The sequence below is a fragment of the Piliocolobus tephrosceles genome, chromosome 1 (genome assembly GCF_002776525.5).
Source record: "Piliocolobus tephrosceles isolate RC106 chromosome 1, ASM277652v3, whole genome shotgun sequence".
NCBI classification, from domain to species: Eukaryota; Metazoa; Chordata; class Mammalia; order Primates; family Cercopithecidae; genus Piliocolobus; species Piliocolobus tephrosceles.
Genome location: NC_045434.1, coordinates 104,983,747 through 105,246,793, shown reverse-complemented (window position 1 = coordinate 105,246,793; position 263,047 = coordinate 104,983,747). Strand labels below are relative to the sequence as shown.

Here is a 263,047-nt window from a genome sequence, read left to right as displayed (position 1 = left end):
CCAAAACAGTCTTTAAAAATATGATAAAACTGGCGGGGGAGGGGGGGCGGTGGCTCATGCCTCTAATCACAGCACTTCAGGAGGCCGAGGTGGGTGGATCACTTGCCATCAGGAGTTCGAGACCAGCCTGGCCAAAATGGTGAAACCCCGTTTCTACTAAAAACACACAAAAATTAGCTGAGTGTGGTGGTGCACCTGTAATCCCAGCTACTCAGGAGGCTGAGGCAGGAGAATCGCTTGAACCCAGGAGGCAGAGGTTGCAGTAAGCCAAGATTGTGCCATTGCACTCCAGCCTGGGCAACAGAGCAAGACTCTCTCAAAAAAAAAAAAAAAAAAAAAAAGATGAAACTTACAGTGAGACTTAAAATTGGGTCATGTAAATCCTCCAACTATTTTATTTTTAGCAAAAAATCAATTTCTACCAAAAAAAAAAAAAAACTGCTGGGAATTTGATTGCAATTGCATTTAATCTATGGATCGATTTTCTGAGAATCAGCATCTGTACAATACCGATTCTAACCATCCCATAAGCATGGCATCTCTCTATTAGGTCTTAATCACTCTCAACAATGTTTTATGGTTTCAAGTGTAGAAGTCTTGTACATCTGTTTTTTAAAAAAGTTGAAAGTATTTGTGATACTGTCATAAATAACGATTTTTAATTTTTTTCCAATTGTATGTTGATAGTATATAAAAATAAAATAAAAATTTTCTGTATTAACTTTGTACCTTAAACCTTGCTGAATTTACTTATTAGATTTAGTAGGATTTGGGAGTAGATTCCTTTGAAGTTTCTACCTGCAAAATCATGTCATTGTAGAGAAAGATAATTTTGCTTCTTTCTCAGTCTTTATGACTTCTATCTTTTTATGCCTAATTGCAAGACCTCAAGTACAATGTTGAATAGCAGCATGAGAGTGGACATCCTTACCTTGTTTTTGACCTTAGAGAGAACGTGTTCCATATTTTATCACTAAATAGGATGTTAGGTATAAGTTTTTATAGATGCATTTTATCAAACTGAGGAAATTCTGTTCTATTACTTGTTTGTCTAGAGGTTTTATCATGGAATAGTGTTGAAATTTTCAAAATCTTTTCCTGGATCTACTGAAAATGTTTGTATTTTTCTTTTTTATTCTGTTAATGGGATGAATTACACTGATTATTTTTCTCATATTTTAATTGATCCTGCATTTTTTGTGATAAAACCTACTTAGCCATGATGTGTTATCTTTTTAATATATAGATGGCTCTAATTTGGTAACATTTTGTTAAAAATTTTTGCATCTCTATTCATGAGAAATATTGGTCTGTAATTTTCATTTCTTGTAGTGTATTTGTCAGGTTTTGGTATTACGAATATGTCAGCTTCCTAAAAAGCGTTGAGAGGTGGTCCTTCCTCCTCTGTTTCTATAAGAGATTGTTTAAGATTGGTATTATTCCTTTCCTAAGTGTTTGATAGACTTCACCATTAAAGTTATCTGGGCCAGATATGTTCTTTGTGAAAAAAAGTGTAATTGTGAATTTAACTTCTTTAACACATATTCAGGTTACTTATTTCTTCTTTTGTCCAGTTATGAAAAGTCCTGTTTTTCCAAGGATTTATCCATTTACATGGTCAAACATGTTGGCATAAATTTGTTTCCAATACCCTCTCATCAGCCTTTTAATGTCTGTAGGATTTGTGGGAATATCCTTTCTTTTCTCTTTATATTGGTAATTCACATTTTCTCTCTTTTTTTGGTTTTACCTTCTTCAGTTTAGGAGCTTATCAATTTTATTGATCTTTTCCAAAATCGGCTTTTGGCTGTGTTGATTTTCTCTATTGTTGTCTGTTTTCTATTGAATTGATTTCCACTCTTGTCTTTATTTCCTTCCTTCTACTTTGGGCTTACTACACTGTTCTAGCTTTTTTTGTTGTTGTCTTTGTTTGTTTGTTTTTTTGAGACAGAGTCTCACTCTGTCACCCAGGCTGGAGTGCAGTGGCGTGATCTCGGCTCACTGCAACCTCCGCCTCCTGGGTTCAAGTAATTCTCCTGCCTCAGCCTCCTGAGTCGCTGGGATCACAGGTATGCACCACCACGCCTGGTTAATTTTGTATTTTTATTACAGACAGAGTTTCTCCATGTTGGTCAGGCTGGTCTCAAACTCCCGACCTCAGACCTCAGGTGATCCGCCAGCCTTGGCCTCCCAAAGTGCTGGGATTATAGGCATGAGCTACCACGCCTGACCTTTTTCTAGCTTCTTAAGGTGGAAGCTTAGCTCATTGATTTCAGCACTTTCTTATTTTCTAATAGAAGCACTGAAACTCTAAATTATATTCTTAGCATCACATAAGCTGCATCTCACAAATTTTCATATGCTCTACTTATCATTCAGTAAAAGGTATCTAATTTTCCTAGAGTTTTTTCTTCAGAAGTATATTGCTTAAATTCCAAATGTTTAAATATTTTCTAGATATCTTTTTGTTATTGTTTTATAATTCAATTCTAATGTGGCCAGAAAATATAATCTGTATGGTTTTTATGTTACCCAAAGTTTTCTTGGTGTTACCATGGGGATGAAGGTCTACTAGAATCTTTTACTTGCTAACCAGAAACAGCTTTTCTACTCCCTTTACTCCAACTAACTTCGCTTCTCCAAGGCAGGAATGATATCTTACTAGTTTCTCTATGGCAGTGCTTGCCACATAACAAAAATTCAATAAATGTAAGAATGTATTTATTTATGCTGAAAATTGAACAAAAGGAGGCTTATGACTAAAACATGGACTTGCCCACGAAGGCAATGTGTAAACACACGTTTCTTTACCATTTTTAAAGAAACTGTAGAAAGGCAGAAGAAGGGTATGAAATCTAAAAATGGAATTTGAACAGTATGATTGAAATGTATCTCAATTTGTAGTGATATAGTAACTATCACTTTCATCGTGCTTTACAGTTTATAATTTACAAGACTTAAGGAAGGGAAGGCATAATATAGAATGATCCATATGATTTTTAGGAACCCCACTATTGAGTTCACAAATTGAATTAACTTAAACAAAAGAAGGAAAGATGGGTGCATAACAAAGAGCAAATATTAAAGAATCTATTAAGAAAATGAATGCTATCGGGAAAGGTGAAGTAGGGAAGGATGATGATAATGATGCTGATAATAATACCTACCATTTATTGAGTATTTAAGGTTTTGTAGGCATGGTGTTAAGCAGCTTATGCTCCCAACAACCCTACATTGTTATGCTTACCTCATGGAGGAGGAAACTGAGACTTAGAGAGGTTAGTTGACTTGCCCAAGATTATGAAGTTAAAAAGTAAAGAAGTCAGGATTGGATTTGTGAAAAAATTGAGGAGTGTTCCTTATTCACTGGGACTTGTCATAGATGGGGGTCTGCACCACGCAGGTAAGAAATGGGCTTTACACTCATATTTTGTCTGTTTTTCCAGAAGTAGAGTCAGTAAGGGATTTTTCCATGTACACAATATACTGTCAAATACCAGTATGTGTATGTTTTGGGGTGGGTCAGAGAGCAGTCAGTTTTCAAAGGGCAAACTGAAAATTGAAGTTTGAGATAGAGCTAACATGAACTGAAAGGGGATGGACAAGGGACTAGTGAGAAGAGCAGAACCAAACAGGGATACAACCAAGGCAGAAACCAGAAGGTGATAACAAACCACCAGTATTCTGCCCTAAGCATGTGCCAGGCACTGTGCATGGCACTTGTAGAGCTATTATATCATGTGATACTCACAACCACTCATGAAATAATTACTGTTGTCCCCCTCTGAGAGATCAGCCCAAGGTCACATATATAGGATGTAGTGGCATTAGGTAAACTTAGAATTCCAAGATCTTAAACACTGTTTCTCTCCAATGGTGGTTGGATGTTAGAGACCAGGACCCAAAAATGGGACATGGGGGTAGGGGACAGTTAGGAAAGGAACCTAGTGACTGGGACCGATTCCCCTTGTTCAGCCATTGCCATTGTAGGCTGGCTGATATTGATCCATCTATCTCTTTGTTGATACTGCTCCCAGGACTTCTAAAAGGCACCTGTACTTTTAAGGCAAAACATAAAGGGACTTTAAATTATCTTTGGCACAGGATGAAAAATATGTCCATTGCTTGAGATCAATATTGTAATTGGCACAATATTAACAGATGGCAGAAAACAGATTTTTTTCAGTATTTATATCCCTTCCATAGTTCCTATCAAGGAAAGCAACTTGATGTTGGAAAAGGTTCCCACAGATACTGTCAACAGATAATGGAAGCCCAAGAGAGAAGGTGCTAAATGAATGCTTGGGGCCCAGGGGCCTGGCCAGACAAGTTGTATTCCAGGAGACTTGCTCTCTGCCTTGAAGCACTGAGACTTTGAGGAAAGGTGCTGGAAGCCCAGCCATGGAAAAAGGTGGAAGTCTTTGACCTTTTAAATAAAGGTCAGGCAGTGTGGATGATCTTTTTCTGGTGAGCTGGATGCTGTTCCCAGGTGAGAGGCAAGGAGTGAATTGTCACAGACTTGCCATGTTTCTTTCTTAAGAGACTTGCTAGACTGGTTTTCCAGGTATTGTGTGAATGAAGTGTATTTGGATTGCAGCATGCATTTGACAGATAAAGTCTCTATCTTTGAAAATGAGATATACCCATGGACAAGGGCTGATGGCAACCAAGTCAGGTAGATGAGTAACTGATTGGACTCAGAGTACTAATGAATGAGTTGATGTGGATCTAGAGAAAGGATCTTTCACACCACAGTTTTCTGGCCTCCGTCTTGCCTTGTTAGGCATTTTTATTAATGTCTTGGATGAAGACATTGATGGCCCAGTGATAAAATTTGTGGGTGACACAAAGCTGGAAGGGCTAGCTAATACATTGGACAGTAGAATTGCAATGCAAAAAAGATTTGACAGGCTGAAACAATGGACCAGATCTAACAAGATTATGTTTAATGGGGATAAATGTAAAGTCTTAACATTTGGTTAAAATAAACAAGCAAATAAGATGGAATAAGCAGCAGATGGGAAAGATGTGGTTTGATAGGAGCCTGTGTGAAAATAATAGAGATGTTTCAGCTGATTATAAGCCCAAAATGAATCACTAGTGCACTATAAGCTCAGGCTGTAATAGAAATGTGGAGTACACTATAAGGAAGGCAGCGATCCTTTCATAGTCCAAAATAACGGCTCATATTTACAGAGTGAGTTCTGTATGGCAAATACCTTCATATGGATTCTCTCAGTTATTCTCACTTCTGGCCTTTGAGTAGGAAACTGGAGCTCAGAGAGATTAAGTTACCTGTCCAAAGTCACATGACTAGAGCAAGGATACGGACACAGGTGTTCTGACTGCATGTGGATGCTCTGTCCTGGAGGGCAGAGCCATTGCCAATGAGGTGAAGAGACAAGGAGGTATACCTGGGTTCCAACAAGACTGAACTTTCTAATAATGAGAGCACTCTGACAATGGACTGGGGTCTCACAGGGAATGAGGCCCTGTCAAGAGATGGCCTTAAATACAGGCAGATTGATCATGTGTCAGCAACAAACACTGGACCAGGTAACTGTTGAGTTCTCTTCCTACTAAGGGCTGTTGAGCTTCTAGACAGATCCTAACATCTGGAGTGCAGAGTCTGGGCATTTTTAGGTATGAGGGAAATTCCCAGGAGGTTTTCCATTTATTGCATTTCAACAATGAGCTTTAATAACCTGCTTTCTTCATAGAGTTGTTTATTTGGTTTTTAATTTTTATTCCTTAGGGATTTTTGAGTTATTTGCTATCCTTTACCCATATAACAAAAGCCCCTAGAAAGCTGCCTCAGACCCACTGTGCCAGGATTAAAGGAACAAAGAAGAAAAAGAAACAAGCACATATGTTTTATACTTCATTGTAGTATCTGTTTCCTCTCACTGTCAACAGATATCACATTTTGATACTATCAGGACTTTATATGTATGTAACAGTCTTTCACTCCATCCTCCTTATCCCAAAGCTGGCCTTTCTAAATTATTTTTTCTATTCTGCAGTGGTCTAGTGAAAGAGAGACCTATAACATTAATAGTTGGAATTATAAGGAGAAGACAGTAGAGTAAATAGGTTAAAAGCAAGGATCTGAGAACATATTCAATCAGGAATTACTTTACATAATCCATAATACATGGACTTTGGTTCATCCACTTTGATTGCTGAGAGACCTCCGTCTTCTCTCTTTCAAAATTCTAGAATATTTTAATCTTTGTTTAGGATAATTAGGATTTGTGGACTTGTGGCCCCATATATAAGATGTTTATAAATTATAGTTTCCCACGTTAAGGGAAGAAACAATGACCCGGCAGTAAGGCTGACATTCTGTTATGCACCTAGCCAGCTAATCCATCTGAACAGCTCCTATCACTCACCCAGTGGTGGAGAAAGCCAGCACTGCCCAGTATAATGAGACAATGTCAAGCATTGTAAGTAAATATGCTTGGGCCTGCACTCAACAGTCTCATGCTGCAGTCGCATTTTCAAGGAAGCCCACACCATCTTAATCATGCCTGCCAGGGAGGAAATTCTCTTTTCTCTGTGTTTTCTTTTCCCCTAGACATATTTCCCCTGTATCATTTAAACATATTAAATCACTCTTAGTACGCAGAGTGGGCATCATGTTAGCATAAGATCTAATCAGATGGAGTCTGCTGGTCTCCAAAGGCTTTATTCTTTTTGTCTCTTTCCTCTGTTTTCTTGTTAGACTGAAGAGCCTTTTCTGACATCCTCATTTGTTCTGCTGTGTAATAGCATGGAATCTTTCAGAGCTGTCGACATCTGCTCCACTCTAGAGAGCTGCAGAACCAAGCCAGCAGAGCAATAATAATTATGCCCGAATGGACTGAAAAGGATGCAAGAGATGAGAAGGAAGACAAGGAAAAATACACCCAGTGCGATGATGTTCTAACCTGTAAGTGGGTGTGTGTGTGAGTGTGCATGTGCTGAAGCCATACGCTTATGTGTGCACTGAGGACACAAATCATTTTCCTGAGAGCAGTGGACTAGAATTCAATCAGGCTCAGACTTCTCCAAAGTCCCCAGTCCTTGCTCCTTCCCCTAGACGGCCATGCTCAGTGTGGATGCAGCTTTCTGCATGTACAATGGTAGTTTGCAGGACACTGGGGAAAGGAACTTTCTCCCCTTTCCCTTACTCTTATATCTAGTGGGGTAACAAAGGCAGCAGATGTGTCTTCCTCCCTAGATACTACTCTCTGGGAATAAATCAGGCTCCTTGGGAAGATGCTGTAAGTCTTCCTGATTGTCAAGGTACTAGTTTTAAATAACTGGTATGTTGGTTTTACGCTAATATTAAATATTACAACTGGCATCTATCGGGTGCTCAGTATTTGCCAGGCATTGGGCATTGTGTAGGCCCTTCATATGCACTATCATTCATCCTTAAAGAACTGTATGAACGGGCATGGCAGCTTGCCCCTGTAATCCCAACTTTGGAAGGTTGAGGTGGGAGGATGGAACCCAGGAGTTTGAGACCAGCCTGGGCAAACTAGGGAGACCCTATCTCTACAAAAAATTAAAAATTAGTCGGATGGGCTGGGCATGGAGGCTCACTACTGCAATCCCAGGACTTTGGGAGGCCGAGATGGGTGGATCACCTGAGGTTAGGTGTTCAAGAACAGCCTGGCCAACATGGTGAAATCCCATCTCTACTAAAAATACAAAAAATTAGCTGGGCATGGTGGTGGGTGCTTGTAATCCCAGCTCCTTGGGAGGCTGAAGCAGGAGAATTGCTTGAACCTGGAAGGCAGAGGTTTCAGTGAGCCAAGATCGTGCCATTGCACTCCAACCTGGGCTACAAGAGTGAAACGCTGTCTCAAAAAAAAAAAAAAAAAAAAATTAGTCAGATGTGGTGGCGCATGCCTATGGTCCCAGTTACTCAGGAGGCTGAGGTGGGAGGAGTGATTGAGCATGGGAGATTGAAGCTGCATTTAGCCATGTTCATACCACTGTGCTCCAGCCGGGATGACAGAGTAAGACCCTGTCTCAACAACAAAAAAAGAACTTTACAAGGTAGCAGTTACTATGATCTTCATTTGCAGATGAAAAAATTAGGACTAGGCCATATTCCCAGAGGCCCCGCTGACACATTAAGAGAACCTGGTTTTTCAAGGCTATGGTTACACGCGAACAAAAGAACTGGTCATGTCATTCATTTGTGATTCTTCAGCAAAACAGCCAGGCTGCTCAGTGACTATACTTAGCCGGTTCCAAGAAACAATTGTCAGTTCAATAAAGAACTAAAATTTAAAAAATAAAATAAATCCCCAAAGCAAAGAGCCCAGTATTTTTTCATTGAGTTAACTAATTACTTTGCAGAATCCAAGAATCCTACGGAGGTCTTGAGGTCATCAGGACCCAGGGTGAGTCCTGCCCCTCCTGTGAGTCTCAGGGCCCTGCTTCGTCTTGGAAGCCAATGTATCAATGGTGGACTCTTGGCAAAGGTGGGAAGCAGATAAGACTTATCAACAGAGAACACATCCTTCCCTCCTGTGCCATCCACTTCCCCCAACCTCATCCCCACTCTTGCCCCACTCCAGAACTTATTCAAAATGTGCTCTCCTGACATGCTTTACCTCTTCAGAGCTTTCTTCTTGTGGGGCCCAGATGACTCACTTACACTAAAGTGACCCATCTTTACAAAATTTATTTTAACCAGATAAACGTCTTATTTAGGCCAAAGGAATGCATCTCAAGTGGTGGCATTTTAAGACTTTCTCAAGGTAACAAGATGGCTTGGGGTTGGACAGAAAGTCTCCATGGCATTTTTATAATCATACCCCATGGAAAGAGAAAGGAGCCTTTTTCCATCAACGATATAGCTGGATCATGCTTGGAATGGAGTAGGAAGAGAAGGATACAGAACTTTATCCGGCGGTCAGACCGCTCCAGACTTGGGAGTCGTAAGGTTTTCTGTGGGAAAGCACTTTTTCTCCCTTTCCTCCCTAAAATTTCACTAAGTGTTACTCTACACATTACAATGTTAACTTTGCAAAGAGAGAAGGAGACTTACCTGAACAATTGAAAGCTTGGGCAGAAGAAAAAGCAAGCAGGGATGACTCTTGGGAGGGAGAATAAAACCTAGAGCTAAAGAGAGAAAAAAAAAAGCATGTGACACAATGTTTGTTAGCAGCTGTGCTGCTGAAAGTCACCCAACAGGAAGAGCAGGCAGCCAGCGAGATGGAAACTGCCAGTGCAATAAAGCATCAGTGAGAGTCAGGGCTGACTGGGGCTGTGGATAAAACTGGAGCACACCTGGGACCAAGGACTAGCATAGTCCCTCCCAGTGTGACTTGAGCATCAGCATACATACTGTCAGGCCCAACTTGGGCCAAAATTAGCATCAGTCACCCAATAACAGTAATGGTTACTCTACCCTTACAGATGGTAGCTCATATGACCATAAGATGTTGACCAGTGAAGTGCACTCAGCCAGCCAAGACTTGGGCTGCAGCATGCCACATAATCTTTGTGGCTCTTGGTTTTTCATTCCAATAAAACTTTTTTGACCTCTGTAGAAAGCTGTAACCCATACAAAAGTTCTTATGACCATTTAGGAATTCATAAGATCTTTGGAAAATTCTACATTGCCTTCCTAAGTCCCTCATGTTCCTCAAGTGCCATCTGCAGTTGATCTTCCCAGGTGAATTGGAACAATGTATCCAGAGCACCCCTCCCTTGGCCCCACCCTGAAGGATGGAGGTCTCTGAAATCTGTAATGGGTGAGTGGACCTGTAGTCCTTACCGGGAGGTGTACAGATGAGCACAGAGAGTTGGCCTCTGAGAGCATCCCTTGCAGCTAAAGGCCACTGCCTGGCTCAAGTCCATCCACATCAGCAAATCTGCATGTTGTAGTTCTACAGAGACTGCTGCTCTTGATCTAATTAATAGTTTGTTTGTTTGCATAATTTTCCACAGGAAGGACTATTAGCACATCAAAAGGATGTTAAAAGTATCCTCAGTAATGACAGAGTAAATACAAACCTAGTTTATCAAGCTGTCAGTTTTAACAAACACCACTTTGATGTGCTAACCTTTTCCCAGGAGATGCTCCTCTTAAGTCAATAGCCAGCAACAGGCCCAGTCTGTGAACTAGTTGATGGTGAAAAACCAAAACAATTTCTATAACAATATAAATTTTTTAAATTCCAAAATATCTGAAAAATGCTGGAGGCATGTGTTTTATTTTTCCTTCCTTCCTCCTCCAATTTAAAAGCTTTTGTAGAAAACCTGTGGGACTGATAGCACTTTTCTTCACATCTCAAGGGAGCAGTCTGAAAAATGTTTTTAGAACTCTTATTTTCATAACACTCCAGGGAAAGAAAGAAAGGTGGGTCATTTACATAAAGTTAAGGATTTTTGTATACCCTATTTTTGTCCTCCCTCTCAAAGAAAAGAGAGGGGGAACACCAAATCTCCTTGAAACTTTAAGAGCCCTCTGAGGTTTAACTCAAGAAAGAAAATGCCTCTGAAGGCAGAGAGCAGAGAATGAGAGTATGACCAAGCACCTCAGCTGTCCAAAACACCTCAAGATGCATGTTAAACCCAATAACTGTGACCCTATCATGTACACCTTGAGACGGGATTGGCAAAGGCTCCTTCTGTATGGAAAGTATACTCAGTAAAATCACTCAGGCCTTTCAGTGGGAAGTTTGGCAGCTAAGTCCTGTGGAATGTTTGCAGTAACTAAAATTTAACTCCCTAAGCTTAAACAAATTATTTATTTAGTCACCTACATACTACATTCAGTCTCATTTTCTTAGGCAGAAGATACTGAACATAATTTTAACTTATTTTTTACGGTTATTGATTGGCATGAGACTTGTCTTATCACCTGGAGGCTGGAGAAATAAGTTCAGAAATTAACAAAATATCACTGAGTCAACTAGAATGACTACTAAAGTAAAAGGATGCCTAGGATCTGTTTCCATTACTCCTTCTTATGAGGAGTCTGATTGTGTCTGTCATTTTCCTCCCCCAGGAAGCCCATGTGCCTCAGGAGAATCTGTCTCGAGCCCTTCTTCCCACCTAGATCATATTCCAGGGAGGGCCTGATTTGGTCATCTCAATGCTTTGTCAGTGGTTGGTTCAGAAATAATCATGTAAAAAAAAAAGAAAAAGAACAGAAATGATCATTTGATATGTGATACTTTGGGCCAATGAGGCAAAAGGAAAGGTTTTCTAGGAGCCTCTGGGGAAAATGTCCTTGTTCATCAGGGACTGCCATGGGAACAGTCTGAACATTGCTATCCATGGATGTGAGGCCATTTACTACAGCTGCCTGGCTGAGGATGAAGCTGTGAGTTGGGAAAGGAATGAGCTAAGAGAACTGCCGGGAAATGGAGCCACAGCACATGACTCCATCAACCTTAAAGCCTGAAATACCTATGGACTTCAGCTTTGTGAGCCATCTATTATCTTATTTTAGAAGCCAGTTTAAATTTTCTGTTGCATACACATCAAGAAATCGTAACTAATACAAGTTGTCAATAATGAAGAACTTCCACACAGTGCTAATAATGAAAATTTTAAAAATTGCCTTTACAAAGAAAGAATGTAATATTGACAAATGGGTGAAAAGATGAGCAACTGCATAGTAATAGAAGTAAGAGGACTTCCTCTAAAGTGTGAATGACTGTATTATGAAATGTTTAGCACTAAGCCTAAGACACTGTCATTCATGTGGGGTAGTTTGAATAAGACCAAGAAAAATGATCTATATTATTAGAAACAGAGATCTACCATGGTCATATTTAACCTTAGCATGGGACCTTTTAAAGAAAATAAGTAGATACAACATAGTGTACAGTTTAAAACAGTCCTCAAGATGCCCTGGTCAAGAGACCAGAGACTGTTCTAGAGGTTCTAACAATAATAACACAGTTCCAAATGCAGCAGCGTGGGCTGGAGGATGGCCAGCCTAATTTGTGTACACCAAGGCCAGTTTTGTACATAATAAAAATGGAAAGCTCCAAGGAATTGGGAAAGTGTTCCTTCCCCATCTGAAATACTCCCCCAAATGCCTGCTGACTGAAATATGTTAACTCTGAAATAAAGACACTCCTTTAACAAGAGGTAAATGATTTCAAATGCAAATTTCCATGGGAACACTAATATGGTACTAAAAACTTGGCCATGCTAACATGAACATTGGTTTACTTTCTGTCGCTGTATCTCCAGACTATAACCTTTGTGAGGCAGAGATGTTTTTGTCTTTTTCACTGCTTTATCCCCAGTAAATGACTAAGTGCCTAAAATGGTGCCTAATCTTTTGTATAGGCAAAATAAACATTTGTGAATGAATGAATGGCAAATATCTGAGCCTTTACCAAGAGCAAACTTTTATAGGAAGGAAGGAAAATCTCCAGAGGGCACTATACGACTGAAAGAGATAAAAGGAAAAGTGAACCCTTAAGAAGTGAAAGGGGCAAGAAAATGAACAAAAGATGGGAAAGATTTTTTTTTCTTACTTCATTTAGTCTAAGACAGGCCCTGATTGAGTTCCCACACTAGATCCCATGTCAAGGAGTTGGAAGACTCTGACGTTCTAAGGGTAGAGAGTCACAGTATTTGAGCCACACAGCAGAACCAGATTGCATCTTCACTCTCCGCTGGCCCACCTGTCTCTTGTTCTCCAAGTAGTAATTCCCTCCCCAGACTCTAGAGGTGGATTTATCATGAAGCTCAAGCTTCACCGCCCCTCAGTTTGCTAGGAGGAACCCTAGCAATGTATTTACTTGCCATATGTTTTGGCAAAACTTGTACAAGTGGGATACTGTAGTCACAGTAGGTGAGACTGTTGTCTCTTTGTACTCCAACTTCTCCTTATACCAAGTGGCATCTGAGGGGCTGCAGGCATTTTGGGGAGGGGGGCAGCTAAGGCAAGTAGAATTGGAGATACATTCTTTCGGGTTGAATGCTGTTATAGGAATGGCTTTCCGGAAGATACCAACAGCCCACTGTGGAAACTCACCTGGTGTCATAACATAAAGGGGCAGATCTACAGGTTAAATCACAATATGAATACATCCGAGACCCTAGCAGAGGAAATGCAAGGTTTGAAATGGATTGGAACCAGAAGCTGGTCTGTGGAAAATTCTTTCCAATCAATTGTAGCAGAGGATTTAGTTTCTACTGACGCCTAATTGAAAGGAAGTTCTCTCCTACTGGGAATGCACATGCAGATGCAGTGTACATGGCTGTGTTTTTGTACTGTACAATAAAACTATTTTTCATAGATTTACATATAAAGTCAATAGAAATAATTTTGATATCTAGGGCTGGGCGCGGTGCCTCATGCCTGTAATCCCAGCACTTTGGGAGGCGAAGGTGGGCGGATCACCTGAGGTCAGAAGTTTGAGACAAGCCTCAACATGGAGAAACCCCATCTCTACTAAAAATACAAAATAAGCCAGGCGTGGTGGTGCATGCCTGTTATCCCAGCTACTCAGGAGGCTGAGGCAGGAGAATCACTTGAACTGGGGAGGCAGAGGTTGCGGTGAGCCGAGATCATGCCATTGCACTCCAGCCTGGGTGACAGAGTGAGACTCCGTCTCCAAAAAAAAAAAGAAAAAAGGATCATTCAAAATTAGTAAATCATTAAAAGGAAGAGATAAATTGCTAATAGAAATAATAGACTTTTATATTATTTAATGATCTAATCAATAAAAAGAATGTGTTATATGAATATATTTTTAAAATATTTAAATTTATAATTAGACAGGAATGTTTATATTGACAAAGATAATATAAAAACCATAATACACCATTAGAAAGAGGACATTGACCACAAATTAGTTAATAGTGAGTGCCATCAATTCAAAGCATATTTAAGATTAGTCATTGAGAGACTGAAATGCCACCTCATCACAGGAGGCGCCTGGCAGGGATGGTGCTGGTGTGAGTCTGGAAGTAGATGTCCTGGTTCTACTACCAATACCTGCTGGTCACAATGCTCTGCATGCTGGAGCCTGGGGAGCAGACGGTGTTCAATTCCACGCTGGTTTCCATTGGTACTCAGGATACATCTTCATGCCCCAGCACATCATGGCGATATTGCACTACTTTGAAATTGTACAATAACCAAGATCAGAGGTTCCCTGGGGAAGACCCACCCTATGAAGTTAGAAATGAGACCATCAGATCTGATAAGAAACCCTTCTAGATGTCAACCTAAGCAACCTTATAAAGACTAAAATTCATGAGTAGAACAAGAAAACCACCCTGACTCATGTGTTGTGTTCTTTATTTTTCATTTTAAAAGAAGCTCTTGCATAGTAGTTTTTGTCTATTTTAACATTGCAGCCATTTGTACTTTGATATCACTATTTTCTTTCTTCTTTTTGAGACGGAGTTTCGTTCTTGTTACCCAGGGTGGAGTGCAATGATGTGATCTCGGCTCACCACAACCTCCGCCTCCCAGGTTCAAGCGATTCTCCTGCCTCAGCCTCCCTAGTAGCTGGGATTACAGTCATGTGCCACCACACCTGGCTAATTTTGTATTTTTAGTAAAGGTGGGGTTTCTCCACGTTGGTCAGGCTGGTATCGAACTCCCAACCTCAGGTGATCCTCCCACCTCGGTCTCCCAAAGTGCTGGGATTACAGGCGTGAGCCACCGCGCCTGGGCAATATCACTATTTTCTTAACCTTTGTGACTGTTTCAATATTACCCCTGTGAAAGCTTTTCTTAATGTACCTTTGAGTACATTTTAATTGTCTTCTATTTTTAAAACCCAAAGTCATTAGTTGGGTTTTACTGTTCTTGCTATTGTATGACATATACATCTGCCTGGATATAATTTTACTCTTGACGAAAGTTTTGTAAGAACAATATAAGATTTAGGATAGGGGCATGGGGAGGGAGGATATTAAGAACTACTTAAAAGAACTACTTGCCGGGCACGGTGCCTCACACCTGTAATCCCAGCACTTTGGAAGGCCAAGGCGGGTGGATCACGAGGTCAGGAGCTCCAGACCATCCTGGCTAACATGGTGAAACCCCGTCTCTACTAAAAATACAAAAAAAATTAACCGGGCGTGGTGATGGGCGCCTGTAGTCCCAGCTACTCGGGAGGCTGAGGCAGGAGAATGGGTGTGAACCTGGAGGTGGAGCCGAGATCACATCACTGCACTCCAGCCTGGGTGACAGAGTGAGACTGTCTCAAAAAAAAAAAAAAAAAGGGCCAGGCGCAGTGGCTCACACCTGTAATCCCGCACTTCGGGAGGCCGAGGCGGGAGGATCACGAGGTCAGGAGATCGAGATCATCCTGGCTAACACGGTGAAACCCGTCTCTACTAAAAAATACAAAGAATTAGCCGGGCATGGTGGCAGGTGCCTGTAGTCCAGCTACTGGCTGAGGCAGTAGAATGGCGTGAACCCGGGAGGCGGAGCTTGCAGTGAGCCGAGATAGTGCCACTGCACTCCAGCCTGGGCAACAGAGCCAGACTCCCTCTCAAAAAAAAAAAAAAAAAAAAAAAAAAAAAAAAAAAAAAAAACTACCTATATCAAAAGATATTTTATTAAGAGGTACTTTTCTGTAAACTTGAACTCACAGGTATAGTTTTAGTTATCTAGACTCTGACAGCTTTTGCTTTAAAACCATTAAAGCATTTGTGGTTTTTTTGTTTTGTTCTTTTTTGAGACCGGAGTCTTGCTCTGTTGCCCAGGCTGGATCTTGGCTCACTGTAACCTCCACCTCCCAGGTTCAAGTGATTCTCCTGCCTCAGCCTCCCGAGTAGCTGGGATTACAGGCATCCACAAACACATCTGGCTAACTTTTGTATTTTTAGTAGAGATGGGGTTTCACCATGTTGGTCAGGCTGGTCTTGAACTGCTGACCTCGTGATCCGCCCACCTCAGCTTCCCAAAGTGCTGGGATTACAGGCGTGAGCCACTGCACCTGGCCGGGTAATGATTCTTGAGGCAAGAGGTGGTTGAGTATCATTATTATGTAATGTTTATATACCATAGAGTTTTTAAAAGAAGATAAATCTGTTTCTTCTGAGGGCCACTATTAACAACATACTTCCTTAAATTTAGTTAAATGATTGTAATGCGTGCTGCACTTGCACATTGCATTAAGTTATGATGAGATGAATTATTGTTAAAAATTATAGCAAAAAAGTGTAAACTTGGCTAAAATCCTTTCATTCATTGTATTTTTTAAAGATTTTTATACCTTAAATGCAAAATGACTACCTAATTTTTTGATGTAAATTCATTAAATTCAAAGAGAAAAAAAGATTAGTCATTGAACAGTAACAACAAAGAAAATAAATTAGAAATACTCTGAAATCTTAGAGTTCACATATGACAAAAATTTGATGGAAATCCCCTAAAACTGACTATAATCCCAAGCATTTATGTGATAGTACAAATAGAGTTATGAAGCTTACAGAAATTTTTCCAAATTCTTAACGAAAAATAAATGTGATCAACCATGCTACTGGAAAGATTAATCTATCTTTATATGTACCCTCTTGATAGAAAATACTACAAAAATCTTTATTATATGAAGTCGTGACCCAAGAATATAGAGCCAAAAAAAATTAAGGCATAATTATATAGGGGTGTCAGGGCAATTAAGTAGCAAAAATATAAATATATTTTATTTTGTGATTCTTGTGGCAGTTAAATATTTTTAAAATGTGTAACTGATAGCAATGTATTTTCTCACTTTAAATCAACACTCACTCAAACCTAATTTTGTATAAATATTCTTGTCTTCTTTTTCTTTTAAAAGGATTCTAAAATTACATAAGCTTCAGATGCCAAAAGGAGTAACTTACTAAGAGGAAAAGATCCTAGATTTGCTTCTGCTTCTACTTATTCCAATTCTGGATTTATTAAACCATTACTCAGATTTTAAAACACACCACACACAAAGAAAAGTTTCTAAAATAAATGAGCTAACATGGATTTTGTCATATTCTCAATCTTCTTGATAGCCCAGAGATCCTGATACTCTTTGGATTTTGGTAGTGGAATGGTAGATGTGTGTTGAGAATGGAAGGGAAGGGAGTTAAGGATAGGGTTCTAGAATTCAGACGCCCTCTTAGGGTTTGAAATGTGGGTGGAGGGGGGGGAAGAGAATCACTGCTTATTTTAATCTGTTCAGGCAGCTGTAACAAAATACCATAACTGGGTGACTTACAAGTAATAGCAATGTTATTTCTCACATTTCTGGAGTCTGGGAAGTCCAAGATCAAAGTGCTAGCCGATTTGGTGTCTGGTAAAGGCTAACTTCCTTGTTCATAAATGGTGCCTTCTTGCTGTGTCCTCACATAGCGGAAGAGGTGAAGGAGCTTTTGGGGGCAGCTCTCATAAGGACGCTGATCATTCACGAGGGCCTGCCTTCACAACCCAATCACCTCCCAAGGGCCCCCAGTTCCTAACAGCATCACATATGGGGGTGAGGATTTCAACATATAAATTTTAGGAGGATACAAACATTCAGATGATAGGCCAGAGCACTGACCTAGGCAATGGCATCTAGAGAAAAGAGAAAAATAATTTATTTTTGACTTGGGGTGTCTTGTGTTTAAATCCCAGTCCCACCACTTAAATCATTTGTGACCCTGAGCCCCACGGAGCCTTGATTTCTGTCTGCACTTGTAAAAATAGGCAGAATATTAAATAACTTCAGAATTTTCATGAAAATTAAATGCTGCCTCTGAAGTGAAACAAAGATATAAGAATTAAATAAATAGGGCTGTTTTAAAGAGTAAATGTGCTCAGTAATTGGGGTTCTGTAAATGTTAGCTTCGTTCTGAAATATATAGAGCAGGATGTCAACTTATGGAAAGAATGTAAATATTTTTTGGTTATAAATACCAATGAATTTTTCTTATAATGCCAATGGATCTGTGCATACTATATGGATTATATTTCAGCTTTTTGCCTTATCCTAAAGCTAATAGCAAACAGGGTAATGATGTATATGGGCAATTTACAAAAGAAGAAACAAGAATATCTGGTAACATAGCAAGAATTTTTTAACATCTTCTTCGTCATCAAACACAATATAAACAATCAGATACCATTTCGTTTCTCACACTGGCAAAGATTAAGAAGAACGAAAATGCCCACTAGCTGGTGGTAAGGAAGGAAGGGGAAGAGTACACTCTTGACATTGGATAGTTGGAGTTCAAATTGGTACAGATGTTTTGGAGAGCAATTTGAAAGTAGGCCCCCTTTCTAAAAACAAAATAAGACTTTAAAAATGTTTACCCTGCATTTAAAGCTAAAAGTATGCCTGACTCTATGATTTAGTTATGCTTCTTCTAGTTTATATTTTTTGAAGTATAAAAATGTCCTCCAAAAGACATGTGTAAGAATATACATAACAACTTTATTCAGAATAGCCTAAATGTCTATCAGGAAAAAAAATCAATAAATTGTAGTATTTTTTTTAAAAGGATACTATGCAGCAATAAAAAGATGAATTGCTGCTATACTCTACAGCATGGATGAATCTCGCAGACATTATGTTGAGTGAAGGAAGCCAGAAACCAAAGAATACACACCCTATGATTCCGTTTATATGAAGTTCAAGAACAGGGGATAGCTACTGACTGGGAAGAGGCATGAAGAGCATTCTGGACCACTGCAAATGGTTAATCCATTGATCTGGGTGGTGGTTATAACCGTTGTCTATACACATGTAGAATTCAACTCGCAGTACACTTAAGATTTATTCACTTTGTTTTATATATGCTATACCTCAATTTAGAAGTTTTGAGAAAACATACACTTTGACTTAGCCAATATGTTTTCATTCTAAAGAAAAAAGTCAGAGTAGCACAAAAAAAGGTTTATATGCAAGAATGATCACCATAGCATTATTTATAGTAGAAAAAATCTGGAAATAAAATCCAATAATAAAGAAGTAGTTAAATAAAATTATGATATATCAGATAGTAGAATGCTGTAATCATTAAATCAGATAAAATAGAAGAGTCAAAACTATGGAAAGTTTTTCATAATATAATGTTCCAAAAAATATGTTAACCAAACAGTATTTAAGATTTAATACTATATTTGCTTAAAATATACATGCCTGTCTTCCTCTCTCTCTCTCTCTATATATATGTATATTACATAATCCACATGCTTATCACATGTATCTCTGACTAATGGGAATGTAGATAATTTTCCCTTTCTTTCTCTTGTTTTAAGCAGTTTTCTATATTGGACATGTCCTATTTTGTAATCTGCAAAAATCTGAAATAAAATGGAAAAGGGAAAAATGCTAGGTGTGGTAGTGCATGCCTATAGTCCCAGCTACTAGGGAGGCTGAGGCAGGAGGCTCACTTGAGCCCAGGAGTTTGAGACCAGTCTGACTGATATAGCAAGACCCCATCTCAAAAAATAAAAAATGAAAATAAATAAATAAAAAGGAGGAGAAGGCCAGCGCAGTGGCTCACACCTGTAATCTCAGCACTTTGGGAGGCCAAGGTGGGTGGATCACCTGAGGTTGGGAGCTGGAGACCAGCCTGGGCAACATAGTGAAACCCTGTCTCTACTAAAAATACAAAAACTAGCCAGATGTGGTGGTGCACACCTGTAATCTCAGCTACTCCAGACGCTAAAGCAGGAGAATCACCTGAACCCAGGAGGCGAAGGTTGCAGTGAGCTGAATTTGCACCACTGCACTCCATCCTAGGTGACAGAGTGAAACTCTGTCTCAAAAAAAAAGGTAGGGGAGGGGATTGAAAAAGAAAGCACAAGAGTGAGCAAGTCAACTCTCTGTATAAGTAAGCTGTTCCGTACATTTACATATTGCATTCTAGGCATGCCCTTGATGAAGGTGGTTAACCTCTCTAAGTCTCAGGTCCTCTCTGTAAAATGGGAATCATTATTGCACCTATCCTATGGTATTGCTATCTGGATTAAATTAAATATTCTGTATGTAGTGCTTAGCAGTGTCTGACATATCATAAACACTTCATAAATATTAGCCATTACATTACTCTGGGACACTGGCTAAAACTCCTAGGTTACCAGAATTGACTTAACTGCTCTTGTCTTCTTTTCACCTTAGGTATCTACTGACCTGGTTATCGCTTATTCCTTTAAGGAATATTAGAACACTGCTGGGGAGGGGCTGACAAACATACCAGTATTGACGCATCCAGTCCCCTGAAAGGTCTCATCTGATTAGGGACATTCATTCTGAGAACCAGGTCTCAGAATTCTCTTTTGGATGTATCAAAGTCCACCTGATTCTGACAGCCAACTTTGTGTGTATCCCTCAGAGAAGCCTTGGGGCCCAGGTTCCATACCATTCTGTATAAAGTGGAAAGTTAGGAGATAGCTGATTCGCTTTCTCCATAGAATTATCTTCCTCACAGAATTATCAACTCACTATGGGGGTCTATCGCACAGTGGGTTTTAGTTTCTTTTTTTCCATTGCTTTCCTTGTTTTCTATTTTCATTCTTTTCTAAAATTTTCATTTCCAGAGATGCTTCTGGGCTCTCTTCTCCCTGCGCCAACCCACCCCCACCTCCTCCCCTTTCTCCCTCCTTCCTTCCCTTTCTCGCTCTTCCTCTTCGTCTCTCTTGAGACAGGTCTAGTGGCCTGGTTGCCATCTGCTGCCTTTTTTTTTATGAGGTTGAGATCAGATGGCATCTAATCGATCGTCATGGTCTCCATGGTTACCAGGGTGACAGAGTACTTGGGAGAGACACATTCTCGAGCCTGGGGCTGTCAGACCATTCCTGAGAGGGGAAAGGAAACAAAACCTCTTCCATCATATTTACACCTTTACATCTTTCTCAAATGCAGCAAAACACAGACCCTGTTTATGTTTTACATAGTGACCTAGTGGCTTGAGGCCAGGGAATGCAGAGTGGCTTTTTTCTATTTAAAAAAATGCAAAATGCACAAGGACAGAAGTAAAGGGTTTTTGTTTTTTTTGTTTTTTTAGCCTCAGAACCATCCCTTCCCCTCCTTGCCCCATACAGACCATCCATTTGATCACTTTTTTTCTTTCCCCTTTAAATGTTTGGGAATTAATTCAGTAATTCTACTGAGCTGTTATTCTTCCAATAAATCACAGTAGTTTTAAAACTGACAATTGACAGCTATTTGCTTTAGGGAAAGAAACAACCCTCATAAAATTACCAACACTTTAACTTTTGATTAGAATCAGTGTTAATGTTAATGTTAGTTGTTCTTTGGCCAAGCATTATTTGTAATATAGGAAGCCATTTTTCCCACAAAGAGCAGCTTCATATTATAAAATATAAACAAAATGACCCTTATTGTTAATGCAAAAAGTGCTCAGGCATGACTGTGGTCTGCAATGCTTTAATGCCTAGGGGCTGGCCAATCTGGCAGAAATACATCCAGGCCTTATTCTAATAGAATATGATGGCGTTGACAGCCCAGATCTGGTTGAAAGAGACATGAGAAAGATCTTGGTAATAAGGATATATAGCTAATGGGAAAAGGGCTAGATTTCTGGAGTAACTCAGAAACAAGAAAATAACCAATTATCATACCATTAAATCATGTTAAAACTGCATAAGGAATACCACCCTTTGCTTATTAAAACACCTTTAACATTAGGCACAGATGACTTGGGCTATAAGCTGCTTTACTTCCTTTTCTGGAAATATGGTATGCTTCTTAACACTTATTAGAAATTCTCCTCTTTTTTTGTCTTTGTCAGAGAAAACTAAACTTAAAATTATAGCACAGGTACAAGGCCTATCTATAGGTGATTTTTTTTTTTTTTTCACTTAAAGAAAAAATGTAATGCCAAACCATGAGCAGTGCTTGCTTCCTTCCTTCCTGCTTTTGTCTCTGACTTCCCTTCGGACCTCCTGCATCTTCTTCTGTACAGTTTCTAGTAAGATTCAGATATATTCATTTGCAGTGCCTTTGGCTGTTAAGCAAATAGCACGCTGATATTTGAAATAGAAATGATCCCATCAATTGGAGGAGAGACTTTAATATAAAGGGAAAATAATGTATCAAGAACAAAAACCGTCTTATTCATTTTGCACCTTTGCATCTTAGCTAATGCCTGCCTCTCCTTCCCTCTCTGCAGTTTCTCCTATTCTCTCCCTCTTTCCTGGTGAGTTCAATCATTGAATGGCCAGGGGAACTGCTTTTATTTAAGTCTCACCTCCCCAGAAAAGCTTTCCCCAGATTCCCCATCACAGACTTCTGAACTCCTAGTGTTCTTTTGGTCTGTGCCTCTCATTCAGGACTTAGCTGTGCTGCCTTTCACCCCGGCTTATGTATTTGTCATGTTTATCTCTTGCCTCTTATTTACATTGTAAGCTCCAGAAGGGAGAGACCATTTCCTCTGCTTCGGGGCTTCTCCCTTACTTTGTACCTAGTTAGCTCTTACTAAATGTTTGATAAAGATAACAGCAGCCTGTTGTGCCTACAGGGCCAGCGATAGCTGTTTTTTCTTTGAAGACCAGGAACCAAATTTGATTCTTAGCATTTCTTCAACTGCAGGGATTTTACTTTGTGTCAGCCAAGGGGCTTTCCTTACCTCCTTGTCTTCAATACTCTTGTGCATAAGCTTGCTTCTCAGAGAAGGTGGGTTCTACCTTGGAAGGAAATGAGTCGTTTCCTCCCATCAGGACAACTGCCACAGCATGGTGTCAACTCACTCTTGCCTTTCGTAAATTGAGTTTGTCAGTGCTCAGCGACACAGCTGAGTGAAATGTTGTGTGATGCGGGCTGTCTCCTGGGAGAGAGAAACTGGCATAAACCACATCCTAATGGGATCCAGAAACAAAGAAGCGTGAATGAAGTGTTAATTGCATTCATAAAGACATTAACAAAGGAATTAAAATGGCAGAAGCTTCCGTCCCCCACTCAAGATTCACAGAAAAATATGTTATCCAAAGAATGTTCCAACAATAATCGTGAAAGTTTATTGCTTGCCCATTGGGGAAATAACTCTTGATGCATATGAACTTTTCAAAGAACATTTTGTGTCCGTTATTTTGAGTATATTAACTAACAGACAGTTTAATCCACCCCACCTTCAGTTCTTTGCTTGCTTTTGTATGATTTAAGTTTCCAAAAAATCCAGAGGCATTTTCAATGCTGCTTCATTAACCATAAGGATGTCTGTTAACAGTTTGAACCTAATCAATCCTACAATTCTTATTAGAGCAAAATGCTCATTATCTGGGAGATTTTTTGCTTTTTGAAATAAAATTACAAGACTGGGGGTTTATTTTACAGTCCCTCTTGAATATTTCTGAGATGATCTGCAATGTGGGCAACCCGGGGCTCCCTCCCCAGCCCTGTGGCAGGGCCCCCAACTGCTGACAGCAGGGCTAAGCTGGCAAAAGGTCAGGAGGCTGCATTTCACTGAAGATGGATCGCACAGATGAATATTGCGCCTGCTTAATGAAGTCAAGGCCATGGATTTGGGGCCTTTTATGGTTTTTCTTGTTTCACTCAATTTCACCTTCACAGACCACGCCACTAATTCCAGCCAATCATTTCGTAGATATGTGCAACTGGTGACTAAGGGACGAGATGAAAGTAAATGAATCTAAAAAAGAGTGACCAGAAATCAGAAATCTCTGTGCATATGACAAACTCAGAATTAAAAAAAAAAAAAAAAAAAAAAGCATGCAGAGTGTCTCATGTGATCCCTGCAGAAACTCTGTGAGATACATAGAGCTGACATTCCTACCCTCATCCTGCAGATAAGAAAGCTAAAACTAAGACATTAATTAAAGTCTCAGGATTAAAATTCAGATTTTTTTTATCATCTGACTGCTCTTTCTACTGTAGTCATCTAACCCTCCCAGGATCTCATTTAATTCTCACAAGAATCCTATGAAGTAAGACAGGCTGCATAAACAAGTGGGTCGATTTTTCCGGAGTCATTTTTTTTTTTTTTTTTGAGATGGAGTCTCACTCTGTTGTCTAGGCTGGAGTGCAGTGGCGCAATCTCGGCTCACTGCAACCTCTGCCTCCCAGGTTCAAGCGATTCTCCTGCCTCAGCCTTCTGAGTAGCTGGGACTACAGGCGCAAACCACTATGCCCAGCTATTTTGTATTTTTAGTAGAGACGGAGTTTCACCATGTTGGCCAGGATAGTCTTGGTCTCTTGACCTTGTGATCTGCCCCCTTTGGCCTCCCAAAGTGCTAGGATTACAGGTGTGAGCCACCATGCCTGGCCTCCAGGAGCCATATTAATGCAACTAGAGGAGCAGGTGCTATAAAGCCCCTCCTTAGAATTCGGCTGAACCCCCTGGTTATCTAAAACGCTATATTTTTCAGCCTTGTCTAAATCAGTCATATTCATGGATGTGGCATCAACTCAGTGGTGCATGTTTAAAAGTGATGAAATTCTAGTCAGTTGTATGTATCTGGGCTCATCAACACAGACTGGTGAGTGGAAGGGGGCTCAAAAGTGTACATTCAGCATCTTAGGAAAGCTCCTGCATAGTTATTAGAATCAGACCAATTGAGTCTCTGGTTGCTTCTAATTCTGGTGCAAACATTGGGAACATTTCCTCCCAGAAATGAGCTATACATAAAATTCAGGGTATATGCTGTTTTGTATTAGTTATGCTTAGTCTCATACACGTTACCATACTCTCAAGAGGTGATTATTTCTTATTAGAACACATCACTTATAGTACTTGATTTCAGAATTTTCAAATAATAGCAAATTTAGCTCCAGTGTAGCCATGCCACCAAGTTGTTCAGAAGTCTCATTCAAACAGCGTTTTGAATTATCTACAGAATTTATTAATATTATTTGCATTTATTTTATTTTTTATAATTTTGTGTCCTAATTAGAAGGTCCTATTATGTGTTCCTGAGATGGAAGACTAATTTAATCTTACCTATCTATGGCCAGGTGTGGGATGCAAGATGTATAATAAATGGAAAAAAAATCAAAGTGAGCAGTTGGCCAGTTATATATTCAATCTAGACAACTGAAGTTAAAGCCTTACTTTTTCATCAATAGCAGAAGGGTTGAAATTTCATTCATTATATTTATGTCAAAATTAAGAGAATTAACTCATGTGCCTAAGTCAGAACTGTGTCATTATCATAGGGTGGTTATTTTCCGTTTCCATTTATAAAATCAAAATGGATGAAGTTACTTTCTAGGACTGCACTGTCCATTATGGTAAGCTACTAGACATATGTGGCTATTTAAATTAAAATTATGTAATCAAAATTAAATAAAATTAAAAATCCAGTTCCATATTTTAAATCCTCAATAGCCATGTGGTTAGTGGCTATTGTATTGGACCATGGAGATTTATAGAATATTTTTGTCACTGTAGAATGTTCTATTGAACAGTGCTGTTTTAGAGCAAACAATTGGAATTCACACATACCACAGAAATACATTCTATATCCAATCATATAGTTGTTTGTAAAACACCATATACAAGTTAGTGACAGTGACTTGGAGCACCATCCTGCTGGGGCTTGGGCATCAAGGAAGGACGGTCTGCAGACTTCTCTCTGAGTGTGGACTGGCCCTGTGTGTCATGGGAGAGGATGATGAGACAAATCTCTGGAGAAAGGGCAGGTGCAGATGAACCATTTCCATTTTCCACTCCTGCAGCTCCTACAACCTCGAGCCCAGACCTGCCGCCAAGACGTGCTTGTACAGAAGCCCAAACCAAAGCACATTTTGGATTAATTCTCTGGCCGTAATTTCTTTGCAAAATCTATCTTGTGCCTTTGATTAAGGACCTTCTTTCATTTTTGCCATTAATTTTAATGAATCTGAACTTAACAGTATTTTCCACCAACCAGAACATTTAGCACAGGTATTGACCAAAAGAAATAAGGCTACAGACAAGCAAGAATCATAACAGAACTGAAAAATATAGTCCAGAGCTCCCCGCTGAACACTTCAAGTGAATGTCATTGGCTCATTCTCATTGACAATCAGCAAGTAAACATCCACAGACTAAAGTAAGGTCTCTTCCTACTCTGGGAAAGGTGGGACCGTTCTTCGGTATTTCTCATATTAGCCACTTTAAACTTGTAAAAACTGGAAAGTAATAAATCACCAATCATCTTCTGTTCTCCGATGTACTAGGACTCTGCTATATTAAGAAAGAGATTGAGGCAGAATGTTTTCACAAGATTGCTCAAAGTCATTTGCAGCAAGCACATGAGATATACAACTCTCATTGCTTTGATCACATAATTCTTCAAAGCGGCCTTATTGGGCACGTTTTATTTTCTTGGTAGACTGTAAATCCCTTGAAACTTCTAATTATACATATTTGCATCCCAAATTATCTTATACAGCAGGAGGTGCTCCGTACCTTGGTTCAACCTTAGCAATATTCATTGAACAAATGAATGAATGAATGCATAAAGGAGATCCTGGTAACAAATTTGTCTAGCCTAATTATGGTAAGTTTTGGCTGATAGGTATAGAAGAGTGGGAGGTAGGGGGAGAGGTGCAAAATTTGAGAAGAAACATAGATTGTGAGCTCATTGAAAAGGTATCATTTCAAAGTTTCCTTTGAATCTCCATAGGGATATGATGAAAGAGAAAATATTTTTAAGGGCAACTGTGAATTTCAATTACTGGAGCAAAGGATCAGAGAAGAGTTGCATCCAATCTATTGTCTTTCAAAAGAATTTCTTTGCTGACATTCTGCCTGGAAGTAGGAAACATAAAAATATTGTATTAATTTGTAGTGTATAATTTTGTATTAATAGCCAAGTGGCACGATAATGGAATCAATTGACATTGAAAATAGGATGAAAATAGGATAAACATAATTGAACTGAAGCCCATATACTTTTTCACAAACTTGAATGAAAATGAATCCCAAAATGAAAGTGACCACTTTGTAATCTATCCTCATACTCAGATCACCCCGATAAGTCAGCATTCAACCCAATCTTCAATATTTCCAAGTAAAGAGAACCGCAGGGGTATGTTAAAGGCCGTAAAAGGGAGTTTAAGCAAATATTTCTAACCTCTTTTGTGTTTTAACAATGCCAGTCACCAACTTAAGCAAGTTTTTTGATGCAACTTTCTAGGTCATGTATCTTTAAATCACCATGGCTCATATTTGTCTCTGTTCCAACTGTTTTCTGGTGTCTCTCTTGCTGAAATGGTTTCAATTAGAGCCTGGAAAGGGTTGATACAGAACTCTTGCACAGTGCTTGCCAACATGGGAATTGGTTTTAAACACTGCTGTTTTTCATCCAGAAAAAAATTCTCCCTTCCCGCCCTTGAGTTAGAAGAGATTATTCTCAGACAGGCGTTTAGCTGATTTTTAATGTCAAAGAAACTTAATTTGCAAACTCGTTAGAAACTCTTTAGTAAAAGCCGCCTAGTAAAACAGATGATTAATATTGGTAAGCTCCTCATTTGCATATTAATTAGTCTCCATACTCAACTAATTAAAACTGCACTGCCTATTTGTGGACTTTCTTCTAGACTGCAGCCTTGTTTCTGTGAATAAGCTTGTATTTTAACTAAAATAAGGGTTAGTGATTATGACTGTACTTTTCTTAACATACCGATTTTTCCATCTGTGACACTTAGGACTCCTCAAGGTCCTAGAACCATCTTGAAACTACCTTTGCACAAATTATAACAGTGAGAAAACTGTGACATAGGAAAATTATGACAGCAAAAGAAATCTGTCTCAACCTACTCCATCTTGTTTTTAACATCCATGCTGTCCTTGTTCATTCCAGGGCGTAGGCCAGGCTAACCATAAAAGGAATTTCGTTTATAGTTTAACTTTGAAACAAAGATGGTAATAGTCCCTTCCCAAAACAAACCCCCTTTTTGCCTGGGAACCAGACCACCTTTGTAAAACTAACAAATTAGCCACGAGATTAGAAATTATGGCTCAGGAGCATGCAGCCAGAGGCCACAAGATTCTAAACTTCCTGATATGCTTTGTATCTGTGTTTCCACCCAAATCTCCTGTCAAATTGTAATCCCCAGTGTTGGAGGTGAAGCTTGGTGGAAGGTGATTGGATCATGGGGGTGGATTTCTCATGAATGATTTAGCACGATCTCCCTTGGTGCTGTTCTTATGACGGTGAATCTCGTGAGATGTGGTTGTTTAAAAGTGTGTGTTACCTCCCCCTACCCATACCCGCACCCTCTTGCTCCTGCTTCTGCCATATTAGATGCCTGGTCCCCTTTGGCCCTTCAGCCATGATTGTGAGCTTTCTGAGGCCTCCCCAAAAGCAGAAACCATAATGCTTCCTGTACAGCCTGTAGAACCATGAGCCAATTAAATCTCTTTTCTTTATAAATTACCCAGTCTCAGGTATTTCTTTAAAGCAATGCATCCTCCACAACTAACATCCTCCACAACTGCTCCAACAAATAACATCACTATTGTAAAACCTAAGACTGGTGTTTGAGATATTTTTCAGACCCTGCATTTTGATGAACAAACTGGCACCACCCAGACTGGTAAACTGGCCCAACTAGTTCTGCGATCCCATCCAGAAACTGAAGACAGCAAGAAGAACCTGCTTCGACCCCTCTATGAAGAACCTGCTTCAGCCCCCACCCAACCAAAGCATTCGTCTGCTCCCTAGCCCCCTGCCCACCACATTACCCTTAAAAAATCCTAGTCTTCAAATTTTTTGGGAGGCCGATTTAAGTAATAAAACTCTGGTTTTCTGTTTAGCCAGTTTTGCATTTATTAAACTATTTCTCTGTTGTAATAATGCTGTCTTAGTAAATTGGCTCTGTCTGTGCAACAGGCAGGAACAACTGTGAGGCCAGTTACAATCGCTAAGCAGCCATTTTATTGGGCCAAATCACTTTTGTCCCAGTATAGCCATATGTTGCTTAATGACGTGAATATGTTTTGTGAAATGCATCATTAGGTGACTTTGTCATTGTGTGACATCATACAGTGTGCTTATACAAACCTAGATGGCACAGCCTACTATACACCTAGGGCTATATAGTTTAGCTCATTCCTCCTGGGTTACAAACCTGTACAGTATGTTACAGCACTGACTACTGTAGGCGATTGTAACACAATGGTAAGTATTTGTGTATCTAAAAGTATCTAAATATAGAAAAAGTGCAGTAAAAATACAGCATTATAATCTTATGGGACCACCATGAGAGCTGTGGTCTGTTGGTGACTGAAACCATATTGTGCAGCACATGACCGTATTTGTGAGCTTCTTCAGATTTTGATGGGAAGAAAACAGTTCGATGACACAGTGACTGGCAATAATTAAAGTAAAAAGGTACCAAATTGTATCTTAATATTTGATGTTTTTAAGTCTTGTTCTAGGCCGGGTGCAGTGGTTCACACCTGTAATCCCAGCACTTTTGGAGGCCGAGGTGGGCGGATTACCTGAGGTCGGGAGCTCGAGACCAGCCTGACCAAAATGGAGAAACCCCGTCTCTACTAATAATAAAAAAATTAGCCAGGCATGGTGGCGCATGCCTGTAATCCCAGCTACTTGGGAGGCTGAGGCGTGAAAATCGCTTGAACCCAGGAGGCGGAGGTTGCGGTGAGCCAAGATCACACCATTGCACTCCAGCCTGGGCAACAAGAGCGAAACTCCTTCTCAAAAAATAAATAAATAAATAAATAAATAAATAAATAAATAAATAAATAAGGTAAATCTTGCTATATAAATGAATATACCTTTCCAGTATAATTTTTTATATTTAAACTTAGCTACTTTAAAATTATTTAATCATTATTTTACTATTTAATTTTTAGTAAAGAATTATTGGGTGGGAAAGCAGGCTAATTTATTGTTAAAAATTATGCTTGCAGAAAACCTAGTGGTTTGGATCACAAGACCCTAGCTTTTATTGATGAGAATTAATTTCCACTGTAGACAAAATAAAACCAACTAAATAAACAAAAATAAAAATACCTATGAAAGGCCAGGCACGGTGGTTCACACCTGTAATCCCAGTACTTTGGGAGGCCGAGGCAGGCAGATCACGAGGTCAGGAGTTCGAGACCAGCCTGGCCAACATGACAAAATCCCATCTCTACTAAAAATACAAAAATTAGCCGGGCGTGGTGGTGGGCATCTGTAGTCCCAGCTACTTGGGAGGCTGAGGCAGGAGAATCGCTTGAACCCGGGAGGCGAAGGTTGCAGTGAGCCAAGATCCCACCACTGCACTCTAGCCTGTGTGACACAGCGAGACTCTGTCACAAAAAAACAAAACGAAACAAAACAAAACAAAACAAAACACCAGCTATGGAAAGAAACAACCTTTATGTATAGAGTTGTCAAATGAGATTCAGGAGAAATTATATCAGTCCAATAATTGAGTGACATTGACCAAATTGCTGAATTTCTCTTTCCTGTGTTACAACAGAAAATAAATATGCACAGAATATCGACATCAGGCATTTTCCTGTGACACCCTCTCCCCAAATTGAGTAAGGTGTCACTGTTAGATTCTTCCATAGCCCCCCGTGTTTACTCTTCTCATAGCCTGTACCTCATGGTACTATAGTCACATCTTTATTTGTTCCTCTTTATTGGATGCTTCTTCACAGCACAGTCTCTGTCTTGTCTATCATTATATCTCCCAGTGCTTAGCATTATCACAGGCATTATATATCCCAGTGCCTGTGATATTTAAATAATTGCCAAATAAATAAATGAATAAACAAATGTATTAGTACATGGATAAAATAAATAAGGCACGCGTTTTAATTATTTATGACTGTATGACAAAAAGCTCCAAAACTTAGAGACTAATAACAATAATTTACTACTTCTCATGATTCTGTGAGTTGCCTGGAAAGCTCTTCTGCTGTTTCACCTGAGCTCACTTATGGTACTGTATTCAGTTGGGGGATTTCCCAGGGGTTGAGCTCAGTTGAGACAGCTGAGGATCTGGACCTTTCTCTCCGTATGTCTTTCATCTTCAGGTTGGCTCCTTGGACTTCTTAACGTGGTGAGAGCAATGTTCCAATGTGCAGACACTGAACTTACATCATGTTTGCTGACGTCCCTTAGGCCAAAGCAAATCATTCAGCCAAGCCTAGAATAAATGTGGGAAGAAATTACACATGGGCATGAATACTCTATTTGGGAGACCCTGAGTGTAATAATGAACCACAAATGTCTCTACCTTAAGGGATTTCTTAATCCAGGGGTGTTCAGTCGTTTGGCTTCCTTGGGCCACATTAGAATTGTCTTGGGTCACACATAAAATACACTAATACAATAGCTGATGAACTTTAAAAAAATCACAAAAAAGGCCAGGCGCTGTGGCTCATGCCTGTAATCCCAGCTCTTCGAGAGATGGAGGTGGGCAGATCACGAGGTCAAGAGATTGAGACCATCCTGGCCAACATGGCGGAAACCCACCTCAACTAAACATAAAAAAATTAGCTGGACGTGGTGGCGCGTCTGTGGTCCTAGCTACTCAGGAGGCTGAGGCTGGAGAATCACTTGAACCCAGGAGGCAGAGGTTGCAGTGAGCCGAGATTGCACCACTGCACTCCAGCCTGGGTGATAGAGTGAGACTCCATCTCAAAAAAAAAAAAAAAAAAAAAAAAAAAAAAAAAAAAAAATCACAAAAAAACCTCATAATGTTTGAAGAAAGTTTACTGATTTGTGTTGGGCCACATTCAAAGCCATCCTAGGCCACATGTGGCTCACAGACTGCGGGTTGAATAAGCTTGTCCTAATCAAAGCAGATGAGTAAGTATACAGCTAACGTTCTGTAATAAATGTTATGCCAGAGATAACAACAAACTGCTTAGTATACAGGTATAGACAGCATTAGAGGCAGGAGGTCTTATTTTGAACCTCTCTCCTTTTATTAATTGCTGTGTGACCTTAGCTAAGTTACTTAATCTGTCAAAATAGTGGCTTTATAATTCTAAAAATAGGTATAAGGCCTACTTGGTATTTGTCGCAACTTCCTTCCAATATGACATACTGTTCTACAGAGGCTTGAAAAGCTAAAACCTGTATTTATCAGACTCCTTTGCAGCTAAAGCTCTTGACGTGACTTAGATCAAGTGATTAAATATGTACTATGAGAACTGACTTTGAAACTGAATCAAATGGGAAAATATGAAGCGGCTTGAAGGGCAGTGAAGGGCATCAACTTTTGCTGGAAGGATCTAGCAGCTGTAGCATAACTCAGGGGCCAACAGTGCTGGTGATGGAGTCATGTTCCAGTTACATGGCTTTGACATTACAATCTATGAGTTTGCAGTAGGCATGGCACCTTCTGGACGCCTAGTGTTCCACCTATAGTAGAGAGAGCAGTCCCCTGGGCAGGCTAATTCTTTTTTTTTTTTTTTTTTTGAGATGGAGTTTTGCTCTTGTGGCCCAGGCTGGAATGCAATGGCACCATCTCGGTTCACCACAGCCTCCGCCTCCCAGGTTCAAGTGATTCTTCTGCCTCAGCCTCCCGAGTAGCTGGGATTACAGGTGCCCGACACCACGCACAGCTAATTTTGTATTTTTAGTAGAGACTGGGTTTTGCCATGTCAGTCAGGCTGGTCTCAAACCTCAGGTGATCCGCCTGCCTCCGCCTACCAAAGTGCTGGGATTACAGGCGTGAGCCACCACGCCTGGTCCCTGGGCAGGCTAGTTCTATGGTAGTGAACTGGGAGCCATTCCTGGAGGTCTTGTCTAAAGCCACTTCATTTAGACCTTTCAGCGCTTTTGTAGGCATCAAATTCCTTTTCTGCTTAAGGTGCCGAGAGTAGTTTCTGCTTTCTGGACTCAGCCCTTATGGACAGGTTGCTTTCCAATATTGTTGTGAAGTTTACTAGAGACACTTTATGTAAAATTGATTCATGCTTGGGAAGTGCTTATTTAGTAAATACTAATGTTCCTTCTCTTATAATTTTTATATACAAAATAACAGATGAAACCTCCAGATGTTTTTAAAGATTCTGACTATCTCTTAGTGTTTAGTTGGCATGCAAACACAATCTTTAAACAAAAACTTCCAGTCACACTAATATACAAACATGGAAATAGATTCAGAGATGCAAAATACATCCTATTCTTAATCACCTTTTAACAAAGACTATGATCATGTTTTAAGATCAAGTGCCTGATCTTAACCTTGGGCAAAGCATTTTACTGCCTCAATTTCTTCATTAAGGGCCTCAGTGTCCTCATTTATCAAGTAAAGGAGTTGGATTTACATAATTTCTAAGACTTCTTCCTTCCTTGCTTGCTTCAAAACTGTGTGTTCTTTAAAGCACTAAGCAATTACCTCCCACTGCTGGCCTACATATATGCAGTCAAAGTTTATCACTGGTTTCTAGGCTTTGCTAGAGGTCTGAAATTGCATAAAAAGAGTTGACCCAGTGTCTTTATGAACTTGTTAGTTCTCAAGTAAGCTAGGATAACCACTCCCTCTCATAAATCATGTTTTAGCTCTTTTATCGATAATAATATATTTTCCTGACCAAACGAATATGGATCCAACACTCCTAAACATAATTCCTCTCCCTCTTCTAACACTTAAGCAAGCACTGTCATCATTATCATTGATAACCTTGATTACACAATTGCTATCTGTTAAGCCCTTATATTTTCTTGTTTGCATGACTTATTGCCAATTTAACTTCCACAACACCCCATACACTTTTTTGATATGATGAGACTAAGGCTGAAAGCAGTTAAGCAAGTTATCCAAGGTCACAGAATTACCAAGTGGCAGAGTTAGATCTTGACTAGGTTTATTTGAACTGAAAGTTTCTTAACAACTACATTAGATGACTTCTTAATAACAATACTAAGTAGTAGTAGTATTGAAAATAGTATTATTTTAGCTAATCTTTATTGAGTGCTTACTATATGCCAAGTACTCTGCTGATTTATTCATATCTGAATTCTCATAATCTATAGCTTAAACCCTATTATAACCTCCATTTTATAAATGAAAAAAATTGAAGCTTGTTAATTTTAGGTGTGTCTTTTTTTTTTTCTTTTTTTTTGAGACAGGGTCTCACCCTGTTATCCAGGCTGGAGTACAGTGGCATGGTCCCGGCTCACTGCAATCTCTGCCCTCTGCCTCCCAGACTCAAGCATTCTCCCACCTCGGCCTCCCAACTAGCTAGGACTACAGGGGTGCACCACCATGCCTGGCTAACTTTTGTATATTTTTTGGTATAAGCAAGGTTTCACCATGTTGCCCAGGCTTCAAACTAACAGGCTCAAGTCATACACCCGCCTCAGTCTCCCAAAGTGCTGGGATTACAAGCATGAGCCACTGAGCCTGGCCTAAGTGTGTCTTGACCAAAATTATTCAGCTCCACTAGTGGAGCTGGACTGTGAACCTCAGCAGTATGTAAACCACAGTGTTTTCACCTGCCATGCATTGTTGCCTCCTGTCTCCTTATAGTGATGATATTGAAGGAAAAATCTGGACTCTGCTTTAATTTATGGACAAAGTAATTTGTTTGCATATTTAAAAGCTGTATAAGTAACAAAGTACTCATGGCACTCCCCCACAATTGATTCTGCCCATGAGTGTGCCACCACACCACGCCTGAGACTAATGAGTACAAAGAGAGGGAAAGAATGTGTAGGTAAGAAAAGCCATGCCATGAAGCCGGTTGCAGTGGCTCACGCCTGTAATCCCACCACTTTGGAAGGCTGAGGTGGGTGGATCACTTGAGGCCAGGAGTTTGAGACCAGGCTGGCCAACATGGTAAAACCCCTTCTCTACTAAAAATAAAACCAGATGTGGTGGTGTGCCCTTATAGTCCCAGCTATTCTGAAGGTCGAGGTATAAGAATCACTTGAGCCCAGGAGGTGGAGGTTGTAGTGAGCCAAGATCGTGCCACTGCACGCCAGCCTGGGTGACAGAGTGGAACTGTCTCAAAAAGAAAAAGAAAAAAAGAAAATCTTTGGTATGAACACACACTCCCCTTCTTCTTTCTTTCTTTCTTTTTTTTTTTTTTTTGTGTGTGTGTGAAGACCATCACAACCTTTTTAATTAATTTATTTATTTTTAAGCTACTTCTGAATAACATAACAACCTTTATTATTTTCCTGCTAGAGCTACAGAATTTCTGATCCTATTTCTATTAGGGTGGCAGTGATTATGGGAAACCACTTTATATATCCCTACCTTACTATCTTTTTTTTTTTTTTTTTTTTTTTTTTGCGATGGACTCTTGCTCTCTGGCCCAGGCTGGCGGGCAGTGGCACAATTTCGGCTCACTGCAACCTTCGCCTCCCAGGTTCAAGCAAGTCTCTGCCTCAGCCTCCCAAGTAGCTGGGATTACAGGCGTCTGCCAGTAGGCCTGGCTAATTTTTGTATTTTTAGTAGAGATGGGGTTTCACCATTTTGGCCAGGCTGGTCCTGAACTCCTGACCTTGTGATCCACCCGCCTCGGCCTCCCAAAATACTGGGATTACAGGACTGAGCTACCACATCTGGCCCTTAAACATAACTTTCCATGTTGTATAGACATTAGTTTATAATTTATGGGTTTTTCTGGAAAAAAAATATAGCCCTTTTAAAATCTGAATCAGTCTTATAAATGAATAAGATGCCTATTAGATTTAACAAGAAAAGAAGTATAAATCTAAGCAATTAATTATTAAGCACCTAACAGCCAAATACAGCACCTGTGGGCAGAGAGGCCCTCTCCTTTGAGGAGGTGAAAACTAATTGCAATAGCAGACATGCTGAGAAGTCACACTGGGAGGCATGGAGTGCACATAGCAGTTGTCATTTTCCATTTGCTGAGCCACATTAAAAGGAAAGGTAGAGATCTAAGGAAAAGGTATTTAAAACACCTTGGGAAATTTATTTAATAACCAAGCATGATAAAAAGATGGGTGATAATGAAAGCCAGTAAGAAAAGTGGTAAGGGGATATTTAATCTGGGTTTCAGGAACTCTGAGCCTTGAGGCTTTTAATCTCTGAAAAGTCACAGGTGTAGCACACAGTAGGTGCTCAAACATCATTAAAATAACCAGCTAATGGATGAATGGATGGATGGCTTTTTCCCCTAAGTTTAAGAAAAGAGGAAGTTTGACATTTGTAAATATTATTGAAGATAGTACTTATTATAGACTAAATGTTTATATTACTCCCAAACTCAGATGTTGAATCCCTAGCCCTCAGTGTGATGGTCTTTGAAGACGGGGCCTGTGGAAGATATTTAGGATTAGATGAGGTTATCAGGGTGGGGCCCTGCTCCAATGGAAGTAGGGCCATTATAAGAAGAGACATAAGAGAGTTTGTTCTGTCTCTTACTGTATGCATACAACCTGAGGAAGAGCCATGTGAGGACACAGCAAGTCAGATGGAGAGCCCATGCCAGGAACTGAATGGGCCAGCACCTTGATCTTGTACTTCCCAGTCTCCAGAACTGTTAGAAATTAATTTCTCAGCCTGGCCAACATGGTGAAACCCCATCTCCACTAAAAGTACAAAAATTAGCCGGGCACAGTGGTGGGCGCCTGTAATCCCAGCTACTCAGGAGGCTGAGGCAGGAGAATTGCTTGAACCTGGGAGGCGGAGATTGCAGTGAGCTGAGATAGCACCACTGCACTCCAGCCTGGGCAACAAGAGTGAGACTTTGTCTCAAAAAAAAAAAAAAAAAAAAATATATATATATATATATATTTTCTGTTGTTTAAACCACTCAGTCTGTAGTATTTTGTTATGGCAGCCCACACAGGCTAAGATCATACCTATACCTAAGTCTTCACATATCTTTAAAGCTTGTGCTACTTGGGTACACATATAATTATAGAATAGTACATAGATTATACATTGTAAATATACGTACATATAAATATTGGTCATTTTAATTTCTAAAAAATAGTTACTTTTGAATGTAAAATAACTTACCAATTGAATGAAAATTATACTATTTCCTATGATTTAGAGGACTACATCCAAGAAGCAGCTGGAATTCAAATCATGGGGCCATACCTAGGGCCCCTCAGTTAATGTGGTGCTATAATATCCAACCTGTAAGCAGCATATCAAGGGAGGAATCCAGGTCTCTTGAGTATAGGCGAGGCACAAACCCATACTTCATAGTGCACTTTCATTTGTCTCTCTCTTTATTTCTTCCTTGGGACACATAATGATAGAAAACTAATCAGAGGCTAGTGGCCACGACCTGGGGTGTGCTAGATGCAATATCGGGGAGCCGTAAGGGCTTTCAGTGGAGATTCAAAGTCCTTGGGGACTGTTTCTGGGGACAGGGCCTTGCTGGCAACTTCAGAACTGGATTTCTCTCTCATAGTAAATACAAATCAACTCTAAGCATCGGATAGACAGAGTGCTAATTAAGTCCCTAGTTATGAGAGCTCTTGCTTTATGCGTGGGAATAGGAGCAGTTCCTTCCTTGGGTTTACGTAGCCAAGAGCTGATAGCTTTTTAAAAATTTGTCATAAAGGTGAATATCTCCCTGAGAGCATGGTATGATAAGAGTACCAAAATCCTAGAGACAAGGTTAGAGCTCATCTCTGTTTCTTATTAACTATGATCCTTAGAATGTTGTTATAGTTAATACTGAGACTTTTTGCTTCTCTGCAAAATGGGGCTAATAATGGAGCTAATAATTTCTGCTCTACCTGCCTCAGCAGGTTAATCTCAGAAACAAGTGAGGAACATTTGGGCATGAGAAAACCTTTTAGGAATATAATTATAATTCTTTACACCAGCAGTTGGCAAACTCTGGCCCACAGGTCAAATCTGTCTCACTGCATGTTTTTGTATGGTCTACAAGCTAAGAATAGTTTTCACATTTTTAAATGGTTGAGAAGAAGGATATATTATGATGTGAAAATTATATAAAACTCAAATTTCAGTGTCCAAATGAATGAGTATAAATGTTCACTTGTTTACATATTATCTATAGCTTATCTTATATCTTAACACTACCATGTTAAAGTTGAGTATGGCCCATAAAATATTTTCAGTCTGGCCCTGTACAGAAAATATTTGTCAAGCCCTGCTTTACATAAGTGTGTAAATCAAGGTTTTTCAGAGAAATAGAACCAGCAGGAGATATACATTAGGCTGTTCTTGCATTGCTATAAAAAATACGTGAGGCTGGATAATTTATAAAGAAAAGAGGTTTAATTGGGTCACAGTTCTGCAGGTTTTACAGGAAGCATGGTGCTGATGTCTGCTCAGCTTCTCATGAAGCCTCAGGGAGCTTTCAGTCATGGAAGAAGGCGAAGGGGGAACAGGCACACCGCATGGCAAAGGCAGGAGCAAGTGAGAGGGTGTGAGGAGGTGCCACACACTTTTAAATGACCAGGTCTTGTAAGAACTTGCTATCTCGAAGGCAGCACCAAACCATGAGGGATCCATCCCCATGACCTAAACACCTCCCACCAGGCCCCACCTCCAGCACTGGGGAATCACAATTCAACATGAGATTTGAGTGGGATGAATACCCAAACTGTATCAAGGTATATCTCTATATATCCCAGTATGGGATACACACACACACACACACACACACACACAAGGAGAGAGAGAGATTATGGGAATCTGTTCATGCTATTATGGAGGCCAAGAAGTCCCATGATCTACCATTTCTAGGATGGTGGTATAATTTAGTTCAGGACTGAAGGCCCAAGAACCAAGAGCGCAGATGTCCAAGGGCTGAAGATAGATGTACCAATTCAGAAAGAGAGAGAATCAATCCTTCCTCCACCTTTTTGTGCTATTTGGGCCCTCAGTGAATTGGGTGATGCCTACTCATATTGGTGAGGACAGATCTTCTTTACTCAGTCATCTGAGTAAATGTTTCTGTCTCCCAAGGCTAGTTCAATAGGTTCATGAATAACCATCACGGGCCCCAGTGATAAAGCAAGTATATTCATAGGCTTACCATCATGGACTTTGCTTCTGTCCTCGGGGAAGAGGTGCTATTGTCACTGGCTATCGGCACTTCTGAGCGACCAACTTGTTCTCAGTGTTAACTAATCCTGGGGTTTGAATATGTAACCATATTCCCTAGGCACCCAGCCAGTCCTCAGTAACACTGGACTCCTACTGCAAGTGGGAAGGCAGCAGTCCATCCTCTCTGGAACAAATCTATGCCCTGGGCTCAGAGTTGCCGTCCCTGTTCACCATGCTTCATGATTCTGCCCTCATGATCTGTAGAAGCAATGGATGCCGAGGACACCAACAGGCGTCCCACCAGCCTGCTTCTGGCCAAAGAGCTGACTGCTCTCTGAAAGAAGTAAGGCAATAAATGGAATTTACAGGACTTGTTCCTCATCATTCGAAGCTGCTGGCCTTACAGAACAGTAATGACAACGCACATTTACACGCTGGGCACTCCTCTGAGAACTTCCCATGTGACAATTTATTTAACCCTTAAAACAGCCTTTTGAGATAATTACCATACTTATATTAATTTCTAAGAAGAGGACACTAAAGCAAGTATGGTTAATAGACTGACTCTTGTCACTCAGTAAGTGGGGTCTGAAACTTGAACCCAGACAGTTCAGCTCCAGAGCCTGTGCTCATAACTGCTACTACTCATAACCACACTGCCTACAACAGAGGAATGGAACTGCCCTTCAAAGGAACCGTTATGGTGCCTTATTAGAAAGAAAGGCAGGTGAGGTTACAGTGCGGTTCTAGGGGGTGAAGTTTAGTTTTTGAACAAGTTGTCAATTCTTGGTGCCATTTCTGTCATAGCAAGAATATACTCATCTGTGGATCAAGAGGGTGGAAGCTAGAGTTATGCCCCACTTCCACGTGGGAGGTTTTGCTTATTTTCTCCATAACTCAGGGCTCCACTGATAGAGAGCATTTAGAATCAAAGGAGGAATCATCATGGGGAATAAAGTAATGGCTCCACTGAATTAGCAGCTGAATTATTGGCCCATTTTAGGCTTCTCATGACAGTGGTGAAAACGGGGAGCTCTGGAATAGATCAGGCTGCTTTAGCTCAACTATTTCAAGGGAATATATTAGTTAGGGTGCAACTGGCTTTAAGTAACAATGACAGCAATACATTTAAAAATGACCCAATCATAACAACCTAAATCATTGCGGTCTGGAGGAAGGCAGTCCACAGGTGGATTCAGTGGCTCAAAGATATCATCCAGGCCAGGCGCGGTGGCTCACGCCTGTAATCCCAGCATGTTCCGAGGCCGAGGCAGGTGGATCACAAGGTCAGGAGTTCAAGACCAGCCTGACCAATATGGTGAAACCCCACCTCCACTAAAAAATACAAAAATTAGCCAGGCATGGTGGCGTGTACCTGTAGTCCCAGTTACTCAGGAGGCTGAGGCAGGACAATCACTTGAACCCAGGAGGCGGAGGTTGTGGTGAGCTGAGATTGTGCTACTGCACTCCAGCCTGGGTGACAGAGTGAGACTCCATTTAAAAAAAAAAAAAAAAATCATCCAAGAACCAGGTTCTTCCCAGCACCCTCCTCCCTTGGCTGCTTGGTGATGCCTCTGCTAACAGTGCCAAGATGGCTGCCACAGAACCTGAAATGAGTGAATGCGTGAGTGAAGCAAAGGACTGGGGACAGTGCGGAATCTATTTCAGTGACTGGCTCCTGTAGTTTCCAGGCCAACAGTTCCCTGTGGCAGCATCAACCATCCAGCGCTGGAGGTGGTGCCGCCAGGATGTCCACGACTCAGCTGTGCAGCAGTCTTCTCACCAGGTAGTCCCACTGGTGTGATTTTGGTTGTGGCTCTCACTTCCTCATCTCCATTTGTTCCTAGTCACTTTCTGACCCTGATTCTCTAAGCCCTCCCAGTGAGTCAGTGAGCTACCTGATATCTCTTTGGGTTCTCTTTTCCCTGCTTATATAAGCAAGAATCAATTTCTGATGCTGTAGCTAAGAAATCTGACTGATAACATGGCTGTTTAATTGATGTGTTGAAAGTAAGGTCTGCTTTCTTTTCGGTGTTTAAAAATTTTTTTTAAATTATTTATTGATGTATTTTTTTTTTTATAGATAGGGGTCTTGCTATGTTGGCCAGGTTGGTCTTGAACTCCTGGCCTCAAGTGATCCTCCCACTTTGGCCTCCCAAAGTTCTGGGATTACAGGCATGAACACTATACCCTGCCTCTTTTTGGTGTTTTCAGTGGGTTTCAAAAGATTGCCAGAGGGCAAATACACCTTTACTAGAATGTAGGCTTTACCAAGTCTCTAGTTCATTTTAATGGTTTCCTGCCAGTGAAATTCAGGCCACACAAGTCCTGAAAAATATTCTGGGAAAGAGGCACAGCTGCTCACAAATACCATTTATTTAGGACTTACTATGAGCCGGGTACTATGAAAAGTAATTTAATATGGATTTAATTCTCATTGTGTTATCTACATTTTACAGATAAGGAAGCTGGTATGTGGATCAGTAACATAGGGTACAACAGCAAATGATCCTGTGCTACTCGACTGCAAAGGCCTGAGATCTTTCCAGTGTACTAGATCATTATTTTCATTTACTTACGTTGTCAGAAATTAAAGCAATAGATTGTGCCCTTCCAAAGTCTCCATAATACTGCTCAGCCAACTGAAGTTGAAGTTGATATCAAAGACATCTATCTTGGAATCTATCCACAGGATTTTATCTATCCAAAGGACCATAAAGACATTGATCACTTTTTAATGTATGGTAAGGTCAGTGGCACAAACCCTGAGGTTACCTTTAAAGTGTGGCTCGGAGTTACCTAAGCTGGACCTGCCTTGCACTGGACTTGTTTATCATGCTGGATCACCCATATATCCTCTAAGAGAAACTTCACACCTCCATCCAATCCCTATAGCTGAAGCAGGTATGTTTTATACTAATTTGCATAATTAATGAGCAAGGAACTACTTGCCTGGAGGTCATCAATTTATCGACTGGCCTGTGGCTTATGCAGCCTGTCTTAGAAAGATGGGTCATTCAGATAGGTCTTATCTAAGTTAGGAATTGGGAAACTGAGAAAGAGAGGGTGTTAGCAGTAGAGGTGAATGTAAAAGGATGCTTTGATGTAAAATTGATTCAAAAGTCACATGAAAGATAATGCGAGGAGGAGGTAAAGTTTATGCTCTCTGAAACAGAGGATGAGGAAGCTGTTTGGTGGAGAGAAGAGGATGCAAAAAATGGGCAGAGAGACATAGTGATATTCTGAGAGAGGGAGGAAAAACAGGAAGGGGAGGGAGAGAACGACCTGGGGCTTCCTGGATTTTCTGAATTTTCCAGGAAACTTTAGTGGATCCCTGTTCCTTAAACCCACTACACTTTTTGAAATTCTCTTTCTCATCAACCTTTAAAAAGGAAACTTGTGAACTAATTTATGTTTCATCTTTTTAGTTTTCCCTCATTCTTCCTCCTGTGACCTAACTAATCTAACAACTAGAACCAAGAGAAAAGTGAAATAGAAAGCAAGCCTGGATAATCCACAAACATAAAAACCAGATACTGAAGGGTAAAACTTGATTATTTTGTGCTAAACCCAAGGTTTTTATAACCCCTCTGCTCCCCTCTGTGGATAAAGGCAGAATTGAGAGGATTTTTCATTCTATAAAATCCAAAAGCAGAAGCAAAATGAAATTCTTTTCTATGACATTTTTTTCATGACTATGAAATGAAAACATCAGTGTACTTCCTGATAAAAAATGTGTTTTTTTTTTTTCCTGATTCAACAGCCTCCCCCTCTTAAGTCTAAGGTGTTCTAAACACACACCTGGATCTCACCTCTAAAATGCCAGGCAGATGGCTTGAGTGGGAAAAGCCAGAGGGGGCAGTTGTTTTTGCATAGGTTAGCTAAAAGACTAACACCCCTCCTCCACATGAATCTACTTCACACCAAAGTGAAGAAAGGGAGGGCCTCTCTCCCTTGTGACCCAATGATAATAATCCCCTATAGCAGCTGAAGAGTTGATGGAGGCTCTGAGAGTAGTTTCATCTCAGGCTGTTTGGCTTTCAAAGCTCCGTCCACCAACCTGCAGAGAAGGGTCTCCAGGATTCCTCTGTTTTTATCTCCTATTTACTATTTTCCCTTGCTCAGCATTGCACAGAATATAGGTTAGTAATGAAGAAACTGTGGTGCAAAGCTTAAGCCTCTGGACTCTAGAGACAAACCTCTAGGGTTCAAACCTTGCCCGCGCCACTTACAAATAATAGATTGATCTCTCTGAGCTTCAGTTTCCTCATCTGTAAAAACGCGGATATTATTACTTTCTACCTGTAGGACTAAGCGGGGTACTATTTGTAAGAGGTCCAGGATAATGTCTAGTACATAGTGTACCATAGTAAGTGCTTGCAAAATCAACAAACCTGCTCCAAGGAAAGGAGACTCCTCTACAAAAGAAGACCCAGGCTGGTGGAAATAGAGCTTTCTTTGAAAAGAAATGAATTGTGCTTCTTGCTGTAGTGATTTGTTTTCTTTGCAGTAAATTTCCATTTCATAATTAATCTCTCTACACCACTGAATATTCTAAAGTAAGAGGGTATTTCAAACAATAGGTAATGTGGTTTTGGAAAAAAGAAAAATTAAAACCAGAAATGTACTGTTTAAATATAGTTTAATTAACTGGCAATTTTGGGCATGGAAATCAGCAAAAATAAAAGAGAATGAAAGAGTTCAAGGTAGTTGTGCCAAAAGACCTGGGCTGAATTCCAGCTCTGCAGCCTTTTAACTATTTTACCTCTGGCAAGGCCCTTACTGCCCCCGCTGAGCTTCAGTATCTGCAAAACGGGGACACTTGTACCTATCTCCCAAGGAGGTCCTGAGGATGAAGTAAGATAACCTGGTACAGTAGGGGCTACAGGCTATGCATTCAATGACTCAACAAGTGTTAGAATTTACATTTGAAAACAGTTTCCACCAAGCTCCTACACAGAGTCCTTCAGAGTTTGGCTGAGGACCCAGCAGCCTCTTTCGGCACACTTCTACCAAGCTGAGTCATCTGGTTTCCAACAACTGGCTGAGATGATGGGCAGTTCAAGAACACTTCAAGGAAAAACACACCGACTAGCAAGTGATAAAGGGGACAGGACTAAAAGAGACAATAATTACGTAAAGAAAGAGAAGGTAGAACATTTTGTAAAAATAAGACAAAACAAATCCAAAGTTTAATAGTTTGGGTCTTTCAATGTAGACCATGCTCTCCTCTGAAGGACTACTACATCACAGCCCAGTGCAATGATTGGCATTCACATGATCCCAAGCCTGTTGGGCACTAAGATATCATTCAGACTCAAGTCTGAAAGATCCTGGTAGGGTGGAATGTGCTTGCACCCCAGGAGAAAGGGACTTGGAGGAAAGCACCAGACTATCTCAGGTTATTTGGAAATGAACTTCAAGAAGACTAGGAGCGAAAGAGAGGCTGCTTGAGGTCCCAGCTTCTTACAAGATCTTCAGAGATTTGAAGGGCCTGGAAGGATAGGGTTGTACTGACTATACAGAGGAAGAAACATTTGCAACCTAGCTGAGGTGTGCTCCTAGCTACTGGAGGACAAGTTGAAACTGTTTCCCTTTGAAGAAGAAAAGAAGGTAAGTAATAGAAGGGGCTAGGTCGAAACATTTTTATTAACAATGTTTAGATTTATTTGTTGAACAGATGCACTGTGGTGCACTGAAGGTACTAAACTCAGCTCAACTCCTGAACAGATCAGACCACCTTCTTGCAGGGACATGCAGTACAGAAGGTAGGCAGCCCCTCAGCATGGGGGATTCAGAGCTTGGCTGTGGAAGCCAGGTGCCTGGGTTCAAACTCAACTCTGACTCTTACTGTTTGCATGACCCCCAGCTTAATCTAACTTAATCTCTTCTATCTAAAAGAAACACCCTATAGCATTGTTGTGAGGATAATTGTGTTAATACACATGAGGCACTTAGAAGACTGCCTAGCACACCGCAGTATTTTCACCAGTGTTAGCTATTGTCAAATACATTCCTCACATCTGTTTTATCTTCTTGCGCTTCTAGGATTAGACGATTGGGTTGCCTCAAGTCCACTCACTACAAACAATGCTGTGATGAATACTTTCATGCATTCGTTTAATATGCATTTTATACAGGCTGCGCGCAGTAGCTCACACCTGTAATCTCAGCACTTTGGGAGGCTGAGGAGGGTGGATTACTTGAGTTTGAGACCAGCCTGGCCAACATGGTGAAACCCTGCCTCGACTAAAAAGACAAAAATTAGCTGGGCATGGTGGTGGGTGTCTGTAATCCCAGCTACTTGGGAGGGTGAGGCAGGAGAATTGCTTGAACCTGGGAGGCAGAGGTTGCAGTGAGCTGAGATGGTGCCATTGCACTCCAGCCTGAGCAACAGAGTGAGACTCTATATCAAAAATAAATAAATAAAAAAGGACATTTTATTCAGTGCTTAATATTTGCTGGACAATGTTTCTTTTAGTCCTGTGCAAGAGTTTACCCAAGGCTTATGCCCAGGAATGGGTTGTTTACTCACCATAGACTGGCTATCTGCTCACAAATTTACACGTGTGCTAGCAGCTCTTGTTTCCCCAAATGTTTATCAACACTCAGTGTTATTAGACTTTAAAATTTTTGCCAATCTAGGCTGGGCATGGTAGCTCATGCCTATAATCCTAGCACTTTGGGAGGCTGAGGAAGACTTGATTTTAGGAGTTTGAGACCAGTCTAGCCAACATGGAGAAACACCATCTCTACTAAAAATATAAAAATTAGCTGGGCATGGTGGTGCACACATATAATTATGGCTACTCAGGAGGCTGAGGCACAAGAATCGCTTGAGCCTGGGAGGTGGAGATTGCAGGGAGCCAAGATTGCATCACCGTACTCCAGCCTCGGTGACACACCAAGACTCTGTCTCCAAAAAAAAAAAAAAAAAAAAAATTGGGAATCTGATTGGTGAAAAGTGGTATCTCAATTCTCAAGTCTGTTGAAAGATTGAGCATGTCTTCATATCATTAGTTATTCCAATATCCTCATCTAAGAAGTGCCAATATGTCTATTTTATTGCTTATATGTTATTTTTCTATGGAATTTCCTGACTTCTTGTTGTTTTTGATTTAAAGTTGTTTTGTATATATCTTAGATATATAGCACTTGCTAGTGTTAGATATTGGGGTATTGGGAATATCTTCTCCCAATTTACCACCTTTTTACTTTAATAATTTATTTTCTGTTTATGACTTTGGAGATGCCCCAAGAGGCTTTTTGTTTTGTTTTGCTTTTTGGTAGACATAGAGTCTTGCCATATTGCCCAGGCTCATCTCAAACACCTGACCTCAAGCAGTCCTCCCATCTTGGCCTCCCAAAGCACTGAGATTACAGGCATGAGACACCATGTCCAGCCCACTTTATCACTTTTTATTACCAACGTTTAGATTTTTTTTATTTAACAGAAATCCTGTGATGCACTGAAGGTACCAAACTCAGTTAAACACCTGACCAGATTGATTTGACTCTCCTTATTGATAAAAAGAAGCATACCTATTTTTGGACATAAATGTTATTTATCTCGGTCTCCACTGCTCTTCTACATACAATGTCTAGCATTCTTTCAAAAATTATAAGACAGAAAAACCAAGGGGAAGACATAAAACAATCAAAGATCTGATTCAGATATGACTCAGATGTTTAAACTATCAGGCAGGAACTTTAAATAACTATGAGTAGCATGCTAAAAGTTCTGCTTGGCTGAAGAGCAAGAAGTGTTGAGAGATTTCAGCAGAGAGATGGAAACCATAATTAAGAGTTAGAAATTGGCCGGGCACAGTGTCTCATGCCTGTAATCTCAGCATTGATGTGGGTGGATCACCTGAGGTCAGGAGTTCGAGACCAGCCTGGCCAACATGGTGAAACCCTGTCTCTACTAAAAATACAAAAAATTAGCCAGGTGTGGTGGCACATGCCTGTAATCCCAGCTACTCAGGAGGCTGAGGCAGGAGAGTCGCTTGAACCTGGGAGGTAGAGGTTGTAGTGAGCTGAGATCGCGTTGTTGCATTCCAGCCTGGGCAATAAGAGTGAGGCTCCATCTCAAATAAATAAATAAAGTTACACACTCTATTTTCATTCTTCTGGTTATTTTCCTAAATCCTTAAGACCTTTGCTTATGTTTGTTTTTTTCTGTCTTGATTTTTGTTGTTGTCCGTTTGCTTTGATAGTTTGGGCAATTCATCACTCTCTTTCCCTTTTTGGCATCTCCGGGGCTGAGATTGAGGGTAAGAAATAAAGTTTACCAACTCATCAGATATAGGAAAACTTGCCTCCCATGTCTCACCAGTAATCTTCAGGTAGGGAATGCTTCGAAGAAAGCAGTCTTCAGTGAAAACCTCAGGAAAATACCACAAGGCTTAATTAAATGGAGAATCTACATGGTTTTTTAGTAAAAGGATTATTTGGGTTTTTGTTTAAGTAGAATACTTCATTCTCTGGTAGTGCTACAAAGTGAAATATTGCCCAAATTTATAATATTATCAGGGCCGGGCGTGGTGGCTCATACCTGTAATCCCAGTACTTTGAGAGGCTGAGGCAGGTGGATCACAAGGTTGGGAGACCGAGACCATCCTGGCTAACACAGTGAGACCCCGTCTCTACTAAAAATACAAAAAATTAGCCGGGCGTGGTGGTGGGCGCCTGTGGTCCCAGCTACTCGGGAGGCTGAGGCAGGAGAATGGTGTGAAGCTGGGAGGTGGATCTTGGCTTGCAGTGAGCCGAGATCACACCACTGCACTCCAGCCTGGACGGCAGAGCAAGACTCCGTCTCAAAAAAAAATAATAAATAAATAAATATATATACACACACACACATATATATATATATAATCAGGCAGCAGATTAGGAAAAAAAAAGAAAAGTTTATCTCCTAATGATTGCTATTTGTCCAATAATTAGACATATTTTTTCTTAGTAGTATCAAAGTCACATATTATTTATTATGTCAACAGCCACATATCCTAAAATATCCAGGTTCAGATCAGATATTTTTACATTTACTGAACTTTGGTTCTACTGCAATTTTTATACAACACATATATCCCTTTGCTCATTCATTCATGGTTTTGATATCCTAGATTAGTTATCTTTATATTCTAGCTGTAACAGGAATTAAAGAAGAGTTGCAAAAAGTAGCCGGGAACAGTGGCTCATACTTGTAATCCCAGCACTTTGGGAGGCTGAGGCAGGAGGATTGCTTAAGCCAGGAGTTGGAGACCAGTCTGGGCAACATAGGGATACCTCGTCTCTATAAAAAATTTAAAAATTAGCTGGGGATGGTGGCAAGTGTCAGTATTTCCAGCTTCTAGGGAGGCTGAGGCAGGAGGATTGCTTCAGCCCAGGAGTTGAGGCTGCAATGAACCATGATGGAGCCACTGCACTGTATTCTGGGTGACAGAGTGAGACCTTGTCTCAAATAAAAAAAAGTGGCAAAAAGGAAAGTAAGGATTTTGCACATTAGCCCATGGGTTTTTTAAGGACTTTTACAAATACTTGAGACCTGAAAAAAAAAAAAAAAAGTCTCTAAAACAACAAAGCAAATTAGGTATTTGATATGCTGTAGGGTAGGATAGTGGGGCTCCAAAGAAAATGTGCTTAGAACCTATGCAAGTCTCCTGGGGAAATGCTCTCCTATCTACTTTGTGCTTAGTCTACAGCTTGAGCTAATTGGGAGTATTGGCTGATACAGCACAATGCAGAATGGCAGAGAATTAGAATGCTTAATGCTGAAAGCTATAGTGGAGACTCTGTATCCACGTTTTCAAACTGTGCCTCAGATGCAAAAGGAAGACAGAGGCAGTAGATTGCTTGTCCAATCCTTATAACTTCCTGTCATTACTGGTATCAGAGAAGCTCTACTTGGATCTATTTGAAGTACTGGGATTCTCTGTAGTTTTGTTTGAAAAACGAGTTCACAGCTTAATGTTAGAAAACCACTGACCTATTCTAACTTCATCATTTTAGTAAAGAGTGCTCTGAGGTTCAAATAATTTAAATAAAAAAATTACCCAAGGTCTCCCAACTAGCTAGTAAAGCCAGATTTCCAGAATCCCATCCCAGTTCAAGAGTATTTCTTCATGCAGAGACTGAGCTGTCCCGATCTCATGTTGACAGGTGTTGCTGCTATCTTGGGAGGCATTTGGGTTTTGCTAGAGCAGTTGAAGTATAGTTTCATCACCTGTTCCCATGTGCTGTTTTTCGGGCCAAGGCCACATTCTGGAACTTTGAGGATATCTTTTTGAAGGGCTCAGAGGGCATCTGTGACATTAACTAGGGGAATAAAAATCATTTTATCTCATTTTTAGTACATGGGTTACCCTCCAACTTCCACCCCTTAACAGAAAGGGGTGTTCTCTTCTCTTAAAGGGTGGAACTTCCTGTTTCAACTTCCTGTTTCCCAATGAGGAAAATAAAAACAGCTAAAAAGAAACCTAATAGCAAAAAATACAACAAAACCAGAAAGTATATAAAGGAGTAAAAGAGTTTATTTATGATGGCAGAAGAATAACTAATGATCAAATATAATTTTATTAATCGACCATAAAGGCTGTAACTGTACTGTCTGATATGATAGCCACTACCCACTTGGGGCTAGTGCACACATGAAAGATGGCTGGTCCAAATCAATATGTCATAGAAGCATAAAATACACACCAGAATTATGACTTAATATGAAAAAATAAAATAATATAAACTCTCTCAATAATTATTCTTTTTTGTTTGTTTGAGATGGAATCTTGCTCTTGTTGCCCAGGCTTGAGTACAATGGCACCATCTCAGCTCTCTGCAACCTCTGCCTCCTAGGTTCAAGCGAGTCTTCTGCCTCAGTCTCCTGAGTAGCTGGGATTACAGGAACCTGCCACCACACCTGGCTAATTTTTTGTATTTTTAGTAGAGATGGAGTTTCACCATGTTGGCTAGGCTGGTCTTGAACTCCTGACCTCAGGTGATCCACCCACCTCAGCCTCCCAAATTGCTGGGATTATAGGTGTGAGCCACTGTGCCCACCCTCAATAATTATTCATTTTATTGATTCATGTTGAAATGACAGTATTTTGAACATACAGAATTAAACAAGCCATATTACTAAAATTAATTTCACTTGCTTTTTTGCTTTTACTAGAAAAATTTCAATTACATGCCTAAATATAATGCTTACATTATATTTCTATTGGACAGCACTGGTCTGAGAGTAACTAATATATGTCCATAACAACTGAGCTGAGAAGGCCGGGGCTCATTACAGAAATAGCTTCCTACCTGCCTGGCCACAGACTAAGGTCTCCTTCAAAGAGCAGCTCCAGGCTCTGCACTCAGGCTTTCAATGAAGGCCAGACACTTGTGTACCTTCAGGGAGTGGTCATTACAGTTATTTCCTTAAGCGTAACTTGACTTTTACCTGGGGTTATGCAGTTTGGCTGGTTTTCAGGGTTATTAAATAACAGCTTAATGAGCAAACACCATTCAAATTGATTTTCAAGTTCCAGTTCTGTGGAGTGGAAGTAGAAAAACACAACACTCCCTGCAGTGAATTTCTACTGCCTCTAGACAAACAGAACTAGATCTTATAAGACCCAAAACAAATTAAAGGGTGTTGCTCAGAACTTTGCCAAATAGAAATCTCTAGAAGTTTTATTTTCTGACATCTCTAAAACAGATTTTTAATCAGGTAAAGACTTAATTTATGTTTAGATTCACTGGAGACCCTTTTCGAAAGAGATGCTGATATGGTTTGTTCTGTGTCCCCACCCAAATCTCAAGTTGAATTGTGATCTCTACATGTTGAAGGTAGGGCATGGGAGGTGACTGGATCATGGGGGTGGTTTTTAACATTTCAGTACCATCCCCCTAGTGCTGTCTCATGACAGAATTCTCATGAGATCTGGTGGCATTTAACAGTGTGTGGCCCCTCCCCATTTGCTCCTTCTCTCTCTCCTACTCCACCATGGCAAAATGTGCCTCATTCCCCTCTGCCTTCCTGATTGTCTGTTTCCTGAGGCCTCCCAGTTATATTTCCTGTTAAGCCTGCAGAACTGTGAGTCAATTAAACCTGTTTTCTTTATAAATTACCCAGTCTCAGGTAGTTCTTTACAGGTGCCTGAGAGGAAACAAAGTTGAAGTTGGCTTACAGTATACTTTCTCTCCCTTCTAAAAATCAAGTTTTGGATCTAGGAGAAATATGAGGCATTATACCGACAGTTGAAGTTTGATTAGCATTGAAAATTGCTAGAGCTCTGAAGGCAAAAAAATAAATAAATAAATAAAGAAGTTATTAGAATTCTAAAAAACAAACAAAGCCAATACCCCAAACAAACAAACACATGTTGGTTTGAGGAGGCAGTGAGATAGAAATTCACATCTGAAATAGACCTGCAGTAGGCTCAGTAATGGGCCTTGAAGCTATTCATATCTTAATTCCTGGAACCTGTGAGTACACAGCCACAAAAGGGGCCTTGCAGATGTGTTAAATTAAGGATCCTGATAGCAGGAGATGAGCATGGCTTATTCAGGTGGGCCCTAAATGTAACTGTGTAATCAAAAGGAAGCAGAAAGAGATTTGACCACACAGGGAGAAAGCGCACACAGAGAAGGTAATGGGACCGCAGAAGCAGAGAGTGGATGAAGTAACATAAGCCAAGAAATGCTGGCAGCCCCAGAAGCTGAAAGAGGCAGAGAAGAATTCTCCCCTGGAGCTTCCAGGAGGAACCATTCCTGCAGACTCCTTGATTTTTGCCCTGTAAGACTCATTTCGAACTTCTGACTTCTAGAACTGTAAGAAGAGTAAACGTCTGTTGTTTTTAGCCACAACATTTGTGGTGACTTGTTACATATAGCAGCAATAGGAAATGAATACAGGAGCCCAATGACTTACTTGGCAAAATTAATCTACAGGCTGAATATTTTTTTCCTTCACGTTAATTTGTATAGGCTTAAAGCATAGAAAAAAGAAATTTCTAAGACAAAGTTCTTGGGAGAACACATCAGAGTAAATGTTCCAATCTGCATTTGCTCCCTTACTTGTACTTATTTTTTATCCCATTCTCTAGACTTCCCATTCCTTTCTTTTCTCTTTCCTTCCCTTTCCCTCCACCTTCAGCTAAGTAATCTTTCAGATGCAACTTTAGATTTACTTTTATGTCTGGCTTGCCAAACCTCCATAATATTAACAAAAACATTCCAGTTTCCCTTATGGCGTGATAGTCAATAAATTTATCAGCTCTGCTTTATTGTAAATATTCATTTATTCAATAAATAGGATTTACCAACTATGTCCTAGGCCCTGTGCTAGATTCTTGGCAAACAACAGTGAACAAAGTAGATGTTGTCCCTGCCTTTATTTACAAATTAGTAAAGGAGATAGACTAAAGTAAGTAAATAAATAAATGCATGAAATTACCAACTGTGGTTAAATACTCTGACAGGCACAAAGAGAGTGCAACAACAGGGAATAACAGAGCTGGCCTCTCTTGGGCGGTGGCATTTGTGTTGTAAAGGTGCTCTCCTTGTAAAGAGCAAGATGGGGGTGGAGAGAGCATCCCACATGGAGGTACCAGTGACCGGTAGGGAAAGAACTTACCAGTCAAGGAACTGAAACAAATCCCATCTGGGCAGAGCACAGGAGAGGGGAGGAGCTGTGGGACAAGATGAGGTGAGAGAGGCAGGCAGGGGACAGATGACACAGGGATTTAAAGGACATCTCTGTTCCCTTCTCTCTTAGTGAACAGACTGAAATGTCAGGAACTAGGAAGCCTCTAGCAAGAAATATGCTAATAATTGAATCTTTGCCGGTAGAGATGCACTCCTTAAAGTTTACAAAGTTTACCTGGATATCCTCTACCCTTTAAGAAGTACTCTAAACCACTATCAATTAACACTTTGGTGAGAATTAGTTTTCTGGACTCCTTTTATTTATTCAACATTTATTGCATGCCTTCTTTGTGCCAGACAACCGTATGGGGTGCTGTATGTCTTCTGGGTGTTGAGGATTGGCACGCCCCATCTCTCCTCTCATGGAGCCCAGGTATGGTAAAGTGCTATGAGGTAAAATGACAGGGAGCCAATAAAAGTGTGTCACAGGTTCTGGCCTGACCTGAGCAAAGGAAGAAGGCTTCAAGGCAGAAGTAGCACTTAAGCAGGGAAGTGAATGATGCCAGGCTGGTTAACAGGTTGGTGTGGGTATAGAGGGAGAAGGAAGAGGGGTATTCCAGGAAGAAAGGGTCCTATAGGTTCAGCATACTAGAGAAGCTTCAAGAAGTCCAATGCACTACCCCTGGAGTGGGGAGAGTGAAGGAGAGAATGGAGGAAAGGGAACCTGAGGGGTAACTGCAGTGGAGTGCAGGGTTTTGGAGGTGCTGGTAAATGCATTTGGACTCTAGGAACAGTGAAAGTGTTAACAGGTTATAAGCAGATGAGTGATAGGATCAAGTCTGCATTAAAAAAAACACACACACACACACACAAGCCGGGCGCGGTGGCTCACACCTGTAATCCCAGCACTTTGGGAGGCCGAGGTGGGTGGATCATGCGGTCAGGTGACCAAGACCATCCTGGCTAACACGGTGAAACGCGATCCCTACTAAAAATACAAAAAATTAGCCAGACGTGCTGGCACGTGCCTGTAGTCCCAGCAACTTGGGAGGCTGAAACAGGAGAATTGTTTGAATCTGGGAGGTGGAGGTTATAGTGAGCTGAGACCATGCCACTGCACTCCAGAGTGGGTGACAGAGTGAGTCTCCGTCTCAAAAAAAACATCATTACATATTGGTGTGGAGAAGGGGACTGGAGGTAAAGAAGAATGAACTCGAGAGAACATTCAGGAGATGATTACTGACATCTAGGCAAGAGACGATGGTGGCTTAGAAGAGAATGATGGCAGTGGAGATTCCTAATTGCAGAACCTACTTGATCTTTGCATCTATGCTTATTCACAATTCAGGTTAAATATAAAGTATTTAGCAATGGTATTTGGTATTATTCACATATTGGGTATGATTTTTATTCCTTTTCAAGAAGCAGAATTTTATTTTTTATATAAGTGAAGCTAATTTCAACTTCAAGCCCCCATTCTTCTGGAAGCTGAACATTTGCTTTTAGTCAATTTGAGGTCTCTCCATTCCTTCCTCAGTATTACAGCTTAATTAGAAGAGGGAGGTCTGTTTGGATCTTGTACAAGGTGGGTGTGGGTGGATACTCTGGTCTCCTTGCTCATGCATCTACTCTGGAATCCACTGACACACCCTTGGTCCCATGGAGCCTATGGTTTACTCAGACTTCTGCTGTACCCTTTTTGTCCCATCTTGATACTTTCTCAGGTCCACTGATCCCTACACCATGTCTCAACTATTCTCTAAATGCTTAGAAAATGTCCTACTTCTTATAAAACAATCTGGCTGTGGGTAACATCGGAGGCTGTCTCAGCCCTGCTACATCAACATGCCAAGTATACCTCTTCTTCTCTAGAACCCGGCTGGTGTGCAGGACCAATAGTTTCTTACTGGATCTTGGGAACAGATTCAAGAGATATTTAGAAGGAAAAAAAGGATTATCTTTGATGATTCATATATATCAGAGGTGAAGTTTCAGGAATGAGTCCCCCCCCGCCTTTTTTTTGTATGGGGAACAGGATGCTATCTTTTAATAAAACAGGAACCTTGGAAGAGGAGCAGATGTAGTGCATGGGCTGGAGTCATGAGGTCACTTTTGAACACAATATGTGTGAGATATCCAAAAAGAGAGACTGAGGAAGTAGTTGGCATTGAGGGCAGGGATCTGAAGCTTGGACGAGAGGTCTGGGGTTGAGAATACATAGGTTTTTTGTTTGTTTGTTTGTTTGTTTGTTTTTAGTGTAAAATAGGGGGTAATGGGAGCCATGGGACAGACATCATGGGATTCCCTGGAGAAAGAGAATATAGAACAAAATGAGAAAAGGGATTGAGGAAATATCTCTGAGTAATATTTAAGGATTGGCTAGGAGATGGAAAACCTGCAAAATAATCATGGAGGTAAGAGGAAAACAAGGAGAATGTCACGAAACAAAAGCTACAGAAGTGAGTGCTTCCAGAACGTAGGAGTGATTAACAATGTTAAATGCCACCGCCAAGAAGTCAAATAAGATGAAAACTGAAAAGTATCCTTTGGATTTAGAAGTTACTGGTTATCTCAGAAAAAGCAGTTCCAAGGTATGAAAGAGGCAAAAGCCAAACTGAAGAGTCTACTTTGAACATGTGGGGCATTCATGGAAACTTCAGAAATCATGCCTTTCTAGGAGAAGTAAACTGGCCCTGTAGTAAAGGTTACTCTAAATTCACTCCAACAAAGCTTAAGAACAAGTTTCAAAAGACTCAAGCTAATGCACAAGTAAATTAGTTGCCTGCTAGAAAAAAGTCTACCACCCCTTAAGACAACAAATTCCAATGCTCAATAAAAAAATTTCAGTATCCGGGCCGGGCGCGGTGGCTCAAGCCTGTAATCCCAGCACTTTGGGAGGCCGAGACGGGCGGATCACGAGGTCAGGAGATCGAGACCATCCTGGCTAACATGGCGAAACCCTGTCTCTACTAAAATACAAAAAATTAGCCGGGCGTGTTGGCGGGCGCCTGTAGTCCCAGCTACTCGGGAGGCTGAGGCAGGAGAATGGTGTGAACCCGGGAGGCAGAGCTTGCAGTGAGCTGAGATCAGGCCACTGCACTCCAGCCTGGGCGACAGAGCGAGACTCCGTCTCAAAAAAAAAAAAAAAAAAAAAAATTTCAGTATCCAATAAGAAACTTACAGTATCCAATAAGAAATTACTATATATCAGAAGAAGTAGGAAATTGAGACCTATAACCAGGAGAAAAATTAGTCAATAGAAACAAACCCAGAAATGAAGAGATGATAGAACAGCAGCAGATGAGGGGACAAGGACTTAAAGTTGGTTATTGTAAATATGTTCATGTATTTAAAGGAAAATGAATATAATGAGCAGTGGAAGCTATTAAAAAAATACTACAAGCAATCATACCAAAGTTCTTTTGTCATAAGACTCCCCCCTAACCAATGCTATAACCAGCCCTCTAGCCTCTTTTCTGTAAAGTATTTTGTTTCATGTAACTTTGTATTTTGGTTCTCTGTATGCAAGTATTTTAAAATTTTCTTGGGGAACATATCATATATATTCCTAAAGAAAGAATATATATTCTCTTGAAAGGTGCCAGAGAAGTAAGGAGGTGGGTATGATTGTGATTGAACTCCAGATGCCCCTCTGCCCTAAACAGCCACTGTTTGTAGGAAGTTTGAGACTTCCTGGTCTCCCACAGAGCAGCTGGCTGGGGCTCAAGGGTTACACCTTGGTGTTTCAGGTCCATCTGTCTGATTGGCCCATCTGACCCTGAGGTGTAATAATCCTGAGCCTCACTGAAGCAGGTTGTCATAACTCCTTTTTTCCTCTTTTAAACCCTTCCTTGGGAGCTTTAAGGGCACCTTTTAAGGTACCCTTAAAATTAAAAGAGCAATATTAATGAAAAGGAAAACATTAAACTTCAAGAACTCATATGAAATATTTGTGAAAATCTTTATCACAGATAAGTTGGGCTTAAGTCAAATCAAACAATTTAGGATTAAAGGAGAAGGGCTGAGTCTTCTCTCCTTGCTGTGTATCCGCATCAAGGAGGTATAAGTTTTTCCTAAAGATATTCATCCCATTAACATTGATCTCAAAGATGAATTTGCAAATTTGAAATCTCTCATATTGTCAGCTTTTCTAAATATGTTAATATGGTGGAGAACTCATGAGGCTTACATTACTTTAGTCCGTGGATCACTTTATAAACACTACTAAGCTTAAACTTTAAAATCGTAAATTATTGGACACATTTTTACTTAGAATTGTTAACTGGAAATTCATTTATTTCTGCCCTGTTCCATGCCAGTAAGGGAATTAGAGATCATGTTTTTAGCTACTCCTGGATGAAGGAAAATAGAAACGTGGGTCTCAGTTGAGTGCACCAAGCTGTCATGCTCATATTTGGTGCCAGCTGGTCACCTGTTGGCAGTGCCAGTAGAGAGCCCTGGGACTAAATTCATCCTGACTTCTACATCCAACATCAATAGACCATCTCTGTCAGAACATCTATTCCCCGTGCAAACCACTTCATTAAATAGAAAACCTCTCTTTTTAAGTGATGTCTAGTTATCAGCTTGCATTTTAATATCTAACAAATTAAAAACTACATTAACTTTGAGGCAATATTTTTCCATTCTATGCTGTTTTAAGAGACACCCATCTTCTTGCAACAGAGCACAATTTTGTCTCACAAACACACAGCTGAAAAGGGCAGTGACAAAAATAAGAATACAAAAATGAAACAAGTCACTTCAAATATCTTTATTAGTTATTACTTCTATTAGTGCATTTTATGTCATAGATATTTTGTTCCTAAAATCTCATCTTCTTTATTTTTCCTTCACCTACCTTAGTTCTTATTTTATCCTCAATGGGCATATCTCCACCATGGAAGGAAGATGAAGAAATAGAAAATTGGTCACCAGGACACTGTAAAAAGCAAATGACACATCATTAGAAACACAGTCATTTAACAGATCAGGCTGAGAATATATCATTAACAACCCAGACAGAAGATCATCATCTTCCATCATCATTTGAAATTAAAAAGTACCTCTAAAGGAATTGTTTACTACTTCGCCTGCAAAAAGTGCTACAAACAGTAAACCAAAGAGACAAAACAGCCTTTAGTGGATTGTTAGAGCACTTAAGGAGGTGTAAATTGTAATTAGCCATATGCTAGACTTTCACAGTCCAATAAGAAATATGCCTGATGGTACAGCATCTCCCTGGCCCAGTTTTTCAGGTCAAAAGCAGAATGGCTGTTGAGTAAGGAATAAGCCACAAAGGAGAGCTACAAAACTATTCCATTCTCTGGCTTCCAACACAACAGGTCAGAACTCTTTCTGCACATGTTTGTGATGGCAGTCATGTTGCTGAGTTGCTCTGGACGCCCACCCAGAGTTTCTGCGTTGGAAGATGGGAGGGAAAGCTCAAGTGGCAACCCTAAAATCATTGTGGGTCACAGGATACATTAACCCTGTTTACAAAGGAATCAGAGTGCAAATGTGTTACAAAGATAATGCTGTTCTATGTTAATATTGGCAAAGTGGTTCAGAACTGGGAACGTATATATCTGAGAGCAGTCTCAGGTACTGGCAGAACAAAACACAAACTTTTGAGAACTTGGTTTCATGTACTTCTCTGTTGACTGTGTGACTTTCAGTATGTCTCTTAACCATCTTTAGCATATTTTTTTAACTTCCCATGGCCTTAATTTATCATTTTTATCATATGGGGGTTGGACTTCGTGATTTTTTTAAAAAGCGGCATTCAAAATATGTTTGTGTATGAGTGCACATTTTCCTGTACCCTCATATTTCTGAGAAATCCTATAACTTTCATTGGCTTTGCAAAAGGTTCAGGGACTAAGAAAAGGTGAAGGAATAATCTTGGCTCTGGCAGATTAACTGTAGGAGTAGAAAATGAAACAGAATATTCAAAGTCTTGTGCTGGAACAAATAATTTTCAGGATTTGATTTGCATTGTTTGGCTGAGAATAAGATGCTTCTTATGCAAATGAAGACTGATAAAGGATGAGTTTACATTGTTTAAAATGCAATATGATCTTTTGGCTCAAAGAGCTGTATGACAGTAAATTAGGGATTAATTTGGTTCTGAAAATCATGCAAATTCTCTTTGTGAATTTGTGCATTAATGTAACTTTCTACTAAGTGATTTTCACCAGAGGGAGGTAAGATTTGGCTACATTCTTAAGGCAAATAAACACAGGGACAAAAGCCATGAGAATGAAGAAGACTTAATGGATATCATCCTTATAAAAATCTATTTGGTTCCCATTACTATGGGTTTTTTTGGTTTATTATTTTATTATTATTTTTGAGACAGAGTCTTGCTTTTGTGACTCAGGCTGGAGTGCAGTGGTGTGGTCAGGGCTCACTGCAATGTTGACCTCCCTGGCTCAAGAGATCCTCCCACCTCAGCTTTCCAAGTAGCTGGGATTACAGGTGTATGCCACCATGCCTGGCTAATTTTTAAAAATATTTTGTACAGATGAGGTCTCATTATGTTGCCCAGGCTAGTCTTGAACGCCTGGACTCAAATGATCCTTCCACCTCAGCCTCCCAAAGTGTTGAGATTACAGACGTGAGTCATAAGGCCTGGACATCACATTGCTTATGTTTTTATTTCATGATCATAGAGCAAGTGTGCAATTTCCACAATCTACAACTTAATTCTCTTTCTCCTTGCCATCACCCCACCCATCCCACCTGGAACTGCTGCCAAGAAGGATAAGTCTTCACTGGAATGCAAGCTCCACAAGCAAGAATTTTTGTCAGGTTTAACACTGTAGTATCTCTAGAACAGTGCTTAGTACAGAGTAGGTCCTCAGCAACCATGTGCTGAATGCATTCTAATACTGATGATTTTCAGAATGGTTTAGGATTTGTGACCTCTCCTTTCTGAGCCTGAGTAGATTAAGTGTATCAAACTTGATTCTCTGTAATCTACTTAGGTTTCCTATTTTCTAAAAGCAATGGAGAGGGAGACAGATCATTATGGCAGACAGGAGGCAGAACTAGACGATTCAGATGGACAGAGCAGCTTGCGGAGGCTTGCATTGTGAATTTCAGCTCCAGACCGACTGCAAGAACAAGCCAGCAATCCCGAGAGGACCCACAGACCCTCTGAAGGAAGCTGACTGCTCCTGCGGGACCCAGGAGATATCCCAAATACTCAGCCACAGCAAGATCCCCACAAGAAGAGTCTGAACTCAGACAGGCCTAGCCCTGACCCCACCTGATGGTCCTTCCCTACCCACCCTGGTAGCTGAAGACAAAGGTCATATAATCTTGGGAGTTCTAGGGTCCCACCCACCATGGATTCCTCTCCATACTACCATAGCTGATGCTCTCTGGAAAGCACCACCTTCTGACAGGAGGCCAACCAGCACAAAAACAGAGCATTAAACCACCAAAGCTAAGAACCCTCACGGAGTTCATTGCACCCCCACCGGAACAGACTCTGGTATCCACGGCTAAGAGACCCAGAGACAGTTTACATCACAGGACTCTGTGCAGACAACCCCCAGTACCAGCCCGGAGCCAGGTCTCCCTGGGTGGCTAGACACAGAAGAGAGACAACTATCACTGCAGTTTGGCTCACAGGAAGTTACATCCATAGGAAAAGGGGGATAGTACTACATCAAGGGAACACATCGTAAGACAAAAGAATCTGAACAACAGCCTTCAGCTCTAGACCTTCCCTCTGACAGAGCCTACCCAAATGAGAAGGAACCAGAAAACCAACTCTGGTTACAAGGTTCTTTAACACCCCCCAGAAATCACACTAGTTCACCAGCAATGAATCCAAACCAAGAAGAAATCCTTGATTTACCTGAAAAAGAATTCAAGAGGTTAGTTATTAAGCTAATTAGGAAGGCAACAGGGAAAGACAAAGCCCAATGCAAGGAGATCCAAAAAATGATACAAGAATTGAAGGGAAAAATATTCAAGGAAAATAGCTTAAAGAAAAAACAATAAAAAATTCAGGAAACATTGGAGACACTTATAGAAATGCAAAATGCTCTGGAAAGTCTCAGCAACAGAATTGAACAAGTAGAAGAAGGAAATTCAGAGCTCGAAGACAAGGTCTTCGAATTAACCCAATCCAACAAAGACAAAAAAGAATAAGAAAATATGAACAAAGCCTCCAAGAAGTCTGGGATTATGTTAAGTAACCAAACCTAAGAATAATTGGTGTTCTAAGGAAGAAGAGAATTCTAGAAGCTTGGAAAACATTTTGGGGGAATAATCGAGGAAAGCTTCCCCTACCTTGCCAGAGACCTAGACAACCAAACACAAGAAGCACAAAGAACACCAGGGAAATTCGTCAGAAAAAGCTCATTGCCTAGGCACATTGTCATCAGGTTATTTAAAGTTAAGACGAAGAAAATAATCTTAAGAGCAGTGAGAGAAGCACCAGGTAACTTATAAAGGAAAATCTATCAGATTAACAGCAGATTTCTCAGCAGAAACCCTATAAGCTAGAAGGGATTGGGGCCCTATCTTCAGCCTCCTCAAACAAAACAATTATCAGCCAAGAATTTTGTATCCAGTGAAACTAAGCATCATATATGAAGGAAAGATATGGTCTTTTTCAGACAAACAATCAGTGAGAGAATTTGATACTACCAAGCCACCACTACAAGAACTGCTAAAAGAAGCTCAAACTCTTTAAACAAATCCTGGAAACATATCAAAACAGAAACTCTTTAAAGCATAAATCACACAGGACCTATAAAACAAAAAAACAAGTTAAAAGGCAAAAACATAAAACAAAAAATCCAAGGTACACAGGCAAAAAATAGCACAATGAATGCAATAGTAACTCACATCTCAATACTAACATTGAATGTGTACGGCCTAAATGCTCCACGTAAAAGATACAGAACCTTAGAATGGATAAGAACTCACCAGCCAACTACCTGCTGCCTTCAGGAGACTAAACTAACACATAAGGACTCATATTAACTTAAAGAGCAGGGGGAAAGGCATTTCATGCAAATAGACACCAAATGTGAGTGGGGTAGCTATTCTTATATCTAACAAAACAAACTTTAAAGCAACAGCAGTTAAAAGAAACAAAGAGGGACATTATATAACAGTAAAAGGCCTTGTCCAAGAGGAAAATATCACAATCCTAAACATATATGTACCTAACACTGGAGCTACCAAATTTATAAAACAATCACTAATAGACTTAAGAAATGAGATAGACAGCAACACAATAATAGTGTGGGACTTCAGTACTCCACTGACAGCACTTGACGGGTCATCAAGAAAGACAATCAACAAAGAAACAATGGATTTAAATGATACCTTGGAACAAATGGACTTAATAGATATATACAGAACATTTCATCCAACAACCACAGAATACATATTCTATTCAACAACTCATGGAACTTTCTCCATGATAGACCATACGATAGGCCATAAGAGTCTCAAAACATTTAAGAAAATCGATATTATATCAAGCACTCTCTCAGACCACAGTGGAATAAAAAGGGAAAAGGGAAATCAACTCCAAAAGGAACCTTCAAAACCATGCAAATACATAGAAATTAAATAATCTGCTTCTGAATGAGCATTGGGTCAAAAACAAAATCAACATGAAAATTAAAAAATTCTTCAAACTGAATGACAGTAATGACACAACCTATCAAAACCTCTGGGATACAGCAAAGGCGGTGCTAAGAGGAAAGTTCATAATACCAAATGCCTATATCAAAAAGACTGAAAGAGCACTAACTGACATTCTAAGCTCATGGAACTAAAGAAACAAGAACAAACCAAACCCAAACCCAGCAGCAGGAAAAAAAAACAAAAAACAAAAAAAACAACCATGATCAGACCAGAACTAAATGAAACTGAAACACACACACAAAAATACAAAAGGTAAATGAAACAAAAAGCTGGTTCTTTGAGGAGATAAGTAAAATTGATAGACCATTAGCAAGATTAACCAAGAAAAGAAGAAAATCCAAATAACCTCATTAAGAAATGATACAGAAGATATTATAACGGACACCACTGAAATACAAAAGATCATTCAAGGATACTATGAACACTTTCACACATATAAACTACAAAACCTAGAAGAGATGGATAAATTCCTGGAAAAATATAACCCTCCTAGCTTAAATCAGGAAAAATTAGATACGCTCAACAGACCAATAACAAGCAGTGAGATTGATATGGTAATTAAAAAATTACTGTTTGTGACCAGCCTGACCAACATGGTGAAACCTCATCTCTACTAAAAATGCAAATTCAGCTGGGTGTGGTGGTGTATGCCTGTAATCCCAGCTACTTGGGAGGCTGAGGCAGGAGAATCGCTTGAACCCGGGAGATGGAAGTTGCAGTGAGCTGAGTTCGCACCATTGCACTCCAGCCTGGGCAACAAGAGCGAAACTGTCTCAAAAAAAAAAAAAAAAAAGTTACCAACAAAAAGTGTCTGGGACCAGATGGATTCACAGCAGAATTCTAGCAGATATTCAAGGAAGAATCGGTACCAATCCTTTTGACACTATTCCACAAGACAGAGAAAGAACGAACTCTCCCTAATTCATTCTATGAAGCTTGCATTACCCTAATACCAAAACCAGAAAGGACAAAACCAAAAAAGAAAACTACAGACCAATATCCTTGATGAACATAGATGCTAAAATCCTTAACAAAATATCCATCCTGGCTAACACAGTGAAACCCTGTCTCTACTAAAAATACAAAAAATTAGCTGGGCGTGGTGGCAGGTGCCTGTAGTCCCAGCTGCTCTGGAGCCTGAGGCTGGGGAATGGCATGAACCCAGGAGGCGGAGCTTGCAATGAGGTGAGAGGGTGCCACTGAACTCCTGGCCTGGGCGACAGAGCGAGACTCCAAAAAAAAAAAAAAAAAAAAATACTAGCTAACCAAGTCCAACAACATATCACAAAGATAATCCCCCACAATCAAGTGGGTCTCATACCAGGGATGCAGCAATGGTTTAACATATGCAAGTCAATAAATGTGATACACAACATAAACAGAATTAAAAACAAAAATCACACTATCATCTCAATAGATGCAGAAAAAGCATTTAACAAAATCCAGCATCCCTTTATGATTAAAGCTCTCGGCAAAATTGGCAAATGAGGGACATAATCTCAATGTAATAAAAGCCATCTACAACAAACCCACAGCCAACATAATACCGAATGGGGAAAAGTTGAAAGCATTCCCTCTGAGAACCGGAACAGGGTAAGAATGCCCACTTTCACCACTCCTCTTCAACATAGTACTGGAAGTCCTAGCCAGAGCAGTCAGACAAGAGAAGGAAATAAAGGACATCCAAATCAGTAAAGAGGAAGTCAAACTGTTAGTGTTTGTTGACCATGTGATCATTTACCTCGAAAACCCTAAAGACTCCTCCAGAAAGCTCCTAGAAATGATAAAAGAATTCAGCAAAGTTTCTGGATACAAGATTAATGTACACAAATCAGTAGCTTTTCTATACAACAACAGCGACCAAGCAGAGAATCAAATCAAGAACTCAGCCCCTTTTCCAATAGCTGCCAAAATAATAAAATATTTAGGAATATACCTAACGAAGGAGTCAAAAAAATCTCTACAAGGAAAACTACAAAACACTGCTGAAAGAGATCATAGACGATACAACAAATGGAAACACATCCCATGCTCATGGGTAAGTAGAATCAATATTGTGAAAATGACTATACTGCCAAAAGCAATCTACAAATTCAGTGCAATCCCCATCAAAATACCACCATCATTCTTCACAAAATTAGAAAAAACAATTCTAAAATTCATATGGAACCAAAAAAGAGCCTGCATACCCAAAGCAAGTCTAAGCAAAAAGAATAAATCTGGAGGCATCACACCACCTAATTACAAACTATATTATAGGGCCATAGTCAACAAGACAGCATGGTACTGGTATAAAAATAGGTACATAGACCAATGGAACAGAATAGAGAACCCAGAAATAAACCCAAATACTTACAGCAACTGGTCTCCAAGAAAGCAAACAAAAACATAAAGTGGGGAAAGGACACCCTTTTCAACAAATGGTGCTGGGATAATTGGCTAGCCACATGTATGGGAATGAAACTGGATCCTCATCTCTCACCTTATACAAAAATCAACTCAAGATGGATTAAGGACTTAACTCTAATACCTGAAACTATAAAAATTCTAGAAGGCAATACTGGAAAAACCCTTCTAGACAGTAGCTTAGGCAAGGATTTCATGACCAAGAATTCAAAAGAAAATGCAATAAAAACAAAGATAAATAGTTGAGACTTAATTAAACTAAGGAGCTTTTGCACAGCAAAAGGAACAGTCAGCAGAGTAAACAGACAATCCACAGAATGGGAGAAAATCTTCACAATCTGTACATCTGACAAAGGACTAATATCCAGAATCTACAATGAACTCAAATGAATCAGTAGGAAAAAGCAAACAATCCCATCAAAAAGTGGGTTAAGGACATGAATAGACAATTCTCAAAAGAAGATATACAAATGGCCAACAAACATGAAAAAATGCTCCCCAGCACTTTGGGAGGCTGAGGCAGGCGGATCATGAGGTCAGGAGATCAAGACTATCCTGGCTAACATGGTGAAACCCTGTCTCTACTAAAAACACAAAAAAATTAGCTGGGTGTGTTGGTGGGCACCTGTAGTCCCAGCTACTAGGGAGGCTGAAGCAGGAGAATGGGGTGAATCCGGGAGGCAGAGCTTGCAGTGAGCTGAGATCACGCCACCGCACTCCAGCCTCGGCAACAGAGCAACAGAGCAACAGAGCAACAGAGCAAGACTCTGTCTCAAAAAAAAAAAAAAAAAGAAAGAAAGAAAAAAAGAAAAAAAAAAAAGCTCAACATCACTAATGATCAGTGAAATGCAAATCAAGACCGCAATGTGATACCACCTTACTCCTGCAAGAATGGCCATAATCAAAAAATCAAAAAACAGTAGACATTGGCGTGGGTGCAGCGATCAGGGAACACTTCTACATTGCTGGTGGGGCTACATCCCCACCTACATATGGAAAACAGTGTGGAGACTCCTTAAAGAACTAAAAGTAGAACTACCATTTGATCCAGCAATACCACTACTGGGTATCTACCCAGTGGAAAAGGAGTCAATACATGAAAAAGATATTTGCACCCTCAGGTTTATAGCAGCACAATTGCAAAATCATGGAACCAACACAAATGACCATCAATCAATGAGTGAATAAAGAAACTGTGGTGTATATATCTATGATGTAATACTACTGAGCCATAAAAAGAAATGAATTAACTGCATTTGCAGCAACCTGGATGAGATTGGCGACTATTATTCTAAGTGAAGTAACTCAGGAATGGAAAGCCAAACATCGTATGTTCTCACTGATAGGTGGGAGCTAAGCTATGAGGACGCAAAGGCATAAAAATGATACAATGGACTTGGGGACTTGAGGTAAAAGAGTGGGAGGGGGTCGAGGGATAGAAGACTACAAATGGAGTGCAATGTGTACTGCTTGGGTGATGGGTGCACCAAAATCTCACAAATTACGACTAAAGAACTTACTCATGTAACCAAATATCACCTGTACCCCAATAACTTATGAAAAAAAAAACAGAAATAAAAATAAATAAAAATGGAAAAAAATAAAAGCAATGCAAATTGCTGGTTTTAATTTAAAAAGCCCAGTTGGCTTTGAGATTTTTGATATAGGTCATTGTCATCCTTGTGCAATACTCAACCAATAGAAGTGGTTCTGGAAGTTCCAATAAGCATCTATATTTTAATCCTGGGAAACTGTGAGGCATTTGTGCCTGCATAGGCCAAGTTTTTCATCCATTCTACTGAATCACTCTATTTATTGACTCCATGAATATAGCAAATTTATCATGTCACTCAGTATTCCCTAGTTATATAACTCTCCCGTGTAAGAAATAGCATCAGTAACAGCAACAAAAACAGTAACAACACTGACGTTTTCATTACATATGGGCACTCAGAAATGAATCTCCTGAATTAAATGAATGCACTATTATCTAAGCTTAGTGCCTCTTGGAAAACATGTAAAATTGGACTCTCAGCAAGCAGTATCTAAATTCAAATATAATTAATGGTTAATTTTCTTTATATTTCATATCTCTCTACCTTAACCTCCTGAATTTTATACCTAACTCTATTTATACTCTTTTGTTTTATTGCTAAGGTTTGAGACATGGAAATGGCCAATTTCTCCATATTAAATGTAGATCTATTTTAATATGTTTTTCACCCACTTAACAATCTTTTTGAATGACCATCGTTGGTTTGGAAGACCAGATGACGTTCACCTCACTGTTAACTCCATTTTCGTTTTGCTTCTCTTCCCTTTGTCTTTTGCTCTTTCTTCCCAGGCATCTACCCACAAAATCTCCTGACTCCCTAGTGATTTGTTTCTTCTCATCATATTTGCTATGTTTATATCAACTTAATGTTGACAGAGGTATATGTACTTTAGCTATCTTTATTAAGGTATGGTGCTGTGACATTCTAACTCTAAAGTGTTATCTCAGCATGAATGAAGGCTTATGAAGAGGGAGAAATGTTCTTCAGGTTTTTCTTTAAAAAAAGGCAGTGCATTTAGGCTGGGATAGAACACTGATTTCCAAGGATTTCTAACAATATGTGACATCCAGAAAGTCTATTATCTTACACACGAAATTTCAGTAGCCATCTGGGACACCAAATTACCAATGAAACAACAGACATGACACAGTAGTAAGGTGCACAGGTTTTGTAATTAAAAAAAAAAGAACATGATCATGATTGATTATATTTGCTCCCAAGATTTATGTAACTGATCAAATTAAGTTAATCTTTTTTTCTCTCACGGATCAAACAGTATCTTTGATAGATGCTATATTGCAAACATTATTTTAATTTATTATTATTTTAAAAACCCCCAGATGTTAATTATTCTTCAGTGATTAAAAAAAAAGATATAGATACTATAAAGTTATGGAAGAAAAAGATTTTTTAAAAAATGAGAAAAAATGGTTAGCTGGAGAAAATATGCTCTCAAAAATGGAACTCTTGCTAAGAGGCACAGATGCAATACCTTGAACCTCAGGAGAGCTTTAATTAGTCCAGCTCTTCCTTGAGCGCATGCTCAGAAGCTTTGTTGCTGTCTGTAAATTAGGGCAAGGAAATCCAGCAGGGGCCTGGGTGGGTTAAGGGGGAAGGGCAGAATCTTAAAGGGGCAATGACCATTTAAAGGAGCAATGCCTATCAGTCCCACCGTTCTTATTGTAGGCTCCTCAACCTGTCACCACAAACTAATCCACCTTCTGTGTTCCCTGTCTCATTAATAGCACCTCCACTCCCCAAGTATGGCTACAATGACTAAACATGGGAGTTGTTCATGATTTCTCCCTTTTTTTGCACCTGCAAAATGTCAATTTTGCTGATTTTTACCTTAAATTTGACTTCACTTTTCCATTCCTGTTATCATTGTTCTGTTTTAAGCCCTCATTGGGTCCTATTTGGGCCATTACAATAATGTCTTAACTGGTGTTATATGCATTTTCCACTGCTGCCAAATCATGTTTTAAAACTCACATCACTCCAACTTAAAACACTTCAGTGGTTCCCATCACTTGTAGGAAAAAGTTCCAGCCCCTTCCTGGTCTCTGTCAATTCATCAGACGTCATTTCAGACACTCCCCAGATTGCACTTTCTGTTCTCACAATAAACAATTACTTCTGGCATGTAGATCCCAATACAAGGTAAATAAACACTGAATATATAGAAGTTTTTGACGCACTTAAAATATATACTTTTAGGGAATAAGACGAACTAATCTAACATCTAATTAACACTTAATTATTAATTGTATGTCATATAAAATATTAATTTATATATATTTTTCACTCAAACACATCATGGTGTCAAAAAAAAAAATCCTCAAAAGTTAAAAACATGACTCTCTTACCAGTATAGAATGAATCTATGTCAAAGCTTTTATGCCATTCAATAATTGATGAGGGAACCAGCAGGATAAGCTGGTTCTAAGAGCATTTGAAGAAATTATTATTCACACACAAAAAAGAATGCTAGAATAGGACTGCTAGATTAGATACAAAACCCGTTAATGTCCTACAGGGTAATGAAATCATAGATTATCCTTCTTACTGAACATAATCACTTACATCTCTACCACATACTAAAAAAATCTATAAGTTGACAACTCACTGCACAGTGCCTGAGCTCTTATTAATATAGTAAATAGTAAAGTCAAATGCAGGAACATTCTCCTATAGAATTAAATAATCCTGGGGGCCGACTGGTTAAACAATGCTCCATTACTACATTAAAAAACATACCCACGGCTGGGCACAGTGGCTCATGCCTGTAATCCCAGCACTTTGGGAGGCCGAGGCAGGTAGATCACCTGAGGTCAGGAGTTCGAGACCAGCCTGGTCAACATAGTCTCTACTAAAAATAAAAAATTAGCCAGGCATGGTGGTGGGTGCCTGTAATACCAGCTACTTGGGAGGTTGAGGCATGAGAATCGCTTGAACCTGGGAGGCGGAGGTTGCAGTGAGCTGAGATCACACCACTGCACTCCAGCCTGGGTGACAGAGTGAGGCTCCATCTCAAGAAAACAAACAAACAAAAAACCCACACCCACTTCTTCTTGCTTTCTTATTATTTCCAAGTTTAGGATAACTTTTCTTAACAATGAAAGTAAAACTTCACATGAATCTTCTATGTCAGTGTTTTTGGCTTCATGATCATCTCTTCTTGGGTCAACTAACAAAGTTTTCCAGAACACAACATCTTTAGGTCCTTCTAAGTTTTCTCAGATACAGTAGTACCCTTGGAATCTTGTGTAGGTTTTGATCCAGTTTGGAAAGGAGAGAGATATATTAGATAATTACAAACACTGGAAAAGTGCATAGTTCTGTGGATGTTAAAAATGTAGGAATAACTATCAAAATAATAATAATCTGTAGCTCTTCAAAAGAGCAAAAGAGAGAGAGGCAGTATAAAAATAGCTTTAACAATCTAACAGATGGCCAGAAAGGAAAAAGAAGATGATAAACAGAAAACAAAATAAGTTGGTAGAAATAATTTCTGATATAACACTCCCAATAAATATAAATGGATTTAACTCATCTATTAAAAGACAGAGATGGCCGGGTGCAGTGGCTCATGCTTGTAATCCCAGTGCTTTGGGAGGCCAAGGCAGGTGGATCAAGAGGTCAGGAGATCAAGACCATCCTGGCCAACATGGTGAAACCCCGTCTTTATTAAAAATATAAAAATTAGCTGAGCGTGGTGGCATGTGCCTGTAATCCCAGCTACTCAGGAGGCTGAGGCAGGAGAATTGCTTGAACCAGGGAGTCGGAGGTTGCAGTAAGCCGAGATTGTGCCACTGCACTTTAGCCTGGTGACAGAGTGAGACTCCGTCTCAAAACAATAAATAAATAAAAAGTAAAAATAAAAATAAAAATAAAATAAAATAAAAGACAGACACTATCAAATTGGATGGAAAAAAGAAGTCCTCCTTTCATAAAAATGCTGCTATGGTCTGAATGTTAGTGTCTGTCTTAGTCTGTTTGTGCTACTCTGACCGAGTATCACTGACTTGGTAGTTTATAAAGAAAATAAATTTATTTATCACAGTTCTAGAGGCTGGGAAGCCTAAGACTAAGGTGCTAGCAGGTTTTTTGTCTGGTGGGGGCTGCACTGTCCAAAGAGGAGGAATATTATATCCTCACATGGCAGAAGGTGGAAGGGCAAACGGGACAAATTCCCTTGTCATGCCATTTTATACAGGCACCTAATCCCATTTATGAGGGCAGAACCCTCATGAGTAATTTACTTCCCAAAGGCCACACTTCCCAATACTGTTGCATTGGAAACATCTGAATTCTGGAGAGTAACATATTCAAACCATAGCATTCTGCCCCTGCCCCCTCACCCAAATGTATGTCACATAAAAATATTTCATGTCAATAGCCCCGAAAATCTGAACTCATTCCAGCACCAACTTTATAAAGTATAAAGTTAAGAGATATGGGAACCAATGCATGGTTCATCCTGAGACAAATTCCTCCCCAGCTGTAAACCTGTGAAATCAAACAAGTTATGTGCTTCCAAAACACAATTGTGTACAGGCATAGGATAGACACTGCTATTCCAAAAGGGAGAAATAGGAAAGAAGAAAGGGGTAACAGTTCCTAAGTAAGTCTAAAACCCAATAGGACAACCCTGCCTGGTTGCTTTGATAGGAGCAGTTCCCACTTCAATTCTCACTGGCGAGGGTCACTACACACCTCCCAATACTCTTGCATTGAGAGCATCTGAATTTTGGCGGGGAAACATTCAAATGACAGCAGTGTCCCCCTAAATTACTGTTGGAATCTAATACCAAATGTGATAGTATTAAGAGAAAGGGCCCTTGAGAAGTGATTAAATCATGAGGGCTCCATCCTCATGAATGGGATTAGTGCCCTCATAAAAGACTCTGGAGAGCTCTCTTGTCCTCCTGCTGTAAGGATGTGACAAGAACGTGACATCTTTGAAGCAGAGAGCAGTCCTTCATTACATACCAAATCTACTGGTGCCTTGATTTTTAGACTGCCCAGCCTCCAGAAATGTGAGAAATAAATTTCTATTGTTTATGAATTACCCAATCTAAGGTATTTTGTTATAGGAGCCAAAATAGGCTAAGACACATGCCTTAAGCAGAGAGAAATTTAAAGGATGAACGTAAAAAGATGATATAAGAATAAAAAGATTACAAGGAAAATACAAACAACAGAAAAAGTGATGCAACAATATTGACATGAGACAAAAAAGGCCAAAAGCACTAAAAAGAGCTATTTCATCATGATAAAAAATAATTCAATTAGTACCTTTATGAGCACACAGAGACAGAGAACTTGATACACTCAAAAATGATATTAATTTTGGAAAATTTTGATATATTTATTAAAAACGGATATATTTAGCAGAGAAAAATTAAGTAATAATATAACTACTTGAATAAAATTAGATCAACAAGTTTGATTAATAGAGAACCTTGCACATAACAAGTGGAGAATATATGTTATTTTCAATACGTGTGGAACATTTAAAAAAAAAAAAAGGCCAGGGCTGGGCATGGTGACTTACACCTGTAATCCCAGCACCCTGAGAGGCTGAGGCGGGTGGATCACTTGAGGTCAGGAGTTTGAGATCAACTTGGGCAATATGGCAAAAACCCATCCCTACAAAAAGTAAAAATTAGCCTTGGTGGTGTGTGCCTATAGTTCTATCTACCTGGGAGGCTGAGGTGGAAGGATCACCTGAGCAGGGGAGGTTAAGGCTGCAGTGAGATGTGATCAAGTCACTGCACTCCAGCCTGGGTGACAGAGAAAGACACTGTCAAAAAAAAAAAAAAAAGAAAGAAAGAAAAGAAAGAAAGAAAAAAGAAAAATCACATACTAGGTCACACGAAAATTATAACAATTTCCAAGATTTAATATAATCTCTGTCTACAAAGCATATAAATTACAAACAACACTAAAAAGATGGTAAAAAAAAAAAAATAGCAACCTTTAATTGGAAACAAAAAATGCACTAAAAATAGCTCATTGGTTAAAGAGGAAATTACAATGTCATGAAATATTTAAAAGTAAAGACAACAAAAGTACCACATGACAAAACTTGTCGGATGGAGCAAAATCCTATAGAAAGGTAAGTACAGCCTTAAATGTAATTACTTTATTTATTTATTTAGTTTTGAGATAGAGTCTTGCTCTGTTGCCCAGGCTGGAGTGCAATGGCACAATCTCGGCTCACTGCAACCTCTGCCTCCCAGGTTCAAGCGATTCTCCTGCCTCAGTCTCCTGAGTAGCTGGGACTATAGGCCTGTGCCACCATGTCCCGCTAATTTTTGTATTTTTAATAGAGACAGAGTTTCACCATGTTTGCCAGGCTGGACTTGAACTCCTAACCTCAGGTGATCCGCCTGCCTTGCCCTCTCAAAGTGGTAGGATTACAGGCGTGAGCCACTGCGCCCAGCCCCATATAATTGTTCTTAAAAAAAGAAACATTAGAAGCAAAGAAGCTAAACTTTCAAGTCATGTGGCTAGTGAAAGAATTACAGAGTAACAAAAGTAAAAAAAAAAGGAAAGAATTCATATAATCTATGAAACAAAAAAGAAAAAAATTCACAAAACTAATTCTTTAAAAAAATAATAAAGTAGACAAACCTCTGGCAAGACTGATAAGACTGGAACAATAAAGATGAACACTATTCAGAATGAAAAATGGGACCTAAACACAGTTAGACCCTTATTTTTAAAAACCCCAAGAGAACAATGTGAACAAGTTTATTCCAAAAACAATTTCTAAACTAGATAAAAAAGAATAATTTCTAGAAACAAAGCGGTTCAAGAAGCAATGCAAAGCCAAATACATCTAGTTATACACATCTATCTTGACCCGTATCTATACATCTGTAATAAACAGGCTCCCCCTGCAAAACAAGCTAAGTCTAGATGGTTGCCAGAGAGTTTTACCAAACACTCACACTCATGAAAGCGCTATAAAATCTTACTGCCAAATCCAGACATGAGCATCAGGAAGAAAAGAAAATTATAGGCCTAGTTCGCTAGTCACAGATGTAAAGTCCCTAGACAAAACACTAGCAAATTAAATTTGGCAATAAATAGCGATATCATGAGCAAGTATTAACAGGATTTATTCCAGTAAAGTTCAATATCAAAAGAACTATTACCATAATGTACCCGATTATCAGATTCAAGAAGAAAAACAATAGGATCATGTCAATAAATGCAAAAAGCACTTGTCAAACTTCGGCATTTATTAACAATGAGGATTCGTAGAAAACAGCCAAAGAAGGAAACTTTTTAACTATTAGTAGTACCTACACAGAAAACGTTTCCTTAAGAGAGAAAAAAATCTTAGAGTTTATAGTTTACAGTTTCCGACCACTGATAAATTCAGTTACAGTGAGCATTCATTTAATTGCTAAAATAAGAAAGCAGTTGACCAGTAAAGCCTAGCTACCAATACGCTGCAACAGACATCACAATTAACGGAAAATTTTGGAAGCATAAGAAGGATGCTGGCAGGTCAAGGACACTAGTTGGTCGCCATTTCTATTCAATGTTAAAGTAGGAGTCATGGTCGAAACAATGGAATACTACGCAGCTGTTAAAAAAGACAACACATAATAAACAAAAAAGAAAATGAGGTTAGGGAGTGTGGGCATGAGGGGACTCCAGTGTCCCTTGGCCCTGCCACGTTTTTTTTTTTTTTTTTTTTAATTTTCACCTGACAAACTGCCGTTTATCCTTTAAATACCTTGGCAGGCATCACCTCCTGCCCCACAGATTAATCCTTCATCTTTTGCACTTCCTTTGTACCTCGTGCCTACTTCTATAAGCAAATGTATCCGGCGGTTTTACAAGAATTTGCTTACCTAGCAGTGTACTTAACCCATGGCTAGCAGAGTAGGACTGGAAAGAAATGCTGCACAGACAGCACTTTTCTCTGAAGGCTCTAGGGCCCCCCGAGCCCCTGCATTAAACTGGTTTGGGCAAAAGGACAGGCATCGCTGAGAGCCGCAAGGCCGCCCGCCAGCTGCGGGGTGCCCGGTAGGCAGAGCCCTGGGTCACACGCGGACGCGGTCCGGGAGTTTCTTCTCAGGCCCTCAGCCCGGCCCACTTCCTCTTTTCTCACTTTAGAGGGAATACAGCGATCCCTCTCAAAACAAAACACACACCAAAACACCATCTTTTTTTTTTTTTAACAGGAAGTCCAGAGGCCCGGGTCCAGGGCATCCAGCCCCGGATCTCGAACGCCCTCCTCGCCCCGCGTCGCCCGGCTCCGCTCCCCGCCCGGCGGCCACCGCTAGAGCCTGACAGCCCCGCCACCCGCGCAAGCGCCCCGCCCCGGCCCGCCCCGGCCCCGCCGCCCGCGCTCCCATCCCCGCCCCGGCGGATCAGAGCCGGTGCCCGGCGCCCAGGGGTTGCCGCGCCGGGCTGGAGGGCCGCGCCTGAGTGGGCGGCGGGGTGGTGGGGTTCCTGCGCGCGGCCCGCCATGGAGGTGGAGGAGGCGTTCCAGGCGGTGGGGGAGATGGGCATCTACCAGATGTACTTGTGCTTCCTGCTGGCCGTGCTGTTGCAGGTAAGTCCCCGCGGCCCCGCAGCCGCACTTCCCTCTTCAGGGCCGCCCGGCCCACGGCTAGGCGTCCGCTCCCAGACCGCCAGGGCCGAAGCCGAGGCTCTGCAAACACCGAGGTGTGGCGAGCGTCGGGGTGGGGCAGGGACGAGGCGCCGCGCGGTGGCCTGGGCCCGGCCCGCAGCGTCAAGGTCGCCGGCCGGCCTTAGAGTCTCTTGGGTTCAGCCGGGCCCTCCACCCCGCCGCCTTGAGTGCTGGAAGGAGCGTGTTGGGGGAGGTTCCTCAGCCGCTATGCTGGTTAAAGAGGGATGCAAAATTGTGTTACCTGCCCTACGCTGTTGCCTGTAACATGCTGCAAATATGAAGGGAATTGTTACCCTACCTGTGGCACTGTCACCTTGGAATCTAGGACACAGTCTTGATAACCTGCAGACAAAAGGTTGTGTCTAGGATCGCCTCCCTCTGCGCTGGGTATCCTCTTCATCTTTTCCTGGGCCTGAGGGGACTTACTCTTCCAGGGGCTTTCAAAGCCTAGAATTTATTTCCCTCTGATTTAAGTTCTGCTGGCTCGTTAGGCCCTGCGCCAGCCTTGGGCTGAGACTCCTGTAAGCCGAATAGTGCCATCTACCATGTGTGGTTATCAAATGGAATCACTTCTTCATTATAAAGAATTCTGAGAACCTGCTTGTACACCCCAGCCTCAAAATATCGATTCCATATGCGAAAGGTCACTACAGATTGACTGCGCCAGGCAAGGGTTAGTCCTTCACCAACTTAAATGGCTCATTTGACATTAGTCCGCTTCTCTCAATATGCCAAAGGCATTTCATTTACAAATCCTTTCTTAGTATTTGCTGTGAGCCAGCCACTTTACTCTTTGCTTCAGTCAACACGTTTAATACGGGCTAGGATGTGCTGAACATAGGGATGCCATGGTGGACAAATCATTTACTGCCCTCGGGAGCTTACATTCCAGTGGCTGTGGGTGGGGCAGACAGACAGTTAAGTAATTTAGTTAACATGTGATGATAGTTATTCTGCAGGAAGTGCAGAGTGCTCATGGAGATAGCCACCAGTCCACAAGTTGCTTAAAGCTTGCATAAGGCAGTGGCTCAACAGGAAGATGGAGGAAGGAAGGGGTTGACTTATTGATTAAAATGTTTGGAAGTTCAGTTGATTTCATCATCAGCCAGAAACGGTTCAAATGATGGAGTCGATTCTTTGTCTAGCAGAACAGTTCCCAGCTCACGAATATGTGGTATTCTGAAGTTCTTTTAAGCTCGTTGTTCTAGCTTTAAACAAGCTTTCCCCAGGGAGAAAAAACGTTCAAGCTAGATAAGAGTATTTAATACAGAGAAAGTAGAATTGCAACCATGATGCCTGATCTTTATTTATAACTTTCTTTGAGAAAACTCATTTTCTGTTCCAGCCATGAATTCCAGGAAACTACTTCCTTTCTTGAACAATCCCAGTTCCCCAATTCTCTATCCCTACCCTTCACTTCCTGTTATCATTTTCTTATTTGCCTAGCCAAGTATCCACTAACTTGGAGTAAGTTTGTCTTCAGTGGAGTGAGGTTTTAAAAAGGCCAGTGTTCTGGGTTTAGGACCTGTTAAGTTTCTCTCACTTATTTATGGTTGACCCAGTTAGAGTTTGCTATCAAAAAGTTCCAAACCCATGCCCATGACCGTTCACTAGACCTTGGCTAATTTATGGTCAGTATTTGCTGTACAAGGACCAGGTCTCAGAGTGTTGGGGATGAGTGACTGGTTGTTTATCTCGTAGCTGTGGGTGGGGAGATGCCCTGCAGCTGTGCCTATACCAGTGGAGGAGATGCCAGCCTAGGCAAAAGTGAATCCTTCACATGCTACATGTTTTTAAGGACTCAGTTACCCCATTGAGATACACAATCCAGGTGGTTGTAGAGCCACCCAGAGCTATCCTGGGTATGAGAGTGGATATCCCCAAAGACCTGTCTACCAAGTCTGTTGTTGGAGATGTTTTGGGTTAGGGCAGCTGGTCTGTGGGGTGGGAGTACCGTGGAGTCCCATTGCTCAGTTGTATCACAGGTGATTTCTTGGGGGTGAGGTTTTGCTTCCCCCAGCAGAGTAAGAAGCCCTTTTTACACAGTTACCTTAAATGAAAGGGGGTTTGTCTGCTTTTAAAATCAAAGGAGTTTTTGTACCATTGCCCAAGCAAGGGGCAGACCAACAACACAGCAAGAAGACCAGAGAGAGGGAGCCTCTGCTCCAGTGGGAGCCTTCTCCCTATCTGCTATTTGGTAGTGATTAACCCCAGTTGAGAGGCACAAAACCAGAAGGACAGAGGTGGAAACTTTACAGGCCTTTTAACATTTTCCTTCTTGTGAGACCATTATTATTATTTTTAAAAATGATTTTCCCTTTACTCCAAACACATCCATGTTCAAACTAAGAGGACAAAATCACATAGCAATGCCAATTCTAAAGGGTTTTTGGTTAACTGTTTTCTTGAATTATTGGTACCATGATGTAAATCATTAAAAGTTACCTCACTATCCAGTTTCCTTTGGCTAGGAGACTTGCCTTCATACTCCTCGCAAACACAATTTTTGGAATCTCAATAGCATTCAACTAGGAGATAACTAAAGAACACATGCAGATTTTGCAGATTTTTCCTCAGCATAAGATGCAAATGCCCTGAAAATGGTGACATGTGGTATTAATGTACGTAAACAAAAAGTGAAGGGAAAAGATTGCCTATGTAAAAATGGTTGATTTATGAATAAGCAATAAGCTTTACAGTTAGAAACATTCTTACCATCAAAATGTACTTACTGTTCCTAGGATCAGAGCTAGCCGTGATATTTAAATAGGAATAATTCTATTTAGTGTATTACTGTTTCTCTTCTGATGGTCATTCCGAGTTGCTGCCATCATCACTATTTTGTGTTTGTGTATGTGTTTGCTTGTTGTCTAGGCTCTCTGGAGGAGGAAGGTTGAAATACAATTCATTGTTTCTTGATTTCTTTAGACATGAAATGAAAATGGACCTTATTTCTTTGTTCTAAGCCAGAGGCTCCTGCTTTGTCATTTTCCTCAAAATCATGAATCATACATTGTAGTATAATTTGTACAGAATTTAAAACTCCCATTTACTATCAGGAACATGTAATCTATAACAAGCATTCACCAGCAAAATTGTGATGCTGTGCTATGAATCTCATCTTAGATTCTGGTGTTCAAGAATGCATCATTTTTATATAAACTCTTAATAACCTTATTTTTTAGATCCTGGAATGACCAGTACATTAACATTATCCATGCAATAAATAGCTTTTCACAGCATTTTAAAAAGTGGAATGATTGCAGAAGAGGAAACTATAATGGTTAATACACGAAAAGATGTTTTAAGTTCAATGGTCATCTGGGACAGGCATATTAAAATGGCTATGAAATACCATTTCACACTTACCATATTAGCAAACATTAAGCAATCTAACTGTACGAGTGTGATGAAATGAGCAATAGAAACTATACCCCATTTAGAGAACAATTTGTCACCATCTAGTAGAATTAAAACCTAGCATTGAACTCGTAGGTACATATCCTACATTGTCCCTTGAGCATGTGCATAGGGAGATATGTGTAAGATGTTTACTGCAACACTGTCTATTATAACAAAAGTTAGAACCACTTGACTTTCAAAACAGGACTGGATAAGATGTGGTATAAATTTAATAGAATACAACATCTGAAATAAATGAACTAGATCTATATACGACTGTATGGAGGAATTTCTAAAACACAGTGTTAAGTGAGAAAAAGCAAAACAGTATATACTATTGACACATATTCCTAATACAAATTTTAAAAACACACAAACCAATGCTATGTTTGCTTCATAAATATATATAAACAGTGTAGAAATATAAGAACACGGAGTAGAAAGATCCACACCCAATTCATGAGATTGGTTGCCTCTTGGGAAGGAAGGGAAGGGGTGGGCTTAGGGGAGGGTACAAAGGAGATTGCATCTGTTATCATTTGTTGATTGTGATAGTAGTTTCATGAATCTTATTTTTTGCTTTTCCATATTAAATATTTTTAAGTGAAAAGATGGTAAAGGGAAGAAGATATGCATATCTAGGAGAGAATACTATAGTTTGCTGTATGAGAATAATGGTTCATTCTTTTTTTAAAATCAATATTCCTTTGATCAATTATGGCTGTGAATTGTGGTCCTTTAAGCGCAGGAGGGTGGGGTACAGTGAATTTTATTCAGCCTGTTTTGTTAAACTTCATGTGGAATGCCATCACAACTTACCTCCCCTATCTGCTTATACATGGCACCATGTCCCTCCCTCCACAAGAAATTCTTAGGTTTGGTGAGATATGACTGAGATCATAGCTGGTTCTTCTAACCTCCCTGGCATAAGCAAGTGATGAAGTTCACACCGTAAGCATTAGTGAAGCCCTTGTTCAGTTATAAAGACCAGCTGTCATCCCCAGGGTGTTACCACCACTGAGGTTTCAGCCGTGGTGAGAATCTATGGTCTTAGTAAGACCCTCTCATGACTCCAAAACATGTGGCCATTTACCAGGGCTGTCTGCCAGTTTGAGCAAGTTTTATGCTGCTCCTACTGTCAAATTTTATTTCTATCAGCCCTCACACAGTGGCCTGGAGGTTGGGTCTGCTGAGGATTTATGGTGATCTGGGAACTTTTGCCTTTCACCAGTTTAGGGTGGGGCAGAGAGACAAACACAGTAGTTTGGTCAAAGAAAACAAAGCCACACTGGCCCCCACACCCTCAGGAAAACTGTTGTTGTCCATAGGCAGACACTGCCGCCTAGTGTAGAGCAGATAAAGTTGCTGATCTGTCAGACAGATTTTCATCCAGGGAGGTTGTAGAGATATAGGAGGCCTCCAGAAGAGTTAAGGAGCTCCTTTGGGCCTGGATATCTCAAGAATTAGGACATTCCATGGGAAGCAACTAGCCTGATGCCTCTGCAGCACCCAGTCCCTGCGCCAAATGCCTTCCAAGGCCATCCATGGCTGTTTGACTTGTGCCTTGACAGTGAAGGTATTATCTCCCAAGATAGCACAAAAAAAGTCATTAAAGTCATGAAGACAGGCAATGTGAATATGGCAGAAAGAACATTAGGCTTGAATGCTGTGCTACTCTGCTGCAAGATGGCATTATTAGGCAATTGTTATTAGGCAAATGATCCCTCAGTCTCTACTGTGCGCTTGGAAATGACTGGATCACGAAAGTTTAATTTGTTTTGCAAGTTTAGGATTTCTCAGAGTTTCCCAATGCCTGGCAATTAATTGGCCCTGTGGCAGTGTTGACCCTAGGTTTCAGAATACTAGCTTGGTTCATCACCACAGTTAGAAGTTGCCTTAGAAGAAAAAGACTCTCAAATCCAAAGATGCTCACAGCTCAGGACTCTCCTCTCTGACTTCTTTGACCAAACACTCATATGAACTGATATCTGCCTTCATCGGACACAATACCGTACTCAACAAATGGCATGTGGTGATTGTGGAAAAAAGAGAAAATATAGAAATTAATACAAATCACTAGTGATTCTACCACCCTAAAGTAAAGCATGCTCACATTTTGGTGTATAGCCTTCCAGACTCTTTATTATATAAATACTGTATATCCATCTTTTTTGCAGAAATGTGTATTGTAAGTGGATTTTTGTCTCTCAGCAATGTTGTGAATGCCTTGTTATGCACGTAAAGGAATAGCTACGTATTTTTTAGTGGCTGTAACATGGTATTTCAATATATGGCCATATTGTAATTTGCTATTCTGTTCTCTTGTGTTGCATATGTTATGCTTCCTCTTTTTCAAGTTCACAAACCCACACAGCCCATGGTATTGGTTCTTTCTTCTGTTCTGACCTTTACTTCTTGCCAGGTGATTGTTTATCACTCTTCTCAAGACCAGACTTCTCCTGACTCCATTCGTCTAGTTCTACCTAGATGCTTTTTGTCCCAACTTCATGGATAAAATAGAGGTTAGTTGGTGTAAATTTTCTAAACATCGTTTCCTTTTACTTCAAAAAATTTTTTCATCCTCACCTATCTTAAATACCTTCTGTGTTAGGGAACATGTCCAAGAGGAAGACATGTTTCTGCCCTCTTTCTAGGGATATCTTTTCACTTTTATTTTTGATTCTGTGTAATCCATCAGTTATTTCTAATCCTCTCTTTCTGCATTCTCTGCAGAATACCCTGCATGGTAGATATATGGAAACTGTATTAAATACCATTAACTATTAATAAAGTGAGAGAGTTATGCCCTTCTCAAGCCTCCTTTAGTCCTGTTTATCTAAGGAGAAAGTCTCATTTGCTGTTAGCACTTCTAAAAACATTTCCATATATTTCTGTTTTAACAAAGGGAATGAGCGAGAATGAAAGAATTAGAAGAGCTTCAAACATTATCTAGTTGGAACTTAAACGTTATTCTGTTTTATTGTATTTATTCATTTTCTTTTAAAACTTCTTTTAAAATTATGAGACATTTCTGATGGAAAAATACAGAGAGTAATATCACAAGCACACATGTACTTACTTCCAGATTTCATAAATGCAGATATTTTGCCATATTTGTTTAATGTTGTGTCAGTCATAGTTCTACTGGAGAAGCAGGATCCCTAGGATGGAGATGTGTGTGTGTGTGCATGTGTGTGTATGTGTGTTTATGTAGGGTTATATATGTATAATCGATGCATCATTCATTATGGAGATTTGACTGTATACTGTTGTGGGAGCTGGTATAGCAGTCCCTGTAAGGCTGTTGTCTTTGTGTGTGATGTTGGAGCTTGAAGTCTGCAGGGCAGGCAGTCAAGAAGGGAAGATATGATCTGGAGCCCATCGGAAGTGACTGGAATCTGTGTCATTCTCCCTGCCTCCAACCTTGATGAAGTGGCTGCCTTTCATCATAGAATTAAACATGTACCTGGGCAAGGAGTCAGAGCAGCTGAAGGAGGATCCATGGGAAGGTGGAGCGGTTGCAGCCTCGTGACTGTGCCACGCCAATGAGGTGGACCAGCATATAAGTGGTAAGCTGTGTGAGGCATGAAGGCACGTGCCCCAACCTGGGCGTAAAATGCAAAAACAGCTGCTCCTTCACTTTCAACCCTCTCCTAAATCTAGCCTGAAAATATCTCCTGTGGCCTACCTTAAATAAAAACATACTAGCTAACACTTGGTGTTCTAACATTGTGCATATTTTTGTAGTTCCACCTGCCAAGTGATGTCTGTATTGATATAAAATTCTATTTTATGTTAATTTACTGAAATTAAAACATTTGAATTGATTTTAAAGAAGACTATTGAGTAAATAGTAGCAGACAGAAAATGGGCATGTGAAAACTTGCAAGGGGTACTCAGATGACTGAAGTTAGGGAAAAGCTGAGCTAGCCATATAATTCTTCCCAGTTATGTAAAGATATATTCTTTACTTTCCTGATTCTGATCAGGCTATTACTTTTACCAAATAATTTCTTTTCCTGAGTTCTGTTTTCATTAACTCCTTAGCAGCCTTACTACCTGCTCAAGTATCACATTAACAACCTTTTCCTGATTCTCCTAGGTGGAATTCACATCTCCATTCTTTGTGCTGTCATGAACTTCATTTTCACTATGGCTAATACAGCATTCCTCACAGTCCACCTTGCATTCATAGCTTTGGATATACAGTCATGCACCACATAATGATGTTTCTGTCAATGACAGCATATGCAACACTGGGCCCATAAGATCATAGTGGAGCTGAAAAATTCCTATTGCCTAGTATTTCCTGTGCTGTGTTTTTAATTGTTATTTTTGAGTATACTCCTCCTACTTATAAAAAAAAAGTTAACTGTAAACCAGCCTCAGGCAGATTCTTCGGAAGACAGTCCAGAAGAAGGCATGGTGTGATAGGAGATGAGGGTTCCATGTCTTCAGATGTTGTTTTCCTGAAGACCTTCCATTGGGACAAGATGTGGAGGTAGAGACAGTGGTATTGATCCTGACTCTGCATAGGTCTAGGCTAATGTGTGTGTGTCTTAGGTTTTAACAAATAAGTTCAAAATATTTTTAAAAATAGAAATAAGCTTATAGAATAAGGATATAAAGAAAGAAAATTTTTTTACAGCTATATAATGTGTTTGTGTTTTTAGCTGTGTTACTACAAGTGTCAAAAGTTAAAAAAATTTTAAGTTTAAAATGTAGAAAAGCTACAGTAAGTTTAATTATTATTGAAGAAATAATTTAAAAAATAAATTTAGCCTAATTGTACATTGTTTATAAAGTCTACAGTAGTGTCCTAGGCCTTCACATCCATTCACTCCTCATTCACTGATCACACAGGGCAACTTCCAGTCCTACAGGCTCCATTCATGGTAAGTGTCCTATACAGGTATACCATTTAAAAAATCTTTAATTGTGTATTGTCTATGTTAGATATGTTTAGAAATACAAATATTCACCACTGTGTTGTAGTTGCCAACAATATTCAGTACAGTAACATGCCTTACAGATTTGTAGCCTAGGAGGAATAGGCTATGCCATATAGCCTAGGTGTGTGGGAGGTTATAGATAGGTTTGGGTAACTGCATTCTGACGTTTGCACAATGATGGACTTGCTCAACGGCACATTTCTCAGAACGTATCCCAGTTGTTGAGTGATGTATGACACATGACTGTTTGTTGTCCTCACTTGAATCTATGTGCCTTGAAGGAAAGGACTACTTTTTATCCATTTTACCATCTGAGGTGCATAACATAATGTGTTGCAAAGTTTTAGTGCTTGTTACAAGTTTGTTTTTAAGAAATTAAACCATTGGGGAAGAAGAGATGGTCAGCTGGTGGTGTTACCATTTTACTTGAAAAAGAGAGAGAAGGCTGGGCGCGGTGGCTCACGCCTGTAATCCTAGCACTTTGGGAGGCCGAGGCAGGTGGATCACGAGGTCAGGAGTTCAAGACCAGTCTGGCCAAGATGGTGAAACCCTATCTCTACTAAAAATACAAAAATTAGCTGGGTGTGGTGATGGGCATCTGTAATCCCAACTGCTTGGGAGGCTGAGGCAGAGAATTGCTTGAACTTGGGAGGCAGAGGTTGTAGTGAGCCAAGATTCTAAAATAAAAAAAAAAAAGAAAAAAAAGAGAGAGAGAGAGAGAGAGAGAAACAGCTGCAGATTAAATAATTTGTCCAGAATTTTTTTAAAATTTATTTTTAAATCGAGGTGGAGTCTCACTATGTTGTCCAGGCTGGTCTTGAACTCCTGGACTCAAGTGATTCTCCTGCCTTGGCTTTCTAAAGTGCTGGGATTATAAGCATGAGCCCCTGCACCTGGCCTAGTCTTAATTAGTGATTGGAACAAAAATTAGGTAACAGAGTTACTAGTTGTTTTTCATCTTTTTTTTTTGGTTATACCATTATGCAAGGAGTTAGTTAAAAAATGTATTTGATGGACTATATGTATTTGTTATACGTATGAGATAGACTTTTATGTATATAGCAGTGTGTTGGATTCTTTAGAGGGAAATAGCAATATAAGTTAGAGTTTCTTTCCTTCAGGAGATGACACATCATTGAAAGTTAGAGTTAAACTATATCTACACATTATATAATGATACAAAGCAGTGTTTCGCCAGTAAATAGTATAGCCAACTAATGCTTTAGAAATTAAGAGAGGAGATGATGTGGTCTAGAGTGATTTGTTGAAGCCGTCAGAGAGATACCTGAACTTGAGCTGAACTTTGAAGCTTGGATTTGGGGAGAAATGGGAAGGTCATTTCAGGTAGAAAAACATAAAATTGGAATAAGTGTGGAAGAGGGAATAACTTATGCCCTTGCTACACAGAGTGTGGTTGTTGGTTGTTGCAGCTTGTTGGAAATGCAGACTCTTAGCCCAACCCAGACTTAGGGAGTCACATTAAATCTGGGAAGCAGTATTGTATACTATTTGTACAGTGCTGTGCCATTCACTGTTGACTATGAAAGAATCCCACTTGACACTGAAGATAGGTTAATTCGATATTAATGACTTGGATAAAGATGTACCATTAGTGTCTGGTCTTAACTGGAAGAAAATGAAACTTAGAGAGGTTTGGATTTGCTCAAGGTTTAATTAGAGCTGAGGTTCAGACTCAGATAACAGATTCTACTGCCTTCGCACCACACAATGAATAAGTCATATTAGGGCAATTGAATAGGCTGGTAGAGGAAGCTTGAATGCAGATTAGTTAGCACCTGGACCATGTGGTGGAGGATCTGGAATGCTAGAAAACTTATTATTTATCCATTAATATGTTTTGACTGGAAGAGTTTCAGGAGGAGTTTCAGGGAGATTGATCTGGTGTCATAATGTAGATAGATTAAAATGGGGAAGAAACAGTATTTAGAGGCACCAGTTACTCCGGGTGTGTTAGTGTGTCTCAAATTTTACACACAAAAATTAGCTAGTATTAGTAAGTCAGTCAACAAATATTTATTGGATACCCACTCTGTGCTGGACAATGGGCATATAATCCTGTCTTCATGATTACGGTCTTGCTTATGTAATGCTTTGGATTGAGTTGATTAGGTAACTGAGTACTAAATGCATTAAAAAAAAAAACTAAAGGTAATGGCAGCAATAAAATAATCTTTGATTTCCCTCCTCCCTCTATTTTCTCAGAAAAAAGCTCTGGCCCCAAAGTTAAGTGGTTCTCGTTCTCATCCTGCTTTTGCAATTAGTGTTATATATAAATTGAACAGTTTACTTAATCGTTCTGTGTCTCATTTTTCCTACTTAAAAAATAAACATCACACTGAACCATAACTTCACAGCACAAGGTATTGTGATGAGACAATTTATGGGAGACGTTTTTGGTTTCCTGAGAAGTATTATAAGAGCTCATAATGGTGTTAATATAAAATTACTTTAAAAACCTTCACTTCTTGAAACTTTAAAAATTTCAATCCCCTAGTGCATTTTAGTCATTTTTCTAATTATAATTACATTGAAAGGGGGAAAAAAATCCAGCCATCTGTGGCACTTGTTCTCCTTCCCTAGAGGTAGAGCTAGAGAAGATAATGATTTATTTGAGATGTTGTTATTCCCACTCTGGTAGACAATGGATGGTGGTTGCTCTTTGTGGCTTTAAGGCCCATCTGCTGATGGGTGCAGTTTTATTAGGCAAAAATATGTGGGTGAATGTGTCCATGGTAGTTGTAGATAAGAGTGGAGAGAAGAATGAGAGAATATTTTTGTTTTTGGGGGGGAAAGGAATAGGATGTCAGCTGTGTGAATTTGTCACAGCCAAAGATAGCAAACCAAAGAGAACCACCCCCATATTCTGTGTGTAGGTGATGCATCCCCATGGCTAGTTAATGCTAAGCCATCTTTGACTTTCTATGACCATATGACCCTGTAAGTGACTGTGGAATAGAGGACCTAGTTGTTGTTGTTTTTTTTTGTGGGGTGGCTTGCTCTGTCACCCAGGCTGGAGTGCATTGGCACAATCTCAGCTCACTGCAACCTCCGCCTCCCGGGTTCAAGCAGTTCTTCTGCCTCAGCCTCCCAAGTAGCTGGGACTACAGGCATGTGCCACCATGCCCAGCTACTTTTTTTTTTTTTTTTTTGTATTTTTGGTAGAGACAGGGTTTCATCATGTTGGTTAGGCTGGTCTCAAACTCCTGACCTCAAATGATCCACCCACCTTGACCTCCCACAGTCCTGGGATTACAGGTGTGAGCCACTGCACCTGGCTGAGGACCAGTATTAATCTGAATGCAGTGTTTAAGCATTGCCTCTCTGACATAATTTCTCACAGTACCCCTTTCATAGCATTTATGAAACAGTATCATTACTGCCTGCTTCTTCTGTCTCCCTTATGGTTAACAAAAGTAAGCATGACCATGGGTACTGGAGGAGATAAAAAGGCTAACACCGTTTTATTGAGGCTGGCACTGCATAGAAGAGTTGCAAGTTTCTGACTCTTCTGGTGGCATAAAGCTGTGGACCTGTGTGTTCTGTGAGGGCCTTGGGTGTGTGTGTGTGAGTGTGGGTGTGGGTGTGTGTGCATGCATAGGAGGTGGGTGAGGAAGACATTGTGAAGAGTGGGAGGAGAACAGAAGAGAAGATGAGAGAAGTGGAAAGTGCTTATTCTGCCTGCAGGTTGCTAGAAAGAAAACTGGTTAATACTGATGAATACAGATAATACTGATTAGGTAGATTTCACCGTTCCCTATATTATCAATAAGGGTATACAGCAACATCACTTTGTTTTTGAGTTGTTTTCTCCAAACTGGCTTTATTGAGAATGGTATCCTTCATAATGGATGATGCCTCAGATTAGAGGACCCTTTGGAGCATTTCTTCTCTTACCTAGAAGGTTGCTTATCCTAGAACAATCCAGATAAAAATATATGTTGGCCAGGCACGGTGGCTCACGCCTGTAATCCCAGCACTTTGGTAGGCTGAGGCGGGTGGATCACTGGAGGTCAGGAGTTCAAGAACAACCTGGCCAACATGGTGAAACCCCATCTCTATTAAAAATACAAAAATTAGCTGGGCGTGTTGGCAGGTACCTGTAATCCCAGCTACTCGGGAGGCTGAGGCATGAGAATCACTTGAATCTGGGAGGCAGAGATTGCAGTGAGCCAAGATCGCACCATTGCACTCTAGCCTGGGTGACAAGAGCGAAACTCAGTCTCAAAAAAAAAAAAAAAAAGATATGTTAACATATATTCAAAAGAAACTTTGAATAGTGCCTGGCACATAATTAGCATTATAAAGGCATGTGCTATCCTGGTCATTTATTCATTCACCTGTTGAGTGTGTAGGCCCTGGGTTATTTGCTTTGGAAGCCCAAAGGTGAATCAGACATAGATCCTGCCTTTAAGGAGAGTATATTTCAATAGGACAAAATAAGATAAGGAAATACATTAATATAATACAGTGAAGGAAATGGTTCATGCTCTCAAAAGTCTAGATGGAGCTTTAGGAGTGAGCAGCAAGAAACAGGAGAGGACTTCTGGAGGGGTTGGAGATACAAGCAAGACAGTAAGGAAGGCTTCATGGAGGAGGTGATATCTGTGTTGCATCTTGGAGGATGGGGAAAGTTCAAATATTTGCAGCAGGAGAAAGTGCCTTCCAGGTGAAGCGAATGGTGTGAACAAAGGTAGGAAAGAGTACATTTAGAAAACATAACTAGTTTGCTTTCCTAATTGAAGGCTGTGCATTCACTAGAACGTGTGTTTCGAGTCCTCTCCTCCCGAGTTCCCTTGCCCCATGTTTTTCATTGCTTTACACCCATCAATTAAATTTCAGCAGATTATAATAATCAGGGGCAGTTCCTAAATGGGTGTAAGTGGCTTTGTAATTATAGCTTTTGCTAAATGTGTAATCTGTCTGTTCTTATAATTATTAAGGTTTTTATTTTTATAAGCTGATTACCTCCTATTCGAAAACTTCTGTAATAGTATGCAAATAGGAGCTGGGAAACATGTAAGTCTAGGAACTTAACTTACTCTTGCAGTGTATAATAAATCACCCAGCATCCTGACCCATGACAGCTTTGTACCTCTCCAGAGAGTCCCATCATCGATGGACTCAAAGTAGATTGAGAATGCCTTAGATCCTCTCAGCCTTACCCAGAATGGAAACATCACATCTGTTTTTTTGTTTTTTGTTTTTTGTCTCACTCTGTCACCCAGACTGGAGTGCAGTGGTGTGATCTCAACTCACTGCAACTTCCACCTCCTGGGTTCAAGCGATTCTCCTGCCTCAGCCTCCTGAGAGGCTGGAATTACAGGTGCCCGCCACCACACCTGGAAAATTTATGTATTTTTAGTGGAGATGGGATTTCACCATGTTGGCCAGGCTGGTCTCTAGCTCCTGACCTCAAGTGATCCACCTACCTCGGCCTCCCAAAATGCTGGGACTGCAGCAGTGATGATTAAAGGTATTTTAAGACATCAAGTTCTAAGTTAATAGGGATAGTTTCTTTAGATTGTCTTACTCTGGAGCAGACTAATTATGTGTTTTCTTAATAAATGTTAAACTTGAAATAATCGTCCAGCAATAGGAGTTAATACTGAAAATCCATAGCACAAAAAGTTTGCAATAGGGCTTGACATAAACCCAATTGCAAGTAGCTGTAAAGCCCAGAACAATTAGTGACAATGGCATATGTGTTTAATAAATATTTCTTGAATGAATGTGTGAAGCATATTTCTTGAATGAATGCGTGAAATGTATTTTCTTTGCAGGGGGACAACTATGGTTAGATCAAACCAAGACTAAATACAACTCAACATTACAAAATGAATATCTGTAGCTGGGACTTTGAATTTCTTAAAATCTTATTATGAGCTGTATATCATATTTTAAAATAGTGCCTACTCTAGTACATACTATGCTTACCTGCTTTAGTAAAACAATATAATATATATTGTTTTCTGAGACAATTATACTACAGAAAGTCTCTTGTTTAGATCATGAATCCAAGGCCAAGATACTCCTAGCCCCCTAGTGAATGCTTATCTGATCTGAAGATATAGTGTTGAAGAGATAATAGCTGGAATGTTACTCTTTTAAATCAGAGCAAATAATGTTTTCCCTGCCCTTCTGCTTTTGAACCATATAAGCATATAAGCAGTGTCTTTAGCATCAGAAATATCTCAAAGAAAGAAAACCCTCTGAAAAAGTATAAAGCGTTTTACAAGTGGGATTGCCAATGATTCTGTTTGTGGTAGATCACAAAGGTTCTTTTTCATGTTTTTCTCCTTTGTTTCCGATGTGGCTTATATCTGTAGCTCATAAAAATACAAAAGCAAGAAACTGATCTTTCAAGGTTTGCAAGCCTGCTAAGTGTCTTCAACATTGATGGCAAATGTCTGCAGTGTTTGGTTCTGTGTGTTTGCTCTTTCAGCTCTATGTGGCCACGGAGGCCATCCTCATTGCACTGGTTGGGGCCACGCCATCATACCACTGGGACCTGGCAGAGCTCCTGCCAAATCAGAGCCACGGTAACCAGTCAGCTGGTGAAGACCAGGCCTTTGGGGACTGGCTCCTGACAGCCAACGGCAGTGAGATCCATAAGCATGTGCATTTCAGCAGCAGCTTCACCTCCATTGCCTCAGAGGTAACAACAGCCTGTTCCGATCACTAACTAAATGTCTCTTTTTGTCCAGATGGAGCTACTCTTTTTGTCTTGCTGATTTAAATATCAGCCATATTTTCAAATAACTTTCCAGTAAATTTAAAAGTTAAAGGTTTTAATGTATCAAAGGAGAATATTCTATGAGAACACATTCCTTTCCTCTTACTACACATGGGAGAAATGTGAATCTTTCCAAACTAGTTAGATGAAAAGATACAAGCTTCAAAAGAACCATATATTGATTATGATGTCCTTGTAAAAAGTGAATTAAATCTTTAATCTCTCTTTATTGAATGTGCAAAAATTAATACAGAGAAATGTAACCATTCATATATAGCATCCATAGTTCATTTTTTTTTTTTTTTTTTTTTTGAGACAGAGTCTTGTTTTGTGGCCCAGGCTGGAGTGCAGTGGCACAATCTCGGTTTACTGCAACCTTTGCCTTCCGGGTTCAAGCAATTCTTCTGCCTCAGCTCCCAAGTAGCTGGGATTACAGGCGCCCACCACCATGCCTGGCTAATTATTTTTTTTGAGTTTTAGTAGAGACGGGGTTTCACTGTGTTGACCAGGCTGCTCTTGAACTCTTGACCTCAGGTGATCCACCCACCTTGGCCTCCCACAGTGCTGGGATTACAGGCATGAACCACCGTGCCTAGCCCATAGCTCATTTTTAAGTCTAGTCCTATGTGTAGACTATATGGGGCACCTTGACTGTACAATGTAAAACACAGATAGTACCACCTAGTGTGGTCAGGAAGCCTTAGTTTCAAGGGGGCTTTGCTGGCCAGAGAGAAGTTTCTGGTCCTTCTGAGCCAGCCAGAGTTAAAGAATCTGAGGGTAGATAGTCTGGTGAAGAGAAACCCTGGGTGGGGGCAGATCTCATGGTCAGCTGGAAGGCACTGGTGTTGGTTGTTAAAATGTAGAAATACTCCCCTCTCCTTTGCCTGCTCCCCTTAAGCTACCCATGTGTCTGTTGGCATCCTGGCCCCATCTTTGGACTCTATGATCCAGTTAATGGGGTAAATGCCTGGTACAACAGGGTGCCTCTGGGACTCTTGCCAGCTCTCAGTTCTGGTTGCTATGCTAGTTAGCTCTCCCAAAATCCCTTGACCACTCCTTCCTGGAAGCCACTCTCCTGTGTGTGTGAGTGTGTGAGAGTATGTGTGTGTGTGTCCATCTGTCTATATGTCTGCACCATGGCCTAGCCAGCCTTACCTGTTGTTGACTATTTTGATAATCCTGCTTTGGATGAGGCATACTAAAAAAAGGGGAGACATGCCAAGGATGATGCTTTCCTGGCCTTTTTTTAGGAGTCCCCAGTGGAGTGCCCCACTCCTAAAAATTACTAGACTAACTTTTTGAGTGACCACCAAAGCAGCATTTCTGACTGCAATTCCTGACGTTACCCTTCACTTAGAAACCTCCAGTGATGCTCCCACAGCACACAGAACACATTCGAGACCCTATGAGTTACATTCAGGACCCCTCACACTTTGTAGCTTGGTCTAGGTGTACTTTTCCAGCCCCACTCTGCACTTTCCCCTGCTCTCACCCCTGTGGAAATATTTACTATTTCCCACACGTGCCCCGAGCTCTCAGCATAACCTGTTACTGTCAGAAAAGCCCTCACCACTTGCCCTGACTTCCACCTGGTGAAATCCTTACCTACCCTCTAAGGCTCACTTTCAGTGTCACCTTCTCTGTGAGTCTTCCCAGCCAACTCCCCAGGAGTAAATACGCTTTTGTTTCTGTTCCAGTACCAATTTATTTTCACTTATGTTACAGACTGTTGTTTGTGGTTCAGCTCTGAGAGTTCTTTGAGGTCAGAAACCATGTTTTGGTCATCTTTGTATCTCCATGGCCTATAGCAATCACCAGCACCACCACCACCACCACCACTACCACCATTGCCACCATTGCCACCACTCCTAACCTATTAAAATAACAAGCAGCTTTGTTTAATGATTATAATATGCCAGAGATTGTGATATATGTAAAATTTAATTATCAAAGTAATTCTATGAAATAGGAATCATTTCCCCCATTTTACAGATTAAAAAAATGGAGATCCCTTGAGGTCAGTGTTAGCTAATAATGGCAGAGCTGAGATTTGAAGCTAAATTTGTCTTCACTCAGAAGCCTATGCTCTTAATTATTGTGCTTTTTAGGAGTGTATCCAATCCAAATTGGCATGTACATTTCTTAGGTTCTTTTTGTTGAGTAATTATAGCCAAGTAATCTTTAAAACATTTTTTATTTGGAAATAATTTCAAATGAAAGAAATTGTGAGAATAGTGCAAAGAATCCCCTTATCTCTTTTAGTTTCATCTATTGTTACTAGTTTGCCTCATTAGCATTATTATTGTCTGTTTTTTCCTAAGCCATTTGAAAGTTGCATATATTAGTGTTCTTTTATGCCCAGATACTTCAGCGTGTATTTCCTAAAAATAAGGTGTTCTCTTCATAACCACACTACAGTTATCAATGTCAAGAAATTTGACATTGATACTATAGTTTTATTTAAACTATACCTAGTTGTATGCCATCCATACCTAATTTGTCAGTTAACCCAATGACATTCTTGATAGCATTGTATTTTCCTCTCATGTGTTGAATCCAATTCAGAATCACATATGACATTTAGTTTTACAGTTCTTTAGTATCTTTTGACCTTCAGCCTTTTTTTTTCTTTTATAACACTCATATTATTAAAGCATCTATACCTCTTTTCTTTTTCAAAATAAGAATATTCTTCATTTTGGATCTGTCTGATGATTCCTCATTTGGGTTGGTTTTGCATCCCAAGTCAGAATAGTACATAAATAATGTATCCCTCTCAGGGTATCACATCAAAAGACAATATATCCTTCTGCCCTTAGTGGTGATGTTAATTTTGATTAGCCATTCCAGGTATTGTCTGATATTCTCCCCGTCCCTGCCAGTTACTATCTTTTCTTCATTTCCAGGAATAGAGAACTATGGGGAATCACTTTCAGGTTATATAAATTTGCTGTTTCTTATTGCTGCAACCTTTGTCTCCTATGTTCAAGCAATTCTCCTGCCTCACCCTCCCAAGTAGCTGGGATTACAGGCACCTGCCACCGTGCCCTGCTAATTTTTGTCTTTTGATAGAGACAAGGTTTCCCATGTTGGCCAGGCTGGTCTCGAACTCCTGACCTCAGGTGATCTCCTCTCCGTAGCCTCCCAAAGTGCTGGGATTATAGGTGTGAGCTACTGTACCTGGCCCAAAATGGTTATTTCTTAACTCCAGCACTTTCATCACATTTACTAGCTTGCGTACTTTCTACTGTAAGCAAGAGCCCTTTCTTCTCCCTTGTCTGTCTGTCTCTGTGCCTATTTGCCTATATATTTATCAACCATATGTATATACTCTTGGATTCCTATTCTTTTCAATGATTTGTAATTTATTACAGCTCTCAATTATTTTGGAACTAAAATTTTTCCTAATTTACCAGTGGGAACCTCTTCAAGCTGCTTCTTGTGTCCTTTTATTTTTAATTAAAATTTTCATTTTGAAATAATTGTTGGTTTACATGCAGTTGCAAGAAATAATACAGAGAAATGTTGTGTACCCTTTACCTAGTTTCCCCCAATGGGGAAAACCATAGTATAATATCATAACTGAAATATTGACACTGACACTGCTAAGACACAAAACATTTCCATCACCACAAGGATCCTTCATGGCCTTTTAGAGTCACACCCACTTTCCTCCCATCCCTTACCCTTTTCTTAATCACTAGTAACCACTAATCTGCCCTCTTATACTATGAGTTTTTCGTTTTAAGGATGTTGTAAAAATGGAATCATGTTGTAGAAGCCTTTTGAAATTGGCTTTTTTTATTCAGCATAATTATCTGCAGATTCATCTAGGCTTAGTTTTATTACTGTGGTTATATAAGGAGATTTGGAAAGGGATAGATTGCCGCTTTATCTTGTTCAAAAAGTATTGTCGTTATTTCAGTTCCTTTGCCTTTCCATATAAATTTTAGAATAATTTTGTCTATATCGACCAACAAATATTTTTGACATTTTGATAGAAGTTGTGTTAAACCTGCATATAAATTTGGGGAGAATCAATGTTTTTACTATGCTGAGTCTTCTAATACATCAACACTATGTGTTATTTTGAGTGTCTTTGATTTCTTTCATCAATGTTTCATATCTTTAGTATGCAAACCCTGAGCATGTTTTATTAGATTCACATCTACATATTTCTTTTTCTTTTTTTTGAGGGATTGTAAATGGTATTGTATTTTAAATTTCTGTTTCTACATGTTTATTGCTACTATAGATAAATATTATACAATTAATTTTTGTATGTTAATCTTGTATCCTTTGATCTTAATCTTGTGTTATTTCTTTTTGGGAAATTTTTAAATTATGAATTTAATTTCTTTAATAGTTATAGGGTGATTCAAATGATATATTTTGTATTGTATGAGTTGTGTACTTTGTGCTTTTCAAGGAGTTAGTCCATTTCATCTAAGTTGTTGCTTATTAATTCTAGGTACTTTTTGAAGATTCTTTGGGATTTTCTTGACAGTCATATAAAAAGTAAGGACAGTTTTATTTTTTTTCCATTTCCACTCTGTATGCCTTTTGTTTCTTTATTGCTCTGGCTAGAATGTCTAGCATTGTGTTGAATAAAATGGTAGGAGTGGACATCCTTGCCTTGATTCTGGTCTTAGGAGGGATGCACTCAATCTTTCACCATTAAGTACAGTGTTAGCTATAGGGTTTTATAGATGCTTTTTATCAAATCAAGGAAGCTTCCCATAATTGCAATATTTTTTATGCCAATACCATGCTGTTTTGGTTACTATAGCTCTGTAGCATAATTTGAATTCAAATAATGTGATTGCTCCAGGTTTTTTTTGTTGTTGTTGTTGCTGCTCAGGACGGCTTTTGGCTATTCTGGGTCTTTGGTGATTCCATATAAATTTTAGAATGAATTTTTTCTGTTTCTGTGGAGATGTCATTGGTATTTTGATAGAAATAGCATTGAATCTGTAGATTGTTTTGGGTAGTATGGACATTTTAACAATATTGATTCTTCCAGCCCATTAACATGAAATATCTTTCCATTTTTTTGTGTCCTCTTCAATTTCTTGCATCAATATTTTGTCGTTTTCACTGTAGAGATCTTTCACTTCTTTGGAGAGGTTTATTTTTAAGTATTTTATTTTATTTGTAGCTTTTGTAAATGGGATTACTTTCTTGAATTCTTTTTCAGATTGTTCACTGTTAGCATATAGAAATGCCCCTGATTTTATATGTTCATTTTGTATCCTGCAAGTTTACTGAATTTGTTTCTATTCTAATAATTCTTTGGTGGAGTCTTTTAGTTTTTTTTCAGATCATATCATCTGCAAACAAGGGTAATTTGAGTTCTTCCTTTCCAATTTGGATGCCCTTTATTTCTTTCTCTTGTCTGATTGCTCTAGCTAGGACTAACAGTACTAAGTTGAATAATAGGGGTGAAAATGCACGTCCTTGTCTTGTTCTAGATCTTAGAGGGAAGACTTTCAGTTTTTCTCTGTCCAGTATGATACTAGCTGTGGGTCTGTCATATATGGCTTTTATTATTTTGAGGCATGTTCCTTCTATACCCAGTTTTTTGCAGATTTTTATGAAGGATGTTGAATTTTATCAAATGCTTTTTCCGCATCAGTTGAAATGATTGTATGGTTTTCTTCATTCTGTTGATATGATGTATCACATTGATTTGCATATGTTGAACCATCCTTGCATTCCTGGGATGAATCCCACTTGGTCATGACGGATGTTTTAATGTGTTGTTGAATTTGGTTTTCTAGTATTTTGTTGAGAATTTTTGCATCAAAATTCATCAGAGATATTGGCCTGTAGGTTTTCTTTTTTTTGATGTGTCTTTGTCTGGTTTTGGTATCAGGGTAATACTAGCCTTGAAAAATCATTTTGGAAGTAGAATCAGCTCTCCTCCTCTATTTTTTGGAGTAGTTTGAGTAGGATTGGTATTAGTTGTTCTTTAAATATTTGGGAGAATTCAACAGTAAAGCCAATGGGTCTCTGGCGTATCTTTTCTGGGAGACTTTTTATTATGACTTTGATCTTGTTACTTATTATTGATCTATTTAGGTTTTGGAGTTCTTCCTGGCTCAATCTTGAAAGGTTGTATGTGTCTAGGAATTTATCCATTTCTTCTAGATTTTCCAACTTATTGGCATATAGTTGGTCATAGTAGCCTGTAATGATCCTTTGAATTTCTGTCATATCAGTTGTAATGTCCCCTTTTTCATCTCTGATTTTATTTATTTGGATCTTCTCTCTTTTTTCTTAGTTTAGCTAAAGGTTTATTGATTTTATCTTTTCAAAGAAACAACTTTTCGTTTTGTTGATCTTCTGTACTTTTTAAAAAATTTCAAGTTCATTTATTTCTTCTCTGATCTTTATTATTTCTTCTACTAATTTTGGGTTTGGTTTGCTCTTGCTTTCTAATTCTTTAATCTGCATCATTAGGTTATTTATTTGAAGTTTTTCTACTGTTTTGATATAGATGCTTATTGCAATAAACTTTCCTCTTAGTACTGCTATATTCCATGAGTTTTGATATATTGTATGTCCATTTTCATTTGTTTCAAGGAATTTTTAAATTTTCTTCTTAATTTCTTCTTTGACCCACTGGTCAATTCAGAAGCATATTGTTTCATTTCCTTATGTTTGTATCATTTTCAAATTCCCACCTGTTATTTATTTCTAGTTTTGTTCCATTGTGGTTGGAGAAGATATTTGAAAAGATTTTAATATTTTTGAAAATTTTTTTTCCTTTTTGTTTTTGAGACGGAGTCTCACTCCATCGCCCAGGCTGGAGTGCAGTGGTGCGATCTCGGCTCACTGCAACCCCTGCCTCCCAGGTCCAAGTGATTCTCCTGTCTCAGCCTCCTGAGTAGCTGGGACTACAGGTGCATGCCACCATGCCTGGCTAATTTTTTCTATTTTTTAGTAGAGACGGGGTTTCACTGTGTTAGCCAGGATGGTCTTGATCTCCTGACCTCGTGATCTACCCGCCTCGGCCTCCCAAAGTGTTGGGATTACAGGCGTGAGCCACCGTACCTGGCTATTTTTGAAATTTTTAAGACTTGTTTTGTGGCCAACATATGGCCTATCTTTGAACATGATCCATTTGCTGAGGAGAAGAATGGAAGAATGTGTATTCTGCAGCTATTGGATGAAATATTTTGTGAATATTTATTTGGTCTATAATGCAGGTCCATTTGATCTATAGTGCAGATTAAGTCTAATGTTTGTTGATTTTTCTCTCTGGATGACCTGTCCAGTGCTGAAAGTGATGTGCTGAAGCCTCCAGCAACTATTGTATTGGGGTTTATCTCTCTTTTTAGCCCTAATAATATTTGCTTCATATATTTGGGTGGTCCAGTGTTGGATGCATTATATTTTTAGTTCTTTTTTTTTTTTTTTCTCCTGGAGACAGAGTCGTGCTCTGTCACCCAGGCTGGAGTACAGTGGCATGATCTCGTCTTACTGCATCCTCCACCTCCTTGTTTCAATTCATTCTCACGCCTCAGCCTTCCGAGTAGCTGGGACTACAGGTGTGTGCTACCATGCCCAGCTCATTTTTTGTATTTTAGTAGAAATGGTGTTTCAATGGTGGTTTCTCAGGCTAGTCTTGAACTCTAGAGCTCAGGCAGTCTGCCCGCCTCCACTCCCCAAAGTGCTAAGATTACAGGCATGTACCATCGCATCTGGCCTATATTATTAATTCATATATCCACTTGCTGAATTGACCCCTTTGTTATTATATAATTATCTTCGTTTCTTTTTATAATTTTTATCTTGAAACCTATTTTGTCTGACATACATATAGCTACTCCTGCCCTTTTTTGGTTTTCATTGGCACGGAGTATCTTTTTCCATCCCTTTATTTTCAGTCTATGTGTATCTTTATAGGTGAAGTGTTTTTCTTATAGGCAACAGATCATTGGGTCTTGGTTTTTTAATCCATTCAGCCATTCTGTATCTTTTGATTGGAGTTTAGTCCATTTACATTCAATGTTATTGTTGATAATTAAGGACTTACTACTGCCCTTTTGTTATTTGTTTTCTGGTTGTATTGTGGTTTTCTCTTCCTTCCCTTTTTCTTTTTTGTGAAAGTGATTTTTCTCTGGTGGTATATTTTAATTTCTTGCTGAAATTTTTCGTGTATCTGTTGTAGGCTTTTTTATTTTAGGTTACCATGAAGCTTACAAATGTCATCTTATAACCCATTATTCTAAATGGATGACAACTTAACTCTGCAAAAACAAGCAAACAAAGAGAAAACTAATAAAAAGTCAACACTTCAGCTTCATCCCCTAGCTTTTTAACTTTTTGTTGATTCTATTTATAACTTCTTATACTGTCTATCTCTTACAAAGTTGTTGTAGTTATTGTTTTTGATTGGTTCATCTCTTAGTCTCCCTACTCAAGGTATGCAAGTTTATATACCACAATTACAATGTTATAATATTCTGTATCTGTCTGTGTATTACCAGTGAGTTTTGTACCTTCATGTAATTTCTTATTGCTCATTAATGTCCTTCTTTTTCAGATTGAAGAACTCCCTTTAGCATTTCTTGTAGGACAGGTCTGGTGTTGACAAAATCCCTCAGCTTTTTTCTGGGAATGTCATTATTTCTCTTTTATGTTTCAAGGATACTTTTACTGGATATACTAGTCTAGGATAAAAGTCTTTTTCCCTCAGCAGTTTAAATATATCATATCTTTCTCTCCTGGTCTGTTAGGTTTCTACTGAGAAATTTGCTGCCAGACATATTGGAGCTCCTTTGTATGTAATTTTTTTTCTTTTCTCTTGCTGCTTTTAGAATCATTTCTTTATCCTTGACCTTTGAGAGTTTGATTATTAAACGTCTTGAAGTAGTCTTATTTGAGTTAAATGTACTTGGTGTTCTGTAACCTTCTTGTACTTGACTATAGATATCTTTCTCTCTAGATTCGGAAAGTTCTGTTTTTATCTCTTTGAATAAACTTTCTATCCTGAGGTCTTTCTCTTCTTCTTCTTTAAAGGCAATAACTCTTTATATTTGCCCTTTTGAAGCTATTTTCTAGATCCTGTAGGCATGCTTTATTATTTTTTAATTCTTTTTTATTTTGACTCCTGTGACTGTGTATTTTCAATGGCCTGTCTTTAAGCTCATTAATTCTTTCTTTCTTTTTTCTTTTTTTTTTTTTTTGAGACGGAGTCTCGCTCTGTCGCCCAGGCTGGAGTGCAGTGGCACAATCTCAGCTCACTGCAAGCTCTGCCACCTCCCGGGTTCACGCCATTCTCCTGCCTCAGCCTCCCTAGAAGCTGGGACTACAGGCGCCCGCCACCACGCCCGGCTAATTTTTTTGTATTTTTAGTAGAGACGGGGTTTCACCGTGTTCACCAGGATGGTCTTGATCTCCTGACCTTGTGATCCGCCCGCCTCGGCCTCCCAAAGTGCTGGGATTACAGGCGTGAGCCACCGCGCCCGGCATTAATTCTTTCTTCTGCTTGATCAGTTCTGCTCTTGAGAGATTCTGGTGCATTCTTCATTTTGTCAGTAAAAATTTTCAGTTCCAGAATGTTTGCTTGATTCCTTTTATTTCAATCTCTTTGTTAGATTAATCTGATAGGATTCTGAATTCTTTTTCTGAGTTATCTTGGATTTCATTGAGCTTTCTCAAAACAGCTATTTTTGAATTCTTTCTGAAAGGTCACGTATCTCTGTCACTCCAGAATTGGTCACTGGTGCCTTATTTAGTTTGTATGATGAGGTCATGTCGTCCTGGATGGTCTTGATGCCTGTGGATGTTTGTTGATGCCTGAACATTGAAGAGTTAGGTACTTATTCTAATCTTCACAGTCTGGGCTTGTTTGTACTCGTCTTTCTTGAGAAGGCTTTGAAAATATTCAAAAGTAATTGAGTGCTGTGATCTAAGTTTTTGGTCACTGCAGCCATAAGTGCATTAGACAGCACCTCAAGCCTAGTAGCACTGTTACTCTTACAAACTCGTAGAAATACCACCTTGGTGGTCTTGGTTAAGATCTGGGAGAATTTCCTGCATTACCAGGCAGAGCTTCTTGTTCTCTTCCCTTACTGTTTTCCAAACAGACAGCCTCTCTCCATGCTGAGCTCCCTGGAGTTAGGGGAGGGGTGACATAAGCACTCTTTTGGCCACTACCACTGGGACTGTACTGGGTCACACATGAAGTCAGCATAGTACTGGGTCCTGTCCAAGGCCTGTGACAACTATTTCCTGGCTACTGCTGATGTTTATTCAAGGCCCAAGGGCTCTTTAGTCGGTGGGTGATTATTCCTGGTAGGACTTGATCTTTTCCCTTAAGTGCAGCAGGTTCCCTTCTGGACCAGGTTGGGTCTGGAAATGCCATCCAGGCGATAGGGACTGAGATCAGGGCCTTTAAAAATCTGCTTCACGCTTTGTTTTACTGGGGCTGAGCTGGTGCCCAAGTTGCAAGACAAAGTCCCCTTTACTTTTTCCTCTCCTTTCCTCAAGCAGAAGGAGCCTTTGCCCATGGCCAACACTGCCCCAGGCCTGTGGCAACTATTGCCTGGCTACCACTGATGTTTATTCAAGGCCCAGCGGCTCTTTACTTAGCAAGTGGTGAGCTGACAGGCCTGGGTCTTTTCTTTCAGGGGAGTGGGTTCCCTTCTGTCCCAGGATGGGTCTAGAAATGCCATGTAGGGGCCAAGGCCTGTAGTCAGGGACTTTGAGAGTTGGCTCGGTTCTTTATTTTACTGTGGCTGAGCTTTTGAACATTTTATATCTTATAATGCCAAGTTATAAGATAAAGTCCTTTGCCTCTCCTTTCTTCTAGCAAAAGAGTCTCTCCCCATGGCAACCACAGCTGGGAATGTGCTGGATCACACCTGAAGCCAACATAAAACTGGGTTTTGTCCAAGGCTCGTGGTGACTGCTGCCTGCCTACCACTGATATTTATTCTATTCAAGGCCTAAGGGCTGTTTAATCAGCAGGTAGTAAATTCTGCCAGGATTGGGTCCTTCCTTTCAGGGCAGCAGGTTCCCTTCTGGCCCAGGGTTGGTCTAGAAATGTCATCCACGAGTTATGGCCTGGAATGGGGACATCAGGACTCTGCTTGATGCTTTATTTTACTGTGGCTGAGCTGGTATGCAAATTGCAAGACAAAGCCCTCTTTACTCACTCTTCCCTCTCTTCCTGGAGCTGTGAGCTGTGCTGCCTGGGATTGAAGAAGGGACAGTACAGGCACTCCCTTGGCTACCCAACCTGGTGTCTCACTGGATCATGTGCATCCCAAGTCCGCTGACTCTGAGCCCATCCTAGCACCAGGACTTGCCCAGGAAGTGCAGTCTAGGCCACAAGGACTAGTTTATTGAAGACCCCAGAGCTCTTTAGCTTGCAGTGGTGGGGCTAGCCAGAACTCAGGTTCTGGCCGCTGGGATGGGCAACTCCTCTCTGGCTAGGGCTCATCTAAATGCTTCTTCTGTGGGCACCAGCTGAATTCTGCCCTGTGTTGCTTTGTGGTGTGAAGGGCCTCACTGAATTCTAATGCAAAGTTCCATTATCACTGTGCTGTCTGCTTTCCAAGCACACAGATTCTCTCTTCCTGTGCCATGTGGTATTTCTGTGGGATGGGGGAAGGGTAGTGTCAACAATTCAAGATTGTCTTTCCTACCTTCTTCGGTGCCTCTTTCCTTGATGCAATGTTAAAACCAGGTACTGTGATCAGTCCTAACTTTTGTTTCGTAAGAAGGTCCTTTTGAAACTCGCCCAATTATCCCAAAGAGCTGATGTTTATGATTTCTTTTGAATAAACATAGAAATTGATCCTTCTATTCTTAAAACTTGAGAAAGTTATGTTTGTCTTATCGGAGTTCCTTCATCGGGTAACTGAACTTTAGGCCTCCCAGATGTTATCAAGGAACTGAGACTCAGCAGGTCACTGCATCTGGACAGTGAAAGGCCAGACCCCTCATTTATCAGGACTGCTTCCTTACCTCTCCCTAATTTCTGTTTTTCTGCATGTAGCTACATTACTTCCTTGTTACGTAAGTCCCCAGTTTCAGTTGGTCAGGGAGACAGATTCGAGACTGATCTACCATCTCTTTGGCTGCAGCACCCAAAAAAAGCCTTCTTCCCTGGCAATACTTGTTGTCTCAGTGATTGGCTTTCTGTATGGCAAGCAGCAGGACCTAGAGAAAGACCCTGGTGTTTTGGTAACACTTTCTTGTGTGGATAATTGTTCAATTTGGTGTTCCTGTGTGGAGGATGATTGCTGGAGGGTTCTAGTTGGCCATCTTGCTCTTCTTCCTCCCCATTCCAATATTTTTGAGAATTTTTATTATGAATGTGTATTGAATTTTGTCAAATACTTTTTCTATATCAATTGCAATGACTGTGTAATTTTTCTTCTTTTTCTTGTAATATGATGGATTGCAGAGATTGTTTTTCAAATATTGAACCAGCCTTGCATCTCTAGGTAGTATATGCTTCTTTTTATATATTGCTGATTTCTATTTGCTAATGTTTTGATAAGGATTATTGCTTCTGTATTTGTGAGGAGTATTGCTCTGTAGTTTTCTTTTTTGGCACTATCTTTGGTTTTGGTATCAAAGTAATACTAGCTTTATAAAATGAATTGAAAAGTATTCCCTTCTTTTATATTTTATGGAAGAGATTGTGTAGCGTTAGTATTAATTCCTTAAGCCTTTGGTAGAATTCTCCAGTGAAATTATCTGGGTCTGTAGATTTCCTTTTGGGGAGTTTTAAAATTATGAATTCAATTTTCTTAATAGTTATAGGGCTATTTTGTCAAATGGTCTATTTTGTATTGGATAAGTTGTGGTAGTTTGTACTTTTCCAGGAATTGGTCCATTTTATCTAAGTTGTCAAATCTATGTGTGTAGAATTGTTCATAGTATTTCCTTATCATTGTTTTGATATTTTCAGGGTCTGAAATGATATATCTTCTTTTATTACCTGATATTGGACATTTGTGTCTTTTTTTCTTGTTTAATTACTTCTCAGTCATTATAGAGATTTGTCAATATTATTGATCTTTTAAAAGAACCAGTATTTTGTTTCATTGATTTTTCTCTATTGTTTTTCAGTTTTAAATTTTATTGGTTTCTGTTCTTATCTTTAGTGGGAAGAATAAGGAAAAACATGCCTCCTTAGTCTTCTTGGAAGTGGGAGTCCTCTTGTATGCTTTTGATATGCCTATCATTTTTGATATGCCTATCAGAAATTTTTGGCATAACAAGATATTCCAAGTTCATCTTGTACCTCGCACCCCCGAAACATGAAATTAGTCATTTCTGCGAAAAGCCCTAGTTTTACTTAGGATCTCCATAGGATTTTGAAATGGGTGAGAACTATAGGTCTGCTCTCCGATAAATCTATTACTACATTATAATGAAAGCAAATCCCAGACTAAATTCTGCCACATATACAATATATACATTTATTAACTAAATTCTTATAAACAAAGTATCACATAAAAAACTGTCTTGCAGGCTTGAGAAGTCCTAGCTTTTTAGTCTCCTAGATATTTTGAACACTGCTTCCATGATAGGTCACTATAGGTAACCTATAGTTACCTATAGTGTAATTTTCCATAGGCATGGTACTGATACCACCATTCCTACTTCCAACCTCCACTCCTCAGCCAGCATTGAGTAAGAAGCTTCCAGAGTTCATATTGGCTCAGGACCAAGGAGGGGTTTTAACTGAGAGCATAACCCTGTAGGCAGAGTACCTACACATTGGATTATCTCACAAATTCCTGCAAGGGTGGGGAGTACCCTTAATATATTGACATAATCCAGGTATCTTGAATGCCTTTAATTTCACCAGTGTTAGCCCACTTTTGGTATTTGTTATTTCTAGTCAATAGGCCACTATTTTAATCAAGAATAAGCAAAGCACCCATTTTTGACAACCCCTTTTTGTAGCTTCTTCTGGAGAATGGGCTTTCTGAAGAGGACAGCTGACCACCACTGGACAATGCAATCTTGATGAGAATGCTTGTAGTACCAGGGTGAGAGCTTGACCTAAGCAACATTTATGCAGAATATCCCACTGTATGTATGCTAATCTATAATTAGGAACTCTTTTAGATATTTCCAGAGGGGATACCATTATTAACAAGTGTTCACTGAGCAACTACTACCTGCCTTATGTTAGAGAAGGCTTGCTATAAGGAGAGAGAGCTCTTAGACACTGCACTCCAGGACAACAGGGATAGGGTAAGCTGGGTCCCCACTGTATCTCCTGTGCTGACTTCTAGAACCTCACAATAAACAGTGCCTGACTGAAGGCGGAAGACAGAAGGAAGGTTAAATTAGTCAAAGGGAACCCGGGGAGCTACTACTCCCAAGATAAAGAGTGTTAGAAACAGGAGAAATTGAATGAAACGGCTTCCTTGGTAAGTGCTGAAGATCTTTAAAGCAGCTCTCAGAGGAAAAGAATTAAGGGCTGAGACAGCCTTCACCTTATCACCTGTGATAGTAGCTACATCTTTTTCTTCCTGTTACCTGTATCTTAGCCCACTGGGGTGCATCTATGAATCGCTGTCTCTCTTGCTATCTGTCTTTGTCAGTCTGTATCTCCGTGTCTCCTCCCTCCCTCCTTTCCTTCTCTTCTCCCCACGTTCTGTCCTTATTGCTCTCTCTTGTCTCTGTCATTTTGTCCATATGTCTGCTTCTGCCTGTTCCCATGTCTCTTCCTCTCAGTCTGTCTGTATTTACCTCTCTGTTTCTGTTTCTCTTTCTGTGTCCATTGCATTCACTCTCTGTCTTGCCTTTCCCTGTGTCTGTCTTTATCATTTCTGCCCCGTTTGCCTTTCTGCTTCTGTTTCTCACCCTCCGTTCCTCACCCTGTCTCCCTCCCTCTTCCTGTGTTACTCATCTGTCCTCTTTCTCATTCCCGTCATGTATAGCCACTGAGATGCTTAGACTTGGATGTATATGTTATTATCCACCTTGATTATGGTTATTCATAATTATACATTTCTAAATACTTGGTACTTTCTTCCCGTGATATAGAGGCACACATTATATTCCTCATCCCACCAGGGTGTCAAACAATTATCTACCCTCAGAGGTTTATTCCAAGGTACAAATTACCTGTGCAAATAGTGACCCTCAGTCTCCAGCAGGTGCTCCATTATGTATCCAGAACAACATGGGGAGCAGGGCATGGGCTGTCCCTGTTGCACAGTTAGATGAGATCCCCATCATGTCACCCATGGCACCTCCACCCTCCCTCAGGGCTCTTTGGGAACTCTGGGGTCATGATTTGGGATGAATTATCTTTTAAGCATTCCAGATGCTGAACTGGCTGCTTCAGACTGAGTGGGTTTGTGGTGTTTTGCAAGGGTGGCCGTGGCCTGCCTACTCTTTGATGGAGGAGTACAGGTGACATCGCTGACCCACACAGCAGGACAGAACTCCACAACCTCCATGCATGGGATCCTCAGCTATGACAAGATCATTCCATACTTTGTACTGAGTTTGTGGGTGAGAAGATAAGTTTATACAAGGTCTGGTAGGTATAGGAGAGAGGGAAGAGGCAGCTATCCACTTTTTAAAAATGCAGTCTGGGATGGGAGTCTCTCTGCCAGAGGCCTTCCATGGATGCTGTGTATTTAGTCCTACCAACAACCCCACTCTATTAGTGAAATAACAGATGAAGAGAATTTAAAGAATGTTCCCTAAATCATACACCTAATAAGCTGCTACTCTGGAATTTGATGAGCTCATATTCTTTCCACTTCAGTGATTTTCACGCTTTTTTAATAAACAAAAAAGAATAGAAGCCTTTAGTTTTAAATGGTATCTTAGTTGGCATTTCAGTATTTAGAAGACCAAGATACTTTGCTGTTGTCATTCCTGAGGAGTAGGGTCCAGGGCCTCAGCACCTCTGCCACCACCAGCCATTTGTGGCAGCCCCAGAAACATGTCCATGAGAACAGGGTGAAGATTGACTCTGCCTGGGCGGTGTGGCTCACTGGCAGTGAAGGGACAGGAAGAGCCAATAGGAGTATGCCTGGGCAGATTCGAGAACAGTTAGCACAGCGACCGTGGGGAGATAGTGTATGGGGCACGAGATATCGACCGAAAGGAAGAAACTGAGGCACAAAATATAATTTTTAAAGAGTTTCTTTGAGCCAGGGTGAGGACAGCTGCCCAGGAAACACTTCCCACTTACAGTCAGAAGTGCCCTTTACGATCTTTGTTTCAAGTAATCTTTTTTTTTTTTTTTTTTTTTGGGACGGAGTCTCACTCTGTCGCCCAGGCTGGAGTGCCGTGGCCAGATCTCAGCTCACTGCAGGCTCCGCCTCCCGGGTTCACACCATTCTCCTGCCTCAGCCTCCCGAGTAGCTGGGACTACAGGCGCCCGCCACCTTGCCCGGCTCGTTTTTTGTATTTTTTGGTAGAGACGGGGTTTCACTGTGTTAGCCAGGATGGTCTCAATCTCCTGACCTCGTGATCCGCCCGTCTCAGCCTCCCAAAGTGCTGGGATTACAGGTTTGAGCCACCGAGCCTGGCAAGTAATCTTTTAAAGGCAAAAAGAGGAAAACGGAGTGGGTGGATACAAGGTTGTTTGTTAGGAGTTTTCATTAGTTTGCATAAATAACATTGATCAGCAATTGGCTGTATATTGTTGAACTATAGAGTAGGGGTTATGGTGTCCAGTGTGCAGCATTGTGAGGTTAATGTATAGCTACCAGTGCTGTCAATCTAGAGTCCACATAGCAAGCAGCTTCAAGAGATGATACTTGGCTCAAGGGGAGATGGGGACATGACTGCTGCTTCATTCCAGTGCCTCTCTGGGCCCAATAATTTAGGGAGGGCTCACATTCCTCATATAAAAAGTTTCATTTCTTTCCCAACACATTGGACTGAAAGCTAAAGATGCTCGCAGTCACGTGCTCGAGAGTGCTTTGGACAAGAGTGAATTCTAGGGGAGAAGGGAAAGCAATAATATTAGCCTGCTAATTAAAAAGGGAAGAAGACATGGGCTCAGAGTAGCTGGGTGACCTCCTCAGTACCCCACAGTTAGTAAACAAGCCTGGCCACTGTGGCATGGGCCAGCAGCAGGAAGGAGGCCAGGCAGGCAGCCCATCTGTGAGTGGTGTCAGCATCTGCTTTCTACAAGGCGATGTGACCTGGGGCGTGTGTGTCAGACTCATGAGGGGCCTGGCCAGTGTTCCACCCCGACAAAACCCGCTCAAGTACGGTAGAAGTAATAATGATTACATTAAGCTTTCTTGCTGGTCAAGCTCAAATAAATGTACGTGTTTCCTAATAGAACAAAAAATAACAAAGGAGAATTAAATAGAATGGACAATAGTTAAGTCATATGCTATCAGCAGTTCACTGTATTCTCAGAGCCCCGCAACCACCTGCCCCAGTGACATTCACCATGTCTCTCCTCTCTGAATAGATTCAGGGAGACCTAACAAAGGCCTCTTCTGTTTCACATGTTTAACACAGAATCTCTTGTTTTTCCTGAAGTCCTTTATATTGAGGTACCAGTGAAGTGTCTGTGCTGTGTGCCCCCATCCCACCGTTCCGAGTGTGAATTATATGTGAGTTCACGCACCGTACTTCTGCTTTGTGCTTTAGAGCCTGGTCTGGGTGCTGTTCTGAATGCTGGTGTGGTATAGGTGGCTTGAAAGTTTCCTGCTGCTGCTTTCAAACAAAATGATAAGAATCAATGGAGAGACAGCAGCAGAATGGAGAATAACGTGATGGTGATCGAGGGGCAGCCAAGGCCAGCAGCACCAGGCAGCATGTTGGCATCAGTCACTCTTTAGCTGGTGTCCTTGAGGAGCCACTAGTCTCTGCACTGCATTGAGTTCATCCTTATTACAGTGAAGTGCAGTGCCAAACTAAACCTTCCACTTAATTTCTTAGCATTAAATCAATTTCAATGACTTCGCTAGACTCTCACTTGCCCCTGCAAATCTCTAAAGGAGTACTGAAACTGGCACCTAAACATGTCACTAAGTTGGTGAATATCCTTAATATATAATCTGTCGTGTATAGGTAATATTTGGTTCATATTGAAATAATCTTGTCTGAAATCAAAGTTAAAGAACAAAAATGAAGTCCTGTTGACTCATCACATAAAATTTTGGAAGATAATTATTAAGAGAGATTCTACAAAACTCTATAGTTTAAAGATACTGTGTTAAAAACACACATTTTTTAATGTCCACCCTGCACCTTATTACACTTGCGTCAGGCCTTGCAGAAGTTTCTTTAGAAGCGTTTTTGGGAAGGGCAAATAAAAGGTTAGATAGATGTGATTAACTTGGTATTATGCAAAACTCTAATCTAGGAGTCTTGACTATTCTAAAATGAGCTAATAGCTATTGGAGAAAATTTATGTAGCAAATTGCTGTCTGCTGTATTCAGATTATTCCCTGAGCTCTGACTCATTCAGAAAGCACCAAATATCACGGAGACACACAATTATCATGCTTAATTAATGTTTGCAACCAAAAAGTGTAAAGTTGGAATTCTTAATATCACTGTGGATACTGAAGAGCTGAAATTGACTGGCTGTTATCTTGAGATTAATATATTTTCCCCAAGCCATACCCTGGGGTCAAAAGACAGAGTATTAAAACTATTTGAAAAATTCACTGCAATTAATTGCTTTAGGGGCTAATTTTTTTTTAATGTCTTGCTTCCTTACGCCTGTACTACTGATTGTTATAGCCTGCACACTTCACCCATTAAGTGGTAATTCAGAGTGACAACTACATTGAAATGAAGCAAGTTAGTTAATCACCATGAAACTGTTCCTGAAATACCCTGTCCAAGTACTCCCTAGTCACAGGAGGTCTCTGATTACCTGATTTTCTCCTGAAGTTAGATTTTCATGTACAGAGTTGTAATTATTTTTATGTTAAATACGGGCCAGGGAAGGGCTGAAGTTTGGTTGGAATTGTTATCAGAGCCATTCAGAATTTTTTCACAGGAGACCATAGCATTCTCTGATTGTATAGAGCCTTCATGGATTTGCTACAGGGGTCCTAGGAAGCTTCTGTTGGCTTTGTCCCTGCAACCTTGAAATACTGACAAGCTGGGAGTCTGGGTAGGGCCGTGGCAGTTATAATATGACTTGGTTTTCATCAACGCACGACCTCCAGCAACAAGAGACTCAATCAAGAGGCACGTGCCCAGTCTTGTTTGCCCATTTTGGTTGACCTGCCTGGACAGCCAGGGTGACCTGCCCTTTGTCTTCCTTTTCTTTGTGATTAGGTGGGCTATGCCCCGAACAGTCATGTGGTGTGTCCTCCTTTCAGAGAAGGCTTCTTTGGGACTAGTGAACTATGTGGGGCCCTGAACAAGTCTGCCTTTTAAAAGGGATACAGCAGCCAGCTGAGGGGCTAAGTACCACTCTCTAACCTGCCACAGCCCCTGCCTGTCTTGCAGGTTCCTTGATAGGCTGTGAATCATCCATGGCACATTTCTTATCCTTGCATGATTGTATATGCTTCTCTCAGTGGGGATATTTGTGGACCAAATAAAGTGCTTTCAGGGACTAAAGATAAAACCAAAGTATTCTAGCTCCTCTTAGATTGGCTATAGAAGAAGGGAAACCCCTCAAATTCTAAATCTGTCTACACTCCTTTTCAAGAGAATGGCATTTGGTGACTCCAAGGAAATGATTACCAATTAGGTAGTTCCCTGTATGCCCATAAACTCACAGCCTGATGCTTGAAGTCATGACCTGGAGATATTGTGTGTGAAGATGCCCATAAGACGATGGCACTTACTCTTCTTACATAAATAATTCAGCAAATATTTAATTAGTGCTGACAGACACTGTAAGGTTACCACGGGGCATACAAATATACCCTTAAGAAGCTCACAGCATCATAGGGGAGAGACAAATGGGCACACTTCACCATGCATTATCGTAAAGCAAAAATAGGGTGATGTGGCAGAAAGGAGAGAGTGGTAAGCTCCGCTAGGGTAAGTCAGATGAGACTTAAGGTGTGTCATGGAGAATGAATAGTTCACGGGGGAGGAGGTAGAGGTGCAAGTGGGGAGTGGGGAGAGGAGGGCACAGTACGTACTGAGAGTGGTCTGTTTGGCAGGTGTCATGCTTCATGGCAAAAGTGGAATGAAAAATCTGTTTGCTTTTCTTTGGGTAACCATACCCTTACCTAGACTTCTGCAGGACAGTGGTACTACATTATTCATCTGTGGGTGATGCAGAGTCAGTCAACCGGCCTGAGCCAAAACAAGGAGGGCAAGAAAGGGCAAAGCCCACTTGGGAGAAGGAAGTGACCCACTGCTTGTAAAAGCTTGGTGTAAATGATTTTTTATTTACCATTCACTTCTCCCTTCATTAGAGTGATTTGTGGTTATAGCATGTTTTTCAACTATTATTCCATGAAATGTCACTATAAATTAGAAGAAGAAATAAAAAACCTACAATGGGCTATTTAGGTCACAGGAGAAAACTGAAGCAGACAAATTTATCACATTTGTAGAGCCTGGGAGAAGTTGCTCAGAGTAGAAGCTGCATATGTGTCCCAGTTCTTGGAGTCAGTATGATAGAGGTCCGTCTTGCTCTTTGGTCTTCCTAATATTCATGATCAACTTAAGAAACATCTCCTAGTTCATGGATTAGTCTGGGCAACAAAACAAGACCCTGTCTCTTAAAAAGAAAAAAAAGAAACATCTCCTGATCTCTGTGCTCTAATATAGTAGGGAAGGATAATAATAACAGCACAGGGCTATTCGGTGGAGGAAGGAAAAGAAAGAAACCTGGAGATGGCTTGTTTGTGTCATATGGGTACACCAGGATGTCAGGCAGTAAGTGTAAATGATACAAGTCAATTGAAAAATGGAAACTTATTAGGTATTTATATTTAAAATGCACACTGTGGAGTAAGATACACCCTGAAACAACAAATCAGCCAAATGCGAAAATAAACACTTTGGAAGTTGATTTTAAAACACATTATAGGTTGTCCTCAACTTAGGATGGCTCGACCTGTGATTTTTTGACTTTATGATGGTGCAAAAGTGATAAGTATTCAGTGGAAACTGTACTTCTGGTTTTGAATTTTGATCATTTCCTGGGCTAGTAACAAGTGTGGGAGGATCCTCTTTCATGATGCTGGGCAGCACCCCATCAGCAGCAGCTCCCAGTCAGCCACGTGACCTTGAGAGCAAACAAGATATTATTCTCTGCAGTGCTCTTCTGTATTCAATAAATTACGTGAGGTAGTCAGCACTTTATTATAAAGTCAGCTTTGTGTTAGATGACTTGGTCCAACTGTAGGATAATGTGTTTGGAGCACATTTAATGTAGGCTATGAGTATGATGTTCAGTAGGTTAGATGCATTAAATGCATTTTCAACTTACAGTATTTTCAACTTACCATGGGGGCCGGGCAGCCCTATCTTAAGTCAAGGGGCATCTATATTCTCTTCTTCCTCACCCCCAGCCTTCTCCCTGTTGTTCCCCAAGCACACAGGGCATAACCCTCACTTCATGCTCGACATGCAACCTTCCTTTTCTTCCTTCCCCCTCCTTTCTAGTGACATCTGATTCTGTTACCCTGTCTAAGTCAAAAGGATCCCTTATTTCTAGTATTCCGTCTAGTACTCCGTTGACTTTTTCCATAGCTTCCTGAATGGAACACATGCTGAGGGTGAAAAAATAGAAAGTCTTTAGCCAATATATTGTAATTTACATACCACAGGCTGGCTGTTGGGGATGAGGGGAGAGTATTATGTGAAAGTTGGTTGGTTATTAATTATCTGGTTATCAGGTATGGCAGCCTTCCTCTTTGACATATCTTTGATATACATTGTTTCATTACACAGGTGTTAATTTTGTTTTGGGGATTACATAAACATGTGGTCCATTTTAAAGCAATATTTTGTTTTTTCAGATTATATTTGTATTTCAGGAAAATGATTTATTTGATTTGTGACATGTCCATAAAGCTTAAGGTTTTACGATTTTAAGAGAGGTGCTAAAGATACATTTGATTGCTTCCTTTGAAATTTATCTTTAAGCTTCACTCAGTCTGTGGTTGGCCTAATACATCCTAGTGGCTTCAAATAATACCTGTTCATGGATGACTCACACCAGATCTCACCTCTGAATTCCAGGCATCTATATCCTGCATGAATCCTTTCTCTTCTGGAAGTCTGTGGTTCCGGCCTGCATGGTTGTAATGGCCTTTGATGGATCTTCCCACTCCCATGCTTGCTACCTCCATTCTGTTCTCTGTATTGCAGCTAAAGCAACTTTTCTTGATGTATGCCAGTACTTTATCCCTTTTCAGGATGTGCCATTTATTTTCAGCATTTAAGCAGTAAGAACATAAATACCAAAAAAAGAAACCTCCAAATGTTTCATTAGTACCCAGCCAAGAGCGTCTCTGTCTCAACCCCCTTCACTTCTGTTCACCTAGCCTTTTTCCTCTTTAGGAACTGGAAGGCACCGCATAGCCCTGGCTCTGTGCTCATGCCTGTATTTGCCATATTTATGTTCCTTTCATCTTTTATATTAGAGGCACCTACTATTGGTTCTGCCCCCAGCTGTGCCTGATTTTCTCTCAGGTCCTCTTTAGATGAGCGAATGATTATACGAGTGCTTGTAGTGCTGTGCCCCTCAAATCCTTTTTGAAAATAGAGTATATTGAATGCTCAACTCAATTTAGTGCATAAGAACAAAAATACAGATGCTGGTTATAAAACAGAAGTAGATGTAAGTCAACCTGAGAGACTGAAAATATTTTGTCTTTATAGTCTTCCTTTTCTGTTAATGTATAGGAAAAGAAAAGTAGATTTCCTCCTTTTCTTCAATTTGCAAATGATTTTTCAATTTGAAGTACCTTAACGTAAAAAAAAACATTCTTTCTGTGGCTTTAGAATTTGGCTTGTTATTAACAAAAAATAATAGGAAATTCATCACCTTAGTAATCTCTAGTCAACAGGGTTTGAATGACTTATAAATTAGTGATTTTTAAAATCTAAAGACTCATAAAAACACATTTCTTGAGATCCACACTTATCATGTTTAGGTTTATTACAGTTTAGCTTAAAATGGCCTGGTAATATCCTGGTTTGGGTTTTACCCTAGTACTAAGTATTGACCAAAGGGGGAAGAAAATGAGCTAGCAATTGAGTCTTGTCTGGTGAGAGAGCTCCTTCGAAAACTTTAAGTATAGATTACGCCAATACATTTTCTAAATACTGTAGGGATGAATATCCTAGTTTATCTTGTCTGGGCTTTGACAAAATAAAACTCCTTAGATCACACAGTAGGTATGTGATCAATATATCAACAATACTTGAAAAGTTTTTAAAATTGGGCAAAACAAAACATTTAAACCAAGATCTCACATGTTGGGAGATGAAGGATGTGGAGGGCTGGTTATCAACCCATTGTTCTGAATCTGTGAGTTGGCATCCCTGTGTCAGCCATCCCCAGTTCACCAGGATCTGTCAGGGAGATCTGGGTTCCAGCTTCACATTCTCTAATTTGCTTTTGAAAAATCTGTCTTTCCATTTTTCTATCAGTTCCTGCATGTATTCCAAGAGTAATAGAGAGATGCATGAGCCCAACCAGCATTGACATGAAGAAAAATTACTAGCAGTTACTTTGACACTTGCAAATGGCAGCCTGAGAATCAGAATTTGGAATTTGCTGCTCAAACATCCCTTGGGCTACTTCCTCCTAAACTTCCACAAAAGTTGACAGCTATCCACTTATAAGGATAGTATTGCACCTTTTTCCATGGATTTGAGAAGTTCAGCAAATGAGGCAATAGAATAGTTGATTATGGAATTTTCAAATTGGCCATTTTTCAGTGATTAAACACAAAACAGATCAGTTTTGTGTTTAATCAATAAAACAGGCCAAGGTCAATATCTTGGCCATGTAAACAGACTAGCAAAACTTGAGGTGCAGGTTAATGAAGACTAAAGTTGCAGGCCAGATTTTAAAAGCATGAAAACACCAAAACAAACACTAAGAACCTAAAAAAAAAAAAAAAAAAAAAAAAAAAAAAAAAAGCCAGTGTTTGAATTTCAAGGGGTTAAGAACAAGTACAATTAAGCTGTGTATATTGGCCATTGTAAAAGAAGGAATCTCCCTGTGACAGATACAGTCCTGTCTTTTCTAGGGCAACCTGATATCTCATACTGATCTGTTTTTAGACCTGGTGAAATGTTACTGTAGGCATTCCTCATGAGTCAAAAATTCTACCACAGAACTATCCATGTTACAAAATATATTCTTTTTTTACAAAACAAAATTTTTTCTTCAAATACTGCAACTCTTTTAGTCTTTTATATGAAACTTTCTTTCTCTTTTCTTTTTCTTCTTTTTCTTTGTTTTCTTTCTGTCTCCTTCTTTCTCTCTTTTCTTCTCTTTGCTTCTTTCCTTTTCTTCTCTCCTCTTCTCTTCCATCCCTCCCCTCCCCTCCCCTCTTCTCTCATCTCTTTTGACAGGGTCTCACTCTGTTGTCCAGGCTGGAGTGCAGTGCCACGATAATGGCTCACTGTAGCCTCAACCTCCCAGGCTCAATCAGTTCTCCCACCTCAGCCTCCAGAGTAGCTGGGACTACAGGTGTGCACCACCACACCCAGCTAATTTTTGTGTGTTTTGTATAGACCTAGTTTCACCATGTTGCCTGGGCTGCTCTTGAACCCCTGGGCTCAAGCAGTCCACCGGCCTCAGCTTCCCAAAGTGCTGGGATACAGGCGTAGCCTCTGCACCCAGCCTGTATCTGTAATTTCATAAACCTTCATAACCTCTCCCATGAGCTGCACTCCCAGCCAGATGCCTGCTTGACATCTCTACCTAGATGTTTTATAGGCATGCTCTGTCTGAGCTTGTTCACACAGAACCCTTGAATTCCCACCATGTACCTAACACCTCTTGCACCCTTCTCTATCTCGATAAATGTTACAACCACCCAGAGAGTGGCTAAAATGAACAACTTAGGTGACTCTTCCTTTCCTTTCTACTCCTACTACAATACATCATCACAACATCTGACAGTCCTGCCTTCAAAATACATCCCAAGTCCATTCAGTTCTCTCCATCACCACTGTTTCCACCTTAATCTAAGCCATCATTATCTCCTAAACGATTACTGTAACTCCCCTGCTTCCACTCTTTCCTATCATATTGCATTCTCATAAAGTGGCCAGAGTGATCTTTAGAAACATAAACCCAGTAATTCAATATTCGTTCTTTGCACTACAATAAAATCTCTCAGCTCCTTACCTTGGCCTGACCCTGCATGACCTGATGCCCACCTGCTTCGCTGGCCTAATTTCATGCCACCTCCACTAGAGATACACTGGTGTGTTTTCACCTGGGGCCACTGCAATTATTCTCATATTCCCCAAAGAGTTTTTTTGTGGTTGGTTACTTGTCATCATCCAGGTCACAAATGTCACCTCCCGCAAGAATCCTCCCCTGAACCACCTATTTAAAGTGACTCCCTCCAGTCCCAGCTACTTGGGAGGCTGAGGCAAGAAGATTGCTTGAGGCTGGGGGGTCAAGGCTGCAATGAGCTGTGATGGCACCACAGCACTCCAGCCTGAGCAACAGAGCAAAACGCTGCCAAAAAAGAAAAGAAAAGAAAAACAAGAAAGAAAAAGTAAATCCAAGAAGGGCTAGGAAAGCCAGCTAATCTACCTTGTTAAGAATTGCATGTGAAGAATGGAATTCAGAAGTAAAGCACACGAGTGAGGGGATGTTATTCTCATCGGTTTTTCCCAATTCCTGAGTCTTTTTGATGGGTGGTTTTGAATAGAGATGTCCAGAAGTTGTCTTGTCAAGACCTTTATCAATCCAGTCTTACAAGACTAGGAGGAAAGGGGATGATGTACTTTGAGCCATGAGGACTGGTTGTGGAAGCATCAGAAGGGAGTGATCTGAAAGGTGGAGAGAGCAACTGAGGATTCTTTCTTGCAAGTTCTTGAGGAGGAGGGGCCCTTCACACACCTATCATCACTGACTCTAGTGAAGGGGACCGGGAAGAGGAAGGATGAGTGGTCTCTTGGTTCTCTGAGGTTATTCTGTGACATGGGTTCACTTTTATTCTTATAACCAAATATCATCTTTAACACATCACTAGACAAGACTTGAGATAGTGGTGTTTTAAGCAGAGAATGGTAACTTTCTCTTTAAGTTGCTAGGTTTCCCTAAAGTAGAAGATACTAAAGGAGTTTCTTTTGTCATAAATATATGTGATATAAAATTTACCATTTTAATCACATTTAAGTGTATACTTTCAGATGCATTACATACATTCACATAGTTGTGTAACCATTACCACTATTCATCTGCAGGATGTTTTCAACATTCCAAACTGAAACTCTGTTCCATTACGCAATAATTCCGTGTTCCTCGCTCCTTCTGGCCCCTGGTTACCCCCATTCTGTTTTCTGTCTGTATGAAGTTGACTGTTCCAGGTACCTCATGTAAATAGAATCATGCTATATTTGTGTTTCTGTGTCTGGCTTATTTCATACAGCATAATGTCTTCAGAGTTTAGGTTGTAGCATGAATCAGAATTTTGTTCCTTTTTATTTTTTTAATTTTATTGACATAATAATTATATTTATGAGCTACATGGTGATGTTTTAATACATAGAATGTATAGTGATCAAATCAGGGTAATTAGCATTTCTATCATCTCAAATATTTATCATTTGTTTGTATTGGGAACATTTGATATCCTCCTTCTAGCTATTTGAAGCTATATATTGTTGTTAGCTATAGTCATCCTCCAGTGATATGGACACTAGAACCTATTCCTTCTATCTAGCTGTAATTTTGTATCCTTTAACAAATCTCTGCCTGTTCTCTCATTCCTCTTAAAGCTGAGGAATATTCCACTGTACGTGTACACCACATTTTGTTTATTCATTCATCCGTCGATAGACACAGGTTGTTTCCACCTGTAGCTATTGCAGATACAGCTGCTATGAACATGGGTGCACAAATATCTCTTCACGTCCCTGCTTTTAGTTCTTTTGGGAATATGCGTGGAAATGGAATTGCCAGATCATATGGTAATTCTGTGTTTAATCTTTTTGAGGAAAAATACTCAAGGGATTTTAAACTCACAAGCCTATTGGACAAAAAGTTCATGTATTTATTGCTTCATATATGTCATATAGTGTATTAGGCATCAGAGAATGGAAATAAATGGGACAAGGCTCCTCTCAAGAAACACAGAGCCTTGGGATGAGGGACATAGTCAATAGATGCATAAGTAATTAGCTATTATACACTGTGCTCAATTCTGTAATAAGGTATGTATAGAGTACTATGGGAGTGCATCATAATAATAGTGATTTCTAGTGTTTCTGAAGATAAAATCTCATTGGATGTTGTCTGAGATAGACAAATTCTGCTGAATTCTGGTTAATAGTGGATCATGCAGTATAGAAGTTCTGGTGCACAAGTTTTTGTTGCACATTTGGTTTTTTAATAGCTAACTCAATCCTACATGTCTCTCTTTTGTTTTATCTTCCTCTAGTGGTTTTTAATTGCCAACAGATCCTACAAAGTCAGTGCAGCAAGCTCTTTTTTCTTCAGTGGTGTATTTGTTGGAGTTATCTCTTTCGGTCAGCTTTCAGATCGCTTCGGAAGGAAAAAAGTCTATCTCACAGGTAATCTATTAGAGTATTCGTAAACTGGATGAGAGGGCTTATTTCTCTAAGACTCTTAAGGAAATAATAAGGGGACTGTTTCCTTAAGGTTCTCCAGGAATTGGGATATGGACACAGAACTGATCTTTATTACCCTGGCAAGAGGCCAAACTGCAGCTCAAGTTGCTTCTGGTCAGGCACTTTTAAGTTACTAGCCCACCTAGTTAAAGTCAGATATTTGTGTTATAAACCTTTCATAGGTGATGGTGCTTTCTGCAAACCCCCAATTTTAGTTTATGCCATGTTGCTAAGGAGAGAAGTAAGAGACTGTGACAGTGTACTAGGCCCATTTCCTCATTTCCTTATATCTCTCTGTGTTGATTCATTTCAAATGAGCCCTACAGAACTTGGCCTAGTGCTCTTGACAAGCTGAGTATGAGCAAGGATTTTTCATTTTCCAGCATTATTGTGAATAATTGAAAACTGTCTGTGATTGACAGAAACCATGTAATAAAGTAAACCTTATGTTTTTTTAAAAAAATAGTTTCCAAGAGAAGCTGTTAAAAAAAACAACAACAAAAATAAAAAACAGCTGGCCAGGCACGGTGGCTCACGCCTGTAATCCCAGTACTTTGGGAGACCGAGGCGGTTAGATCACAAGGTCAGGAGATCGAGACCATCCTGGCTAACATGGTGAAACCCCATCTCTACTAAAAAATACAAAAAAAAAAAAAATTAACCAGGCGTGGTGGTGGGCGCCTGTAGTCCCAGCTACTCGGGAGGCTGAGGCAGGAGAATGGTACACAGGAAATACTAGAACCCATGAGGCGGACCTTGCAGTGAGCCAAGATCGCGCCACTGCACTCCAGCCTGGGTGACAGAGCGAGTCTCCATCTCAAAAAAAAAAAAAAACCAGCTCAGAAAATTTAAGTTTACAAACGTTTATTTTACAAGCTAATGAATATAATTTATTACTTTGATCAAATGCTATTTTGCCTCTGGATTATTGAATATTGTTCTCTCTTTCTAGGTTTTGCTCTTGACATCTTATTTGCAATTGCAAATGGGTTTTCCCCCTCATATGAGTTCTTTGCAATAACTCGCTTCCTGGTGGGCATGATGAATGGAGGGATGTCGCTGGTGGCCTTTGTCTTGCTTAATGAATGTGTGGGCACCGCCTACTGGGCACTTGCAGGTACTACTTAAATCTTGCAGCTCTGGACTGGGTGAGCAGCTCCAGAAAATCTTATAGGGACCCAATTTAATCCTAGAGTCTGGAAATGCATTTGGACTTGAGGTACTTCGTCCAACTGTTAGATTTGCTTTTCTGAGTTGGTTCTGTATGACCCTGAACAAGTCATTTTATTAATATTCCTCTGCAGACACTCTCCCTGGGGGCCTGCTTCACATGTGAGCTTGCCACCCGCCTCATGGACTGCATACAGATTACTGTGGAGAGTAGTGATTTCCTCAGAAGGACACTAGCAGCTTTTTACAACTTAAACTGAAAAATAGTTCAGACATAGGAAATACTAGAAACTCCTTTCTTACAGCCTTCTTATTCTAATTTATTAAATCTTCGTTTCACCACCCTTTTTTGTTTTTACTGCTCTCAAGTCAACATAGTACTATTGTAGCATTTCTTTATCGATACTTAATTTCCAAAATTGAGACTGTATTCTGAATTATTTTTGACCATCCCATTATTTTCTCAAGAACTACATAGATAGTAAAATAAATGATTTTAATTAAAAGGTTATTTGACTTCAAATATTGTGTCTAAGACTTTATAGACTTAGGTTTGCAATGATAACTTTTTGTTTCTTTTACTTTCATTCACTTGACAATGATTGAATGTTTCCCATGGATGTTCTTATACAGATATGGGAAACAGGTTGACCATGTGACTGATAGAAATGTGTCTGCAGGAGGGTCTATATGAGAATACCGTTCCTTAGAACCTGATGCACAGTGCCAGCCATCTCTTATGTACCAGCTACCATGCTAGGCATTTGACATCTATCTGTAATATTCCCAGAGCTTAATTAAGGATTCCTACCTTCGTTTAATGGATGAGGAAATTGAGCCTTTGAGAGGTGAGGTGACATGCCGGTTTTCAGCAGCTGCTAACTGACAGGGCCAGAACCGCAACCTGGGTCTTGATGATACCCAGGTCATCCTTCCGCTGTTTCCCACCCAAAGACTCTCCTCTTGGAACTTCAGCATGTCACCTCATGTGAGTGCTGGCCTGGTCAACCTGTTATTTCTAATTGGTATTGTTTTTGAAGTTGTATGGGCTATTGTATTGAACTGGAAGACACAGGCTAAATAAAGTAGACTGGTGCTCTGTTTGCATTTCCACTAAACTGCTGTCGAGCTGAAGGATCCATAGGGTAGGACCAGTTAGAACTAGGCTGGGGAGGAGGAGACACAAGCTCCATCCTCTCCAGACAGGCTTGCTTCTGGTCTTACAGTGTTGCCTTAGGATTCACCTTGTCTGTAGCAACTTCTAAAGCCTTTTTGGAACTGGTCCTAACCTAGGATGAGTGAAAGAGCTTCCTCTGAGTCTTCAATTTGCATTGAGGCTTTAGGGTCACTTTTCTAAATAGTATGGCCAATTTCCTGGGACTTTCTAAAAAGTTGGTAATGATGGTGATCATGCCTGCTCCCTGTATCCAGGGAGGGGATAAAGGCACTCTCTCCTTTGATTTCAGTTTTTCTGAGGTCCAAAGTTGTGCTCATGTAGAACACCAGGAATGCATATTTTCTTGTACTTCTTACATTTCTCTATTAAAGTATTTATATTTGATTTTAGTTGTTGCATGAAGATGCTGTTTTATAAAAGACGTATACACTCCCATCCTGCCAGATTATCTAAGTATTTTTCCTGTCCTGTTGCATGTGTTAGGCGAAAGGACCAACCCTGGTATCTTGCTCTCTTGCTAGTTGCCTAAAGCCAGTGAAAGGAGTCCCCTTGAAGTGTTTTGAACTCTCATTCTTATCCTTGATGCTGGGTTAAGATGAGACTATCAAAATTTCTGTAGCAAAGTGAAAAGGGAGAGAGGAAGAAAAACTGTAACAGTGAAACCAGATGGTTGCCAAATTCAATGTGAAATTCAGAGCAAGTGTGAGAGTTCCCTGAAGACCAGTATACAGCCATGCACCCAGGGCAAAAGTAAGGCTCTGATAGCACCTGGAACTCTTTTTGAGTAGGTTCCTTCCCTCTCTCATGAACCCGAGGTCTTCCCCAGGGTTTTGTCCTTGGTCTTTCTTTGCAAGCTGGTTTCTTTCCAGAATGATTTTATCTACACCTGTGGCTTCAAATATGCTTATGAATTGCAAGAAGTCAGAGAAAAGCATACATGTTCAGCAATAGGGGATTTGCTGGAAATAGCCTGATTATTTGGCAATGAAAATTAGTTTGAAAAATTATGCTTATTACAAAATAATATTTGCAATGTGTAAAAAACAATATGTAAACATATACCAAAAGGCACGAGTACAAACTGCAAGCATCCATTTTTGACCTGTTTGCAGTGTAGTACTTAGCAAAAAGGATTTTCAGCTAATTGACTAAAAATTAAGAAGTGAAAAACAAAAAATACTGAAGCTGTGAAAAATTCCATATTAATATATTTATTATTTGTTTTCTTATATTAATGTCTTCCTATAACAGTGCTCATTGTAAAAAATAAGAAATATATGCACACTTCATCAAACTAAAGAACACATATAGTCCTATTCCCCTAGAGACAACCGTGGTTAACATATTGCTGTTTGTGCTTCCAGAGCTTTTCCTTTGCATGTCTGTTCCACAGCTTTCATTTATTAAATGGATTCTGCCATGTGCCAAACACTGCTTTTTTTTTTAGATAAAAAGGTGGAAAAGATAAGGATGGCTTGGGGGAGGTTCTTGCTCTCATGGAGCTTATGCTTTACTTAGGAAAGGTGGAACAAATTGATAATTTCTGGAAGTTAGAAGTACAATGAAGAAAAGGAAGGAGGGTAATGGGCTAGATAGTAATTGCAGGGAGTAGCTACATTAAATAGGATAGTTAGAGAAAACCTCAGTGTGGGCATTTGATCTAAGATACGAATGATTAGGAAGACCTAGGCCTGTGAAATTCTGGGAGAAAAATACTCTAGCTAGATGGAATGGCAAAGACCCAGGACTTGAAGCAGGAAGGAACTTCTTTGAAAAGGTTCTCATGACTACAGGGTAGAGAGTTAGAGAAAGAGTGAAGTGAGAGGTTGGGAGGGACCAGATGATACAGGGCCTGTGATGGGCCAAATGAGGAATTTGGTTTTTTACTTGAAGTACAGTGGGAAGCCAGTGGGGCATATTAAATACAGGAGTGATAGGGTCTCATATACAGAAAGATTACTCTGGTAGGTACAGAAATTGAGGGATCATTTAGTAGGCTGCTATAGTTGGCCACGTGAAACCAGTGGTGACTTAGACAAGATGGAAGCAGTGGAGAAGAAAGAGGATGTGTTTGAGCTGGATTTTGGTGGGAAAGTGACTTGCTAAAGGACAAGCAGCGATGGGGAGAGCAAAAGAACTCAAGGAGACTTTGTGGTCTTTATTTGAAAACCAGATGGATTACTGATACCATTTACAAAAATGAAGTCATAACTATGTACTCTTTTCTAGCCTGCTGAAATTTAGCTTTTTTTTTCTTTTTTTGAGACGGAGTCTTGCTCTATCGCCCAGGTTGGAGTGCAGTGGCCGGATCTCAGCTCACTGCAAGCTCCGCCTCCCGAGTGTACACCATTCTCCTGCCTCAGCCTCCCCAGTGGCTGGGACTACAGGCGCCCGCCACCTCGCCCGGCTAGTTTTTTGTATTTTTTAATAGAGATGGGGTTTCACCAGGTTAGCCAGGATGGTCTCGATTTCCTGACCTCGTGATCCGCCCGTCTCGGCCTTCCAAAGTGCTGGGATTACAGGCTCAATTGAGCCACTGCGCCCGGCTGAAATTTAGCTTTTACTAGTGCAAACTGAGCAGGAATAGCAGAATTGAAATTAATTAAAAATAAGCAGGGAATAAATTTTAAAATAGGCCTAGTACGTAAAGGCATATACATGGTTATAAAGCCACCTATGATACTCCAGAAGAGAAGACTTGAAATGTTTATTTTTTATTAATTTTTTTAAACCAAATAGCATAGAGCCTTATTATATTCATCTCTATGCCTTCTCCCTATTGTCATTTACAGGCATATATGTGCAGCTTCTTGCTGGACATTAGATGTGAATATTATTGACTCCTTAAATAAAAAATTATTACTTTCTTTCCACCTAAAAGCTTATTTTCCACCTTATTTTCTGAGACCTCTGCCTATGTCATCACAGAATTTAAGGTCACCAAACTAGATAACTTTGAATCATTTCTTCTTGTCCATCATGTCCAGTTGATGCCAGATCTTACTGATTGTGACAGAGGCTCAACTCTAATGAGCTCATATATAAGGGGAAATCATTTGGTTAGGATAACTAGACTATGAAGAGCCAGGCATTGAAGATGCTCAGAACCAGAAAGTCAGATGCTTCTCATTTCAGCTCCCCATCCTCTCTGAGAAGCTTCCCCTGCGTAGTCAGAGACAGGGCCCAGCAGCTCCAAGTCTAGTATTTAAAATCTTGGGTAAGTCCTCTGATCAGCTCAGCTGATTGAAGTCACCCTGCAGTTAAAGGAACTATAATTGGCAGGCCCCATTTGAACCACAGAGGTGACGTCAGGGAAGTCAGTTCTCCAACAGCGGGTGGGGCATTCTTGGAATTAGGAAGGAGAACCAGGTAGAAAATCTTCTGTGATAGATTCAACAGGAGGCTTTTACATGGCCTTTTTTTTTTTTTTTTTTTTTTTTGAGGTTAATAAATAGAAGGGCTAAATCCAGATTACATTAGGACAATATAACCAACATTTGTATAACATGCATTATTTCATCTGAAACTAATAAAAACTACCCTTTGAGGTAGGCACTATTATTTCTATTTCACCAATAAGAAAACTGAGACTCAGGGACATTTAGTGATTTGCCCAAGGTCAGAGTAGTATGTAGCAGAACTGGCCTCTAAACTTGGTCCCTCTGAAACCATCCCATCCTCTGGGCTTTCTTGTTTTTGCCTACATTGTTGTCAAGGGATACTGAGTGCTCAGGACTATTCTGAGCAACGACAGACAAGAAGTCTTATTCTTGGAAGCCAGGTGCTGTTTGATCTACAGCAGTGAACCTGTAGTAGCTATTGACTGTCTTAAATTTCCAGGAAACTCGCACTGTCCTCATCCCACGACTCATTGGACCACGTATTCTGAATATGCTGTCACATCAGCTTCCCTTTCTAGCTCTCCCTTTCCTCACTAGGTCAAACAGTATACAAGCCATTACTTATTTGTTATAAAGTAATAAGCTATGGATAGGAATCAAAGGAAACACATGTACTACAAGATTATTATTTTTGTAACAAGATCAACAAAGTTTTGTCACTGCGGAATGCCCACAGAAATTGCCTTTCCATAGAAGGGAGATAGAAGAGAGGAATGGTATAGAATACAGGCCTCCCCCTCAGACAGGCCTGGGCACAAATCCTGGCCCTGCTGCTTACAGCTCTGTTTCCTTAAGCAGCTTCACTTAAGCACTCTGAGCTATTTTCCACTTTAGTATATGGTTGATAATGGTACCTACTTCATAGGACAATGTATGTGAAACCATTATGCTTAATAAATAATAGCTATTACTACCACTAATAGCAATAGTGGCAGTTATAGAAAGTGGGTTAGAGGTACAGAATTTGCAAGAATATTGGGCAAGCCTGTGGGTTTAATACCCATCTCAATATTTATTTCAAAAAGTGTAAGGTTCTTTACAATTCCATGGTTGGTATTTTTCCATCATCACGCTGACAAAAATCCATGCTTAAGGGAGCTTATTTTCTACTTGGGAAAGACAGACAGGAAACAAATAAATACAAAATGTCATGTATCCTATAGTAATACATTAAGTAGAGAGGGCAGTAGGGAGAATTGGGAGAGTGAGTTGTGATTTAAGAAACTTCGGCTGGGCAAGGTCTCACGCCTGTAATCCCAGCACTTTGGGAGGCTGAGGCGGGTAGATCACAAGGTCAGGAGTTAAAGGCTAGCTTGACCAAGATGGTGAAACCCCATCTCTAATAAAAATACAAAAAAAAAAAAAAATTAGCCATGTGTGGTGGTGGGTGCCTATAAACCCAGCTACTCGGGAGGTTGAGGCAGAGAATTGCTTGAACCCGGGAGCCCGGGAGGTGGAGGCTGCAGTGAGCGGCGATCTCGCCACTGTACTCCAGCCTGGGCGACAGAGCGAGACTCCATCTCAAAAAAAAAAAAAAAAAAAGAAAGAAAGTTAAAGGACAACCTGTGTGATAAAGATTAAGTTTTGGTATTGCAGTAACCTCATGACCTAAAAACCGTATTACCCCTATGGCAAAAGTATTTCCAAGCCTTACCCACAGGTTCAGGCAAATGTCAGTACAACAGGCAATGCAGAAAGCATTTTGGACAAATTCTTAAAATGTGTATGTCCCCATATAGTTTGTATTTTTTGTCTGTCCTCCCTTTATTTCCACTAATTTTCTGACCTCTATGATACTTTCATTCACTGATGTTCAACTTAGTGTAGACTTTTTTTCTTTTCTTGCCAGCGTAGGGCTGACATCTCACCAGGAAGAAATTGGCTCTGTGACTTGGGGTTGGAAATGGTGCCGCAGATGGTGCTTTCTCCAGTGACAGTTCTCTTTTCCCTGAATTAGGATCGATTGGCGGCCTCTTCTTTGCAGTTGGCATTGCCCAATATGCCCTGTTAGGATACTTCATCCGCTCCTGGAGGACCCTAGCCGTTCTGGTTAACCTGCAGGGAACAGTGGTCTTTCTCTTATCTTTGTAAGTAGTTTTTCCTCTTGGCGTTTTAATTTAAAAAGCCGAAGCAATGTCTTAAGAAGATGTGGGTCAATGAGCAGCATTATTCCCTTTCAGGAGCTTGCCTGCACTGACTTTGGTGAAGAACTAAATTCTGCAAGTGCTCCAATTCTTGGCAGCTCCTGGGAAGAGAGATGCTTAATTAATTCAGAATGCAGGTATCCCTTGTTTAAAATAACCTCTTAATAGACTGCATTGTAACCTTCACCTTGTTGGCATAGGCAACCAATTGCTTTTTTAACCTAACACCTCAACCTTAAAGGTCTTCAGGCTGGATCACATTATGTACTAGGTGTGTGACTGAGGTATGATTTTGTAGAACAGTGTACTCATATTGGATATGTAGTGACAACTGTTCATCTTACAGATTAGTGTCATTTCAGGGCCTCTAAATTTTGACTCTGGAAGAGTCTTAAATACAGAAGAAATCATTAGAGTGCAGGACCTCATAGCAGTGGCAGGATGATTCCCTGGTCAGGGAAGGACTCTATAAATGACTGCCCAAGGTGTCATACCATGGCCCTCTAAGACACCCAGGTGTTACAGGCAAGCCACCAACTTAGTAAGCCCATTTCACCAGAAGTTTTTTTTTTGAGCTGGAGTTGCACCCTTGTTGCCCAGGCTGGAGTGCGATAGCGCAATCTCGGCTCACCGCAACCTCCGCTTCCCGGGTTCAAGCGAATCTTCTGCCTCCCGAGTAGCTGGGATTACAGGCATGCGCCACCTTACCCGGCTGATTTTGTATTTTTAGTAGAGACAGGGTTTCTCCATGTTGGTCAGCAGACTGGTCTTGAACTCCTGACCTCAGGTGATCCGCCTGCCTCAGCCTCCCAAAGTGCTGAGATTACAGGCATGAGCCACCGCACCCGGCAGAAGTTTTTATGTGCTATATGAAAGGCTTTTCTTCCCTGAGATATCAGATCTCTGATGGTAATCATCAAAATCTTTAACATAAACAAAATTTTCAGCCAGTATTTCCTTCCTTCATCTATGCCATAAAGTGAAGAAGACCTGTAGTAGTGTTTTAATTCATACAGCTCTTTAATTTATTTGCTCTTTATCTGGGTTCTAAATTGAGATTTGGTGGGGACTAAATTGGAATTTTTCATACATTTTTGAAAGCAAGAGAATGTTAAGTGCAAAAATGAGTAGAGTAGAAGTACCATGTATTTTAAAAATAAAATTTATTAAATGTATTTTAGTTACATGAATTTGAGTGAGATAATTTTATTAGAAGAAACTAACATGATTTTATTAACTTGCATATTGTCAATTTTTGAAAGTAATAAATGGATGCCTACTATAGTACTTTGAATTAATAAACATTTATGTAAATATTGATGAATAAATAAATTTTCTTTTAAAACATTTAGTAAATTTCCTACTTCTCCATCTTGTCGGGCTCTCATCTCCCCTTTAATAGTAGCACCACTTCACTAGATGATCTGAGCTGTTCTTTTTTTGAATATATAGTCTGAATTAGTTATTGCTTAGTGCTAGGTGGAGACATCTCCTCACTGGGAAGTGAGTTCTGGTCATGAAAAATAGAAAGAGAGAAAAGAACTCATGAGACTAAAATATTTACTTACTCCACTGAGCCGGCCTCCAATTTATCTTTCTTAATTTATTTCCATCCCATGTTCAGGCACACTGCACTACTTGTTCCTTATGCTTTTCTGCTCCATGCTGCTACTCAGTGCTGTGCCTGCTTTTTCAACAATCTGCCCAGATCCTCTTATTTGATAAGTACGCCACTGTCCTGATTTGCTCAAATGCCGTCCACCTCGTCTTTTCCTGATCATAGCCTCAGCTACAAGTCATTCTCTTTCTTTTCTGAATTCCACGGCATTCACCCATACCCTTTGAGTGGTCCTTGTGTTTCTGCCTCATACTGGAGCGACATTCTCTCTAAACTGAGAGCTCTCCAACAGTAGCAGGCTCTTTACTCCATGATTACGTTTTCCCCAGTACCAAAGCCAGGGGTTTCCACACAGCAGATCCTCGGACATTGCTCAAATGTTGGTACAAACACATTTGGAATCACCTTCAGAATTTTTCATCAGCAACATAAGAAGCCATATTATATACCTTATTTGTTTATCAGAAACATTTTTACCTAGCTTAAATATTCCTTATTTTCACAATACTTCAATTTCAGTAGATTTACTTTTTTTTCCTGAAAACCAGGGTCCCCTTAATTTACAAAGGTTTGCCACCTTTAATATTCAAGGAGCATTTTTGAGTGGGGCAACATCGTTAAATTAGCATTTTAGCTTTCAAAGGAGCCCATGGCACAGATGACCCTGCTGCTCTGTAGAGGACGGCATGTTCAAAGGCCTGCTCGCTCTTTTAAAAACGTGTCTTACTGTTTTGCATGTATAATCTCCATGTGTTGGAACTCTGTTTCCAAATCTGTCCACTGGCAACTAGGTGACCCTCTTTATAAGCAAGCTTATTGGCCTCTCAAAATGCAGAGAAATATAAGGCCCTAAGATTTTCATGATCAAGATAAATGCTTTGCCAGGTAGAAATAGTTTTATTAACTCAGAGCCAAATTTCTAAAGCCTTCGTGTCTCTCAAATACCATCTTTAAAATGATTTATAAAGTTTTAAAAGTAATTTTTATTGCTTATAAACAATTTTGAAAACACAGAGAGGCTAAGGGTAGGGGAAAATGACTTATATAACCCAAAGATAATGACGGTGAATATTTTGGCATATTTTCTGTTCTTTTTTATTCCTCACAATCCTCCCCAAAATAATTAACTTTTATTGTCATATATTTTCTCTCAATATTTATCATAGTAGTCCTCTTTCATTTAGGCATAATCAAGTGGTTTTACATAATAGCTCCTATATGGCCCTATAGATAGGGCCAATAAATCTCACTCATAACCTGCACACCTAACTTCAACAGAACAATGTTACTTGATTATTTATTTTTTTGTCAGTAATAACAATCAAATGACAATGAAGAAGTAAATGGAAGGATTTTTCAGGATGTTGTAGATGGCCTTTGTTCCTGCTTTTTTATTGTGCATGAATATTCTTTTCCCCAGTAGCAAAGCTCCTGGTAAAACTCCAGCCTTTTGGTTTCCAGCGTCTTTCCTTTCAGCATCATTACATTGCTCTGTACAAAATTGAAATGCTCAATAAATGATTGTTGACAGACTGGCTGTCCACTAAGTTTCCAAATCCTGTAGAGTTTGTTGCTAATTCACTATCCCTATTAGAAGGCACAGTGAATTCTATAAAGCACCTTAAATAGCCAGTTTTATTCATCGAAGTTTCATTTTAGGCAGATAATGTCAAATTAGATTTTAAAAATCCTTGATTTGTGTCTTGTAAACAAGGCTTCCTTGCCTTGGTTTTGTCTTTGGAAAGACCTCTAAAAGTGTGGGCAAAATGGGGAAGAGGAAAAAGATACATAATATTTAAGTTTTGAAACTCTTTGAATATATCAATGGCAATATAATTGTCCAACACTTTTTAGTTATATTAGAAAATAACTGTTGTGTTGTAACTAGAAGTTGATCAGGAAATAACTTTTATTCTTTAAGGTCTTGGGGGATCAGGAAATATCCTCAGAACATTTTAAAGCCAGTGTGTCAGGTGATTTGAGTATTTTGAAGCAGTAAAGACTCAAAAGTAGCTTTGGTAAACTTGGTTTCATCTTTATGTGTAGTCTTAAGATAATCTCTACCTCCTACATGTCACTATATTAAAAACATTTCAGTTTATGTTTTTTTTCTGATGAGATAATAAAGATTTCCATCTTCTTTGTGAGGCTTTTTTAGAACTTAAAAAAAACCCTTGTCTCTACAGTATTATTCAAACAACACTTGGCTAGGATTTAGAGCCATATCTTTGACCTGTGCTTTATGAAGAATTTTCATTATTCAGTCCTATAGACTGAATAATGTTAATATTTAACATTAAAATTCACATATTAAAATTTATTTTAAAAAAATGCATGCTCTTTGCTTTTTAAACTGCAATTGTAAAAGCATGTTCTTGGTTTTCAGCGGTAGACTACCATTTAACGTTACCATGCTGTTGAAAGTAGCCCTTTCATATGTCATTGGGAGAGTCAAACTTTAAGTCTAACACGGAATCCATTTGTGGTGCAGGAATCCATGTACTGAGTAGGTGATTTGTCTCCTTCCTGTGCACGTGTGCCTATATGAATATACAGCCTTTAATGACATCTCTTTCAGATTCATTCCTGAATCACCTCGTTGGTTATACTCCCAGGGTCGACTGAGTGAGGCTGAAGAGGCGCTGTACATCATTGCCAAGAGGAACCGCAAGCTCAAGTGCACATTCTCACTAACACACCCCGCCAACAGGAGCTGCAGGGAGACTGGAAGTTTCCTGGATCTGTTTCGTTACCGGGTCCTCTTAGGACACACTTTGATCCTGATGTTCATCTGGTAATTATACTAAGGCGTGTTCTGTTGCTCTTTAACTAAGGTTGCTCAAGGTTCTCTTGATATCCTGCTCCTTCTTCAGGGTGCAGAGAACTTTACCTCTTTTGTTAGCTTGAGGTTGTTTTCTTAAAAGCAAGGCCCCTGATTCTTAGTACCTGGTTTTCTTCTTGCGCAGTCCTGTCTTTCTCAAGCAGCAGATGATGGTGCCTGATGGGCAGGTCCACTGAGCTTGAGTAAGCAGACATCAGAAGCACGTCTTTGCTCTTGAGATATTTATCATAAATATTTAAGCCTTCCTGCCCCTTCCGCTGCAAAAAAGGAAAGAAGGCAAATAAGCATGCTAGAAATAGAAGAGTTTTTAAGTAGGACTTTAAAAATACTTACCTTTGGTGTTGGCATCACGCAGTTTGCTAGCACATTCTGATTGTGGTGCTCCATGCTGCATTTTCTGTGGTACTCCCACTCACTAACTCACTGAGGTGGGCTAAACATGATCCCTTGTACAGATGGGACCCCAGGAGTTTGAAGTGAGGAACCCTAAGCCACATATGTAAATCAGTGATTGAACTGATGAGCACTTTCTGAACCTGATTTTTCTGGTTGTTTAGCTTATTCCCACCTGCCTCTCAAAATGCTCTCAGCATGAGTGTAAGTTGCATTCAGTGGTTCAAGATGGTTTCATTTAAAGAATGAAGTTGTAGAAAGAGGAGAAATGGATGGGTGCATACAATTTGTGGATTGCACATGTGTTTTGATATTGTACATACTGCTAACGTGCCATAAGTGTTATCTGGGCAAAATCATACCTACTAGCCTAAAGGACAGTTGTGCTGTGGCTGATATGTATTTGCCACAAAGCCTGCATGGAACCCTACATTTCATGCAGGGATAAAGGAAAGTGATTTTATATGAAAGTGATCTTATGTATAAAGCTACAAAGAATAGTAGCTTTAGAATAAGAAGCTGCAACGATGTTTTTCTATATCATATTCTCTTTTTCTACCCAAGCAGTGGCTGCCACCTGTATGGTTGGGGGCCATGTTAACCAGCTGCTACTTTCCCCCACAGAACCATCACAGTGCTAGGAATATCACAGATGCATAATAAATGTTGAGGCTTGGAGGCATGGAGATTAAGAAAACCATTGAAAGCCAAACCTGACAACACAGCATAGGAGCTGCAAATTTGAGGTTCTACTATTCAAAAACAAATACAAAGTATGTTCAGGTACTTAGGGCTCCATAAAACTTTATGTTTGCATGTCACATAGACAGTTAGTCAATCTCTGCCTTGGAGGAACCACCTACTTGTTGCAGATCATTCACTATTTTTATTTTTTTCCCCATGTATATTAACTTCTGAGTTCTGGCCTTCAATGGATAAACAAACAAACCCCAGACTTAGGGCTGGGGAGACTGTCCCTGTTCATTTTATTTCTTACACAGCCAAATAAACTTCTTCCCTGAGGCTGAGAATGTTAAAACATGTGATAATAGAGACAGTCACTCCATATATTGCCGTTCTTTTTGAAGATGCTATAAAATTCTAAAATCTTCTCTGTGGATCTGTCATTCAAGAAAGCCTTAAATGGGGATTCAAATTATACCTCTGTGTTAAACATCTGTTTCTTTGGTTATTTTCCACAATAGTGCCTTTTTAAGTAGTTCTTTGATGCTCTAAATATACTGTTAAATATTACACAAACATTTTAAATTTTGTTCGGGGGGCATAAAGAGGATTGAAATGATTTTAATAGTTGTAATTATGGATCCCAATGACCGACTCTGTGATGAAGGCAACTTGCAGAGCACAGGCTCAGCCCTGGGGACAATGGGCCTTCCATGCTTCATGCTCTCCCCATTCTCTCTCACCACCAGCTGGGAACTAAATTCCACTATTGTCCTGAACTGGCTTGTCTATTCTTGCCTTGACTTGATACTGTCACAGCTTGATTTAAATAGGGGTGTGTGTGTGTGTCTGTCTGGAATTTCTATTGTAAATGCAGAACAGACGCACAGAAAACTAACTGGGAAACAGCATTATGTAAGAGGAAAGTCTCTTCTGCAGGTATAAAGGATTTTAAGAACATTTTAGAAAACTACATGGATTCAAATTTATTTTGCCCTCTGCTTTCATGCAAGATACCTGGGAGACAGTGAGAATAGACAATGCAGTGTCACCTTGCATCCTTACATGTGATGTCCTGGCTACAATCCTGCCCATTGCCCTTGGTATATGAATAACACTTCATCTCAGTAAGAAGTCATGCATAATACTTCTGGCTCATTTGCTAGGGAGGGCTGGACTACTAACCACTCCAGCTTGAGGGTCCCTCTTCCTTACATCTCTCTCTCCTTACATTACCACAGTCTGGAGTACTTGGCCCACTTCTGAGATTAAGCAGAGATGGAAATAAAACTCACTTTCCTGATTGATCTCATTATAGCCACAGCTCATTAGACTTTCTCTAAGGAAAGCTAAAGGGAAGCAAATGAGAACGTCCCCTTAATAAACACTGATCAAACTGCATTGCAAAAGTATAAAAACTGATGAACTTAACAAAGCTTCTGTATTTTACTGCTTGTATAGAAATTTGTGGTTTACCAAACATATTCATATTCTTGTAAAGCCCAGTTTCAGGGTTTTATTTTTGTTCATTCTATTCTATTTTGTTTTGTTTTATTTTAATAATGCAGTTTCCTAGGCATAGAAGTTCCTACTACCACCATTACTGTGTTTGAGGAAGCCCTGATTTGGATCTTTAGGTTGGCACTTGGCTTCCTCGGCTCTTTAGTTCCTGGATTGTAGGAGAGAGGCTTGGTGCCTAGCACAATGCCTGCCACCCAAGAGGAGCTCCCTGTTTGTTTCAGGAATGGTGTACATAAATAAATTAATAGCTTTTTAAGTGACCCTTCCTCAGTTGTTCCTCCTAGAAGATCCTGCCTTTGCTGTGACCTTTACTTTTTCTTTCCTGTTCTGGGAGTCTGTGGCATATGCACCTACTGAGTGCGGGATGGGGTTAAAACCTGCAATGAGAAGTGTCTGGATCATTGGGGATTGGAGTGCCAGTCATTTCCGGCCTTCAGGTGACCCACTGAAGATCCAGTCACTTCTCAGCTCATGTTCTTAAGACCATCTTCTGTTGGCTTTCTCAATGGGAGTTCTTTTCTGGAATCATTTCAGTAATATTACAACAGTCTATAACAAGTGTTCCATAAATTGTTGCCTTAAATAAAGGATAGGGTCATTGTGTTCTATTAATTGCAAAAATGCTTGCTGGAAGCACATGCGATGTCTTTCCTCTTTAAGGGGCTGGCCATCCATTTGATTTATATAACATGTAGACATAGCTCAAATTATTTCCCAGCCCCCATAATTTTTTGTTTTTAACTAGGGTTGAAATTTAGATTAAAATAGAAAAATTAGTAGGAGAGACAAGCTTATTGCTTGCAGCAGATCAAGCAACCATATTGAACCACTCTTTGAATCTTCTCTGGCAAATTCTTATGTACTTTTCTATTGTCCTTCTTGTCTTTTACCTTCTGATCCTTTGACTCCCAATTGCAGGTTTGTGTGCAGCTTGGTGTATTATGGCCTAACTCTGAGTGCGGGTGATCTAGGTGGAAGTATTTATGCCAACCTGGCCCTGTCTGGCCTTATAGAGATTCCATCTTACCCTCTCTGTATCTACTTGATTAACCAAAAATGGTGAGTAAGTGTGGATGAATATGAAGTGCACCACAGAGAATGCACACACACACATATGCCCTCTGATATACATGCATATCTACATGGTGTTGTCTTTGTATGCAGTATCAGCTGATTGCTCTGTGGTGATTAGTTTCTTTCCATCTAAAAACAGTTAGAATTCATTTCTTAGTGCAGGATTCCTTGAGTTTCATGTTTACGAGTTTTTATATAGGTTTCAATTCAATATTGAATATCAAAATCCAAGGTAGTATTGAATATTACCGTCAGAGTGTTTGTGAGTCGTCTGTATGTAATTTGTTAGTCGCCAGAGATGAGATTATTAGCTCTATGTAGATGAAACTCTATAAACCCAATTAACAATAAATATTTAGAAGTTCTTACAAGAAGACAAATAATTGAAGAAACTAGAAAGACTTTTCTTATCTTCTATGGCCCACCTTACTTTGTTGAGAAGGCAGAAGATACACGGCTTTACTCATTGTCAGTGGGCACAGTTTTTAGATAGATTTTAAACATTATTTTATAGAGACCCCTTTCCTCAATTTTTGAGATTGCTTCTGTTACTTAGCCCCTGACCAGGCCACCTAAAAATCCCATTCTGCATGAGCTGGGAATCAGCTGAATTATGCCATTTCTTTTTCTCCAGAAATCATCATTCCAACCAAACTCAGAATTCCTTTGGCATTGTGCTTAATGCTATTGTCATGATGTTTTAGCCGAGAGTGTTTTGAAGGGCAGGTTTGGATTCTGTTAAATTGAAGGCTTGTCTCCCAGGCAGTGTTCCCAGCTGCCTCTGCTGATCCCTGTGGTAGAGGCTACAGCTTACTCTCATCATGATACAAGAGCTGGATCATGTATTATATTCAGAAGTCTTTCCCAGTACCCCCAGTTGTGCCAGATGCCTCTCCTTTGTGCTGCTCTAGCACCCTGTGCATACCTCTGGGGCCATTTAAAAGTGTTACAAGGAAGCCGTCCATGGGGGTATTTTATGTGTCTTTGTATCCTTGGTACTTGCCTAGCATGGTGTGTGTTACTTGAAAGGCCTTCCATATTGACTGTTAAATTAAGCAAAATGACCTGGAAAAGAAGACTCAAGACCTTCTTAGCACCACCCAGAGTTAGGATTGAAATCTGAAGCAGAGGGAAGGAAGGCTACCTTTGTGATCTGGCAGACCTGAATTTGGATCTAGTCTTTGCCATGTGTTCGTTGTATGACTTTGACAAGTTTCTTCACTAAGCCTCCCTTCGTACTTACTCTCAAACCAGGGATTGTAAAATTCACTAGCAAAATTATCAAAATTATTGAGGTTCCTAGTAAAAGTTCATGGCATGTTGTAAGCCCCTAGAAAAGGGAGACTTATTAATATTAATATATTTCTTCCAAGTCTAGGGCTTTTATTTGAAAATCGCTTCCCTCAATAAGTATGAACTAACATTTCACTTATTTCTAACCCACTAACAAATTTTTTTTCTGTGCGTATTTTTAAGAGAGATTGACTTAAAACAAATGCCAAAACTTTAAACTGCATAAAACCAGAAAAGGTAATCAGAAAATAAAGGAAGTTGTAAGACTATTCTCCTTGTTTCAGTTTCATTCTCTGAAAGATGGAGAATATAATAATACATGCCTACAGGATTTTTATTAGGATTAAATAAGGTAATAGATGGTAAACATTTAAAACAGTGTCTGAAACTTAGCACTCATGGAAATAGACAGAATGATAACTATGCTCTTTTCCCACACAAATTGCTTAATCTTGCCATCCGTCAACTTTCCCTTTGTTTTATAGTGGTTATTTATTTTGAGTCCTAGTCAGTTTCCTATCAGTCACATTTGCCACTTATGCCTTAAGAGGAGATGAACATATATAATGAAACTGAAGATTTTTAAATAAGAAGTTTGGGAAGAAACAGATGACTTTATAAGGTTCTTAAGAGAACTGTGTAATTTCTTTCTATTGTTTAGGTTTGGTCGAAAGCGAACATTATCAGCATTTCTGTGCCTAGGAGGACTGGCTTGTCTTATTGTAATGTTTCTTCCAGAAAAGAAAGGTATGCCTTTCAAATTTCTACAAGGGTTTTGAACAGTACTTTTATTACAATGAATCATAATATAGTGGAGAGATGACCATATGGCATGCTTCATTTCTGTGATTGCATATTGTTTAGCAATTGTGTGGGATATAATGGGCCAGATTCCTTCCATTGCTTCAGCTATTCTCTGGGTGAATAATGTGCTTAGAGGTGCACTATTAATTCTTTCAGGCTATTAAGCTACCATCTGGGGTAACTGAGATGTAGTATTGGTGATGTTAGAGTTGTTTATTTGATGATGAGGAGGACGGATTAGTTCTTCACAGAAAGAAACTTCATCCAAGGTTGTAAATTGCACTCGTCATTACAGCCAACCACAAGATTGGAGAGCAGAGCCCCTGGTTCTCAAAGGTGGCTTTGGTGCCCCTCTACATCTCCAGCATGACTCTCAAGGAACTCCAACGACAACAAGAACAATAGTATTCACTGTTGGTGACAATGGATAGTCTCTTAGTCTTACATAAATGTGAAAACACCTAGTTAGGAAACTGGTATTTTTATATATGTGTAGCTTTGCTATGCAAACACAGCTTCAAGAAGGATCCCTTTAGCATTCTAATATAACCTGATTGCTGCCCCTGTGTAGACATTCTGTAGCTATTGCTGGTTTTCAATCTCTTTTTTCACTAGCACACCTGAGGTATGTCAGCGATTGCCTTGGGAACTGTGTTTTTGGTTGTGATTTTCTAGAAGGAGGAGTGAGTCACAACAACTCTCTGAAGCTGGAGCGTGTGATATAACAAGAGCCCTGTCTTAGGGGCTTTTGGATTTTGATAGGGTTCTGTTATGAAGCTTGCATTCCAGGTGACAATCCTTATGAGACGATTTGATGTAAAGTTTTGATAACTACTGGCAATGCATGAAGAATTCATTTTTTGTCAGAGTGTATCAGGTATTAAATACTCCTTTGGTAAATTGCTTCTCCTTGTGGTTCATTTGTGCATGTCTCATTAAAGACCCCAAGGCCGTGTGTTCTCCCTGTTTTATAACCCTCCAGTATGTCTACTCTGCTATTGATTGCCACGTGAGGTTCTATACCTTGAGTCTCTAGTGTAAATTGCTCACTACTTAGAGTTTACCCAATACTTAGAACAGCTTTAAAGTGATTTTCATAGAATCATGGAAACTAGAGAACTGAGTAAATTTGCCCATTTTTTATTCTCTAAGCAAATGGGTGCCCCTGCTAATACTAAGTAGAGGAGGAACTCCCCAGCTATTGCCCTACCATAGACTTGTAGAACTAGAGAACTAGGTGCTCAGTTTTGTTTGTCTTCTGGTAAGACAGTGATGGACTTCAAATTGTTGTGGTTTTATATTCAGCAGATTTTGTTTTGCAGAGGCACCTTGAGAATTCGTTTTTTTTTTTTTTTTCTTTTTTTTTACCTGCAATAGTCCAGCATTCTGTTTATTGCCTCATAGAGAAAAACTTTTCGCTAGTCCTGTAAACACACCTGTAACCTATCACACCTTCATAAGCCAGGCCAATTAATGTGTTTCCTCCCCTCCCATTTATTTGCACACTCCAGGTAACCCATCTCCTAGGACTCTACATGTGGCCCTTTCTTGAAATGATCTCTTCTTATAAATAACAAGACAAAAATCTATGGTAAATGCAGATGTATGGTCTCCCCTCCAGACCAGCAAGTACCACTCTATTTGATTATAATCTGTTTTAGGAGAGCAACTTGGACCCTTTGTTGATTGTGTCCCTTGGTGGACACTGAATAAGAAACAGCATAGCAGAGTGTCTTTGGCACTCCACGAATGTGCCTCAGGAGTGTTACCTCTGTTATACTTAGAAAACGTAGATGTATTGTCTGTTTGTAACGATTTCTTAGCTGGGCATGGTGGCTCACGCCTGTAATTCCAGCACTTTGGAGGCTGAGGAGGGCAGATCACCTAAGGTCAGAAGTTCGAGACCAGCCTGGCCAACATGGTGAAACCCCATCTCTACTAAAAATACAAAAATTAGTCGGGCGTGGTGGTGGGTGCCTGTAATCCTAGCTACTAGGGAGGCTGAGGCAGGAGAATGGCTTCAACCCAGGAGGTGGAGGTTGCAGTGAGCCCAGATGGTGCCATTGCTTTCCAGCCTGGGTGACAAGAGCAAAATTCTGTCTCAAAAAAAAAAAAAAAAGATTTCCAGGGAAATTATTTCTATTTTTAATATTTCTACTACTTAATTTTAATAAATAATTTCTATATTTAATAACCATTACTATTAAAATTATCGTCTTCCACTACCATTGAGCCCATTGTCTTTCATTTAATTCATCACTAGAGAGAGAATATATGGTCATCTTTTTTGTATAATCCTTTCTGTGCTTGCAAAGACTTCCCGCTATGCCTAAATTTTCTCTTCTTTCAGATAAATAGTATTTGTTCTTTAAACTTTCTTTAAACCTTTTGTATTTACTCTTTAAAATATTTTGATGACTTTTTTTTAATCTCAAGTTTTTCAAAGATTTAGACTACATTTGTAAGTTCTAATAAGTACATATAAAGACAATGACCTTGCAATTTGAAAAATTCTGTAGCATCTTGTGTTAGTTTGGAGAGTACTCATTTTCTGTTTGCATTTTGTGTTCCCTTGTCCTCACTTTTCCTTACCAAACATGCCTTCAGTCTTGCCTTTCTGCTAACTCAGGTGACCCTCTACCCACCATTATTTTTTAGCACCTCTACTTGATTGTGAGTCTCTGTGTCAGAAGCATTTGTGGAGACTGTGACAATATATCTCTAGAAGAGATAGCCAGTAAGCCAGAAAATAAATTGTTTGGCATTCCTCAGCCTTTGGTTTATAATTATTAGACATAAGTGTCCTGCCCAGTACATATTTGCATGCTGGTTAGCCTTGAAGTAAATGTTCTCCTCTGGGAGTAATATTAGCAGGTGGCCACTAATGTTTTTCCCAGATTAGTAATCAGACATTTTACCTGAATTATGTGCTTGCATGGAGGATTCTAATTAACCTTAGAACACTTGCTACCATTTATTAAGTGTTAATCAAGTGCTGGATTCTCTTTATATACAGAAGGTATTATATATTATCCCCATTTTTATAAAGAAACAAAAGCCCAGATTGGTCAAGCAACACGTCCAAGGTTGCATAGCAAGTAAGTAGCACATCTGGGATTCAGATTCCTTCTAACTCTAAAGTCAGTCCTCTTTTGGGAATGCTGTTTTCTCCTCTTAGATAAGAGAGGTTTTTTTGTATGGTTTGTTTTGAGACAGGGTCTCGCTCTGTCTCCTAGGCTGGACTGCAGTAGTGTAGTTCATAGCTCACTGCAGCCTTGACCTCTTGGGCTCAAGCAGTCCTACCACCTCAGTCTCTTGAGTAGCTGGGACTACAGGCATGCACCAGCCATGTCAGGGTAATTTTTAAAATTTTAAAAAATAATTTTTGTAGGCTGATCTGGAACTCCTAGTCTCAAGTGATTCTCCTCCCTTGGCCTCCCAAAGTGCTGGGATTATAGGCATGACCATCGCATCTGGCCAGATAAGAGTTTTAGAACCAAAGTATTCATTGGAAATAATGAAGCTAAAGTCAGAGGATTAACGCTGCCTGATTAAAGCCAGTTCTTAACTCTTTAGTGTGCAGGCCTGATGGGAATTGGCCAGTGTTGAAGAACCTGGGTTGTCAGAGTGGCATTGGGCTCTCATTGATGAGGTTTATGGCAGTTGTGGTCCTGCCAGAGAATCTGAACAGTAGGAGGTCATGGCGTGATAAACACGGTTCTTAGTGAGGCAGTGTTCTTAGACTCAGCCCTAGTGGCACCTTCATATCTCATTTCTTTTTCTAACATTGGTCTGCACATTTCTTTATTTGACTTTTCTAGTGTCTGTGATACAAAAGATACTATTCATAAACAAAATCTAGTTCCTAGTCTCAAAGAGTTTACAATCTAATGAGAGTAATTAGGGATTCAAAAATAATAAAAGACTATATGAGAATTGACAGCAAAATGCTGTGGGAACTTTAAGCTCAGGCCATGATAGTGATGGAGACCAGCTGACTTGCTTTAAACAACAATAGAACCAGACAAAATATATACATAAGAAATGTTGATTTTCAGACGTTGGACAACAGACTGCATAGGACAAGCAGTGATCCCTGAGAGGAGAAAATAAACGAAGTAGGCTCTGAAAATGCCCTAGCTCATGGTTGCCAAACCACAGTGCAGGGAAGGGAAGCCCAATAAATCATAGCATTCTTACTAAATGGAAGAAACAGAAACTGAAGCTTGGGGAAGCCAAGATGTCTGGAATTTGCTGAGCAAAATCCTGGAGAGTAGTAAGATACACAGAGGAAGAACTCCAGAGGTCTGCAGAAGAAACCTCCTAGTCTTTGGCTGCTTACTGATTTGAGCATGCATTTGAAGAAACTACTGAGGCCAGGGGGAGATCACCAGAAAGTGGCAGGCAGAACAGTCCTTGGATTGTTGAGTACATGAATGGTTTGTGTTCTCTTCAGCCGATCACAGAGCATTGGATAGAGACCTCCTAGGTCAGAGTCATTTTAGCAAAAGGCTTTTTTTGTTGTTGTTGTCATAAATGTGCTTAAAAACCAAACTCAGAAAGATCAACTGATTCCAAGTAACTTAACTGCATCACAGAACAAAGACCAACAAGACTTAAAGGAACAATAAAGTCCAGCACCCCAAAAAATAACATTAACAAAAAAAAAAAATTGAGTGTATAGCCTCCAGTCACCAAATCAGCAGGCATGCAAATAAGCAGGAAAATACCTCCCACAAGTAGAAGAAAAATCAATAGAAACAAAATAAAAAATGCATACATGATAGAATTAAGAGACAAGAATATTAAAACAGCTATTACAAATGTACTCCATGTGCTTAAGAATACAAGCAGAATACAAGCAGAGAAGTCAAAGGAAAGAAAAGACACACTTTCATCTAGAGATGAAACATATAATGTATGAAAAAAATACGGTAGATGAGATTAACAACAGGTTAAACACTAAACAGAAAAGATCAGTTAAAGACATTAAAAAACTATACAACATGAAACAAAAAAAATTGAATAAAAAACTAACAAAACATCAGTGAGTTGTGGGACAATATTAAGTGGCCTACATACGTGTAATATTAGTCTTAGAAGGAGGGGATAAAGAAAAAGTATTTACAGAAATGCTCAAATGCTTTGCAAATTTGATGAAAACTATAAACACATAATAAGAAAGTGGTCAGTTCATCAAGAGGATAGAACAGTCTTAACTGTATACTTGTAATAAATTTATAGTACATGAAGCAAAAAGAGGCGAAATAGACAAATCCAAGAAACACAGATACTTCAGTATCACTTTCTCAATAATTGATAGAAAGGTAAACAGAAAATATAGACTTGAACAACCAATATGACCTGATCTATAGGTCACTCTATCCTAAACCAATAGAATATGTATTCCATTTGAAGTGCACACAGCACATTTGCCAAGAAAGACTTATTCTAGGCCATAAGACAAGTTTCAATAAGTTTAAAAGAATTGAAAATTTACAAAAACAAGTTAGTTGACCAGAGTAGAATTAAACTAAAAATCACCAACAGAAAGATATCTGGAAGATCCTCAAATACATGGATATGGAACAACACCCTTCTAAAAACATGTGGATTAAAGAAAAAAATCACAAGGAAAACTGGAAAATAGTTTTAATTGAACAATAAAATATACTGTATCGGCCCAGCACAGTGGCTCATGCCTGTAATCCCAGCACTTTGGGAGGCCAAGGTGGGTGGATCACTTGAGGTCAGGAGTTCAAGATCAACCTGGCCAACATGATGAAACCCTGTCTCTACTAACAGTACAAAAATATTAGCCAGTCATGGTGGTGCACATCTGTAATCTCAGCTACTCAGGAGGCTGAGGCAGGAGAATGGCTTGAATCCGGGAAGCAGAGGTTGCAGTGAGCTGAGATTGCGCCACTGCAGCTAGCCTGGGTGACAGAGTGAGACTGTGTCTCAAAAAAATATAAAGTATATTGTATCAGAGTTTATGGGAGGCAGATAAAGTAATGCTTAGAGGGAAATTTATGTAATTCTTTTAAGTATCAGAAAAAAAGAAAGTTTTCAAATTAATGATCTGAGCTTCCAACTTAAGAAAGTAGATAACAAATTTTAAAAAAGAAGAGCTAATTAAGCACAAGCAAGCACAGGAAGAAAATAATAAATATAAAAGCAAAAAAATCAATGGAATGAAAGGAAAAACAATGGAGAAAAGTCAATGAAACCAAAAGCTGGTTGTTTAAGACCAATACAATTATTAAACCTCTCACCATGATAATAAAGAAAAAAGAGAGAAGACACAGAGGCATTAATAAGGGAATATTACGAACATTTTTATGTCAATAAATTCAGCTTAGGTAAAATGGGCAAATTTCTTGAAAGATTGCGAACTACCAAAGCTTACTTAAAAACGTATAGATAACCTGAATAGCACCACTAAAAAAAATTGAATTTGTAGTTAAAAACATGCCCACAAAGAGAATTCTAGGCCCAGATGGCTTTGTGGTAAATTCTATGAAACACAAAAGAAAGAGGATCAGTTGTACACACTTTTCCAGAAAATAAAGAGGAGAGAATAACTCTCCCAACTTAGCCTCTAAGGGCCAGCAATTACTTTGGTACCTAAACCAAACAAAATAAAGGCATTATAAGAAGAGAAAACTACAGATCAATATCTCTCATTAATATGATGTAAAAATCTTAAACAAAATATTAGCAAATTGAGTCCAGCACTGCATAAAAAAGGCAGTACTAATGACTATAGCAAATTTTATCCCACAAATACAAGGTTGGTTTAACATTCAAAAGCCAATTAGTGGCCAGGCAAGGTGGCTCATGCTTGTAATCCTAGCACTTTGGGAGGCCGAGGGGGGTGGATCACGAGGTCAGGAACTTTCTTAACTTGATAAAGAATATTAAGGGAATACCTACAGTAAACATGACATTTACTGGTGAAAGACTGAATACTTATCTAAGATCAGGAAAAAGTCCAGGATGTCCATTCTTAGCACTTCTATGGAACATCGTACAAAAAGTACTAGTGAATATAATAAAGCAATAAAAAGAAATTAAAGGGATTTCAACTGGAACAGAAGTAAAACTGTCTTTATTCACCAGACTACATCATGATCACCTTCATAGAAAATCCATACAAAAAAGAAACCTGTAAGAATTAATTGATGAGCTTAGCAGAGTTATGTGAGAAACAATTTTCTTTCTACATATTAGCAACAAATAGTTAAAACTGAAATAAACCGATGCCATTTATAATAAAATAAAAATATGAAAAATGTAGGGATAAATTTTATGAAACATGTATATGACTACAAAAAACTTTAAAATGCTGATGAGAAAAATTAAAGAAGATGAACTAAATGAATTGGTAATAGTAATAATAAATAGATTACCATGCTCATGGACCAGAAGCCATTAAGATATCAGCTCTCCCCAAATTGATTTATCTTCATTCAGTGTGATATCAGTAAAATTTCCAGCAGTCTTCTTTTGGTGATATAAATTGACAAGTTAATACTAATTTTTTTTTTTTAGATGGAGTCTTGCTCTGTCACACCCAGCCTGGAGTGCAGTGACGTGATCTCGGCTCACTGCAACCTCTGCCTCCTGGGTTCAAGGGATTCTCGTGTCTCAGCCTCCTGAGTAGCTGGGATTACAGGCGCCTGCCATCACGCCCGGCTAATTTTTTGTATTTTTTAGTAGAGACGAGGTTTCACCATGTTGGTCAGGCTAGTCTTGAACTCCTGACCTCAAGTGATCTGCCTGCCTCAGCTTCCCAAAGTGCTGGGATTACAGGTGTGAGCCACTGCACCCGGCCAATACTAAAATTTATATGGAAATTCAAAGGATCTGGATGGATTATCCAGAATAATTTTATCATGGAAAAACAAAGTTGAAGAACTTAGCTACCTGATTATAAGAGTTACAGTAGGCTGGGCATGGTGGCTCATGCCTATAATCCCAACACTTTGGGAGGCTGAGGCAGGTGGATCACCTGAGGTCAGGAGTTCGAGACCAGCTTGGCCAACATGATGTAACCCCATCTCTACTAAAAATACAAAAATTATCTGGGCATGGTGGTGCACATCTGTAATCGCAGCTACTCCGGAGCCTGAGGCAGGAGAATTGCTTTAACCCGGGAGGTGGAGGTTGCAGTGAGCTGAGATCATGCCACTGCACTCTAGCCTAGGCTACAGAGTAAGACTCCATCTCCAAAAAAAAAAAAACTTACAATAAAGTTACATTAATCAAGACAGTACAATATTGGAATGTCTGTACAGATAATGGAACACAACTGAGTATGAAATAAAACCACATATATGGTCAATTGATTTTTTTTTTTGACAGAGCTGAGATTTCATTTACTTTTTAAAAATAAAAATATTTTGCTCAGTTATAATGTACATACAGAAAAGTGCTCATGGTCAATTAATTTTTGATGAAAATGACATGTTAATTCAATGAGGAAAAGATAACCTTTTTAAAAAATGGTGCTGAAATAATTGGATCTCCATATACAAAAAATATAACTTCAACCTATAAATCACATTATATGCAGCAATAAACTTGAAATGGTTGTTAAACTGAAAAGTAAATGCTAAAACTGTATTATACAACTAGTAGAAGAGAACATTGGAGAAAAATCTTAGTGACTTTGAGTTAGGCAAAGATTTCTTAACTAGGACACAAAAAACATGAAAAGAAAAAAATTCATAAAATTAAAAACTTTTGATTTTTAAAAGACACTATTACAGAAATGAAAAGTAAGACACAAACTGGAAGAAAATATATGTAAAACATACATCTGATAAAAGACTTGTATCCAGAATATAGAAAGGACTTTAATAAAAAGGAAAAAATGAGCAAAAGATTTGAATGGATGCTTCTCCAAAAAGATATAAAAATGACAAATAAATATGGGGAAAGTTGTTCAACATCATCAGACATTAGGGAAATAGAAATTGAAACCACAATATCAGGATCATCATGGCAGACGGAAGGCAGGACTAGATTGCAGCTCTGACTCGGATGGACAGAGCACTGTGTAGAGGCTCGCATCATGAACTTTAGCTCCAGATTGACAACAAGAAGAAACCAGCAATCCCAAGAGGACCCACAGTCCCTCTGAAGGAAGCAGGCTGCTCCTGCAGGACCGGGAGACATTCCAAATACTGAGTACCCCAGTTGCGGAAGTGGGAAAAGGAGATCCTCTTCTCCTGAACACACACACCCCCTGGAGAAACTGAAGGTCTGTTCGCAGGAGAAGTTTCACACCTTACCTGGAGTTGAGTCAATTAAGACAGCCAGCAAAATACAGGGGTAGAGGAAGCAGTGGAAAAGGCCCTGGGAGCTCGCTGGGTCCCTAAGGAGGCCACAGGGATCCCTCGGGAGGGTGGCCTAGCCCTACCCCCACCTGACAGCCTTCCCTCCCCACTCTGGTAGCTGAAGACAAAAGGCAAATAATCTTGGGAGTTCTAGGGCCCCACCCACCGCTGGTTCCTCTCCATATTACCATAGCTGATGTTCTCTGGAAAAGTGCCACCTCCCAGCAGGAAGGCAACTAGCACAAAAATAGAGCATTAAGCCACAAAAACTGACTGGGTACGGTGGCTCACGCCTGTAATCCTGGCATTGTGGGAGGCTGAGGTGGGCAGATCACGAGGTCAGGAGTTCGAGACCAGCCTGGCCAAGATGGTGAAACACCGTCTATACTAAAAATATAAAAATTAGCTGGGTATGATGGCATGTGGCTGTACCTCCCAGCTACTCAGGAGGCTGAGGCAGAAGAATCGCTTGAACCCAGGAGGTGGAGATTGCCGTGAGCCAAGATTGTGCCACTGCACTCCAGCCTCCAGCCTGGGTGACAGAGCAAGACTCCATCTCAAAAAACAAACAAACAAAAACCCCACAAAAGCTAAGGACCCTCATGGAGTCCATTGCACCCTCCTGGCACCTGCACTGAAACAGACACTGTTATCCACCGCTGAGAGACCCATAGACAGTTCACATCACAGGACTCTGTCCAGACAACCCCCAGTACCAGCCCAGAGCCAGGTAGACTTGCTGGGTGGCTACACCCAAAAGAGAGACAACAATCACTGCAGTTTGGTTCATATGAAGCCATATCCATAGCAAAAGGGGGAGAGTACTGTATCAAGGGAATATCCCATGAGACAAAAGAATCTAAGCAGCAGCCTTCAGCCTAGACCTTCCCTCTGACAGAGAAAAGGTTATTTATTAAACTGAGGCACCAGAGAAAGGCAAAGTCCAATGCAAGGAACTCCAAAAAATGATACAGGAAATGAAGGGAGAAATATTCAAGGAAATAGACAGCTTAAATAAAAAACAATGTAAACTTCAGGAGACATTGGACATACTTACAGAAATGCAAAATGCTCTGGAAAGTCTCAGCTATAGAATTGAACAAGTAGAAGAAAGAAATTCAAAGCTCTAAGACAAGGTTTTTGAATTAACCCAATGCAACAAAGACAAAGAAAAAAGAACAAGAAAATATGAACAAAGCCTCCAAGAAGTCTGGGATTATGTTAAATGACCAAACCAAAGAATAATTGGTATTCCTGAGTAAGAAGAGAAATGTAAAAGTTAGGAAAACATATATGGGGGATTAATCGAGGAAAAGTTCCCTGGCCTTACTAGAGACCTAGATGTTCCAAATACAAGAAGCACAAAGAACACCTGGGAAATTCATTGCAAAAAGGTCATTGCTTAGGCCCATTGTCATCAGGTTATGTAAAGTTAAGACAAAGGAAACAATCTTAAGAAACTGTGAGATAGAAGCAGCAGGTAACCCATAAAGGAAGACTTCTCAGATTAACGGCAGATTTTTCAGCAGAACCCTACAAGCCAGAAGGGATTGGGACTCTCTATCTTCAGCCTCCTCAAAAGAAACAATTATCAGCCAGGAATTTTGTATCCAGTGAAATTAAGCATCATTTTTGAAGGAAATATAGTATTTTTCATACAAACAAATGCTGAGAGAATTCACCACTAACAAGCCACCACTACAAGAACTGCTAAAAGGAGCTCTAAATCTTGAAACAAATCCTGGAAACACATCAAAACAGAAACTCTTTAAAGCATAAATCACAGGGCCTATAAAACAAAATACAAATTAAAAAGCAAAAACAACAAAAAACCCAAGATACACAGGCAAAACATAGCACAATGAATGCAAGGGTACCTCAGGTCTCAATACTAACATTGAATGTAAATGGCCTAACTGCCCCACTTAAAACTTACAGAACTGCAAAATGGATAAGAACTCACCAAACAACTATCTGCTGCCTTAGGAGACTCACCTAACACATTAAGGACTCACATAAACTTAAGGTAAAGGGGTGGAAAAGGCATTTCATGCAAATGGGCACAAAAAGTGAGCAGGGGTAGCTATTCTTATATCAGATAAAACAAAGCAACAGCAGTTAAAAGAGACAAAGAGGGACATTATGTAACTGGGAAAGACCTTGTCCAACAGGAAAATATCACAATCCTAAACATATATGCACCTAACACTAGAGCTCTCAAATTTATAAAACAAATAATAATATACCTAGAATAATAATATACCTAGGAAATGAGATAGGCAGCAACATATTAATAATGGGGGACTTCATTACTCCACTGACAGCACTAGACAGGTCATCAAGACAAAGTCAACAAAGAAACAATGGATTTAAACTATACCTTGGAACAAATGGACTCAACAGATATATACAGAGTATTTCAGGTGACAGCCACAGAATACACATTCTATTCAACAGCGCATGGAACTTTCTCCAAGATAGACCATATGATAAGCCCTAAAACGAGCCTCAATAAATTTAAGAAATTTGAAATTGTATCAAGCACTCTCTTAGACTACAGTGGAATAAAACAGGAAATCAACTCCAAAAGGAACCTTCAAAACCACGCAAATACATGGAAATTAAATAACCTGCTCCTGAATGAGCAATGGGTCAAAAACAAAATCAAGATGGAAATTTAAAAATTCTTCGAAATGAATGACAGTAATGACACAACCTATCAAAACTCTGGAATATAGCAAAGGCAGTGCTAAGAGGAAAGTTCATACCCCTAAACGCCACATCAAAAGGACCCAAAGAGTACAAAGTGACATTCTAAGGTCATACCTCAAGGAATTAGAGAAACAAGAACAAACCAAACCCAAACCCAGCAGGAGAAAGGAAATAACCAAGATCAGAGCAGAACTAAATGAAATAGAACAAACAAATACAAAAGATAAATGAAACGAAAAGCTGGTTCTTTGAAAAGATAAATATAATTGATAGATCATTAGCAAGATTAACCAAGAAAAGAAGAGAGAAAATCCAAATAACCTCATTAAGAAATGATACAGGAGATATTACAACTGACACCACTGAAATACAAAAGATCATTCAAGGCTACTGTGAACACCTTCAAACACATAAACTAGAAAACCTAGAAAGAGATGGATAAGTTCATGGAAAAATACAACCCTCCTAGCTTAAATCAGGAATAATTAGATATCCTTAACAGACCAATAACAAGCAGCGAGATTGAAAAGGTAATTTAAAAATTACCAACAAAAAATGTCCAGGACCAGACGAATTTACAGCAGAATTCTACCAGACATTTAACGAATTGGTACCAATCCTTTTGACACTATTCCACAAGATAGAGAAAGAAGGAACCTTCCCTAATTTATTCTTTGAAGCCAGCATCACCCTAATACCAAAACCAGGAAAGGACATAACCTAAAAAGAAAACTACACACTGATATCCTTGATGAACATAGTTGCTAAAATCCTTAACAGAATACTAGCTAACCGAATCCAACAACATATCAAAAAGATAACCCACTACGATCAAGTGGGTTTCATACCAGGGAAGCAAGGATGGTTTAACATATGCAAGTCAATGTGATACACCATATAATTAAAAACAAAAATCACATGATCATCTCAATAGATACAGAAAAAGCATTAGACAAAACCCAGCATCTTTTTATGATTATAACTTGGCATACGAGGGACATACCTCAATGTAATAAAAGCCATCTATGACAAACCCACAAACAACATAATACTGAAAAGTTGAAAGCATTCCCTCTGAGAACTGGAACAAGACAAGAATGCCCACTCTTACCACTTGTCTTCAACATAGTACTGGAAGTCCTAGCCAGAGCAATCAGACAAGGGAAAGAAATCTTTATCCAAATCAGTAAAGAGGAAGTCAAACTGTCACTGTTTGCTGATGATATGATTGTTTACCTCAGAAACCCTAAATACTCCTCTAGAAAGCTCCTAGAACTGATAAAAGAATTCAGGATAGTTTCTGGATATAAGATTAATGTACACAAATCAGTAGCTCTTCTATACACTAATGGCAACCAAGCAGCGAATCAGATCAAGAACTCAACCCCTTTATAGTAGCTGTCAAAAAATGACATACTTAGAAATATACCTAACCAAAGAGTCGAAAGACCTCTACAAGGAAAACTACAAAACTCTGCTGAAAGAAATCGTAGATCACACAAATAAATGGAAAAACATTCTATGCTCATGGATGGGTAGAATCAATGTTGTGAAAATTGCCAAAAGCAGTCTACAAATTCAGTGCAATCCTTATTAAAATACCACCATCATTCTTCACAGAATTAGAAAAAAACAATTCTAAAATTCATATGGAACCAAAAAAGAGCCCACATAGGCAAAGCAAGACTAAGCAAAAAGAACTAATCTGGGGTCATCACACTACCTGATTTCAAATTATACTATAGGGCCATAGTCACCATAACAGCATGGTACTGGTATAAAAATAGGCACATAGACCAATGGAATGGAATAGAGAACCCAGAAATAAAGCCAAATACTTACAGCCAACTGATCTTCAAGAAAGCAAACAAAAACATATAGTGGGGAAAGGACAACCTTTTCAACAAATGGTGTTGGGATAATTGGCTAGCCACGTGTAGGAGAATGAAATTGGATCCTCATTCCTCACCTTATACAAAAATCAACTCAAGATGGATTAAGGACTTAAATCTAAGACCTGAAACTATAAAAATACTAGAAGATAACCCTGGAAAAATCCTTCTAGATATTGGCTTAAGCAAGGATTTCATGACCAAGAACTCAAAAACAAATGCAATAAAAACAAAGATAAATAGTTGGGACTTAATTAAACTAAAGAGCTTTTGCATAGCAAAAGGAACAGTCAGCAGAGTGAACAGACAATTTTCTCCCACTCTCCCACACAGAGTGGGAGAAAATCTTCACAATCTATACATCTGACAAAGGACTAATATTCAGAATCTACAACAAACTCAAACAAATCAGTAAGAAAAAACAATCCCATCAAAAAGTGGGCCAAGAACAAGAATAGACAATTCTCAAAAGAAGATATACAAATGGCCAAAAAACATATGAAAAAATGCTCAACATCACTAATGATCAGGGAGATGCAAATCAAAGTCACAATGTGATACCATCTTACTCCTGCAAGACTGGCCATAATCAAAAAATCAAAAAACAGTAGATGTTGGCATAGGTGTGGGTGATCAGGAAACACTTCTACACTGCTGCTGGGAATGTAAACTAGTACAGCCACTATGGAAAACAGTGTGAATGAAGATTCCTTAAAGAACTAAAAGTAGAACTACCATTTGATCCAGCAGTCCTACTACTGGATATCTACCCAGAGGAAAAGAAGTCATTATTCAAAAAATATACTTGCACATGCATGTTTATAGCAGCACAATTCCCAATTGCAAAATCATGGAACCAACCCAAATACTTATTAGTCAATGAGTAGGTAAAGAAACCATGGTATATATTCAATGGAATACTACTCAGCCATAAAAAGGAATGAATTAATGGTATTTACAGCAACCTGGATGAGATTGGAGACTATTATTCTAAGTGAATTAACTCAGGAATGGAAAACCAAACATCTTATGTTCTCACTGATATGTGGGAGCTAAGCTGTGAGGACACATAGGCATGAGAATCATATAATGGACTTTGGGGACTTGGAAGGAAGCGTGGGAAGGGGCAAGGGATAAAAGACTACAAATAGGGTGCACTGTATACTGCTCAGGTGATGGGTGCAACAAAATCTCATAAATCACCATTAAAGAACTTACACATGTAACCAAATACCACCTGTACCTCAATAACTTATGGAAACTAAAACAAAAATAAAAATGAAACCACAGTGAGATACCACAGCACACTGATTAAAATGACAAAAATTACAGAGACCACAAGTGTTGGTGATAAAAGAGGAACTGTAACTCATATACACTGCTAGTAAAAATACAAAATGGTAAAGACACTCTGGAAAATATTTAGCAGCTTATTTTAAAGTGAAACATACACTTACTATATGAACCAGTTTTATTCATGAGAAGTGGAAACCTAGATCCACACAAAGACTTTGATGCAAATGTTCGTAGTGAATTTATTAATAATAGCTCCAAACCGGAAGGAACTCAAATGCCCTTCAGCTGATGAATGGATAAACAAATTGTGGTATATCAATACAATGGAATATTAGTCAACAACAAAAAAGCAATGAACTATGTCCTACTATGCTAAGTGAAAGAAACCACACACAAAAGTCTACAAACAGTATTATATTATTGTGAAATTCTAGAAAAGGTGAAACTGTGGTGACAGAAGTTTGTGTGTATATGCTTTTTATAAAAAGTCAAAGGGAAGCAAAATGAATTGTAATTCTTACCCCATTTATGTATCATAGTAGAGGACCTGTACCTGTCTTAAAGATTTTTAACATGTGAACGATCAAAATGAACAATTTGCTTGCAATCACACAGTGAATGAAGTGGATGACAAAGTTGAATTTTTGCTATTTTGGGTCAGTGAAGTGTGACTGTGTCATACTAAGACATTTTTTCCTGGTGATCCCAAATGGTCTCTGAAAAACCTTCCAGAAAAATAGTTCTGAAAATTATGTCCTTAGTAGTTTCTTCATTGGAATAAATTTATAGCCTCCTTGAGTTCAGAATTTGAAGAATACAAGTGTTTTGAGATTTCCTTTTTTAAAAAGATAGTTTAGTTTTGCTTATGTCTTTTAAATCACTCTTTTTTTAGACCATCACTTTGGACATTCGTTGGTAATAGCCAATAATATCTGATTTTCAGATAAAGAATCCAGAGAGCCAGTCTAATGGCTGCAAAGCCTTCCTGAGCATTTGCCAGGACCAGCAGCTCAGCAGCCGCACAGGCGGAAGTCCCAAAAACAATAAGAAATAATTTTCTCATAATCAAACGTGTCTGAAATGGACATGGGCTATCTTGAGGAAAAAGTGAATTTCCCTGGTTTAAGTGGCAACTGCAGACCCCGTTGGCAGGCACATATGAGAGAAGTTTTAAGCATCAGATGGGGCATTGGACTAATACACGTATTCTGTGGACATGTACCCGGAGCCAGGCTTCCCAAATGGGCTACAGCTAGGGCTATCCTGACCCTGTCATGGAAAACTTCATCTAGCTTTGGATCTTGTGGATATTAAGAAGATAGGCTTTCTGTGACACACCCTTGGAATCCAAATTTCAAGGATGGCAGTTCTTTAGCCTGTTGTTAAAGATGTATAGTACCTCCTTACAGTTCTGAAAGTTGCCATTCTGTATAGGTTGAAAACAGTCCCAGAGATCATTTACAATCAAGCAAATGTGCATATTCTGCTATCCAACACCTTTTCCCAACTCATTCTGTTTTCTGGAAAATAATTGATGAATTTAATTTGCCCTCATTATTGGTTTAAGTGAAAATGTTGTTAGATCTCAAAAGTTGAGAAACGTATATCAGGGTAAATGCTGAAAGACATGTTTCTTTATCAGAAGCACCTTGTGGCTTAAAAATATATCCAGGACTTAGAAGAGCTAACATCTTCTTCCAAATAACCTGGTAGAAGAGTTTGAGAAAGCTGCCCCAGAAGGTGGAGTTTGGCAGAGTCTGGACTACTATGTTCAGGGCATACTCTTTAAAGAAGATGATTTTATACTTAAGCAGGGAAGGTGAAACTTATTTTTTGGACTGGGGCATATCTATGCCTCCCTCCTTTCAAGTTGAGAGAGCATGAACACAAGTTCTATACACTAAATTAATCCCTCTTGCAGTCCTTCCATGTATTAATTCAGCAGGTATTTAGTGAGCATCAGTGTACATAGTGCTATGGGAGGTGCAGTGAGAAACACAAATATAAGGAAGATACCAACCTGGGTCTGAGAGAACTCGAAATCCCAATTTGGACAGGCAAGATGGAAAAGTAAGCAGCCACAAGGCAGTGTCTGAGGCACGCCAGTTGAATGGATTGGAAAGTAGGGGCAGTGGAGGTCAAATGAAAGAAAGCATGTTTCATTTGAGCTATTTAGGGAAAGAGTGGTTTCTGTGAGCCATACATTCCTAAGGAAGGAACGAGAGTGTTCTCTTTGGCAGAAATGTCAAGGAGAATGAGATGCAATTACATTTGGTGATGAGGACATTGCTGCTGACCTTCAAGAGTAGGAACTTCAGGAGAGGATGGTATTGGAAGCCACATTGTAAGTTGCCAGGGCAGGTGCATTGGAGGAAGTGGAGTGGTGGTCACTCACTGGGACGTTTGATAGGGAATGGTAGGAAGTACAACAGAGTCAATGAGAACTTTTTTGCCTCATAAGGAGTAAATTGTTATTTTGAAGGTAGAGGCAAATGATTATTGAAGGGGAGATGTTAAACTTTTATAAAAAAAAATCATTAAATTGTAGAATCCCAGAAAGTATAATGTTAATAAAGGAAAAAAACATAAGATAATTGTTAGCATTTTTGGTAAAGAAATGAACTGACATAAAATATATTTTTTGCATTTTAAATAAAAGCATTACATTAAGAAACTAAAATATTACTATTGATTAGTAACTCAAGTGAGAAGTTGAGGAGTAAAAGTAATTTCATATTTAGATTCTTGTTATTTACAGAACATTGGTCGGGCATGGTGGCTTACACCTGTAATCCTGGCACTTTGGAAGACCGAGGCAGGTGGGTCATCATCTGAGGTCAGGAGGTCAAGACCAGCCTGGCCAACATGGTGAAACACTGTCTCTACTAAAAATACAAAAATTAGCTGTGTGTAGTGGCAGATGCCTGTAATTCCAGCTACTCAGGAGGCTGAGGCAGGAGAGTCGCTTGAGCCTAAGAGGTGGAGGTTGCAGTGAGCAGAGATCGCACCATGGCACTCCAGCCTGGGAGACAAGAGCAAGACTCTGTCTCAAAAAAGAGAAAGAAAGAACATTAACGTCTTTGATCTTCTGATAGTAATTGAATGGCATTGTTCCTTACCTTCTCAGTGAAACACCAGGGATACAAACTGTGTGTAAGAGCTTTTCTGGAGCTTACCTCTATCTCATGTATTTATCAGGGCTTGTTGTGCAGACCACTGTTTTACATCATTGATTGTGTGAGTAAGAGGGAAGAAAGGAGAGTCAAGTTACACCCTTGGAAGATGAAACTTATAATTTCCATGAAGCTTACTTTATGACAGTACAGAAGTTTTCAGGGTACTCTTATCATTCAGGAGTGAGTGAAAATTTATCACACTTAATGACACCAGTATGTAAGTTTTCAAGGGTAGAGCCAAAACACTGAAAAAATAGTTGTGTGTGTTTGTGTGATTACTAAACCTTCTGAATGTGTATGTGGTTACACTACCTCTTTGATCTTTGAGATCAACATGAATGCTGCCCACTCCATCAAAATGAAATGGGCCATTTAGAGGAATTATTTTAACTGTAGGTCTCACAGGCATTGCTCTTGTCCTCCTCAGACACAGGTGTGTTTGCAGTGGTGAACAGCCATTCCTTGTCCTTGCTGGGGAAGCTGACCATCAGTGCTGCCTTTAACATTGTTTATATCTACACCTCTGAGCTTTACCCTACAGTCATCAGGTATGTGCCTCACACAGCCTCATTCTTCACACATTCTACACTTTGTCATCCATTCTTGCACCAACAGAGGTGTGCTCATTTCATCTGCTTCTGGAGTTAGTCTGGGACAGCAGGAATTCAGCAAGCAGTTTAGGCTAAGAGCCTACCTTTGCAGACTGCTCTCTGCCTGCTCTGCTAGGAAAATGTCACTTTATGGTAGACTGAATTCCTTAGTGTAAATTGTAAGAGAAGTACTCTATGCTAAGCATATTCTATCACTCAAACAGTGCGCAGATGCTGTTATTATTTTGGTGAATTTTATTTATTCAGTTACCCATCCTGTATCACACATCACAGACAAGGGGACAAGCTCCCTATTCTCACAGAGCCTCCATTTTAACACAAAATAGACACATTTTTAAACGATAATTTCATATAGTAAGTAAATATCAGAATTAAACAGCAATTATTAAAGCTGGTTTCTTAATGAATAGGATGTGTTTATATTGAAAACGATAAATATCCAGCCTAAATTTTCCTTCATAAAATAAGTCTGAAAGCAAGAAACACACCCAAATTTGAAGGATGGGGGTGCAGCTGAGGCTTTGCAGAACTGCTTCTGTGGTCTGGGCAGGTATTCGCTCAGCTGGCTCTTTCTCAGTCTTTTAGAGGATCTTTCCAAACAATCCTTCTCCTTCCCTTATCTATGCAAGAAGCCTCATGGTTCTTTCTGCCTGTTAATTTAAAATTATTTTTCCCAGTAAGAGATCAGAGTGTCTGCAATTGGCTAGTAATTTCCTAGTTGGTCCTGTAACCTACTTTACCTAGCTACTGGCTATAAAACTAGCATGATGATTTTGTCCAAACTGGGACAATTTTGAGAGCAAATGTGAGTATAAACTTTTCAGCTGGGATTACAGAGTGCTGTATCCCTCTACCCAAAACCATTAATTATCATTCTCTTTCCTTCCGTCTCACCTTCCTACCTTTTTTATGCCTGCACTCCCCATAAAGGTGTTCTTGGTTTCCTAACAGTACACACTTAGTCAGTTTCTATTTATATGCTTGACCCTTTAATTGTTAATTAGTTGAGTTTAAATAAATGAGCAGCCTTTTCAGATCATAAAACCCTGGCTCTTTGTAAGAGACCTAAGGCATAAAAACCCATGAGAACTTTTAATTTAAAAATATTCAAATGCTCTTTTCTATATCATCCTTTGTGGATCCACTGTCCAATATGGTAGTTACTAGCTTTGTGTAACTATTTAAGTGTAAATTAATTAAAATTAAATATATTAAGCATTCAGTTCTTCATCCTTCCTGGCCTCATTTCAAGCACACAGTAGTGCATGTGTCTAGTGGCTTCCACATTGGACCGGGTAATTACAGAACATTCCTAGCATCTCAGGAATGTCTAGTAGGCAGCTCTAGAACCCACTGTTCTCTATGATCCTGTACTTCCACTTCAGGACATGTTATTCAAGGCCCACTGCTGCCCCCCAAGGGTCTCTTAATTTCCCCGCTAGAACTTACTGATGTATTTTTCCTTATGCTTTTCAGGAATGTTGGGCTTGGAACTTGTTCCATGTTCTCCCGAGTTGGTGGGATTATTGCTCCCTTCATCCCCTCACTGGTTGGTTTGTACCTTCTAGTTTTGTTTTTCTTGATTCTCTGCTTTGGAAATGCTTATGCTTTTGAGTGGAAAGGGGTGATGAACAGATGTCATTTAAGATCAGCTGACACAAATGTGAACCTTGTCCCTTTTAGATAGTACTCCGTCAGGGCAGACGGACTCTTATCGAGGATTCATTTGCCTCCAGTGGGTCTGATTTTTTGTTCATTGGAATTCGCTTGAGGGCCTGCTATTGCCAGTGTGCCCCATTCCTGTCCCCGTGAAAAAGTTAGTCAACTAATAAGTATGTATGACACTTCTGCTGTGTGCTGGGCTCTATGTTGAGCACTTTCTACATATCATCATGTGCAGTCCTCATAGTAACCATAAAAGGTAGGCATTGTTGTTACCCCTGTATTAAATATGAGAAACGCTACAGAAAGAGGTTAAATACCTTCCCCCAAGAACATACCTCTTGGAAAATATTAGAGGAGAAATATGTCTCGCACCGTGTCTGTTAATATGTTTTTTGAAACTTTCCAACTGTTATAGTCAAAGAAAGGGAATCAGATTAAATGACAGCCCTAAAATCCTTCATCTTAAAATGCTCAGATTCTGTGAAAGAATCCAGGGGACCCCTATGCAAGTCTCTCCTTGGTTTGATTTGTGACTTTCCCCAGCTGAGACATTTTGAAAGCAACTAGATTTGATGTGGGACTTGTTGACCTGTTCCGTAGACAACTGTTCATTACTTAGGCAGGTCTCTGAAATGCCATTGTAACCTTTTCATTTTCTGAGGTGCAGTACATTTCCCTTCTCTGAGTATCTCTCTCCATGTCTCATGGTTAATTTTAGGTCACAAGACCCTTCTTGAAGGGGTCATGTTAGGTCTGTGTTTTATTCTGCAAAATATAGGTACTGTTAAAGATATCTGACTTTGGATAGCTATCCTAGAGCATTATAATACCCAGCACTGTGTCTCTGTTGCTTCCTATAAGGTTAGAAGAAGGGAAAGTGTGTGTTCCCCTTGTTTCAACAACAGGCTCACAGTGCTGGACATATGTTTGCATGTAGATGGCTAGAGATGAGAGATTCTCCTCCTCCCTCTTCCTCCTCATCCCCATCTTCTGCTTGGTTCTCTCCATCTCTCCCTTCTCCTCCCCCTTCTCCCTTTTCCACCTCCTCCATTATCTCTTTACTTTAAAAAAATCAGGAAAAAATAGCCTGAGGGGAAATCCTAATTAGCAGTGAACCTACCCACAGAATTTGGAAGCCTAAACCAGAAGATCATAAAGCTTAGCTGGAATTCTGGAATGTTGATCAGCTCAGAAAAGCCCCAGAGAAGCACCCTGGAAGCAACTGTTTTTCGTGTTTTCTTTGAACCTGTTGGTGATGAAATGTTTCTGTTTTCCTAAGAATATGTTTTGGATCTCTGAAACAATTGCTTGTTTCACCAGTCCTTTACCATGCTCAATTTAGAAGTTTATAAGCCATATGTATATGGTAGGGTTGGGTTTTTAAAAGAGTTTTTACACCTTTAATCCCTGGAACTCTCAGTTACGGTGTTAAGGTATATGGGATGATTTGGCCAATTCCAGGATTGAGAACTTTAAAGTTCATCATCAGCAAGTATTTTGGGGTGCCTCTGTGCAAAGTGTGCTCACCTGGAATGGAAGCTGAACTACAAGATGTCCTGTCAACTCTGGCCATATAGGCCTGCCTGCTCAGAGGCAGCCTGGCCTCTTCTCCTGCAGTACCCACCCCGGGCATGAAATTGCTGTTTCTGATCCACAAACCAGTACTGTTCTTTTATTTACTCACTCCCATATCTATATGCCTGAGGAATCATTCTCTGATTTCCCAGGATAATTCATGTGGAAAGAAGTGGTTTATAGTGTAGTCTAGTGGGAGGTCATGAACTGGGTGGTAAACATGACGGTTTTTCAGTCATGAGACTGCTTGCGTTACATGCTAAGGAAACTAATGCTCTGGTTTGTTTTCATTCCACTCCCCACCTCTGCAGAAATATGTGCAATGGTCTTTACCATTCATTGTCTTCGGAGCCACCGGCCTGACCTCCGGCCTCCTGAGTTTGTTATTGCCAGAAACCCTTAACAGTCCGCTGCTAGAAACATTCTCTGACCTCCAGGTGTATTCGTATCGCAGACTGGGAGAAGAAGCATTATCTTTACAGGCCTTGGACCCTCCACAGGTGTGATATTTTTCTTAATTATTATACCAGTTGAATGGTGGCAGTTATTGAAGAAAAGAAGGTTTGCATTAAATAGAACTGAGCAAAACTGCTGGAAAACAAATGTGGGATCTAACAGCAGCTGATTTTCAGAGAAATAAAGATGATCAATGATTCATTAGCTTTCCTAGAATATTTTAGGGGCTATTTATTGGGGAAATAGATGTCGTACAAATACATTTGTCAGTTGAATAGCTAGATGGTAATTTCCGTTTCAGAAATGTCATGACATCATTTCCCTGCCCTTTTCTTCTTTCCTGTTTCAGTGTGTGGACAAGGAGAGCTCTTTAGGGAGCGAGAGTGAGGAAGAGGAAGAATTTTACGATGCAGATGAAGAGACTCAGATGATCAAGTGAAGAGCCCCAGATTCCCCCTAAGAAGCAAAGGATCATCTTTTATGCCTCTGGCTAAGGCAGGTTCTTCCATGAATATTAAGAGAGTTGTAAAAAGAGGCTTGGCTTGAACGTACATAGATGGTACCCAGCGTGGACTGATGTTTTTAGGCACAGAAGTTGGAGAAGAGATTTCATGAGAGACAACATCACTGCATTGAGAGAACAGTTGTTAATTTGTTTAGGATTTAAGTTCTGCTCAGAATCATAACACCTGCAGAACAGCCCAAACCCACATTCCAAAGTGGTAGGCTCATTTGTTTCTAGAGGTTTCATCATGTCGCTTTTCCTTCATCATGATCTAAATAAAGGCAAATATGTAAAACTTCTCACTATTTTGGTGGGGTAACATAAACTATCCTTAAGATTTAATCTTTATACCATGTTGGACATTTGCCCCTATCAGTTGCTACTTAGGAATCTTCTGGTACAGGTTAACATCAGCATTTTAATTTTGTGTCCAGGGAAAAGCACCCAGAGGTCATCTATGTGTCCCGAGACCCTCCAGCTTTTCCTCAGCTGATGAAATATGAGTCCTCAGCTTGGTTCCCACCCTGCTGGTTGACTTGGGCTCCTCATGCCTTGAGTCCCACAGATGATTCATTAGGAAAAGCCAGATGTACCAAAGCGATTTACTCAGAGTCAGTAGTGTAGCTCTGGCTGCCTGTCAGCTCCCTTGGATACTACATTGTGTGATTTCTTCCTTTCCCACTAATATGCACATCCAGAAAAATTTCCATCTGAGATTCTAGTACTTCAAAATCATGCGTAGTAAATGAGAAAGCTTTAAGTAGAGGGCAGTTAAACAGTGACATGTTGAGCACCTGGAGGGAATAAAAGGTGCAGTTTTTAATAATGGAGAAAATGAAATTATCTTTGATAAATTTTTATTTGTTTTGCTTTCAGTATTGTGCCATGAGGGATTTGGACAATATTTAAGAACTTGTCCTAGATCAGCCCCGACCTGTTTAATCAGAATGGAAGGTTCAGTAATTTCACAGGAAATGTTGGTTTTTCATTAAGTGCTACCAACTTTCAAGTGAATCTTACATTTGATTTCCTAAAATCATGTCTTAAAAACATGTTTTCCCATGAAACTTGAATACTATCTCAAATAGGAATATAAACCTAGAGTCAACAAGCTTAGGCAGCACTGATTTGGGTCACTTTCCCAACGAGGAAAATTTCTGTGTTTTCAGAATTTCCATTTCTACTAATCTCTTAGAGAAAAAGAAATTGAATTAGAGGTAAATAGAAGACGTCACTGTGGCTGCTTTTGGAAGTGCTGGAAGCATCACCCCAATTGGCTCCAAATACTGTCATGTTTTCTTGCACATTGACTTCTGGTTTCCACTGTATCAGTATGTACCTTTGTAATTGTTATTTTTATGTCTTTTATGCCCTTGATTATTAATTGGGCTCTTCATAAACAGAGGCCATCTCTACTACTGTTTATTTTTCTCTGCTGTGCCCAGAACATTGACCTAGACACAGTAAGACCTAGTAAATATTACTGTTTCTAGCCATCAGGGAGATTGTGGAACTCCTCCCAGTATAACCTCTGCAAACTCCAGGCAAATCTGACCCAAACTCCCAAATTGTCAAATTCTGCTTAACTTTCTCTGGAAAATAGACACCTTCTCAACATCAGAATAGGAAGAGAGGAAGAACTTACAAAGACATTTAAATGTTCTTCTTAAATGGTGGTTGGGCATTTAAAACACTGAACTAACATATACATAATTTGTGATTAGTTGGAGCTTTCTTTGTATTATAAGAGTAATATATCTCATTACAGAAAATTTGGAAACTAGAAATTAAAAAATGTATCACCCATACGTCCAACATCGAGAGAAAACCAGTGTTACGGCTTTGTTCCATTTGAAGATCAATTGGGAGTGCATCTCTCTATTGGCACTGGGTTCAATTGCCTCTGGCTAATAGAGTTCAATTAGTTCTATCCCTGGGTTTCCTTTCTTAGCTGTGGGGTGGAAGATATGAGGGAGAGGTCTACAATTTGAATATGTGTTACTTAATAAGGCTCGGCTGGCCATCAGTTCCTTATGTCAGATGTATCATTAAATTTTTTTTCTAGATGGTCCTTGAGCAAAACGTAATAATTACTTTTTTTTATTTCCACTGCCTTTATAAAATCAAAATTTCCTCCTTTTGATAATAACTGTTGAATACTATTGATGTAGAGAATGTGTACATGTGTATATTTGCATTGATTAAATTATTGGAAAACTTTTCATTGATAGGTAATGTATTTTGATTGTGCAGATGGTTTGTAAAAAGTATCCTTTTTTTATTCTATTCAAAATTAAATTTTTTTCTCCTAAAATAAAGCAAGAAACCATGTTGAAATTGTCTGATTTTGTGAGTTATAACCACAGCCCAGTAAAACCAATACTTGTTATTTGGCTACTTCCAAGCAATGCAGATATTCTTTAGTATTTAAAAATGAGCAAATAAACAAAATGAGGCAAATAAATGAGGAAAATGAGTTTCTGAGGCACTGCTTAAGTGACCATAAGTCAGACACATATTTTTATGGTGGGCAAATTGATGAAGATACTTTAAGTAGGTGATTTATATTCATAACAAATACATATTGAAATAATGTCACTACTGTATCAGAATTAAAAAACAGCCTCGTATTAGGACTTCTCCATATAAATTATTTATCATTGGTTCTTAAATTGGAAAAGTACCTATAAATGATTACATTTTTTAACTAAATAAAATGCAGATATTTTGGCTTCTTGTGAATTTAATAAAGAATCATAAAACATAGACCTTTCTTTTGTTCTCCCAGAATGTCTCAAAATCTACAGTAGTAGCTTTGACAAGTTGGGCAAATGCAGAACCTGCTAATGAGTTAAGTAATATATGGACAGGGGTTGTAGCAAAGTTGTAGACTGATGGACACAAAAGTTAACTATCCAAATACTTTTAGAATGAGGAAAATTCAAAGACAGTGCATTGTGGAAAATCCATCAATGTAGTATATCAAAGGAGAAAGAGCTTATGATTACCTGAATAGAAAAATAAACATTATTTGACAACATTCAACATCCATTCAAAATAAAAGCTACTAGCAGAGTAGGAATAAAAGGATGCTTCCTTAATAAAATAAGAGATACTATAGTAGATACGATAAATTGGCACACAGCATCTCTTCACCTTCCTGGTACCTTGGCCTTTAGCCTTTTTTTTTTTTTTTATCATAACCCACAGTGAGAAATGTGTTTTATATATTCATCCTGTCATACTTTCCCAGTTACAAATATATATGTACATATAAAATATCTAAAAATCATAAAAATGTATATATTTTATGCAATAATAATCTTGCTAGGCATACTAATAACTTATGTTCTATTTCACTTTTTAAAATGCCATTTATGACTCAATAAATGGATATCATGACCCGCTAATAGGTTGCAACCCATAGTTTGAAATCCACTGTTCTACTCTATCTTCTTGTACTACAGAAACTTTGAAGCTAAAATGTACATTTTCTGAATTTCTTGCAGATAAGTTTACCCCTTGCAGCCAGGTGAAGTTTGGTTTCCTTCAATCAGATACAAATGGAACTTGGAAGGTAGAAGCAAGGTGGAGGCCATACTTTTGATGAGTCTGCTTTTTTCTTCACAGTGGTGGAGCCAATTGGTTTTTTTGAGGCAGTATCAGCCAGAGATGTTGTCAGTTGAGCAATAAGATCTTAAGATGTTTTGATAAACCTGGAGTAATATTTCTAGTATTCAAATGGAAAAGCAAAGATCCAAAAATATTCAAGACAACTCTGATAAAGAAGAGCAAACAGAAGGTACTTGACTTTCCAGATATAAAAACTTACGAATCTGTATTATTGGTCAGCAGTAGACAAATAGATCAATAGAACATAACAGAGATTTGTTAAAGATAGCATGACACATTAAAGGAACTAAGTCTTCTCACCATAATAAAAATAAATTCCAAATAGATTGAAGGCCTCAATGAAAAACAGCAAAACTTTAAAACTATTTGAAAGTTATAGAATATTCTTATGACCTTGGAAAATGGATAGATTTATCAGACAAGAACTAAAAATCATAAATTATTTTTTAATTGATATATGTGACTTGATCTAAATTTAAAACTTGTTTCTGTATGACTGAACATTCTACAGAGTTAAAAGGAAAGCAGCCTGGGTGCAGTGGCGCACGCCTGTAATCCCAGCACTTTGGGAGGCCAAGGTGGGCGAATCACCTGAGGCCAGGAGTTCGAGACCAGCCTGGCTAACGTGGTGAAACCCCATCTCTACTAAAAATACAAAAAAAAAGTTAGCCAGGCATGGTGGCATGTACCTGTAATCCCAGCTACTCAAGAGGCTTAGGCCAGAGAATCGCCTCAACCCGGGACGAGGAGGTTGCAGTGAGCCAAGATCACGCCGCTGCACTATAGCCTGGGCAACAAAGCAAGACTCCGACTTAAAAAAAAAAAAGAAAGCAATAGATTAGGGCAACATTTATAAGCAATAAGGATTAATATCCAGACTATATGAAGAATTACTGCAAACCAGAGATAAAAGTAATAAAGTTTACAAAAACTATGATTAGGCAATTTATAATTCATAGATGAAAAGATGCTCAACCTCACTACAGGATCAGGGAGCTGCAAACTGAAACCACATGAAGATATCTTTAAAAATCCATTAGATTGGGAAAATAAGAGTCAGAATATCAAATGTTAAAGCTATGAAGAAAAGGAATTTAGTGACATCCTGATAGAAGCATAAATTTATTCATCAACTAGGTTGTCAGCGAGTGAGGATGAAAATGTACATAGTCTAGGATTCAGAAATTCTGCTTCTATGTATATCTCATGAAGAGTGTTTTCAGAAATTTTTACTATAACCCACTGTAAAAAAAAGTTTTATACTGTGACACACAGTACACACACCTGCATACATACCCATATATGTGTGTGTGTGTATATATATATACACACATAGATATATAATTGAAATGGTGTTATAAAACAATACCTACTACCCTTAATATCTGCACTACATTATATTTGGTTTTATTTCATTTCATAAAGAATACTAGTGAAGACACACTAAAATGATTTCACAGTTTTGGATGGATCAAAACATGCAGTTGGAAAAAGTGAAACATACTACCCTTAATATTTGCCTTGGTACTTGCCTGATATACATGTGTACAAGAGATTTGTATAGAATGTTCATTGCAGCATTATTAGTTGTAATAAAACAATGGAGGTAAATACCTTCAGTAGGGAAATGTATATATGTAATTTTATATGCATAGGATGAAGTAAAAACATAGTTCTATGACTGAGGTGATTGGATCTCAATAATGTTGAACAAAATGTTGGCAAATTTTTACTGAATCAAAGTCCTTTCATGTTTAAATTTTCCAGTGAATGATTGGAGTACTTGCTAATTAAAGGGATTTAAATACTTTTCACGTCATACTTTAAAGTGAAGACTATTGATATTCTGTTACAAAAATATAGAAATCTCTTAATCCCACCCAGATGAAGAATTATCCCTTTTCCCCATGGAGAAAGTCTATAAACTTGCCCATCTGCAAGTCTCAATTTCTCTTCAAAAAGAGCTTTGCATTTGTGGAAACATTTAGACAACTTTTCAGCCAAGACTCTCGAGCTATCTTATGAAGCTTAGAAAAGATTACATATTTATTAAAAAATGTGAAGGACAGATGTAGCTAAATTAGTATTAAAAGAACTTCAGTCTAGACCCTGAAGAACAATTGATTTTGAATAGAATTGATTGATACAGTTGCTTTGCTTCAAAATATAACTTTAAGAAATGGAATGAAATGATGGTGTATGAATGTAAAAGCACACAGTCAACTTGGAGGACTTTAATTAATGAGTGATTTACCAGTATGTGTGCAGAGCTTCTAGAAACCATGGAAGATAAAGCATTATGCAAAAGGAAGCCATTAATAGAGTCTGTAAAGGTGAGCCTTGTGGAGCACAGCACCACAGGAGGAGTGGATCCAGAGGGGCAGAGGCAAACAAGATATTCGCTCACCACTGGGAGACCCTTAAAAACTGGTGAATATCTGTCACATCAGATGATTAAGGCTTTAGAAGCATTCAGGCTAAGCAGTTCTTGGTGCTGATAATACAACAGATTAATTTGCTTCCTGGAGTCACTTTTATTCTTATAGTTGCTTGTCACCACATCAATGTAAAAGAAGAAGGACTTGGCCAGGCGTGGTGGCTCACGCCTGTAATCCCAGCACTTTGGGAGGCTGAGGCGGGTGGATCACAAGGTCAGGAGATCAAGATCATCCTGGCTAACACGGTGAAACCCTGTCTCTACTAAAAATACAAAAAAAAAAAAAAGTTAGCCAGGCATGGTGGCGGGCGCCTATAGTCCCAGCTACTCGGGAGGCTGAGGCAGGAGAATGGCTTGAACCTGGGAGGCAGAGCTTGCAGTGAGCTGAGATCGCATCACTGCACTCCAGCCTGGGCGACAGAGCAAGACTCCATCTCAAAAAAAAAAAAAAAGGACTACAACATGACTTACACTGTCTACAACTAGGATGTGATTTGCCAAACAACTCCCTTTGCCCTCTAATGCTTTCAGTGGGTACTGAATGACCTGAAGACTACATCAAATGCTACATCTCACCACACTGGTGATTCTTTTTGAGGAAAACAAAGATCAACTATGATCAGCAGATGCCTTAAGGCCTCACACTTCCACACACACCACCCCATTTCCTTGATAATATAAAATAGCAAAACAGTGACCTGAAATGAATTGTAATATCTATAATATGCCTGTCTCTGATGCAGATGGTTAGACTGGAAAACTTAATTCTGAAGTTGACAGGGAAGAAAATTGGCAAAGAGCAGCAATTTACTTTCAAATAATATTCTTTCCAAATTATTTGTTGTAATTAATTTGTCCATGATAATTTCCTCTGAGCGGATACTATAACCAAGGAAGAGCAAGAAAATGAAGAGTATTTGCTTTTACGGGAAGAATGGCAGCCAGAAAGATCAGTGGTTAGGAAATGCCAATCAAACCAATTTTTCTTTAAAAAATACTCCCAAAGGCCTTCTTAGTTTTCATAAGTAATGGGGTCTTGCATTGGTTTTCTATTGATGCTATAACAAATTACCACAAACTTAGTGGCTTTGGACAAGATGAATTTATTTTATGACAGCTCTGAAGTCAGACTACGAAATGAGTCCTAAGGGGCCTGAATGAAGATGTCAGCAGAGGTGGTTTCTGGATTCCTTTTCTGCAATAAAAGGTAACATCCACAGGTTCTAGGGATTTAAATATGGATAGCTTTGGGGGAGAACATTATTCAGCCTGTCACAGGTGTCTTAAAGTGTGTCAAAAGATCCTAGGTAGACAAGACCTGGTGGAGTCATCAGTGTATGTTATTAATTTAATGAATAATTCAGTCATCACCTGGAGCAGCCAGACAGAAATCATGGGTAACAGCCCCAAATCTCCGTTTATTGTTGATCTTTTCTAACTATTTAACTGAGCCTGAGGTCTCCCACTGAGACATTTTGTCACTTGTTTGAAAGAATACACTGCTTACAAAATAATTTAAAACTCATAAGTCTTTGTTTTTGAGTTTCATTTGTTGCTGTATCTTAACAGTTTTTTTAGCAATTATCAAAATCAGCCAATCACTTCTGTTATTACTTATACTTTTGTTACGTTCTCTATAATCAACCTATACTTTTCCATCAAACTCTTTGTTTTGTTTGTTTTGAGACAGGGTCTCGCTCTGTTGCCCAGGCTGGAGTACAGTGGCGCGACCCTGGCTCACTGCAACCTCCGCCTCCCAGGCTCAAGTGATCCTTCTGCCTCAGCCTCCCAAGCAGCTGGGACTGAAAGCATGCATCACCATGCAGGGCTAATTTTTTTGTAGAGGTGAGGTTTTGCCTTGTTGCCCAGGCTGGTGTTGAACTCCTGAGCTCAAGCGATCTTCCAGCCTCAGCCTCCCAAAGTACTGAGATTACAGGTGTGAGCCATCACTCCCAGCCTTCCATGGAAGTCTTATTGTGTCATTTAATAAATGATGATGTCTTCCCTACTAGGCCATAAGCTCTACAAAAACAGAGTACATGTCTTTCTTTTTTCCACCCCATAGCAGTGCGCCCAGTGTGTCATGGGCATTCAGATTACTTTTTCATATGAGCTCTATTGTTACATTGAACTCAAAGGCAAGCAGGGACCATATCTTATTCATCTTATTAACTCTAAAAACTAGCATGGTATCTGGGACACAGTAGTCACTTATTACATTTCTGAATGAATGGATGCCCAGACACAAGGCAGTCATGATTAGTTTAGTCTATTCAGTAATATACTCAAAAGGGATACTCTTCCCCAAAATCAATTTGAGAAAAGGATTTTTGATTATTTATGTCTGAGAAAGCTGCATATAGATACTAGAAAAACCTTCATTTCACCTTAAACTTCTCATTATCTAATCTCACCATTTTGTGTAAAGTTGTACTTAGGATGAGAATACATTCAAGAGAGCACTGATTCCTTTTTTATAGGGTTAAAGATGTCTACCTTGAGAAAGGAGGTAGACAAAGAGAGATTAATTAAATAGTAATCTTGTCCATGTACCTATAGACTTATTACTATAGTACCATTCCGCCTACTGATTCGTAGAATGAATGAATTTGATGATTTTTAAAAATTGAGATATCTCCTTGTCTCAATAGAGAGGCAGTCTATCCTATGATGGTATTCTTTGGACAACTTTTTGACATAGTCACCAATATTGTAGTCTTCAGGTCTTTTAAAATAATTCGTCTAATGGAAACACCATATAAAAGGTCGAGAAATGATGTCTATTTGGTTCTGGGCATTTGAAGATCATCAAACACATTAAGAAAAAAAATCATTAGGTGTTTGATCAATGTTTAGATTTTTCTGTTTGCTAGATAACTCAGAAGGTGGCTGTCATATGTTGACTAAATATAGGTTACCTTTGATTTGTCAGAGGAATGCTTTGCTGGGGAATGCATAAATAGCTGAAAACAACAGAGAGTAAAGCCTAAGGGGAAAGTTTGACAGGCTGGTTGTATTTATGTATTCATCCTGCCAGATCCTTGAAAAAGGTATTTATTGTTAAGTAGATTCCAAAACATCTTCAAGACCAGAAAATGCCTTGGATGCCACTGGGCTGTTGAATTCCTTAGTTATTGATTTACTAATGTCATCATGAAACAATTTATGATCTTCCCAATCCAGTACCCAGGAGAGGGAAGGGCTTGATAAGGATTTAGCTGATAAGGAGGAGAAGAATTGCAAGATTGAAGACCCAGAGCAGCAGCAAAGAATTTTGAAAAAAGAAATTTCACTAAAGAGTAAAGTTAGTGTTATTTTGGTTATGTGGAATATTAGAGTGAATTAAGTAGAATAATAAAATCACTAATAAAATTGATTAGCAAAGAGGTAATAAAATCACACCATTGAGAAACAGATGCTAACCTAGACTTTGTATATCTTCAATTTCCTTTCAAGCATTTCAAATCTCCCCAAATAGCTTCAAATTTATCCTTAGGTAGATGTGCACAAAAGGTTTCTTCAGCTACTTTCTAGTATTCAAGAGATTATTTCAGGGAAAAATCACATTTATTTATTCATCAGATATTTTGGTAAGTATTCTAGGTGCTGGATTAAAAGAGATAAATGGCTCACGCCTGTAATCCTAGCACTTTGGGAGGCTGAGGTGGGCGGATCATTTGAGGTCAGAAGCTTGAGACCAGCCTGGCCAATATGGTGAAACCCTGTCTCTACTAAAAATACAAAAATTAGCCAGAAATCACCTGAACCTGGGATGTGGAGAATGCAGTGAGCCGAGATCGTGTCATTGCACTGCAGCCTTGGTGACAGAGTGAGACTCTCAAAAAAAGTTTAAAAAGTACAATAATAAAATAGATAGCATGTCTTATTTTTCTTCAGGCTCTGTTTAATGGTGGTGATGATGACATGATGGTCATCACTATCATCCATTGAGTATATGCACCGTGTCACCATGTTAAATGCATTCCATAGTTATTGCATCATTTAATTCTCACAACTCTATTAGGTAGTTTTATAATCCCTACTTTATTGATGAAAACAATGAAGCTAAGAGACATTACATAACTTTCTCAAGGTCACAGTAAGTGGCAGTGCTAGGTCTAGACCCTATCTTTCATGTGTCAAAGCCTAGCACTTAACTGCCCCTTCTGCCCTGCTTCCTGTGAGAGTTAATTCAAGAGAAAAAGTGTCACTTCTTTTTCACAGATAGTTAGAAATTGTTCCAACACCTCCCTGGTTTTCAGGACAAGAATGCAAATTGAGAACAGACACTGGTGGAATCCTTAGGAAGCCAAGGCTCAGACGTTTTGATTAGGCCCCTTCTGGAGGAAGGCCTTTAGAAGGATTCTAATTAATTAAGGATTCTCCCTATATTTTATAAACATTTGAGATTTTTTTCTCCAGAATTAGTGCAGGAATATATTTGCCAGTCAATAATATGAATTGACTGAGAAGTTTGTCAGGATTCATTAATGGGCTGAGTTCAGTTAAAATCTCATAAAGAAGGTGGCAAAATTCTTCCCCATATCTCTAGGGTACCCTTTGAGATCACTTTATTTGCTTTGGGGAGAGTATTACCCTGACATTCTGCCAAGTACATTCAAGAAATACTCACTAAGGGCCTCCTGTGTCTCAGGCACCATAGTGGGCTTGGGGCTGTCGAATCAGTGAGCTGGGTTCCTCAAGCCTGAGCCTTTCCAGAGTCTGACCTGAATGGGATAAAGGTGATAGGAAGTAGGAGGGATTGGGGGAGGGGTTTGAAGTAAAAGGTAAAAACCCTTAGTGAAATTAGAGAGAACCTCAGATATCCAAGTTTTGGAAACTAGTAACAGCAAATGATTTATTTCATGGAAGAATTTCTTAAGAAATGGTATCTCAGGCTGGGATTTCTGCTAGAGTTTCATGGAAATCCAAGTCACAACTTCTAAACTCTTCTTCACCCCATGCTTTGATTATGCCACTGGCTAAAGCCTGTTACCTGAAGAGAGTAGGCTTGCTGCTGTCAGTAAAGGGATGCATATACGTATCCTCTTGCCTGCACACAGTAGGCCCATATCAGATCAGCCAGGTTTCAAAGCCCAGAGTAAACAACCAGGGCTTCCCAACCACCACCAATTTTCTTTTGCATTCCTCATTAAATTTATTTGATGTTTAATAACTTTTAGCTTTGAAATAGTTCAAAATATTCCCCAAATATATTGTAAGTACCCTCTGAAGTTTTCATAATCAATATCGTGTAAATTGTAGTTTTAGAATCAGAAACATTCTCATTTTCCTCATGTGTAAGATGAAATGTTAATAATACCATCTTTATTGTAATTGCTGTAATGATTACTAAGTGACATGTATATAAAATACCAACTGCTATGTAATAGGGCTTCAATAAATTATACCACTTAGGAACTGTCGAAGATTTTAAAATAAGAATTTAATGCACATTTATGTATGTGGGAAAAGCGTAGCATTTATGTATTTTTTAATAGCAACGTGAGAGGCCCCTTTTATTTAAAAAAAATTTTTAAGTGTTTTTTCAAAAGAGACATCTCACATTGCTATACCTTTTCCAGAAAATGAAATCGATATGAAATGTTTCAAGAAAACATTTTCACTTGATCCAGTTCGTTTGCCAACTAATAATATAACTGAAGAAATATGACTTTTGTAAGATTATTTCCCTCCTTATTGTCCTTGAAGATCTTTCAATCTTTCATTTCCTATAGAGGAATGCCTGTAATCTGCCTTCTCCTCCCACTTTTCTGAAGAATCCCTGGAGCAAAATTGGGGAGGAAGCCGTAGCCTCCTTGTGGGAGGAGTTGGAGAGACTACATGATGAAACAACTTTCTGACCCTAGACAAAAGACCTTCTCTCTTCTGTTTTTGGAATCGTTTTGGAAGGGTGGGTATGGGAGAAAGGTAACTGGGGAGTGTGTGTGTGTGTGTGTGTGTGTGTGTGTGTGTGTGTGTATTCCGTCTGGAGCTCTACAAGGGAACCTAGGAGAGAAATCAGGAGCGCTGGCTGCACCATTCTCTAGGGAGAGAAGGATCCTGAGGATTCTGGCTAAGGGTGCCCTCAGGGAAAGAGTGCGATCTGTCCAGAGTGACATTTGTGTTTAAATTATGGAAACCTAAGGAAGCCTTAGGTGAATGAACAGAAAGCAAATTGAATTGCACATTATATACACACCACTCTTAAGGTGGATGGAAAAGTCTCATTGTTTTAAGAACAAATAAATATTACCAGACTCAATTCTACCTAGTTGTTCACATAAAGATTCTATCCTTTGCCTTCTTTCCTTTTACTTTATATATTCTCCCTGAGCAACTTTCATGCTATCTGCTCTGATTATTGAGCTTTATTGTTTGTATATTATTTATTTTTTATTATAAAAATAATACTGCATCAGTTGTAGAAAAAAAAAAGACAATACATGAAAGACTAACATGGAAAAGAAAACTTAAATGCAATTCTGCCATCCCACGATAACCACGCCTAACCTTTTCACCATCTGTGGATTATGTTTTGTGACCTGCTTTTTTCCCATTTGTTGAGATGTCACAAACATTTTCCTGATATTATTATTTTTCCATATTATTTTAAAAGCTGCAAAGCCTTGTATTATATGGCTGTATTATAATGTATTTACCCAATGTTTACTTATTAGATATTTAGTTTATGTCCAATTATTCCTCTTGTAAATGAGGCATACAGGGAGTTAGCATACTTCCCATGTTTCCTTCAGTTAAATTTTAAGATACAGGTTCATGGGGTCAATGAGCATGATTTTGACAATTTTAATGAAAATCTTCATATCAGTTTAGACTGTCATTGTTAATATATAGGACCAGATCCCCCACAGTGTCCTTTTCCTTATCTTTGCCAAATCATCAAAATATGGGGGGTCAGAGGGTTGAACGAGAGGGATATCTCATTATTAGGACTTCATTTGCATGTTTTTGGTGACTAGAAATGTAATAGTTTTATGCTTCTTAGCCATTTGTATTTCTTTTGTGAATTGCCTTTTCAGATTCTCTGCTCATCCTGTTATAAAATTATGTTTTCTAATCTTGAAGTTTAAAGTTTTTCTTAGCTAACGTTTTCAGTATCTTCAGCATAAGTTCCTCATGCACACAAGTGGAGATAAATGTTCACCTCCTTTTACTTCTGGTTTCTTTTATGATTTGTTTTTATATTTAGCTTCTTAATTTACATGGAATTTATTTTGGTGTGTGGAATGACATAGGGGCCTGGCTTTACTTTTTTCCGACCAGCAGAGCATTTTCCTTTCCACCATTTGCTTCATCATTTATTTGGTCCCCATCAATTAAAAATGCCATCTTTATCTCAGAACCTTAAGGATTCAGGGATGACCATGATTGTTTAGGCAGGAGAAGGGGAGTGGTTGGAAGGAAATGAGGCAGTAAGGAGACTTCAACTTTATGAGTAGCATTTTATATGGTTTACTTAAAAAAAAGATCAACAGCAAAAATGACAAAGGTTTTCATTTGTGAAATCTGGCCATGTGAACCCAGGAGTCTTTTCTTTTTCCTTTCCTTTTCCTTTTCCTTTTCCTTTTCCTTTTCCTTTTCCTTTTCCTTTCCCTTCCCTTCCCTTCCCTTCCCTTCCCTTTCCTTCTTTCCTTTCCTTTCCTTATTTCTTTCCTTTCTCCCTCTCTTTCTTTCTCTCTTTCTTTCTTTCTCAGGGTTTCACTCTGATAGCTCACTGCAACCTCAAACTCTCTGGGCTCAGGTGATCCTTCACCTCAGCCTGCCAAGCAGCTAGGTATACAAGCATACACCACTACACCCCAGCTAATTTTTGTATATCTTGTAGAAATGAGGTTTCATCATGTTGCTCGGGCTGGTCTTGAACTCCTGGGCTCAAGCAACCTGCCTGCCTTGGCCTCCCAAAGTGCTGGGATTCCAGGCGTGAGCCACCCAGGAGTATTTTCTGTGTTTCTCTGGTGCTCCTTAACAATATGTATACTATACATGGGAACTATATTCCCTGGGAGCTTAAAAGAATCACAAGTCAACTGAGCCCAGAATCTCCTAAAGAGGTGATACTTTAACAACTTTGTAATTTCTTTTATAGTGGTTTTCCTTAAAATATTCTTATTTCTTTTGAGTCAGTTTTCCTAATTAGCTTTCTTCTGGGATATCCTTCAGTTTATTCTGATTTTAAATAGATTGACATAAGGTTTAGCAGAGTAAAACTATCTGTGACTATATCTTTTTGATACCTATTTTGCATATTGTTATTTTCTTTTTACCTGATTAGATCAGCCAAAATGTCTTTGAGTGTCGTTGTTGTTTTTCAATTAACTTTAAAATTTTTCAAGCAGTTGGAATTATTTTATATATAATCATCATTTTAAAAAATTGTTTTGCTCTCTGGCCAAAGGATATGGCGAGTATAGTTTTTTTTAAAAGAATAAGGTTCTCTTTGCTGTGATTTTTCTACATTACTTATTAGCACTTGATACCATTGTCCACGTCTCTATTTTAATAATTTTTGCCTACTTGATCTGTCAAGGACTGAAAGGGGTGTATTAAAACCTCCTCTGACCATTGTATTCTTGCCAACTTCTTTGATTATTCTTAATGTTAGTAATGGTACATAAAAATTTTTACTTGACTAATACACCTCATAATATTTATTATAGATAGCAGAAAATTATAATAATCTTGTTCCATCTTGAAGTCTATAGGGGGGTTTAACCCATTGGCCTTTATTGTTATGATTGACATTCTGGGCTTCTGTCCTCTTATGTTTTCTGGCTTGTATGTTTCCTTATCATATTATGTGCTTTCTTTTTCTGTGTGGATTGTGGGATTTTTTTTTTATTGTGATAAAATATACATAACAAAATTGGTCATATTAACCATTTTCAAGTGTACAATTCTGTGGCATTAAATACATTCACACTGTCGTGCAACCATCACCACCATCCATTGTCAGAACTTTTTTCATCCTCCAGAACTGAAATTCTATGCCTGTTTATTTATTTTTATTTTATTTTTTTTATACGGAGTCTTGCTCTGTTGCCAGGCTGGAGTGCAGTGGCGCGATCTTGGCTCGCTGTAACCTTCACCTCCTGGATTCAAGTGATTCTCCTGCTTCAGCCTCCTGTGTACCTGGAACTACAGGCGTGTGCAACCAGGCCCAGCTAATGCTTTGTATTTTTAGTAGAGACGGGGTTTCACCATGTTGGCCAGGATGGTCTCGATCTCTTGACTTCGTGATCCACCCGCCTCGGCCTCCCAAAGTGCTGGGAATACAGGTGTGAGCCACCGTGCCCGGCGTCTGTGCCTATTCAACACTAAATCCCCATTCTCCCTCCTCACAGCTCTTGGGAACCACCATTCTATGTTCTGACTCTGAATTTGACTACTCTAAATACATAATATAAGTGAAATCATACAATATTTGTCCTTTTGTGACTGGCTGATTTCACTTGTATAATGTCTTTCAAGTTTCACTCATATTATAGCATGTGTTAGAATTTCCTTCCTTTTTAAGGCTACATAATGTTTCATTATATGTATATATCACATTTTATTTCTTCACTCATCTTCAACAGACATGGTCACTCCCACCTTTTGGATATTGTGAATAATGCTGCTATAAACATGGGGTGTACAGATATCTAGGTGGAATTGCTGGATCATATGATAATTATGTTTAAATATTTTTGAGGAATTTCCATACCAGTTTCCACGGTGGCTCCACCATTTTACACTCCTCCTAGCAGTGCACAAGTGTTCAAATTTTCCCACATCTTCCCCAACACTTGTCAGTTTCCAATTTTTTAATTATAGCCATCCTAACAGGTGTGAAGTGGTATTTCATTGTGGTTTTGATTTGCATTTCCCTAATGATTAGTGATGTTGAGCATCTTTTCATGTGCTTGTTGGCTACTTACAGATCTTCTTTAGAGACATGTCTACTCAAGACCTTTCCCCATTTTTTAATTGGCGAGTTGTAGAGTTCTTTATATATTTTGTATTTTAATGCCCTATTAGTTATATGATTTACAAATGTTTTCTCCCATTCTGTAGATTGTCTCTTTACTTTCTTGATAATGTCTTTTGATGCACAAATTTTTAATTTTGATGTAGTCTGGTTTATCTATTTTGACTTTTGTTGCCTGTGCTTTTGATGTCATATCCAAGAAATCATTGCCAAATCCAGTGTCATGAAGCTTTGCCCCTATGTTTTCTGCTAAGAGTTCTGTGGTGTTAGTACATATGTTTAAGTCATTCTTTCATTTTGAGTTAATTTTTGTAGGTGTTAACTCAAACTTCATTCTTTCACATGTGGAAATTCAGTTGTCCCATCATGAATTTGAGTAAAATTTGGAGGATGGGTATGTAGTTATATGCTTTCTGAATTCTTATAGCTGATAATATTTTTGCTGTCTTCACAAACGCAAAAGACCATTTTTTTCCTAAAATTTTGTCAACTTACTTAATTGTAGGCTATCACTTACTGCCATAGAGAAGACTGAGGCCAGCCCAATTTATGTTCCTTTTTAGGTTATTTATTTTTCTCCATCCTGCATATTTGTAAAATTCTTTGCTTATCATTTGAATGTTAAAGAATTGCTTGGACATGTCTAACTAGTATTGTCTCTTCATTTATGTTGTATGGAACATGTAAGTCATCATTCAGTGGATTCAGGGCTTTTTTAACTGAAGAAAGCTTTCTTCTACTACTTATTTAAATAAGTATTGATTCTGCTCTGTTTGTTGCAGCAGTTTTCTCTGCTAGGTCTCCATTTGATGTTCTTCATATTCATCATCTAATAATTGTAATATTTTTGTTCTTTTCTTTTACATTAGAGGTTTCTCAAGTGTGTCTTCCACATGATTTTAGTAATACAGATTCTTCTCTTTCTGTTTTTAATTCTGCTTTAAATTCATTTTTTATTATTGTTACTTTCCTTACACTCGTTTAGGTCAGTTCAGCCAAGTTTCTCTTTGTTACCTTAGAATATTATCATTCATCTTTAATTTAATCAGTTCCATGTTTTCTTGACTTTTATATACACCATGAAGTGGAAGCTGCCTAAATCTTTCTTAGAGTAAATCTTTCATAAGTATCCTCATGCTCCACCTTTTGAATGAGGTTTTTTCCTCCGTGTTTTTAGGGTATATAATATTTTCATAATTTCATGTTAATTGTTAACTAATTTGTGAACCAAAATGACAAACCCAACCCTAATGTTTCCAAGAAAATTTGTCGGATTCTTGTTGAAACCCCTCACCTGGAATATTAGAATCTTATTCCCTGGATTTTAACTTTGGTAGATTGTTCATGGAAGTTTACCTGACTAATTCAATGTCCCGGGACTTGAAGGGAGTGGGTGCAGGGCTGGGGCTGCAGGCTGTGTCAGCAGGGGAACTTCATCTCCTCCAGGCTTGAAGAAGCCTCTGAACCAGGCTCTGGTTTGCAGAACATAATTTTCTATTTGGCCTGGCTGCCATACCAATGGTTGATGTGGCTACATACAGGTTCTTACTAATTTCTTCTCCCCGGTTCTAGAAGGATCACTGTCTGTCTGGGCTTTTGCTCATCTAGGAATTTCCAGTGCAACAACTTCTAAGGCTGGTGGCCAACAACTATGAACTGTGAATTGAGAGAGGTGAAATGCCTCTTCTCTGGCTGGATCCTACCCTCTCTTTCTGAATTAGGGAATATTAATGAGTTTTGGCAGAACCCATAGCTACCTACTATAAAACATATCCCATCTTCACTTTATCATTACAGATAATTGGCTCTCAGTCTTCCAATTTGTATACACTTGCCATTTGTGACATAAGGATAGTGTTGCACCGTTGGTCCAATGTGAATAGAAAACAGAAACATCTACTGAGAGGATCATGTGATTTTTTGTACTCTGTCATCTAGGCTGGGATGCATTGGTGCGATCATAGCTCACTGCAGCCTCGAACTTCTGGGCTTAAATGATCTCTCTGCCTCAGCCTCCTGAGTAGCTGAGACTACAAGCACATACCACAATACCCGGCTACTTTTTAAAAAATTTTTTGTAGACATGGGCTCTTGCTTGAACAGTCCTGTCTTGAACTCCTGACCTCAAGCAATCCTACCACCTTGGCCTCCCAAAGTGCAGGGATTACAGGCATGAGCCATTGCACCTGGCTGGTTTTGTTCTTTTCTTAGTTGTTTTTTTTTTTTTTAAACTCCAATAGCTTTTGGGGTACAAGTGATTTTTGGTTACATGGATGAATTATATAGCAATGAATTCTGAAATTTTAGTACACCTGTCACCAAAGTAGTGTACATTGTACTCCAGTATGGAGTTTTTAAATCCCACACCCCTCTCCCACTGTCCCCCTTCTGAGTCTCCAAAGTCCATTATTTCATGCTGTATGTCTTTGTGTATTGATAGCTTAACTCCCACTTATAAGTGAGAACATACGGTATTTGGTTTTCCGTTTCTGAGTTACTTCGCTTAGAATAATGGCCTCCAGCTCCTTCCAAATTGCTGCAAAAGACGTTATTTGCCCCTTTTTATGACAGAGTAGTATTCTGTGGTGTATATATAATACATTTTCGTTTTTTTTTTGTTTGTTTGTTTGTTTTTTAGACGGAGTCTCACTCTGTCGCCCAGGCTGGAGTGCAGTGGTATGTTCTCGGCTCACTGCAACCTCCGCCTCCTGGGTTCACTCCATTCTCCTGCCTCAGCCTCTCAAGTAAGTAGCTGGGACTACAGTGCATGCCACCATGACTGGCTAATTTTTTCTATTTTTAGTAGAGATGGGGTTTCACCATGTTAGCCAGGATGATCTCGATCTCCTGACCTCGTGATCTGCCTGCCTCTGTCTCCCAAAGTGCTGGGATTACAGGCATGAGCCACTGCGCCTGACCTATACTACATTTTCTTCATCCCCTCATTGGTGTTGGTGCACTTAAGTTGGTTCCCTATCTTTGCAATTGTGAATTGTGCTGCAATAAACATACATTTGCATGTATAATGACTTCTTTTCCTTTGAGTGGATTTAGTGCAATTGCTGGATTGAATGGTAGATCTACTTTTAGTTCTTTATGGAATCTTCATACTGCTTTTCATAGAGGTTATACTAATTTACATTCCCACCAGCAGTGTATAAACATTCTACTTTCACCCACATCCACACCAACATCTATTGTTTTTTGACTTTTTAATAATGGCTATTCTTGCAGGAGTAAGGTGACATCTCATTACAGTTTTAATTTGCATTTCTCTGGTGATTAGTGATGTTGAACATTTTTCTTCACATTTTTCTTTCCCATTTGTGTATCTTCTCTTGAGAAATGTCTATTTATATCATTTGCACACTTGCAAATGGGGTTTTTTTTGATGATTTGAGTTTCTTATAGATTCTGGATAATAGTCCTTTGTTGGATGCATAGTTTGTAAATATTTTTTCCCATTTTGTGGGTTGTCTGTTTACTCTGATGGTTATTTCTTTTGCTGTGCAGAAACTTTTTAATCAGGTACCATTTATTTATTTTTGTTTTTGTTCCATTTTCTTTTGGGGTGTTAGTCATGAATCTTTGCCTAGGCAATGGCCAGGAGACTTTTTCCAAGGTTATTTTCTAGATTTTTCATGGTTTCAGGTCTTACAGTTTTTGATCCATCTTAAGTCGATTTTTGTACAGGGTGAGAGATAGAAATCTAGTTTCTCATTCTTCAGCAGGCGGCTAGTCAGTTTTCCCAGCACCATGTATTAAATAGGCTGTTCCTTTCCCAATTTATGTTTTTGTATGCTTTGCTGAAGATTAGTTGGTTGTAAGTATTTGGCTTTCTTTCTGGATTCTCTATTCTGTTCCATTGGTCTGTGTGCCTACTTTTATACCAGTGCTATGCTGTTTTGGTAACTATAGCCTTGTGGTATAACTTGAAGTCCAGCAATGTGATGCCTCCAGATTTTGTTTGTTTGTTTGTTTGTCTGTTTTTGTTTTTGTTTTGCTTAGGATTCTTTTTGGCTACTTGAGCTCTTTTTTGGCTCCATGTGAATTTTACGATTGTTTTTTCTAGTTCTGTGAAAAACAATGTGGGTATTTTGATGGGAATTGCATTGAATCTCTAGATTGCTTTGGGCAGTATGGTCATTTTCACAATATTGATTCTTCCAATCCATGAGTATGGGATGTATTTTCATTTGTTTGTGTAATCTATGATTTCTTTCAGTGGTGTTTTGTAGTTCTCCTTGTTGCTGTCTTCCACCTCTTTGATTAAATATATTCCTAGACATTTTATTTTATTTTGCAGCTGTTGTAAAAGGGATTAAGTTTTTTATTTGATTCTCAGCTTGGTTGTTGTTGGTGTACAACAGTGTTACTGATTTGTATACCTTGATTTTGTAACCTGAGACTTTACTGAATTCATTGATCAAATCTAGAAGTCTTTTGGTGGACTCTTTAGGAGTTTCTAGGCATATAATCATATCATCAGTGAACAGTGAAAATTTGACTTCCTCTTTTCCATTATGGATTTCCTTTCTTTCTCTTGCCTGATTTTTCTGGCTAGGACTTCCAGTACCATGTTGGATAGAAGTGGTGAAAGTGGGCATCCTCATCTTGTTCTAGTTCTCACAGGGAATGCTTTCAGCTTTTCCCCATTCAGTATGATGTTGGCTGTGGGTTTGTCATACATGGTTTTTATTAATTTGAGGTAAGTCCCTTCTATGCCTAGTTTGTTGAGAGACTTTTTATAATAAAGGGATGCTGGATTTTATTAAATGCTTTTTCTGCATCTATTGAGATGATCATATGGTTTTTGTTTTTATTTCTGTTTATGTGATATATCACATTTATTGACTTGTGTATGTTAAACCATCCCTGAGATGAAACCATTCCTGCATCCCTGGTATGAAACCCACTTAATCATGGTGTGTTATCTTTTTTAATGTGTTGTTGGATTTGGTTAGCTAGTATTTTGTTGAGAATTTTTGCGTCTATGTTCATCAGGAATTGGTCTGTAGTTTTTTTGGTGGTGGTGGTTGTTGTTATGTCACTTCCTGGTTTTGGTATCAGGGTGATACTGGCTTCATAGAATGATTTAGGGAGGATTCCCTTTTTCTCAGTCTTTAGGAGTAGTTTAAATAGGATTGGTACCAATTCTTCTTTGAATGTCCAGTAGAATTCAGCTATAGATCTATCCAGTCTGGACTTTTTTTTCTTTTTTCTTTATTGGAATTTATTTTATTATTACTAATTTAATCTCACTGCTTGTTGTCTGTTTGGGGTTTCTATTTCTTCCTGATTTAATCTAAGAGAGTTGTATGTTTCCAGGAATGAATCCATTTCCTCTGAGTTTTCTAGTTTGTGTGCATAGAGGGGTTCATAGTGTTCTCAAATGATCTTTTGTGTGTGGTGTCAGTTGTAATGTATCCAGTTTCATTTCTAATTGAGCTTATTTGAACCTTCCCTTTTCTTGGTTAATCTAGCTAATGGTCTATCAGTTTTGTTCATCTTTTCAAAGAACCACTTTTTGTTTCATTGATCTTTTGTATTTTGTGTCTCAATTTCATTTAGTTCTGCTCTGATCTTTGCTATTTCTTTTCTTATGCTAGCTTTGGATTCAGTTTGTTCTTATTTCTCTAGTTGCTTGAAGTGTGACATTAGATTGTCAATTTGTGATCTTTCAAACTTTTTTATGTTGGCATTTAGCACTATAAACTTTCCTGTAGCACTTTTGCTGTAGTCCAGAGGTTTTGATAACTTCTATCACTATTATCATACATTTCAAAGAATGTTTTCATTTCCATCTTGATTTCATTTGTTAATCTAAACATCATTCAGGAGTAAATTATTTAATTTTCATGTATTTGTATAGTTTTAGGGTTTCCTTTTGGAGTTGACTACTGGTTTTATTCCACTATGTTCTGAGAAGACACTTGATATGATTTCAATTTTTAAAAATTTATTGAGACTTGTGGTCTGTCTTGGAGAATGTCTCATGTGCTGGTGAGAAGAATGTATATTCTGTAGTTCTTGGACAGAATGTTCTGGAAATATCTTAGGTCTATTTGTCCTAGCATGTAGTCTAAGCCCATTGTTTCTTTGTTGACTTTCTGTCTCAATGATCTGTCTAGTGCTTGCCAGTGGAGTATAGAAGTCCCCCTCTATTATTTTGTTGCTATCTAACTCTTTTCTTAGGTCTACTAGTAATTGGTTTATGAATCTGGCAGCTCAAGGGTTAGGTACATATATATTTAGGATTGTACTATCTTCTTGCTGGATTGATCCTTTTATCATTATATAATGACCTTCTTTTCTTTTTACTGTTGTTGCTTTAAAGTCTCTTTTATTTGATATAAGAATACTCCTCTTGGACGGGTGCAATGGCTCAAGCCTGTAATCCCAGCACTTTGGGAGGCCAAGATGGGCAGATCACGAGGTCAGGAGATCGAAACCATCCTGGCTAACATGGTGAAACCCCGTCTCTACTAAAAAAATACAAAAAAACTAGCCGGGCGAGGTGGCGGGTGCCTGTAGTCCCAGCTACTCGGGAGGCTGAGGCAGGAGAATGGCGTAAACCTGAGAGGCGGAGCTTGCAGTGAGCTGAGATCTGGCCACTGCACTCCAGCCTGGGTGACAGAGTGAGACGCCATCTCCACAAAAAAAAAAAAAAAAAAGAATAGCTACTCTTCCTCACTTTTAGTTTCCATTTGCATGGGATATCATTTTCCACACCTTTACCTTGAGTTTATAGGAATCCTTACACATTAGATAAGTCTCTTGAAGACAGCAGATATTTGGTATGTGATTCTTTATCCATTCTGTCAATCTGTATGTTTTAAGTGAAGTATTTAGGCTATTTTTGTTCAATATTAATATTGAGATGTAAGGTACTGTTCAGTTCATCATGTTAATTGTTACCTACTTTGGGTTTTTTTTTTTTTTTTTTTCATTATATTATTGTTTTATAGGCCCTGTGAATTTTATGTTTTCAAGAGGTTCTACTTCTGTGCATATCAAGCTTTTGCTCCAAGATTTAGAACTCCTTTTGTCATTTCTTTATAGGGCTGGTCTGGTAGTAACAAATTCCCTTAGCATTTGTTTATCTGAAAATGACTTTATTTTGCCTTCATTTATGAAACTTATTTTTGCTGGATACAAAATTCTTGGCTGAGTTATTCTGTTTAAGGAGGCCAAAGATAGGACCTCAATCTCTTCTGCCTTGAAAGGTTTCTGCTGAGAAGTCTGCTCTTAGCCTGATCAGTTTCCCTTTATAGGTTACCTAATGCTTTTGTCTCATTGATCTTAGAATTCTTTCCTTCATGTTGAGTTTAGATAGCCTGATGACTATATGTCTTTGTAATGATCTTTTACAGTGAATCTCCCAGAAGTTCTTTGAGCTACTTGTATTTGGATATCTAAATCTCTAGCAAGGCCAGGGAAGTTTTCCTCAGTTACTCCCTCAAATAAATTTTCCAAACTTTTTGCTTTCTCTTCTCCCTCAGGAACACCAGTTATTCTTAGGTTTAAGTGTTTTACATAATCCCATATTTCTTGGAGACTGTTCATTTATTTTGATTCTTTTTGCTTTTTTTTTTTTTTTTTTTTTGTCTAGTTGGATTAATTTGAAAGCCTTGTCTTCAAACTCTGAAATTCTTTCTTCTGCTTGTTCTAGTCTATTGTTGAAATGTTCCACTGCATTTTGTAATTCCCTAAGTGTGTCTTTCATTTCCAGAAGTTCTCACTCTTTTTTATGATATCCATTTCTTTAGAAATTTTTCATTCATATCCTGAATTGTTTTTTAAATTTCTTTATGTTGGTTTTCACATTTCTCTGGTATCTCCTTGAGTAGCTTAATAATCTCTTTTGAATTATTTATCTGGTATTTCAAAGATTTCATCTTGGTTTAGATCCATTGCTATAGGGCTAGTGTGATCTTTTGGGGGTGTTATAGAACTGTGTTATGTCATATTACTAGAATTATTTTTCTGATTCCTTTTCATTTAGGTAGTCTTTCTAATAATTATTTTTGAGTTAATTTTGATTTGACTTTTTTTTTTATTTCTTTTTTCCCCCTAAGGATGTGACTTTAATGTTTATAGTTTATTGTAGCCTAATTCAGATCTTGGTGGTTTCAGGGGTGAAGACTCTGTATGAGTTCCTTGGCTATAGAGAGTCTTTGTTCCTTGGTTATGGAGAGTCTTCCTCAGATGCTGGTTGTAGTAGCAATGTGATCAGTGTGTGAGCAAGTTTGCTATCTCCTATAGCACTGGAATGGCAGAGGTCACTTGAAGCTTATCTCATTCCCCTGTGGTATGTACATTCTTATCTATTTATTTTTCCCCCAGTGTTTTATTTACTGGGTTGAACAGTTCAGGCTTTATGCCAATAGGGGAGGTGTCCATAAAACTAGCTGTAGTTAAAGCAGGTGGGTAAATTCAATGGTGGGCAGAGGTCCTAGCCTTGACAGAGATAGCTGGGGGAGCTCTCAGTGAACAAACTGAAGTCTTATCATAAGAAAGGACTGGATCTACCTCAGCTCCCCTACTAGGCCAGCAGGAATGCCATCCCACACCCAGACACACACCCGACCCAGTATTTCAACTATTCAGATCAGAAAGATACCTTTTTGCATCTGCAGGAATGTTGATGTTTCAAGTAGAAAAGAATTGTGACTCTACCTCTCATGTAAACCTGTACTTGGAGGATGCTCCTCCTGTGGGGATGCAGTTATCCTGAAGTATTCCAGAAAGGCTGCCACTAGGTACACACACCAGTCTCCTCTGGGAAAAGCCCTAGCTGTGTCTGCAGTGGTGGATGAGGGGGGAAAGAAGTTGCCTTCTCCAAAATCCTTAATGAGCACCAGGCCTGCCTGAGTGTTGGGGTAGACTGTCAGACTTTCCCTGTTAAACCCAGCACTGAAACTGTGCTTCTACTGAAAGAAACTTCCCAGAAGCAGAAAGATTTGGGACGTAAGTCCTGCCATCCAGGTTTTTTTGTCCCATGGGGTATTTCCTTGATGTGATACCCTCTCCCTTCCCCTAGGTGTGGGAGTCCCTGAGAACCAGATTACTGTGAATGTTGTTGCTCTTCTAGGTCCAGCCACCCAGTGGGGCTGCCACATTCCAGGCTGGTGCTGGGGAATGTCTGCAAGGGACCCAGAGATGTGACCTGTCCTCAAGTCTCCCAGCAGCAGATACCAGCACCAGCTCTGTTGGGGGTGGCAGGGGAGTGACATAGACTCTGTGAGATTCCTTTGTTATAGATAGCCTTGATGTGTTGGCTTTCTCAAATGCCAGTTGTAGATGTGATGAACTGGTCATATGGACAGACTCAGGACCTCCTGGTTAGCCAGGGTGGTGCAGGCAAAGGTGATAGCTGAGGTCACACACAAGTTTTCTCTCTCCTGGGTGCTGTATTGTTATACCTGGAGATACTGTAATGGATTGTGTTGGTTGGCTTCCAGCCAGGAGGTGATACTTGCAAAACAGCACCAGCTGTGGTAGTAGTGGTGGGATTTGCGCTTGCCTTATGTTACCCAGGAATGTAAGAGTACCCCGGGAAGGTACTCTGGTTTCTCAGGCAATGAGTGGGGCCATAAAACTCCCAAAAGTTATTTTTCTTTGTGTTAAGCTACCAGAGCGTGTGGAGGGGCAAAGCCAGGTTGGAGCTAGGTCAGTCAGGTTCATGCTCTGTGACAAGCAGGAGTTCCTGTTGGAGTTGGGGGGCAGTTCTCTGGCTGCTGGGGTAATGTTCCAAGAGCCTAGCTGCTTCTGCTGCACAGAAGAGTTTGAACAGGGAGTTGGGAGTAGCAGGTGTCAGTAAGCCCTACCATGCTACTATACACTTGGCAAGGCAGATCTCCACACCCGCAGTTTTCCACTAGTAGCAGTGAGCTAAGTTCCAGGTTGTCTATGCTCAGAACTCACAACTGCCCCAGGCCATAAACTTTCCCCCACAGAGATAGCAACCAAGGCTTTCAGCCCACACCCCTCCCAGACACTCAGCTCCTGCACTTGTGGCTGCAGCACACTTCCCACTTACTCCCTGGTTTTGGCCAAGGGAATTCTCCACTCAAGATTATGTCGTGAAATTCAGTTGGGAGTTTCTTTTAACCTGCAACCACTGCTTGAGTGAGTTAGTTGGGAGACTTCTATGAAGTCCCCTGTGAGTCAGAATAAGGAATGGCTTCTCTTGGTTAGTGCTGGAGACTGGGAACTCATGCAAGATACTTCTCACTGCCACTTCTACTTTTATATTCTTTACCACTCACTAAATCAGTTCTAGCACTGGGCAGGGTTAAGGCTTTCCCCTGTGGGCTGTATTTCCAGGTTCCCCTGTGGGGCTGTATATCACTCTCTTACACTCTGGGGACTTAACAATTTTTTGCCTGGCTTACAATGTAGCTGCAGCCTCCTCCTTTCAAAGGGTCTGTGGATTTCAGTTTTCCTGTTAAGTGCCTGTGTTGCTTCTTGGAAAAAAAGTTCACAGTAAGTATCTACACACAATTTTGTCTGTCCAAGTCAGGGAAGCATGCACACATTGCCTCCATTCCTCCATCTTGGAAAAACGGCAACAACAACAACAACAACAACAAGAAAATGGTTTTGCTCTTTATTCTTCTGCTATTGTTTTTTAATCATTTGGTAGAATTCCCCGTGAAGCCGTCTGATCCTGAACTTTTCTTTCTAGGAAGTTTTTTTTTTTTTTGATTACTAATTCAATCTTTTTAATTGTTATAGGTCTATTCTGTTATAGGTCTATTCTTGTTGAGCCAATTTTGATAGTTTTTATCTTTCTAGAAATTGGTCTGTTTAATTTAGATTATCTGATTTGTTGACATACAGTTATTCATCGTATTCCCTTATAATACTTTGTATTTCTGTAATATCAATAGTGATGCCCCTCTTTCATTTTTTAATTTTTGTATCTTGAGTCTTCTCCCTTTTCTTCTTGGTGATTCTAGCTAAAGGTTAGTTGATTTTATTGATCTTTTTAAAACAAGCAACCTGGTTTACTCTTCTTTTTCTAGTTTTTTTCAAGTGGAAACAAACTATTGATTTGAGATTTTTCTTTTTGACACAGTCACTTAACAGCTATAAATTTCCCTCTAACCACTGTTTTATCTGCATCTCGTAGGTATTGGTATGTTGTATTTTCATTTCATGTATTTCAAGATATTTTCTAATTTCCCTTGTGATTTCATTTTTGGATGACTTATTATTTGGGATTGTGTTGTTTAATTTTTACATATTTATAAATGTCCCAAATTTCTTTGTGATAGGTTTGTAGTTTCATTCTATTAAAAGTTGAACATAATTTATATGATTTCTACCCTTTTAAATTTAAGTGTTGTTTTATGGTCAAGTATATGGTCTCTCCTAGAGAATGATCAATAGGCACTCTGGAAGAAAGTCTATAATGCTGTGGTTAGGTGAACGTTATATAGATGTTTCTTAGTCTAGTTGGTTTATAGTATTATTCCAGTCTTCAGTTTCCTTCTTGATCTTCTGCCCAGTGGTCCTATCTATTATTGAAAGTGAGATATTGGAGTTTTCAACTTTTATTATTGAATTTTCTGTTTCATTCTTTGATTCTGTCACTTCATGGACATAGGGTCTTTGTTGTTAGCTGTGTATAAATGTTTGTAATTGTTATATCTTTTGTGTATGTGTGTGACAGGGCCTTGCTCTGTCACCCAGGCTGGAGTGCAATGGTGTGATCTCAGCTAACTGCAGCCTCCACCTCTCGGGTATAAGAGATTCTACCTCCTCAGCCTCCCAAGTAGCTGGGACTACAGGCTCATGCCACCATGCCTGGCTAATTTTTATATTTTTAGTAGAGATGGGGTTTCACAATGTTGGCCAGGCTGGTCTCTAACTGGCCTCAAGTGATCTGCCTGCCTTGGCCTCCCAAAGTGCCGGGATTACAGGCATAAGCATCTACACCTGGCCTTATAATTGTTATGTCTTCTTGATAAATCAACACTTTTATTGTTTTAAAATATCCTTTTTTATTTCAGTAACAATGTTTATCTTAAAGTATATTTTGTCCCATATTAGTATATCCACTCTAGCTCTCTTTTGCTTACTGTTTGTTTTTTAATTCTTTTACTTTCAACCTATTTGTTTCTGACTCTAAAGAGTATGCCTCTTGTAAATAGCATGTAGTTGGTTTACAGTTTTAAAAATGTATTCTGTCAATCTCTGCCTTTTAATTGGCATGCTTAAACCACTTATATTTAATGTAACTGCTGATAAGGTATAATTTACTTTTGTCATTTTGCTATTTGGTTTCCATATGTTTTATTTTCTTTTTGTTCCTATATTCTGCCATTAAGTGACTTCTTTTGTATTAAATAGATATTTTCTATTATAGCATTTAAAAGTTCTTGTCATTTCCTTCTCTATATAATTTTTACTTATTTTGTTGACATGGAGATTAGAGTTAACATTCTTAACTCATAACAATCTAATTCAGATTGATGCCAACTTAAGTTGAATTGGATATAAAAACTTTTTTCCTAGTTCTGTTCCTTAATCCCGCTTTCATGCAGTTACTGTCATACAGATTACATCTTTGTACTTTATTTGCCCATCAACGAAGAGTTATAATAATTGCTCTTTACAGTTGTTTTCTTAATCAGATAGAAGAAAAAATGTATATACATTTGTACTCTAATCTTATATTTACCTATGTAGCTACCTTTATTGATGCTTTTGATTTTTTTTATGTGGATTTATGCTACTGTTTAGTATTCTTCTATTTTAGCTTGAAGGACTCATTTTAACATTTCTAATAGCCAGCCTGCTAGTGATAATTTCTCTTTTTTTTTCTGTGAATGTCTTAATTTATTCATTTTTGAAAGATAGCACTGATAGTATAGTATTCTTGGTTGACATTCACAACCAAGAATATATAATTGTTAAATATGTTAAATTTTTATATGTATTATTATTATTAAATTGTTTTACATGTGTTAAATGTGTTACTATATTAAGTATGCTTGGTTTGAATGTTAACTAAGAAAACTATATTAAGTTTTCAGGTATTGGTTTTTAGGGGTTTTTTCTTTTGTTGCAGCACGTTGTGTTTTTCATTCCACTGCCTCTTTAGGCAGCCATGAAGTTAAACAATTGCCCACAATTGTTTAGACAAATGCACTCAGGGGAAAGGCTATTTGCACTTGGGGAGCAATGAATCAGGTGGAATAGACTGCAGATGAGGTCTCCCAGGGTACCACTAACCAGGTCAAATGATAATTCTCTGGAATGAGGCTTCAAAGGAATTCTAGCCCTGTTCTTTGTCCTCTGGTGACTGCCAAGTGCTAGTTTTCAACATGAATTTGTGCTGTTAATTTTCAAGACTACTGTGGAACTGAAGAGTAAATTATGGGACAAGTTAAAACACCAAAAAGCTCACTCTTCTTACCGAGATTCAGCTGTTTTTCTTGAATAAATGCTCCCAGATTGCTGCAAGTCTTTTGTTAATATCCTGATTTCTGAGAAAGTTGATTTTGGCAATCCATTTTTTGCCACCTTTCTCATTATTTGTATGGATTAGAGAATTTTTGGAGATTTTTACCCTGCCATTTTCACTGACATTACTTGCTCCATGCTTTTTTTTTTTTTTTTTCTTCAGACAGTGTCTCACTGTCTCACCCAGGCTGGAGGTACAGCGGTGCAATCACAGCTCACTGCAGCTTCAATTTCCAGGGCTCAGGTGATTCTCCCACCTCAGCCTCCAGCGTTGCTGGGACTACAGGCACCCACCACCAGAGCCCAGCTAAATTTTTGTATTTTTTGTAGAGACAGAGTTTTGCCATGTTACCCTGGCTAGTCTCAAACCCCTCGGCTCAAGCATTCCACCTGTCTCAGCCTCCCAAAGTGCTGGGATTACAGGTGTGAGCCACTGCACACAGCCCATTTTGTGCTTTTGAACTTGTTTTCTCTTCCTGGATCACCCTTCCCTTCCTAAACTCCTGCATGAATTATTTCCACATTTCAATTATTTGTCTGTGTCTTTCTCAACATTAAAATGAACGCTTTCTATTTTATGAGTTTGCAACTCTTCAGTGTGGTGCCAAGTTTAATGTAAAGAAAGGTGTTATCAGTGTTCTATAGCTTAACTTAAATGCACACACCTATCTTGGGAGACTTCACTTAAGGCTTTAAAGGAGAAAATGCAAACTCTACTTACCAAAAAAATAAAACAAAGTTATTGATAAACCTCTACATAATAGACAGATATGTCAATTATATATTCTTCTGCCTACCATACCTAGGAGTCTTTCTGGGTGTGGTTGGGCCTTAGATAATTCAGGGTTACAAACTATGTGAAGAAGAATCACTGTGTGCCCAGCTTGGGGAGAAAAACTATTGTAAATCTCTAATTTCAGCTATGGCTGTGTAATCTCAGCCTGAAATATTTAGAGAAGATATTTGGTTGAGAAGACTTCTAGAGGTGATTGATCAAAAGGAATTATGGTGAGCTGTACTGGGCAAGTAAGCTAAGGTACAAAGAGCTGCAGATGTGGTTGACCTATATGCCATGTCTTCCATTTCCTTTTTGATATAGCCTTTAAATGACTTATTTGCTGCACAGTGCTATTCAGTGTTACTTTTTAATCTCAAATCATTTTCATCTCGTTTGATGCCTGAGGCAAAGTTAAACAGCTGGAAGCTGAGGATGTGTATAATCTTACTCTTAACTGGATGTTACGGAAGAAACCAGAATCTGAGTAGTCCTTGGTGCCAAAAGCCTAGAAGCTTCCTTTGCGAATGACTGGCTACTCAGTGTTGTAATATGGCAAGAATTCACCAAGTGATAAGATCATTATTTGAAATAAGGCCACATGAGCTAGGGATAAATGCCTGCTCTTTACTCCTGGTTGGTAGTGTCCTGGCTACTTATGATTGATAGGGTTTCTCATGGTGAAAGGGAAAAATGAATTGGGAGGTGGCTGTGACAGGTAATGCATTGTGGAATAAGATAATTTAACCTACATATTATCTAGTAGGACTTTGTTAATAGCCCTTCTTGAATAGGGCTTGAAATGTCAAGTTGCCCCTTCTGATACTAGAGTACAAAAATGAAGACAGTAAAAGTATCCTACAGTTCTACAAATCAGACTTATCTCTGTTTTTATGCCATTTTCTGATGACCCCAAGGAGGCTTGGGTACTGGGGCAGAAACTTGGTAGTGAGAAACATTGTAATGTTTTTATGATACATTTAGAAAATAAAGCCAAATGCAAAACAACTATTTCAATTGGTGCCCATGATTTGGCACTTTGTTTCATGAGTTATTTTTATGAAATGTTTGACAATACAGACTAATTGCTGTTTAGGTATCAAACGTCATTCATTTCTATTCTTTCCTATCATTGTTATTGTTGTGTCTGGACAGGTTGAAATTGACCACTTTTATTGATGGAGCTCCTGCCCAAAAGGCCAAATTTTATTTTCTCAACATTGATTGTAGATTATAAACTCCCATAAACCTATGGTAAAAAGCCATGTTCTCTTGGTATTTGGTTTCCTCAATCATATTTCAAGAACAAATATTGTGGTTTCTGAATAGTGAAACCAAAATGTGGGATCTGAGTGTTCCTTTTGGTGATGATGACTCCAACATTCACTTTGAGAGATTTTATTATTCTCAGAGGAAGGACAGGATATTATCTCCAAGGTAAACTTTATGAGCTTTCTTAGCTTCCCAAGGTCCTGAGGGAAAGCATAGAAGAAATCTTTTGATTCCTAATTTGGATGCCTGAATCAGGAACTTTACGTTATCATGACTGATCACCAGCAGACTGATTTTTGAAGAGTACCTGCCAGGTCTTCTAAAGAAAAATAATAAAGGAGGAATTGAAGTAGTGGTGGTAATAGTTAACTTCCTATGATACTAGGATTGAGACTCCTGAGTAAAGAGGGAAGATAAATCTGTGCCCAACTTCTGGTGGAGGTGGGAAGTGTAATAGAAACATGTACTTAAAAAGCAAAAAAACTCACCTTTCAGAAAATACCAGCTGAAAGGTTGGTGTCCCTGCCTGAGGTAATTGATTGACAGGTAGTAGGGAGTGCAACAAAGGGTGGCGCCATTAAACTGTCTTTATCTAGCTCTGGGAAACCCAAGTGAGTTCTTCAACAGAGGTATATAAGTCTGCGTGGACTGCCATAACAAAATACTATAGCCTGAATAACTTAAACAACAGAAGCTCATTTTCTCACAGCTCTAGAGGCTAGAAATCCAAGATCAGGGTAATTTCAGGCTTGGTTTCTCCTGAGATGTCTTTTTTTGGCTTTCAGATGATTGCCTTCTTGCTGTGTCCTCATGTGGCCTTTCCTCTGTGTATGTGTGTGTCTGTCTTCCTCTTATAATGACACCAGTTTTATTGGACTAGGGTTCTTATGATCTCATTGAACCTTAATTACCTCTTTAAAGGCTCTGTCACTAAATACAGTCTCATTCTGAGGTACTGGGGGTTAGGACTTCAGCGTGAATTTGTGGGGATATAGTTCAGTTCACAACAAGAAGAGACAGTCAGCTTCACCACTGGGAGGAGAAAGCAGGGAGCACACAACAAAGGAGCTGTGATTGACGTGGGAGCTCATGACCACTGAAGTATAGTCATGAGACTTCAAGTGTAGGCAAAAGAACTGAAACCGGGCAGGGAGGTTTGGACCTTTATCCCAGTTTAGCTTGCTCCTGATGCAGCAGGAGAAGGGACAGCAGCAGTGAGCACACGATATAAGGAGAAAAGCTAATGGAAAGGAGGAACCCATTAATGTGTCCAATTAGCCAGAGATCTGTGGAGCACTCAGGAAAGCACTGAGAGGTGTAAGACGCGGACACAGACATCAGAGAGCAAACAACACAACATGAGAACATGTGAAAAGTTATTAAATGCAGAGAAATGATCCAAATAGTTACTGATGTTTTGTTGAGTCCTCTTCATGCTCAGCAGTGGTCCAGGCATGGAAATGCACTGGTGAGCCCACCGGACCTGGCCCCTGGCCTCTGTGGCCTCCACTCTAGGGGTAGGAACAGACCTTTGTCTAACGGCCACACAGATTATTTCAAATGGTGAGAAGTGCTCTGAATGCAAAGGACAGTGTAACAGGGTTGAGTGTGGCAGAGAGAATGAATTCTGATCCCTCTCAAAGGAATTCTGAGGGAGTAACATGTAGGTTGAGGCCTCACGAATAAGGACTAGTCAGTCAGGCAAGAATTGAAGGCACTCTGTTCTAGCAGTCAGGGTTACATGTGCTAAAGCATTAAGTGAAAACTAGCTTTTAAAGAAAAGATAATGAGAAAGCTTTTCTGATTATATAAATGAGACATACTTATAGAAAATTTTTTTTACACAAGAAAGTACTTTAAAATTACCTGAAATTCTGTTTTCTTGAGATAACTACTATGAGAATATGTGCTGTTTTATGTGGCAATTAGCTTTAAGCCTTTTTTCCAGTTTCTTCCCATCCTTCCTGCCTCCTCCTTCTCTGTCTTCTACTTGTAAGCCATTTGTGCCTCATTTCTTACTAATATTAACCATATGTGTATATTTCCATACTTTTCTATTATATATAATAAAAAATATATTTATAAATATATAACAACTATATATAAATATTTGTCTTACATGTGATAATAAATATAGAAAATTATTTTTATAAACATTCAGATATATGAAATGTATAAATATATAATATACATAAAATATATAATAAATATGTATATAAACTATACATTATATAGTATATGTTGTGTATATGTAGATATAGATAGATGCACAGATGAGTTTTTTAATATGTCACTGTTTTTAAATATGGGATTATTTTATGTACCCTTCTTGGCATCTTTAACAGTTTGCTTTGGATATTCTTCCAAGTTAACTGCCACATATATAACTCAATGACTTCTGTCCTAACTGACCCTTAAACACTGATTTAATTGGTTTGGGGTGGGGCCTAAACACCTGTGGTTTTCAAAAGCTCCCCAGATGATTCTATGTGTAGCCAAAGTTGAGAACCACTAATCCAAATCATTCTTTTAAATAGTTGCACAATAGTTGGACAATATCACATTTTATTCAACTATTCCACCATTGATAGGCAACCCCTTTGTCTCTATTATAAAAAATGCTATAATAAATGTTATATATGTATGTCCTTGTACATATATTTTAGAGCTTATTTGTATAATGGAAAAAATAATAGTACTTATCTCACTGGGTTGTCATGTAGATAAAATGAGTTAATAATTGTAAAATATTTGAAACAGTACCTGGCATATCAAATGTGCCTAATATATTTTACCTATTATATGGCAAGTTTCATCATTACTTATATCTGATCATTTATTTCTTTGGGTAGGATTCCCAAGGGTAGGATTACTGAGAGAGAGAGAGAGATAATCTCAGTAATCCATAGTGTGAGGCAGGGATTTTATCTGACTTTTCTTCAAGAGTAAACACATATAATTTTGCTAAATATTGCCAGATTATTTTTGAACAAGGTAATAATGATTCACATTTATACGAGCTGTGTTTCAGAAGTACCATTTCCCCTACATCCTTACCAGCAGCAGAATTTTCTACTGTTGAATATTTGTCTGTCAGGTGAGAAGTGATATTACTTCTTTAATTTGCATTTCCCATACCATAAGTGAAAATGAGCTGAACATTTTTCTTATTTTATTGGTCATTTTGAGGGGTGTGTATGTGTGTGTGTGAGAGAGAGATTCTCCTTTTTTTTTTCTTTTTTTAATCTTTGATGTTTCTTTTTTAATACGCCTAGCAGGAAAGTCTCATAAATATGCAGTCACTGTTCATGACATTGACTAGTCCTTGTTTTCTCCTCATCCCCTACAATGTCAAATATACACATAAGCAGTCCAAAGCTGCTCATCTCCCTTGTTAGCGGCTTGTAATTTGGTACAGGTTTAATTCTATTAAGTCATTGATTGAAGGTAGGTACTCATCTCTCTTAGCAATCGCTAGGTTGATTAAAAAAAAAAATATATATATATATATATAGTTATAGTTATACTTTAAGTTCTGGGTTACATGTGCAGAATGTGCGGGTTTGTTACGTAGGTATACACGTGTCATGGTGGTTTGCTGCACCCATCAACCCGTCACCTACATTAGGTATTTCTCCTAATGCTATCCCTCCCCTAGGTCCCCACCCCCTGCAGGCCCTGGTGTGTGATGTTCCCCTCCTTGTGTCCATGTGTTCTCATTGTTCAACTCCCCCTTATGGGTGAGAACATGCGGTGTTTGGTTTTCTGATCTTGTAATAGCTTGATGAAGCTGGAGATTCTCCTCTTAATGATCTTTTGCCTATATTTTCTATGGGAGATTTACCCCTTTTTTCTCATTTGTGAGAACTCTTGATTGGCACATATAGTGACCCTTTTTCTTTATTTACATTACAAATATTTTATCCCAAAATATTAGTTATCTTTTCACTTACGTATCTCTTATTCACATAATTCGTTGTAATGTTTATATTTTCAAACATATCTAACTTTTCTTGCATAGCTTCTGAATTTCTTGATTAAGAAGTTCATCCTAATCCCTAGATTATACATAAATTATCTTACAATTTATTTCAAGATTTAAAATTTTCAAATGTGTTTTACGTTAAAACTATATATAGTGTGAGGTAGATTTTAACTCACTTTGCTTCAAGATACAGAGCCAGTTTTTATAGCACTATCCTGTCTAGCTTGATGCTTTTGGAGAAATAATTTTTTAAAAAAGGTCATTAGGGCTAAAACTTTAGAGGTGTGGGGAAGATAATAGTGGGAGATGAGAGTTGAAAAGCAGGCAGGAATCAAGTCATGCAGGGTGATGGGAGCATAGAAAAGGACTTCGGAGCTTAACAATGTAATTACATTTAAGAGACTTTCAGCAGGAGAATAACATGATCCAATATACATTTTAAGACCACTCTGATTCCAGTGTGAAAATGCTGCATAGACAGAAGTGAAGAAGTAGAGGGATACATAGAAGGCATTACAATAGTCCAGAAAAGATAGGATGATGACATTGCTTTTGAGACACAATGGCAGTGGTGGTCAAGAGGAATGGATAGATAGACCTAAGAGCTATTTTAGAGGTGGACAGGACTGAATGGAAGATTGAATGTGGGAAGTGAGACCTGAGAAGGACACAGAGATGACTTTAATTTGGGGAGGATGACGGTTTCTTGATCTTCATAAAACTTTAATTTGGGGAGAATGATGGTTTCTTGATCTTCATAAAACTGGAGGTAAAAGCAGACTTAGGGGAAAGAGGAAGAGTTTAGTAGAAAAGAGATAAAAAGAATCATAAAGGAACATTGTGTAAAAGTCTATCGCAGTAAATTTGAAAGTTTATAGGAAATAGATAATTTCTGAGTCAAATGTAAACTGACAACATTGATCCTAGAAGATATAGAAAACTTAAACATATCATTAGCCATGAGGATGTTCCAAAATGGTTGAGAGTTTTGAATAAAAAAAAAAAAAGCCAAAGTGCTTTAGCAGCTGAGTTGTATCTAATCTGTAAAGAAAAGACATTTGTTACATTATTTAAGCTATTCTGGATGATTGAAAAGCATAGAGTAATGGCAGCATTGTTTGTTTCCAGGCAGAAACCAAGAGGCAAAGAGCATGCTGGTCAGAAGCAGAGTTAAGTTATGGCACATTCATACTATAGACTATTATATACCTATTTGAAGAATGAATTCTATCTATAGCTGTAGACATGGCTGGCTGAAGGAGTGGGAATTTCCATGCTATATTTTTAGGACGTGAGAACAGAGAGAGTATATATATATAATCCTATTTTTATAAAACGAAACAAAATTGAAATCTAAATGAAATGTGGTGGTGCTGAATTTTGAATTTTCAACTTATCTTTTTATATCTTTGAGGATTAAAAACAAAAAACAAAAAACAAAAAAAAAAAAACAGAGTCTCACTCTGTTGCCCAGGCTGGAGTGTAGTGGTGCCATCTCACTGCAACCTCCACCTCCCAGGTTCAAGTGATTCTCTTGCCTCAGCCTCCCGAGTAGCTGGGATTATAGGCGCCTGCCGCCACACCTGGATAATTTTTGCATTTTTTAGTAGAGACAGGGTTTCACCATGTTGGCCAGGCTAGTCTTGAACTCCTGACCTCAGCTGATCTGCCCACTTCAGCCTCCCAAAGTTCTGGGATTACAGGCGTGAGCCACCGTGCCGGGCCACTGTGAGTGGTTTTACTTGTTACTATGAGAGGTTTTTTTTTTTTTTTTATGATAAGAATAAAAAGCAATCCATGAGGCTTTAGCTATGTTGATTTTGAGAAATCTTCAAGATATTTAAATAGAAATGCTGAGTGGTGAAGATGCTGTAAGATCTGATGTTCAGAAAAGATGTGTGAACTAGGGTCATCCAAAGGAGTCACACCACCCAGGGCGTTTGAAGTCGTGGGCGTGGATGGCACCACAAGGTGGGATGTGTAGGTGAGTGAAGTTAAACTCAGGACCAAACCAGGAACTCCAGCAGAGAGATGTTCAGTGGAGGAGGAAGAGCCAATGAAAGAGACAGAGATGGAGCAACCAGATATGCCACGGGAAAATCAATGTTTCTGGGACAATAGATGTTAAGTGGTAAAGGGCTAAAATGAACCTCACCTTGCTAGAAGTGGTCTCCATGGATGTCTCAGAAGGCTGTAAGAGAAATAAACACCCTCTATCTTCATTCCTTTCCACCACCAGAGAAAATTAGCACTTTTCATAGCTTGTTTTTCAGACAGCATGAGGGCAGTTATTTATATGTACTATTAGCTCTCAGGCTTAAACATCATCAACTGGGAGTGGAAGAAACTGGAGAAACTGGAGCCAATCTATGGAGAAGCCAATGCCTTTGGACAAGACTTTGAGAAGATAATTTTCTAGCAGAGACATTATTGAGAAACTGAATGGAGCAATTTGTTAGAGAGGCCTGTGTTTATTATAGATAGTACCCAGCATCCTTTACGGCAGTGATTCCTGTTAAAATGCAAGGAGAACGTACATGTGTCTTAAACACCTGTCTTGCTTTTCTCCCCTCGTTTCCCACTGCCATTAGCCTAGTTCAGTGCCTAATCTGCTCAACTCTAAACCAGTCCCCTCCCTGTGGTTCCTTAGGGTCTCAACCTAATGTTATGCAGGTTGCATACTGCACAAGGATGTCTGAGTGAGGGGCAAGTGGGGCTGAAATCTAACATGCTCTGCCTGCCAACCCATGGATGCTTGTGTAGGCCTGCTGCTTCCTGGAGAATTTTTCTCACAGGGGCGTGGCAAGCTCATGGAGCCTTGACCTTGCATGGCTAGGTTCGCCCAGAGGGGTTGCTTTCAGTATTGGCACAGTGATGTTGAAGTGACTGGTAGCAGCCCTGAGTCCCATGGCAACAATGAACTAGACACAATCTCTGCCCTCAAGATAGACAGGTTAGTAGAGATGGCTAATTCCATAGACGACTAGCTGCAAAGCAAATACTTTAAAGAATGATTGCTATCATATCAGTCTTTTTCAAAATGCTTCAAAGGCTCTCTATTGCCTTCCTTAGCCTTGAATTCAGAACTTTGTATAATCTCTCCAAGCTAATGTGGCATCCTCTACTTTGACCCCTGTCCCTGAGCAAGACTCTATGTCTGTGCCCAGCTGTTATTTCTGGCTTAGGACACCCCTCCCACCCACCTCTCTGGGCAGTCACCTCCCCAGTGTGCCCTCAGCCTTCCTGCCCATGCCTTCCTGAAGCAATTATGGCTTGGGCCAGTTGGGACTCGACCCATCATTACAAGGCTGAGGACACCCAATCTTTATGCTTTGGTCTTGATTCTCTAATTTTATCTAAAGTAGGAACCTATGGAATCAATAGTATCATTGCATTTTTGGCACCCAGCACAGGACTTATACCAAGCAGGAGTGCAATGAATTTGTTTGTCTAGTCTGAAGATTCTATTAACATTTTCCAATGTACTTTCAAATATTTCTGTTAAATGCTTGCCCTTGAAATTGTGTAGCTACCTTGAAAAAATAGATGTGTAATGCAAAATGATTTAAGAGTGTTCTATTACTGCCTCTGACCTACATTTCTTTCCTCAGCATGATACATCTTAATAAAGAAAGCCAAACATAGAAATACATACTTTACAGTCATACTGATAATACTTTTTTGCTTTCAGACATTTATACATTGAGACTGGGTCTGTTTTCTAATTATGCAGATGAATGTTGACAAAACTGAAAAGCAAATAAAAAAGAAGCATCAAGAAACGAGTTCATTTTATTTTATTTTTAATGGCATTTGTAGCATTTATACATTTTTCTGGTTATAAACATATAGCATATGCTCTTTGTAGAACATGTATTGAAACAAATTCACACATACACATAGCCATAATCCACCATTCAAAGGTAACAATTATTGATTTCTTTGTATTCCTCTCTGTATAAAGGATTTTCCTCTGAAACCTTTTATCGTTTTATGTTATTCATTTAGATCAATGGACCATTTTGAGTTAATCTTTATTAACTTCATATAATTGTGAGGTGTGAACTCTATATTAAGGTTTATTTCTTTACCTGTGAATGACCAATTGTTCCAGCACCACCAGCTGGAAAGGATAAGTTTCCTCCACTGAACTGTGTTTACACGTTGTCAAAGATCAATGGCTGTATTTGTATGAGTCTATTATTGTACTTTCTCTTCTGTTCCATTGATCTCTGGGTCTGTATCTTCGCTATGGGTCTTTTTAAATTAAAACACAGACATATTTGTCATGTGTCAAGAGCAATAGAGGCCAGGAGGAGAAAACAGTCCCATATGTGCCCATGAACTGGCAACAATTGCTTCCTCCAACTAGCTAGTCCCTGCCACCTCCTAACTCAGACAACACAGAAACTGAGGTGAACAGCTCAATAAAGTTACCACTTAGATCCATCACATAACAAATTAATAAAACCAAATGTCTGCTTTTTTTTCTTTTTTTTTTTTAAGAAGGAATCTCACTCTGTCACCCAGGCTGGAGTGCAGTGGCACGATCTCGGCTCATTGCAACCTCTGCCTCCTGGGTTCAAGCAATTCTCCCTGCCTCAGCCTCCCGAGTAGCTGGGATTACAGGTGCCCCCAACCATGCCCGGCTAATTTTTGTATTTTTAGTAGATACAGGATTTTTACCATGTTGGCCAGGCTGGTGTTGAACTCTTAATCTCAGATGATCTGCCTGCCTCGGCCTCCCGAAGTGCTGGGATTACAGGGATAAACCACTGCGCTCAGCTTTGCCTTCTTTCTTAAAAGCTTTTCTCATTGTCAGTGTTTTTCTGGTGGTGTCAACTGAAAAATATGCCAGCCTCACATGGCTCAGGTCTGCGGGAAAGGAGTTACACATAGACTTAAGGAAAAGTTTCAGATAAAAATACAAGTCTTTTTTTTTTTTTTTTAAACCAGGAAGGAAAATGTGAAAATGGAAACACCTTTTACTATTTGATTTGAAAATAAAGTGTCATCCAAGCCATAGCAGAAGCTTCATTATATTGACAACTGGTCTCTATTAAGACTAAGTTTCTGGGTTGCCCTCCAGCTTGTACCATTTGAATGAGGAAGATCTAGAACGACATTCTAGTGTATAAAAATATAGATGGGTGGACATACAGAGAGATGGAAACAGATATAGTCTCCCTTCCCCCAGCCCAAACCGGGATTTTTTATTTATTTATTTTTATTTTTTATTTTTTTAAATAGGGTCTCGCTCTGTCACCCAGGCTGAAGTGCAGTGGCATAATCTCAGCTCACTGCAACCTCTACCTCCTGGGTTCAAGCAATTCTCCTACCTCAGCCTCCTGAGTAGCTGGGATTACAGGCGCATGCCACCGCACCCAGGGAAGTTTTGTATTTTTAGTAGAAATGGGGTTTCACCATGTTGGTCAGGCTGGTGTTGAACTCCTGACTTCGTGATCCACCCACCTTGGCCTCCCAAAGTGCTGGGATTACAGGCATGAGCCACTGCACCCAGCCCAAACCAGGATCTTTTATGATGTACGATTTTGTAACTAGAATAGGTCATCTTTGCTGCATAGAGAGCTGGAGTTGACAGCACTGGTTACTTCTCATTCTTTCTTGTTGACCACAAGGCTCTACAGTGGTAGAATTGTTGGTGTTAAATAAACTTTTATTTTCTTCCTTCAGTCTAATGTTGGGGAACTAGTCCTTTCTGTATGTATTGTGATAATAATTGCAGCTAAGAAATAATGTACTTTTAATTGAAATGGCCAGATGGAGCCATGACTTTTACAAAGACATGGTTTTTGCTTCTAAGTTCTACATGGCATGTTCTAATTATGGGGCAGTTTTTCAGCATTCCTGACACCTTTTGGCTGTGAATAGTGGCTTCCTTCAGGTACACAACATCTTATCCTGTTTTGCACTTTCCGAGTTGAAATCCGTCTTTCCAAGGAAAATTTCCTTATCCCTTTTCTACTTTTGTTGTGTTACCAAATGAACTAATGGGAGCTTACTCATTATTTAACTTTACTTTTCTCACTTTATCTTATGCCTGCAGATAGGAGATCGAATGGGATTAGATTGTAGAATAAGAAAATAGTTCACTGTCATTTAGTCATTAATTCATGCATGCATTCATTCATTTATTAAGCAGCTGCTATATGTCCAATACTGTTTCCAACAAGGTAAATCTTTTCCTTCAAGGAGCTTTTGGTACCACAGGAGCTAGATACAAGCAAAGTAGCAAAATGCAGTATGATAAGAGCTAAAGTAGGAGTTTAGTACTGGGAGGCCTAGGAGCATCATATAGAGTCCCCCACTCAGTCTTGAGAATCAGAGAAGGCCCTGGAGCAGGTGGCAGCTAAGACAAATCTTGGAGAAAAAATAGAAGTCCAGTGAAGGGGTGGAAGGTAAGAGGAGAGTCCAAGCCATGAGCATTGTTGGTGCAAGAGTTCAGAGAAGATGGTGAGGGAGGAGTCTTTCAGGGAACTGTTACTATTTTAGTATTGCAGGAGTGCAGAGTGCAGGGGGGAATCTTGTGCATAGTACAGTGTTGCTTTAAAAAGACAAACAAATTAAACAAATAACCCAAACAAGTTAGAATACCCCAGATAAGTTATGTACTCTTGCATCCACCACAGACCCCCATCCCTTTCCATTGTTCTACTCTATCCTGATTAATTTTATTACCCACCTGGCCTATATAGTCATTTGTGTTTGGGTTCCCAACCTCTGAACCCAGACCAAAGATCAAATTCAAACTATCTCAGTTACCATGTCAGATGTGAAAGGAAAGACCAGCTTTTTGATGGAGCTGTGAAGACCAACCCAGTGAACAATCCTACCCACCAGGTAAGACCAGGAGAATTACTCACATACATTGAAAGAAGGATCTTTCATATGGAACCAACCTAATTGTCCATCGACCAATGAATGGATAAAGAAAATGTGGTACATATACACCATGGAATACTACTCAGTCATGAAAATAATAAAATTATGTCTTTTGCAGCAATTTGGATGGAGCTGGAGGCCACTATTTTAAGTGAAGTTACTCAGGAATGGAAAAACCAAATTCCTTATATTCTCACTTACAGCTGAGAGCTAATCTATGGGTATGCAAAGGGATACAAAGTGGTATAGTGGACTTTGGAGACTCAGAAGGGGGACCTGGGAGGGGACTAAGAAATAAAAAACTACATATTGGGTACAATGTACACTACTTGGGTGATGAATGCACCAAAATCTCAGACTTTAGTACTATACAATTCATCTGCGTAACCAGAAACCACTTGTATGCGAAAAGCTATTGAAATAAAAATTTAAAAACAAACAACAGAACCAAACAACCCTAAAAAAAAAGTATCTTTTTCCTCAGGGAGTGAAATGAAGTATAAACACAAATATTTATTGAGGTCTTATCATGTGCCAAGTACTATGCTAAATTTTTTTATATCGGGCCTTTCTATAAAAGAAGATAATTTAAGCAGTCACAGATGCTTGTATATAATTAAATTTATAATCTGTAAGGTGATTCTACACACCTTAAAATACTATATTTTATTTACTGACATTCTAATAATGCCACTTTGCATAATGTTTAATGCAAACAAATAAACATTCAGTAAAGCTTATTGAGGGTCAGTTGTGTGTTAGGTCCTGAGGCTTCTCTGGAGATACAGAATAGACTGGCCCTTGCCTCAGGTTGTTCACTACTGTGGACTTCATCACATCACAGATGATTATCTCTGTCTGGTATTCTGCATTGTCAGATTTAATCTGAGTCATCCTGGGATTACAGGAAATCTTTTAAAAAGTCAGAGTTTGTAACCCTGGCTACTTTAACAAATTTGCATGTGTAAGGTTGATTTGGATCAAGCTAACCTTCCTCCTTCTTGCAATTAAAATCTCAGACACTAAGTAAATCAGTAACCAACACTTCTGCTGGCAAACCAGGGCTAGCATTATCTCCCCGGGACTTCTCAGATTGACAGCCTAGGGTTTTGAATACCTTGTTAACCTAACTTGTAATAAGTTCTTAGTCTTCACAATGGAAACTGAGCCAAAGCAGATTTACATTTCCGTACTTGCATTTGGTGTGAGTCATGAGAAAGGAGAATATTTATTTCCTGAGGAAGGAAGAGAACTTGAGCTAACTTTGAATTTCCTCAGTGGCCTAGCATACAAGTGCCTTAGGCTTACTGTAATTCAATCCCTTTTTGTGGATCCTATATCCAATTACCCAGATATACATATCTAAAAAAAGCTTGCCTTCATCAAACTGTCAGACAGGAGCTGTCAGAGAGTCTGTATTTGTAGGACTGCCCTGTATTTAAGAGCATTTGTCCATAAGGAACTATATCATGGAGCAGGGAACTGAGTTGTGCTCCCACAACACACCTATTCCCTGGATATGACATCCTGGTAAAATCGGACTGTGTAGCTTCCCTGAGCACGTGATTATTTCTTCGTTTCCCAATGGCTTAGTTGGCCCTGTTGGCTGCTTTCCCTGCTCACATCTGGCAATTGTCGCTGGATCTTAGGGCAAGAGAATATTCCAGTTACAACATTTTGATCAGCTGCAGTACTGCAGCAATCAAGATAGGGCAGTCACAGGTACAAAAATGATGAAAGTTTGTGCATCTGATGACAGGTGTCTGGGGTAACCCTCAAACATTAGGAAAGACCCTACCAGAAGAGAGGGACTCACAAGTTAATGATTACAGTGAAAGCAGAAGTAACAACAAAAATGAGCACATGAGAGAAACAGTGGGACTTTGGTGATGTTGAAAATGAGGTGGAGAAAGAATTCTTGCCGTCTGTGAAAAACAAATAGTTTGGCACTACTATGATAAGAAAAGCCCAGGGAATAAGATTCTGAAAAATTTGGGAGCACTTAATATCAAAAGAAGGAAATCTAGAATTACATATAGAAGCAAATGGAAAATCAAGGCTGTTTTGAGAGGTGCTATCCGAGGGTCATTGGAGAGAATGTAGCTTTACAATATTTATATCAGGCTGTGCATTGGCAGGAGTTCTGTAGAAGGTGGACTGAAAGCTGGAGCTAATGACATGGGTGGGGCACAGAGCAGCTAGGGAGCTCTGATGTGGCTTTTGCTTGGGGCAGAGTATGGGAAGATATGTAAATGCTGGGGCCTCAGATAGTGGAGTGGCCCTTGTGGGCAGCACTTACGGGTGGGCTTGGAAACACTTGCCTTTGGAACATTGCTCAAAAGTGAGCAGTGCTCCCAGAAGGACTACAATTTCTTTAGATTATCTGATAGCAGACTCTGTGATGTTTACCAGCTTCAAGGAGATCAGACCATTGTGAAATTTTTTTTTTTTTTTTCTGTAGTAAAACTAGCCCCGGCCAGCCCAGCTGGGAATTTACTGCCTGAGCTGTTTTCCAACATAAGTTTTGCTGGCAAAACCAGACGTGAGTGTTCCCTCGACTCTCAAGGGATCTGTTTACACTGACTTTATTTTTACTGCCAGCTTTCCAGTTGGAAGAGTGAAATTACGTTGAAAGGTCAGCAGGTGAGCAGAAGGATTCCTGACCAGCCATTCCTGTGGGTGTGTGCCTGTGTGCACTCTGTGTACGTGTGTGTGCCTGTGTGTACGTGTGTGCCTGTGTGTATGTGTGTGCATGCTTTTCTAAATGCCAACCGTTGTGCTCTGCTCTGACTGACAAGACCTGATCACTTGTTTGTGGGCATAATGATGGGTGCCAGGCTGGTTGTTGGGCAGTTTCCTTTTTGTTTATTGTAAAGAAGGTAAATCAGTCTGTGGGATTTTCTGGATTGGAGAGCAAGGGGTGTTTACTGTCAACAGGATAAGGACGAGGAGGTATAAGATACTGAGTTCCGCGGTGCATCTAGTGTCAGGATAGGAGCATAAAAGGTGAGGAGAAACCAACTACAGGGTATTTCTGACTTGGGTGGAACTTTTAAGTACTTGGGTGGGAAATACAATTTGGAAAATATCTCTCTGGTCAAAGAACCAGTCAGTGTAGCTAAATAAGGTATAATTAGGTTGGACTCAAATTCATTTTTATCAACTCTTCTTTCTAAATTCTTTTTTTTTTAATTTCCCAAAAGATGACAGATGGATTTTCAGAATTTGGAAATAAAAACATGAGTGAAGAGTTCGGAAGGCAAGTCTCTGGTCCATTACACACTTCCAGAAAAATTTAGTACCCAGAGACTCACATTACTGGGAGTGCTGTTTACTCACAAGTGTTGCACTCCATTGAGAAAAACAAACAAACAAACCAGGAAGTTGCTGTTCTACTCAGGACTGACCAAGAAGCCATGAAATCCGTTACTGTGGGAGGCTTAGAAGATTGCCTACTGAATAAGGTAAGGACAGACCTGGTCTCCCCCGTGTACCTCCTCCCCATTCACACTGCTTCCAAACAAACCTTCATCACCGAATAAGGTAAGGACAGACCGGGTCTCTCCCATGTATCCCCTCACCATTCACACTGCTTCCAAACAAATCTTCATCCAGAAAGGATCTCAGGCTGTTTCTAAAAGATACATAAAATGCTCCTCAGAAAACAGACTGTCCCCCAAAACAATGTTGGGGGACTTAACATATCTCAGCCTTACTTCTCTTTGAGGGTCCAGTGTCCAGAGACTTACTGGGTATAGAATGGAGAGTTGGAATCTGGGGAACGGGGGAAAAACTCCAGCTCTGCCACTGACACTCGTGTGGTCATGAGTCACTTAACCTGCCTGAGCCTTGGCCTTCTTCTCTGTAAAATGGGAATAATAATAGGCGCCTCATGGGGTCATGGAAAAAGAGCTAATGAAATTAAAACAAAGCTTTTTAAAAACTCTGAAACTACTAGGTTTTAAAATATTATTATATTTTTAGTACACATCAGTTAAGAACTTAATTTCTTCGAGATGGTCTAGATGGTCATGTCAAATGTTAGAACTTGAAGGAAACTTAAATATTATCTAGTTGAAGTCTTTTCATTTACAGATGAACTTACAAAGGCATGATGTTAATGTTAAAACCAAAATATTTAAATTGACTAAGAAGTAGGCACTGGTCTGCAGTTTTCAGGCCTTTACAAGTACAAAGGCGAAAATCGTTATCATAGTGATAAGTAAAGTATATTTCTTAGGCAAAACCATTAAGAGAGATAAATCAGGACAGCCTGGGATGATAAAAACTAGAGTAAAGAAAGTGATTTCCCATTTTTCCTCCCTTTGAGGACTCTAAATGAAAGAGATATTGGCTGGCATTTTTTTCATGGGTCCTGTATTTTTTGTAAGAAAAAACTCCAAAACTTTTAGCGTGGTGTTCAAGTAACTTGAACTGCTCTATCTTTCTACCCTCTGCTCCCCCTGCATTTCCAATGGCAGAAATCCTAAACAGTGTTTGATATGTTGAATCCAGCTTGTGCTCATGTTTTGTTTGGCCTGTAGATGATTTATAATGTTTTTCACAAACATTTCAAAATAGATTTTGCATAGAAATCCAGATTTCTGTCTTTCCAGGGGAAAAAAAATCAGAGTATTTGGCTACTACAGGTCCCAATTTCTTGCCTGGAAACCATGTGCTGGGGCTGAGTGTTTGTTAGCCAGAGCATGTGCTGGCCAATTCTCAGGAGGCTGATCACTTCTGTGTCTGACACTTGCTCCTGGCCCCCGCTGCCTCTGTCACATGTGTTGCCTACTCCATTCCTGTAGGTGGTTGAGTCTTCCATTTCTGCCCAACAAGAACTGGGCCTGAGCAGGCCAAGGGCCCTAGCTCCCCCTCGCCACTTTTCTGGCTCATATTCATCCTTCAAACTCAGAGTCCACTTTCTCAAGAAATAGTCCCTGACACCCCAGCACCAAATGATTTTGCCCACATATTCACTCCCGTTATAATTAGTATTACTGGCACCATTTATTTGATCATGAGTTTGTGTATCAACTCCTGACACTTTTCTATTATCATCTTGGTTGGCAACTTACATGTCATATCATTTCATTCTTTATAAGTTTCTGGAGGGGAGAACAGTGTCTTGCATGCCTTTCTTGCCTTCGACATTCAGAGTATCTTGCACATATATGATCACAAATATCTTTAGAGTTCGTTAAAGGTAAGGCAAGATTGGTGTGGAAGGCGACAGGTCAAGGCGCATACAGGATCTCATTTAATCTAATCAACAACTATGTGATGTACATATTGCCTCCGTTTTTACAGAGGAGGAAACAGAGGCTTGTGGAGATTAAATAACTTGTCCAAAGTTACACAGCTAAATTGAGAGGGCTCTGAAGTTTCAGCCTTGTCTTTTTTTAGTCCAAAGGCCGAATGTCCTCTGCTAAACTCCTCTATATCTCTGCAAACACATACTAAGCACCTGCTTTGTGCAAAATACTGTGCTACGGTTTGAGGGTAGACCAAGGCCTGAGATGTGGCCTGCTAAATGAGAGAGAAATTTTGGTTTTGGTGTCTAGGATAGCCCTGTCCCATCTGCAGATTTTGTACATAACCCCAAAGGAAGAAGGAGGGAATTTCACATGCAGTCAGGCAAGTGCTTAATATAATGCGTAGTAGACCATAAGGGATGCAGTAGAGATTTCAACAGATTGCTGGAGGAGAACAGAGGTGCATTAGTTCTGATGGGAAAGGTGTCTTACAGAAAGAAGAGTGGAGACAAAGCCTTGGAGGAAGTGTAGGGTTATAATAAGTGGACAAGTATAGGAAAGATCTTCTGGGCTAAGGGAATCCTATTCAAACATTTAAGGTGTGTTTCATTCCCAGTCACCTTTTTCTTTTGGGGAGACAGAACAGGGCAGTGGTTACAAATATGGGCTTTGGAAGGATATGTTCTGTAACTTACTAACTTTGGGAACCTAGGCAAATTATTTTAAATGTTCTGAACTTTGGTTTCCTCATCTATAAAATGGGGATAATCATAGCATCCATCTTAAAGAATGATGGGTAGGCACGAATGAGCCTTCGACAGTAGGATTAGTCTAAAAAGGAAGGGTTATGATGATGGAAAGCCTATGGTCTCGTGTGTATCTATCACTGGATTTAACTTTCCCTTTCTTTACATTATTAGCCCCTGAAAGACAGAGATGGTGCCAGTTTTTGTTTTGTTGAAATTTTTCTAACTGATGATTGGATTTAATGAAATTCCGGAATTAGAAGTCTGACTTCTTGTTTTCTGGAAGGAAGTCCTCAGCCTTTTCTCCTCAGTAACACTCTTTGGGAATGACGTACACATAGGCTGTGTGGTCATGGGTGTGACCAGGCCTGTGTGACATTCCTGGCATGCTACTTAGCACCACCACTCTGTCTCTCTCGCAAGGAAGTGTATCGGAATGCAAGTGAGTCAGAGTGATATTATAGGGGTTAACCTTGAATCCCCATAATTTATATTTGAAACAGTAAACTATTCACAAACTTGAGCTATTAATAGCAGCAAATGACTTGTGGGGCAACAATGAGCCTGATGCTGCGGTTAAGGAGGAGGAGGGGAAAGTGGCCCAGGATGGGACATGGACCTGCGACAGCATGGAGACATGCCTGGGAAGAGCGAGGCCCAAACAACATTTGTTTCCATGTTTTGCCATGAACTGAGTTTGGTGACAAGGTTGCCTCAAGGCTGCCTTGAGGCTGCAACTGGTATCTTGCTGGCTTCCTAAAGTTTGAGAGGCAGTAAAGGAATTCCAGGGTTGGGCTTGCAACGGGTCTCTACTTGTGTTAGAGCCTCCTTCTTTAGATCACTGTGCAGCTACCCCAAGCCCCACTGCCTGCTTTTCCACACCCTGAAATGAACTTCTTGCTGTATCTGTTTAGGGTGTGGCCAGAATTAGTGGAGAGAAACAGTCTGGGGGTTCTGTGTTGTCACACCATGAGGGTGACAAGTGGTGTCTGGGACTAAGCCTGGAAACCCCCAGCACAAATCACTTCTGGGGCTACCAAACAGCACGGTGAGGCTGTGTGGGTAAGAACTTATGCAGGAAGTGTAGCCAGAGATGTGGGAAGGATGGGGCTGCCCATCACCTAGAGAAAGAGGCTTCCACTCAGGTCCCACAGCAAGGGCATCACTGTCTGGCCCTTGCTGCATGACGCTTTGTGCTTGTTAGATGCCGGAATAGTTGCTGATGCCCAAATACATGGAGACTTAGGACTCCTTATTTCATGAGTCTTGACTTTAAATTGAAGGCATTTTTAGGTTCAGGAAGAGGATAAAGGGTAGGCAGTATTGCTGGTACATCAGTACTTAAGGGTGTGGCAAAGTGTGATGGGAAAGAAGTGTTGGAGAGCCTGTCTAGTTCTACCTCTAACTGCCAGTGTGATGTTAGGAAAGTCACCTTGTCACTCTGATCCTCCATAAAGTCACACCAGACAAGGCAATTTCTGGGGTCTCTTCCATTTCTAAGATCCTGAGTCTAAGTTGCAGCAGAAGTGATGCAGGAAGAAAATTAAAACTGGAATTTGTGGTTCTGGGTCTCAAAAAGCATTCTCTTACTCTGACTTTCACCTTTGGCAATCAAAACAGGTCATAAAGGTGAGCTAATAACCTGTGTAACAGGTGAGAGATTATAGTTGTTTTCCAGGAGTGTGTGACCTTGTCCTGCTCAGTGTGATCTTGTCCTGCTTGTGTCCTCATTTCACCATCAAATGAGGGCACAATTTGTAGAACAGATTTACAATGACGTACTTTTTCCAATAGGCTGCTCTTCACATGTGTTATGTGCATACACACACACACGTACATACATGCACACATGCACACACACTGTTAAGCTTCTATTAGTTAAAAATGATTTGATGGTGATGAATCTTTCATTAGCTTATTAACTCAGGAAACAAAATACATATATATATATATATATAGTCACTGCTATGTTACTAACATTCAAGTTCTATGGAATTACATCATTGGGGCTGGCAGATTCAGGATGCTAGTCTTGGTCTCCAACACATTCTGAGAACTTAACTGTTAGAGAATACTATTTCTCAACCACTCTGCCTGTAATGTTCTATCTAGTTAACCCTTGTATTACTTTTCCCCACTGTACCTGCTCAGACTTCAGGTCCCTGAAGTTGCCTAATATTCCCTGTTCTACCACTAGCTTTATCTGTTCTTTATTCAGGCTGGAAAATATAGCCCACTACCAAAATCCTCTGTTGCTTTTATATCTTTCTCCAGCTTTTGTCCAGCAAACTCCAGTCTTAGCACCTCAACTCTTACCTTTGGAGGGCTAAGAGATGGTGGAGAAGATCTCACAACTGAGCTTACTGATATCCCACAGCCTCAGGGACCCAGCCTCAGCCAAGTCTTGTCAGGTTATCTTTACGCATGTACCTAAACAATCTCTCATTCCTTATAGCAGCTATTACAGCAGTCTATCGCCTGAAATCTCTTGCCTTCCACTTCACTCTTAGCTCATTAACATCTCCCACTCTATAAAGAACATAGACAGCAGACTGGAAATCTCTCTGATTTTCACTGCCCCCTGCCCTTTTATCTATATCTGCATGCAACCTTTTCCCCTTCTTTCCTTCTGCTACACCAAGATGAATTCCTCACGCAGGTTTCCGGATGGTTTTGCTTACCAAATGGTAAATCCTTACCAAATGGTTTTGCTCTCTGCTACCTCTTCTTTCACCACTGACTCTTTTATCTCAGCATTTAAACATGTTTAAGCCTGTGTGTCATTTTGTAAGGAAAAAACAAAACAAAACTGTTCCCATCCCTGTTGTTTTGGTTTTTCCCATAGTAAAAGTTCTTGGGGCTGGGCACGGTGGCTCACTCCTCCTAAGTGTAATCCTAGCACTTTAGGAGGCCAAGGTGGGCAGATCACGAGGTCAGGAGATCGAGACCATCCTAGCTAACCTGGTGAAACCCCATCTCTACTAAAAATACAAAAATTAGCCAGGTGTGGTGGTGCGAGCCTGTAGTCCCAGCTACTCAGGAGGCTGAGGCAGGAGAATCACTTGAACGCGGGTGGCAGAGTTTGCAGTGAGCCAAGATCACGCCACTGCACTCCAGCCTGGTGACAGAGCAAGACTCCGTCTTAAAAAAAAAAAAAAAAAAAGTTCTTGGAGGGGTTGCTTACCTCTGTCTTCACTTGGTTGTCTTCCATTCACCCTTAATCCACATTTAACGCCCACCTCTCCCCCACCATTAATGCTAGTGCCCAGCATTCCCCCAATGCAGCCATCCTATTCTAGCTGTCAGACTCCATGGACATTTGGGAGTCTTAACTTACTCAGCCACTTACTGTTGACTTTGTTCTTGAAACTCTTCCTTTACTTTCGGGACCTCTCACTGTTTATTCTCCCACTTCACCACCTCCTCTAAGGCAATTGTGTTCTAAAAATATCACAGGAACAATTGCACAGGCATGAGGCGCACAAATTCTCTCTTTGTGCGCCTCATACCTGGCTCAATACCTGCTATTTTCTCTTTCTAGAACAACTTTCATGCCCCCTTTTTCCTAGCTAACGCCTAGTAAGCTTTCAAGATACAACTCCAACACACTGTGCCTCCAGGAAGGCCTCCCAACCTCCAAACTGGATGAAGTGTCCTTTTTCTATGTATTCATAGCATCTGTGCAAACCTCTACCTTGCAATAGATTGCAGTGATTTTAATTTCCAGGTTATTTGTCTTGCTTTGTCAAGTTATCTGTAAACCTCATGGCAACATGTGTGCACAGAGCCCAGCATAAAATGGATGCTCCACTCAAATTACTCAAGTGGAATTGAATCACAACACAGAGGGGAAGTCCTATGCTGGAGAGGACCCTTAATTTTGGGCTTCTAAAACCTTTATTTTTGTCATTTGTTATTTTTCTCATAACAGCATCCCCACACTTATATTCTATACAATTTGTCTTCCTCACTACTGTGAATGCATGACCATGTCTATCTTGTGCATTGCTGTGTTCCAGCATGTGATGGTGCCCACCACAGAGGATGTGTTAAAAAAGTTCTTGTTGATGAATTGACCCTATATGTGCTATACAACATGTGTACCAGTAGGTGCACAGTCACTTTCTTATTCCGTGAACATATGAAGTTCGCTTGCTGGTTGATGGGAAGTATGAGTGAGATCTCAGGTAACTGGCCTGGTTGATGACCTAGTTTAGGAAAACGGAATCTCTTTGACTTGGGCTTTTTTTTTCTGGCTGTCGTGATCAGTTTATGGGTGTCTCAAAATGACTCTAGAATACGTAGAAACAGCCGTTATACCAAATTTGGAGAGAATATAAAGATTCATGGATGGGTGTTAGATTGCGATGTATCAGATATTGCCTGAAATTGGCCCCTGGCTGAAGGAGCCTCTGAAGGAGAGTCTCGCTGTCATGACAGCAGCTTACAGGTGCCTCCTGAGCAAGATGACAAAGCGCCCCCTCCATTTCAGAAAAAACTGGCAGACTCTTCCATCTCTTACTTGGATTTTTCTGTGTCTCTCCTGGAGTTCACTAAAAGTTCCTTTGTGTTTCCCACAAACATCTGTTTCCCTAAACTTTAAGTATCTGATTAGTGTTCAGTTTTCTATGAGAATTTCCCAATTCTTCCTACCTCGCTGTGGTAACTTGCTGTCAGCAGAAACATGCCTTTTCTTAAGGGTCTAGAAGCAAAAGGCAAGGGTGAGTACAGAGGCAAAGAGAATCATCATTTGCTGATGACATCAGTGGGAAGCAGGCTGCGAGGTGCTGATACATGTTAAGCAGTTTAATATTCACACTGTGGGCAGCAGGCATGACGATACCATGGTAGAGTCTCACCATGGTTCACAAAACCCTGTGTGATGATCTGACCCCTGCTTTCCTTTCCCAACTCACCTCCTATCACTTTCCTTTTGCCGGATCCAACCACAGTGGCCTTGCTGCTAGCCTTAGAGCATTGCCTACGTCAGAGGAGGAGCATGGAATCTGCTCTCCTAAGCTGTCTTCAGCCTCACTCAAATGTCACCTCTTTAGATAAGTATTCTTTGTCCATTGTCCACCCTAACTAAAATAGCTACCCCTTTATTCTCTAGTCCCTTATCATATTTTATTTTTCTTCATGGGACTTATACCTGATATTATAACATATACACACACACAGACACATATACATACACACACACACACACACACATATATATACAGGAATACATATATATACACACATTTATATGTGTGTCTGTGTGTTATATCAGGTATGATGCTATATATTATAATGATATATATTATAATTATATATTATGTATTTTATCTACATGTATTCCTATATTTTCAGCTAGAGGGCAAGTATCTACATTGTTCACTGTTGTCTTAATCACTGTTGTGTCCCCAGCACCTGGCCTGGCACCTGCTACATAGTAGGTCCTAGATAAATATCAAATGAATGCATCTGTTACAGAAAAGAACATTGAGGCACCAACAAATATCTTCTCAGTGGAGTCAGACCTACGTCCATCTCCCCGGCGTCTTGGGAAGGCGGAATTTTTGAGCTGAACTCCCTCGGTCACCCCTCGCTGTACCTTTGTCTCCTCACTATCTTATGCCAGTGCCTTGGGGCCCACAGAGGAAATAACCACCTTTGCTGGTCCTTCTCACACCCAGGTGGACTTGAGGCGCCAGCAGATTTCCCAGGCTATGGAGGAGGTGCAGAAAGTCGTTCATCATTTGACCACAAACATCAGCAACCAAGACATTAGATTTCAAGCTGTGCCTTACTCTGACACATACAATGAAAATATTAAGGTAAGCAAGTCTCACTGTCTCCAAGTGCCACCAACAGAGCCAGGACACTTGGGCAGGTGAATCTCAGTGTGTGACAGATGCTTGCCTCACTCAGAATACTCATAACAATTCTTGTTTTCACAGGTACTCTTAGTTTTTACTATTTACAGTCTCATGTTATACATGTCATTTCAGCCAGCGGCGTGGCTTATGCCTATAATCCCAGCACTTTGGGAGGCCGAGGCGGGAGGATTGCTTGAGGCCAAGAGTTTGAGACCAACCTGGGCAATGCAGTGAGACTCTGTCTCTTTAGAAAAAGAAGAAAAGATAGATGTTATTTCCTTTGAGCCCCCACATTCCTAGATGAGAAAAAGTAGGCTTAGAGAAGTCAAATGACTTGATCAAGTCATATCAGGCACTAAAGCCAGAACTCACACAGAAGCTTTTGGTTCCAAAGCACATTCTGCTGTCACCATCAAAGCTCAGTTAAATACACATTCATTTATTAAGCACCTACTTAATAAATTGGAGGTGTGGTGGAGGGAACTGAGGGCATCCATAAGAAGACCATTGAAAGTCATAGTCTGTGGGTTGCAGATGGGGAAGGAAGAAAGTAGAAGAGGTGCCACTGAGAAGCTGCAGGAGCAGGCTGGCAACCCCTCTGCCTGCTAAGGAATCCCACCCAGTGTAAGCCAACATTCAAGCAGCACAGTAGTGAGGGCAGAGCTGAACACACAGAAACGACCTCACTTAAACCTGTAAACCACCTTGTGGAAAAGACACTCCGGTTATTTCAGTTTTAGAGGTGAGAGAAGTGAGATTCTGAATCATTCTGAATCTCCATCATTCTTTATCTTGATTTGTATTATGCCACATACCTCTTTCACTTTGTATTAAATTTGTATGTACTCATGGCCCATTTCTCACAACAGACTGCACATCCCTTGATTGTAAGGACCATGTTTACCGATTGTTTTGCTCCCAGCACCCAGCATGGTGTGTGGCACATGGTAGACACTTAACATATGTGGAATGAATGAATAAATGAATGAGCAAAAGAATTAGTACCTGAGCAAAAGATCATTGCTGGCCCATTACATCTCAAGTTTGGTGGATGCAAGAACCACCCAAGAGATGCTGGGATTTGTGGATTTGAAACAGAGTCAGATTGTAGGAAATTAATCCCAGGGTGAAAAATATAAAACTAGATTGAATCCTGGAATGCTAGAGCATCAGTTGCCCAACTCTCCCACCCAGGCCAATCTAACTTGGTCACGCATAGACCAGTGACTGGAAATAGAGATATTACATTACTTTTCTTAGCACTACACCCAAGGAAATTTCCTTCTGTGGTCCTACTTAGAATTCATAGCTTAAAATATATCTTGCATTTATATATGTCATGTCTTACATATTAAGTTTCAAAAATAGCTACAGCATAGCATATAAAATTGCTTTTAACTTAGATCAAATTCAACAAGTTTTTTTCTGTTTGTTTGTTTTTTAAAGATAGGGTCTCATTCTGTCACCCAGGCTGGAGTGCAGTGATGAGATCATGGCTTACTGCAGCCTCAACCTCCCAGGCTTAAGTGATTTCCCACCTCAGTCACCTGAGCAGCTGGGACTACAGATGCAAATGCCACCATGCCTGGCTAATTTTTATTTTTATTTTTTTATTTTGTAGAGATGGATTTCGTCATATTGCCCAGGCTGCTCAACAAGTATTTACTAAGCACCACTTACATGACTAACAACATGATAGTTCTGCTTTTGAATTCACATGAAAGTGAATTGAAATAATGTACAGATCTGAAATTCCAGGGACTTTGGATGTTTTTTTCCTCTTTTTAAATCCAGCTACCTTTCTGTGGGTACCAGAAGTCTGTGGATACATCATCTAAAACATCAAACTATTGTTTTCTTAGAGTTAGGCAGAACCAGCTGGGGCTGATTAGGACATTCACCCCTCAATGGGTCAATGACTGGCCCTGGGCAAGAGTTAACCAAATTCCATGGTCAGAGCTTTCCGTGAAGAGGAGGCAGCTGACTCACAGCTGAAGGTGTGTGTGAAGTGGGACATGGTCAGAGTTCAGGCTCCTTTGGCTGCTCTGTTTACCCACTTGTTCTATCTCTTGGCTGCTGGTCTGCCTGCTTTCCCCCAGTCATTGCTTCACTGGTTCCTGGAGAAAGGGATTAGGTGGATTCTGATTGTTTGCTTTTTTTCTTTAAACTTAGAATTATCTCAACAGCTCACATTGTCTCAACAAATAAGCTTTCATTTTGCCTTTGATTTTGGAAGGGTTAGTCATGAACACTGACCATGGGTCATCAGTAAAGGCCCCCCCACCCCAAAAAAGGAGACATTTTACAAAATCTTTTAAACTCCCTTCCTGTTACTTCCCACCTTTTATTTGTGTCAAAACATTCACCATTCCATGTCATTCATTGTTGACTGAGTGCCAGCCCAGGGTAGAGAAATAATAACTGAACAAGCTGTCCAAAGACCTAAACTCGAATTCTGACTCTTCTACTTACTGGCTGTGTGTCCCTGGGGAGATCTCCAAGCCCCTCTGCATCTTGGATTCCTCATCTGGAAAATGGCAACAAAGCTCACCTTACTGTGTGATTGTGAAGTTGAAATGGTCAAATACTTTAGAATTGCAGTGTCACGTCTGCAGGGAACTCAATGCATACTCATTCTTCTTTCTCAAACTTTAGGCCTCCTCTGGAGTTCCTGGTCCAGCTCACTGTCTTTACTTGTATAGTCATAAGATAATAAACTCAGTGAGCTAATGTACTTGCCCAAAGTATTTACAGTGATTCAGTAGCAGAACAAAGAGGTAATCCACTGGTAACACCCAGGTCTATGTCCCTATGTATCTGGTCACACTGCTGAGGGTGGAGTGGTTAAGAGAGCTGCCTGGCGAGACAGGTCGGCTCCCAGGACTTCCGTTACCTCCCGAATCTGTGTATTCATGCTTGTTTTCAATCCTTTCCTGACCCTAGGTTTTGGCCCCCAGTCAGTTCCTTGTCACAGTCCCAATAAAAGGCCTGGCTGGGTACAGGGGGGCCAGGGAGCAGCGCTGGCGGTACTACACCCTGCAGGGCACCAGGCTGCCCTGCCCTTTGCGGGACCCTGAGGGTCTGCAGCAGTGGCTGGAGGTAGGACAGTTTATGAAGAGCCTGTGGCAGTGGCATGAGACAGACGTGAACATCGACGGAGACATTGTGCCCGCTAAGGTCCTCCTGGTGTTCCGGAAGCTGGTGGAAAACGCAATTAGAACCTGTCACCTCTCAGGTGAGCTTATCAGGAACAAGGGCAAGGGTAATTGCTGGCATTCCCCTTTCGCTCTACAAAACCTCTGTTTGGGTGTTACCTGCAACTCACAGCCTACATTTGAGAAAATAATCATGTGCTCTTCACATTTGTTTAATCTTAATAAGATGAATCAGCTTTTTTCCCCTGCCATTGATGCACAGAAGGTTGGAATTCATACTAACAAAATAGTGTTGTGGCTTTGCGAAAGTTACTGCGCTGGCATAGATATAAAATGCTGTGGATTATGCACCTTAACCAGGCTTAAAAACTTAAGCATATTTTTTTTAAAAGGAAATTATTCACAAACCCCAGGTCTTCTTTATTAGTACATTTTTACTGCAGCACCTCCATCTGACTGCAGTACACAGTGTGCTGAGATTCCACATTTGGAAACCACTAACTTGAACCAAAACACAAAATCCAGGAGCCAAAAGAACTGACTAAATTTGACAACTCCAAAGTCTTAAGCTACTGTACAGCATATGCACACACACACACACCCTTTTTGTTCACACAAAGTGAAAAGGAGAATTTCAAACTGGGAAGAAATGGCCAATTTTCTTAATTATATAATTAGGAAAATAAAATTTTTCTCAATTTATAAACCAATAAGAAAAAAGATGAGCTGACCAATAGAAATAATTACCAAAAAAAAAAAAAAAGGAATCACAGAAAAAGAATACAAATGACTTGCAAAAATAAGAAAAGACATTCCATCTAATGTATATTTCAACATATATTAGAATATACCTCATGTTAGGTACATTAAAATATCTAACAAGTTAAAAGAAATGAAAAGTTTGATCATGCTTAGTGTCGAGTGGGCATGGTGAAATGGGTATTTTCGTGTTGTTATTAGAAGTGGAAATTGGTGTCTCCTTTTTAAAGAGCAAGTTGTCTCTATTTTATTTTCATAATGTGCTCACTTGACAATTCAGCAATTCCAGTTCTAGAAATATATTTCTACAAATACACAAAGAAATATGCACCAGAATATTCTCTGCCGTAGATTTTATAATAGTAAATAGAAGTAATCTAAATGGCTAACAAAGGAAAATTGGCTAACTTAAATTATGCTGTCTCTGCCTACTGGACTACTATGCAGCCTTACAAAAGAACAGGCATATGCCCATGCATACATACAGAGCTATGAAAAATGCATGGGCTAGATAGTTAAGTGAAAAACCAAACTGCCAAACAATATGAGATTCCATCTGTGTGAAAATAAAAGGACGTATTCGTACATACATTTGTTTGTCTAGACAGAATAGTTCTGAAAATTTTCATAATGGTAATAATTTATGTTTAATAGATTTTTTACTAAGTAGAGTAAGTTTCATGGGTTATTTAATTTAATCCTCATAACCACATAATACAGTAAGAATTATTTTCCTACCTGTTTTAGGGATGAGGAAACTGAGACTTAGAGAGATTAAGTCACTTCTGAAGGTTGCACACCTCGTAAGCAGAGCCAGCTGCAGAGCAGGGTGGGGGCCAGTGGGCTGGCTGCAGCATCGACTCACCTCTTATGCTGTGTGACATTATTCATAGTGAAAGTGCAAAGCAGAGATTCAGACTGGGCAAGGTTGATGAGATGCTTTTGGTAAATAATGCTAAAGTGCCAGTTGTCATGTTCCTGTCTGGGCAGCTCTGATGACATGCAGGCAACAAGCCCTTTATCCCACCTCGCCAGGGAATGTTTCCATTTTGAAAAGCCTAACACAATTAACGTGTTTCCATTTTCTTCTCTGTGCAAGGAAATGCAAAATAATAGATTCTGATCTATTTCAAAAATTGGGATGAGCAAATAAGGATGAATAGATCCTGATCTATTCAAGACTGCTTATCTTTATCTGCAATGAAGGCAAACAAACAAACAAAAACTGTATCTTTTGAAAGAAGAAAGAGCAAATTGGAAATGAGGAAATTATAGTATGTGAGCTGGAAAACTACTAGATGCATAGTTTTCTCTTCTTCTCTTTTCCTGGTTGGAAAATGAGGCAATGGCGGCTTCTTTCAAATCACTCAATCCTCTGAAACAGTGGCTGTGACGTGCTTTGATGTATTTTGTGGTTACAGGGGTTTCTGATGATAGATACCTCTGAGGCTCGGCTAGCTGAGTGGATGGTAAAAACAAATACCATCTAAGAGACTGAGGCCTAGATAAAAGACAGGTGAAGCCGAATTTCACCAAAGGCATATGAATAAATAAGGAGGCTCATACTGTCCCCAGCCAGTGTCAGAACATCTAGGTGAAGAAGGAAAAAAAAAATGACATTAGCCTTCCCTATGTTTGCATTACTCTGAAAACCAACATTTAGATATTTGGGTGGAATGGAGAAGGATATAGAAAAATAGTTAGGTTTCATTTTACAGTAGCAAATACAGACAGTCCCCAACTTGCCATGGCTCAACATATGATTTTTTTTACTTTACAAGGGTGCAAAAGTGATACATGTTTAGTAGAACCCGTACTTTGAGTACCCATACAACCATTCAATGAATTCCATGAGATATTCAACACTTTATGATAAAATAGGCTTTGTGTTAGATGATTTTGTCCAACTCTAAGTTAATGTAAGTGTTTTGAGCACATTGAAGGTAGGCTAGGCTAAGCTATGATGTTTGGTAGGTTCGGTGTATTAATACATTTAAAACTTACAATATTTTCAGCTTTATCGGGATGTGACCCCATCGTAAGTCAAGGAGCATATGTACTACACTTTTTCTTTTTATTCTATGGCTTTTACTTTCAGTTGAGCCTCTTGAAAATAATCTATTAATTTAAAAGAAAAGGTACCACAAAGGCCTTGGGATTGGGGGAGAAAGAAAAACCCACTAGCAATGAGACTTCTTAGTAATGCTCTGACGCTGGCTAGGTGACTAACCATCTGGTTTTGATGTCAAAACCTTGACCTGCTACAGGCATTGTGATTCTTGACATGCTACAGAGATTGTGATCCTTGACGTGCTACAGACATTGTGAAAGTTGCCACACCAGTTGCAAGGTGCTGATTAGAGCAACTGCTCACAAATTTCTTGTTTGAACGCTTGTAATGTGCAAGCCTTTCTCTTCTCCTTATCCATTTGGTCATTTCCTGTCAGGTAAGGTCAGCATGCTAGGAAACCGCTCTGCAGTTTGGATTGCTGTGGAAACATCTGCATATCAGGTGGAATTGGAGCTGGCCCCCGCAGTGGAGATCCCCACCACCTGGTCCGAGAAAGCTCGGTGGCCTCGATGTCTGCAGCGCTGGCCTTCCCAAGAGAGAGTGGCGTGCATCAAGGTATCAGTGGGCGGGACCCAGCTCTCCAGAGCAGTGATGCCAACAGCTTAACCAGTCACAGCATTACTGACTGCCAAGGAGTTTCAAAGGAAAGTTGAGGTGTCACTAGATCAATAGTTCTCAAAGTGTGGGCCCTGCACCAGCGCCACCTGAGAACTTGTTAGAAATGCAGCTTCCCGGGCCCCCAGTCTGGATCTGCTGAATGACACCCTTGAACAGGGCCCAGCAATATGTGTTTTAAGAAGCCCTCCGGGTGATGTGATTCTGATGCATGCTCAAGTTGGAGAACTGCTGCAGGAGAGGAAGTGGGTACCACCTTCTAACTGTCCACATCCAAAGTGGCTTGTGGTCTCCCTGACACCCCCTTTTCATCCCCACATAGGATGTGCTGTCTGCCTGGTGACAAGTTCCCCAGACCAGCGGACTGCTTCAGAAATGGCTTTCTACACCAGTGAACATTGTTCTCATTTCCCAATGTTTTTCTCTTTCTTCCAGTCGTTTGGGTTTAACTTGTTGCCGTGTTCAAATTATCACTGGCAGCTGAGCTTCCTCCGTGCTGAGCAGGTGTTGCTAGAACAGCTGGATGAGGATGGGGGCTGCCGTAGGAAGTGTTTTCAGGTCATGAGGCAGCTGAAGGAGGACGTCTGGTGCCCAGGGAACAGGCCGGTCATCACGTCCCACCATCTGCAGGTAAGTGTGGGGCAGGTGGGAGAAGGCCCAGGGGCAGCTTTGGATAGATCATTCTCCCTGTGGCCTCTTTAGGGCCTGGCCAGAGCCACTCAGTAGGGCTGGCATGTGTGAAAAATGAGGCTCTAGTATCTACATTTGCCGTCCAACAAATGCCTCTTTATTATGGAAATATGTAAGCTAGCACCATATGGGAGTCCACAACACCCCTGTGAGGGTAAAATTTCCTCCCTTCCTTCCCTTTTCCAATTCTCTTCTCTCCCACTTTTCCTCCCCTCTCACTTTTATTTTACCACCAAACCAACCTGAGTGCCCACTAGGTGCCAGAAACCCTGCTGAGGTTCAGAAATAAATTACAAAATGTGATTTGTGCCTCACACTTTGATGGCTTTATGTTTGTGCCAGTCTTAGAACCCACTGCTTCCTCATGCACGCAGACCCACTAACACAGAGGGAATCAGGAAATGCAACACAGAGGTTACCACACACGTACTGCCACACACCTCTTTCCAGGGTCCAAATCACCAGGCAAGAATTTTCCCTTGCTCTGCCAGCACCTGCCTCTCCTTGCCCTAAACCCAACAGTACACATCCATTCACGCCTTCACTCACTCATTCAGCAAGTGTCTATTGAGATTACTCTGGGCCAGAGGCCTGCCCCAGTACCTGCTGTGGGCTCAACCCCTGCCAGCACAAAGGTGAACAGACACAGATGTGGTTCCTCACTCTGTCACTTCTGGTCTAGCGTGGGACATAGACATGGGTAAGGCAAGCCGGTGGGTGCATGTACAATCACACAGTGAGGAAGCACTGGAACGGGAGGAGCATGGCTCTGTGAAGGCTCAAAGCAGCAGAGCCTGACCTGGACTGGGCAGTTAGGGGGGCCTCCCTGGGAAGGGGGCCTTTGACCACCCTCCCGACTCCCTCTTTCTCAAATTGTGGACCACACAGAGTGAAGCGGACTCTCATGTAGCAGTTCTGTGCAGCCTGCTGGGGTAGGGAGGTAGGAGACTCTTGCAGGACACCCCAGCCAGCCTAGCTAGTGTGGGTCTAGGAGCTTCAGCCCTCCTCTCTGGCTCCAGAAAGGATGGACTGCCTTTCCACTCAGGTAAGCACAGGTCCCTGGGGCAGTCACCTACCTGTGAGGTGCCTTCCTCACATACCTGTTCCTCCTCTCATTCGATAGACAAAACTCTCTTCTTGCCCCATGTTACTCCATCTGCTCTAAAGTAACTTCTTGAAGGACAGATACCACATTGGTCTTGTCCAGCTAGCATGATGACCTTACTCAGCGCTCTTGTTCACTGGGAGAAGGATGAATAACACCCCCAGTATCTCTCCCAATGCTTTGTACATAGTAGCACATTAAATATTTGTAGAGCAAATGAATGAGTGGCTTCACATCTTGCTCAACTTTTCTCTTCTTTTTTGCACAAAATCACTAATCTTTGCTTCACCTTCTTATCTTTCTGATAACCTATCCATTTTGACTTGCGGAAGAATCTGTTAACATCTCATTCACATGCACTGGGGCTTTTCTCTGGAGTTCCAATATTCTCAACGTGTCCCAAGCACACTCCCCTAAAAACACGCAGGCTGTTCTCCTGGATGGAGGGCATGTGCTTGCAGAAGATACTTTGATTTGTTCTGTGGATTTAGCTTCTCTTGCTTTCCTTTATACAGGCCACACTAGAAGAGGCAGAGCTGAGATGCAAACTCAAGTCTATCTCATATCAAAACCTCATAACCTTAACAATTGACTTCATTACCTCTCAATTAAGATGGATGGAAATACCATTCAGTGACATGAATATTTCAGGCATGATTGAATGGGGCCACCATGAATCTCCCAACCCATAGCTGCTTGCAAATCTGTACTCCCCACAAGGGCTGACTTCTATTCTGATAGTTCCTAAGTCACCTAGTGGATTTTAAGGCAACTCCTTAAGGATTCTGTTTCAGTCCTCCCTGACCCACCTGCATGGCACAATAGAATTGGGCATCCTCAAGGATGGGCATTTTTTTTTAAGGGGGCTGTTTCTGGAGTAAGATAAACAGAAAGTGCTAACTGCCTTTTTCTCTGGTCTTCCATCCTTAGTCCACAGACAGAATTATCTCCCATTTAGGCATCCTCACCCTTGAAGTGAATGTGGCTGGTGACAAACGTGGTGTTAGACACCATCTCAGATGATGACTTGAGTGTGCTGGATCCTTGCCAAGTCTTCATTCTGGGGAAAGTGGAAGAGGCTGGGTTGCAAAACAGCATTAGGAAGCTGTGGCACTCAGCCTCGCCTCACCTTAAGTCTGACACTCTCTTGACACTGTCAAAAAGGCTCTGCCCCAAGACTGTTTCATATGAAGGAAAAGCTTCTCTTTTATTGACTTATTTATTCCTAAAACCCACTCAAAGTACATTGGCTTGGTTATAATGAGCTTAACTGCCCCAGTTTGCTTAGGATGATAAAAGCTTAATTAACAAGAGGAATTAACATTTTTTTCTGGTATCTAGGTTATCTTCACTTGCATGAAATTATCTCTAACTCATTTATTCATAATCATATAATCTAAATACAGGTTTGATTATGAACCTACAACTGCTCTATGAACTTACAACTGCTCTAAAAAATAAAGACTGTATAAAAATACTCAATATCTAAACCATAACATGAATGGATAATTCATTAATTCACTTATTCAATAAATGTTTATTGACTTCCTCTCATGGGCTAGCCTCTGCTGGGTACTGGATAGCTTAATAGTGAATAAAAATAGGCATCATTCACTGTTCTCATAAAGTTTATAATCCAGTAGGGGAAATGATACAATCAATCACATAAATATAAAAACTACTATAGTTGTCGCTGCTTCTTATGAGAAGTACATGGCTAAGAGAGTGTGCAGTGGCTGTACTAGGGACATTTGATCTGATGGACAAAGAAGGGAAAGAAGTTTGTCCTATGCAGCTGAAGCAGGAGGTGCAAAGGCCCTGTGGTAGAATGGAGCATGAAACAGCTGGTGTGGCTACATGAAGACAGCAAGGGAGGATAAGGGTCAAGATGCGTCTGGAAAAGAAGGCAGGGACCAAACCTTATAAACCACACCATGTTAAGGATGATGTTTTTAGCTAACAAACAATGGGAAGAGCTTGAAGTATTTTAGATGAGAAGGGAAGTAGATGTATATTGGCAGCAGTGTGGATGGTGATAGTTTGGATGGTGGCAAGAACAGGGATGGGCTGATGAGATGGCTACTGCAGAGGTCCAGTGAGATGTGGAGGCAGTGTGGAGGGGGATGGTAGAATAATACTCGAGGTGAAGGTAAATGGGTAGACTCGAGAAATACTCAGGCAAGAGGATTGCAGGACTTGACTGGGGGCGGTAAGGGAGAAGGATGTTGCACAACTAGCTAGTTAAGCAACTCTGGAGGCAGATCAGGTTTGTGCAGGAAGAGCAGGGGTTCAGTTTGGACATGTTGGGACTGAGATAACTTTCAGATACTCAAGAGATACACGGTAAGGAGGTCAGAGGAGAAGTCTGGGCTGGAGACACAAATTTGCAAGTCATTGATTTGTAGTGAGAATTAGAGCTGCTGTTGTGGAGGGAACACAGAGCTGAGGAATGAATGTACAGTGAGAGGAGAAGAGGGCCTAGAACTGAGCCTCCAGAAACTCCACCTCTCAAAGGCAGGCCAAGGAGTAGAAGCCTGCCAAGGAGGCGCTGTAATGCTAGGAGAAAACCCAGAGAGTCGATTGCTTGGAAGTCAAGTGAAGGATGGCTCAGGAGGGAGGGTGTGGGCGAGAGAACCAGGTCCGCTGAAAGGTCAGGTAAGGTGCAGGCTGACAAAGGCCTGTTGGATTGAGAAACATGGAGATCACTGGGCCTTGAAGAGAGGAGCCTTTGAGGATTAATGAGAGAAGAATCCATCTTGGAGCGGACTGAGTTGAGAAACGGGAGGAGAGGAAATGACGACAAACAATAGAGCTGACTCTCTGGAGAAACCTGGATTTGCAGAGGGAAGAGTGAGGGCAGGAGGCAGATGTGGCGTTGGGGTGGCAGGAGAGCTTTCAACTTGTGAAAAGCAGTTGAGGAAGAGGGTAATCTGTCATATACAGTTCCTGGAAGATGGCATCCAGGACCCTGTGGAGGGATCGCCCCACAGGCAGAAGAGGCAGAAGCAGGGAGGAAGAAAGGAGGGTGCTGCAGTAGGCAAGATCTGTCTGTCTGGTTTGGGAGGATGAGGGGTTCCATTTTCTCCATAAAATAGGAGGCAAAGACATTGCCTGGAGTGGTGACATTGGAAATGTTGGAGGAGATTTGGGAAGAGGTGCGGGAGACCAACTTGTAAACTGAAGGCCCACCTGAAGTTGGGGATTGTGAATTCATGGTAGATCCAGTCTGCCCAGGCAACTCTTTTCTCGCTCCTTCCAAGGCCACATAAACTCAATAATTGTTTCCTAGATATCCTCCTCCATTGCCTGAAACAATGTCTGACAGCACTTCTTCCTTCCACAGACTGTGCTCTTTTGGACCTGCGAGAAATATCCCCACTTTAAAGACTGGAAGGTCTTCAGCAAAGCGTTTCTGCGCCTGGTGAGGAAATTGCACAAGTGCGTGAGCCAGCACTTCCTGAAACACTATTTCGTCCGGAACAGCAACCTCTTTCAGTGCACCAACCCGATCGAAATGGATGCTGTGGCCCAAAAACTGGCCACCTTCCTGAAGAACCCCCAGATCAGCCCGCCCTGATGGCTGCCCCAGCCTGGGAGGCTCTTGGACATTTTATTCTGGCTTAACCTTGTTCTTTGGATGGTTCCTCAGTCAGGTGCCAGGATCCTGCCTAGGAGAAAGGCCATGAATGGCAGCGGAAATTACATCAAACCAGTAACACTTCAGGAGGGAGGGAGGAAACTGTGCCCCAGGCTGTCTGGCCCAGGCCTCCCTGGAGCCCAGCAAGCATTTCCACCCTAGCTACCTCTCCTGGAGACGGCTCTCATCAGGCTTCCTCAGGCACAGATTTAGAACTGGTGACAGTTCTGAACTTAGTTTCCCTTGTTCAGGCTCTGATTGTCTCACAGTGAAAATGGAGACAGAACCCCTGGAAGACATGAGCCTGCTGGCCAATACTGTGCCCAGCCCACCGATCATGGGTGCATTCTCCTGTCATTTTTAAAATGGGAATGTTAACGTGCCTACCTCTGAGCAGGGCTGTGTGCCTATGAGACTGTGCTGGCACCTTTTCAAGGGGAAGACATTGGATCAACACAAAGTGTTCCTGTTGGTTGAGCAGCTGGTGTTTGCATCCTGGATCGGTACCCACAGCACTGACGCAAAATTGCACCTGTTGAGTTAGCAAGCCTGTGCTTCCTTGCTGCCTTCCAGCTTCCTTAGCATGTGGGTCAGTGGCTCCTGAGGTTCTGTCTGCTTCCCTGGTATTCTCTAAGCAGGGAGGGGAATGGTTTTGATGAGAAGTTTAAGTCAAAGATGAAAGTACAGCTGTTGGCCTGATCCCAACCGTAGCCCTCTCTTCGCTTCCCAGGCCATGGGCCATGGATGGAACTTCCTTAAATATTTATGTAAATAAGCTAGTACTATGATCTGCGTGGAGTGACCTTAGGTGTCTGTCACCACTCATTGTGTTCCTTTGCTCACTTCATTCACTCACTCACTCATTGACAAATAATGCTCATTAGGCACTGGGAACACAGCAAAGAGCAAAGTGGATGAGGACCTCCCCCTGGGGATGCCGCCTAATGGTGGAGACAAGAAATGAACAACGGATAAACATGCACAGTTATTACAGATGGAAGCAAATGCTCCGAAAGAAATAAACAGAATGTTGAAGTAGAGTCCACAGAAAGGTCCCTAAAGGATGAAAATGCAAATAGCTGAAGGAGAAGGAAAAGTGACCAAAGGCAGGCCTGGCGGGGCTGGCATGAGTCAGAGCACCTGGCCTTGTAAAGCCAGGAAGGAATCAGTATTTTATTCTAAGATCAAAGGTGTGACATTTGGCCTCTCCAGAAGCAGAGGAGTATCATGATCTGACTGCATTTTAAACAATTGTTCTGGTAACTGCATGAAGAAGGTCTGGGGACTCACACATGAGCCAGGAGCTCTTGAGCCACCCATTTGGAATTTCACAGAGGCACACAAGGCAGCCTATTCTGTGTGGCACAACTGATCAGGAATTCTAGGAGTTCTCGGTGAGATCAATGGTTTTTTTCTGGCATTTATGTAATGCTTCTCAACTCAAGGGGTTCCTTTATTACTTTGGAATGTTTTTGCCCACATATCTATACCAAAGATAAATTTCTAAAACATGAGCTACTGGTTTTGTTTTGATGAAAATTCACATTTGAAAATAAAAATGATTATTTTGATGAAAATTCACATTTGAAAATAAAAATGATTATTTTTCAAAAGTACTGCAACCAAATGGTGGGATCCCTAGGCTATCGCATAACAAATAGTGATTTTTAAAATATTGAAAACAAGTATTTCCAAACCAACGAGTTTACAATTTTTGAAAACATAAAGGCCTGGTGCAGTGGCTCATGCCTGTAATCCCAGCTCTGTGGGAGGCTGAGACAGGAGGGTCACTTGAGACCAGGAATTCAAGACCAGCCTGGGCAACGTAGCCAGACACTGACACCCCCTCTCTACAAAAAATTTAAAAATAAGCCAGATGTGGTGCTCAGGAGGCTGAGATGAGAGGATAGAGACCAGGAGTTTGAGGCTGCAGTGAGCTTCGATCGTACCACTGCACTCCAGCCTGGGTGACGGAGTCACCGGGAGGGAGACCCTGTCTCTAAAAAAATAAAAAATAAAAAAAGAGCATATGAAATGATGAACAAACTAGCATTTTGTTAAATCACCAAAACTTGTATTTTAATTATCATATTCTTGTACCTTAAGAAACATCATCTTTGAAAAGGTGGCAAATGTAATAAGTTTTTAAATTCAACCTTGGCCGGGCAGGGTGGCTGACGCCTGTAATCCCAGCACTTTGGGAGGCCTAAGTGGGTGGATCCTTTGAGGCCACGAGTTCGAGACCAGCCTGGCCAACATGGTGAAATCCCGTCTCTACTAAAAATGCAAAAGTTAGACAGGCATGGTGGTGTGCACCTGTAATCCCAGCTACTTGGGAGGCTGAGGCAGGAGAATCGCTTGTACCCGGGAGGCGGAGCTTGTAGTGAGCCGAGATCGCGCCACTGCACTCCAGCAGCATGGGAGACAGAGCGAGACTCTGTCTCAAAAAAAAAAAAAAAAAACCAAACCAAAACAAAAACTATCTTAAGCAACTTTTAAAACAGCTACACAGTCACAGAATGCTAAAAAGTGAAAATTGACTGTAACATTGGTTCAATATGTGTGTATGTGTGTGGAGAGGGAGGAACTGACGTGCGCCACACTCTGATTCCAGTAGATTCTTTCTGTCTTTCCCAGGAGATTTGTGGGTTTTGGAGGAAGTGGGGCTACCTGCAGCTTCCTGCGTATTCCCAATTCTTGCCAGAAGAGGGCAGCAAGGGACCACATATGACAGGAGCCAGGTCCCACCTATTCTTGTCCTCGGTGCCCAGCAGGTGTCACCCTTCTCAGCCCATAACTTAACACCTGGTCCCTCCAGAACAGGGATCAGTGGATTTCAGCTTATGCTAAGTTGTTGACCTTTCCGGCCGTTTTAACCGAGATTTACATCTTTCTCCTTAAAGCCCAGATTTTAAAAGGGAGCCTATGAGAGGACCGTCCATCCTGGCTCCTGGGGCATTCAGCTCCATTCTGTTTCCTGGGACAGATTGCACAACTCAGAAAAGCCTGAGAATATTATTTCTTTATTCTGTTCTATTTTTTTTTTTTTTTTTTAATTCTTCAAAAGACCTTTCCATCCGTCTTCACTCTTCCAGGCCCAAAACTAGATGTGTGGAGAAATGGTTGGTGTTCAGTCACCGCAGTTGACCTGCCTGCGTCTGCATCCCAGTTCTGATGCTGAGGAGCTGCAAGCTGTTTGACCTTTCTGTGTCTCTAGATCCTTCTCTCCAAAATGGGCATTGTGATGGCCAGAATTGTGTCCCCCGCAATTCATAAGTTCAAGCTCCAATCCCCAGCACCTCAGAATGTGACTGTATTCGAAGAGGTGATTAAGTTAAAATGAGGACTTTAGCTGATTCAGTCTGATGGGTGTCCTTAAAGGAGAGGAGATTTAGCACACAGGGAAATGCCAGGGATGTGCACGCGCAGAGGGCAGCCACCCACAGACTAAAGGGAAAGGCCTCAGGAGAGACCAACCTGCCCACACCTGCTCTTGGATCACAAGCCTCCAGTACTGGCAGAAAATACATTTCTGTTATTTAAGTCACCTAGTCTGTGGGATTTTGTTATTTTCCTATGGCCCTAGGAAACTGTTACAGACATCATGAAAGAATATATACCTCGTAGTGTTAATGAGAGCAACGAATGGAATGATGGATGCAAAAGGCTCTTAGTTGAGTACCTGGCATGAGATAACTGCTGAACACACGTTTTCCTTTCAGATGCCTACCACCTCATGCCATTTGTCCATCTCTGCCATTCCTGATAACTATACCAGCCCATCGATAAATTCTTTGTAAAGAAAATATAAGCCATCACAGGGGAAACATGAGAAAATTTCACTGCAAATTCTGTAAGCCCATTCTCCCCTTTGTCCCTCTTGCTAAAATATAGAAGGTATCTCCCTGAAGGGCCAATTTCTCCACATGTGACAGCTTGGATGCCTCCCAGTTCTTCAGTCTTTCCATTTATTTCCTGTAGTTTCCTCCACATCCTCCCGCAACGGCTGCCTCACTCTCTTCTCCCCTTTACTGTCCAGCTTCCTGAGTTACTATATGTGTGTCTCCACCTACTCGCCTCATTCACTCTTTTTTTAAAAAATTGTGAAATATATTTATACATGTGAGAAACTAACCTATTTAAAGAATAATAACAAAGCAGGCTGAGCGCTGTGGCTCACATTTGTAATCCCAGAACTTTGGGAGGCTGAGGCGGGGGTGGGGGCCACATGAGGCCAGGAGTGTGAGACCAGCCTGTTCAACATGGCAAAGCCCCATCTCTACCAAATATACAAAAAATTAGCCGAGCGTGGTGGTGCACTCCTGTAGTCCCAGCTATTCGGGGAGGCTGAGGTGGGAGAATAGCTTGAACCTGGGAGGCAGAGGTTGCAGTGAGCCGAGATTGTGCCACTCCAGCCTGGGCAATAGAGTGAGACCCTGCATCAAAATAATAATAATAATAATAATAATAATAATAATAATAACAACAACAACACCAATATACTGTATCTCGTTGAAAAATAGCACATTGTCAGTATATAGAATTCTCCTTGCTTCCCCTTCCTTCCCGTAGCCTCCTCCCTCCCAGACATACGTAATCATAGGTGTCCCAAATTTTATGTTAATCATGCTCATGCTTTTCTTTATAGTTCTACTTCCTACCATATTTCATTGAACTTAAGCTCCCAGCATTGTAAGATGCATTATTATTTCAACTCTAAGAAAGAGACTCACAAAATGAATGGTTTGGTTACAAAATTTTGGTTACAAAATGAATCTCAATTTTGAAAAGTGTTTGAAATGTCAAAAAAAGAGACATGGCTTAGCATCAACAAAATATGATCTGCATGCATCCCAAATTGTGTTTTTAGTTTTGACTGTTTCATTTATCTAAAGGCTTTACATACAGGAAATCATACTATATAAAGTCTTCTGTGATTGTTTCTCATGGCCACAAAGAAACAATCTTTTGAGATTGTTTTTATGCTTTTGAGACTCCCATGTGTCTTCATGTAGCAGTCGTTTATTCCTTTTCACTGATAAATAATATTCCACTGTGGGAATCTGCTGCTACACTTTATATATTATTGTTACTGTAATTGGACATTTGCATTGTTTCTAGTTTTCGTGATTACAATGATGTTTTTATGCTCATTCTTATACATCTTCAGATGCACACAAGTCTTTTAAGGGTATACACATAAGAATAAAATGTAGGTTTGCAGAATACATAAATGTTTAAATTTATTAAATATTGTCAAAATATTTCCAAAGTGATGACACCAATCTAAATTCTCCATTTTAATATGGGTGGATTTTCAGCTACTTTCTCCATTATAACGGAGCACATTTTGCACCTTGTTTAAGGAATCCTTCTCTCTTTTCAGGTCATGGGAGTGCTCCTATATTGTTCTCTAGAATTTTATAGCTATGGCTTTTAGGAGATATAACTGTTCCTTATTTTTCCTATTCTATTCCAATAATATTGGGGTAATCTCTTTGCTGGAAAGTTTGGTATCACGCTTGTAAAGAACCGACTGGACCTTCAGTTTTATTTGCCAGGAGATACTTTAGTATTAATCTTTTTGGGGGGGGGTGGGGAGGCAGAGTCTCACTCTGTCACCCAGGCTGGAGTGCAGTGGCGCGATCTTGGCTCACTGCAATCTCTGCCTCCCGGGTTCAAGCAATTCTCCTGCCTCAGCCTCCTGAGTAGCTGGGATTACAGGTGCACGCCACCAAGCCTGGCTAGTTTTTGTATTTTTAGTGAGATGAGGGTTCACCATGTTGGTCAGGCTGGTCTCGAACTCCTGAGCTTGCGATTCACCCACCTGTAATTACCCTCTCATGCCTGTAATCCCAACACTTTGGGAGGCTGAGGTGGGAGGATCACTTGACTCAGGAGTTGGAGACCAGCCTAGGCAACATAGTGTGACCTCATCTCTGTATTAATAAAATACATAAATAATTAAATAAAATTTAAAAAGAGAAATTCTTACCCTTTCTTCTCTTCTAAGTATAGAAATTTTTAAATGCCCTTTTAGTGCAATTCCACAGGTTTTATATAATGTATTTTTTATTGTCTTAAGTTCTACTTATTTTCTAGTTTCTACACTGATTTTAAGAAAATAGTTTCCAAACCTGTTGGGTTTCCTAGTTATATTTCTGTTATTGATTTCTTATTAAATTGCATTGTAATAACAAAAAGTGATCTGAATGACCCCAATCCCTTGATACTAATTGAGGCCAGCTTTTTAGCTTAGCACTTCATTGCTCTATGTACATACAAAGAAGATATACAAGTTTAGATGTAATGTCTAATACATGTCAGTTAGATCATGCAGTGCTCAAATTTTCTATATTTTATAGATTTTTTGGGGGGACTGTATTTCCTAACATTTACTGAGAGAGTTGTTTTAAAATGTCTCATTATGATAATGGACTTTTCAATTTTTGTTTATAGTTTTGTCAAACTTGTGTTTAATGTACATTGAGATTATATTATTAGGGATATATGGTTTAGAATTTTTATAAAGTTGAAGCTTTTTCACTATAAAGTGACCTTTTAAGCTCTTGTAAACATTTTGCCTAAATATTGATTTTTGTCAGTTATTAATACAATAATATCACTTTATTTTGGCTGGTAGCTTCCTGGTACATATTTTTCCGTCCTTTAACTTTCTGTTTCTATATTTATGTTGTTGATAACCGCATTCTTTATAAATGGCTGATTTTTAAACAATTCCATCTGATGGTTGAGGTCTTTTGACTCTATGTTTAGTCCTTTTATATTTATTCTAATTGACAATACATATGGATTCATTTTTATTCTCTTATTATTTACTTTCTATTTGACCTATTTCATAAATCCTCTGCCCCCCACTTTTCAACTTTTTAATATTAAGAGGTTTGTTTCTTCTTTTTAAATTTGTTTTTCTTCTTATTGGCTTGGAAATTCCATACTCTACCTCTGTCCTTTTAATGGTTACCAAGACTATTTACACATACAGATTAAACTGTGTAGATTAAAGTCTAAAGCTAATCAATACCTTCATTTTCCTTTATGACAAGGACTTGAAGACTTTGGCTGCTATCACTCTCCCTACCACATTGTCTGCTGTTGCCATCTGGATTTTGATTCTAGCCTATTTGCCACACCCCTACACACATACACATAAATAAAATAGATATTTTTATTACATTATTTTATATTTCTTATTTTATGCACATATTAGCCACTATGTTTACTCGCTATTCTTTCTTGCATCTTGGATTTTCTATTAGGGATCATTTTCCTTCTGCCTGGAGTAGATGCTCTAGCATTTTCTATAGTGAGAGTATATAAGAGTAAACAATTTTTATTTGTTTGAAACTGTTCTTATTCACCTTTATTCTTGAAAGGTAATTTCAATTTTATGTTGAAAAACAAATTTTTTCAGCATATTTAAATTTTTTTTCACTGTCTTCTATTATTTCTTTTTACAAGTTAGTCATTAGACTATTTGTTGTTTCTTTGTAGAGTACCTGTGTTATTCTATCTAGGCTCTTTTAAAACTCTTTCTCTCTCTGTCTCTGTATCTCTTTCTCTTTTTCTTTGGATTTATTAGGCCTCCTGAATCTGGGGGACTATTTCCAGTAATTCTGTATTTCCAGCCCTTAACTTTAAAGATTGTCTCTTCCCCATTATCTCAGTATTCCATTGTGGAAGGAAACTCAATTTACATGTATAACACATTTTATCATACTACCCTCTCTTTTACCTTCTTTTTTTAGAACTGGCATCTTTTTTTTTAATCTCTCAGATCTGCATTCCCAATACTTTCTTTGGATATAGCTTCCAATTGACTAATTCTCTCTTCAGCTGCATCTAATCTATTGTTTAATCTGTCCACTGAATGTTAAATTTCTAATGTTTTGGTTCTCATTTTTAGGAAGTCTGTTTGGTTATTTCTTAAACCTGCCGATTTGTTCTTTAAGGTATCATGTTCCTGCTTATGTTTGTAAGATTCTCTTTTGTTTAAATATAATATACATAATTGTTCTACATTCCATATCTGAAAATTCTGTTTATTTTCCTTAAAACTTTATCAGTAGGAATTTGTTTGACATTTGGTTTGAAGTTAGGTATCTAAAAGGATTTGCTTTTAATTCTGCTACTTACCCAAGAGCATACCAACTCGAAACCATTTAAATTAAACTTGATGTTTGTGGCTTTTCAGGCCAATAGGTAGGTAAATCCAGATAGAAAACATTTGAGACTATCTTGTGGTTAAAAATCCTTAGGGAATGTATCCCCCCCCCCTCTTTCCAGTGCTAAGGTCAAGGTAAGCAAGATGCGTTCTTTATGGCAGGTTTATTCCTCATTCACCCTTATTCTGAAGGCATGGGCATTTGGGCCAAATTTAGGCAGGGGAATCTTAGTCGATTCCCTACCCTTTGCAGGTCATAGACATTCTCATCTGTTCCCTAGACTAGTACTGCTGACCATGAAATGTTCCAGATTTCTAGGATCAGCAAACCCATCAGGGCAAAACCTAGTTTTGCTCTCTGCTCATCTAGGGTTCTTAGTTTTATTTCATTTTTGGAGTCCGTGGATTTCTTTCTTCCTGATATTTTTCCTTCTACCTCAGAGACATATTTGTAAAGGTTTTAGAGTCCATATATTTAACAGCATTTTAGCTCTTTTGGTTGGGAGGTCATCCAGAGTGCCTAATCTGCTATACTGCTGAGTACACAGAAAATTTCATTCAAACAAAACTTCAAGCCAGCTAGAAACTTCATTCAAACGTAAACTCTTCCCACCTTATATGCAAAATCAAGTGCTACTTCTTGCTCCTAATTTTATACAACTTCTTAGAAGCATTCAGCAGTCAACCCCTCCTCCTTGCATCCCTGTTTTCTCGGTCCTTGTGACACCACTCCCTGCTTCTCCTTCAGCTCCCTCTGAGTCTCTTTTGATTCCTTCTCTGCCCTCCCCTAAATCTTATCATCCTCCTGTAAGGGCTTGGTCCTGGGCTCTCTTCTTTCCAGACTCTACTCACTCAGCCTAGCAATTTTAGCTACTCCTATGGTTTCCAGTACTATCCACACTCCAAGGATGCTCACATGTACAGCTCCAGTCTGGCCTTCCTGTGCGCACTGCAGGTGGTTCCTATGAAACGCCACCACCTGATGCTTCACAAGCAGTTCCAACAAAACGAGGTGACCCCCAAGGGTGAGTACCCCTCACTTTGCTCAGATAGAATCATGTAGTTAATAAAGTTCCTCAGGCTGATACTCTACAGGCTATCAGTAGCTTTAAAGGCAACATTTCTATCTTTTCCCTCTAATTGTACAAAGGAAGCTCTTCTATTAGAATACCTGAGTACAACTTTCTCCACTGCCCACCACCTCCAAAGAGTGAAGACAGAAAGGAGAGAAATAGACTGGCTAAATGTGGGGTGGGAATAAAATGAAAACTAAAAACCATTTCTTAATGTCTTTTTTACATAAAATATAAAATATGATGGTAAACATAGCCTAAAGAGATTTTTTTTCACCCACCTCCTTAAAGCAGACCTCCTTAAATAAATTGTTTTAAAAAGTCAACTATAATAAGTGGGTCTATGATATTTTTGTAACCCGAAAAAGGCCAGGGACATGAGTCTATGAGAGTCTATGTGAGGAGGTGGAGAGAATGTATAGACTCTGTGATGTGCTGCTCAGGTCCCTCTGGATGGAATGAAAGGCTTATTTCCCAGTGTGATATCAGTGTCATTCTTCTTGGAGGATGACTTCACTGAAGAAAACTGCCTCAGCCAAAATTACTTCCCTTCTAGGGGCAGCGAGACCCAAAGATTGATTAACGTGGGTGTGTAAAGGCCCAGGCCCCTCACCCCAACTCAGGACAACTCTGAAGGCCTGTTCATAGCTGTAGAGCTTCCTCAGGATTGGCCGAGGCCTGTGTTGGGCTTGCATCAGAGCTCAGTTATTTCCTCAGCTCAACCCTGCTTCCTTCCTCTGCCTTCACAGGTTGCTGTTGAGGGCGCTCCCTACTAAACATTCTGCTACGCATCTTTATCACCAAGCTGCCTTCCAGGGATTTCAACTTATGGCACCGTGACAGACAGTCTATAGGCATCCCTTTAAAATCCAGCTCTGCCCTTTAGAGTGTGGCGATCTTGGGCAAGTCTCTTCATTTCTCAAAATGCTTTTCCTCATCTGGATATCCTGCAGGATTGCAAGTGTTGGTTCCCCCATCTAGAGTCAGACAACCCAGGATTGGAATTCCAGTTCTGCCACTTACTAGCCAATAACTCACTAAATTTGGCAAGACCTCAACATCCTCGTCTGTAGAACAGGTAGAGATTATGTCTTTTATCGCATTGAATCCCCACTGTGTAGCACACAACAGACAACCAACAACCCTTCAGTAGATAAACAGATGAAACTTCCAGTCAGCTGCACACCAAGGGCCAACAATTTTGTTTTAAGCATTTACTGAAACAAATATCCCCAATTGCTTTACTTAATGCATCTTGACATAGTGTCTGATATCCCAAGGATTCTTTTGCCCCCACGTTCATTTGGAATTTGGGCCTTCCTTCAGTTTTTCAGGTCATGTTACTCATCTGCTCGCAATCCTCCAATCACTTCCTGCCTCATTCATACTACAGTCCAAAGGCCCTGGATGACCTGGAGCCCCGATCTCTCCACACCCATCTTCTCCTTTCCCCGTTTCTCACACACATCCCTGGTCACATTGGCTTTCTCACTCTTCTCAGAATACCCCAAATATGGCCCTACCTCAAGACTTTTGTGCTTGCTGCTCCCTCCCTCTGGAGACCTTCCCTGAGTTTTCCACATAAAATAGTATCCCTGGCTCCATCCCCACCCCACCTCAGTCTTGATAAGCTCTACCCCATCCTCTGCTTTATTCTTCTCCATAGCACTCAGCACCACCCGGACTTCCAGCTGTCCAGTTACCATCTATGTCCCACCACAGTGAAGGCTCCATGAGAAGGGGCTTTATCTGCATTTTCAGGGTTGTATCTTTAGAGCCGAGGACAGAGCCTGGCACATTAGTAAGTACACAATTAATATGTGTTGAATAAAAATGTTTGCAATACTTCTTCAAAGCTTCGTTTTAGATCTTCAAGTTCTTGGACTTTTCATTTATTAGTTCTTTCTTTAAGGCAATAGAATCACAAAATTTTCTATCTTAAAGATACAGTAAAACTGTTTAAACTTTAAAAAAAAATGTAGAGTGGATATGATGAGGTCCATACAGACTGAATGACTATCTTGGGCTTTAGAGAGTTAGTGATGACTCCCAGGCCAGCTCTCTTTCCACTAAACCACAAACTGAGGTAGTTTGTAATTGAAAGTCTAAAATAGTTTTCCTTTCAGAAGCCCTTGAATCTTCTAAAATGCAAACATAGGAAGTGTAGGAAATGAAGTTTAACTCAAACTGTGGCCAGTCACACATTTCGGGTCGTCCTTCCCTGCCTGTGTCCTCTGTCCTGACTGGCTCGCCTCACCCTCCTCCCATGCTCTCTCCCTCGTGGCTGTTAGAACATCAGCCTCCGTGGGACCCCTTATGGGAAACACAGGCTTGTTTCCTCCCTTATCCTCACCCTCAAAGAGAATTGAAACAGTTCCATCATTTCTATCCTCTGAATTCAGAATATATTGGTAGATTTGAAAGAACACAGAAAAATTAGAAAAAAAATAGCTCTAATCACCACAGAAGAGATGCTGGTTATCAGCTGGGCCAACCCCTTCATTTTACAGATGCGAAGGCAGAGGTCCAAAGAGAGGAGGGAAAACGATTTGCTCAAAGCAAATGCATTATGTCCCAGGCTGAACTCTTTATTTTCCCTCTCAAAGCTCCCATCGCCTCAGTAAACAGTGTCACTTCAGCCACATGCTTCAGCCAGAGACCCAAGAGTTAGCCTTGAGGCCACCACCCACCACGTTCAAGCCACCAGCACATAGCTTGGCTCTCCTTTCTCAATGTAGTCCAGGTAGGCCTCCTCATACCCTGCAGGTCAGCCCACCCCAGGCCAGGTCATGCCTCTCTCTTCCAGACTGCTGCAGACCTACTCTTGCCACCCCACCCCACCCCAGTCCTCCCCACACAAGAGCAACGGTGGCCCCTGCAACCTGCAAACCCAATCATGCTTATTTTCCCTGCTCTCATCCTCCCAATAGCTTCTCATCACTCTTAGAAAAAAATGTGAAACTCCCCACCAAGGCCCACAAGGACTATGTGATCTGACTTGGGCCATTCTCTCTTTCCTTGCCACCTACCACACTCCTTCACCCTGTTCCAACCATACCACACTGGCTTCCTTGCTTTGCTTCAAACACCCAAGCTCCATCCTGCCCAGGGCCTGTTTCCCCCTTTGCTCAGAAACCCATGCCCCATATGCTGACATGTCCCAACCCTCCCCGACCAGCCTAACACAGCTAGCCCCTCAGCACTCTGCCCTGCACCATACTTCACTCTCCCCATAGTGGTTTGCGGGTTCCCCTATTACAATATAAACTCTATGCAGGGAAAGAGCTTGTCTTGTTCACTGTTGTATTATATCTCCTGCACTTGGAACAATGCTCAGTGGGAAAGAGCTCAATGAATAGTTGTTAAATAGATAATTACATGAAGGAATGGATGAATAAATGATTTTGTTCCATAACATGTATCTGCTTTGTGGCAGGGCTTGGATTTGAACCCAGGTCTTCTACTTCTCAGGCCAGGCTCTTTCCTCTACAAAATAACATTTTGAGAGTTTGAAGAATCCCACATCTTTAGTTTTAGGGACAGAAAAATTGCCTGTGGCTCCAGAAGCCTGTTTTCCCAGAAGGGCCTGGCTCTCCTCACTGTGCAGAACACAGCTTGATGCAGCAGAGCTTGAGAATGCACACTCATGCTGCAGAGGGGCCAGCCTGGCAGCTCATCACGGCAGCCGCTGACAACTGTGGGCACTGGTGCATACTTTGTAGCAGGTGTTTGCTGGACATGCCTAGCTTAACTGAGCTCCAACGTGCAACATGTAGACTGTATGAGCAACACACACACACACACACACACACACACACACACTGCATTTAAACAAAGCACATCAGAAAAGAGTTCAGGCTTTCACCCTCCCTTCCTGCCAAGCACGGAGACAAACAGTAGTGGTCTTGGTTCTCTTTGTCTCTGAGTCTAGACCATTCATTTCCTCTCATTCAACCAGCTTTATTTTTGGCGGTGTAACTTGCTTTCGTGAGCATGTATCTTATGTTCTCAGACTTTGTAACCTATGAATCTCCTGTGAGGACCGACCTACGAATGCTCGGAATACAAAGGCCGCAGTGAGCAGTGCTCTCTGTGAGAGAATGTTACTGCAAATGAAAAATTCACCTTCACCACCTGAGCAGGATTCTTGCTTCTAATGCAAAATGTAACCTCTCTCCATAGGAGGGATAGAGGGATATTAGGTTGAGCACTCCACACACTGGGGTGCTTACTACAGAGTACCCCAAAGTGTGGTTTAGGTCTGAGCAAGGAAGGCTGCAACGGTGTAGGGACAGGCACAGTCTGGGTCCTTTGGTGGCCGGGTGTACAAAGGAAGCAGAGCCTGGGCTCCCGTCGTCTCCTGCTGTCACAGCCCCTCCATGGGGGCCCGGCCCCTCTCTTCCCGTCTCTCCTGCCTCTTTCCGGGATATTCTCCTTTGCCCCACAGTGAGATGTGAGGGGCGTCAAGAAGACTCTCTGTCATTGACTCTCTCTGTCCAGGGGCTGCCATATGTGACTTGTGCTGTCTGTGACCAGGACGCGGGCTCTTGAAGGAGCAGGGAGGAGCAAGAGAGAGAGGAGCGGACGCCCCGGCTCGCGTGGGGCTGAGGCTGGAGGGGAAGACGCACAGGGACTAGGGTCTAACAGGGAGGCCGCCTGGCGCGCCGCGGCTCGCAAGCGGCAGGGGGCGCCCGCGGCTCCTCGCGGCGCCGAGCGGGGAAGGGCTGGGGAAATTCCTCCCGCTGAAGGCAGAGCCCGCCCCAGAGAGCAGACTGGGACACTGCGGTTCCCGAGATCCGCAGCCCCGCCGCCTCCGCCCACGCCAGCCCTCGGGAGGCGGAGGACGCGCTGACGGCGGCCTCCACACGCGCTCTGCAGCCTGGGGGTAACCCTCAGCCCACCCAGTGCCCAGCGAGGGGGCTCTGATCCACAGGCTCCGCCCAGCTCCTTGGGTCCTCTTTTCAGTGGGCCTCTTTTATTGCTTAGGACTGGGGGTCGGGACGGGGGGTGGACAGCTACCCCAGTATAGATACTGGCTCATCTGGACAGATCTGTGCTGCTGCAGGGCGCCCAGCCTCTCTCCCTGCAAGATAAAGGGGCTGTGGAAGACAGAAGAATGATGCTGTGTGTTCTTACGGACTTCTTTTCCTTAGACTAATGCCCACGGGGAAAGGAAAGGAAAGGGAAGGGAAGGGAAGGGGAAGTTAAGCGCTCCATCAACCCCAGGCCAGGCGTCATGGTAGGAGGGTCATAAAGAGGGTGGATGGGTCAGAATGCTCCAGGAAAGGAAAGGATAGGACACCAGATTTGCAGATACTGCCTATGTGCCTGGCACATATTTTGGGGGCTTTGCGTTTTATTTCATTTAATCCCCACGGCACTCCTTTGGAGTAGGGAGGCAGCATAAACCCATTTTGCCAATGAACACTTGGAGGCTTACAGAGAAAAAGAACTTGCCCAAGGTCATGGGCTGGAGTGGACAGATCCATATTCTTTATGCATTTGTCATAATGAATTCCTTACAGTGCAGGTGACAGGAGAGACATGAAGGCACAGCCTACCAGGACCAGAAGTCCAGGAGGAAGACTCAGTCTTTCCGCTGGGCCCTACAACCCAATGAGCCCCGCAGGAAGCAAGAGAGAGGGAGTTGAGCAGAGAGGGACCCAGAGGCACCCTCTGTGGGTGCTGTTCCCTGACCTTGACATAGAAGACATTCTCCAACATGGACATGGGTCAAGGTCCTTCCCTGAAGGTGGAATGTGTGGAGCTCGTAGTGTGCCGGATGGTAGAGAAAGGTGTTCTTAAAATTGCCCTGGGCTAACATTTTCCAGTTGTACCTTTGAACTCTCTAAAAAATCCTAAAAAAAAATCACTTTCACAAAAGTTAATCATTCACTCCGCAGGCTGGATAACCTTTGCTATGTAGTTGGGGTTTTGTTTGCTTTTCTTAAAAGTCCTGTAGTTTGTAATTGGACACATGTCCTTTAGGTGAAAAAGAAAATAATTTAAGGTCCAGTAAAAGCCTTGCTTTTCTTCCTGCCCTCCATCTCCCAGGAGTTTAGAAACATTTTCTCAGTGAGAGGCTATAAATTGAAGACTGAAAACAGATTAATCTTCCATAGCTATGGCCTTCACGGAGTGCTATATACAGGAGACCCCAGAAGACAAAAACATACCAAAAACAAAAAACCAATAAAATCCAAGCCATCAGCCACCCTGCACCTGATTCCTTAGACCCCTGCTCTCATCTGGGTGGCAGCTAAGTTTACCAACAGAGACGATTCTGGAAATTTCATTGGTACAGGACTCTAACCAGCTTTGCCCTTAGAGAGATGAAAGTGAGGAGCTTTTCTATTTCAATATTTCAATCACCTAAAAGTTAATTGACCTCCTATAATAATTTGGGAGGTCAAATTGGCTATGTGAACTGGACAAGCCATCCAACTTCTTTAGGCCTCAGATTCCCCTTCTGTGCAGAGGCTGGGGAGTGAGCTCCAAGTTCTCTTCAAAGGCTAATGCTCTGCAGCCTGTAATCCTGTGGTTTGCCTTAACAGGCTTCCCAGCTCTGTTTCATTAACTATTTTTGGCTCAGTGATTAGAAGGCCTTGCTGGGCCACACTCCTTACCTCTGACATTCTGACAACTGGCTGGACATTTTCACTAGGCATCCCACTGGGCACTCAAACTCAAGATGCACAAACCAAACACACCGCTCCTTTCCTCTCCTCCTCTCAGCCTAACTCTGACTTCCCTTTCTCTTCTCCAGGTATCTGAGCTGGGAACATCAACATCATCTTTAATGTCTCGCTCTCCAACAGCTTCCACATTCAGTGAGTTCCCGAGACCTGAATATCCGGCTGTGAAGAGCCCTCCTCTTCATAGTCCTGCAACTTCTGTCTAGTTAAGGCCCTTGTCCCCCTCACATGGGCTGTTGCCACCACACCCAGCATGCGCACCAACCTCCCCTCCTTTCTCTCCCAACTCTGACACAAAGTGTCACTACCAGATCATCACACTCACCCACAGCTCCAGCCAGCCTCTCCCTTCTACAGAAACTTAAATGGTTTTCTTTTGCCAGCTGAGCAAACAATTGCCATTTGGGACCTCCATGATATAGCCTCAACCTAACTTCCCTCCTGCAACCACTCCTTACACTTCAGCCAAACTCAGTGTCCTTCACACACAGGCCAGCTTTTCTCGTCTGTCTCCATACTCTTCATATTCTGTCTGGAATGTGCGTAGCTCCCATGCCTGCCTATAAAAACTCTACCTCTTCATTAAGGCCCAGTTCAAATGATACTTTCACCTTGAAACTTCCCAGGAGACCCCACTAAGGATCAATTTCTCATTTATTTATTTAGCCAACAAATATTTATTGAGCCCCAACTATGTGCCAGGTTCTGTTCCAGGCCCTGAGAATTCAATGGCAAATAGGAGGGATGCGTTCCTACTCACAGGGAGCTTGCTGTTGGTGGGTGACAGAACAAAAGAAAACAAACAAACAAATAAAGGGTAGATCCCAGTAAGGGCGATGGAGGCACTCTTGGAGTGGTTGGCCTTTATTATAGTCTACTTGTAACACGCCTTTTTGCAATCAAATACTACCTTGTACACTCTCTGAGGGAAGAATCTGAGTCTCATTTATCTTTGTGACTTCCACAGTGCCTGACATCACCCCATCTGTGTAATACCCCTTCAGAGTGCATTTGTGGACGGAAGGGAAGAACAAAGGAAGGAAGGAAGGGATGGAGGGAGGGAAGCAAGAAAGAAAGAGAAGGATTTGAAAAACATTTCAACAAATACTCCAGATCAGCAGTGGAGCACTTATTAGTATCTTATCAAATTAAAAAATAAAAGGAAATTCTCCTTTTGCATTTGTCAAAGGTTGTCAACTTTGCAATCCCTAGAGGTGGCTTTCAGTATAAGAGCCTCGCTCGAGATAGGAAAGGCAACATGGGGCAGAGGTAGGGCAGTGCATGGATCTGGGCTTTAGTCCCTGCCCTGCCACATCATGGTTGAGAGGTTTTGACAAGTTCCTGAATCTCTCTGAGTCTTAATGTCCTCATCTGTAAAATGGGGATCATAAAACCTGTCTCACAGACTTGGAAAACTAAATGACAAATTCAGCACACCAAAATAATAAAATTAATTCAGGAGTATCCTAGGTACTTATACTGGCTTTGTTTGGAGGACACGAAAGTAGGCTATCTGCCTCCAAAAGCAGAAATCCTTTGGATGTAGGAATATTTAAAAATATTATTTTTAAATCTCTTGTTCTGGATTCTTAAGGGAGAAAGAACCCTGGGCTCTCAAGATAACCTCAGGCTGCCTGAGAAGCAACTGGGTCCTTTCTTGCTCTCCCCTAAAACATGTCCTCCCAGAGTTGCCCTCCTTCCAACCAGTAGAATTTGTTGCTTCAAGCACAGGAGTCATACAACTGCCTTCCCTAAAAAACACGCTCTACTGCCTCCTGCTCCCAGAAAATATGGCATAAGATGAAGTCATCTATTGCCCTTGGCTATGTTTTGCTAGTGCCAGTGTGTGAAATGTGGCTACCCATATGTGGCTTACTCCCCAAACACAGATTGCAAAGACCCTGCAAAGGTCTCCCTTAGCCCACTGCCCTATTCCAATACTGTCTCAGACTCAACTTTACATCTTCTGTGCCTTCTAGAATTCATTCATCTCTGTACTCCCTATGTCAGATTTCCATGGAGTTAGAATGGTAGCAAATGATTTAGCCTCCAGATGTTTCCTCCAGAATTAAGCTTCTAGAAACACATCCTCACTCCAACATGATGTGCTTTCAATAGAGTAAGGACTATGCTGGTGACCACTAGGAAATAAATTCACCCCTTGCTTGTCCAAAGTGTGTCCGGATAGTCTCCAGAATTTTGGCAAAAGTTCCTTGCAGCATCTTGAGCTGTTATTCCATTTTAAAATTAAGTCCCCTGAAAATGGCTCTTGGCAATCAAAATCTGCTTCTCTGACGAAGACAGCATATACGCAGTTTCTTGGACAGATAACCCTCTGGATATTTGATGAGTGTTTACTGAATTAAAGAAGGGGGCGTTACTCAAATATAAGCAATCTTTCATCAGCACGTTCCTCCTCGAGTGTTCCTGGAATATCACCCCTCATCCCTCATGCCTCCTGACCATCTCAATTAACCAGAACCCCAGTGGGTATGTTTCCCAGTTTCTCGGTTTCTCTTCCTTCCTTAATACACACATGATTTGTGTTTTAATCGGTGGGATTGAGAGGAGTAGGGGGTCTCTGAGATAAACACTTCTTCTTCTTCTTTTTTTTTTTTTTTTGAGACGGAGTCTCGCTCTGTCGCCCAGGCTGGAGTGCAGTGGTGCGATCTCCACTCACTGCAAGCTCCGCCTCCCGGGTTCACACCATTCTCCTGCCTCCGCCTCCGGAGTAGCTGGGACTACAGGCGCCCACCACCTCGCCCGGCTAATTTTTGTGTTTTCAGTAGAGCAGGGTTAGGGTTTCACCATGTTAGCCAGGGTGGTCTCGATCTCCCGACCTCGTGATCCGCCCGTCTCGGCCTCCCAAAGTGCTGGGATTACAGGCATGAGCCACCGCGCCCGGCCAGATAAACACTTCTTTAAACCTTTCCTGTGGTGCTGATATCAGACAAATGTTTTAATGAAGTTGCAGGGAATTGGAGAGAATAGAATGGAATACTCTGGCAACTTTCATTCTTGCCTGAGAGTCCCCTTGCCCCTCCAATCCCACCTTTCACCACTTACTTCAAACATGGTAGAATAGCTCACACTCGTGGTAAGAGAGATAATCACAAAAGGAAAAGAAGCATCTGGAAAGCAGGTATTGAAGGAGTGGCAAAGCCTTCTCTGGTGTGGGTGAACCGAACTCTCGATTTTATGAAGGTTAACTGGAGCTGGAGCTGAAGAGCTGTGAGTTCCTGCTCCCACTGGAAACCTTTTCCAGTGAGGCCTGGAGCTGCTGTCCTTGGGTGAAATTGCTCATGGGCTCGCTTTCTATTTGGGGGACTCAGAATTTCACTCTGTCACCATCTGGGGGCTTAAGGGCAGAGTCAGGGGAGGGTCAGTGGGAACCTCTGCTGGCAGAGGGCTTCCATTGAGGGCCCGGTACTGTGGCATGGTTCTGCTCGTTGGTACATATGAAGCCATCTCAATTCTCTAAGGCAGTTTTCCCATCTGTAAAAATGGGATCAATAATACACTTCATATGGTTGTGGTTGAGTCAACTATGTGAAATGTATTTGAAAGCACATTGTATTGAAAGTGTAGTACAAATGCTAGTTACTGTCATTGTAGAGATGACACATATAAAAACATAATTTTTTTGAACTTTATATTAAAAATTAACAGACAGTAAAACTGATTGGTTTGTATATGAACAGTTTTATGAAATGTAATGCATGTATAGATTTGCATAACCATCACCACAATAAAAACAGAAGAGTTTTGTTGACCCATTCATTCATTGAATAACACTCATTCAGGGTGTATTATTATTTCATATATTATTGTTATATATAGTTTATATTGCTGGATTCAATTTGCTGTGTGTGTGTGCGTGTAACAACACTCAATATGAGACCTACCCTCTTAACAAATTTTAAATATATAATACAGTATTGTTAACTATAGGCACAATGTTGTATACCAGAGCTCTAGAATTTATTCATCCCGTATAGTTAAAACTTTATACTCATTGAATAGCAACTTCTATTTCCCTTGAAAGATATCATTTTAAAGTTTTCTTTCCTTGTACTGTCTTTGTCTGGTGTCAGGGTAATGCTGGTTTCATAAAACAAGCTGAGAAATATTCCTTTCTTTTTTCTGGAAAGATCACTGTTATTTCTTGTTGAAATCTTTGCCAGAATTCATCAGTGAGACCATCTGAACCTAGAGATTTCTTTTTCAAGGGATTTTTAACTATGAATTCAATGTCTTTAATAATTATAAAACTATTTATATTATCTATTTCATGAAAGCTAGATTCTGGTAGATTGAAATTTCCAAGAACTTGGTGCATTTTTATCTAACTTGCAGGATTTGTGTGTGTATAATTTTTTGTAATACTCATTATTATTGGTTTTTAAGTGTCTGTAGGATCTGTAGTAATACCCCTTCTTCCATTTCTGATACCGGTAATTTGTATCTTCTTTTAAAAATAGATGTTTACCAATTGTATTAAACATTTTCAGTTTTATTGATTTTCTCTATGTTTTTCTATTTTTAATTTCATTGATATATACATTTATTTTGTTATTGCTTTCCTTTTGTTTGCTTTGAATTGAATTTGCTCTTAATTGAATTTGATCTAGTTTTGTAAGATGGAAGCTAAAATGATTGATTAAACACCTTTCTTTTTTCTAATATAATCACCTATTCCTATAAATTTCCCTCTAAGAACTGCTTTAGGTATATCCCATAAATTTTAATATGTTATATTTTCATTTAGATTCAGTTTAAAATATTTTCTAGTTTCCCTCAAGATTTTCACTCTGATCAAAAAATAATTTAATAATAATGTTTTGTCTCAAAATGTTTTATGATTTCCCCACATGTGCTTTTAAAACCGTTAAACCTAGGAAAGTTGCAGAAATCTAATGAAGCCATTATTTTACAAACTAAGTAATTTATTGGGCACATTCTGTGTGCAAACCCCTAGGCCAAGTGCTGTTTAGGGTGTAAGGCTGCAAGAATTTTGTTCCAGCCTTTGAGGAGCTGGAAGTCCAGGAGGGAAACCAAGATATCCATATAAACAAGAGGTGTATATGGTGGTGGGTGACACATGCTGCTGTGTGGTTCATGGCGCAGAGCAGCTCTGTAAGAGGGGACTCTTCCAGCAGAGGTGCTCAAGGTCAAGGGTGTGAGGTAGGACTTTAGAATAGGTAGTATTTACATAATGAAGGTTTTAGGGGAGGGCCATTTCTAGTTAGTGGGAGCTTTGTCTGAAAGTGGCAGTAGCTCCTGCCCTTTGGGCACTTTTCCCTCCCAGTGCCCAGGCAAGCCTGCTGCTGCTTGGCACACTTGGCTTGCTGAATTACACACATCTTGGGAGTGAATTAGTCAGACTCACTAGACTGAACTTTCCCAAAAGTGAAAGCAGCTCTTAAAGCCTTTAGAGAAACAGGTATTTTTGACTGCTTTCTGGACCAGCAGAGGTGACGTTGGGAATGGGGGACAAAAATAAAGCTAATATTGAAAGAGTATTCTACTTCCCACACATCCTGCAATTTCAGAGATAGAGTTTGTCCTTCTGCCTTGTCAGGAACAGAGCTAAGAAACAAGGATGCAAGATAATAAAGCAACTCATTGATAAAACCTGGAGCATGCTGCCATTTTGTGAAAGTAAATAAAATTAGCTTTAGAATATTGGCCTCTCTGGCCTCCAGAAGCAGGAGGAATATTGGGGTCACTGAGGCCAAAGGAGAGTGGATTGGCAAGGGGAGGAAGAGGAGGTATTTGCTTAATCTCTGAAGGCACTGGCTCATTGCACAAGGGAACAGAGTGGGAAATAAGAGACAAAAATAGCTCGCATCCCGTTGATACACATGACAGATCAACCAACAAGAAAGAATTCTGAGGAAAGTAAGAATTGACAAGCCAGAAGTCCTTGTAACCAAGTCTTTTTCACCTTTCCTGATGTTTTTGGTCATATTTTACCTTCTTCATATTTTTCTTCAAAAATAGACTTGCAGGATTTGCTTTCAGCACCTGGGAAGAACCGACTAAAAGCAATGCTTCTGACATTTTTGAAACTTACATTTTTGTCATTTTTTTTTTTTGCACTTGCATAATTTGATTTTTACTGAAGAATGATTTGTGTATATGTTGGTGACTTAACAAGAAAAAATACTTTTTAAGTCTTCTAGGAAATATTTAATTTATAGAACACTAGAACTAGATTTAACTTTATAGAAAAGAAGATTTTTTTAATGGTTACTTTCTCATTAAATTTTCTTGGACAAGTTACTTGAACTCTCAAAATCTCAGTTGCTGTTGTTTTTTTTTAATCTGGAAATCAGAAATAATAATAGCTACCTCAAGGGGTTGCCATGACATGGGAAAGATAGCAATTTAAGAGTGTTAGCTGCAACTGGGCAAATGTAGATCCCTTGATATAGATATGGCCTGCATGAATAAATCAACAACAGAATAAATTAACCTAATGCTTTATGAAATCTTATCATGGAACTTCCAAACAATGCTATGAAATCAGAAATAATCTTGGTACCTTAGTGTCTGGCCCCAAAATGAAAGGTCGAGATGACCTGTTTTCTCATTAAGTAACTAATCTGTTCTGAAGAGGAATCATTCTAAAGCAGAAGGAAGTTTTGTGAAGAAACAGATTGTGATTCATGTAAAAATAAGACTTCCTAAGGGATTTTATATTTTATGGTGCTTTATAGCTCACAAGAGACTTTAACCTGCCTCATGTCTTTTGGATTACCAAAATCACCCCCAGAAAAAAGCTGGAAAGGGGTCAATCACCTTGGTTTTACAAAAGGGGAAATAAAGGCTTCAAAAGAGGAAAGAACTCATCCACAGGCCAGGTGTGGTGGCTTACACCTGTAATCCCAGCACTTTAGAAGGCTGAGGTGGGCGGACTCAAGGTGAGGTGCTTCAGTTCAGGAGTTTGGGACCAGCCTGGGCAACATGGTGAAAACCTGTCCTTACCAAAAATACAAAAAATTAGCTAGGTGTGGTGGTGTGCACCTGTGGTCCCAACTACTCAGGAGGCTGAAGTGGGAGGATTGCTTGAGTCTGGGAGGCAAAGGTTGCAGTGAACCAAGATCATGCCAATGCATTCCAACTTCACGGTCAATAAAGGCTAGAAGTAGCCTCAGTCTTCTATGTCCAGCTCTAACTAAGGTCCCTTTAGTTTAGGAACTATAGTTAAAGCTATTCCAAAGTATGATTGAACCGTTTTCTACTTATGGGTATATTTTTCTGTTTTCCTACGTATAAAGTGGCTACAAGCACTTGAGTAAGGGTTTAGATAAATGTTTGATTAGTTTTTATGATGAGAGTATATACAGTTTCACCAAAGTTCTTGAAGTACTCATGTGTGAATAAACTCCCAATGTATAATGGAGTTGAACTGAAGGAGAAAGAGATAGTCAAGTGGTCTATTCTGCAGGGTTGCTCTGAGTTATTGCACATCATGCTGCTATGATCTGAATGTTGGTTTCTCCCTTCAAATTAACATGTTGGGACTCAACACCCAACATAATAGTATTCAGAGGTGGGAAGTGATGATGCATGGGGGCTCCCACCCTTACAAATGGGATTGCGTCCTTATAAAAGAAGTGAAGCTGTTGTGCCTCTTCCACCGTGTGAGGACACAGTAACCACGCACCATCTCTGAGGGCCTTCACCATGCACTGAATCTGCTGGTGTCTTGATCGTGGACGTCCCAGCCTCCAGAACTGTGAGCAATAAATTTCTATTGTTATAAACTACCCAGTCAATATTATTTTGTTATAGTGAGCCAAATGAACTAAGACAATGATAACCAAGCCTTTCCATTGCACCATTCCTTCTCTTTTGTTGTGCATTTTCAATGAAGCCTGCAGACATGCAGCTTTGTGCCTTTCAACATTCAGCATGGGACAGGACATTCAGGTGACTCTGGCCTACCCAAGGCTGATTTTGATCCATTTTAAGGGATCTCTATTTCAGTTCCAAGCCCTCAGGTGATCTTCCAGTTCCTCCCCTTCTGGCAACCCTACTTAGGCAACCCTACCGAGACCTCAGAAAACACAATAAGCTACAGCAGGTCTTGAGGCACTCTACTTTTCTGCCAATCCTCAGCAGCACCGGTGGGCAAGATTCAGGGACATGGAGGCCTCTGTGTGTTGGGCACTGTGCCAGGGACTCAGGGAAGAACCTAAGAGGGTCCTTGCCTTGAAAGCCCAGGGATGAATTCTCATTTCTTTTTATCCTTGCTGCCTAAACAATTGGATCTGTGAAGGAATTGGTTCTCTAATGTCTTTTCTTTCAGTGAATTCCCAAAGCAGTTTATTGCTACCAGAAAGTACAAAAGGAAATCAGCAAACAGCCTGCCCATGCTCCTCAGTGAGTACCTATGGCAGTTTTGGGGGACTGTGCTGCACACTGCTACTTGTGCTTCCTTGGAGCACAACATCCCTGGTTCCTGGGCAGTACGCATTGCTAGCCTCCACCCCCAGCCATTGTGATGATGAAAAAAGACACCCATCTCCATACCCTTCATTTTGAGAATCACTGAATTAGTTTGACTAGGAATTGTTTTGTTTAGAAACATCTTACCCAATGACAGTGGAGTCAGCAAACTACTAACTGCAAGCAGAATTTGTCCGAGAGCTGGTTTTTTGTGACTCTCAAGCTAAGACTGTTTTTTTGTTGTTGCTTTAAAAAAAAAAAAAAAAACTTTTCAAGAGTTGGAAGAGTAGGAGGAGGAGAAGGAGAAGAAAGGAGAAGAGTTTGCATGTGGTCTGCAAGGTCTAAAATATTCTCTGGTTCCTTATAGAAAAAGTTCCCAACTCAACAAACAATGACCAAGTGCCAACCTAACTACCACATACTGGTGATAGTGTGATGGATGAGAAATCATTGTGGTCGTTAGGAAACCATAGTCATGTGTGGAGAAAATAAATGCCCTGTAATAGCACATGCAATGTGTGCAATGATTGGGTTATACATATGTTGCCATTGAAGCACAAAAGAGGGGCACCTAATTCAGCCTTGGGGACTTAGGGCATGCAGATCAGGGAGGCCTTCCAAGAGGAGGTGGCAAGTCAAATGAATCTGGAAACAGAAGTAGGTATTAGGCAGGAGAAGGGTGCAGTGAAGCTGAGGGAGGATGGTGAGGTGAAAAAGACAGTGGAGGGAGGTGGAGAGAGGTGCAAAGCTGTAGTAGAACACATGATAGGGCATGTCAAGAATGGAGGCCAGGGAGGAAACAGAGGCTAATGCCACCACCAGATGCTTGGACTTTACCCATTTTCAAATGCTGGCCCCACCACTTAGTAGCTGTGTGGCCTTACACAAAGTATTTGACCTTTCTGTGCCTCGATTTCCTTATCTGTCATATGTGCCTGGGGGTCTGTCTCACAGAGATGCCGAGAACATTAAATGAACAATATGTACAATGAATACAGAGCTGTGCCAGTCCATAACTGGCCTCAGCAAATGCTGGTTACTGTTGCTGTCAGTGCTCTTACTATGTTACAAGCAACAGGAAGGCATTAAAAAGCTGTGAGCACCTACTATGTTCCTGACTCTCCACTGGCACCAGGAATATGGTGGTCTTACTTGTTTTATGACATCTGTGTCAGACCTAGAGCTTGCAGGAATAGAGATAAAAAGTGTTCTGACTATGGAGTTCCCTGGTGCCAACTGCCACCGTGTTCAGGAGGTAGTAATGGTCCATCTGCTCTTCTGCTGAAGCTGCTTAGGAGTCAGCCTTAGAGCAGACATTTGCATCTGAAAGCTCAGGAAGGCAGGAGTTCCAGCATAAGCGCATGAAGGACTCCTTAACTCAGGAACCACATGCTTCTTGCTTTCTCCTAAAAGGAAAATATCAAACATGGCTTAACAGTGGAGAAAAGTATCACGTTGTCTTTGCACTAGCTTCAAACTTCATCCTGGGCAGCATTTTTTTTTTTTTTTTTTTGGTGCCTTAATGACCCTATCAAGTCATCAACTCTCTGAAATGTCTTAGGGCCCATGCAGTCCTTAAGTGGGTCTCTGCTTCTTCACATAAAGGAAAAAATATGTCTCCCTGAACATGAAGTCCAATCCCACAGCAGAAGTCACCCTGGAAACGGAGTCCATAGTGCAGTGAGGGCTTGTGTAGGACAGAAGAGGAATCACTTCCTGCTCTTTCCTGTGGGTTCTCCCTCTGGTTGCTCTGCCCCAGCTCCAGCGACTGCCTCAGACACAGACAGAACCTGCAAGAGGCAGGAGAGTAAGCAGCAGTTTGGAGCAGACAGGTCTGTGAAACCCTGCTACCCATTTCTCCTGTTGACAGTGCAATGAGCAGAGACAGCTGCCCTCCTTCTGCCCCTCCAAGGCTTCTGAGTTGGCAGTGGCCCCCAGGGTGGGCGACCTGTCTGTGTGGACTGAGGATGCAGCACTTCACTGAGTGTGGCAGCTCCCGTTACACCCTTGGCTCAGGTTCTGCCTTCTCCACTGCAAAGCAGCCTGGTGCAGACAGCTGGCAGCCTCGGCCACCCAGCCTGGGGCCCATGTGAGTTGGGCACGGAATATGCAATCTCTAAGTGCTCTGGGCTTCTTTTTGCTCAGGACATCATTATATTTGATATTATTATATAATAATGCGAAAATGTTCCTGCCTGCTGTGGCTTTCTGGCTGAGTACACTGTGCTCTGTGAGGAAATATGGTTACAGGAATTAATGCTCTCATTTACTGTCCCTCCAGAATATCAAAGTTGACGGCACAGAGACACAGGCCTGTGGTCATTTCCACATCATTTTCCTGTTCCCTACTTCTCTGTCCATCATCACTTACTCTGCCTCCAGTCCCTTGGCCTCAGGCCCCTCACTGTCCACCCACTTCCTCCGAGGGCAGTTTTCTCATTTAATTCTTACTTAGTCCTAGGAGTTAGGTATATTATTGTTTTCATTTTACAACTGAGGAACCTGAGGCCCAGTTAAGTAATTTGCCCAGGGTCACACAGCTAGTAAGTGGCAGGGTACAGATTTAAGCCCAGGCAGTCTGGCTCCCTAATTTGTGTTTCTAATCCTGGCTATTCAGCCTTCAGGTTTGGTGCTTTTTGTATGTGGTTCTAGGGACAGAACAAACTGTGGACACCATGAGACTTGGCATCCAGAGGTGGGGACACTCTAGAGACAAGGAGCACTGTGAATCTGCCTATCACCCAACTGTGTGAGATGAGCCCCTGTGGAAGCTTCAGGCCATGCAAAGGGGACAAAGAATCCTCTCCCCTTGGGGCATTTCCAGAGCTTCTTGGATAATCCCACGGTTTGGGTATGGTTTGGGTGTCTGAAACCCCTACGGGAATCCCAGCACTTCCAGAGCGACTCCTGGGATTCTCAGAGCTTCCCAGAACCAGCTTTGATTTGAACAGCTAAGCTATGGGTGACCAGCTGCAGAACACCCTGGTTGCAGGCCAGCTCTCTGGGCATGGCCAGCAATGGGCCATGGGGACCTCCCCAGGAACACGCAGTCCACACGTGCTGGAGTCTGTCACTGAGCATCTCTGGGTATGAGCGTGTGTGTGGGTGTAAATGGACAAATGTGCATCTCCCCACGGCGAACCTCACTGTGTCGTCATGTTGTGTCTTCACTTTTGTCCACTAGCATGTGTGTGTGGGAGGGGACTCATGTCTAGATATGGGTATATACTGATATGAGCATACAACATGTCAAAGTTCGTGTGAAAGGGGATAGCCTGGGGTATGTAGCTGTGTAGCCGTGTGTGTGCATATGGATACACCCTCCTAGTGGTTCTTTACCCGGTTTGTGGCTTACAGCTGCCTTAGCATTTTCCTCTTTTGCTGCCCCAGGATCCCTGGCATGTTCCAATGTAACATGGACCCTGCCTTGCAGAGACCGGCAGTTTGGTGCACTGTCGGCCTGCCTTTGTTCCTGTAGAGTACAGCTCCTGTCTGCTTTCCCTTGCCTCCCATTGGTTTCTGTTCACCTCTCTTGCACCACCCCAAGCCTTGCTGACGTCCCCCTGGCCACATTGGAAGGGAGCTGGCAACTATTCGGTTCAGAGGCAGTTTTTCAGCCAATGAAAGGGCAGTGCCCAGAAGTCCCTGGAGTTATGGCAGGCCTGGATCCATGAGTTTCTGCAACCCACATCACCATTTCCTTCTGACCCAAGCCTCTGCCTCCACCCTAGGTGGGCACAGCTGGTGGTTGAGGGCCCTCCCTGTCTAGTCATTCTGTCTTAGATTGGTTCCCAGTTGAAAGCAGCATCACTCTCTGGCATGCCGACAGCCTCTCCTCTAGGTTTCTGGGGATTTCACTCATAGCTTCCATGTTGCCCTGCAAAACTGGGAGAACTGGGAACTACAGTGGCCATTAAAACTTGTGAATGTTTGGGGTTTAATGGAGAATATTCTAAGCTGCTGGTGGGCTCTTAGGAGAGGAATGGCACATTCAAAGAGGCAGATTTGGGAGATGTTTCTGCAGCCTGGCAGGGAGAAGCAGCTCTTGGCACCAGCTCTTAGAGGCCTGGTGCAATGCCACTCCCTCTGCAGCAGCACTGCTGCTGAGGCCTCAGGCTCCCCATCCTCAGCAACCCCTGCTCAGGTCTCCCCAGTGTGTGACTGGCCCTCAATGCTGCTCTTTGGCCAGTAGGGCTGAGGCAGGATGCCTCCAGGTGGGGACTTTCTTATGCTGAGGGAAATGATCAGAAAGTTCCATGACCTTGGACAAATTGCTTAAGCCTTCTTTGCCTCAGTTTTTCAAACTGCAAAATGGGAATAGTAACAGTATGTACCTCACTGGGTCATAGTGAGAATTGAGTTACTCTATGTAAAGCACTTGGAACAGTATCTGGCTTGTAAGCACTCAACAATTGTTTGCTACGATGAGACTATCCCACTGGTCAAGCTAGCCTTTTCCCTGGGTCTGCTGGGTGGGAGAAGAAGGGAGGGACAATGCCCTTCCATTCCAGGAAAGGATTCCCACTGACCTAGCATTACAGAGTACATGCAGGCTGCCTGGTGAACCCAGCCCTGAGCTGCCTTCCTGTCAAGGCAGGTGAGGACATCCTGCCTCTCCCTGCTTTAATATCTCTGACGTCTTTTCTTAAAGGTCAGCAGAGCAGAGAGACCCCTCTAGAATTGGTCTCTTGTGATAAGGCCAGAAGACCTAGGCTCTAAAAATAAACCTTAATAAGATTTTAAGCAAACACTTTCTGTACAACAATTCAGATCACGATTCCTTTCCTCTCCTAGAGCAATGTGACCTATAGCGAAGCCCATTCCCGCGGAGTTGAAAATGTCAAAGGCTTCCAGAGTGCGAGGTGAACTCAGATAAGACTCGCTCTGCCTCTGGCCTGCCTTGCAGCCTTCGTGTATGAGCCCCGGTCTCACCCCAGGGTGCACCAGGCGCTCCTGTCTATCCCACCCCCACAGCTCACTGGGCCCGGTGAACGCCTGAGCCCTGCTGCAGCGTGTCCGCACTACAGACAGGCAGGAGAGGGAAAGGTGTCTGCTGTCACATTCTGGGTTTGCCCCAGCGTGCTGCTCTCAGAGGTGGTGTCTGGGTACCACCGAGTCTATCTGCGGGTGGGGGCAGCCTGGATAGCCCGGTGCGGCGCAGGGCGGTGCTCAGGGCTGTGGGTGAAGGGCGTAGGCTCGGGGTCTCCCAGCCAGGACACACAAGGCAGGCTGGGGAGCCAGGGCCAGTCAGGGCACGCCGCTGAGATGTCTTTCCTGCTCCTTCTCCCCGGAAAGCAAAAGGCCAGAGGGGTGCTGGGATCGCTGTCCGCAGCACCAGCCTTCTCCTGGCACAGCACCAGCCTTCTCCTGGGACGTGTTCAGAAAGGAGGCTGCAGTGGGCGGGGAGAGAAGGAAGAGAAGGTGGGCAGAAAGGGGGCAAGATGAAGCGGGAAGGAGGAGGGAAAGGAGGAGCTAAGGGGGAGGAGGGGAAGGGGGCGACAAAGGCCGTTCTACCCGTCGCGCGCTGTGCGGCGGTGGGTCGGGGCCCACTGCCCCTCGCTGGGACACTGGAGAGGGGGTGCAGTAGCAGCGGGCCGAGCCGTCTGCAGGGATGGGGTGGGAGGAAAAGAAATGAAGACACAGAGGAGCAGAACAGAGGCGGGAGCACCCCGCCCGGGAACCGGGAAGGGGCGAGAAGAGCCGCTGCCGCGCCCCGCCGGGTTTTAACAACGCCCGGGGTGGAGGAAGGGCTCGCACTTGCCCCCAAGCGCGTGCGGAAATGGCTCGGCAGCGCCTCCTGCCGGCCGCCCGGAGGTTCCACGGTCGCGCCAGTCCAGGTCCCTTCCGCGCAGGCCCGAGGGCACTACCCGCCAGCTGAATTGCCTTCCACGCAGTAGTATTTTCTCCTCGCTTTCAACTGAATGGTGGAATTGGTTTCACTATTTCCTTCCTGGAGCTGTGGTTGAGGCCGACTGTCCCAGCTAGAATGAAATATTATTGTTGTACTCTCGCCTCTGTCTCTGGTTTGGGATTTGACGATTTCAGAAAAGATGCATTCTCTCATAATTAATGTAGGTGGCTGTCACTGCGGCCACAGTTGGCCCCAGGCAAAAGAGCATACATAGATTGAGAAATTGAGGTGAGAGAAAGGAAGTAATAAACACAGCTTAGATGGACCACAAATGAAACCTTGTTTAACCTACTGCTGAGTAGTGGAGCCACCGGGGCACTGCACCGTCCCCACTCCACTACTCCACCAACCCTCTACCAAATGCTTTATACATGTTGCCTCACTTAATCCCCAGAGTCACCCTGTATATTAGCTAGTGTTAGCCCCGTTTTACGGATGAGAAGACTACAATTTCAAGAGGTTAAGTCACTTGCTCACAGTCACACTGCCAGCAATAACAAGGGCTCACATTTGAACCCGGATCTGACTTGGCAGTGTCTTCCTGTCTCCCAGGGAGCCCTTCCTCACATACCACCCCTCTTGATTCCTTTTCTTGGAGGCCCAGCTTTCCCAGTTTTCTCCTCACCCTCTTTCCCCTACCTCATCCCTAGCCCAGCCTCGGGCATCCATTTGCTCTCTCTAGCTCCACTTCCGCATTGTAATATGTTCCATGAGGAGGATCTGGAACTAGTTCACACCGAAGTTTCAGTGACTGATAGCAGCTTAAAGGACCTCCCACCCCCACAAAGAGTTGCCTTTAAAGTAGAATCTAAGCCTCCAGTTAGAAGAAGTTCTTAAGGACATTGATTCAAGCAAGGGCCAGGAAAATGGAGCAGCCCTGTGGGTGCAGCAAACCTTATAGGTGCTCCCCAAACCCATAAGCAAGGCCCACTCATTCTGTAAGCATTAGCAGATGAGTCTGGGGAGGAGGTGTGATGGGCCCTTAGTCGAGAACCTACTGTGTGCCTGGTACATGCTCCCACACACTTCACAAATATTACCCCCTTTATTCCTCAGAACTATCCACGAGCTGGTTGCAACTTTTCCCTATTTCACAGAGGAGGAAACCAGGGCCTGCTTAGAGATTCAATAACTTGCCTGAGGAAATGGTGCCAGTAAGTGCCTACATTGATATTCAAACATATTCTTTCAATCAGTTATTCAGTAAGCATTTTTTTAAAATTTTTCTTCTCAAATTTTTTTTTTAGAGATAGCGTTTTGCTCTGCTTCCTAGGCTGGAATGCAGTGGCACAATGATAGCTCATGGTATCCTTGACTTCCTGGGCTCAAACGATCCTCCTGCCTCAGCTTCCTGATTAGCTGGGACTACAGGCATGTGCCACCAAGCCCACCTAATTTTTTTTTTTTTCTGGCATTGGGGTCTTGCTATGCTATCCAGGCTGGTCTGGAACTCCCTGTCTCAAGCACTTCTCCAACCTGGGCATCCCAAATTGCTAGGATTGCAGGTGTGAGCCACCGTGCCTGATCAAGCATATTTTTCAATCTTTAAGTACTATTTGGCTGTCTGCAGTCATGGAGATGAGATATAATTCTTCTCTCCCTCACTGCTTATGTTCTCAAGGGGGCAAACGGACATGTCAACAAATCACCATAGTGTGGTGTTGTAGGCTAGATGTTGTTCGGAGTACCATGGGTGGGCCATAAACACTAAATACACAGTTCTTCCTAAGGACAGGAGGTAAGGGAACTATGGAAGCAGGCCTGTCCCATTCTCTCCAGAAGTACTGTGGTGTTGGGGCAGGGACCACAGTGGCTTCAGATGGGACCTCTTAAAAAGTCCCTTGACTCACCTCCTCTGGATCATCTGGCTTCACTGTGGCATCTGGAGATTATTAGATCATTATAAAGTGCTTGCATTTCTTGGTATATTTGGCTCACTGCAACCTCCGCCGCCTGGGTTCAAATGATTCTCCTGTCTCCAGAGTGAAACAGGTTGGGGTCACTTGGTGGTTTATGTATAGGAATCATAATTTTTCTTTGCTTTTCCGTTTCAACAGAGGATGATTTTAAAATATACTTGACTTGAAGAATAAGGATGAAAAATAAAATGTGGGCGCCTGCGGTAAAAATGGAAAATAGATGAAACTCAAAGTATTTTCAAGGTGTCTTTTTCTCTCTGTTTCTATTTTGCAGGTTTTAAAAGCAGAATTAAAGTGTAAAGTAGAGGGAAATTTCTCTGATGCAGCATTTACATAAGAAACACATTCAGAAAAAGAGGCTGTGATTCTGAACGTGTCCTTATTATACTGCACTAAAAATCTCCCTTGGGATGAGGGAGGTTTAAATTAGTTGCAGAGAGAAGGAAATAAAATCCTCTTTTTCAAAATGCAAATCTCTCCCAAACTAAAAATTCTACCTTAGGAAATGGTCACACTGTGTTCATGAGCAGACAAAGCCCTCAATATGTAAGGACCCCACCTTCTCAAGCCTTCAGCACCATTCACCGGCTTCTCCTACATCTGCTCCACAAGTCCCAACATAGAACTTGGTGCCAAATCATAGACCTCAGTACAATTCACAAGGAGGTTCTTGTTTTTAGTTGTTGTACATTTTGCTGTGGTAATGTATCCACAGGCCATTTAGTTGACTTGAGAAATCAAAGTTAATGGGAGTAGCACAGAATGGCATGCACCTCCACAAGCCCATATTATGTATGTGTGTATTTGTGTATATTTTCTCTAACATCTATAAATATGTGCATGCTAAACTGCATAGAATTTCACAGACAAGTATAATGCCATTAACATCATGTGCTAGTTAGCTATTGCTACATAGCAAACAACCTCAAACTTAGTGGCTTAAACAGCAGCCTTTTTAAATTTTATTTATTTATTTATTTTTGAGATGGAATCTTGCTCTGTTGTCAGCCTGGAGTGCAGCAGTGCGATCCCGGCTCACTGCAACCTCTGCCTCCTGGGTTCAAGTGATTCTCCTGTCTCAGCCCCCCAAATAGCTGGGATTACAGGCATGCGCCACCATGTCCAGCTAATTTTTGTATTCTTAGTAAAGACAGGGTTTCACCATGTTGGCCAGGAGGGTCTTGATCTCTTGACCTCATGATCCGCCCACCTCGACCTCCCAAAGTGCTGGGATTACAAGCGTGAGCCACTGTGCCCATCCAAACACAACCATTTTATTATGTATCATGATTTTCTAGACCAGGAATTAGGGCATGGATGGGCTGGGTGATTCTCCTGCTCCAGAATGACACAGGTTGGGGTCACTTGGTGGTATTCAGCTAGTGGTGAGGCAGGTCTGGAGGACCCAAAACTATTTGACTCACACATCTGGCACACTGGCTGGGATGGCTGTAAGGCTGGAATCCATGGGTCCCTCTCTCCATGTAGACTCAAGGCTTCTCCACAGAGTCTCTCACATACCAATTTACTGTGCCCACAGCTGGCACATTGTCACTTCTTCTGCAGTTATTATTGGTCAAAGCAAGTCCCAGTGTAGTCCAGAATCATGGGGAGGGGAAATAAACCCCACATCTCTAGGGGACACTGATCAAATAATTTGTAACCATCTCTAATCCACAACACCCAGTATCAATAAAGTTTATGTTTAGATTTATTTTTCTACGGGTAAGAATGGGCTGGAGAGAATAGAAGAATCTGAGATCTGGAAGAGGCCTTGAAGATCATCCAGTTCACATTCTAATTTTACAGAAAAGGTAATTGGAGGCCTAGAGAGATCTAATAACGTGGATCACAAAGCCACCAATTGCAAAGGCAGATCTCAAACTCAAGTGTTCTGATCCCAGATTCAATAAATACTTACTTACTAAGTGCCTACATAGGTTCACAGCCCAGCACTTACACCAGAACAAGAAATGCAGAGTTGAGTATAATGTGGTTCTTGGTGTCCAAGAGTTTATAATCAAGTAGCAGGGAAGAGTCAAGAAATAACCTTAATGAATTGCATGTAACATGTCATGAAATTCTATGGACAGATAAGTTTAATGGCTAGGGAGTTTAGCAAGGGATTTCTGGAAGACCTGGAGTTTGATATTGGCCTTTAAGGATGGGTGAAACTTTTGACTGATAACACTATAGCAGGGAGACATTTCAGCCACAGCACATCATGACGGTAGGCAGAGTGACTGGCTAGCCAGGGAAATGTGTATTGGCAACCTGGGATGTGTGTAGGGTGGCAGAGAGCAAGAAACCTGGGCCCCAATGTCAGGGAGAGGAGCCAGGACTTTGTTCTGTACCATTTGTCCTCTCAGACTTGCAGCCCCAGAGCCCCAGGGTGCACATTGTTCAGATACCTGTTCACATTCTACAACCAGCCTGTGGCAATTTACTGAGATGCTTTAGAGTAAAATCAACTTCATGAGTGGGATTGGCTTTCTGCTGTAACCCAGCTGTCCTCAAGGCTGACTACACATAACAATCTCCATGGATGCCTTTAGAGTCTCTGAGGTGGGACCTATGTCCTGTTTTTGTTTGTTTCTAACTTCCAGGTGATTTTAATGTGATGGAATAGTTGGTCTCAAAATTCTAGTGCACATCAGAATCATTCATAGGGCTTATCAAAATACAGATCACTGGGTCCCACTCCCACAGTTTCTGGTTTAGAAATTCTGTGGGAAGTCCCAAGAATTCACATTTCTAACAAGTTCTCTGGTGATGCCTGTGCTGCTAGTCTTTGGACCACACTTTGAGAACCAATGCTTGCACTACTGACCTAATCACTTACGTATCTAAATCTACCTCTTTGGCAATTCCATCATTGCAAAGAGAAATGAGGTTGCAGACCATATAGTACTAACCCCTGTTACTCAAAGGGAGGTCCCTGGACCAGCATCATTGGCATCAACTTGTTAGACCCACAGAATCCCAGGCTGCCCCTTAGACCTACTTCATGAGCATCTGCTTTTAAAAATGATTGCCCAGGCAATTTGAGGGCACAGTTCAGTTTGAGAAGCACTGCTCTTGAGTGTGTTTAGTTCTTTCTGGACACATCCTGAGTCTTGATAGTATCCCCACATTCTCCAGATGAGCAGAGGTCCCCAGGCATAGCAGCAGCTCTAATGATTTAGCTGAGACACTCACTGAGAGGTCTGTAATACATACACTCATTCACACTGCCCTGTTCAAAATTAAATGCCCCCAATTGGTTCTTAGTGTCTTGACTAAGGGGATTTTTCCTCCTCTCTTCAATATGGAGAATTAATGACTCACTCAGTTAAGCTTTATCTACTGACTTGGAATTTGCCTGCTTTTCATGTGACTTGTTCCAAGCTAGCTACACCTTGCATCAGTTATATCATTGATGGTTCACCATGGTAATATCATAAAAGTCTTTCTAATCATTTCCAGTGTGCAAGACCCTTGCCTTACCTCCTTAGCCAATTAGTTAAATTTGATCCCTTTGGTGGACGGAGTGCAGGAGAGGTCAGTCTGCTGCTACTATCTCATTTCTAGTTGGCTCCCCCTGTCTCCTTTTGCCAATCTCATGATCTATTGGATTGTTCCAAAACCTGAAGTGCAATCTTTCACAGAAGAGAAAAAAATCACCTGAAGAGGTCACTTCAGTTCTCTTAGCAGTGCAGGCATATATTAACTAGCATGCAGGCAAGGTTCCAAGCAAGATAATTCCTCATGGAAATTCTTGCCATTTTCACAGGATGCTGTATTTCTCTATTTTTAACAAAAGAACACCATTGTCTGGGGATGACAAAAGGTTTGACTTACATGAAAAAAGAAAGTTACATCAATGCCAATAAGAGTGAAGTCTACTGATATAATCAATTTTCTTGTCAAGGTACAGGTGGTTATACTGTGACTAGAAACAACCATCAAAATCATCCTACTCTGGCTGACCAGGTTGTTGTTTAATTGAGGGTGCTATCTTGTGGCAGGAAGCAGAGAGTGAACCATGCCAGTTGAGTGGTTTGTGTGTGTGTGTTTTGTTTGTTTGTTTTTTGGTGGGTGAATACATGTGTGACCAGCTTTGAGAAAAACAATGTTCAAAAATTAAAAATTAATAGTTGGGAACTTAATCAGGAATGGATTATGTGTATTTCAAAAAGAACTTGCCACAATTTAAATACTGAGGACCCAGGACTTAGAGAATCTGAGAGGAGATGGAGATGCTTTGAGGGAAGCTGCTTGTTAGCCAGGGGTCTCAGAAAGACAGCACCTACAGGGAGATAACATAGTCCAGAGTCTGTTTCTTGGCTTTGTAGATCCAGAAGCTTAGTCTGGAAATAACAGAGTTGATGGGGCTCTGTGGGGACTGACTATCACTAATCTAACTCGTAAGAGCCCAAGGTATAATAACTTAGTTGCCTTTTTGTTGGTTTAGTATGGAAACTCTCTTTCCATTAATTATTTGGCAAATTTTATTAAATGCCTACTATGGGCTCAAATTCCCTGCCTCATACATTCCCTGTATATACATGCTACATACATTCTAGAGGGGAAGAGATATAAGTAAATAAGTATTTGATATATCAGGTAATAATATGGGCTGCCAGAAAATTAAGGTAGACTAAGGGGAAGAGAAAGGGTTGAGGTGGATGTGAGGGTAGGGGGTTCTTCCTATTTCATCTAGGAATGCCAGGTAAGGTCTTTCTGATAAGGAGACATCTGAGCAGAAACCCGAAGGAGCTAGATGCAAAGATACGTGCCGGAGGGGTAGTCCCATCAGAGTACCAGCAAGTGAAGAGGCAACTATGTGCTTGATGTGTTCAGGGAACTGCAAGGAGGTCAGCGTGGCCACAGAGAAAAGAGGCAGAGGGAATAAAGTCAGAGTGGTAGCCGCACAAATCCCTTGCAGGCCTTTGTAAGGATTTTGGCTTTGCTCTGAGTGAGATTTTGAGCTGCCGAGTGATATAATCTGATCTACATTTTAATGGACTCACTCTGGCTGGCTGTGTTGAAAATAGGTAATGGGGGTCAAGGGAAGAAGTAGGGAGACCAGGTAAGATGATTTTGTAATAATGGAGGCAGGAAATGAAGTTGGTTTGGACCAGAGGCAGTGGTGGAAGAAGCTGTGAGAAGGGGTCAGATTCTGGATACATTTTGAAAGTAGATCCAACAGGTTTTGCTGATGTTTTTGGTGTGGTAAGTGAGAAAGAAGAGGACAGTCAAGGATGACTCTAAGCTTTTTGGCCTGAGGAACTAGAATGGAGTCTCTATTTGCTGAGAGTAGGAAGAGGAACTTGGCATGTGTGTGTGCTTTGTGACTAGGAAAGAATCAAGAGATCAGTTTCGAAGCTGTCAAGGCTGGCATGCCCATTATATACCTGAAGATGGCAGTTAGTACTATAGGATACATGTGTCTGAAATTCAGTGGAGAGGCT

General features: G+C 40.3%; 2 protein-coding genes and 1 long non-coding RNA gene across 7 annotated transcripts; 2 read left to right on the top strand and 1 right to left on the bottom strand.

Annotated features, from left to right (window-relative positions):
- Window positions 1-20,286: 20,286 nt before the first annotated feature.
- On the bottom strand, window positions 20,287-75,273 carry LOC111549587. Its single transcript, XR_002733778.1, has 5 exons — window positions 75,094-75,273; window positions 57,355-57,435; window positions 22,552-22,749; window positions 21,810-21,891; window positions 20,287-20,326 (listed from the first exon to the last, which is right to left on the bottom strand). It is a non-coding gene; the product is annotated as an uncharacterized LOC111549587 (long non-coding RNA).
- Window positions 74,364-161,224, top strand: SLC22A15 (solute carrier family 22 member 15). 5 transcript variants are annotated; one of them, XR_002733776.2, is made up of 13 exons: window positions 74,364-74,717; window positions 89,613-89,825; window positions 117,443-117,575; window positions 118,585-118,749; window positions 125,338-125,467; window positions 129,721-129,936; window positions 133,501-133,641; window positions 135,611-135,696; window positions 154,601-154,721; window positions 156,261-156,333; window positions 158,336-158,524; window positions 158,830-158,975; window positions 160,155-161,224. XR_002733776.2 is itself a non-coding variant. In XM_023222736.2 (12 exons), the coding sequence occupies exons 1-12, from the start codon at window positions 74,631-74,633 to the stop codon at window positions 158,917-158,919; spliced, it is 1,644 nt and encodes a 547-aa protein (XP_023078504.1). In that variant the 5' UTR covers window positions 74,364-74,630; the 3' UTR covers window positions 158,920-161,209. The 5 variants fall into 5 exon arrangements, 3 of the variants coding, with proteins under 3 accessions (XP_023078504.1, XP_023078507.1, XP_023078506.1); XR_002733777.2 differs by having other exon boundaries at window positions 156,261-156,337; window positions 158,830-161,224; XM_023222736.2 differs by having other exon boundaries at window positions 158,830-161,209.
- Window positions 161,225-204,710: 43,486 nt separating this feature from the next.
- Window positions 204,711-226,868, top strand: MAB21L3 (mab-21 like 3). Its single transcript, XM_023222783.2, has 6 exons — window positions 204,711-204,921; window positions 213,140-213,280; window positions 216,266-216,557; window positions 219,684-219,862; window positions 220,358-220,552; window positions 225,061-226,868. Exons 1-6 carry the CDS (start codon window positions 204,874-204,876, stop codon window positions 225,292-225,294), a joined length of 1,089 nt encoding a protein of 362 aa, XP_023078551.2. The 5' UTR covers window positions 204,711-204,873; the 3' UTR covers window positions 225,295-226,868.
- The last annotated feature ends 36,179 nt before the right edge of the window (window positions 226,869-263,047 follow it).

What these genes read in the sequence shown, in the direction of transcription:
- MAB21L3 (XM_023222783.2), top strand. Translation starts at nt 204,874, where the DNA reads ATGAAATCCGTTACTGTGGGAGGCTTAGAAGATTGCCTACTGAATAAG. An exon ending in CATACAATGAAAATATTAAG is followed by an intron (nt 213,281 to 216,265) that starts GTAAGCAAGTCT and finishes TCCTGACCCTAG; the next exon opens with GTTTTGGCCCCCAGTCAGTT. An exon ending in TCACGTCCCACCATCTGCAG is followed by an intron (nt 220,553 to 225,060) that starts GTAAGTGTGGGG and finishes TTCCTTCCACAG; the next exon opens with ACTGTGCTCTTTTGGACCTG.
- SLC22A15 (XM_023222736.2), top strand. Translation starts at nt 74,631, where the DNA reads ATGGAGGTGGAGGAGGCGTTCCAGGCGGTGGGGGAGATGGGCATCTAC. An exon ending in TTGATCCTGATGTTCATCTG is followed by an intron (nt 129,937 to 133,500) that starts GTAATTATACTA and finishes TCCCAATTGCAG; the next exon opens with GTTTGTGTGCAGCTTGGTGT. An exon ending in CTCCCTTCATCCCCTCACTG is followed by an intron (nt 156,334 to 158,335) that starts GTTGGTTTGTAC and finishes CCACCTCTGCAG; the next exon opens with AAATATGTGCAATGGTCTTT.